At 40.2% G+C, this 288,358-nt stretch overlaps 1 protein-coding gene across 1 annotated transcript; it reads right to left on the bottom strand.

The window, feature by feature from the left end:
• Positions 1-122,682: 122,682 nt before the first annotated feature.
• MYRFL (myelin regulatory factor like) lies at positions 122,683-258,842 on the bottom strand. Its single transcript, XM_049884964.1, has 24 exons — positions 258,733-258,842; positions 238,896-238,963; positions 238,530-238,794; positions 237,519-237,610; positions 230,444-230,594; positions 224,603-224,798; positions 198,655-198,731; positions 196,992-197,102; positions 194,949-195,039; positions 187,183-187,383; positions 176,750-176,858; positions 175,662-175,771; positions 149,143-149,306; positions 148,281-148,344; positions 142,877-142,962; positions 140,040-140,114; positions 139,904-139,956; positions 139,600-139,782; positions 131,038-131,100; positions 130,245-130,332; positions 126,653-126,727; positions 123,859-123,979; positions 123,060-123,134; positions 122,683-122,931 (listed from the first exon to the last, which is right to left on the bottom strand). The coding sequence occupies exons 1-24, from the start codon at positions 258,840-258,842 to the stop codon at positions 122,845-122,847; spliced, it is 2,715 nt and encodes a 904-aa protein (XP_049740921.1). The 3' UTR covers positions 122,683-122,844.
• Between the last annotated feature and the right edge of the window lie 29,516 nt (positions 258,843-288,358).

The raw sequence follows: 288,358 nt of genomic DNA, 5'->3' as shown, positions 1-288,358 counted from the left end.
AATTGTGAGAATATTAATTTCTGTACTTTAAAGTCACCCACTTGTGGTATTTCTGTTACATCAGCATGCCTGTCAGTTTGTCGTACTGTGGGGGGCTTGCGTGTTGCTGTGATGCTGGAACCTATGCCACCGGTATTCAGATACCAGCAGGGTCACCCGTGGAGGACACGTTTCAGCTGAGCTTCCAGACTAGGAAGAAGGACCCGGCAGTCTATTTCTGAAAAGCATTAGCCAGTGAAAACCTTATGAATAGCAGCGGAACATTGTCTGATACAGTGCTGGAAGATGAGCCCCCCAGGTTGGAAGGCACTCAAAAGATGACTGGGGAAGAGCTGCCTCCTCAATGTAGAGTCGACCTTAACAACGTGCATAGAGTAAAGCTTTCGGGACCTTCATTTGCTGATGTGGCATGACTCAAAATGAGAAGAAACGGCTGCAAACATCCATTAATAATCAGAATGTGGAATGTACAAAGTATGAATCTAGAAAAACTGGAAATCATCAAGAATGAAATGGAATGCATAAACATCGATATCCTAGGCATTAGTGAGCTACAATGGACTGGTATCGGCCATTTTGAATTGGACAATCATATAGTCTTCTATGCTGGGAATGACAACTTGAAGAGGAATGGTATTGCCTTCGTTGTCAAAAAGAACATTTCAAGATCTATCCTGAAGTACAACGCTGTCAGTGATAGGATAATATCCACACGCCTACAAGGAAGACCAGTTAATACGACTATTATTCAAATTTACGCAGCAACCACTAGGGCCAAAGATGAAGAAATAGAAGATTTTTATCAGCTGCTGCAGTCTGAAATTGATCAAACATGCAATCAAGATGCATTGATAATTACTGGCGATTGGAACGCGAAAGTTGGAAACAAAGAAGAAGGATCAGCAGTTGGAAAATGTGGCCTTGGTCATAGAAACAATGCCAGAGATCAAATGATAGAATTTTGGAAGACCAACGACTTCTTCATCGCAAATACCTTCTTTCACCAACATAAACGGCGGCTATACACATGGACCTTGCCAGATGGAGCACGCAGAAATCAAATTGACTACATCTGTAGAGACAATGGAAAAGCTCAATATCATCAGTCAGAACAAGGCCAGGGGCCGACTGTGGAACAGACTATCGATTGCTTATATGCAAGTTCAAGCTGAAACTGAAGAAAATCAGAGCAAGTCCATGAGAGCCAAAATATGACCTTTAGTATATCCCACCTGAATTTAGAGACTATCTCAGGAATAGATTTGACGCATTGAACACTAGTGATCTAAGACCAGACGTCATGGAATGACATCAAGAACATCATACATTAAGAAAGCAAGAGGTCATTGAAAAGACAGGAAACAAAGAAAAAACCAAGATGGATGTCAGAGAAGATTTTGAAACTTGCTCTCGAACTTCGAGCAGCGAAAGCAAAAGCAAGAATTGATGAAGGAAAAGAACTAAACAGAAGATTCCGAAGGGCGTCTCGAGAAGACAAAGTAAAGTATTATAATGACATGTGCAAAGAGCTGGAGATGGAAAACCAAAAGGGAGGAAAACGCTCAGCATTTCTCAAGCTGAAAGAACTGAAGAAAAATTTCAAGCCTCGAGTTGCAATAGTGAAGGAATCCATGGGGAAAATATTAAACGACGCAGGAAGCATCAAAAGAAGATGGAAGGAATATGCAGAGTCATTATACCAGAAAGAATTAGTTGATGTTCCACCATTTCAAGAGGTGGCATATGATCAGGAACCGATGGTACTGAAGGAAGAAGTCCAAGCTGCTCTGAAGGCATTGGCAAAAAACAAGGCTCCAGGACTTGATGGAATATCGGTTGAGATGTTTCGACAAACAGATGCAGCGCCTGGAGGTGCTCACTCGTCTATGCCAAGAAATATGGAAGACAGCTTCCTGGCCAACTGACTGGAAGAGAGCCATATTTATGCCTATTTCCAAGAAAGGTGATCCAAATGAATGTGGAAATTATAGAACAATATCATTAATATCACACACAAGCAAAATTTTGCTGAAGATCATTCAAAAATGGCTGCAGCAGTGTACCCACAGGGAACTGCCAGAAATTCAGGCCGGTTTCAGAAGAGGACGTGGAACCAGCGATATCATTGCTGATGACAGATGGATCCTGGCTGAAAGCAGAGAATACCAGAAGGATGTTTACTTGTGTTTTATTGACTCTGCAAAGGCATTTGACTATGTGTTTCATAACAAATTATGGATAACATTGCGAAGAATGGGAATGCCAGAACACTTAATTGTGCTCATAAGGAACCTGTACATAGATCAAGAGGTGGTTGTTTGGTCAGAACCAGGGGATACTGATTGGTTTAAAGTCAGGAAAGGTGTGCGTCAGGGTTCTATTCTTTCACCATACCTATTCAGTCTGTATGCTGAGCAAGTAATCCGAGAAGCCGGATTATATGAAGATGAACGGGGCATCAGGATTGGAGGAAGACTCATTAACAACCTGCGTTATGCAGATGGCACAACCTTGCTTGCTGAAAGTCAAGAGGACGTGAAGCACTTACTAATGAAGATCAAAGACCACAGCTTTCAGTATGGATTGCACCTCAACATAAAGAAAACAAAAGTCCTCACAACTGGACCAACGAGCAACATCATGATAAACAGAGAAAAGATTGAAGTTGTCAAGGATTTCGTTTTACTTGGATCCACAGTCAACATCCATGGAAGCAGCAGTGAAGAAATCAAAAGATGCATTGCATTGGGTAAATCTGCTGCAAAGGACCTCTTTGAAGTGTTGAAGAACAAAGATGTCACCTTGAAGACTAAGGTGCGCCTGACCCGAGCCATGGTATTTTCAATCGCATCATATGCATGTGAAAGCAGGACAATGAATAAGGAAGACCGAAAAAGAATTGATGCCTTTGAATTGTGCTGTTGGCGAAGAATACTGAATATACCACGGACTGCCAAAAGAACGAACAAATCTATCTGAGGAGAAGTACAACCAGAATGCTCCTTAGAAGCAAGGATGGCGAGAGTGCATCTTACATCCTTTGGACATGTTGTCGGGAGGGATCAGTCCCCGGAGAAGGACATAATGCTTGGCAGAGTACAGGGTCAGCAGAAAAGAGGAAGATCCTCAGCGAGGTGGATTGACACAGTGGCTGCAGCAATGAGCTCAAGCATAACAACGATTGTAAGGATGGCTCAGGACCAGGCAGTGTTTCGTTCTGTTGTGCATAGAGTCGCTATGAGTCGGAACCGACTCGATGGCACCTAACAACAACAACAACAGCACTAGATAATTAAGACAATATTATAATGCACGTTGTTGTTGTTCCTAGGTGATGTCAAGGTGATTCCGACTCATAGTGGCCCTGTGTGCAACAGAACAAAACACTGCCTGGTCCTGTGCCATCCTCACAATCATTGCTATGTTTGAGTCCATTGTCGGAGCCACTGTGTCAATGCATCTCGTTGAGAGTCTTTCTCTTTTTTGCTGACCCTCTACCTTACCAAGCATGATGTCCTTCTCCAGGGATGGGTTCCTTCTGATAATATGTCCAAAATACGTGAAATGAAGTCTTGCCATCCTTGCTTCCAAGGAGCAGTCTGGCTGTACTTTTTCCAAGACAGACTGGTTCATATAAATAAATATACCATGCATTTATGTGTATATATTATATATATTGTGATAGAGGATTATTTAAATAAAATGACGGGCTTTTTAAGGAATTCAAGAACAATTTTGATTCTGCTTGGTTTTTACTTTTTCACTGACTTTGAAACCAAATGTCCACATCATTTGGACAACTACCATACATCGTTCCCAACAGAAACTGAAAATAGTGAAACTTATACTTGCCAGTATGTTCTTATAACCTTGTTGAGTGGGTCCTGCCAGAGCTAGCAGTGACCTTTTTCATTAATAACACAAGGAACATCTGAAACAGTCCCTACCATGATAAATTCCCATAGGATTCAGTTTAATGAAGACATTCACCTCAATGCACTTGTATAATAGTAACATATTTCTAAAATTATAGTTTAGTCCCTGCCACTAGACTACTATTTATCCAAATGGGACTCAGGTCTACCAGCCTTTCTATATATTATGTTTGTTAAGACAGTTTATGACCCCATTACCTTTTCAGTTTAACCAACTTTCTTCTATAATAAGTATATACATAGTCCCAGCCCTTGAAGATACATTACTTGACCAGATCATAAAACTGAAAAACATCACCATGTTTTTTCTCATACTTAAGAGTCTTTTCATTCATGCATTTTATTAATTCTTTCATTTATTCAACAGATATTGTGTGAATGTTAATTATGTGCCAAGCACTATGCTAGATACTAAACCCAGTTCCTGTCAAGTCAGTTCCGACTCACAGGAAATAAAAAAGGTCATTACAGGAAATATTGACATAGAAACTAATTGCAGTAATTTAGTTTAATATAGGCTGTGCAGGTTATTTTAGGCACTCAGAGTAGGGAGCAATTTTTTTTTTTTTTGGACAGCAGAACCTGAAAATGTTTTCCAAAGGAGGAAAATTGCTGTATTCTCTTGAGCTTATCAATCTCATAATTAATTTTTTATACCAATTAGATTTTGACAAAATGGCAACTAACTATATGAATGGATATAATAGTGAAGATTTGTGTAAGAATCTAATTTCGTTAAAGTTATTTAAACATCATGATAAATGTTATGAATAGAAGGAGTTATTAAAACAGAGTTTAACAGGACTGAGACTGTATATTATATTCCATGCAGTATGGGTATTTGGTCCCCGTAAATGTGACTTGAAAAAGAATACAGAGAACAGTAGAAATTGCTTATTTTTGGTGATTACATAAAAAAAAAACTTGCTCTAGAAACAATTTCTTCCCAAACTCTAAGTCTAATCTATATATTCAACTAACAGAATTAGTTTGTGAGTAATTCTGTTTGAAAATGGTGGTCAGATTGTTAATTAATTAATTAGTTCACATAACATTTGTTAAACACTTACTATACACTATGTACAAAGAATGCATTTGACCCATGCAGTGATAGTAAAATAAAATTTCCACAAAGATGAGGCTGGTAACATAAATGGATGAATTTGGCTGTGCGTAATCAATAAAAAAAAAAAAATTTTTTTTTTTTTTTAGAGAGTGGTAAAGCCTACGGCAAAATGCAGAGTGCATACTTTATTCAAATAAATTAATTAAACTTACAAAATGGGCAGGTAGAACACATTTGTTAAGTAAAGCCAGCCCTCCAGTTAGTTTCAAACTCTTAGATTCAGGGGATACAAATATTGATATGATACCATCTCTATTCATTGAGTTCCCAGACCAGTAGAGGAACAGACCTGTAAATAACTATACTGCTATAAGATTGTACACTGGTAAAATGTAGCTTAGCAGCACTGGGGAACATATTTCACCATATAGTCAAGATAAGGAAAAATCCGAAAACACGTATTACACAATCGTCACTCAAGAATTCTACTTGTTATGTAAATCATCTGTATTATTCAATAATATTTATCAAGCATAATCTGTGTTAAGTATTGTGTTGAGTTCTGGGCATTCTACACTAAACATGACAGGCAGGAGCCCTGCCATCATGGAGTTTATATTCTGATGAGGGAGACAGACAAAGACAAGTACATAGAAACATAAAAAACGATTAAAAATGGTGTAATGCACTGTGCAGGAAACATAGAGAATAACTTTTGATATGGTGGTCAGGAAAGACCTCTTTGAAGACATATCAACTAAACTTCAGAACAAGAAAGGGCCAGTAAAGCAAGAATGTTGCAAGAAGTGAGAACAGCACACGGAAATGCCCTAAACCAGAAATCAGCTTATCTAAATGAGGAACTGGGAAAGGTAAGAGTGAGTGAGAGGGAAGAGGCCTAAACTGAAACTGGAGAATTAGATAAGGGCTAGATCATGAAATTCTGTGTAAGCCACATTAAGGAATAGGAATTATATTCTGTGTGCCATTGAAGAATTTTAGGCACCATCTGGCATTATTTGATTTACCTTCAAGTAGATTACCCTTGTTGCTTCGTGGAGGTTATTTTGGATTAGGCAAAGGTTGGAGAATGGTGAGACCATTTCCAAAGCAACTGCAGAATAGAGGTAAGAGAAGATGACTACTTAAATTACTTAAAAGGTGGTACTGGAAATAGGCAGAAGTGGACAGATTGAGATATATTTAGCAGTTAGAAATCATAGGACTTACTAATACGTTGTTCAATATGGCAGAAGAGGAAAAAGAAGTTAGAAGTTAGGATGACATCGAGTTTTCTGGCTTAAACAAGTGGGTTGGTGGTGGTGTCTTTTACTGAGAAGCAATAGGTAAAAATAGATTGATGTTGGGGGTGGGAAGCAGAATTGCAATTTGGATATGTCATTTGAGACATCCAAGTAGGGGTACAGAAAAGGCAGTTTCAATATACAAATCTATGTCTCTGAAGAGAGGCCTGGGCTCAAAATATAACTCTGGGACCTGTCAAAGTGTGGGGATGGTAATTAAAGCTGAGGGAAAAATGAGATTACCTACAGAGGGTGTATAAAGGTTAGGTAGGAAAGGAGGGGCCAACAAAGGCAGCTGAGAAGAAGTTGCCTTGAGTTAGGAGAAAAGCCAGAAAAATGAAATGTCATAAAGGTCAAGAAAATAGTGTTTCAAGGAAAAAGTGGTTAACTGTGCTCAAATGTTGTTGTTGTTGTTAGGTGCCATCGAGTCGGTTCCGACTCATAGCAACTCTATGCACAACAGAACGAAACACTGCCTGGTCCTGAGCCATCCTTACAATCATTGTTATGCTTGAGCTCATTGCTGCAGCCACTGTGTCAATACACCTCGCTGAGGATCTTCCTCTTTTCTGCTGACCCTGTACTCTGCCAAGCATTATGTCCTTCTCCGGGGACTGATCCCTCCCGACAACATGTCCAAAGGATGTAAGATGCACTCTCGCCATCCTTGCTTCTAAGGAGCATTCTGGTTGTACTTCTCCTCAGACAGATTTGTTCGTTCTTTTGGCAGTCCGTGGTATATTCAGTATTCTTCGCCAACAGCACAATTCAAAGGCGTCAATTCTTTTTCGGTCTTCCTTATTCATTGTCCTGCTTTCACATGCATATGATGCGATTGAAAATACCATGGCTCGGGTCAGGCGCACCTTAGTCTTCAAGGTGACATCTTTGTTCTTCAACACTTCAAAGAGGTCCTTTGCAGCAGATTTACCCAATGCAATGCATCTTTTGATTTCTTCACTGCTGCTTCCATGGATGTTGACTGTGGATCCAAGTAAAACGAAATCCTTGACAACTTCAATCTTTTCTCTGTTTATCATGATGTTGCTCGTTGGTCCAGTTGTGAGGACTTTTGTTTTCTTTATGTTGAGGTGCAATCCATACTGAAAGCTGTGGTCTTTGATCTTCATTAGTAAGTGCTTCACGTCCTCTTGACTTTCAGCAAGCAAGGTTGTGCCATCTGCATAACGCAGGTTGTTAATGAGTCTTCCTCCAATCCTGATGCCCCGTTCATCTTCATATAATCCGGCTTCTCGGATTACTTGCTCAGCATACAGATTGAATAGGTATGGTGAAAGAATAGAACCCTGACGCACACCTTTCCTGACTTTAAACCAATCAGTATCCCCTGGTTCCGACCAAACAACCACCTCTTGATCTATGTACAGGTTCCTTATGAGCACAATTAAGTGTTCTGGCATTCCCATTCTTCGCAATGTTATCCATAATTTGTTATGAAACACATAGTCAAATGCCTTTGCAGAGTCAATAAAACACAGGTAAACATCCTTCTGGTATTCTCTGCTTTCAGCCAGGATCCATCTGACATCAGCAATGATATCCATGGTTCCACATCCTCTTCTGAAACCAGCCTGAATTTCTGGCAGTTCCCTGTGGGTACACTGCTGCAGCCATTTTTGAATGATCTTCAGCAAAATTTTGCTTGTGTGTGATATTAATGATATTGTTCTATAATTTCCACATTCGTTTGGATCACCTTTCTTGGAAATAGGCATAAATATGGCTCTCTTCCAGTCAGTTGGCCAGGAAGCTGTCTTCCATATTTCTTGGCATAGACGAGTGAGCACCTCCAGGCGCTGCATCTGTTTGTGGAAACATCTCAACCGATATTCCATCAAGACCTGGAGCCTTGTTTTTTGCCAATGCCTTCAGAGCAGCTTGGACTTCTTCCTTCAGTACCATCGGTTCCTGATCATATGCCACCTCTTGAAATGGTGGAACATCAACTAATTCTTTCTGGTATAATGACTCTGCATATTCCTTCCATCTTCTTTTGATGCTTCCTGCGTCGTTTAATATTTTCCCCATGGATTCCTTCACTATTGCAACTCGAGGCTTGAAATTTTTCTTCAGTTCTTTCAGCTTGAGAAATGCTGAGCGTTTTCCTCCCTTTTGGTTTTCCATCTCCAGCTCTTTGCACATGTCATTATAATACTTTACTTTGTCTTCTCGAGACGCCCTTTGAAATCTTCTGTTTAGTTCTTTTCCTTCATCAATTCTTGCTTTTGCTTTCGCTGCTTGAAGTTCGAGAGCAAGTTTCAGAATCTTCCTTGACATCCATCTTGGTTTTTTCTTTGTTTCCTGTCTTTTCAATGACCTCTTGCTTTCTTAATGTATGATGTTCTTGATGTCATTCCATGACGTCTGGTCTTAGGTCACTAGTGTTCAATGCGTCAAATCTATTCTTGAGATAGTCTCTAAATTCAGGTGGGATATACTAAAGGTCATATTTTGGCTCTCATGGACTTGCTCTGATTTTCTTCAGTTTCAGCTTGAACTTGCATATAAGCAATCGATAGTCTGTTCCACAGTCGGCCCCTGGCCTTGTTCTGACTGATGATATTGAGCTTTTCCATTGTCTCTACAGATGTAGTCAATTTGATTTCTGCGTGCTCCATCTGGCAAGGTCCATGTGTATAGCCGCCGTTTATGTTGGTGAAAGAAGGTATTTGCGATGAAGAAGTCGTTGGTCTTCCAAAATTCTATCATTTGATCTCTGGCATTGTTTCTATGACCAAGGCCACATTTTCCAACTGCTGATCCTTCTTCTTTGTTTCCAACTTTCGCGTTCCAATCGCCAGTAATTATCAATGCATCTTGATTGCATGTTTGATCAATTTCAGACTGCAGCAGCTGATAAAAATCTTCTATTTCTTCATCTTTGGCCCTAGTGGTTGCTGCGTAAATTTGAATAATAGTCGTATTAACTGGTCTTCCTTGTAGGCGTGTGGATATTATCCTATCACTGACAGCGTTGTACTTCAGGATAGATCTTGAAATGTTCTTTTTGACAACGAAGGCAATACCATTCCTCTTCAAGTTGTCATTCCCAGCATAGAAGACTATATGATTGTCCAATTCAAAATGGCCGATACCAGTCCATTGTAGCTCACTAATGCCTAGGATATCGATGTTTATGCATTCCATTTCATTCTTGATGATTTCCAATTTTTCTAGATTCATACTTTGTACAGTCCACATTCTGATTATTAATGGATGTTTGCAGCCATTTCTTCTCATTTTGAGTCATGCCACATCAGCAAATGAAGGTCCCAAAAGCTTTACTCTATGCACATTGTTAAGGTCGACTCTACTTTGAGGAGGCAGCTCTTCCCCAGTCATCTTCTGAGTGCCTTCCAACCTGGGGGGCTCATCTTCCAGCACTGTATCAGACAATGTTCCGCTGCTATTCATAAGGTTTTCACTGGCTAATGCTTTTCAGAAATAGACTGCCGGGTCCTTCTTCCTAGTCTGGAAGCTCAGCTGAAACGTGTCCTCCACGGGTGACCCTGCTGGTATCTGAGTACCAGTGGCATAGGTTCCAGCATCACAGCAACACGCAAGCCCCCACAATACGGCAAAGTGCCCAAATACTGTTGAGTAATTCATACAAAGCCCGGTTATATGTAATGATTACGAATGGTATTTAAATGCCATGTTTGGAAGAGTTTTCATTTTCCAAGGAGGTGTTCTCTTTGGAATCAAATAAAGACTTACTGAAAATCGATCAATATATGTTTTTTGTCCATAAATTATATTAGACAGCATGTTTTAGTTCATGGTCAATAAAACACAGGTAAACATCTTTCGGGTATTTTTTGCTTTCAGCCATAATCCATCGATGTCAGCAGTGATATCCCTCATTTCATATTCTCTTCTGAAACAAGCTTGAATTTCTGGCAGTTCTTCAGCAAAATTTTACTTGTGTGTGATATTGATGATATTGTTCAATAATTTCCACATTCTGTTGGATCACCTTTCCTTCGAGTGAGCACAAATATGAATCTTTTCCAGTTGGCTGGCCAGGTTGCTGTCATCCAGTCTTCTTGGCATAGACAAGTGAATGCTTCTAACGCTGCATTTGTTTGCTGAAACTTCTCAGTTAGTATTCAGTCAATTCCTGGAGCCTCATTTTTCAGCAGTGCCTTCAGTGCAGCTTGGAATTCTTCCTTCAGTTCCATTCATTCTTGATCATATGCACGTCCTGAAATGGTTGAACATCAACCAATTCTTTTTGGTACAGTGATTCTGTGTATTCCTTCAATCTTCTTTGGAAGCTTCCCATGTCATTCATTATTTTGCCCATAGAATCCTTTGATATTGCTACTCGAGGCTTAAATTTTTTCTTTAGTTTTTTCAGCTGGAGAAATGCTGAGTGTGTTCTTCCTTTTTGGTTTTCTAACTCCAGATCTTTGCATTTGTCATTATAATACCGTACTTCATCTTCTGGAGCCATCCTTTGAAATCTTCAGTTCCTTCACATCACCTTTTCTTCCTTTCACTTTAGCTACTGTATGTTCAAGAGCAAGTTTCAGAGTATCCCGTGACACCCATTTTGGTCTTTTCTTTCTTTCCTCTATTTTTAATGACCTTTTGTTTGCTTCATATATGATGTCCTTGATGTCATTCCACAACCTATCTGGTCTTTGGTTATTAGCATTCAATGTGTCAAATCTATTCTTGAGATGGTCTCTAAATTCAGATGGGATATACTTAAGGTTGTACTTTGGTTCTTGTGGACTTCTTTTAATTTTCTTCAGCTTCAACTTGAACTTGCATATTAGCAATCGATGGCTTGTTCTGCAGTCATCCCCTGGCATAATTCTGACTGATGATAATGAGCTTCTCCATCATCTCTTTCCACAGATGTAGTAGATTTTATTCCTGTGTATTGCATCTGGTGAGGTACAGGCATATAATCACTGTTTATTTTGTTGGAAAAACATATTTCCAATGAATAGTTTGTGGATCTTGAAAAATTCTATCATACAATTTCCCACATTGTTTCTATCATCAAGGCCATATTTTCCAACTACAGATCCTTCTTCATTTCTAACTTTTGTATTTCAATCACCAGTAATTATCAATGCATCTCAATTGCATGTTTGATCAATTTTAGACTGCAGAGGTTGGTAAAAATCGTCAATTTCTTCATCTTTGGCATTAGTGGTTGGTGCATAAATTTGAATAATAGTCATATTTACTGGTCTTCCTTGTAGACGTATGGACATTATCCTATCACTGACAACATGGTACTTCAGGATACTTGAAATGTTCTTTTTGACAATGAATGCAATGCCATTCCTCTTCAATTCATCATTCCCAGCATAGTAGACTGTATAATTGATTCAAAGGGGACAATACTAGTCCACTTCAGCTCACTAATGCCTAGGATATTGATCTTTAAGCATTCCGTTTCATAAAGATGCACTTAGCTAAATGCTTTTACTCCTAAGAAAACATTCATTTACATTGTGATTCTTCTGTATCAAATACTGTCTTAGATATTTCCCAAAGCACTTAATAAAATCTAATTAATAAAAAGGTTTTTTTTTTCTCAAATGAAAGTTCAACTGGAATTAAGTCAATTAAATTTATGATTTTTAAAATACAATATACATTCTTTTATAAAATACATCAAACAATTATCAATAGAATGGAAAATAGAAGTTTGTTTTTTTCACACAAGTCTCACTTGTTCGTGGCAACCATTCTTAGCAGTTCCTTGTGCATCTTTACAAAAATTTTTAGTGTAAATTATAATCAGAAGGATAAACTTTTTATTTAAGTTTATGGCATTATACCATACAATCTTATATATTTTTTTCCACTTAAAACTATAATGTATCTTGGACATCTTCCTATACTGTTACATACAGACCTATCTCAGTTCTTCTCAACAGCTGCGTGGGCATACCAGAATTTATTTGTTCAGTCTCCTATTGACCAAGACTTGAAGAGGTCAGATACTTTTTTCCCATGACTCCTAGCAGATAGACTATAACATATGAACCCAGCTAGTAAACTGGACACTCTAGTAATAAGGTCTGATTACTTTTATTGACAGTATTTGTTGAAAAAAAAAAACATCTTTTCTCCATTATCACATATTAAAGTGATGTACGTATTTGGAATTAGCACAGATCCTGTATTTTGTTACACTCTCTGCCTATATTTTCTTGCAATAATACCATAAGACTAGTTCCCTGCAGTTCTTTTTCAGAATTTTCCTGATTAGTCTTCCATATTTATTTTTTCCAGATGAACTTTAGAATCATTTGTCAAGTTTAAAAACAAAACACATACATGCAATTAATGGCTGCCAAAATTTTGATTAAAAATCCATTGCTATCGGGTCAATTCTGACTTGTAGTGACCCTATAGGACAGAGTAGAATTGTCCCATAGGGTTTCCAAGGAGCAACTGGTAGATTTGAACTACCAGCATTTTGGTTAGCAACCTGAGGTCTTAACCACTGTGGATCTGAAAGGAGAAATAAACAAACCCAAAATTATAGTTGGAGATGTTTGCATGAGTATTCTTTAATATTTTATTTTGATTTCCCTCTAGTCTTTCTGAGTGCGTCTCTTTATATATAAAAAATTTTTTTTTTTTTTGCTGCTGTAGGTATTGCATTATACTTATGTAACTTATCACAGCCTCTAGTGTCAACATTTTACTAGTTTGAGTAAAGTGCAGAAATCTTACCTCCATTTAGGTCTCTTTACCCTTCTTCCCCCTTATAGTATAACTATCTTAAGTATTTCCTCTTCATATATTGAAAGACACATCAGGAAATGTTTTTAAAATTTTGCTTCAACAATCTAACATAATTTACAACACTTAGAGAAGGATAGGCTATTATATCCTACGAATATATGATATTATATTTACTCTTTCCATTGTTGTTTCTTCATTCTTGATTTTCCAAGCTTCTTTTATCATTTCCTTTATGTTTGAAGAACTTTTAAAGCTATTCTTTTAGATCTATTGACAAGAAAATCTCTTAGTTTTTCTTCATCTGAGAATGTCTTTCTTGAGTTCCCCTTCATTCCTGAAGTATGTTTTCCTTGACATAAGATTCTGGGTTGACAGTTCTTTTCTTTCAGCACCTGAAAAGTGTTGTGTTCCTTCCTACTGACCTCCATGGTTTCTGATGAAAAATCCACTGTCATTCAAATCATTATTCCTCTACATTTAATGTTTCATTTCTCTTTAGGTACTGAAGTCTTATTATTATGTCTTGGCATAGACTGCTTTAGGTTTATCCCCCTCCCAGTCCCTCCTTTCCCACAGCACCACCAACCTTCCTCCTCTACAGCTTCTGAGCTGCCTTCCAAAGGGCATGTGTGTGCCACATTCCATTTGGCAACAGCTGTTACCAATCAACTTATTCAAAATACTTCTCCTGGAAGAGTGATATAGAGGCGTCTAAATTTTAAACAGAATTTCTGCTTTTGAGTATTGTAAAGTTATTCAACTGGCAAAACAAGCAGTAAAATCAAAGTTCAGTAAGTTTCTCATCTATACCTAAGTCTTAGGATTCAAAGGAGAAGTACCAGTGGGGCTGCTGAAAAGGGATGAGTGGGAAAAGAGTTAGAACCCCAGAGGATTTATGGAGTGAGGGCTTCAAATGAGGACACCAAAGGCCCCCTGAAAGATATTACACCTCAGAAAGATTTAGGGAAGTATTAAAAACTTAGGTAAATAAAGTTATTCTAGTTAATGACTGAGGATACAGCTGGACAAGGTGGGATGTGAAAATGGCCTGGGGCAGCCCTTAGTGGAAGGGAAAAATAATAAAATATTTGTAAAACTTGCAAGAAGAAGAACTTGTAAAAATTAAGTAGTAAGTGTAGTGAACAAACATATGGCCATTCTCTCTGCTTTCCTACTTTTTAAGTGGAAAGTAATATTAGCCAAAGTATGTGCTGGGATTCTAAGAGTGTCTATATATAAAAATATAAATTAGGAGGCTGGGCCAAAATGACAGAGTAGTCAGACACTTCCTATGGTCTCTCTTACAACAAAGACCAGAAAAACAAGTGAATTGATGATATATGAAGATCCAGGAGCCCTGAACATCAAAGACAAAGTTGAGGAGTCAGACTGAGCAGCAGCGGGAGGGAGAGACAGTTCAGAAGCAGTGAGAATTTGCCAGACCTGACCTGGCAGACAGCCTGTAGGCTGAATTGGCTGGCGCAAGTGGGCTGAGGCAAGCAGTAGCACTTGGGATGCATTTTCTACATTGGGAAAAAAACTGAGCAGTAGAGAGTCTGCTCAAGCCTCTGAAAACAGGGAGAAGCAGTGCTGAATCAGTGAAAGTTAAGTACAAGCATCTAACCTACTGCACGGATCAGAAAAAAACCTTCCCCTCTCTGGAAATTATCCCTCTTCCATTTACCTGCCCCCTCCCCACTCTGCTCCAGGTCCCAGTCTGGCTTCAGCAAGTGCTGTGCCCGTGGGGTGGAAGTTGGACCCATCACGTGCTCCGAGCTATTCTTCTGGCTTTGGAGAGGGAACAAATGAACAAACATGAAAAAATAATCTGCCAGCTCCCCTAAGCCAGGAACTCAGGGCAGGCATACCCCCTTTGCCTAGGCACAGGACTTCAAATGCCTTTCACCTCTGCCTAGACCTGTGTGGGCCCATTTCAACAGTGTAGGCCCTTGTTAGCATAGTACAACAGGGTATATAACTGAAGCCTATTTTCAACTGCAACAACTAAGAGGAGTGGCAGATTCGTGACATTTGATACCATCCTGCCCATTAAGCAGGGTCCTCACCTACCCACATCAGGGGCCTGAGGACTGGTGGCCCCACCCACTCCACCTAGCCACCTGTGACAGGGGCCCAAGAATAAATGATGCCTCCCAGTTCTTACAGCCAACAGTATTGGATGCCCATAGTCCAGCTGCAAAACCCACTCACCTACATGCTGTAGGGAACAGGGACACACCTTCTACCCAGGCACTCAGAGGCAGCTGTTAGGCCCCTGCTTTGTTCAGCATATGACCCCCTACTGCAGCCAGATACCTGTGCCTACTCCAATTACCCCTGCCCATCTAGGGCTGTAGGTGAAAGCCTGCACCACATACTCGGTGACCAAAGACGTGGACACCTAAACTGAATCCATACAAGAAAAGTAAACAGACTCCTAGGCTCACATACCTAGTAACAGCTCTAACTACCTGGTCACAGGACATGAGAGCTTCAAAGATGCCAATAATCAAACAACCTCACATGACGGCCTATTTGAGTATATCAAAACAATACAAAACAAGAAGCTAGAACACAGTAAGCAAACATAAAATAAATAAATAAATAGCTTATTGGTGGCTCAGAGACAACAGTCAATATCAAATCACATAAAGAGACAAACCTTCAGCAAGCAACCAAAACAAAGAACCAAGAAACCTCCCAGAGAAAATAACTTCTTAGAATTACTGGAGGTAAAATTCAAAAGATTAATATATAGAGCTCTTTTTTTTTAAGAGATCAGGAAGGAGATCAAGCCAAGGAACACACAGACAAAGCAACAGAGGAACTTAATAAGGTTATACAGGAGCATAATAAATTTAACAGGCTGCAAGAATTCATAGAGAGACAGCAAACAGAAATCAAAAAGATTAACAATAAAATTTCAGAATTAGACAACTCAATAGAAAGTCATAGGAGCAGAATTGAGGAAATGGAAGTTAGAATTAGTGAGACTGAAGATAAAGCACTTGACACCAACTTATTTGAGGAAAAATCAGATAAAAAGAATTTAAAAAAAATGAAGAAACACTAAGAATTATGTGAGACTCTATCAAGAGGAATAACCTATGAGTGATTAGAGTACCAGAACAGGGTGGGATAATGGAAAATACAGAGAGAATTGTTGAACATTTGTTGGCAGAAAACTTCCCTGGTATTGTGAAAGATGAGAAGATATCTATTCAAGAAGCTCATCGAACCCCACACAAGGTAGATCCCAAAAGAAAGTCACCAAGACATATTATAATCAAACTTCCCAAAACCAAAGATAAAGAGAGAATTTTAAGAGCAGATAGAAATAAACAAAAAGTCATCCTCAAAAGAGGGTCAATAAGACTAAGCTCTGACTACTCAGCAGAAACCATGCAGGCAAGAAGGCATGGGATGACATATATAAAGCCTTGAAAGAAAAAAATTAACACCCAAGAATTATATATCCAGCAAAACTATTTCTCAAATATGATGGCGAAATTAGGGCATTTCCAGAAAAAAAAAACAGAAGTTTAGGAAATTTGTAAAAACCAGACCAAAATTACAAAAAATACCAAAGGGAGTCCTCCTGTTAGAAAATAAATAACATCAGGCAGCAACCCAAGACTAGAACAGAAGACAGAACAACCAGATATCAACCCAGATAGGGGAGTCAAAAAAATAAATCAAAGCTAAAACACTGAAAATAGGAAACAGAGACATCAATGTGTAAAAGATGACAACATTAAAACAAAAAAGAGGGACTAAAAAGTGTAGTCATAGATCTTTCATATGGAGAGGAAGTCAAAGCAATATCAAGAAATAAAAGATTGGTTTAAACTTAGAAATATAGGGGTAAATATTAAGGTAACCACAAAGGAAACTAACAAACCCACACAACAAAATAAAAAAGAAAAACAAAGACTCAGCAAATACAAAATCAACAACAATGAAAAAAATGAAAAGTAAATACATATGGAAAAATGACTCAGCACAGAAAATTAAGTGGAACAAAGAAACTGTCAACAACACACACGCAAAAATGCATCAGAATGACAGCACTAAACTCATAAAAACTCATACCTATCCATAATTACGCTGAATGTAAATAGACTAAATGCACCAATAAAAAGACAGAGAGTGGCAGAATGTATTAAAAAAACACTATCCATCTGTATGCTGTCTACAAGAGACACCTTAGACTCAAAGACACAAACAAACTAAAACTCAAAGGATGGAAAAAATATATCAAGGAAACAAGAATCAAAAAGAGCAGGAGCAGCAATATTAATCTCTGACTAAATAGACTTTAACAATCCATGACAAAGGATAAGAAAGAACAGTATATAATGATTAAAGGGTCAATACACCAGGAGGACATAACCATAATAAATACGTACACACCCAACCACAGGGCTCCAAAATACATAAACTCTAACAGCACTGAAAAGAGAGACAGCTCCACAGTAATAGTAGGGGACTTTAACACACCATTCTCAGTGAAGGACAGCACATTAAGAAAGAAGCTCAATAAAGACACGGAAGACCTAAATGCCACAATCAACCAACTTGATGTCATAGACATATATAGAATACTCCACTCAACAGCAGCCAAGTATACTTCCTTTTCCAACGCACATGGAACATTCTCCAGAATAGACCACGTATTATGCCACAAAGCAAGCCTTACCAGAATTCAAAACATCAAAATATTATAAAGCATCTTTTCTGACCATAAAGCCATAAAAGTAGAAATCAATAACAGAAAAAGCAAGAAAAAACAAATCGAATACATAGAAACTGAACAACACCTTGCTTAAAAACTACTGGGTTATAGAAGAAATCAAGGACAAAATAAAGAAATTCAAAGAATCAAATTAGAATGAAAACACATCTTGATGTAACCTTTGGGACACAGCAAAAGCAGTGCTCAGAGGTCAACTTATACAAATAAATGCACACATCCAAAAAGAAGAAAGGTCCAAAATCAAAACATTAACCCTACAACTCGAACAAATAGAGAGCAGCAAAAGAAGCCCTCTGACAACAGAAGAAAGCAAATAATAAAAAATTAGAGCAGAAATAAATGAAATAGAGAATAGAAAAACAATTGAAAGAGTTAACAAGACCAAAAGCTGGTTCTTTGAAAAACTCAACAAAATTGATAAGCCATTGGCCAAACTGACAAAAGAAAAACAGGAGAGGAGGTAAATAACCGAAATAAGAAATGAGATGGGCAATGCCACAACAGAACCAACTGACATTAAAGGAGTCGTAACAGAATACTGTGAAAATTGTACCCCAACAAATTTGAAAACCTGGAGAAAATGGACAAATTTCTAGAAACACACTACCTAACTAAACTAACATAAACAGAGGTAGAACGACTAAACAAACCTATAACAAAAGCAGAGATTGAAAAGGTAGTTTAAAAAAAATCCCAACAACAACAACAAAAAAGCCCTGACCCTGACAGCTTCACTGGAGAATTGTACCAAACTTTGAGAGAAGAATTAATACCAGTACTACTAAAGGTATTTCAGAGCACGAAAAAGGATGGCGTACTCCCAAACTCATTCTATGAAGCCAGTATAACCCTGATACCAAAACCAAGTAAAGACACCACAAAAAAAGAAAATTACAGACCAATATCCCTTATGAACATAGATGCAAAAATCCCCAACAAAATTCTAGCCAATAGAATTCAACATATAAAAAAAATAATTTATCATGACCAAGTGGGATTCACACCAGGTATGCAAGGATGGTTCAACATTAGAAAAACAATCAGTGTAATCCATTGCATAAATACAACAAAAGGCAAGAACCACATGATCTTATCAATTGATGCAGAAAAGGCATTTGACAAAGTGAAACATTCGTTCATGATAAAAATTCTCAACAAAATTTGAATAGAAGAGAAATTCCTCAACATAAGAAAGGGCATTTATACAAAGCCAACAGCCAACATCATTCTAAATGGAGAGAGTCTGAAATCATTCCCCTTGGGAACGGGAACCAGACAAGGATGCCCTTTATCACCACTCTTATTCAACATTGTGCTGGAGATCCTAGCCAGGGCAATTAGGCAAGAAAAAGAAACAAAGGGAATCCATATTGGTAAGGAGAAGTAAAAGTATCTCTATTTGCAGTGATATGATCTTATACACAGAAAACCCCAAAGAATCCACAAGAAAACTGCTGGAACTAATAGAAGATTTCAACAAAGTATCAGAATAGAAGATAAACAGACAAAAATCAGCTGGATTCCTCTACACCAACACAGAGAACTTCAAGGAGGAAGTCACCAAATCAATACCATTTACAGTAGCCCCCAAGAAGATAAAATACTTAGGAATAAATCTAACCAGAGACGTAAAAGACACATACAAAGAAAACTACAACATGCTACTGCAAGAAAGCAAAAGAGACCTAAATAAGTGGGAAAACATACCTTGCTCATGGATAGGAAGACTCAACATTGTGAAAATGTCAATTCTACCCAGAGCAATCTACAAATACAATGCAATCCCTATCTAAATTGCAATGATATTTTTTAATGGGATGAAGAAACATCACCAACTTCATATGGAAAGGGAAGAGGCCCTGGATAAGTAAAGCGTTACTGAAGATGAAGAATAAAGTGGGAGGCCTCCCACTACCTGATTTTAGAACCTATTATACTGCCAGGGTAGTCAAAACAGGCTGGTACTGGTACATCAACAGATACATAGATAAACCAATGGAACAGAATTGAGAATCCAGATGTAAATTCACCTACCTGTGAGCTGTGGATATTTAACAAAGGCCCAAAGTCCGTTAATTGGGGAAAAGACAATCTGTTTAGCAAATGGTGCTAGCATAAGGGGATATCCATCTGCAAAAAAAAACATGTAACAAGATGCATACCTCACATCAGGCACAAAAACTAACTCCAAATGGATCAAAGACCTAAGTAAAAAATCTAAAACAATAAAGATCATGGAAGAAAAATAGGGAGACTCTAAACGCCCTAATATATGGCATATACAGAATACATAACATAACAACGCACAAATGCCAGAAGAGAAACTGGATAACTGGGAGCTCCTAAAAATCAAACACTCATGCTCATCAAAATACTTCACCAAAAGAGTAAAAAGACAACCTACAGACTGGGAAAAATATTTTGGCTACGACATATCCTGTCACGGTCTAATCTACAGTCTAAATCTAAAATCTACAAAATACTGTAAAACTTCAACAACAAAAAGACAAATAATACAATTTTAAAAATGGGGAAAGGATATGAACAGGCACTTCACCACAGAAGACATTCAGGCAGCTAACAAATACATGAGGGAATGCTCATGATGATCATTAGAGAAACACAAATCAGAACTGCAATAAGATACCATTTCACCACAACAAGGCTAGCATTAATCCAAAAAATACAAAATAATGAATGTTGGAGAGGTTGTAGAGAGACTGGAACACTTAGACACTGCTGATGGGAGTGTAAAATGGTATAACAACTTTGGAAATCGATTTGGTGCTTCCTTAAAAAGCTAGAAATGGAAATACCATAAGATCCAGCAATCTTCTCCTTGGAATATATCCTAGAGAAATAAGAGCCATCACACGAATAGATATATGCACACCCATGTTCATTGCAACACAACTGGACTAAACCAAAAACTAAGAAATTTCCTGAACACAACCAAACACTTCCAGGGACAGAGTGGCAGGGACAGCAATTTGGGAACCATGGTTTCAGGAGACATCTAGGTCAATTGGCATAACAAAGTTTATTAAGAAAATGTTCTGCATCCCACATTGGTAAATGGCATCTGGGGTCTTAACAGCTGGTGAGCAGCCATCTAAGGTGCATCAGTTGGTGCCAACCCACCTGGAGCAAAGGAGAATGAAGAACACCAAAGACACAAGGAAAATACTAGCCCAAGAGACAAAAGGGCCACATGAACCAGAGAATCCATCAACCTGAGACCAGAAGAACTAGACGGTACCTGGCTACCACCAATGAATGCCCTGACAGGGAACACAACAGAGAGTCTCTTACAGAGCAGGAGAAAAGTCGGAGATAGAACCCAAATTCATATAAAAAGACCAGAATTAATGGTCTGACTGAGAATAAAGGAACCCCAGCATACATGACCCCCGGACTTTCTGTTAACCCAGAACTTAAACCATTCCCAAAGCCAACTCTTCAGACAGAGATTAGACTGGACTATAAAACATAATACTCATGAAGAGTGTGCTTCTTAGTTCAAGTAGATACATGAGACTAAATGGGCAGCTCCTGTCAAGAGGCAAGATGAGAAGGCAGAAAGGGATAGTAGCTGGTTGAATGGACACAGGAAACCAGGAGTGAAAAGGGGGAGTGTGCTATAACATTATGGGGATTGCAACTAGGGTCACATAACAATATGTGTATAAATTTTTGTATGAGAAACTAACTTGAGCTGTAAACTTTCACTTAAAGTACAATAAAAATTTATAAATATATATATTAAAAAATGCTACTACAGGATTTCAAAAAGTGCAGGGTATTGTAATTGTTTACATTTACCAAATTAATGCTTTTCATGCCAAAAAAGGATAAATGTAATTGTCCTTTTCATGAGAAAATTTTATATTTTATTTGAAAAAAAAAATATTCGTGGTATAGTTCTTTCAATTTAAGGTGTGTGTCATGGATTGAATTGTGTTCCCCAAAATGTGTGTCACCTTGGTTAAGCCATGATTCCCAGGATCTGTGTGGTTGTCCTCCGTTTTATTATTAATGTAATTTTCTATGTGTTGTGAATCCTAATCTCTGCCTATGGTTAATGAGGCAAGCTTATATTATGTTAAAGAAGGTTAGGGTGGGATGTAACACACTTACTCAGGTCATTATCCCTGATCCAATGTAAAGGGAGTTTCTCTGGGGTGTGGCCTACATCACCTTTTGTCTTATAAGAGATAAAAGGAAAGGTAAGCAAGCAGAGAGGGGGTGGGAGGGGGGACCTCATACCACCAAGAAAGCAGCACCGGAAGCAGAGCCTGTCCTTTGGACGTGGGGTTCCTGCACAGAGAAGCTGCTAGGCCAGGGAAAGACTGATTGCAAGGACCTTCCTCCAGAGCTGACAGGAGAGAAAGCCTTCCCCTAGAGTTGACACCCTGAATTTGGACTTCTAGCCTGCTAGACTGCGAAAGAATAAATTTGTTTGTTAAAAGCATCCATTTGTGGTATTTCTGTTACAGCAGTACTAGATGACTGAGACAGTGTATGATGAGTATTCCATTCTCTCAAAGCTGACAGTGTAGCCTTCAGATTCAGTGTATACCCTTAGTAGGAAATGGAGGCTCTTTTTGATCCTTGGGCCAAGGAGGAACTCCTCCCTTCCAATTAGCTTCAGATAATGTGTGAGCAAGGTGAGCCTGCTCCTCACTGTTATTCCTGCAGGAACTTGTTCTAACTGTGCTTCCCTCATTAGGCAGTTCAATTGCCTGTGGGTGGCCTAGTACAAACAGGAGTAAATAAAACACCTGTATGGGGCTTGGTCTACCACCTCAAACCAGTTTTCAGGCTGGCTATGTGACAAGTGATTGGAAGGTAGTAAGAATAGAAAAAAAGGAAAATATTTTTCTGCCAGCAGGAAATGAGGGCCTATGTATCTAACAAGATGAGAGAATGAGGCTTCTGATCCATAGACTGATGGGCTGGCTCTGCAGGGCCTCAGAGATGGGTATCTTATTGTGCGTGTGCCATGTGTCTATAAGCTGCACTGTACTGTCCATGTGTCTCTGCCTTATTGTGTCTTCAGCTTTTTGTCTTTACCTTTTCATGGGTAATGGGATGTACGTTCATCCACCTGTATTTTCCACCTCTCAGGTTTCTTAGGTAGTTGCTTTCCCACTGATAGTATGTGTTGTCAGCAGGTGGGGACCTATATAACTGTTGGAAATGGAAGAAACAGGATTGTGCCACAAATTACTGTTTTTACGATATGAGGTGTTGCATCCTGGATGTGTGATTGTGCAAAATTTTTGTTTCGTTTGGCTTTTGAACAGCAAGGGAAGCCTTGTAAGTATATTTCTGGGCTCCTTTGCGTTATTTGGAAGTTGCATTTCTTAGGATGATTCCATGTTCATGTGAATACACCCATCAAGGAATTTAGAAGGCAGTGCAGAGTGTGTGTAGAGAACTTCTGAGAGAATTCACACCCAGCTGATGATAATAGCAGCAGCCTCTGGTGAGGGCAGTGGGGCTGGGGTGTGAGGCAGGGGAGATACATGCGGACTTGTGCCTTTTACTCTATATACTTTTGCTTGAATTTTTACAAGGAGAATGCTTTTACATATTGCTTATGTACTCAATCCAGTAAAACAAAACAAACAGAAAAAAGAAAATGAGTGGGCCAGAGTGTAACAAATAGAGAACAGGAGTGTCCAGTTCATTACCAGCTTGATTCTGTTCTACTAATGTTGCAGGCACCATCTATGTGCCCAGCACTGTGCTAAAGACTGTGTAGACAAAGATGAAGAAGGAAAAGCCACTACCCTTAGAAACTTCACCAGACAGGCAGATGGGAAACAGTATAATGACGTAAGTGAAAGGGTAGCAACCCAAAGCAGTATTATGGGATGCTTTGGGAAGGGACCTCTTAACCCACCCCAGGGAGATTTCTTTGAAGAGGTAACACAACTCTCCAAGTCTTGAATAAGAAAAATAAAGGCAAGAAGGGATTTAGAGTATGCATGAGATATCCACGAAGTATACCCTGGGTAAGTGGGATTATAAATCCCCTGTGGCTCACCCTTAAAAAAGCTGTTTTTACCCACCACAAACTTAACATCCTGCCTGGGGGGTTGGTCAAATATGGACAAGACTGCATCAGAGGGAACTGTCAAAAACTGGAGACACAATCAAAGCATTCAGTCTGAGCCTAAAGAGCTACGAGGCAGCACAGGCAGGTCCCAATGGCCAACTTGGAGACAGCTGCCTCCATCACTGGAAGTAATGCAGGAAGCAAGAGGCTTGCTTGGGGCAGCTCTGTCATTTACCACCCGCAGCAGCCTTTCCAGGCAGTACTTGGGCATTCACTAAGAGAGTTTACTATGTTATAAATTATTGAGGCTGAAAAGAACACAGAATCACATTGCCTAAATTCTGATGAATGAACCAGCTAATGCTTGTCTTCTCTGTCTTGTGCCCTAAACCTGTGGCCCTGTCCCACCTTCCTTGTTATTGTTTGTTGTTGTTCATTGCTGTCAAGTGGGCCCCAACTCATGGTGACCCCATGTGCAACAGAATGAAATGTTGCCTGGTCCTATACCATCTTTACAATCGTTGGGTTACTCGAATCCGTTGTTGCAATCACTGTGTGTTTTGAGTGCCTTCCAACCAAGGGGGCTGAGCTCATCTTCCAGCACTACATTGTTGTTGTATGCTGTGGAGTCGATTCCAGCTCATAGTGGCCCTGTGTGACAGTCAGACTGCTCCATAGGGTTTCCTAGCCTGTGATCTTTACAGGGGTGTATCATCAGGTCTTTTCTCCCAGGGAGCTGCTGGCAAGTTCAAATCACCAACTTTTCAGTTAGCAGGCAAGCATTTAACCATTGCATGACCAGGGTTCCTTCTACCACCATACTGGACCATATTCTGTCATGATCCATAGAGTTTTCACCGGCTAATTTTCAGAAGTAGATCTCCAGGCTTTTCTTCCTAGTCTGTCTCAGTCTGGAAGCTCCAGTGAAACCTGTCCACCATGGGTGACCCTACTGATACTTGAAATACTGGTGGTGTGGATTTCAGCATCACAGCAACTACAAACCACCACAGTATGACAAACTGACGGGCGGTGGTGTTATTATCTACCTTACTCCTTTCACTCACAAGTTCCCACTTGATGTCTTCTTCACACTACTTTCCAGTGGTCAGCACCTCTCAAAGCCTGCCCCTAAACTGTACTTTCCAGCTTCTGTTTCAATAACAGACATTCCTTTGACTCAGAAACCAATCTCTGGCACTATAAGTTTTGACTTGTCTCAGCATAGCTGAGTCTTGGGGCCAGTCTGATAAACTCAGCCTACTGATATGATGGTAGAGGATGGTGGCTTGATGAGTTACTCTCTCCAGGTAACAGATTAATATTTTAACCAAGTCTCCTGGGCAAGCAGCCTCTTATCCCAAAGAGAATCATTAGGCTGAGTGAAATTTAATCACAGTTTGGCCCTCCCCAGCAATCCTGGTCAGAATTAATCCCCTTGGCTGTATACTTGCTGCATAAAGGTATCCCCTTGCCCAGTCCAGTTAGGCGCCTGCACCTGTCTCCACTCTAGTTTGTAAGCTCCTGAGGGCAACACTCAGCATGGAGCCTGCAGCGGTGGAGCTCAGTGAAAGTCTGCTTGAACTCTTCATCCAACAAATATTTATGGAGCTCTAACTGTGATCTCACAATGGCCTCTGGTCCCAAGAAATCAGTCACTGTGTGAAAAACCTCCTGCTTCCTGCTTTGGAAGGATTTACAACCAAAGGAAGAGAAAAGATGGTGCAGACATAAATTATATTTGAATAGAAAGATTTTTTTCTCTTAGTTTTCTATTTTATCATGAAACATTTTGAACAGTACAGATTATGATATAACAAATATCTCTACTCACACCACTAAAAAAAACTAGATTCAGTAAATGTTAAAAATTTTGGAATATTTACTTCATTGCTTTTTTTTTTTTTTTTTTTTGGAAATAGACTACAGATAAGCCTTTTAAACATCTCTGAATTCTATTCTCTTGCCTCTCTCCACAGAGATTACCACTTTTCTAAAGTTCTTGTGTCTCTTCTTTATATTTTATTCACTTGCTCCGTTTGTGTAAGCCATACATAGTATATAGGGTTGCTATGAGTCAGAATCAACTCAATGGCAATGGGTTTGGTTTGGTTTTTTGGTATTGGTGATGTGTCTTCAGAATTTACATCAACGCATTCATACTGTGGGTATTTTTTTGCCAAAAACTTTTTAGTCAATACCATGTTTTGAGATGTATCCATGTGGATACACAAAAATCTGGTTCAATTATTTTAACAGCTTTATGGTATTTATTTGTTAGATAAATCTCAGTTTATCCATTCATTCATTGATAAACATTTGGCTTGATTCTGATTTCTGCTATCTTCTAGAAGTGAAATTACTAGGTCTTAGGGTATAGATATCTTCAATGAAAATAATTGGCAAATGATAATTTTCTTACAAACAGCTTTCTGATTTTTATAATTATTTATAAACAGATATTAGCAATATTATTTAAAGATTCTACTAAGGCATAATGCATCATTAATGATAACTTAATTTGCATCACATGTTCAAGTACTACATCATAATATTTCCCAATTGCTTTCATTCCTTTCAAATGACAGGGTCCCCTTATTTAGACAGCCTCTCTAGAGATCAACCCCTTCACCAGATCTTTTGTGTGTCAACTTGAAATTATGTATTGTGAAGAGTGCCTGGGATCTATGTAGTGAGATACACCAGCGATACCCGGGCAGGAATTATCTGGTGTGTCTGGTTATGACTAGTCCCCCCTGTGAAGAAGCTACATTAGACAAGGTGTGTCTATGAATTAATGTTTCTTATTTTTCCAAATTTTAGAAATTATACCTCCCAAAGCACTCTTGGGGTAGAGGTTACACCACTACTCCAAAATGACACCATTGCTCAAAAAAATTCTTTATAATTACTCAATTTTTACAATGTTAGTCTAATTGATATTTGCACTAAAAACAATTAAACACTTTTCAGAAGTCAGGTATTGTTTTAGGATTTTTAAATTCACTAAGTCCCTCAATCTTTACAATAAAAGCAAAAACCAAACCCACAGCTGTCAAGTCAATTCCAACTCATAGCAATGCTATAGGACAGAGTAGAACTGCCCCATAGGGTTTCAAAGGCTATAAGGTCCTGGTGGTTTTGAACCTCCCACTTTTTGGTTAGCAGCCAGTTGCTTTAACCACTGTTTTGTTTTGTTTTTTTACAGATGAGGACAAGGATGCTGGGAGGAGTTAAGTTATCTGCCCAAGACCACACAGCCAGGAAATTGCAGAGGCAGGATTTCAAACCAATTCTTGTCAGGCTCCATAGCCCAGAGTGCTACTCTAAGAGAGAAGACACATTTTCACCAAGAAATGATAATTCGAGCCTAATCCAGAAAAAACAAACCCAAATTGAGGGACATCCTTCAAAATAACTGAATATACTCTTCAAAAATATCAGTGTCCTGAGACAAAAGCTAAGGAAGTGCTCCAGATTAAGGGAGACTAAAGAGACATGACAATGAAATGCAATGTATCATCCTGAATTGGGGGAAAGAGTGCTATAAAAGTGTTACTGGAACAATTAGAAAAATTAAGCATAAAATACATTTCAGATGATAGTATTAAATCAACATTAAATTTCCTGAATTTAATTATGATCATGATTAGGAAGGAAAATATACTTGGTCTTAGGAGAAACATGCTGAAGTATTTAGGGGCAAGGTATCATGGTATCAGTAACTTACTCTCAATTGGCTATAAAAAAAAAAGTGTGTGTGCGTGTATGTGTGTATACATATATATACACATATATACATATACATATATATACACACACACATACCCGGCCTTGGGAATAGGCAAGTACTTTTTAAGAATAACACAAAAGAATAAATAATAATAATAAATACATTAATAAATTTACTTAAATTTGTATCAGAAATACTGTAAGCAAAATAAAACGTAAATGAGAATTGGGAAATATATTTGCAATATAAAACATATACTTGTCATTATTGTTGTCATAAATCTATAAAGTTGTTTTGAGCATCTTTGAATGTTAAAAGATAAGGACAGGATATTCATAAAAGAATAAATACAAATGATCCACATATACATGAAATAATTGGTATTATTAATATTCAAAGACATGCAAAATAACACTGGAAAAATTGAAGATTTTTTAAGTGATAACAGTGTTGGCAGCAGTGAAAAAAGTCAGATTCTCTTATAAATTATTAATATGAGTTCAAATTGGTATGAAGACAATTTTAACAATACGTAGCAAAGTCATAAATATGTTTATATCATTTGATCCAGGAATCCAACTTCTAGGTATTTGAGGAAATAATCAGAGATGAGTATAAGAAAATTCATAATGGTGTTATTTTAAAACAATTAGGTCCTAATGCTTGCTGTTAACATAAAAAAGATTAAACTATGATTTATAAATATAAAATAATATAAATAATTAACTATGTCCTCAAAATTATATAAAAATGTGGGGAAATGACATATACACTTAAAGAAGAAAAAGCAAGATTACAAGAAACATTATAATGCCATTTTGTAAAAAGAAAACAGTTATATAGACAATCAAAAACTCACACCAAAACCTTTACCATCGAGTCGATTCTGACTCATGGTAACATTATAAGACAAAGTAATACTGCCCCATAGTATTTCCAAGGAGTAGCTGGTGGATTTGAACTGCCAACATTTTGGTTAGCAGTTGAGCTCTTAACCATGTTCCACCAGGGCTCCATATAGGCAATAAACCAAAAAAAAAAAGACTAGAGGAATTCTATTTCAAGCCAAACTAAGTTGAGCCAAGCCAAAGCAAACCAAACAAGCAAACAAACAAAGCATAGCATACTTGTAGTATAGCTTTTGAATATCAAAGATAAAGAGAAAATCCTAGTCTTCCAGAAAAAAGAAACCTACCAAGTAATCAGTATTGGATTGACAAGACTTATTTTCCTCCCTTCAAACGCAGAGGGATGAGTTAATCATACTCCTCACCCTATGGCAGTACCATCTTAGACCCGGGCAAGTAGGACCTCTGTTTTTCAGGGAACCCCTGCTTTGGAACACCTTTCTTAAAATTTTCTAGATTCCCTCACTGGGGCTGGTACTATCTGGAGTCACCTGTTGCTCCCTTTGGGACACTCTCCAACCTACCACATGGTGTTGACCAGATGTCCCAAAAGTTCATGCCTTTAAGGTTGTTTTCAGGCTTCAAAGGAGTCCTTAGGTGGTGCAAATGGTTAACAGAGCTTGACTGGCAGTTCAGGTCCACTCATAGGTGCCTTGGAAGTAAACCCTGAAGATCTGCTTTTAAAAAATCAGCCATTGGAAACTCTACAGAGTACATTTTTACTCTGACACATATGGGGTTGCCATGAATCAGAATCCACTTGATAGTAAGTGGTACTGATCAGGCCTGCCCCAGGTTCCAGAAAGGGGATCATGTGAAATTTGGCCACCACAATAGTACTGTCGTGGTGATTTAGGATGACTCAAATTGTTGTGGAGGTGGAGTCCTACAAAAAAATATATGCCTAGGGTCCTGTATACCATATATAGCATGCTATCATCTCTGGGACAAGACCCAGTTCTTATTTATTTCCTTTAATGTTCGTTCCGCATTCACTTTCTACTTCAACCTATAGGTAACAACTCTAATGAGTTTCATATATATCCTTTCATTTGTATATAGCTTTGTAAATTATATAATGTTTTGAAAAGGTGTTTGAATTTTAAATTTATACAGCGAAACCTATGAAAGCCAGAACTCTATAGGACTGCCTTCTTGTTCCAGGTTTTGCAAGTTGTCCACCTTTGACAGGGTACAGTCTTACCACTTTTCCATGGCTCATTTTAATGGAAAATATTTGAGTTTTCCTTCTCTGACAGGTTTCCGCCTTACACAGATTCTAGTTTTTTGCAGGTTTTACTGTATAAGTGGTATTGTACATGTGTGTGTATGTATAAAACTTTCCACGTTTTAGCAGAAAGATAGGAGCTTCCCTTTGTAGCAAATGAGCAGAAAATAAGCTTTCAAGAATGCCTACACATCCAGACATTGGGAAAATTTTAAAACATTTAAAATTAACTCTGCAGTATTTAAAATCTAGGTGTTGTATTTTGAAAAATCTGAAGAGCATCTTTTTCCCTCTAAAATTTTTTTCTGCTTCTGTATCTTTTCTTTTCCCCTGGCCTCTCTCTACTCATTTTCCTCCCACAGCACCTCAAGTGTTGCTCACTTAGGCTGTGAAATGGCTGCTGTCTCTCCCCCTGGACTGGAAATTCTTCTCTGGGGCCCAGCACAGAGCCAAGGTCAAAATCCAAACCAAAACCAAACCTGTTGCCATCAAGTCAATTCCGACTCATAGCAACCCTATAAGACAGAGTAGAACTGCCCCATAGAGTTTCCAAGGAGCAGCTGGTAGATTCAAACTTTCAACCTCTTGGTTAGCAGATGTAGCTTTTAACTACTATGCTGCTGGAAAACCGAATTCTCCCTGGCTCTTTCTGTGTCAGTTTTCTCCCTATTTTCTTTAACACTCTGCTCCCTGTAAATTGTCTAGAATATCGTCTCTCCAACCTCAGAGGACGAGTATAAGCGGACCACCACCAATATATAAATATATATAATGTATTTTAATTGCATTTCGTATTGCTGTTGTTAGTCTTCAAGTTGATTCTAACTCATGGCAACCCCATGTATGCAGAGTAGAAATTCCTCATAAATTTTCAAGGCTGTGAACTTTTGGAAACAGATCACCAAGACTGTCTTCTGAGGGGCATCTGGGTGGGTTTGAACCACCCGTCTTTCTGCTAGTAGTTGAGTGCTTGATCATTTGTGCTACCCGGGGACTCCATATTTCATATTATGTATATTGTATCCTATATTGTGTGTTGTTGTTTGGTGCCATCAAGTCATTTCCAACTCACAGCAACCTTATGTACAACAGAATGAAACATCGCCCAGTCCTGTGCCATCCTCACAATCATTGCTAAACTTGAGCCCATTGTTGCAGCCACCATGTCAACCCATCTTACTGAGGGTCTTTCCATTTTCACTGACCATTTGCTTTACCAAGCATGATGTCCTTCTCCCGGGACTGATCCCTCCTGAAAACATGTCCAAAGTACATGAGATGAAGTCTTCCATCCTTGCTTCCAAGGAGCACCCTGGCTACACTGCTTCCAAGGCAGACCTGTTAGTTCTTCTGACAGTTCATGGTATATTCAATATTCTTCACCAACACCATAATTCAAAGGCATCAATTTTTCTTTGGTCTTCGTTATTCATTTTCCAGTTTTCACATGCATATGAGGCAATTGAAAACACCATGGCATGTGTCAGACGCACCTTAGTCCTTAAAGTGACATCTTTGCTCTTTAACACTTTAAACAGGTCTTCGGGTGAAGATTGGTCCAACGCAATGTGCACTTTGATTTCTTGACTGCTGCTTCTATGGGCATTGATTGTGAATCCAAGTAAAATGAAATCCTGGACAACTTGCATATTGGTCCAGTTGTGAGTATCTTTGTTTTCTTTACATTGAAGTGCAATCCATACTGAAGGCTATAGTTAACCTACATAATTAAGTGCTTCAAGTCCTCCTCACCTTCAGCAAGCAAGGTTGTGTCATCTACATATCACAGGTTGTTAATGAGTCTTCCTACAATTCTGATGCTGTGTTCTTCTTCATAAAGCAAATATGATTATTTGCTCAGCATACTGATTTAATAAGTATGGTGAAAGGATACAACCCTGACCCACACCTCTCCTGACTTTAAACCATGCTGTATCCTCTTGTTCTGTTCACAACTGCTTCTTGGCTCCTCATGAACACAATTATATATTCTGAATCCCCATTCTTCACAATGGTGTCCATAATTTGTTACATTTCACAGAGTTGAATGCCTTTGTATAGCCAATAAAACACAGGGAAACATCTTTCTGGTATTCTCTGCTTTTAGCCAAGATTTATCTGACATCAGCAATGATATCCCTGCTACCACATCCTCTTCTGAATCCAGCTTGAATTTCTGGCAGTTCCTTGTTGATGTACTGCTGCAACTGCTTTTGAATGATCTTCAGCAAAATTTTACTTATGTGTGATATTAATGATATTGTTTGATAATTTCTGCATTCTGTTGGATCACCTTTCTTTGGAATGGGCAAAAATATGGATGTCTTCCAGTCAGTTGGCCAGGTAGCTGTCTGCCAGATTTCTTGGCATAGACAAGTGAGCACTTCCAGCCCTGCATTTGTTTGTTGAAACATCTCAGTTGGTATTCTGTCAACTCCTGGAAACTTGTTTTTTGCCAGTGCCTTGGGTGCAGCTTGGACTTTTTCCTTCAGTACTACTGGTTCTTGATCATATTCTACCTCCTGAAATGGTTGAACGTCACCCACTTCTTTTTGGTACACTGACTGTGTATTCTTTCTACCTTCTTTTGATGCTTCCTGTGCCATTTAATATTTTCCCTGTAGAATCCTTCAGTATTGTAACTTGAGGCTTGAATTTTTTTCTGCAGTTCTTTTTGCTTGAGAAATGCCGAGCATGTTCTTTCCTTTGGTTTTCTAACTTCAGGTCTTTGCACACTTTGTTATAATACTTAACTTTGCCTTCTGGAGCTGCCCTTTGAAATCGTCTGTTCAGCTCTTTTACTTCATCATTTCTTTCTTTTGCTTTAGCTACTCTATGTTCAAGAGCAAGTTTCAGAGTCTCTTCTGACATCCATTTTGGCCTTTTCTTTCTTTCCCACCTTTTTAACAACCTCTTGCTTTCTACACGTATGATGTCCTTAATGTCATTCCACAACTGGTCTTCAGTATTAGCGTCTAGTGCATTAAATCTGTTCTTTAGATGGTCTGTAAATTCTGGTGGTATTTGCTCAAGGTTGTACTGTGGCTCTCGTGGACTTTTTCTAATTTTCTTCAGTTTCAACTTGAACTTGCATATGAGCAATTGATGGTCCATTCTGCAGTCAGCCCCTGGCCTTCTTCTGACTGATGATACTGAGTTTTCTATCATCTCTTTCCATAGATGTAGTCAATTTTATTGCTGTGCATTCCGTCTGGTGGGATTCATGTGTATAGTCACCATTTATGTTGTTGAAAAAAGTATTTGCAATGAAGAAGTGGTCAGTCTTGTAAAATTCTATCATACAATCTCTTGTGTCATTTCTAGCACCAAGGCAATATTTTCCAACTGCTGTTCCTTCTTCTTTGTTTCCAACTTTGACATTCCAATACCCAGTAATTATCAGTACACCCTGATTGTATATTTAATCAATTCAGACTGCACAAAAAGCTGGTAAAAATCTTCAGTTTCTTCATCTTTGGCGTTAGTGGTCGGTGCATAAATTTAAATCAAAAGTTGTATTAGCTGGTCTTCCTTGTAGGCATGTGGATATCATCCTATCGCTGACATCATTGTACTTCAGGATAGATCTTGAAATGTTCTTTTTGACAATGAGTGCAGCGGCATTGCTCTTCAATTTGTCATACCCAGCATAGTAGACCATATGATTGTCTGATTCAAAATGGCCAATACCAGCCCATTTTAGCTCACTAATGCCTAGGATAGCTATGCTTATGTGTTCCATTTCATGTTTGACAATTTCCAGTTTTCCTAGATTCATACTTCATACCTTCCACATTCCTATTATTAATGGATGTTTGCAGCTATGTCTTCTCATTTTGAGTCATGCTGCATCAGTAAATGATGGTCCAGAAAGCTTTACTCCATCTAAGTCATTAAGTCAACTCTACTTTGAGGAGGCAGCTCTTCCGCAGTTGTACCATAAGTGCCTTCCAACCTGAGGAGCTTATCTTCTGGCATAATATCAGGCAATGTTCTACTGCTATTCATAAGGTTTTCACTGTCTAATTTTTTCAGAAGTAGACCATCAGGTACTTCTTCCTAGTCTGTATTAGTCTGGAAGCTCTGCTGAAACCTGTCCTCCATGAGTGACCCTACTGGTATTTGAAACACCCGTGGTATAACTTCCAGCATCACAACAACACACAAGCCACCACAGTATGACAAACTGACAGATGGGTGGGGTGTGTGTGTGTGTAGTATATCAAAATGTTACCAGTGATTATTTTTATGTGGTGGGATTATATATCAGGATGGGAGTCCTCCTTTTAGTTCAAGATCAACTTCTCTACTCATATATTTGATCCACTTCCCTCCTAGATGTTAAGTCAATAATTGACCTCTCTGGTCAGCAGTTTGAATCCATCGTGTGCTCCTTAGAAACCCTATTGGGCAGTTCTACTCTGTCCTATAGGGTCGCTATATGAGTTGAAATCCACTCTGTGGTAATGGAGTTTGATCTTCTAGATATACATCCCCCCTTTGCTTTCTCTTTCTTCTCAACTTGTAAACATGACCAAATCCCTTCCAATTTAACTACCCCCACCCTCCATCTCCCACCACTTCTTCCGTTTGTCCTGCTTTTTATATCACTTTTTTCTTAATGCAAATGTATAAAGCAATAGGGTTCGTTATAGAAAATATGGAAAATATGTCAAAAAGCAGAGAAGAAATTAACATCTAGGACAGAACTGAATCAAGTTTATGAGTAGAAAAGTTAGCTTTGAACTACAGAAAGAAATCCTTATCCTCATATATAGTCCCACCATATAGAATGGTCACTGTTAACATTTTGATATAATACACACACAATATAGAATACAACATATATAAAATGAAATAAAATGTATTACATATATTTATATATTGCATTTATTTTAAAAGTAATTCATGCTTCTTATAAAAATTAAAATAGTATCCACAAGTATGAATTGCAATATAAAAATCTCTCTCTGGCTTATTCCAATTCCACCTTTTAAATATAAACACTATTAAAAGATTCTTGTATAAAAAATCTCTCTCTGGCTTATTCCAATTCCACCTTTTAAATATAAACACTATTAAAAGATTCTTGTATAGTCGTCTAGATATTTTTAAAATTACTGTTAGAATTATATGTTCTGAAGTTTGTTTTTTTTAGTTTAATGGTAACTAGTGGAGATCTTTCCAAGTTGGCACCTATAGTATCTGTCCATTCTCTTAAACAGTTGAAGAATGGGAGTTCCAGAACACTTAATTGTGCTTATTTGGGAAACCCTGGTGGCGTAGTGGTTAAGTGCTACGGCTGCTAACTAAAGGGTCAGCAGTTCGAATCCACCAGGTGCTCATTGGAAACTCTATGGGGCAGTTCTACTCTGTCCTATAGGGTTGCTATGAGTTGGAATTGACTCGGTGGCACTGGGTTTGGTTTTTTTGGTTATATGGAATTGAGCTCGTTAATTGTGCTCATGCTTTACCTGGATCAAGGCTGTCATATAACAGAACAAGAGGATACTGCTTGCTTTTAAAGTTGGAAAAATGATGCAGCGGGGTTGTGTACCCTTTTACTTTACTTATTCAACCTGTATGCTCAACAAAATAACCCAAGAAGCTAGACTATATGATGAAGAACAGGGCATCAGGATTGGAGGAAGGCTCATTAACAACCTATGATTTACAGATGACACGATCTTTCTTCCTGAAAATAAAGACAACTTGAAGTACTTATTGATGAAGATCAAAAACTATAACCTTTGGTATGGATTACACCTAAATATGAAGAAAACAAAAGTCTTTACAACTGGATTGATAAACATCATGATAAATGGAGAAAAAATTGAAGTTGTCAGTGATTTCTTTCTACTTACATCAACAGTTAACATCCATGGAAGCTAAAGTCAGAAAATCAAATGACATATTGCATAAGGCAAATATGCTGCAGAAGACCTCTTTAAAGTTTTTAAAAGCAAAGATGTCACTTTGATGACTAAAGTACACCTGATGCAAGCCATGTTCTTTTCAATTGCCTCATATGTATGCAAAAGCTGAAAAGTAAAAAAAGAAGACAGAAGAATTGATACATTTGAACTGTGGTGTTGGTAAAGAATATTGAATATACTAGGGGCTTCCAGAAGAAAGAACAAATCAGTCTTAGAAGAAATACAATCAAAATCCTTCTTAAAACCAAGAATGGCAAGATTTTGGCCTGCTTACTTTGGACAAGTCATCAGGAAAGACCAATCACTAGAAAAAGACATCACATTTGGTGGAGTCACCAAAAATGAGGGGAATCCTAAATAAGATGGATTGACACTATTGATGGATTGAGCCACAGAATGAACTTAAGCATACTACTGATCATGAAGATGACACTTTACCAGGCAGTGTTTCATTCTGTTATACATGAGATTGCTGTGAGTTGTAGCCAACTTGATGGCCCCTTGGTATTCTATTTAATGAGTGCAACATAATTTATCAGTTGCATATTGATATATCTCAGTGATGTCTAGTTGTCCCCCCCCCGACATAGAATGTACAGTTAGGCTTTATGTTCATCTCAACTGAAAACATCTTTTTTATTTTAATAGGTGACCTTATCGCATTTATAATTATTGTAATAAAACATTCGCTCTTATTTTGTCATTTTATATTTTCTGAATCTATTGTTTCCTTTGTTTTTCTACAGTCTTTTTTATTTTCTAATTTCTGGTAATAAGACTTTATGTTAACCTTTATAACTAACAATTTATATAAAGATATATTTCTTTAGTTACCAACTTTAGAGAAAAAATCTATTGACAGTATCAATTCCCCATTGTAAAATATGGTGAAATTAGTTGCTTAAACCTCCTTGTGCTCCAATCACCTGCTCCTTCCTTCAGATTTTTCTTGTTTACATAATTACTGTTACATTTTCAAGGATTATAACAGTCACATTATGTTCTGTAAAAATAATTCTAGCAATTGTCTAAGAGGCTCTCTCCAAAAGCTCAGATCTGGTTAGAGTTCCCTCCTTGGTCACCCCGTAGCACTTCTTGAGCATTTACTTATAACATTTGATTATCTTGTTATGGTCTGTCTCCTCTATAAAATGTATGTGCCTCAAGAAAAGATAACAGAAACAAAACTCAAATCAGTTGCCATTGAGTCAATTCAGACTCATGACAATCCCAGGTGTGTCGGAGTAGAACTGTGTTCCACAGGGTTTTCAAGCCTGTGACCTTTTGGAAGCAGATGCCAGGCTTGACTTCCAAGGTGCCTCTGGGTAGGTTTGAATTACCAACCTTTTGCATGCTCAACTGTTAGCACCACCCAGACTCCCAGGGAGAGAGAATGAGAACTTATTTCCCTTTGACCTCTCGTGTCTAGCCCAATGCCTGGCATATAAGACGAGCTCCATAAATATTTAATGAATTAATCTAAATTTCTAAAAAACAAAAAAGCATGTCCATGTGTGCTTATGTGTGTATCTGTGCCTATGTCTAAAAGTCAGGGTCTGAAACCTCCAGTGGTCATCTGATTACCTCTTTATTTTAGATAGAATTCTAATAATCTAGCCTGTTTTCTTGCCTGCAGTAAGAACAGAAAATGAGAACAAACAAGGAGTGAATGTGTTGCTAGAAAAGAACATTCCTAGCAGTGATAAATGAAAGCCTAGCAGAGATGAATGAAGTAAATTAGAAAAGGCATAAGGGTCTGGAGATGTTTACTATAATTGACTTCTATAAGGACAACATTGATTCACCAAAAGGATGATTAAATGGTACTCCATATACTCCGGGTAAGAAGGCAGAGAAATATGTAATGTTTTTAGACATTAAAAGAAAAATGTTGTGGAACATATAAGTGGGAACATTTAGATTTTGTTTTATGGACATGTCATCATGTCCAAAGTTTAGTAGATGAAAACCTGCTATATGTGCTTTTTATTAATTCTTTTTAGTGAACACTCATATGGTCTCTGCTTTTAATTTTAAAGCAGATCCATTAGAGCATTTTGTATTTCTCTCTTCTTAAAAAATCCCACCCAAAAAAGCAAATTACTTTTGTGGCCTTCGACCGAGTTTTGTCAGAAATAAAACATGACTTTCCTCAGGCACCTTTACAACCTCCCTGAGAAGTGAAAAGAGGCAGGCAATCTCCCTCCTTCTCCAAACACTACCCCCTCTCCCCTTGTAAACACTGCAGGCTGAGGTAGGTCAAAAATCAGGGCTTTCTATCCCTCAATCCTCTTCCCACAATGCTTACTTACTCCTTGCCTCCTGACCTCCTGAGGGGTGACATTCTGGGTACAAGCAGCCTTTGTTAGAATCCACATTCACAGGAAATAAACACCCAGGAGTCACTGGGGTAACAGACACAGAAGCACCAACACATGGGCGCAGAGCAGTTAATCAAAACAGCCTCACAGAGGAGCCCAGTGGAAGCCTCTAACTGGATTTCCAGGGCAGCACTGTGAAGTCCTAAGGCATCACTTTCTCAGATCTTAGAAACAGCTGTTCTGGCAACCTAGTTCCTAATTCCTTTGGCCAGAGTCCTCACACAGAGCTCTTTGCTTCTGGCCTCCAAGTTTTCCAGCCATTCAAAGATCAAGCTGTGCTGTTCTCTAGCCACACCCAGGCCAGCCACCCTGGCTTTCTTCTTCACTGCCTCAGCTCAGCCCTCAAAGCCCCACTAGGGAAGATGGGGGGCTGATGAGCTCGTTGGGTCCCACCTAGTTTGTCAGTGCTTGGCCTTACTTTGAGGAATTCAACTTCATTCTTCTTAGCAAATGTACCCTTCCTCCTTTGCCAGAGCCCTGTGCACTGACACTGAGGGAGCTGCTGGACCTGTGATCAGGCTTTTAGAGCACATGGAGTCAATGAAGGCCGTAATGGGAACAGTGAACAGTGGGAGAAGCCCCAAATTCTAAGCAGCCTTTTAAGATTAGAAACACAGTAGGGGCCTGTTCATTTTCTTATTTGGATGCTCTTGAGAACTAAGAACTGTGGAACTGTACCCTTATATCCTAATCCTTGTCCTCCAATAAATGTTTTTTAAAAATAAACAACTGAACCTAATTAAGCATATCACCAGTCTCTATACAGCTTCAGAGGCTTAGGGCATTTAATATACTTTTTCATAGTTGTTAACTAGTTGCAACTGAATGGCTATAAATGTTCAGAGATTGGAAGAGATCTTTTGAAAATATGTTCTCCACATGCCCAGCATCTGTTTAATTAGGAAAGAGCTCATGGAAAGGGCAGAATGGCAAAAACAAGATATGAGGAGGGGGGACAAATGGGAAGAAATGGGATATGATGTTTGCTGCCACTAAAATTTGAATTGGCTGAGGCAGGACCAAGAAGGCAGAGTAGTCAGATGTTTCCAATGATCCCTCTTAAAGTAAAGACCCAAAAAAACAAGTGAAATGCTTATATACATGACAAGCTGAGAGCCCTGAATATCAAAGGCAAAGTTAGAAAACAGACTGAGTGGCAGGGGGAAGGAGAGATGATTCAGAATTGGTGAGAATTTGCTGAACCTGACTTGGCAGGAACCCTCAGGCATGATCCCCTGGAGCAACCGTGGCGGGGCTGGTGGTAGCATTCCTGAAGTGGTTTCCTCAGGGAGAGACAGCGAGCCACACAGCCTACTCACACCTCTGGAACCAGAGAAGGATGGCACTGTCAGCAAAAGCTAAGTACTTCCATTTCTTTTACCGTGCCCTCACCCCCCAAGCCAGCTTCAGTGGCTGTCAATTTCCCTGGGCCTGAGACAGATTCTGCTGCATGTCCTGAGCCATTCTCCCAGCCTTAGAGAAGAAATAAATTAACAACTGGGGGACAAGATAATCTGCCAGCTCCACTAAGCTGGGGAACTCAGGACAGAAGCGGCTCCTATCCATGCACAAACAGTCTGCAGACTTTGAGTACCTTTCACCCCTGCATGGACCTGTGTAGGCCCATTTTAGGGGAATAAACCCTTGTTGGCAGACTGCAACAGTTTCAGCTGTGCCATGGAGAGGTGGGTTTTTGATGTTTAACACCGCTTTGCCTATTAAACATGGTCCTCACCTACCCACATCAGGGGCCTAAGATTGGTGGCTACACCCACATCACCTAGCAACCCAAAACATGGGTACAAGGATAAGTGGTACCTCCTAGTCCTTACACCTAAAAGCAATGGGTGCCCATGGTCCGGCTGCAGAGCTCACCTACCTGTGCACACTAGGAAACAGGGATGCACTTTCTTCACAGACACTGGGGTGATGGTTGTCAGCCCTCTGCCTTGTTCAGAGCATGACCCCCTGCTGCAACCAGATACCTATACCTACACCAAATACCCCTGCACCTCTAAGACTGTAGGACAGAGCCTGTACCACACACTTGATGACCAGCTACCTGGACACCTGAGCTGAATCTATACAAGAAAAGTGAAAGGACTCCTGGGCTCGTATACCTGGTAACAGCTCTAGACATCTGGTGAGAGGATGTTAGAGCTTCAAAGACAAAAATAATCAAGCTACCTCACTCAAGCAGCCTATTTGGACATATCAAAACAAAACAAAACAGGATGCTAGGATATAGTCAACAAACAAAATGAATTAATACAATAACTTCTAGATGGTTTGGAGACAACAGTCAGTATCAAATCACATAAAGAAGTAGACCATGATCACTTCAACAAGCTCTCAAAACAAAGAATCCAAGGAATCTTCCAGATGAAGGTGTATTCCTGGAATTACCAGATGTAGAATACAAAAGATTAATATACAGAACTCTTCAAGACATAAGGAATGACATCAGGCAAAACGCACAACAAGCCAAGGAACACACAGATAAAGCAGTTGAGGAAATTAAGAAGGTTATTCAAGAACATAATGAAAAATTTAATAGGCTGCAAGAATCCATAGACAACAATCAGAAATTCAGAAGATTAACAATAAAATTATAGAATTAGACAACACAATACAAAGTCAGAGGCGTAGAATTAAGGAAACGGAAGGCAGAATTAATGAGACTGAAGACAAAACACTTAGCACAAATATATTTGAAGAAAAATCAAATAAAAGAATTTAAAAAATGAAAAACCATAAGAAACATGTGGGACTCTATCAAAAGAAATAGCCTACGAGTGACTGGAGTACCAAAACAGGGAGGGATAACAGAAAATACACAGAGAACTGTTGAAGATTGGTTGGCAGAAAACTTCCCTGATATTATGAAAGAAGAGAAAATATCTATCCAAGATGCTCATCGAACTCCACATAAGGTAGATCTCAGAAAGTCACCAAGACATAATCAAGTTTTCCAAAACCAAAGATAAAGAGAATTTTAAAAGTGGCCAGGGATAAATGACAAGTCACCTATAAAGGAAAGTCAATAAGAATAAGCTCAGAATACTCAGTAAAGACCATGCAAGCAAGAAGGCAATGGTATGACTTATATAAAGCATTGAGGGAACAAAATTGCCAGCCAAGAATCATATATCCAGCAAAACTGTCTCTCAAGTATGAAGGTGAAATTAGGACATTTCCATATAAAGAGAAGTTTAGGGAATTTGCAAAAACCAAACCAAAAGCACAAGAAATACTAAAGGGAGTTCTCTGGTTAGAAAATCAATAATATCAGATATCAACCCAAGATTAGAACACTGGACAGAGCAATCAGATGTCAACCCAGGCAGGGAAAACACAAAAATAAATCAAGATATAAAAACACTCAAAATAGGGAAACAGTGATGTCATTATGTAAACAATGACAACATTAAAACAATAAAGATGGACAAAAAATATAGTCTTAGATCTTTCATATGGAGAAGTCAAGACAATATAAAGAAATAAAAGTTAGGTATAAACTTAGAAAAATAGGGGTAAATATTGAAGTAACCGCAAAGGAGACTAACAATGCGACTCATCAAAAGAAAATAAAAGAAGAAAATAAAGACTCGGAAAAAACAAAATCAATGACAATGAATAACAGGAAAAAACAGTATATAAAGATAAGCTACTCAGCACAAAAAATTAAGTGGGAAAAAGAAACTGTCAAAAACTCACAAAAAGAGACATCAAAATGGCAGCACTAAACTCACACCTATCTATAATTATGCTGAATCTAAATGGACTAAATGCACCCATAAAGAGACAGAGAGTGGCAGAAAGGATAAAAAAACATGATCTGTCTATATGCTGCCTACAAGAGACACACCTTAGACTTAAAAACACAAACAAACTAAAACTCAAAGGACAGAAAAAATATACCAAGCAAACAACAATCAAAAAACAGGAATGGCAATATTAATTTCTGACAAAATATACTTTAAAGTTAAATCTACCACAAAGGATAAGGAAGGACCCTGTATAATGATTAAAAGGACAATATACCAGGAGGATATAACCATATTAAATATTTATGCACCCAATGACGGGGCTGCAAGATACATAAAACAAACTCTAACAGCATTGAAAAGTGAGACAGACAGCTCCACAATAATAGTAGGAGACTTCAACCCACCACTTTTGGTGAAGGACAGAACATCCAGAAAGAAGTTCAATAAAGACACAGAAGATCTAAATGCCACAATCAACCAACTGGACCTCACAGACATATATAGAACACTCCAGCCAACAGCAGTCAAGTATTCTTTCTTTTCCAGTGCACATGGAACATTCTTTAGAATAGACCAAATATTAGGTCATAAAGCAAGCCTTAAGAGAATCCAATTTTCAGACTGCAGCAGCTGTTAAAAATCTTCTATTTCTTCATCTTTGGCCCTAGTGGTTGGTGGGTAAATTTGAATAATAGTCGTATTAACTGGTCTTCCTTGTAGGCATATGGATATTATCCTATCACTGACAGCGTTGTACTTCAGGATAGATCTTGAAATGTTCTTTTTGATGATGAATGCGACATTTTTATCAGCTGCTGCAGTCTGAAATAGATCAAACATGCAATCAAGATGCATTGATAATTACTGGCAATTGGAATGCGAAAGTTGGAAACAAAGAGGAAGGATCAGTAGTTGGGAAATATGGCCTTGGTGACAGAAACAATGCCGGAGATTAAATGATAGAATTTTGCAAGACCAACGACTTCTTCATTGCAAATACCTTCTTTCACCAACTTAAACAGTGACTATACACACGGACCTCGCCAGATAGAACACACAGAAATCAAACTGACTACATCTGTGGAAAGAGACGATGGAAAAGCTCAATATCATCAGCCAGAACAAGGCCAGGGGCCAACTGTGGAACAGACTATCAATTGCTCATATGCAAGTTCAAGCTGAAACTGAAGAAAATCAGAGCAAGACCACAAGAGCCAAAATATGAATTTGAGTATATCCCGCCTGAATTTAGAGACCATGTGAAGAATAGATTTGACGCATTGAACACTAGTGACCGAAGACGAGACGTTGTGGAATGACATCAAGGACATCATACATTAAGAGAGCAAGAGATCAATGAAAAGACAGGAAAGAAAGAAAAGACCAAGATGGATGTCAGAGGAGACTCTGAAACTTGCTCTCGAACTTTGAGCAGCTAAAGCAAAAGGAAGAATTGTTGAAGTAAAAGAACTGAACAGAAGATTCCAAAGGGCGTCTCGAGAAGATAAAGTAAAGTATTATAATGACATGTGCAAAGAGCTGGAGATGGAAAACCAAAAGGGAATAACGCTCTCAGCATTTCTCAAGCTGAAAGAACTGAAGAAAAAATTCAAGCCTCGAGTTGCAATAGTGAAGGATTCCATGGGGAAAATATTAAACGACGCAGGAAGCATCAAAAGAAGATGGAAGGAATATACAGAGTCATTATGCCAAAAAGAATTAGTCGATATTCAACCATTTCAAGAGGTGGCATATGATCAAGAACCGATGGTACTGAAGGAAGAAGTCCAAGCTGCTCTGAAGGCATTGGAGAAAAACAAGGCTCCAGGAATTGATGGAATATCAATTAAGATGTTTCAACAAACAGCTCTGGAGGTGCTCACTTGTCTATGCCAAGAAATATGGGAGACAGCTTCCTGGCCAACTGACTGGAAGAGATCCATATTTATGCCTATTCCCAAGAAAGGTGATCCAACTGAATGTGGAAATTATAGAACAACAACATTAATATCCCACACAAGCAAAATTTTGCTGAAGATCATTCAAAAATGGCTGCAGCAGTATATCAACATGGAACTGCCAGAAATTCAGGCTGGTTTCAGAAGAGGACGTGGAACCAGGGATATCATTGCTGATGTCAGATGGATCCTGGCTGAAAGCAGAGAATACCAGAAGGATGTTTACCTCTGTTTTATTGACTAAGGCATTCAACTGTGTGGATCATAACAAATTATGGATAACATTGCAAAGAATGGGAATGCCAGAACACTTAATTGTGCTCATGGGGAACCTTTACATAGATCAAGAGTCAGTTGTTCGGATAGAACAAGGGGATACTGATTGGTTTAAAGTCAGGAAAGGTGTGCATCAATCTTTCACCATACCTATTCAATCTGTATGCTGAACAAATAATACAAGAAGCTGGACTATATGAAGAACGGGGCATCAAGATTGGAGGAAGACTCATTAACAACCTGCGTTATGCAGATGACACAACCTTGCTTGCTGAAAGTGAAGAGGACTTGGAGCACTTAATAATGAAGATCAAAGACCACGGGCTTCAGTATGGACTGCACCTCAACATAAAGAAAACAAAAATCCTCGCAACTGGACCAATGAGCAACATCATGATGAACGGAGAAGAGACTGAAGTTGTAAAGGATTTCATTTTACTTGGATCCACAATCAACACCCATGGAAGCAGCAGTCAAGAAATCAAAAGACGCATTGCATTGGGCAAATCTGCTGCAAAGGACCTCTTCAAAGTGTTGAAGAGCAAAGATGTCACCCTGAAGACTAAGGCGTGCCTGACCCAAGCTATGGCATTTTCAATCGCATCATATGCATGTGAAAGCTGGACCATGAATAAGGAAGATCGAAGAAGAGCTGAGGCCTTTGAATTGTGGTGTTGGTGGAGAATATTGAATATACCGTGGACTGCCAAAAGAATAAACAAATCTGTCTTGGAAGAAGTGCAGCCAGAATGCTCCTTAGAGGCAAGGATGGCGAGACTGCATCTTATGTACTTTGGACATGTTGTCAGGAGGGATCAGTCCCTGGAGAAGGACATCATGCTTGGTAGAGTACAGGGTCAGCGGAAAAGAGGAACACCCTCAACGAGGTGGATTGACACAGTGGCTGCAAAAATGAGCTCAAGTACAACAACGACTGTAAGGATTGCTCAGGACAGGGCAGTGTTTCGTTCTGCTCTGCATAGGGTCACTGAGTTGGAACTGACTCGACGGCACCTAACAACAACAAGAGAATCCAAAACATGGAAATTTTACAAAACATCTTCTCTGACCATAAGGCCATAAAAGTAAAAATCAATAACAGAAAAAGTGGGGTAAAGAAATCAAACACTTGGAAACTTAACAATACCTTGCTCAAAAAAGGCTGGGTTATAGAAAACGTTAAGGATGGAATAAAGAAATGCATAGAATTCAATGAGAATGAAAACCCTTCCTATCAGAACCTTTGGGACACAGTGAAAACAGTGCTCAGTGGTCAATTTATATTAATAAATACACACATACAAAAAGAAGCAAGGGCCAAAACCAAAGAATTATCCCTAAAAGTTGAACAAATAGAAATAGAACAACAAAAGAAAACCTCAAGCACCAGAAGAAAGCAAATAATACAAATTGGAGGAGAATTAACTGAAATAGGGAACAGAAAAACAATTGAAAAAGTTAACAAGACCAAAAGCTGGTTATTTGACAAAATTTACAAAAGTGATAAACCACTGGCCAAACTGACAAAAGAAAAGCAGGAGAGGAATCAAATAATCTGAATAAGGAATCAGATGGGCAATGTCACAACAGACCCAAATGAAATTAAAAGAATCATATCAGATTACTATGAAAAATTGTACTCTAACAAATTTGAAAACCTAGAAGATATGGTCAAATTTCTAGTAACACACTACACACCTAAACTAACACAATCAGAGGTAGAAGAACTAAAAAGAAAAAAACAAACAAACGAAGAGATCAAAAAGTTAATTTAGAAACTCCCAATAAAAAAAAACCCTGGTCCAGACGGATTCACAACAGAGTTGTACCAAACATTCAGGGAAGAGTTAACACCACCACTACTAAAAGTATTTCAGAGTGCTGAAAAGGATGGCATACTCCAAACTCATTCTATGAAGCCAGCATATCCCTGATACCAAAACCAGGTAAAGAAAGACACCACAAAAAAAGAAAATTAGAGACCTATATCCCTCATGAACTTATCCTTCATGAACTTAGATGCAAAAATCCTCAACAGAATTCTAGCCAATAGAATTAAACAATACATCAAAAAAATAATTCATCATGACCAAGTGGGATTCATACCAGGTATGCAGGGAAGCTTCAACATTAGAAAAACAATCTATGTAATCTATCATGTAAATAAAACAAAAGAGAAGAACCACATGATTTTATCAACTGATGCAGAAAAGGCATTTTTGACAAAGTCCAACACCCATTCATTATAAAATCTCTCAGCAGAGTAGGAATAGAAGGAAGATTCCTCAAAATAATAAAGGGCATTTATACAAAGCCAACAGCCAACATCATCCTAAATGGAGAGAGTCTGAGAGCATTCAGAATGGGAACCAGACAAGGATGCCCTTTATCACCGCTCTTATTCAACATTGTGCTGGAGGTGCTAGCCAGAGAAATTAGGCTAGATAAAGAAATAAAGGACTGGTAAGGAAGAAATAAAAATATCTCTATTTGCAGATGATATGATCTTATACACAGAAAACCCTCAAGAATCCTCAAGAAAACTACTGAAACTAAGAGTTCAGCAAAGAATCAGGATACAAGATAAATATATAAAAATCAGTTGGATTCCTCTACACCAACAAAGAAAACATCAAAGAGGAAATCACCAAATCAATACTATTTACAGTAGCCCCCAAGAAGATAAAATATTTAGGAATAAATCTAACCAGGGACATAAAAGACCTATACAAAGAAAATTACAAGACACTACTGCAAGAAACCAAAAGAGACCTACGTAAGTGGGAAAACATACTTTGCTCATGAATAGGAAGACTCAATATTGTTAAAATGTCTATTCTACCAAAAGCAATCTATAGATACAATGCAATTCCAATCCAAATTCCAATGACATTTTTTAATAAGATGGAGAAACAAATCACCAACTTCATATGGAAGAGAAAGAGGCCCCTGGTAAGTAAAGCATTACTGAAAAAGAAAAACAAAGTGGAGAGGCCTCACATTAACTGATTTTAGAACATATAATACCACCACAGTAGTCAAAACATCCTGGTACTGGTACTAAAACAGATACAAAGATCAATGGAACAGAATTGAGAACCCAGACATAAATCTATCCACATATGAGCAGCTGATATTTGACAAAGGCCCAAGGTCAGTTAAGTGGGGGAAAAGATAGTCTATTTAACAAATGGTGCTGGCATAACTGGATATCCATCTGCAAAAAAATGAAACAAGACCCATACCTCATGCCATACACAAAAACGAACTCAAAATGGATCAAAGACCTAAATATAAAATCTAAAAGAATAAAGATCATGGAAGAAAAAATAGGGACAACCCTAATAGCCTTCATACATGGTATAAACAGTCTACAAAACATTACTAACAATGCACAAATACCAGAAGAGAAACTAGATAACTGGGAGCTCCTAAAAATCAAACACCTATGCTCATCCGAAAACTTCGCCAAAAGAGTAAAAAGATTAGCTACAGACAGGGAAAAAGTTTTTAGCTATGACATTTCCAATCAGTGCCTGATCTCTAAATTCTACATGGTACTGCAAAAACTCAACTACAAAAAGACAACCCAATGAAAAAATGGGCAAAGGATATGAACAGGCACTTCACTAAAGACATTGAGGTAGTTAACAGATACATGAGGAGATGCTCAAGATCATTAGTCATTAGTCATTAGAGAAATGCAAATCAAAACTACAATGAGATACCATCTCACTCCGACAAAAAAAAAAAAAATTTTTTTTCACTCCAACAAGGCTAGCATTAATCCAAAAAACACAAAATATTAATGTTGGAGAGATTGTGGAGAGACTGGAACACTTAGACACTGCTGGTGGGCATGTAAAATGGTACAACCACTTTGGAAATTGATTTGGCACTTCCTTAGAAAGCTAGAAATAGAACTACCATATGATCCATCAATCCCAGTCCTTCAAATATATCCTAGAGAAATAAGAGCCTTTACACGAACAGATATATGTACACCCATGTTCATTGCAGCACTGTTTACAATAGCAAAAAGATGGAAGCAACCAATGTGCTCATCAACGGATGAATTGATAAATAAATACGGTATATTCACACAGTGGAATGCTACGCATCGATAAAGAACAATGATGAATTCGTGAAACATTTCATAGCATGGAGGAATCTGGAAGGCATTATGCTGAATGAAATTAGTAATTTGCAAAAGGACAAATATTGTATGAGACCACTATTATAAGAACTCAAGAAATAGCTTAAACGAAGAAAATATACTTTGATGGTTATGAGAGTGGAGAGGAAGGGGGGGAGGGGCTATTTGCTGATTATATAGTAGACAAGAACTATTTTAGGTGAAGAGAAAGACAGCACGCAATACAGAAGAGCTCAGCACAACTGGACTAAACCAAAAGCAAAGAAGTTTCATGCATAAACGAAACGCATTGAAGGCCAGTGTAGCAGGTGCAGGGGTTTAGGGACCATGGTTTCAGGGGACATCTAGGTCAATTGGCATAATGAAATCTATTGAGAAAACATCCTGCATCCCATTTTGGTAAGTGGCGTCCAGGGTCTTAAACACTAGCAAGCGGCCATCTAAGATGCATCAATGGGTCTCAACCCACCTGGACCAAAGGAGAATGTAGAACTCTAAAGACACAAGGTAATTATGAACCCAAGAGACAGAAAGGGCCACATAAATCAAAGACTACATCATCCTGAGACCAGAAGAACTAGATCGTACCCGGTTATAACCAATAACTGCCCTGACAGAAGACACACAGAGAATCCCTGATGGAGCAGGGAAGCAGTGGGATGCAGACCTCAAATTCTCATAAAAAGACCAGACTTAATGATCTGACTGAGACTAAAGGAATCCTGGAAGTCATGGTCCCCAGACCTTCTGTTAGCCAAAGACTAGAACCATTCCCAAAGCCAACTCTTCAGACAGGGATTGGACTGGACTATAACATAGAAAATGATACTGGTGAAGAGTGAACTTCTTAGATCAAGTAGACACTTTAAACTATGTGGGCAGCTCCTGTCTGGAGAAGAGGTGAGAAGGCAGAGGGTGTCAGAAGCTGGCTGAATGGACATGGGAATACAGGGTGGAGAGGAGGAGTGTGCTGTCTTATCAGGGGGGGAGCAACTAGGAGGACATAGCAAGGTGAATATCAATTTTGTATGAGAGAGTGACTTGATTTGTAAACTTTCACTTAAAAAAAAAAGCACAATAAAAATTTTTAAAAATTAAAAAAAATTTTTTGAATTGGCCAAGAAAGCCCCATCCCTAGTAATTTCTTACCTGCTGTTATGGATTGAATTGTGTCCCTCCAAAAGTTATGTGGGAGTCCTAACCTTTACACCTGCGAGTGTGATCTTGTTTAGAAATAAGGTCTTTGAAAGTGTTATCAGTTAGATTAACATGAGGTCATACTGGTGTAGGGTGGGTCTTAATCCTATGACTGGTGTCTTTACAAAAGAAGAATAGATTCACAGAGAGAAGCAGACAGAGTTAGGATGGTCATGTGACAATGAAGGCAGATGTAGCCACAAGTCAAGGAATGCCAAGGATTGCCAGAAGCCACCAGAAGCTAGAAAGAAGCATGGAAAATTATCTCTTTTAAAGCCCTCAGAAGGAATTGACATGGCGATTTCCTGATTTCAACCTCTAGCAAACAGAACTGTGAGACAATAAAGCTCTGTTCTTATAAACCACCCTGCTTGTGGTTATTTGTTATGGCAGCCCTAGGAAACCAATGATATAGTTCCTTCCTGTCCAATGCTGTCACGTGGAGCCTTCTTCAAAACACAGTCACTGGGCAGGCATGGTGTCAGGCAGGCCATCCTTGTCACCACCTGGAGAATGCTTCTCTACAATAGAAGTGAATGAAGATAAGTGGATAAAAACCAAAGTGAGAGACTGGCATGGGAGAGGGCCTCCTGATAATCTCGTTGAAGGTCCTGAACCTAGTCATGGCTACTATTTCTACTCTTAGATTTCCCATTTAGTCAACCCAGTTGGGTTAAAGCTCAGTTGAGTTGATTTTCTGTCACATACAACCAGAAAGAACAAAAGAACTTGGTTGCTTTTTGACTTTATGTATTTCTTAGCATTTATGTGAGCAGATCCACAGAAAGAAAAGCTCATAAATCAAAAAGGCTGGGGAACAGTAATTTAGAGTGTAGAGAAACAGAATAAAAGGGTTGTGGGAGAGGGGGCCATTGTTTCCATAATATAATTTGTGTTATAAATAATGATACCAAATTATATTTACTGCAATCAGGACACTCTTCTGAGTGCTTTTATGTATTAATATACTTAACCCTCACAAAAATTCTAAAAGGGAGTTACTATTACTATTACCCCTATTTTGCAGATGAAGAAAACCAAGGCATAGAGAGGATAAGTAACTTGCCTAATGCTACACAACTAGTGAGCTACACAACTAGGAAATCTGGTTCCACAGCCTTAACCACTACACACATGACACTCTTTAAAAAGAAAAGGTATTGCTTGGAAGGACAGTTATGAATATTGTGCTTCCTTCAATCTATTGCTTTAGTCTCTCAGTGTCTTATTCCATTGGAAGAAGTAGCCACCCAAGAAAATAAAAGGTCATTAGGCAAAATCTCCCCCACGTATGTCTGTCAGTTTGTCATACCGTGGGAGCTTACGCGTTGCTGTGATGCTGGAAACTATGCCACCAGTATTCAGATACCAGCAGGGTTACCCATGGAGGACAGGTTTCAGCTGAGCTTCCAGACTAAGACAGACTAGGAAGAAGGATCCGGCAGTCTACTTCTGAAAAGAATTAGCCAATGAAAACTTTATTTCTGATATAGTGCCAGAAGATGAGCCCCCAGGTTGGAAGGCACTCAAAAGACAACTGGGGAAGAGCTGCCTCCTCAAAGTAGAGTAGCTCTTAATGACATGGGTGGAGTCAAGCTTTTGGGACCTTCATTAGCTGATGTGGCATGACTCAAAATGAGAAGAAACAGCTGCAAACATCCATTAATAATCATAACCTGTAATGTACAAAGTATGAATCTAGGAAAATTGGAAATCTTGAAAAATGAAATGGAACGCATAAACATCGATATCCTAGGCATTAGTGAGCTGAAATGGACTGGTATTGCCCATTTTGAATTGGAGAATCATATGGTCTACTATGCTGGGAATGACAACTTGAAGAGGAATGGCATTGCATTCATCATCAAAAAGAATATTCCAAGATCTATCCTGAAGTGCAATGCTGTCAGTGATAGGATAATATCCATATGCCTACAAAGAAGACCAGTTAATACAACTATTATTCAAATTTACACACCAACCACTAAAGCCACAGATGAAGAAATAGAAGATTTTTATCAGCTGCTGCAGTCTGAAATTGATCAAACATGCAATCAGGATGCTTTGATAATTACAGGAGATTGGAATGCAAAAGTTGGAAACAAAGAAAAAGGATCAGTAGTTGGAAAATATGGCTTTGGTGATAGAAACAATGCAGGAGATCGTATGATAGGATCTTGCAAGGCCAGTGACTTCTTCATTACAAATACCTTCATTCACCAACATAAATGGCGACTATACACATGGACCTCATCAGATGGAATACACAGGGATCAAATCAACTACATCTGTGGAAAGGGACAATGGAAAAGCTCAACATCATCAGTCAGAACAAGGCCAGGGACTGACTGTGGAACAGACCATCAGTTGCTCATATGCAAGTTCAAGTTGAAGCTGAAGAAAATTAGAACAAGCCCATGAAAACCAAAGTATGACCTTGAGTATATCCCACCTGAATTTAGAGACTATCTCAAGAATAGATTTGATGCACTGAACACTAATACCGAAGACCAGACAAGTTGTGGAGGGACATCACACATGAAGAAAGCAAGAAGCCATTAAAAAGACAGGAAAGAAAGGAAAGAGCAAAATGGATGTCAGAGGAGACTCTGAAACCTGCTCTTGCATGTTGAGGAGCTAGAGCAAAAGGAAGAAATAATGAAGTAAAAGAACTGAACAGAAGATTTCAAAAAGGACCTCTCGAGAAGACAAAGTAAAGTATTATAATGTCATGTGCAAAGAGCTGGAGATGGAAAACCAAAAGGGAAGCACGCTCAGCGTTTCTCAAGCTGAAAGAACTGAAGAAAAAACTCAAGCCTCGAGTTGCAGTAGTAAAGAATTCTATAGGGAAAATATTAAACAACGCAGGAAGCATCAAAAGAAGATGGAAGGAATGCACAGAGTCACTATACCAAAAAGAATTGGTCAACGTTCAACCATTTCAAGATGTAGCATATGATCAGGATCCAATGGTACTAAAGAAAGAAGTCCAAGCTGCACTGAGGGCACTGGAGGAAAACAAGGCTCAAGGAATTGACAGAATATTAATTGAGATGTTTCTACAAATGGATGTAGCAATAGAAGTGCTCACTCGTCTATGCCAAGAAATTTGGAAGACAGCTACCTGGCCAACCAACTGGAACAGATCCATATTTATGCGTATTACCAAGAAAGGTGATCCAACTGAATTGGGAAATTATAGAACAAAATCATTAATATCACATGCAAATAGAATTTTGCTGATGATCATTCAAAAGCAGCTGTAGCAGTATATCGACAGGGACCTGCTAGAAATTCAGGCTGGTTTCAGAAGAAGACGTGGAACCAGGGATATCGTTGCTGATGTCAGATTGATCCTGACTGAAAGCAGAGAATACCAGAAGGATGTTTACTTGTGTTTTATTGACTATGCAAAGGCATTCGACTATGTGGATCATAACAAATTATGGATAACACTGTGAAGAATGGGAATTCTAGAACACTTAATTGTGCTCATAAAGAACCTGTACATAGATCAAGAGGCAGCTGTTCAGACAGAACGAGGGGATACTGTGTAGTTTAAAGTCAGGAAAAGTGTGAGTCAGGGTTGTATCTTTCACCATACCTGTTCAATCTATATGCTGAGCAAATAATCCGAGAAGCTGGACTATACAAAGAAGAACGGGGATTAGGATTGGAGGAAGACTCATTAACAATCTGCATTATGCAGATGACACAACCTTCCTTGCTGAAAGTGAAGTGATCTTAAAGCACTTACTGATGAAGATCAAAGACCACAGTCTTCAGTATGGATTACACCTCAACATAAAGAAAATAAAAATCCTCACAACTGGACCAATAAGCAAAATCATGATAAATGGAGAAAAGATGGAAGTTGTCAAGGATTTCGTTTTACTTGGATCCACAGTCAACACCCATGGAAGCAGCAGTCAAGAAATCAAAAGATGCATTGAATTGGACAAATCTGCTGTAAAAGACCTCAAAATGTTGAAAAGCAAAGATGTCACCTTGAAGACTAAGGTACGCCTGACCCAAGCCATGGTATTTTCAATTGTATCATATACATGTGAAAGCTGGACAAAGAATGAGGAAGACAGAAGAAGAACTTATGCCTTTGAATTGTGGCGTTGTCGAAGAGTATTGAATATACCATGGACTGTCAAAAGAATGGACAAGTCTGTCTTGGAAGAAGTGCTACCAGAATGCTCCTTATAAGCAAGGATGGCAAGACTACATCTTGCATACTTTGGACTTGTTGTCAGGAGGGATCAGTCCCTGGAGAAGGACATCGTGCTTGGTAAAGTACAGGGTCAATGAAAAAGAGGAAGACCCTCAAAGAGATGGATTGACACAGTGGCTGCACCAATAGGCTGAAGTATAACAATCATTGTGGGCATGGCGCAGGACCTGGCAGTATTTCGTTCTGTTGTACATAGGGTCATTATGAGTCGGAACCAACTCGACAGCACCTAACGACATCAACAACAGGCAAAATTTGCTAATTAGATTTATTTGTCTGTGTTTTAAGAGAGAAAACTATAAACTGTTTCATTCATTCATGTAAAAATGTTAAGAATAAAGTTTGCAAAACTTGTCAAAAAAGAAAACACAAACAGAATCTACCCTTGGGTCTACATTTTGGCCACTTAATATGGAAAGAAATACGAGGGGAAAAAAGAAGGTAATATGAGAGCAGAAAGAGACCAAAACAGATGAAAAGATATAAAGAGACTGAGACAGCCAGGCAGACATTAAATAAATGAAAAAGAGAAGAATACATACTTTCAGAGTATGTGCTCTGACAAAAAGGTAAATTAAGAGGGCAGAGGAGAAGGCCACAGAAAAACAAAACACATAATCACAGAAACAGGTGGAGCTACACTGTCAGCTCCATCACCACATCAGCTCCAAGCACCACGTCTGTTTGCTTACTGCTGTTTTCACCAGAGCCAAGCACCGTGCCTGACATAGGGTAGATACCCAAGAAGTAGCTGTTGGCTGAATAAATCAAAAAGGAACATATAGAGGGCAACAAAGACGAAAGAAGCCTGGAGTCGTTACAGAATCGAGTAGACTTGATTCAGCCCCGGGCTTTGTATTTTCGGATTCATGTGATCTTGGGTAAGCTACTTATTATTAATTTTGCTATTTTTATGTCTCAGTTTCTTCAAATATAAAAATGAGGATATATTCTAGATATCCAAACCACCTTTCCATACTCCGCTTTTGGATGCTGAGGCTGTAACACTGATGATCACATTTCAGTTTTGCCAGCTGGCTCCCTAGCCAGGCCAATAGCAGGCCCTGGATAGAAATTGGAAGCCTGCAGAAGGAAAATGGGGCTTGTTCCTCTCTGTCTGCTTCCTGTTCTAAGATTCGTTATTCCTGCAAAGCTTCTCCACTCTGATAGCAGACATTCTTTTCTATAGGAGCCACTCAATCCAGTGTACAGGTTTTCCAGCATCTGCAGAACCAGCTTTATGGTGTCCCCCCTCAGAGACACCAGCACCAGCAGAGCAGGCTGAGACCCCTGCACTAGCAGAGATCTGAGGGGTTAAATGGCCCCTAAATTTTCATAATTCCAATCTTCTTCCTTTGTTCCCCCAGCCCTAGAGGTAGTAGCTGCTTCCTACAGTTGCTGCCTCCTTGGTACTTTGTAGTCCTCTTTTTACCCTTTTAGTTACCTACTTAAGGAGCCCAGGTGGCAAAATGGTTAAGCACTCAGCTGCTAACCAAAAGGTTGGTGGTTTGAACCTGCCCAGCCACTCCTCAGTAGAAAGACCTGGCGATGTGCTCCTGTAAAGATTACAGTCTAGGAAATCCCATGAAGCATCTACTCTTTCACATCGGAAGGTTATTAAGTCCAAATAGACTCATAGCACCTAACAACAGCAACAACAGTTACCTACTTATCAACTTTATACCTAGTTAATGATTCATTATATTCTCTTTCCTCCGTTTAAATAACTAGTATGGTTTCTGTCTCCTGATTGAAATAGGATAGTGACATCTACTTCACAGGATTGTGAGGATAATTGTGTAAAGTGCTTAGACTATTGCCTGGCTGTAGTCAGAGCTCAGTAAATGTTACCTTTATAATACAGCGAACCCTCTGAGAGCCGGAACTCCACAGTACTGCCTTGTTTTTTGAGTCTCGCGAGTTTTCCACCTTTGACAGGGTGAGTCTTACAACTTTTCTATTGTTCTCTATTATGAATCCTACCTTGTTTTAGTTTTGAGGTTTCCTTCTCCGACAGGCTTCCACCGTACACAGGTTCCAGCTTTCCCAAGTTTTACTGTTTATAAGGAGCCCTGGAGCCTTGGTGGTGCAGTGGTTAAGAGCTGGGCTGCTAACCAAAAGGTCAATAATTCATACCTGGCAGCTCTGTGGGGAAAAGACCTGGTGATCTACTCCTGTAAAGATTACAGCCTATAAAACCCTATGGGGCAGGTTTACTCTATTATATGGGGTCACTGTGTGTCAAAGCTGACTCAATGACACCCAACAACAACAGCAACAACATGTGATATACAGAGACACAACAAAACATTTAAACAGTAATACTGGAGATAATACAGACAGGCTTTTAGGGAGCATGACTTTACGCCATCTGGAGATTTTGGAAGATGTGCTCTGCCTTTATAGCTGTCAGCCTAGGTAAGGTATCCAAGTCAGGTAGCATGTCACTGAATCTAAGACACCACTGATTGTCACACACACCATTCATTTTGTGTATCACTAAGAAATTAAAAAATCACTAGCAATTAAACTATGGCACATTATAGATTGTAAGGCTTATCCTGATATCAGATATATTAAAATGTGGGAGAAAATGTGTCTTAGAATTGAAATACAGTACTTACATTGAGCCACAGTGAATTTAAGGTAACCCTTGGATGGACAGATGTTGTTAACTGCTATCAAGTTGTCCCTGACTCATAGAGACCCCGTGCAAAGGAATGAAGGAAACACAGCACCATCTCATGATCAGCTGGGGACCCTGTTGTGATCCATAGGGTTTTCATTGGCTGACTTTTGGAAGCAGATTGCCAGGCCTTTCTTCCTAATCTGTCCTACTCTGGATGTTCCACTGAAAGAAGTTCAGCATCATAGCAACATGCAAGCCCTCACTAACAGATGGGTGGTGGTTGCACATGAGGCCCATTGGCAGGAATGTGCACAGGTCTCCCTCATGGAAAGCCAGAATTCTACCACTGAACCACCACCACCCAGGATGGGTATATAGGCATTCTTATCCCTTGCTCTACAGTGACAAAGGTAAAAATACACTCTCAGAGGCACGTACACATTATGAAAGGTAAAGAAGGAAAGTATTTCCTGACCCCGTATGAAATCGGCTTATTCTAGGGTTACTGAGGAAACGAACAACTGAAAAATTGGCCCGAACCACATACATCTTTCATTTGGTTTAGTCTGCCTGTCTTAACCAACTGCTTACCTCCCTCACCCACAATGGCTTCCAGTTTTCTGAGCAGAATAACCTAACATGGAAACCACAGACAAATCAGAAGTTTGCTTTCCTTTCAAGCTGAGAAGGGATGGGAGCCTAGAGTGGGAAGTTTCCTTGCCTGTTAGCATGACTAGTGGTCTGAACTAAAATTATAGTGGGTTCAGCACACTCTGTGGGTTTTTATGCATCATGCTTATGCTTCAATCCAATTATGTTTTTGGTGTATGGTTACAATCAGAAAAACAAGGAATGTAAAAATAACACCTTATAAGTCAATGTGTTTCCTATCTAAACTAAGCTCTTGCTATGGCCCTGAACAACCCTGATCACCTTGGAAAAATAGTCTGGAATCAACTCCACGTCATACAAATTCAAGACTGCCTGGCTCTGTATCAAGCCATGGACCTCAAAAAAATGTTGGAGTTGATGGGACAGAGGGAAGGAGGGGAGAGAAATGAATGTGAGACTGATTGGCAGTTGATTTGGAGAAGAAAGAAGACTAAATGAAAAATCTTCAGAAGTTTTTCGGTGTCCAGGGTAGACTTTCTTTTTCTTTTACATTCTGGTCAGATAGAAAGAACTGCAGTCCTTCTCTTTCCTCACCTCCTTCTTCTGGTCTGACCTGAAGGTAGAAAACAGTAGCCAGGCCTCTTCTAAAGCTCTGTACACTCTGCCGATGACACTTTAACAGCCCATGGTACATTTCTCTATCTTAACTTTCAAGCTATTCCCTGAGATATATAAAGAGAAAAAGTCAGCTTCAACTTGTAAGAATGTTGAAAAGGGGGAAGGTGTGGGCTGCATAACCAGGCAGGAAAGGGACTTTGTGGAATACTGTGGAAATGCTTGCTTCATGGAGACAAGAGTCTGTCTCAGAAATGCTAAACAAATTGCTGGAAAGAACACAGGGAGGAGGCCTCAGCCTCTTCTGAACAGCATGAAGAGGGAGTTAGATTAATCGGGTGCTGTAAGACAAGTCCTGTTTAATGCACACTTACTATGTGACTAGCATTGTGCTAAGCAGTGGCGATGCAAAGATGAATAAAAGACAGTTTTAGCCCCCAGGAGCTCACAGTCTAATCAATGTGCAAACCAATACTTCCTGGAAGTAAAACCAGAGTTGAAAGGTCAGAGCTCAAAGGAGGCACAGAAGAAGGAGGGAATTAAGAGGCTAACACCCCGGGGCCTTTGCACTTGCTGTTTCCCCTGGCTGCAAGATACCCTCCTAGCTCACTCCATCAGCCATGCCTAGATAAGGCCAACATCAGGGGGATAAGGGAAGGATGGGTGAATCTGTAGGGTCTGTGGCATCCTGAGGCCCTCCAACTAAATACTAAATGACTCAGATCTCTTACCATATCACTCACCAACTTCTTCACTCCAGCACTTTCTCTCCCTACACGTGTCAGCTCTCCTCTGTGTTAAATCTCTCATGTGATCAGTAGTTCTGAATACCATGGATTCTGAGGTCAGTCTCTTGTAGAAACACAAGTCAGGCCCCTTCTATGGCAACTCAATAGTCAATCCCAGTCTCCCAGCTCAGTACAGACATGGCCGCAGGGAGTACAGCAGTGGTGAAGCTCTCAGTGGAGGTCAAGAGCAATGGTGTGCTGGAGCTGCCTTGGGTGGTTCACAAGAACCAGTAGTTACAAGTCTCAAGAATTTTGAGAGGCAGGTGGTGTCATGCTGGCAGCTTGAAATTGGCCACGTGGGCGTAGTCAAATGACAGAAACAAGCAAATACCATGAAAACTGTGACAGTGGGAACTCAACAGGACTGCCTTTTTTATTTTTTATTGTACTTTTAGATGAAGGTTTACAGAACAAACCAACTTCTTATTAAACAGTTACTACACTTATTTTTTTTTTTTACACATATTGTTTTGTGACATCAGTTAACAACCCCACGACATGTTAGCACTCCCCCTCTCTACCTTGGGTTCCCTATTACCAGCTTTCCTGTCCCCTCCTGCCTTCCAGTTCCTATCCCTGAGGACTGCCTTGTTTTTCTGAGTCTTACAAGTTTTCCACCTTTAACAAGGTGCACGCAGTCTTACCACTTTCCTATCACTCCTTTTAGTAGAAAATATTTGCGTTTTCCTTCTATGACAGGTTTTCCCCTTACACAATTTCCAGCTTTCGCAGGCTTTACTGTGCAACAGATCAAGGTTTTGTTCCCTCCCAGAGGGCTGGTTGTTAGCATTTACCAGCACACCAATGTCAAAGATGGTCCTTTTGGGTTGCAGGGAACAGCTTTGACCAAACTGTTCCTTCCACAAAAACAAGACGAAGCATGAGGAAGTGACCAGAGAGCAGCACTCTCGCTGATCCTCAGAGTGGAGCAACGGTAACAGTCCCTTCATGCTCCAAGCTCAACACCTTCTGAAAGCTGGGCCGGCAAACTATTTCTCTAACAAGCCAGGTGATAAATATTTTCAGCTTTGCAGGCCATGCGCTCTCTGTTGCATCTACTCAACTTTATCTTTTTACGGCAAAAGTGACCGTAAATAATACATAAACACTGGGCGTGGCTATGTTCCAATAACATTTTATTTATGGGCACTGGAATTTGAATTTCATATAATTTTCACGTGTCACAAAACAGTATTCTCCTTTTGATTTACTTTCAGCCATTTATAAATGGCGCATGGTTACACAAAAATAGGCAGTGGGTTGGATTTGGCACACGGGCTGTAGTTTGCCAAACGTTGCCTTCAAGTATGATATGTTGAGTAGTGTCAAAGAAAGGAAATATCATTTTTATGTCTCAATTAATTAGTGTAGCACTCACCAAGTGCTACACTAAGCTTTATATGCATTAGTTCATCTAATTCTTATTAAAACCCTATTGTAAATACCATTATAGAGGCTTAGAGAAGAAAAATAACATGGCCAAGGTTGCCCAGTTTATAAATGACAGAACTATCTGGGGCTTGGACTTATTTTTGCCTGATTTAAAAGTTTGTGCTCATAACCTAGAGGTCATTGCAGGCGTTGCAGTTGCAGAATTCTTGACTTACATGCAGGAAACCCAGAGTTCATTTCCCAGCCAATGAATCCATACACAGCCACCACCTGTCTGTCAGTGGAGGTTTACATGGGTTGCTATGATGCTGAACAAGTTTCAGTGGAGCTTCCAGACTAAGGCAGACTAGGAAGATAGGCTGGCACAGGACTGGGCAGCATTTTGTCGTGTGGTAGATAGGGTTGCCGTGAGTCAGATGCCAACTCAATGGCAGCTGACAACAACTCTTAGTCTATGCCACCCCAGGCTGAAAGCCTGGGTCTTTTTTGCAGGGAATAATCTGTAGCATTTGCCATCAATTTGTATGTTTATCCTGCCTCTGCCACCCTCTTTTTCCCTACTTTGTCTGCAGGATGAGGCAGCGACAAATATCATGACTCCCTGGCCTTAAATGTTACCCAGCAAACTTGTCCCAGAAGAACAATAAGATGGACAAAGTCACATTTGCAACTTTGTCTTTTTTTTTTTTTTTTAAGAACTCCATATAATATGGAAGTAGGTTTAGCAGCACTTACAATTTATTTCCAAAGATCATGCTAAAAAGAGGCACCAGGCTCACCTGAGAATGGATATAGAGTCTCTGGGCTAGACTTTGCCTTTGACTGACACAAAGGATGCTACCCTTTTCCAGCTAACACATGGCTTCTTTATACCTGGAGCTGGCAAGGCAAAGCTAGATCTGCCTCTCAACATTTTTTTATAAGGGACAGAAAACTAATTCTTGGGAGGACAAGTGATTTCTGGCAGGAAAAAAATATATATATATTTGGAAGATAAGTGTGTGTGTGTGCATGTATATATGTTTTAGAAAAGTAGTACCCAGAATATTCAGAAATGTAAAAAAAACATAAATTATAAGGTTTCATTATTCCTAGGAGAGATGAAATGTTATAATGGCTATGATTCTCTTAAAAGTACTTTAGTAAAAAAATAAAAACCCAATGAACCAAATACGAAATGTTAATATTGTTTGATCTAAGTGAGATATTTCATTAATAACAACAAAAAATTTAATGCCTAAAACAAAGAGGATGGTTGACAAAACTTGTTGTTATTGTTAATCATAATCAAGGCAATTCCAACTAATGGCAAAGACGTATGTGCAGAGTGGAACTGCTCTGCAGGGTTTGCAAGGCTATGACCTTTGGGAAGCAGACTGCCAAGCCTGTCTTCTTAGGCACCTCTGGGTGGGTTAAAGATAGGTGTTTTTTTAAAGAGGAACACAAATTATTTTGTCTAGCTTGAGTTCTAAGATAAATCAAAGGGATGGTAACCCAGGTGCGACTGGTTTGTGTCCTGACGATTATCTCCCAGGTTAGGTCGGCCCTGGCCACAAATAACCCTTCACTTGACCGTTAGCTTTACTCTGCTTTGAAATAAGCTGCATCTATCCTTGCCAGTTAAACTCAGAAATCTAGGCACATATCCAAAGGAAATTTTAATTCAACCTTGAAGACAAGGATATACTCTCACTGGCTTATGGAGAAAGCTGATTGATCATGTGAAGTGAGAAGCCAACTCTTGAAATACTGAAGTTCCGTGCCTGCTTAATAATGACCTCTTGGTCAAGTTACTGATAGAATCCAGTCTGCAAGAGAGGCACCAGATATCAGAATGGGAATGATCAAGAAAACTGATGGTATTCAGTGCTCACGAGGGCTTGGAGGTCCAGCACACGCACACACTCTTGGCGAAGGTGCAAATTGGTGCAACCTTCCTATAGGACAATTCGGCAATATGTCAAATGTGGCCTTTTTTAAAAGTCCTTAACTTAGAAGTCCCACCCTTGGAACCTGACCTAAGGAAGTAGTTGGATAAATGTGTCAAGATGAACAAACTAGATGCTAATTACTGTAGAGTTGACAGTATCGATACTTTTGAAATAATCTAAATATTTATCAATAGGAATTCAGTTAAATAATTATGGCATAGGTATACAATGAAAACCATGAAGACATTAACTGGATGACATAGAGCTACACTTACAGACATGGAAAGATAGACGGATATATCTTGCTAAGTAGGAGTAAGTACACATCCTCTGATTCTATTTGTGAATGTGGGTATGTGTTTGCATAAAAAAGAAATTTGAGGTGCACAGGTTTAACAGAAATTATTTCTGGGTAGTGTCTACTTTAATCTTTGTATTTCCCTGAACTTTCTCAATTTTCGGGAATAAGCAGGTATTATTTTCTTAATTAGAAAATAATTTTTTAAACGAACAAAAAGTCTCCAAGAATTGGCTGTCTGGTTGTTCTGTCCCTTTAGTTTTGACCCTCCAGTTAATTCTGACACTGCATCTTTATGACACTTACGAGATTCCTTCTTTTCAGAGGTTGAGATATTCAGGCCATTTTCATTTTATTGAGGTTCTTGACATTTTTTTCTTTTTAAAAGAAACATCTAAAGAGGGTTATAAAATTTGCAGTCTATAGTCTGTTATAACTGTTCGACTTTTAAAAAAATCAATGCTTTTTTCATCAAAAAGACATTCTATATAACTCTATATAACTAACAGTGTTCATGGAGAAAATTTTATTTGCACTGTACTGCAGACCGTGTGGTCCTGTAATGGGGCACAAGTTTAAAGTGGCCTGATGACATTCTTCCCTTTTGCCTGCGTCAGAGTATCTCTGGGCCTGGATATATACTCATTTAGTGATCATATCAGAAGTCAAAATATTAGAAATCAAAATCTGATTTTGGGAATGTGTGTCATATGGCCCTCCTGGTCATGCTTGTCACAAGCTCTGCCTGTGTTCCTTGCTGGAATGTTTCAGTAAAATGCCATACTCCATTCCATCCAGCCCCCACAATTCTCTCGTTCCATCATCAGCTCAAGCCCCTTCAAGACTTGCTCAGACTATACTTCAGTTGCCGTCAAGTCAATTCCAACTCATAATGACCTCGTTTGTTACAGCTCCTAAAATGTATTCTGGGTGCTCCTCACAGCATGGCAACCCAATGGCTTTTACACTGGAAAGCCTGGGCTCTATCAATCCCATGCAAGAAGAATGGCAACCTATTGCAATACAGTAAGGGTCCAACTTCACAGCATTGGTGTTGTGGTTTCTGGGAGACAACTAGTTGCCTGAAGAGCCAAAGTTCTGGAATGAGTGACTCAAGAACTGGAGCAAGACTACAGTGTCAATGATGCAGAACTGCACTGTTGGGAACGTACCAAGGAAAATCAGACACCTGCTTGTGTTCAGGAAACTCCTGACATAGCCAAAGACCACAGCTGTACTAAAGTGGCATCAAGCTCCAAATTAAAGTGGGAGTCATGTCAACATTTCTACGTGACTAGGTGACCAGGCCTGCCCCAGATGCCACATTTGAATTATTGAGCAGGCTAGGCTTCAGCATTCACAGCAAGGCAGGGACAGATCATCCACAGTGATTTCCTGGAGCAGAACTAGCTGAGCCAACTGTGATGATGCTCCTTGTTTTGCCAAATGCCCCTGTAAGCCAGACAGGAGCAGACGCTGGAAGCTCAGAGTCTTCAAGCAGCTGCCATGGGGAAAACTGAATGAGGGTGACCATCTCAGAGGAAAAAACAGATTTAGAACACTCCAAAGCACCTCTACAAGCCATGTGACCCAAAGGTGGCATCAGGGAATGACCACAGACAATTCTGGCAAGCATTGTCACAAACAGGGCAGATTCTCCAGAAAACATTTTTGTTTGCTTTTTTGAACCTTCTGTTTGTTCAGTGTCATCATTGGTTCATGCAAGGCCCCTCATTTTACTTATAAATTAATTCATTATATAAATTAATTTGTATTGATCCCATCACCACTCCTACTCTCCTTTTGCCACAAGCAATCATTTTAAAGGGTTCACTGTGGATCTTTCTATTTCCACATATTTTTGCAAAACACGTAATGTTTGGAATACATAGATTTTTAACTTATACAAATAGTTACATTAAACATCTCCTTCCATTTTCCATTTTCTCTACTAAGCACTAGTGTGCCTATATGCTGCTAGGTTCCATATTGCTATATCTACATCTAATACACTATTCCTCATTGCTGTATAATATCCAATGGTCTGCCTCTATATTTGAACCACTGACTTTTCAGTTAGCAATGGAGCACTTTAACTATTGCACTACCAGGGCTCCTCAGTGATGGAGAGACACTCACAAATAATATTGCAGTTAACACTCTTGTATGTATCTTCTTGTGGACCTGTGTGAGAAGATTCCTGGAATCTAGGCCCAGGAGGTATATTGTTGGAGCATTGGATGTATCGTATACTAAATTTGACTAAATTCTGCAAGATTCGCTTTCCAGAATGGCTGCACTAATCCATACTCCCATTAGCACTGTGTAAAGATTCTTGTCTTCATATCCCTTGGGCAGGGGTAATTTACAAGTGGTAGGTCACAATATGGAGCTTCCTATTTTAGACTATGGACCTTTTGTGTCTTGCTCCTAGGCTGGAAGCCTGAGCTCACAGCACCTCAGGAACTCCTAGGAGGTGGTACTGAGGACACCTGTTTCTAGAACTTTCCAGAAAAAGATAAATTAATGTAAGCCACTGCCAGTCAGTCATTCAACAAATACTTATTGAGTGTCTACTAAGTGCAATGCTCTGTATTAATGGAGAAACACCCATGTGGTCTATGCCTTCTTCATATTTAGAAATTAGTGGGAAAGAATGACATTAATTCAAATTGTTACAAATAATAAATAATCAAGCATGCAACATTATGAGGGAGAACTTCAGGATGCTATGGGGAATCTTACCTCAACTTGAATGGAACAGGGACACAGAGTTTTGTCTGCTTGTTCAATGCTGTACTCCAGCTTCTAGAAGAATGCCTGACACATATTGGCTCTCTTTAAATATTTGCTGAATGGATGACTAAAATAATAGAAATGTAGGGTTCAGGGAAAGGATTCCAGAGAATGTGATTTTTGACCTGAGCCCTGGAGGATGAGTAAGAACTAGCCAGAGCAGTGTTGTAGTGGTGGTGGTTGTACCCAGAGGTCTCCCAGGTAAGGAGTTGGGTATGGGTGTACAATGTCAGCATCAGCTAAACTCATCTGTGGAAATATGCTTACATGCAATCTCTAGTACATGAGCTCTAGGTTGTTGCCCCTGTTCTTAACAAAGATATAGGGGCCAAGTTCAGATCTATGAAACACAGTCGTAGATAATAAGAAACCCAGAGCCACAGAACAGAAGACAATATTGCTATAGAGTGAAATTGTAAAGTTTTTTGTAACATAGTGAAAAGAGAGCAAGTTTGGAGTCAGAAAGACCCAGATTTGAACCCTCCTGCTGTATCTGTAAGCAGCTAAGCAAACATATGCAACTTACCTAACCTCACAGTGCTTTAGTTTCCACATGAATAAAAAATACAGAAGATAATAACAGCTTTATAGGGTTTTGAGAAAATTAAGTAAGATATATGTATGAGAAATTATATAATAACAACATACAATGCACTATAAGGCATAGTGCAAGAAGATGAGCCCTTCAGGTTGGAAGGCACTCAAAATACAACTGGGAAAGAGCTGCCTCCTTAAAGTAGAGTCAACCTTAATGACATGGATGGAGTAACGCTTTCAGGGTCTTCATTTGCTGATGTGCCACAACTCAAAATGAAAAGAAAAAGCTACAAACATCATTAATAATTGGAATGTGGAATGTAAGAAGTATGGATCAAGAAAAATTAGAGGTTGTAAAAAATGAAATGGAATGCTTGAAGATCGACATCCTTGGCATTAGTGAGCTGAAATGAATTAAATCATATTGTCTACTATGCCAGGAATGACAAATTAAAGAGGAACTGCATTGTATTCATTGTCAAAAAGAATATTTCAAGATCTATCCTGAAATACAATGCTGTCCCTGATAGGATAACATCCATACACCTACAAGAAAGACCAGTTAAAACACAACTATTATTCAAATATATGCACCAACCACTAATGCCAAAAAATGAAGAAATTGAGTATTCTTACTAACTTTTACATCTGAAATTGATCAAACATGCAATCAAGATACATTAATAATTAGTGGTGATAGGAATTAAAAAGCTAGAAACAAAGAAAAAGGATCAGTAGTTGGAAAATATGGCCTTGAAGACAGAAACAACACAGGAAGTCATATGATAGAATTTTGCAAGACCAACAACTTATTAATTGCAAATACTTTTTTCCAACAACATAAACTGCAACTATACATGTGAATCTTGCCAGGTGGAATACACAAGAATAAAATTAACTACATCTGTGGAAAGAGACATTGGAGAAGCTCAATATCATCCATCAGAACAAGGCCAGGGGCTGACTGCAAAACATCAATTGCTCATATACAAGTTCATCTTGAAGCTGAAGAAAATTAAAACAAGTTCACAAGAGCTAAAGTATGACCTTGAGTATATCCCACCTGAATTTAGAGACCATATCAAAAATAAATTTAACACAATGAACACTAATGACCAAAGACCAGATGAGTTGTGGGATGACATCAGTGACATCATACATGAAGCAAAAGGTCATTAAAAATAGAGGAAAGAAAAGAACAAGATGGATGTCACAGGAGACTCTGAAACTTGCTCTAGAACGTAGAGTAGCTAAAGCAAACAGAAGAAATGATGAAGTAAAAGAACTGGACAGAAGATTTCAAAAGTCTGCTTGAGAAGACAAAACAAAGTATTATAATGACACGTGCAAAGACCTGGAGTTAGAAAACCAAAAGGGAAGAACATACTTAGAATTTCTCATACTGAAAGGACTGAAGAAAAAATTCAAGCCTGGAGTTACAATATTGATGGATTCTATGGGGAAAAAATTGAACAACATAGGAAGCACCAAAAGAAGATTGAAAAAATAGAGTCACTGTACCAAACAGAGTTGGTCAACTTTCAATCATTTCAGTAGGTAGCATGTGATCAAGAACCGATGGTACTGAAGGAAGAATTTCAAGTTGCTACTGAATACATGGGCAGAAAAACAAGGCTCCAGGAATTGACGGAATACCAATTGAGATGTATCAACACACAGATGCAACACTCATCTATGCCAAGAAATTTGGAAGACAGCTACCTGATCAACGGGCTAGAAGAGGTCCATATCCATGCCTATTCCAAAGAAACTGATCCACTGAAATGGAGAAATTATCGAACAATATTATTAATATAACATGCAAGTTAAATCACTCTGAAGGAAATTCAAAAACGGTTTCAGCAGTACGTCGACAGGGAACTGCCAGAAATTCAACCCAAATTCAAGAAGATGTGGAAGGAGAGATCATTGCTGATGTCAGATGGATCTTAGCTGAAAGCAAGGAATACCAGAAAGATGTTCACCTGTGTTTTATTGACTATTCTAAGGTATTCGGCTCTGTGGTTCATAATAAATTGTGAAGAATGGGAATTCCAAAACACTTAATTATGCTTATGAGCAATCTGTACATAGAGCAAGAGGCAGTTGTTCAAACAGAACAAGGAGATACTGCGTGGTTTACAGTCAGGAAAGGTATGTGCCAGGGTTGTATCCTGTCACCAAATTTATTTAATCTGTATGCTGAGTAAATCTGAGAAGCTGGACTATATGAAGAAGGCAGCATCAAGATTGGTGGAAGACTCATTAACAACCTGCATTATGCAGATGACACAACCTTGCTTGCTGAAAGTGAAGAGGACTTTAAGTACTTACTGATGATCAAAGACTATAGCCTTCAATATAGAGTACACCTCAACATAAAGAAAGAAAAATCCTCACAACTGGACAAATAAGCAACATCATGATAAACTGAGAAAATACTGACATTGTCGAGGATTTCCTTTTACTAGATTCACAATTATCACCCTTGAAAGCAGCAGTCAAGAAATCTCATTTTTATTGCATTGGGCAAATCTGCTTCAAAAGACCTCTTTCAAGTGTTAAAAACCAAAGATATCACATCCTGAGGACTAAGGTACTCCTGACCCAAGCCGTGGTATTTTTGGTCACCTCATATGCATGCAATAGCTGGACAATGAATAAGGAAGACTGAAGAAGAATTGATGCACTTGAATTTTGGTGCTGGTGAATAGTATTGAAAAAAAAATTTTTTTTTTTTTTTTAACATACTGTGAATTGCCAGGGGAATGGACAAGTCGTCTTGGAAGAAGTACAGATAGAATGCTTCTAGAATCAAGCATGGCAAGACTTCATCTCACATACTTTGGGCATATTATCAGGAGGGACCAGTCCTTAGAGAAGGACATTATGTTTGGTAAAGTAGAGGGTCAGTGAAAAAGAGGAAGACCCTCAGGGAGATGGATTGATACAGTGGCTACAACAATGGGCTCAAACATAGCAAAAATTGTTAGGATGACACAAGACTAGTGCTTAAAAAGCATTAGCTGTTACCGCATTTGCTGTTAGGTGCTGTCAAGTCGGTTCTGACTCATGGCTATGAGTCAGAATCGACTTGAAGGCAACAGAAGGAAACACTGCCTGGGCCTGCGCTAACCTAACAATTGTTATGCTTGAACCCATTGTTGCAGCCACTGTGTCAATCCGTCTCAATGAGTGTCTTCCTCTTTTTTCACTGACACTCTATTTTACCAAGCATGATGTCCTTCTCCAGGGACTGATCCCTCCTGCTAACATGTCCAAAGTATGTAAGATGAAGTCTCGCCATACTCACTTCTAATGAGCATTCTGGCTGTACTTCTTCCTAGACAGATTTGTTCGTTTTTCTGGCAGTCCATGGTATATTCAATATTCCTCACCAACACCATAATTCAAAGGCATCAATTCTTTTTTGGCCTTCCTTATTCATTGTCCAGCTTTCCCATGCATGTAAGGCAATTGAAAACACCATGGCTTGGGTCAGGTACACCTTCAAGGTGACATCTTTGCTTTTCAACACTTTAATGAGGTCTTTTGCAGCAGATTTGCCCAACGCAATGCATCTTTTGATTTCTTGATTTCTGCTTCCACAGGCATTGATTGTGGATCCAAGTAAAATGAAACCCTTGACTACTTCAGTCTTTTCTCCGTTTTTCATGATGTTGCCAGTTGTGAGGATCTTTGTTTTCTTTATGTTGATGTGTAATCCATACTGAAGGCTGTAGTCTTTGATCTTCATCAATAAGTGCCTAAAGTCCTCTTCATTTTCAGGAAGCAAGGTTGTGTCGTTTGCATATCACAGGTTGTTAATGAGCCTTCCTCTAATCCTGATGTCGAGTTTTTCTTTGTATAGTACAGCTTTTCGGATTATTTGCCTAGCATACAGATTGAATAAGTTTGGTGAAGGATACAACCCTGATCCACACATTTCCTGACTTTAAACCACGCAGTATCCTCTTGTTCTGTTTGAATGACTACGTCTTGATCCATGTACAGGTTCCTCATGAGCACAATTAAGTGTCCTGGAATTCCCATCCTTCGCAATGCTATCCATAATTTGTTATGATCCACACAGTTGAATGCCTTTGCGTAGTCAATAAAACACAAGTAAACATCTTTCTGGTATTCTCTGCCTTCAGCGAAGATTCATCTGACATCAGCAACTATATCCCTTGTTCCAGGTCCTCTTCTGAATTCGGTTTGAATTTCTGGCAGTTCCCTGTCAATGTACTGCCACAACCACTTCTGAATGATCTTTAGAAAGATTGTACTTGTGTGTGATATTAATGATATTGTTCGATAATTTCCACAGTCTGTTGGTTCACCTTTCTTTGGAATGGTACAAATATGGATCTCTTCCAGTCAGTTGTCCAGGTAGCTGTCTTCCAAATTTCTTAGCCCTTCAAATGCTACATCCATTTGTTATCACATAGTTATCGCCATTTTACAGATGAGGAAACTGGTGCTTAGATTTAATAGCTTGCCCAAATTTACACAGCTAGCATGTGGCAGAATCAGGATCAAACACAAGCTTGGCCTTTGCACTCTATGTCGAGGTGGTACCTGGTACTCAGCAGGCCTCAAAATACATGTGAGCCTCTCTCCCCCCACTTATCTCTTCCCAGCCACCTCTCATCCTCCCACTTCCCTCCTGTGAGGAGTGGTTAGCAATGAGGATCTCCACAAAGACCTTCAAGTGTGGACAGGTCTGTTAGTCATAGCACAGGGCGTTTACGTGTTCCCATGTGCCCCTGCATGAACATGCGCACCCACGTACACAGGCAAGCGTGTGCACATACACACACACACACACACAAACAGAACTTATAGTAATTTCCTTCAAATAAGGAAGGCAGGTTATAATTACTGCAACTGGTCCTAAACAGGCACAGCAGAATGTGTCCAGCTCACTGCTGAATGCTTTGAACCTTTATGACAAATGGTGGTGGATTTTATTAACCTTGTTTAAAACTGGAGGTCATTTAAAAGAAGAAACACTGAGTCACTTCCTCACCTTCCCTTGAAGAAATGGGAAAATTCCATCACAGTGCCTGACAACGACTACCTATGTAATTTCTAAGGGAATCCACAATTGCACAGACTCTAGTTTATTGAATTCTGGGTAGTCACTGGAATTTTATTTTAAACGAAATAAACCCAGGACATGAAGAAGCTCAAGCATTCTGAACAGAGGATAAATCATTCGAAACAGACATATGGGAGCCTGAAACATTCCTTTTTCCTATGTGTGTGTAATTTATTTTCCAAGGACAATTTCACCCAGATGAAATAATCTGTTTCCTGAGAGAGCCCAGGGATTCTCTTGGGGTTTCTTGAGGATCTGGTTAAAGGTACTGTGATTAAGTAATTCAGTGCAGATGAAGAACCAGAGTTTTCTCTCCACTTTTCCCAAACTCCTTTCCCTTCATCTTCTTCTCCTCCAGCAATTTGAGTTTTTAACTTGTTATCTCCTTGTTGCACATAGATGTTCAGGGCGTATACTAACAAGAGGTGGAAAGGATTTATTTCACAAGATATTTTAAGTACCTTGGGCTTTCAGCCAGGTACAGAAAGAACTTCTGACAGTACACAAATGTGCAGACCCAGGGAAGAAAAAGAATTCCTTGGTCAGTGTGGAGTTGTTCCTAACTAGATTTATGGAGATTTTACCTGCCAGTCAACTTTTCTGTACACGACTGCCCTCAGTTAAGGGCTCTGTGTTGGACTCTCTAACAAAGACTGATGTGAGGGAGGAATTGCTGAGATCACTCATACACACACACACACACAGAAAAGAAGATGGAGAAAAAAATGGAGACGATTTAGCTTGAGTGACAAACAAAAAATCAAACCCGTTGCTGTTGAGCCAATTCTGACTCATAGCAACTCTATAGGACAGGGCAGAACTGCCCCATACGGTTTCCAAGGAGTGGATGGTGGATTCAAACCGCCGACCTTTTGGTTAGCAGTTGTAGCTCTTAACCAGTTCATGTTAATTAGACAGTAGGCTGGACTTGCCACCACCACCTGTCAATTTGTCACAGTGTGTGGTGGCTTGTGTGTTTCTATGATGCTGGAAGCTATGCCACCCGTATTTCAAATACCAGCAGCGTCACCAATAGTGGACAGGTTTTAGTGGAGCTTCCAGATTAAGAAAGACTAAGAAGAAAGGCCTGGTGACCTACTTTCAAAAATCAGCCAATGAAAATTTTATGGGTCACAAGAGAACATTGTTTGATCTAATCGCAGCAGGCAGGACTTGAGGAAATGCCATGATGAATTATGGAAATAAATCTAAAATAAAATAAACACAAAGAAAATACAGAATCTCTTTCTCTGGGTAGGTATAAAAACTAAGCAGTTTGTGTTTTATCATGACTAAAGGTATATTTTCAACTGGGAATGATTAGAATAATTTGTAAAGCAAGTCCTTTCCATCTCTGGTTAGTACCCTCCCCATTCTCCTGAATTAGAATTTTACATATAATGAAAGGTGTGTTTGACTCTGTATGTGTGTGTGTGTATGTGTGTGTGTGTGTGTGTTTGGGAGAAGAGTACATTGATAAATGTGTTCTATGTGTCATATTGATTTTCTGGTAATTCAACACTAATTTCTGGCAAAGCATTTTGGGAAATTCCAGACTTATAAATGCCCTTCTGGAAGGTCACAGTCAAAATATATAGAAATCCAACTGTATTTTAAATAATTCCTAGATTTATTTTCAAGTCAAGATACAGAGCTCCTCCATTGCATTTTCTCATCTTCGAGCAAGTACCTTTCGTTAAATTTCTAATCTTTTAAGAATTTGACCTAATCCTCAAAATACTCGGAAAGAAAATGTGAGAAGTGTTACCACTACCATCCTACAGAGATTAAGTGGAATACACTTAACACACTAGCAGTGAAAGTCAACGTAAATGCAGTTTCATGACTTATAGTTTAGTGAGAAGACTTTAACCATGATCACTCTCTTGCCTCTAGAAATTAGAAAAAAGAAAGCTATTCTATTAGATTCTGTTTTCAAGAATTTTTAGTCAATTTAGTGAAGGAAAAAAAAAGACAATCCAATTGAATTGACGTTAAATAAGTAAAAATAACCTTAATTTAAGTCAGTTAGTTGGCATTGAGATAAGGAAAGTGATTCCTCCACCTGAAGAGCCTTTCTTTCCCCCAGCTCGATTTCTCCAATTCTGTGCCTTTTATTTCTGTTCTTTTAGATTAAAGTTAACGGATATTAATAATGACAATGCTACTACTAAAAATAATATTCATGAACAAATTCATTAAATATGTTTCTACCTAGGCTCATTGTCTATGGAAATGTGTATATTATCATTCCCATTTTACAAATGAGAAAATAGGCTTGTTGTTGTTGTTATGTGCCACCAAATTGGCTCTGACTCATAGTGACCCATGCACAACAGAATGAAACATTGCCCAGTCTGGCACCATCCTCACAATTGTTGCTGTGTTTGAGCCTACTGTTGCAGCTACTGTGTCAATCCATCTTATTAAAGATCTTCCTCTTTTTTGTTGACTGTCTACTTTACCAAGTGTCTTAGTCATCCAGCGCTGCAATAACAGAAATATCACAAGTGGATCGCTTTAACAAAGAAATATTTATTCTCTCACAATCTAAGAGGTTAGAAGTCCAAATTTAGGGGGCCAGTTCCAGGGAAAGGCTTTCTCCCTCTGTTGGCTCTGAGGGAAAATCCTTGTCATCAATCTTCCCCAGTTGAGGAGTTTCTCAGTGCAGGGACCTCGGGTCCAAAGGATGTGCTATTCTCCTGGCTCTTATCTCTTGGTGGTGTAAGGTTCCCCTGTTTCTCTATTCACTTCTCTCTTTTGTATCTCAAAGGAGAATGATTTAAGACAAAACCTAATCTTGTAAATTGACTACTGCCTCATTAACGTAACTACTGTTAATCCCACTTCATTAGCATCATAGAGGTAGGGTTTATGACACATAGGAAAATCACCCCAGATGACAAAATGGTGGACAATCACATGATACTGTGAATCATGGCCTAGCCAAATTGATACACACATTTTTTGAGGGACACAATTCAATCCATGACACCAAGGATGTCCTTCTCCAGGGACTGGTCCCTCCTGATAACATGTCCAAAGTTCATAAGATGAAGTCTCTCCATCCTCACCCTAAGGAGCATTCTGGTTGTACTTTTTCCAAGACAGATTTGTTCATTCTTCTGGCAGTGCATGGTATATTCAATACCCTTCACCAAAACCATAATTCAAAGGCATCAGTTCTTCAGTCTTCCTTATTCATTGTCCAGCTTTTGCATGTATACGAGGTGATTGAAAATACCATGGCTTGGGTGAGGCACACCTTAGTCCTCAAAGTGACATCTTTGCTTTTTAACACTTAAAGAGGTCTTTTACAGCAGATTTGCCCAATGTAATATATTGTTTGACTTCTTGACTGCTGCTTCCATGGCTTAGAGAGTGTTAAGTAAATTGCCTAACTCCATGATACTAATAAAAGTGGAAGAGCAAGGTCCAAATGTAGGATGGAGTAAAGTTCAAATTTTGATGGTAGACCAAAAGCTGACCATTTGCTAACCTTTCCCTAGTAATTGTGCTGTCTATTGAGGTCTGACCCCTCCCATGTCTTTCTTCAGAGGTGCCTCTGGGCAGACTTGAACCTCAACGTTTGGTTAGCAGCTAACCATATTAACCATTTGCACCACCCAGGGACTTCATTTCACTGACATATAAGGGATAAGAGAGCTGATAGAGGCTTATGGGAGAGGTTTTTAGGGTCAGACTCAAAAGTGACCTACATCATTTCCACCCACATTCTCTTGGCCCAAACTCAGTCACATGGTCCAACCTAACTGTAGAGGAAGCTGCTGGCTGTCATGTACTTTACCTTCTAGTAAAGTCTTTTCTGGTATTGAGATAGTCATTGAATTTAAATATAGGGGATTGTTGGCTAATGGTTGGCTTTTGAGTTTACCACACATATTTGAATCTTGCTTTGCAACTTTTACTAGCTATGTGACCTTGGACAATTTACATAACCTTTTCTTAGCCTACGTCCATCTAGCTGTGTGCCTAAACATAAAAAGAAACAGGGTTTGGTGCTGCACAGGTCTTGTCTTATGTGATGTTTTCCTTTATATATATAATGGCTGTCACCTAGGAAGTTGTTATGGATTGAACTGTGTCCCCCAAAATATCTGTCAACTTGGTCAGGACATGATTCCCAGTATCATGTGACTGTCCACCATTTTGTCATCTGATATGATTTTCCTGTGTGTTGTAAATTCTGGCTGTATGATGTTAATGCAGTGGTAGGATTAGTGGCAGTTATGTTAATGAGACAGGGCTCAACCTACAGAATTAGGTTGTATCTTAAATCAGTCTCTTCTAAGATATAAAAGAGAGAAGCAAATGGAGAAACAGAAGGACCTCATACCACCAAGAAATAAGGGCCGGGAGAATAGCACATCCTTTGGACCTGGAGTCCCTGTGCTGAGAAGCTCCTTGACTGGGGAAGATTTATGACAAGGACCTCCTCTCAGAGCCAATAGAGGCTCTTTCCCTGGAGCTGGCACCCTTAATTCGAACTTCTAGCCTCCTAGACTGTGAGAGAGTAAATATCTCTTTGTTAAAGCCATCCACTTGTGGTATTTCTGTCACAGCAGCACTAGATAACTAAGAAAGAAGTATTCAATGAATATTTGCTGAATGAATAATATAAATGAGGTGAGTTCATTAGCATGGGGTGGATTCCTGTAACAAGCGGAAAGTTCTAAAGTGGGGCCAAGATGGCAGAGTAGTCAGATGCTTCCGGCGAACCCTCTTACAACAAAGACCCCAAAAAACAAGTGAAATGATTATATTTATGACAAGCTAGAAGCCCTGAACATCAAAACCAGCAGTTGGAGGGACAGATGGTTTAGAAGTGGAGAAGAGTTGCTGGAACCTGAATTGCTGGGATCCCTCAGGCACCATTCCCTGGAGCAGCTGCAGCGGGCTGCTGGTAGCATTTGGCTGCAGTTTCCTCAGGGAGAAACAGCCAGCCCCAGAGCCTGCTCACACCTCTGGAACCAGAGAAGAACAGTGCTCTTGGCAAAAGCTAAGTACTTGCGTATATTTTACCATGCCCCCAGCCCCAAATCCCACTTCAGTGGCTGTCGATTTCCCTGGGCCTCAGATAGGTCCTGTTGTGGATTCTGAGCCATTCTCCCAGCCTTTGAGAAATAATAAATACACAATTGGGGAAAAGATAATCTGCCAGCTACTAAACCTGGGGAACTCAGGACAGAACCAGCTTCTGTCCAGGCATAAACTGTCCATGGACTTTGAATATCTTTTCCCCCTGCATGGACCTGTGTGGGCCTATTTCAGGAGAATAGGCCCTTCTTGGCAGACTGCAACTGTTTCAGTTGTGCCATGAAGAGGTGGGTGTTTGATGTTTGACACTGCTTTGCCTATTAAACAAAGTCCTCACCTACCCACATCGGGGGCCTAGGGACTGGTGGCTCCACTCAGGTCACCCAGCCACCTGCAACAGGGGTCCAAGAATAACTGGTACTTCCCAGTCCTTACAACCAAAAGCATTGGGTGCCCATGGTCTGTCTGCAGAACCTACCCACCTGTGTGCTCTAGGAAACAGGGAGGTACTTTCCTCACAGACAACTGAGGGATGGTTGTCAGCCCCATGCCTTGTTCAGAGCATGACACCCTGCTGCAACCAGATAACGATACCTACACCAATCACTCCTGCCCCTCTAAGACTGTAAGACAGAGCCTGTACCACACACCTGATGACCAACTACCTGGACATCTAAGCTGAATCCATACAAGAAAAGTGAATGTACTTCTAGGCTCATATACCTGGTAACACCTCTAGCCATCTGGTGACAGGACATTAGAGCTTCAAACGTGGAAATAATCAAGCTAGCTCACTCAAGCAAGCAATTTGGGTATATCAAAACAAAACAAGGCAAGAAGCTAGGATATAGGAAGCAAACATAAAATAAACTAATACAATAACTTATAGATGGCACGGAGACAACAGTCAATATCAAATCACATAAAGAAGCTGACCATGATTGCTTCAACCAGCTCTCAAAACAAAGAATCAGGTGATCTTCTGGATGAAAGTGCCTTCCTGGAATTACTGGATGCAGAATACAAAAGATTAATATACAGAACTCTTCAAGACTTTGGGAAGGAGATCAGGCAATATGCAGAACAAGCCAAGGAACACACAGGTAAAGCAGTTGAAGAAATTAAAAAGGTTATTCAAGAACATAATGAAAAATTTAATAAGCTTCAAGAATCCATAGAAAGACAGCAATCAGAAATTCGGAAGATTAACAATAAAATTACAGAATTAGAAAATTCAACAGAAAGTCAGAGGAGCAGAATTGAGCAAGTGGAAGGCAGAATTGGTGAGACTGAAGATAAAGCACTTCACACTGATATATTTGAACAAAAATCAGATAGAAGAATTTAAAAAACTGAAGAAACCCTAAGAATCATGTGGAACTCTATGAAGAGAAATAACCTATGAGTGACTGGAGTACCAAAACAGGGAGGGATAACAGAAAATACAGACAGAGTTGTCAAAGATTTGTTGGCAGAAAACTTCCCTGATATCATGAAAGATGAGAAGATATCTATCCAAGATGCTCATCAAATTCCACATAAGGTAGATCTCAAAAGAAAGTAACCAAGACATATTATAATCAAACTTGACAAAACCAAAGATAGAGAATTTTAAGAGCAGCTAGGGATAAATGAAAAGTCACCTAAAAAGGAGAGTCAATAAGAAAAGCTTGGATTACTCAGCAGAAACCATACACGCAAGAGGGCAGTGGGATGACTTATATAAAGCACTGAAGGAAAAAAACTGCCAGCCAAGAATCATATATCCAGCAAAACTGTCTCTCAAATATGAAGGCGATATTAGGACATTTCCAGACAAACAGAAGTTTAGGGAATTTGTAAAAAGCAAACCAAAACTACAAGAAATACTAAAGGGAGTTTTCTGGTTAGAAAATCACCAATATCAGATATCATCCCAAGACTAGAACACTGGACAGAGGAATCAGATGTCAACTAACCTAGGGAAATCATAAAAATAAATCAAGATAAAACAAAGCTCAAAACAGAGAAACAACAATGTTATGATATAAAACAAGACAACATTAAAACAAGAATGAGGGACTAAGAAATGTAGTCATAGATCTTTCATATGGAGAGGAAGAGAAGGTGATACAAAGAAATAAAAGCTCGGTTTAAACTTAGAAAAATAGGTAGTAAATATTAAGGTAGCCACAAAGGAGACTAACAATCCTACTCATCAAAATAAAACACAAGAAAAAAATAGAGACTCAGCAGAAATAGAACCAACAACAATGAATTAGAGGAAAAGACAATATATAAAATACTCAGAACAAAAAATTAAGTGGGAAAAAGAAATGTCAACAACATACAAAAAAGACGTCAAAATGATGCACTAAATTCATACCTATCCATAATTATGCTGAATATAAATGGACTAAATGCACCAATAAAGAGACAGAGAGCGGCAGAATGGATAAAAAAATATGATCCATCTATATGCTGCTTACAAGAAGACGCACCTTAGACTTAGAGACACAAACTAAAACTCAAAGGACAGAAAAAAATATATCAAGCAAACAACAAAAAAGAGCAGGAGTGGCAATATTAATTTCTGAAAAAATAGACTTTAAAGTTAAATCCACCACAAAGGATAAGGAAGGACATGATATAATGATTAAATGGACAATATACCAGGAGGATATAACCATATTAAATATTTATGCACCCAATGACGGGGCTGCAAACAAACTCTAACACCATTGAAAAGTGAGAAAGACAGCTCCACAATTATAGTAGGAGACTTCAACACACCACTTTCAGTGAAGGACAAAACATCCAGAAAGAAGCTCAATAAAGACACAGAAGATCTAAATGCCACAATCAACTAATTTGACCTCATAGACATATACGGAACACTCCACCCAACAGCAGCCAAGCATACTTTCTTTTCCAGTGCACATGGAACATTCTCCAGAATAGACCACATATTAGGTCATAAAGCAAGCCCTAGCAGAATCCAAAACATTGACATATTACAAAGCATCTTCTCTGACCACAAGGCCATAGTAGTAAAAATCAATAACAGAAAAAGCAGGGAAAAGAAATCAAACACTTGGAAACTGAACAATACCCTGCTCAAAAATGACCAGGTTATAGAAGACATCAAGGATGGAAAAAAGAAATTCATAGAATCCAATGAGAACGAAAACACTTCCTATCAGAACCTTTGGGACACAGCTGAAGCAGTGCTCAGAGGTCACTTTATATCAATAAACGCACACATACAAAAAGAAGAAAGGGCCAAAATCAAAAAATTATCCGTACAACTTGAACAAATAAAAAGATAGCAACAAAATAAACCCTCAGGCACCAGAAGAAAAACATAATAAAAATTAGAGCAGAATTAAATGATAGAGAACAGGAAAACAATTGAAAGAGTTAACAAGACCAAAAGCTAGTTCTTTGAAGAAATTAACAAAGCTGATAAACCATTGGCCAAACTGATGAATGAAAAACAGGAGAGGAAGCAAATAACCCAAATAAGAAATGAAATGGGCTATATTACGACAGACACAACTAAAATTAAAAGGATCATATCAGATTACTACGAAAAATTGTACTCTAACAAATTTGACACCCTAGAAGAAATGGATGAATTTTTAGAAACACACTACCTACCTAAAATAACACAATCAGAGGTAGAACAACTAAGTAAACGTATAACAAAATAAGAGATGGAAAAGGTAATCAAAAAACTCCCAACAAACAAAAGCCCCGGCTCAGACAGCTTCACTGCAGAGTACTACCAAGCTTTCAGAGAAGAGTTCACACCACTACTACTAAAGGTATTTCAGAGCATAGAAAAGGATGGAATACTCCCAAACTCATTCTATGAAGCCAGCATATCCCTGATACCAAAACCAGGAAAAGCCTCCACAAAAAAGAAAATTACAGACCTATATTCCTCATGAACTTAGATGTAAAAATCCTCAACAGAATTCCAGCCAATAGAATTCAACAACGTATCAAAAAAATAATTCACCATGACCAAGTGGGATTCATACCAGGTATGCAGGGATGCTTCAACATTAGAAAAACAATCAGTGTAATCCATTATATAAATAAAACAAAAGACAAGAACCACATAATCTTATCAATTGATGCAGAAAAGGCATTTGACAAAGCTCAACATCCACTCATGATAAAAACTCTCAGCAAAACAGGAACAGAAGGAAAATTCCTCAGCATAATAAAGGGTATTTATACAAAGCCAACAGCCAACATCACCCTAAATGGAGAGAGTCTGAAAGCATTCCCCTTGAGATCAGAAACCAGACAAGGATGCCCTTTATCACCACTCTTATTCTACATTGTGCTGGAGATCCTAGCCAGAGCAATTAAGCTAGCTAAAGAAACAAAGGGCACCCAGCTTGGCAAGGAAGAAGTAAAAGTATCTCTGTTTTCAGATGACATGATCTTATACACAGAAAACCCTCAAGAATCCTCAAGAAAACTACTGAAACTAATAGAGGAGTTCAGCACGGTATCAGGATACAAGACAAATATACAAAAATCAGCTGGATTCCTCTACACCAACAAAAAGAACATCAAAGAGGAAATCACCAAATCAATACCATTTACAGTAGCCCCCAAGAAGATACTTAGGAATAAATCTTACCAGATACATAAAAGACCTACACAAAGAAAACTAAGATACTACTGCAAGAAACCAAAAGAGACCTACATAAGTGGAAAAACATACCTTGCTCATGGATAGGAAGACTTAACATTTAAGAAATGTCTATTCTACCAAAAGCAATCTATAGATACGATGCAATTCTGATCCAATTTCCAATGACATTCTTTAATGAGATGGAGAAACAAATCACCAATTTCACACGGAAGAGAAAGAGGCCCCAGATAAGTAAAGCATTACTGAAAAAGAAGAACAAAGTGGGAGGCCTCACTCTACCTGACTCTAGAACATATTATACTGTCACAGTAGTCAAAACAGCCTGGTACTTGTACAAAAACAGATACACAGACCAATGGAACAGAATTGAGAATCAAGACGTAAATCCATCCACATATGAGCAGCTGAAACTTGACAAAGGCCCAAAATCAGTTAAATGGGGAAAAGATAATCTGTTGAACAAATACTGCTGTCATAACTGGGTATCCATCTACAAAAAAGACAAAACCAGACCCATATATCACACCATGCGCAAAAACTAACTCAAAATGGATCAAAGACCTAAATATTAACTCTAAAATGATAAAGATAATGGAAGAAAAAATACGGACAATGCTAGGAGCCCTAATACATGGCATAAACAGTATACAAAACATTACTAACAATGCAGAAGAGAAACTAGGTAACTGGAAAAAAACAGGTAACTGGAAGCTCCTAAAAATCAAATACCTCTGCTCACCAAGAGAGTAAAAATATTACCTACAGACTGAGAAAAAGTTTTTAGCTGTGACATTTCTGATCAGCGCCTGATCTCTAAAATCTACAGGATACTGCAAAAACTCAACTACGAAAAGACAACCCAATTAAAGAATGGGCAAAGGATCTGAACAGGCACTTTCCTGAAGGAGACATTCAGGTAACTAACAGATACATGAGGAAATGCTTACCATCATTAGCCATTGTTGTTGCTGTTGTTGTCAGGTGCCGTCTAGTCTGTTCCAACTCATAGTAACCCTATGCACAACAGAAAGAAAAGCTGCCCAGCTCTGAGCCATCCTTACAATCATTGTTATGCTTGAGCTCATTGTTGCAGCCACTGTGTCAATCCACCTCAATGATGAGGGTCTTCCTCTTTTCCGCTGACCCAGTACTCTGCCAAGCATGATGTCCTTCTCCAGGGACTGATCTCTCCTGACAACATGTCCAAAGCGTGTAAGATGCAGTCTCACCGTCCTTGCTTCTAAGGAGCATTCTGGTTGTACTTCTTCCAAGACAGATCTGTTCATTCTTTTGGCGGTCCATCGTATATTCAATACTCTTCGCCAACACCACAATTCAAAGGCGTCAACTCTTCTTCGGTCTTCCTTATTCATTGTCCTGCTTTCACATGCATATGATACAATTGAAAATACCATGGCTTGGGTCAGGTGCACCTTAGTCTTCAAGGTGACATCTTTGCTCTTCAAAACTTCAAAGAGGTCCTTTGCAGCAGATTTACCCAATGCAATGCGTCTTTTGATTTCTTGACTGCTGCTTCCATGGCTGTTGACTGTGGATCCAAGTAAAATGAAATACCGGTGGCATAGCTTCCAGAATCACAGCAACATGCAAGCTCCCACAGTATGATGAACTGACAGACATGTGGGGGCATTAGACATTAGAGAAATGCAAATAGAAACTACGGTGAGATTCCGTCTCACTCCAACAAGGCTGGCATTAATCCAAAATCACAAAATAATAAATGTTGGGGAGGTTGTGGAGAGACTGGAACACTTATATGCTGCTGGTGGGAATGAAAAATGGTACAACGACTTTGGAAATTGTTTTGGCACTTCCTAAAAAAGCTAGAAATATAATTACCCTATGATCCAGCAATCCCACTCCTTGGAATATATCCTAGAGAAATAAGAGCCTTTACATGAACAGATACATGCACACCCATGTTCATTGCAGCATTGTTTACAATAGCAAAAAGACAGAAGCAACTAAGGTGCCCATCAATAGATGAATGGACAAATAAATTATGGTATATTCACACAATGGAATACTACGCATCGATAAAGAACAGTGATGAATCTGTGAAACATTTCACAACATGGAGGAATCTGGAAGGAATTATGCTGAGTGAAATTAGTTGCAAAAGGACAAATGTTGTATGAGATCACTATTATAAGAACTCAAAAAAGAGTTTAAGAGAGAAGAAAATATTCTTTGATGGTTACAAAAGTGAGGAAGGAGGAGAGAGGGGTTTTCACTAATTTGATAGTAAAAAAACTAAGAACTATTTTAGGTGAAGGGAAAGACAACACACAATACAGGAGAGGTCAGCACAACTGGACTAAACCAAAAGCAAAGATGTTTCCTGAATAAGCTGAATGCTTCGTAGGCCAGCGTAGCAGGGGCGGGGATTTGGGGACCATGGTTTAAGGGGACACCTAGGTCAATTGGAATAATAAAATCTATTAAGAAAACATCCTGATCCCACTTTGGAGAGTGGCGTCTGGGGTCTTAAACGGTAGAGGAAGCGGCCATCTGAAATACATCAATTGGTCTCAACCCACCTGGCACAAAGGAGAATGCAGAACACCAAAGACACAAGGGAATTATGAGCCCAAGAGACAGAAAGGGTCACATAAATCAGAGTACATCAGCCTGAGACGAGAAGAACTAGATGGTGCCTGGCTACAACCGATGACTGCCCTGACCGAGAACCCCTGAGGGAGCAGGAGAGCAGTGGGATGCAGACCTCAAATTCTCGTAAAAAGACCAGACTTAATGGTCTGACCGAGACTAGAAGGACCCCGGAGGTCATGGTCCCCAGACCTTCTATTAGCCCAAGACAGGAACCATTCCCAAAGCCAACTCTTCAAGTAGAGATTGGACTGGACTATGGGATAGAAAATGATACTGGTGAAGAGTAGCTTCTTGGATCAAGTAGACACATGAGACTACATGGACAGCTCCTGTCTGGAGAAGAGATGAGAGAACAGAGGGGGTCAGAAGCTGGCTGAATGGACTTGAAAACAGAGTGGAGGGAAGGAGTGCGCTGTCTTTTTAGGGGGAGAGCAACTAGCACTATATAGCAAGGTGTAAACAAGTTTTTGTATGAAAGACTGACTTGGTTTGTAAACTTCCACTTAAAGCACAATCAAAAAAAAAAAAAGAGGAAAGTTCTGATCTGAGTAGATTTGAAATGAGAGGAGGAGCATTGTGTGGAGAAAATAAGAAGGCAAGGAGTTGACTGGAATTGCTGATTGGCGTTTGTCCTTTCATCTAGTGACTAAGTGCATAATATGTGTACCATGTTGCTCTTCTTTTCTCCATTTCCTTGTAGTGAATTGCTTCCTTCCCTATTAGATTCCTTTCTGCTTATACTTGTCCTTTTCTCCAATGTGTCAAAGGCTTTCCAGATTCTGATTCTGCTGTTTCTATGGTGTCATCAACTGCCTTAAAAACACTTCCATCCTGCAAGTCATTAGTGGCTCAGTAGAGCATAATGAACTTCGGCTTGGCTTTAGGACAAAACAAATGCCACACAGACATACACTTCAATGACAGAGCTTGTATAAAATAAGCAGTCCCCTAAATGGGGAGACTGCAAATGCAGTTCTTACTATTATAGTAGCAGATATTCACCTCCATCCACAAACTCGAGTGTGCCAGAATTATTTCTTTCACATTTCCTCATTTCCTTTAAATCAACTTCATTATTTCTCTATGCTCCCATCCCACCTGGCTGGTGGAAAGTTTCTTTGAATCATTATTGGAACCTGTTTCTCATCTGTTGTAGAGAAAAACTTGAACACTGTTTCATGTTAAAACAGAGAAGTTTATTAAAGGTTTAAAACAATTGCAATTGGGGAACTATATAGCCCATTGAAAATGGAGCCAGATAGTCCTGGGGCAGTTTCGTTACATAAGTATTCTTATGGGGTAAAAAGAGGAATCAAACCATAGGGAGGGCAATTACAGGAAAATCAGTGAACATTGTAACAATCACACTCTGGTTACTGATTATTAATAGTATAGTTAGTGACGACAGCTAGTTTCACAGGATGCTTAGATCATGGTCACAAGACACACGTATTTTCTTTGTCTATCTTGCAGAAATATCTTGTTGGCAACAGCACCCAGACAGCACTCTTCCTGCGTACATGTGTTTTGAGGGGTGCAGATGGTCACTTGATTAAGACCCCTCAGGTCATATGGTTTCACATCCTGGTTTTGACCACCGAGGAAAAACAAGTTTTTTCTTCAAAAAACATAGCTGTTAGTCTATAAATCCAGATTAAAACTCAATAGCATGGTCAGCATATTATGTCTCTGTCTCACTGACTGCAATAAAAGTTTTCTTTTCCTGAGACACATCCCAGGATGGGACCAGAAACCAGCAGAATTCATGGGACCCAGAATCAGGAGAAGGGCCTCTCATATCTAGTTTGTCCCAATTTCCCCTGAATTTCTTGTTGCCCAAATCAAACTACAAAGGCTCTTGGCTTCCCTGTCTTTCCTGTGGTAAAGACATCTTTATCTGCACTAAGTGCCTCAGTGGCCCAGTCTCCCATGCTATCTGAGATCTTGCCTGCTTGGAGGTGTTCAGGAAGCTCAGGTTGGGAGTTGCTGATGGTAAAGAATACAATCAATGACCACTAGTATGGCTTGGTGCCACTACTTTGGTTCACGCTAAGGCATCAGCAGTTTTACCCAAATTGATACACACCAGTACAAGTGTCCACATAGTGCCTGTCTACTGGCCGACCTCAGCTTAATTAACCTTGCTGAAGGATACTGTCATGGATTGAATTATGTCCCTCCAAAAATGAATATATCAATTTGGCTGGGCTATGATTCCCAGTATCGTGTGGTTGTCCCCATTTTGTGATTGTAATTTTATGTTAAAGAGGATTGGGGTAGGACTGTATCATTCTTACTAAAGTCGCATCCCTGATCCAATGTAAATGGAGTTTCCCTAGGGTGTGGCCTACACCACCTTTTATCTTACAAGAGATAAAAGGCAAAGGAAGCAAGCAGAGATTTGGGGACCTCATACCACCAAGAAAGCAGTGCCAGGCGCAGAGTGCGTCCTTAGGACACAGGGTACCTGCATGGAGAAGCTCGTAGTCTTGGGGGAGATTGATGAGAAGTCCAACAGAGAGAGAAAGCCTTCCCCTGGAGCTGACACCCTGAATTTGGACTTTTAGTCACTTTACTGTGAGGAAATAAATTTCTCTTTGTTAAAGCCATCCACTTGTGGTATTTCTGTTATAGCAACACTAGATGACTAAGGCAGATACTTTAGGAAGAAAAATCCCATAGCACCTTAGAATCTAAATTCATATCCCAGTGAGAAGGAGTGTGCGTATAAAAAAAAAAAAATCAGTTGCCATCGAGTTGATTCCAACTCACAGCAACCCATGTGTGTCAGAGTAGAAGTGAGCTCCATAGGGTTTTCAATAGCTGACTTTTTTTAGAAGTAGATCGCCAGGCTGTTCTAAGGAAACTCTGGATGGATTTGAACTTTCAACCTTTCAGTTACCCACCAAGTGCACCACTCAAGGACTCCGAGTATAAATTAGATGGTGTTAAAGCACAGCGTAATGCTGATTAAGATGAGGTAAGCTTAGGCCCAATGGACAGCAATAAGCCTAAAAAACCTTTAACCCAATGCACAAACATGGATTCTTCCAGTCAACATTCCTACTTCCTTTTCCATTCTATTTCATGCATCTGTAATAAGAATTATAGTCCATTTTTAGCTATGTTACGTGAGTCCCTGGATGGTACAAACACTTAGGGGCTAGGCTGCTAATCAAAATTTGGCAGTTCAAACGCACCTAGAGGCAGCTCAGAATAAGACCTGGTGATCTACTTCCGTAAGGTGGAAGCCATGAAAACACTATGGAGCACGGAATTGACTTGATAGAAACTGGTTTTGGTTTGGTAGTTCTATTACATTATTGTTATCTAACCATAGTTGTAAGCTCTAAACATGAAAGTAGCAAGAACAGACTTCAGAAATTTAAACCTTACTTAACCTATAATATAAATGTGGGCATTTCTTAAAGAATTAAATTCGGGCTTCTCAAGGATGTTGGATTTCACATCTTTACAGAATATTGTGTAAAAGCCTTTCACTAAGAAATTAGATTTTACATCCTGGATCATTTGATGTGATGGTTAATTTTATGTGTCAACTTGGCTAGGCAATGGTGCCCAGTTGTTTGGTCAAACTCTAGTCTAGATGTTAGTATGAAGGTATTTTGTTAATGTGATTAACATCCACAGTCAGGTGATTCTAATTAAGGAGATTACCCTTGATAATGGGGGTAGGGCTAATTCAATCAGTTGAAGGCTGGAAGAACAAAAACTGAGTTTTCCAAGAGAAAAAGTATTCTGCTTCAAGACTGTAACATAGATATCCTGCTGGAATTTCCAGCCTACCTGGCCTATGAATTTTGGACTTGCCAGCTCCCACAATCATGTGAGCCAATTCATTAAAATAAATAAATGAATCTCTCTTTCTCTTTTTCACTCTCTCTCTCATAATAGTAACAGTAACAATAATACCTTGTGAATGTAGCAAAGCAACTATACACCAGCTGGTTTGATAATCAGCACAGCCCAGTGTGATACAGAGCAGATCATTAATCTCATTGTACAGAAGAGAACATGGAGAAGTTATACAATCTGCCCATATTAGGTGACAGAAGTGGGACCATAACCCAAGCCATTGTCCAAGATCCTTTAATCTTTTCTGTTCTCTGTTTATATGTATCTCGACTCTAATAAATTTATTGTTTTTATTTTCCCATTAGCTCAAGCACAACATCTTAGATGAACATCTGGATTTAATATTATTCCCATAAACTCATAACAGTCCACCCATTTGAAAGAATGGTTTTTGTCAGCAGTTAAACCGTTGGGCTTCCTCTTGGGAGAGAAAAGGCAAAATGGTACAGATTTGGTATAGGATTTTTTTTTTTTTTTAGTATTAAGGAATAGGGGTTACTTTGCATTGTTCTGCAGAATGAATTATTTGAACTCAAGCTCGATCACTGGAGCAAACTTCATCTGCCTTCAAGCACCAGCCATTTACAGAATCCAGAAGAAAGGAGGAATCAGCTGCTGAGGTTGATTATGTCAAAACCCTGATCAAGCATCAACAGAATGGAGGCAGCTCATGAAGCCCAGGAATCCAACATATTTGCAGAGCCAGATAAATATCTGGACTCCTGGTATGTGTCTTAGGCTGGGTTCTCTAGAGAAGCAAAATCAGTGAAGCATATAGAGAGAGAGAGAGAGAGAAATTTACATCAAGGAAATTGTTCATGCAGTTGTAGAGGTTGGAAAGTCCGAAGTCCGTAAGTCAGGTGTCAGGTATCAGGTTGAAGGCTTCTCCTGACTCACATAGCTTGCAGGGGCTGATGAACTGAAGATCAGCGGGTAAGGTGCTGGCTCAAGTCCCAAGAACTAGAGTTCAGATGATGATGTGCTAAATACAGGATCCAGAAAGTTCAGGGATCCAGGGCAGAGCAAAAGCCAATGAACTTTGCCAGAAAGTCCATGTATGTTGGATGCTGGCCATACCCCCAAGGAAACTCTCTTTCAACTGATTGGCTGCTCATAGCAGGTCTCATCATGGAGAAGATTACATTATATCAGATCTTATCATGGAGGTGATTACATCATTACATACCTGCCAAACCACTGAGAATCATGGCCCAGCCAAGTTGACCCACAACTTTAACCATCACAGTATGGGAGGGAGGCCAAGAGAATATCAGTCCTACATAGAGGGGGAAGGCAGATGGTCAATGTATGAATTCAAAGGTAGGTCTAAAAACAGGCCCAGTTCACAGGGGAATGGGACAACGGAATACAAAGATAGGCAGCACCCCAGGGAAATGGTTCAAGCCAAGCTCTGTTCTGAGTTGCTTATAACCTATTATGGGAGCTGTGACACAGCTTGTGAGTGTTGTAGCCAGGTCATGCTCCACAGCCCCCAGGTACTTAAGGGCCCAAGGTATAATAAATAAGGGCCATATTAAAAAAAATTAAAACTGTTGCCATCCAATCAGTTCTGACTCATGGGAATCCCACTTGTATCAGAGTAGAACCATGCTCCACAGAGTTTTCAGTGGCTGATTTTTCAAAAGTAGATCATCAGACATTTTTTCTGAAGAGCCTCTGGGTGGACTGGAACTCCCAACATTTCAGATGGCAGCCAAGCCTGTTAACTGTTTTACCATCCAGGGACTTCAAAGGGACTCCATATGAGAAGTGCCAATTGAATGTTGCATGGGAGGAGAGGGAGGCAGGTGGGTAGACACCATTCCTTCTGGAAGAATAAAGAAAGCTTCAGGGAATAAGAAAGGCTTCAGAGAGAGGTGTATATGAACCGGGCTTTAGAGACTGGGTGATGTTTTGATAGATGAAAAATGAATGAGTGATAGCAAACCCTACCCAAAATGGTTTAGGCTTATATGTCAAAAAAATCTAGGGTTGGTCTGGTTTTCAACTCAGCTTGATCAGGGCTTTCCAAACAGCATCATCAGAATCTGGTTTCTCACTTTCCTTCTTAGCCCTGCTTTCAGCCATGTTGACTTCACCCTGGTAATAAGATGGTTGCAGCAGTCTACTGGCCAAGCAGTTTGTCTTCAGGACTACCTTCTTAACTACCCACTTCTTCCAGTGTAAAGGAGGTTAGACTCCTAAGATGAGGAGTTTTTTCTGTGGAAATAATAAAGCAATTGACTGTATGAATCTGTACCCTAATATTAAAATTCTGTATTCAGTAATCTGAATTCACCTTCATACTTGCCCCGGTTGCTGTCCAGTCATTCTCTGACTCATGGGGACTCCATGTGTTTCAGAGTAAAACTGTGCTGCATAGGGTTTTCCATGGCTGATGTTTTCAGAAGTAGATGGCCTTTCTTCTGAGCTGTTAACCATCTGTATCACCCAGAGACTCCATACTGGCCCAGTCTCAAGCTATTATAGGTATACGGGTAGGTGGGGACTGAACTCTTTTGACCAGGCATTAATCTACAAGTAGATACATTAACTCATAAGTGATTCCAGAAACCGATTCTCCAAGAGGAAACACACTTAGAGCCGTTCAAAGGAAACCAAAGGAAATGTCAGTGAACTCTGTAGGTGGTTCATTAGCGAGGCAAACCAAGTAACCTAGATTTTTGATAATCGTGCAGGCAAAACAATAGAGCTAATGGTTTGAGAGTTTAGATTTGATGAGTTAAAAAACCTGTGCAGAGGAGGATTCAGTAACTAGTTTCTACTTGCTCATTTTCCGCGCTCTGCATACCTAATAATGCCAGATTAGTCAACCCCAAGGTTTTTTAATGACCCTAATTGTTCCTCTCCAATCGTGTAAGAGTTTTTGTCTCATCTGCAGAGAGAAGCATCAAGCTACCAAAATGTATTCATTCCACAAACACAGGGTCACTTAAATGCAAAAGGACTCTGCTAAGTGCTGAAAACACAGTCGCTGACCTCTGGTGGGATAAACCAAGGAGGAATGAACGACTAGTCAAAATAGAACTACAATTAAGAGTAACTGGAGGGGTTTAATTCAGAATTTCAGAACAGGTCTCCCTTCTTACTATAATAAGAGGCTGTAATCTGGGGCTGTATGACAAATTCCTTTAAATAATAACCAAACTGAATGCATGGCCCGACTCCTGAACAAACCAGTTTTCCCTTTAATCTGACAATTAGAACTGAAATTTGTGTGTAATCTTGACTATTTTAGGATCTTTGCCACAATAGTGTCAGGATCTCTGCCCTTGTTGTATTCATCCTTGGAAAGTAACAGGGAGGGTAAGGGTTCAGAGTGCTGGTTCTGGGCTCAGGAGACCTCGATTTTATTCCTGGTTCCACCACTTGTCAGCTGTGTAAATGTGGCAAGTGTCTTATCTCTAAGCCTCAGTTTACCTGAATATAAAAAAGAAGATTACAATAGTACCTAATTCATAGTATATTGTGTGAAGATTATTAAATAATACCACATATTCAAAAAGTTTACCTTATACCCTAGCATGGTGCATGCTCAATAAATGTTGGTGATTGGTGATTAGAAATATAAAACACTGGAAGTTACAAATACTATCTTGGATTCATTTCTGTCTGGCGCTACTTTTCCTAAAGGTGATAGGAAATCTAAGTTGTCTTCAGCAGCCAAAGAGGAACTTAATTATTTTTATCATAATATTTTTCACGAGTAGTATTTATTAGGAGCTTTAGGGTTTTTTTTGTTTTGTTTTTTTTTAGGGTATGCCAAGCCTCTGATGTGAGTCCTGGGACTGCATTCTTATAAAAGAGCTTAGACTCCTGAGTTCTACCATCATTATTTTACAGATGAGGAAACCAAAACTCGGAGATGTGAAATGCCTATATGATTAACCATTATGTTACACTACCTTCCTGGTGATGAAGCTTAAGACTAGAAAACCAAATCAAATCAAACCATTGCTATCAAGTCGATTTTGACTCACAGCAGCCCTATAGGACAGAGTGGAACTGCCCCATAGGGCTTCCAAGGCTGTAAACCTTTATAGAATCAGGCTGCCACATCTTTCTTCTGCAGAGCGGCTGGTGGTGTTCAAACCACCGACCTTTGGTTAGTTGCTGAGTGCTTTAACCACTGTGCCACCACAGCTCCTTGAAGACTAGAGTAGAAGAAAATATAGAGGAGGAGAAGGGAGAGAATCCATAGAAATAATCTTCTGTTGAATAATGCCTTGTGTTTCCAAACCAGACCAGTTGGTCTCAGCTAATTCCAACTTACAGCAACCCAGATGTGCAGAGTGGAACTGCACTCCATAGGGTTTGCGTGGCTGTGACCTTTTGGAAGTAGATCACAGGCTTTTCCCCTGGGAAGACTCTGGGTGTGTTCAAACTGACAACTTTTCAGTTAGTAGCCCAGCATTTAACCATTTATGCCACTCAGGGACTCCTGTCTTGTGTTTAGCAGGTACTTAAATATTTGCTGAATGAATGACTGACAGGAAACGAAACTGAATGAACATCTAAGGAGTTCGGTCTTTCTCCTGTCCACAGCTCTTTAGCCATTTCAGTATTATCAGGTCGAGGCCAACCAGAACATTTACAGATTAACATTTGCAAATGTTAATCCCTCCCCTCCCCCCACCCCCCACCCCCTCCCCCCTCCCCATTTAACTTTAAGGCATCTTCTATCAGGTAATCACAAGAAATTGCTGTGTGTTACATTCTGTTTTACATTTTCCTCTTCCCCCTCCCCATGTGTAATCTAGATGATAGACCAGCTGGCTGAGTAGATGAAAATCCTTTTCTGCTCTACTTTTAACGTAGCTCTGTGTCTTTATTTTAGTTAGCAGGGCTGAATGGCGTGTGCACACAGTGAAATCTCTCGGAACAAAATGCAATAGCTTTTGCAATCACTCTGCCCCAAAGCACATTTATAAGCAAGCAGGTTCCACTTTGTTCCTTTCAAATTCTCATTTCCATCAGCCAAGCATAGAGCTCTGAGAGATTAGATTATTTTTAAACTATTTAAATGTCATTTGCTGACACTATATGGTTATTTCCCAGGACCAAATAGTTCAGGTTCATTCAGATTAAGGGCTTCCATTAGCAGTGAAGTAAAGTCTACTCTGTCCTTGACCCTGTGATTAAGACAGTTGAGGCCATGACCCTGGAGTACATTTCTGCGTGGGTTGGAATTCAGTCTGATTGCCTGAGGAACCTCTATAAATGTTAACAGAGAGCCCCAAAGTTGCTTTCAGCTCTCTAGAGAGCGATTTCATATAAGATATGGCTTTGCTTATAACCCACAGGTTTGAGTCACCTCCCCCCTTAAACTACAACTTGGATAACTAAATTCTGTTAGGAACTATTACTGTTTTAGAGAGCTGAGATAGAGAGAACATACCAAGAAGCAATATGGTCACTCCTACATGTCCTAGGATGGGGACATTTGTGGTTCAGTGGTATTCTCATGTTCCATGCAGGAAACCCAGGTTCAATTCCTAGCCAATGTACCTCACACACAGCCATGACCTGTCTGTCAGTGGAAGGCTGCATGTTGCTATGATGCCACATAGGTTTCAGTGCAGCTTCCAGACTAAGACTAGGAAGTAAGGCCTGGTGGACTACTTCTGAAAAGAGCCAATGAAAACCCTATGAATCATAATAGTCCAACAACAACAACAAACGTCCTCAGAGTGAGGAAAGGGTGATTAGGCTGGGAGTACCACCCTTACAACTGGGTAACTAGGGCCTTTATCTTGGACTCCACTCTGGCTTCCTCTGGCCAACGCTTCTCTACAGATTAAGGAGTCCATAAAGCCAAGGAGATGCCTCCACCTGAGGTCAACCCCTCACTTTCAGACCATGTTCCCCAAGTGGCCTGGAGTGAGCACCAGGCCTTGCTTGGGTCTTGCTTTAGGTATTTAGTACTGCTATAGCAGAAATACCACAAGTAGATGACTTTAACAAAGAGAAATTTATTCTTTCACAGTCTAGGAGGCTAGAATTCTAAATTCAGGGTGCCAGCTACAGGGGAAGGCTTTCTCTCTCTGTTGGCTCTGGGCGAAACCCCTTGTCATCAATCTTCCCTTGGTCTAGATGCTTCTCAGTGCAGGAACCCTGGGTCCAAAGGACTCACTATTCTTGGTGGTATGAGGTCCCCGTCTCTCTCTGTTCACTTCTCTTTTTTATATTTTATATTTTCAAAGAGATTGACTGAAGACATAACCTAATCTTATAGACTGAGTCCTGTCTCATTAATATAACTGCCCCCAATCCTACCTCACAGAATCCTCACCATAGAAGTTAGGATTTATAAGACATAGGAAAATCACATCAGATGACAAAATGATGGACAATCACATAATACTGAGAATCATGGCCAAGCCAAGTTGACAGACACTTTGAGGGGACACAATCCAATTATAACAGGTCACTTACTTGGATCTGTCCTCCACAGCATAGCTGTGACACTATGAACACCCTTAGACCTAAGAGTTGTCCAAGCGGTAGCTGTTGAACATGCTGGGCTGGGACAAACCCTGGATGTGGCAGCTGGGGTGTCCTCATGTATGTACACAAGGCCTCTGACATGAAGGTTAGAGTCCGTGGTGGGAAGACAATGGGGGTAGGACAAAGGTCTGAGCCCTCCATTTGAACTTTTGACCTGGACTCTGCAAATGGCAGACAAGACCTGAAGAGTGGAGGGGGAGTAAGTTAATTGGATCACCTCAGATTCTCTGGTTAATTAATTTGATTTTGTTAGTATATTATAGCATGATAGCTCTCTGGTAGTCAGGCTTGTGCCAACCCAGCTCTTAAGCACGTGATGCACAGAGACTAGGGTATTTGCAATGAGAACCAAACCTGTCAAGCTGACTGGGACGTTCATGTCAGTTGATTAAATACTTGCTCCCTATAGGAAACTATGGGAAGTCAAATTATAATCAGAAGTTTTCTTGGCCAAATTATCATCAGTGCAAGGGTAGTTAAGAGCAAGGTCCATGCATCAGGTCAATATCCTGGGATATATACCTGTTATGTGAACCCAGTGCTTACAATGCAAGCTTACCAGAGAGTCTTCTCCCAAGAACAATACCAATCATTCACTGGCAATTTTTGCTTTTTAGATCCCGTGTAGACTAACCCTCCTTTTTTTAATGGATCACAAATTCTACCTTCAAGCATATTAATTTCATGGATCGGTCAAAATAATTCTTTTCTTTTTAGACAAGATTTGAATGCACATCTAGGCTTTGTTTTTCCTGCTTGGTATTCGTGTCTTTTAAGGTAGAAGTTTCAGAAAGAAAATAGCAGTTTCTACTGTATTGGACTAAATACCAGCAATAAGCCTGGGAGAAAGACTAAGAGTCTCCCTTGGCCATGAGAAGACTGACAACTGTATAAATCTTTTCGAAGTTATTCCCATCCCTATCAGAAGCATGGCGCAGCGAAACTGAAAGAGGGAAACTTTCAGTTTTTATTAAAGTGACTTACTAGCTCTTTTCTTTTCTTGCACTTGACTGATGATTTGGAGTAACTTGCATGGCTATTGCCAATGTTTTGCCATAACCATGGTTTGAAAGCAAAAGTGAGCAGAGATGGTCTTCAAGCTTCCCATTCTCTCTTGCCTCCCAATGCCTTCACCCATTAGTACCTTTTCTATTTCTTTAACCATAAAGAAACAGAAGAAGAGCCATTCTAGAGTGATCTCACCCTTATAGGAATAAAAATAAAGTCTGGAAAAAGCATATACCATGTGATATCTCTTCATTCATCGCCATCTCAAAGTTTAAAATGTGTTCGGATGTGTGCGCCAAAGATCTAAAGGCTTTGGCTGCTAACCAAAAGGTCAGCAGTTTGAATCCACAAGCTGCTCCTTGGAAACCCTGTGGGGCAATTCTACCCTGTCCTATGGTGTTGCTATGAATTGGAATCAACTCGACAGCAACAGAAATAGGTAAATAGAATTAGAGAGGGTTAAGTGAAAATCCAGAGAAGACTTACGTGTGCTTGTGTGTGTGGGTGCTCACACACATTTTGATTCCCTTTGTGCTTGGTACTTCTGGGATCTGTGATAGAGGCTGGAGTGTAACTACAGGCAGATGCTTGACTTTTCTCAACCAGTGACAAAGAAGAGGTGGACACAGCCCAAAGGGGCCTGGGGGGTAAATATGACATGGGCCAGTAAAGATTTGTGAGTTGAACAGCATGTTTCTGAATTAAGTCAATTTTAAAATTATCTATTAGGCTACACAAATATACACAGCATATTTATGAAGAGAAAATAAAGTCCCACTAGTGATTCTAAAGCTATCCCCTGGACTCGGTGTCCACATCTGCACTTTGGTAAGATTTTATAGCATGTGCCGTCTGAAGACCTCAGAGCACTCTTTCTAGGCAAGTCCATTTATATATGTCATTCCCTCTTCTTGTCATCTCTAAACCCTATTTCTGAATCATATGCTATGGTGGGGCTTTGCATTTTGTTGCCCATTGAGGTTGGACAGAAGCCAGAGGGAATCAATCTAGATGAACGTGCTGCCAAAAGAGACGCTTGTGATAGAGATACCTGTCAACCACAAAAAACCACAAGGCCAGGCAAATTCTGGTCATCAGCCTAACGAAATAAGGGGAGAGAGTATCCAATGAAAACCGTCCCAAGAGCTATGAGAAACAGCCCAGACCAACAAAAACAACAATAAACCCAGGAAATATAACCATACTTCTAGGCTAAGCAACGAATGATATTTGCATAGTCAGAGTAATGAAAACAGAGCATGGACTGTTACAAATCTTGATATAAATATATTGGAAAGTGGGGTAGGAGGTAGGAGAGCTTAATCTTTTTCTACTTTAAGGTTTAAAACTGATGAGTGATAGCAGCATATGACTCAGAAATATGGACCCAAATACAAGCATAAAGAACTAAAAGACTGAAAAATAACTACATCTGGAGAGTGGAATGAGTATGGATGACAGAATTGTGGCTTCTTTCATAAGCTTCTGAAGCTATATACAGGTATTACTCTGAAAAAAAAAAAAACTTTCTTTTTTTAATTGAACTTTGTCCAAGTCCACAAATCAATGCATTGGAAAGTCAGTTTCTGTAACTTCTCATTCACCCTGTAAAGGTAGAGGATCTCAGTATCTCCCAGCCCGCAATTTGAAGTCCTTCATTTGCTGCAATTCAGAAATGCTGTAACTGGGGCAGTGAATTCCCCTGGGCTAGGGCAAGAGTGAAGGCCTATTTTCAATACTTCTGGATTTTCTCCACACACAGGCTTCATACACAGGAGATATCACAGTACCGTGGAATGAAGAATTTGTGTGATAACATTGAAATAATTGGCAATGAGATAAACATTTGTAGTACAAGCCTTCATTTTTAAGGGAACGTATCCCTAAATTACCACCTATGACCATAAATTTGTGTTCTAAATGAAGATGAAATGTTAAGCAATTCTTGGTTAGTAAAGATGGGGAATAGCCCCTTGGGGGTTTATACAATTCCTCTCTTGCATTCTTTTGCACTTCTTTGTCGTTTATTTGCACATACCTGGCTTCACAGAAGCAATAAAAGATTTTTATTTCTGTGCTTAGTCACACACCAGATGCCTTACCTGAAACTTGAAGACTGAGAGGCTGCTCTAGACAAAAGTAAGCTCTGAGCCAGAGAGCTCTCTGAAGACAAAGGTTTTTAAAAGCCAGTTGAAATAGAGACTTGCATAATGTGGCAGGAGGGTCAGCTGCAAACCATTCCGTACACCTACAGCCCAGGGTAACCAAATTCTTTAGCCTCCTGGGGGAGAGAAATGCCAACGGCACTTAATTCAGCCAGGTGAACTATGCTAATTCTAAAACGAACAGTGTCTGGGCAGGGCAGGGAAATTTCACCTGGGAGAACAATACCAAGCACTGTGGCTTTAAGAGCACATTTTGTTGAAATAGCGAATGTTTTGTTATATATATTTTTGCTACAATTTTTTAAAAAAAAGCTCTCCTGACCTGCATGCCCAGGCACTTAACCAGTTCTGCAGCCCCTGTGGCTCAGCTCAAGGCTCCTTGTCTTTCATTCCACACTCCCAGGCTCCACCATAACAAGAAAGCAAATTCGGAAAGAAGATAGAATACTGCGGCCAGCGCCATCAATGGAGCCAAATGCAGTGCTAGTCATGGAACTGTTTGAAATATCAAAGAACTGTTATAGACCAGGAGTTCCTGGGTGGTGCAAACGGTTAAGTGTTTGGCTACTAACCGAAATGTTGACGTTTCCAGTCCTCCCAGAGGTATCGCAGAAGAAAGGCCTGGCAATCTACCTCCAAAAAAAAGAAAGAAAGAAAACCCTAAGGAGCACAGTTCTACTCTGACACATACAGGGTCACCATCATTCAGGGTTAACTCATTGGGAACTGGGTTATTACAGACCAAGAGTGGTAGTGAGTATGGTGGACATATACTCACACTCGTCATAATTGGATAGAAATCAGTGGGTCTGCATTGTTGTCTGCTCCATTACTTTCCATCTTATAAAATTAGTCTAGCCACCAACTAGTGTCTGCTACATAGCAAAAGCTCCATTGGTGGTGGTATTGGTTGCCCTCGAGTCAATTCCAACTCATAGAGACTACCTGTGTGCAGAGTACAGCTGCTCCATAGGGCTTTCAAGGATGTAAACTTTCAGAAGCAGATCACCAGGCCTGTTTTCGGAGGTGTCTCTAGGTGGGTTTAAACCACCAACTTTTTAGTTGGTAATAGAGTGCTTAACTGTTTGTGCTACCCAGCTGCCTGAAAGCTCCATAGTTGTTAATGAATGTTGAAACACTTAAGCTTTTGGGCCTCTGTGGCTCGATGTTAAAAATAAGGAAGTTGGGCTATATGAGACTAGCTAATATTTATTGAGCATTTGCAGTATGCCGGGCACTGTTCTGAATAATGAAATCTCTTAGTTGTCAAGGAAACCCTGGTGGTATAGTGGTTAAGTGCTACCACTGCTAACCAAGAAGTCAGCAGTTCGAACCCGCCAGGCGCTCCTTGGAAACTCTATGGGGTAGTTCTACTTGGTCTTATAGGGTTGCTATGAGTCTGAATTGACTTGATGGCAGTGGGTTTTTAGTTGTCACAAAAATCTTATGATCTCCTTTTAACATAGAAGGAAGTCAAGGCACAGAGGGACTGAGCAACTTGCCCGAAGTCACACATTTGGTAAGAGGCAGAACCAGGATTCAAAACCCCACTACACTTCCTTTAACTTCTAGCTTATACTATCATTATTATTAATCTCATTTTGTTCACTATTATTATCAATGGGAAGACATTTAATCTTTTATTCCAATTCTCTCTATATTTCCTGTATTATTTTTCATAGATTGATCCTCTATGTATTCATCAGTACTGGAACCTTCAAACATCACTGAAAAGCCTGCATTTGTAATTCAAATACGTGGAAGCAGAAATTTTATACTTACCTATGGATAGTATGAAAAGGAATTGTTGTTGTTAGGTGCTGTAAAGTTGATTTTTCCCTCATAGAGACAGACCTTGCATGACAGAGTAAAAATGCCCCATAGTGTTTCCTAGACTGTAATCTTTACAAAAGCAGATCACCAGGTCTTTCTTCCACAGAGCAGCTGGGTGGGTTCGAACCGCCAACCTTTACGCTAGCAGCCAAGCACTTAACTGTTATACCACCAAAAAAGTAAAACAAAACAAAACCTATTGCCATTGATTCTGACTCATAGCAACCCTATAAGACAGAGTAGAACTGCCCCATAGGGTTTCCAAGGAGCAGCTGGTAGATTCGAGCTGCCAACCTTTTGGTTAGCAGCTGAGCTCTTAACCACTACGCCACCAGGGCTCCATAAAAAGGAGAAGGAAAGCAAAACTGTTGGAGGACAGAATCAGAATCCAAAGCATGCTAACAAGCAAGATAAAGGGACAGATCTAACAAGGGACAAGAAATAGGAATAAACATAGCAGTGTGCTAATGAACTAGCTCTCTGAAAACAAAAGCCCTGACTTGTAACTCTTCCCTGAGTGACACCATGGGCCAAGAGCTGATGTATGCAGAGGAGACAGCAATAGTGTGGTGGGGGGGAATACAGGACGTGGATTCAGATGGCTGAGAAATCTTACTGGCTGTACAACCCATAGGCAAGTATATTTATTTGCTGAACCTGTCTCCTCTTCTGTAAAATGGGGATGTGTCAAGTATCTCACAGGCTTGTTGTGAGGACTGAATGGGATTAAATAGGAAAGGATTTGGCAAACTCTGAAGTCTTGCTACTTAAAATAGGTCCACAGACCAGCAGCATAAGCATAACCTAGGAGTGCGTCAACCAAAAAATGAACAATGAATCCCATTGTCTTCAAGTCAGTTTTGACTCATAATGACCCTATAGGACAGAGTAGAACTGTCCCTTAGAATTTCCAAGGCTGTGATCTTTACAGAAGCAGACTGCCGCACCTTTCTCCCACAGAGCAGCTGGTAGGTTCCAACTGCCGACATTTTGGTTAGCAGCCGAGCACTTAACCACTGAGCCACCAGGAGTGTGTTAAATTAGGAAGGCCAAATTCTCAGGTCCCACCCCAGATCTGCTGAATCAGAATCTGCATTTCAGCAAGATGCCCAGGTGAGTTGGATGCACATTAAAGTTTGAGAGGCAAATGCAGCCTGTTGTGAACTGGAGCTCTGTTTGCCTTTGATATACCACCCATAGGTGCCTATGTAATACAACATGGCCAAATTTAAAGGACTGGGGCCTTTTGAGAGGTTCCCCTACCCCCGGTTCCCTGTGGCCTGATGAGTTCCCCAGGTGTGGGACTGAGCAGGTTATTCCTAGAGAATAGTTCCCTTTGCTCAGGAAAGAATCACTTGAGAGAGTCATTGCCTTATAAAATCCTCTGCCATTTTTGAAATAGGAGAACCAATAAAATGCAAACCTAAGTTTATAAAACTGTCTCAGCCCTGGGAAAGATTGTTAAATTTGAGACTGAACATAAGTAGAAGTGAGAGTGGAGGTGAAGTACATTTTAATCTTTCCTGCTCAGAGGCCCTGAGAGTAACAGCTAAAGGATGCAACGCAGAGTGGGATGGCTTCTTGTCATAAATCTTTTACTAGCTCCTCGTTATGTAGGAAAGGAGCCCTGTTGGCACAGTGGTAAAGTCACCAACTGCTAACTGAGAGGCTGGCAATTCAAAACCCCTAGCAGCTCCACAGGAGAAAGATGTAGCAGTGTGCTTCCATAGAGATTTACAGCCTTGGAAACCCTATGGAGTCCCTATGAGTCAGAATCAACTGGACGGCAGTGGTGAGTGGGTTATGTACGAAGGAGTCCCTGAGTGGAGCAAACAATTAAGCACTCAACTGCTAAAGGGAAAGTTGATGGTTTGAACCCACCCAGGGGTGTCTGCTTTCCAAAAGGTCACAGCCTTGAAAACTCTATGGCGCGCAGTTCTACTCTAAAACACATGGGGTCTCGATGAGTCAGAACTGATTCTACACATCTGGTTTAGTTTTTTGTTGGTTATGTATGAGAGACACATAGTAGATGCTTCACAAATACCTGTTAAACTAGATTGAGCCGTTCTGTTTCCTAACTGTTAAAAGGTCTTTAATGCAATTGTGAACCTCCTAGGACACCAAAAAAAAAAAAAAAAAAAAACCAAACCTGCTGTTGTCTAGTTGATTCTGACTCATTGCAACCTTATAGGACAGAGTAGAACTGTCGCATAAGGTTTCAATGCTGTAATCTTTATGGAAGTAGATTGCCACATCTTTCTCCCATGGAGCAGCTGGTGGGCTGCTTAACCACTGTGCCACCAAGGCTCCTGTTAGGAGGACATCAGGTGTTGAAATTTTGAATTTAATTAAGGGTTCCTTGACTTTTGGCTGGGTATCTCCATTTAGTGTGTGTGGACAAACATATACACACGCACACACACACAAGAGCCATTGTTCCTTCTTTTCACCATGGTTATCATTTTCTCCATCTTCCATTCCCTGCTCAAAAATTAACCATGTGAACACACATATTAATAACCTGGCAAAGTGCCATAGTGGAAATGGAATAATTCCATTTGCAAATCACTATTTACAAAAAAAAAAAAAAAAACTTTTATTTCAAAACTGTTTTAAGTGGATGTTCTACATTTGGTTTCTTTAAGAAACATTCTGTTCCAGAAAATCTATGACTCAGACATGAATGAAAAACTAAAACATTAATGAAGCATTACTGCACAGACTTAAATAATTGTTCATTGCTCTGAAACTTAAAGGGTCAGAGATCTGTACTGTGCAGAAGTGGACTGGGGAGAGAAAATTTCCCAACTGGAAAACATCTCCATTGGAGAATATCCCAGTTGGATTACATGTACTTTTTAAGTTTTTTGTTTGCTAGTTCGTTTCTTTCTTTTTGTACTTGCCACAAGAGAAAAAGAAAGCAAGCATATTGGAAGGGACAGTGCACCTTCTTCTTGAGAAGTTAGCTGCTGAGAACCAACTATCTAGGTTTAAGGCATAGAGAGTTTGTTTGGACCTTAGTCACCGAGATCTTCCCAAGTCCAGAAGCACATGAGCTGAAGTAGAGCACTTCTAAAAAAGCTCAATATTAGTTGGCTTTACTCTACCTCAGAGCTGTTGTCATTGGTAGGTGCTGTTGAGTCAATTTCAACTTATAGCAACACCATATGACAGAGTAGATCTGCCCCATAGGATTTCCAAGGCTGCTATCTTCACAGAAGCAGATCACCAGGTCTTTCTCCCTCAGAGCTGCTAGGTGAATTCAAACCACCAGCCCTTCGGTTAGCAGTCAAGCTCTTAATCTTTACGCCACCAGGACTCCTTTCTCCACAGGTAGGATTATGTAAAGCAGTACTTGACCCCAAAAAAACCCAAACCCACTGCTGCCGAGTTGATTCCGACTCATAGCAACCCTATAGGACAGGGTAGAACTGTCCCATAGAGTTTCCAAGGAGCAGCTGGTGGATTTGAACTGCCGAGCCTTTGGTTAGCAGCTGTAGCACTTAATCACTACGCACCAGGGTTTCCAGAAGTACTTGAAAGCAGTAGAAAGTCTGTCAGAAAGTGCCCATATGCTTACATGTATTTATTTGCATTTTATTCTAAAATCTCTATTCACTTAGTATTCAAGAGTGCCTGGGCATGGGGGGAAAACCTGGGGTCTTTTTAGATGAGAGATCAAGGGGCTCATCCTAGAGGAAGCAAATAGGGGCCCACAAGTCTGATTCTAGGACAAAAAGCAGCATCCTGAAAGGGAAGTGTTTATAATTTAGTAATTTCCAGCTTTCAGATCATTCCCTGATCCAAGCAATGTGAATTCAACCAAGGCTGAATCTTCAGGAGGGCACCTAAATAAATAAATAAATAAATCGCTGTCTCCATGGAGGACAAGGCACTGGTATCATTAGTTCCAGCAGCTCTGGAGGCAGTGGTGGCAGAGTCTTCAAAACAGGTTTTGCCAGAAGCTGCCTAAGCACGCAGTCTGATGGGCAGTGACTACAGCAGCTATTTGTGGCATCTGTGGTAGGTATTGGGCAACCCACTAAGTTTGGCAATAGTAGTGACAGTAGATGACTCCTCAAGGAGACACAAAAAAGAAAAAGAGAAAAAAGGCAACAATCACATCATAACTAAGGAGGGGTGCACTAATGAGATTTCCTTCAGGGACCCTAGAGCTATTTAAGGTAGAATTTGAGAGGGGCGGGATTGGGGGTGGGTGAGTCCTGAACAGCAGGTTATATTAGAGACAAAGAAAGACCACCTACCCCGAGTCTGGTGGGACATGGAAAACAAAAGATAGAGTAGAAAAATCTAGTTTGTGGAAGCGTGAGGTATAAATCTGAAATCCATCTATCTGTACTTACAGAAGGCTCAGGCATGGGACCATAACAAGGCATCACCATTCTGTTATACATAAGGTCACTATGAGTCAGACCTGACTCACAGCACCCAACAACAACAACCATTCAGCTGGCAGCAATTATTACTCAAACCCATCAATTAATCAAACTCACAGCCCCTTTAAAACCCAAAAACCAAACCCATTGTCATCAAGTTGATTCCTACTCATTAGTGAGTGTATAGAACATAGTAGAATGGCCCCATAGGTTTCCAAGACTGTAATCTTTACAGAAGCAGACTTCCATATCTTTCTCCCCAGGAGGGACTGGTGAGTTCGAACCATCAACCTTGCGGTTAGCAGCCAAGCACTTAACGGCTACACCACCAGAGCTCCTTTACGGTCATCTTAGCTATTGCCAAAACCTCTGCAGCTGCTGATGAGCCACATATGTGCACCACACGCAGCATCTATCATTCTCCAGCTATGTTTTCCTTGAACTTTTCTTAAGAGAATTCTCAAACTCTTGCTCACATTTTCACTAATGGATAGCAGTGCATTGTCCAAGACTCATAGTGTTTAGATTTTTTTTCCTTGACTTTCTCTTTCTGAATCACCACTAATGTTGTTGTCTTTAAAAACAATGAAGTGTTATTAAAGAAATCCTTGAAAATTAAGACAAGATACAGTTGTGGTGCTCACGCAAGTGAGACCATATCATTCCACAGCAGACAGAAGGGTACTGAAGAAACAATTTGAGATCTGAAGTAAAAGGTCTCGGGTTTAAGATCCCATATTTGTCGCCCATTAGTCACACAGCCTCAGACAATCCATTTAACATAAATTTTTATGTAAAATAAGGATATTAATAATTTCTTCCTCTCAGAAATGTGAGGAGGAATGATATAGTGTTGTATGTACCGCAGATGCTCATAATTTCCTTCCTTACCATAATCCTTGTAAGAGAATCTGCCCAACCCAGCCTGAAAGGGTAGCCGTACATACCACACAAGCTTTTTACCAGGTCACAGCTGACAAAATCCCAGGTGGATATCTGGGCCAGGCTGGACCAATCAGATTCTCTCTCATGAGAATTTGGAAGTTGAGTGAGTCATTTAACTCTGGAGAACCAAGTTGGAAGTTGATGGAAACTTGAGGGCTAAGGCTGTAATTTTGGGGGTAGCAATGACGGGTGCAAGCAAATGGGTGAGCAGAGAAGCTGATCTGCAGGAAGAAGAATGAAGCAGCCTTACAGAGAGAAGGAGGCAAGATGCTGTGTGATCCCCCAATGAGAAAGGTGAGATGGTGTGAGGAGCCTCTGATGACTTTCCAGTTCCCATGAAGCTCAGCACGTGTCCTACTTTGGCGTGTAATTCTTCTGCATTCTTCTATGATAAACCCACTTGTTCCTTAGCTACTCGAGTAAGTTTTTGTTCCTTGTAACAAGAAAGACAGACACGGCTACAACAATGGGTTCAAACACAGCAACAATTGTGAGGATGATGCAGGACTGGGCAGTGTTTTATTCTGTTGTACATAGGGTCACTTTGAATCAGAAGAGGCTCAATGGCACTTAACAACAAGAAAACCATGAGTCCCAAGAATGGGATGCAATTGAAATCAGGGTTTCCATTCTGCTATGGGTCAGTGCTGTGAGTTTTCTTGAAATCTCTGCCAATCAAAATAAAATGAATAGAGGTTACATATTCAAGGCCCCTACCTTTTCTTCCTTAAAACTCATCAATATGTAGACCCCTTGGGAGTTTTTTTTGCGGGGGGAGTTAGATTTCTCATATTGTGCACCAGGCCTTCGCTCGTGAGGTCCCAGGTGGGTGAGTTACGGAAAAGATCCCTGCCATTCCACCTTACCCCTCCAAAAAAGAAGCAACCTGAAACAATGCTTGAGATATAAATGGGGGTGGGGGGGCAGGAGGAAAAAGTAGGGCAGAAAGCGTACATGGTAGGGTGCTGGAATAGTGCAAGAATAAAATCTCTTAGATTTCATTGTGCAGATAAAATTCTATAATTTGGACTAAAACATCCTAGACTAAAACTGACTCTGGGAGAGAGACTTTCACAAAAACTGTACAGGAAGTCCTACACTGCCTTACTTCCCACTCTCTTCTCACCAATTGCAGTCACATGCCAACCATTTGCTATAATTAATTATTCCAGTCCATGTCTTGGACGCTGAATCAACTTTTCCAGGACCTTCTACCCCATCCTGTTTTTCACGTCTATTGCCACTGTTAATCTAGTTTACTCTTACAGTGCTCATAACCTAGAGAAGGTGGCCTCCTGAGATATTAATTTATTCACATATCCATAGCCAGCATTTATTAAAGGACTTGGGGTTTTATGGATGCTCAAAAAAAAAAGACAGACAGACAGAAAGAGACCAGATGAAAAGAGAAGGGAAGAAAAGGAAGGAGAGAAGGAAGGGAGAGAGGGAAGGAGGAAGGGAGGAAGGAAAAAAAGAAAGGAGGGAGAGATGGGGGAAGGAAGGAAAGAAAGAATGGAAAGAGGGAGGGAGGGAGGGAAGAAAGGAAGATTTTAAGATTGTAAACTGGAAAGCACCATGCAAATATGAACTGAGTTTTGTCTTTGATTTTCACCTAGGACTTAGCATCTTTCAAGTAAAAAATGAATCCAGACTTTGATAAGGAGAAGCTTTATTTAGAAAGAAAAGGGGGAAAGAAACTGTTGTAATAGTGGGGGAGGGGGACTAGTACAACACGGAGAACACTCTGACCATAAGATCTGCAAGTATCTCAAAGAGTTAGGGAAAAGGTATTTTCTCCTAACAAGGCTAGAAAAAAACAGGTGTGGGAAGTGGGATGAGCAGGTCTGGGATGAGGGATGAACAGATGATATCATTGGGTTGTAAATCAGAGTGTTATGACTCTGAGGGCAGCCTCTTCTCCAGGAGGGGCCATTAAACAGGGGTAGTATGTTGGTTCAGGTTGAGGGTGGGCCAAAGTTCAAGGATTTGGGGGAAGCACTTTGTTTCTGATTGATCAAAGAGGACAAGCAATTCAATTACTATTCATGAGGCCAAAAATGGGAACTGAGAGGGTCTGTGCCTGGCCTTATCATAAGTAAACAAGGGAGCATCTGTGAGTTTTATCTAAGCCATATGGCAAGGGCGGTTATTTGCAGAAAGCCATTCTTCTGAACACAAATGGTGGGGAGATTTCTTTAACCGTCACTATTTTCCACTATCAAAGAGTTCAAGTAAAATTCAACATTAACACATCCACTAGGGAAGAGGAACGAGTAAACAGCCCGGTCTTCCAGGCAAGAGCAGTTCCATGTGCCACCTTTAAAACCCCGAATATGACCAACACCTTCATAAATGAGGTATTAAGATCTGGAGTCAGTCAGCTGGGCATACTGTGTAGAAAATTTTCAACTGTTCTTGATAAGGGCTGGCATTTGTCAGCATTCTTTTGGTTTTGTGGCAGAATCCAAATTCAATCTAGCTAAAGAAAAACAGAAATTTATTAGCCCCTGCCAAGTCCATGGGGATATACCTGGCTAAGAATTCTGTATTCTCTTACCTCAGCTCCACTTTTCTTTGTGTTGGCTTCATTCTCAGGCAGGCATTCTATCATGATGGTCCCCAGCAGCTTCAGGCTTAATCCTACCAGTTTAATAACTCCCAGAGAGATTACGGGCAGTCCTCAGATTACGAACAAGTTCTGTTCCTAAATTTGTTTTTAAGTCAAATTTGCATGTAAATTAGAACAGTTAGGTACAGTTCATATCTAACATCAGTTAATCAAATGTTTATCTTATTGTTGTGAGGTGCCATTGGGTCAGTTCGGACTCATAGCCACCCTATATACAACAGAAGGAAACATTGCTTGGTCCTGTGCCATCTTCACAATCGTCATTATATTTGAGCCCATTGTTGCAGCCACTGTTTCAATCCATCTCGTTGAGGGTCTCCCTCTTTTTTAATGACCCTCTACCAAGCATAATGTCCTTCTCCAGGGACTGGTCCCTCCTGACAACATGTCCAAAGTATGTGAGATGAAGTCTCGCCATCCTTGCTTCTAAGGAGCTTTCTGGCTGTACTTCTTCCAAGACAGGTTTTTCTTAGTATATAGTATATAGTGTATCTTTCTATGTGTAACAAACATTAAAGAAACACTTCCAGATACACTAAAACATCTTTAACATAATAATACAGTAATAATAATAATAATGTTTTGATGCATGTTGAAAAGTAGCACCTGTTTGTTTTTATGAACCATTGTAAGTACCTTCTCCACAGTTGAAGAGATACCTACAAGGCAAACATTACCCAAAGTACGCAGAAGATTCTGTTCTGTAAAATCTTTGAGACCAGTTAGATACTTGATTGTAGGCTCTGAAGGAAAACATCTAGGTTGTAGGACGGTGCTGCATTTCTGCTGGGTTTCAAACACTCAGCAGAGGGAGGGGGGGTTGGAGGCAGAGGTAGGATGGTGCTAGGCCAGACAGGTCATTCCCCCATCACCTCCTCACCAGACCTGTCAAAAACATACACCAGGTAGGAGGCCCCTGCTTAGGGGTGTAAGGGAGAAAGTACCGCACAGGATGTGCTAAGAAGGAGCAGGAGCTCAAGGGCGGGGAAGAGGATGCTTAGGGAAACCAAAGTCCAAAGTTCTCCACTGACTACAGGAAACCGTATAGACCATACAGAGGTCAGGAATCTAAGACTACTTCCACCCTACCCCGTTCCAGCCACCAAAACTGCTGTAATACTGAAATTCCACACATGTAAGACAGGGAAAACAGAAGCCCAGAGAGGTACCGCGATGGCCCCAGGCTGCACAGCATGGAGGGTCCAGCGGGATGGGGCGGGGCGGAGCTGGGTAAGGGGGCACCCTGAGGCCTGGACTTGTGCCCAGCACGGCACACTGACTGGTTGTGCTCAGAGAACAAGTAGAGTGTGGTACCGGCATCCCAGCCACCACCTGCCATATGCAGGCCTGCCATTGTGGAGAGCAACAGAGGTGTTTGGGGCACAAGAATGGTAGGACTAGCGGTTTCCAGTCTCTGAGGGAGGCTCTCCGCTAGCTGCTGCGGACTGCGGCTGGGTGTGTATATACCTTGTCGTAGGGGCCTTCTGCCAGTAGCCACCCAAGGACCCGCTGCAGCACCTGTGCATGGGAGAAGTGCAGGCCTCAGTGTGGGAGCCCAGGGGCCAAGCACCAGTCAGTTTTATCCTAATAGGCTTAATGGGAATTGGTTCATACCTAAGGGTTGTAGGTTAAGTCAGAAGTTGGTAACCTGGAGGCTGCCTGTACATCTTTGCCTATAGTTCCAGTCACACTCCCAAGGATGGTTCTGATTGGCCTGACTCAGGATGTGCTAAGCTAATCTGAAAGCAGAGAATACCACAAAGATATTTTCCTGTGTTTTGCTGACCATGCAAAGGTATTGGACTCCGTGGATCATAACAAATTTTAGATTACCTTTCGAAGATTGGGAATTCCAGAACACTTAATTGTGCTCATGCTGAACCTGTACATAGACCAAGAGGCAATCGTTCAAACAGAACAAGCAGATACTGCATGGTTTAAAGTCAGGAAAGGTGTGCATCAGGGTTGTATCCTTTCACTATACCTACTCAATCTGTACGCTGAACAAAGAATCTGAGAAGCTGGACTATATGAAGAAGAATGGGGCATCAGGTTTGGAGGAAAACTCATTAACAGCCTGAGATATGCAGATGATACAACCTTGCTTGCTGAAAATGAAGAGGACTTAAAGTACTTACTGATGAAGATCAAAGACTATAGCCTTCAATATGGAATACACTTCAACATAAAACAAAAATCCTCACAACTGGACCAATAAGCAAAATCATGATAAACAGAGAAAAGTTTGAAGTTGTCAAAGATTTCATGTTACTTGGATCCACAGTTAACGCCCAAGGAAGCAGCAGTGAAGAAATCAAATGATGTATTGCATTTGGCAAATCTGTTGCAAAAGAACCTCTTTAAAGTGTTAAAAGGCAAAGATGTCACTTTGAGGACTAAGGTGCACCTGACCCAGGCCGTGATATTTTCAACTGCCTCACATGCATGCAAAAGCTAAATAATGAATAAGGAAAACCGAAGAATTGATGCCTTTAAATTACAGTGTTGGAGAAGAACACTGAATATACCACAGACTGCCAAACCCAAACCAAACAAGCCTATAGGACAGAGTACAACTGCCCCATAGGATTTCTTTCCCAGGAGCGGTTGGTGAATTTGAACTGCCAACTTTTTGTTTAACAGCCAAGCTCTTAGCCACTGCACCACCAGGGCTCAATAGACTGCCAGAAGAACAAGCAAATCTGTGTGCCCCTTGGAAGCAACAATGGCAAGACTTTGTCTCACATATGTTATCAGGAGGGAACAGTCCCTGGAAAGGACATCATGTTTAGTAAGGTAGAGTGAAAAAGAGGAAGACCTTCAATGAGATAGACTGACACAGTGGATACAACAATGGGTCCAAACAAAGCCACAATTGTGGGGATGGCGCATGACCAGGCAGTGTTTCGTTCTGTTGTACATAGGGTCGCTATGAGTCCGAACTGACTTGACCACACCTAACAACAACAACAACAAGCCAATCACTGTTGCTAGGGGAATGCAATATTCTCATCGGCCGGGCATAGGTCTTGTGTTCTCTGGAGCGAAAAAGTGCTATCAAGCCTCATCTGATTCAAAAATGTTGAGAATGGGACAGAATAGATTTCCAAAGGAAAATTGGGTGCTGTAACCAGAAGGGGAAAGGCGTGCTGACAGGACTTCCTCAAGGGATATTCCCAGCCCTTCCTGCTATGAGCATCTGTGACTTAAAAAATGACAAGCAAACTTTCTTTAGAAAGGAAAACTTTATTCTGAAAAGGGAAAAGTAACCAAAAGACTTGTGGGCATATACTGCATACAGCTGGCCATCGCTCCCTGCACAAATATTTATCCAGCCCCTACCATGGAGAGGCAGTGGTACCTGTAGATGAATCAGTCACTGTCCTGAGGCTCGGCTTCCCCACCCACACCCTCATTGCCAGTTCATTGAGTCATCCCAGCCCAACCCAGTGTGTTTCATTTTTCTCACAGTTTCCTTGACTCTACTGGAACAGATGGCCTGCTCTTTAAGCTGAGGAAAAGAATGGGTGTTTCAGAAACAGGAGTGCCTTGCTGTAAGCAATGCCAGGAGAAGAAGAGTTGGCTAAGGCAGGTGGGGTAGTAATTATTCACTTTCAGTTCCTGGTGCACTTAAAATCAGATTCCTTTTTTTTTTTTTATTGTGCTTTAAGTGAAAGTTTACAAATAAGTCAGTCTCTCATACAAAAATTTATATACACCTTGCTATATACTCCTAATTGTTCTCCCCCTAATGAGACAGCACACTTCTTCCCTTCACTCTATTTTCGTGTCCCTTCAGCCAGCTTCTAACTCCCTCTGCTCTCTCATCTCTCCTCCAGACAGGAGATGCCAACATAGTCCCATGTGTCTACTTGATACAAAAAGCTCATTCTCCACAAGTATCATTTTCTATTCCATAGTCCAGTTCAATCCCTGTTTGAAGAGTTGGCTTTGGGAATGGTTTCTATCTTGGGCTAACAGAAGGTCTGGGGACCATGACCTCCAGGGTCCTTCTAGTCTCGGTCAGACCATTAAGTCCGGTCTTTTTATGAGAATTTGGGGTCTGCATCCCACTGCTCTCCTGCTCCCTCAGGGGTTCCCTGTCAGGGCAGTCATCGGTCGTAGCCAGGCACCATCTAGTTCTTCTGGTCTCAGTCTGATGTAGACTCTGGTTTATGTGGCCCTTTCTGTCTCTTGGGCTCATAATTACCTTGTGTCTTTAGTGTTCTTCATTCTCCTTTGCTCCAGATGGGTTGAGACCCATTGATGCATCTTAGATGGCTGCTTGCTAGTGTTTAAGACCCCAGAAGCCGCTCTCCAAAGTGGGATGCAGAATGTTTTCTTAATAGATTTTTTTATGCCAATTGACTTAGATGTCCCCTGAAACCACGATCCCCAAACCCCACCCCCACCCCCTGCTATGCTGGCCTTCGAAGCATTCAGTTTATTCAGGAAACTTCTTTGCCTTTGGTTTGGTCCAGTTGTGCTGACCTCTCCTGTATTGTGTGTTGTCTTTCCCTTCACCTAAAATATTCTTATCTACTAAAAATCAGACTCTTTTTTACCAAAAAAAACAAGAGATCTATATGTAACTTCTACCTTTTTACATTTTTCTGTTTAAAGAACAAAAACAAAATGCCCCTACCAGCCTTTGAGACCAAGATAGTTCAGATGTTTCCTCCTCTTGAAGCCTTCCCCTTCCCTCCCTTCCATCCTTTTTCTCATTTACCTGCAAGGCAGAATTAATCATCTCCTTTAGAGCCCTGGTTGCACCGTGGTTAAGAGCTTGGCTGCTAACCAAAAGATCGGCACTTCAAATCCACCAGGTGCTCCTTGGAAACCCAATGGGGCAGTTCTACTCTGTTCTATAGGATTGCTATGAGTCGGAATCGACTCAAGGCAATGAGTGTGGTTCCTGCGCTCTCAGAGCACAATGTCAATGCCACAGTTACAGAGCTTTTCATATTGTGTAATGGCTGTGTGATTATGTTTAGCTCACTAGGGTACGGATACCTCAAAAAAGATCAGGAATGACGTCATGCTTCGCGCATACCCTACCACTCTATACAGAGTCTGGCACATAGTTCTCAGCAAATGTTTGTTAAGTGAGTGAGTCTGTATCAATCTTTACAGAGCTCAGGTTTTGGATATAAGAGAGATCATCTATATGCAGTGTTTTCTTAGAGGAAGAGGAGCCCTCCCTGAAGTAACTAAGGGCCTTTTTATTTCTAAACATAATTTTGGATAGCTTCTCTTCTATAGGCAATTCTGGATACAGCTCCTGAAAGCCAAGAATGTTCACATTGGAAGGAAATCTTTTCAGTAATTATGTAGAATGGTGGGACTGAGATCTGACAACTCACTTTAGGGGAAATACCACAGCAGACTAACTATAGTAATAATGAATTCAATGTTTGGATAGCATATGAAACACTCATTAAATATATTACAGTTAATCTGCAGTTAATTTAGATACACATGCAGTTGTGCTGTACCAAATTCCATGTATCAGTATAAATGTAAACAATGAATAATGAGCTGTAGCTGACTATCAGGGCTCTGGAATCATCTAACAAAAAAGAGGCTATCTGATTTTCTACTTTCTACTGGAAGTCATATAAAGGTGTTTAAATGTGCTTGGAGGAGAGAATAATAATATTCTAATATATTGGTGATTCGGTGGTAGTATTCTCACCCTCCATGCAGAAGACCTGGGTTCAGTTCCCAGCCATTGCACCTCATGTGCACCCACCACCCATCTGGGAAGCTTGCGTATTGCTATGATGCTGAACAGGTTTCAGCAGAGCTCACAGACTAAGACCGACTAAGAAGAAAGGCCTAGCAATCTACTTCCAAAAATCAGACAATGAAAACCTTATGGATTGCAACAGTCCACTCCACAACCAATCATGGAAACAGCCCAGGACTGGGAAGCATTTAGTTCCATTGTGCCTGGGGTCACTATGAATCAGGAGCTGATTTGAAGGCAGCTAATGACAGCATTATTCCAAATAGCGGCAGTAAAACAAACAAACAAATCATAAATGAATCATCATCATCGGAGCCCTGGAAGTACAGTGGGTAAAGCACGGGCTGCTAACCCAAAGGTCTGCTGTTTAACCCACCACGGCTCTTCAATCTGCTTCCACAAAGATTTACAGCCTTGGAAACCCTATGGGGCAGCTCTACTAGGTCCTATCAGGTCACTAGGAGTTGGAATCAACTCAGTGATAGCGGTTTTGCTTTTGGTTTGGTATCATCATCATCATGGTAAAAGGGTGAGAGGAATTCAAATCTGTTTTAATACGCCACCTTAACATAAACCGGCAAAAAGGAGGGAAATGTTTCTATTTACTCACTTTTCACTTAATAAATGTTAATTGAGCATCTATTATGTGCTAGGCAATGTGTTTTCAAGCTAAGGAGGATGATGATGGAATGTAAGTAAATTACCCTAAGCATAATGGACCGAAAAAAAAAAAAAAAAAAAACCCACTGCCGTCAAGTCAATTCTGACTCATAGCGACCCTATAGGACAGAGTAGAACTGCCCCATAGAGTTTCCAAGGAGCGCCTGGTGGATTCGAACTGCCGACCCTTTGGTGAGCAGCTATAGCTCTTAACCACTATGCCACCAGGGTTTCCTAGTGGACTGAAGCTCATTAAAATAAGTGAGAATTTCCAATGTCTTACTTACTCATTCAAAATAATGTCTTCCCAGGGACCACATTTCATGCTTCTTTTATTCATACAGCACCTTCCACTTTAGAAAGAGATCCTACGTAAATGTCTCATTTGGTGTCACAATAACCCTGGGTGTAGGACAACTATTGTGAATTCAATTTTGCATGAAAGTGAAACCCAGAGAGGCTCAGTGAATGATCCAAGACAACACTGGTACAAGTGATTGAGACAGGACTAGGCCAAAGTCTCCAGGCTCTGAGTCTAGTTCTCTTCCCAGTCGTTATGTATTTAAACAGTAGGTCAGGCGGTACAGCTAAAATGGCTTGAGAACTCTCCTCTGGCAAAGACAGGTTGTCAAGAGTCTTTGTAAAATATGATCTCGTTTTATATCCGTGTGAGGCCATAAAGAAATTGAAGAATTGGTACTGTGATCTTCGACACCCATCCCTTCCCTCCAATTATATGTCTCAAGACTTGGCAAGACTTCCCATTCACAGAAACCAGCCAAGAAAAGATGGAGTTGTATGCTGGGCACTGTTGGTAAATGACAGGCCTCCACTGCTGTGCTTCTACAAGCTTTAAACAACCACTCACCAAATATGCACTAGATTCAAAATCCTTGGATGCTTCTTGAGAGCTCAGCTGGCTCTTTAGAATCAGACACAAAAATCAATGACACATGCCCTTGAAGAAATGAAAGCCAAAACACTTTTAGCTTTGCCAAGTGAAGATTTTACTGAAGTGTTCCTCAGAGTGAGGTTGATATTCAGCATTCTTAAGTGAGCCGCTAAGATCATGAGCAGTATAAATAGATACAGCTTAGTGGCTGGTGACAGGAGATCCCACCCATGTCTGTCCTTCTGCCCTTCCCCCAGCCCGTTTCATAACTAAATGGCCTCTAATAAACCCTATCAGCTTACAGGGCCTGAAGAAATATCACTTACCAGAGTCAGTAGTGTGTTAGTGCCTTTTTGGTGGTCAATATCTGAGTTGGTGGGTCTCTGGCAAATTCCAAAGAGTCATGAAGAAAAGAAAACATTCCCAAAGGGAAATAAGTAAACCAGGTGATCAAGTTAATTCCGACTCACGGCGACCCCGTGTGTGTGTAAAGTGATGTAGTATAGAGAAAAGGAACGAAATTTAGCACGAGAAAACCTGGCTCACATTTTGTCCTTACTTTAGCCTCTGTGCCTCAGTTTTCTTATCTGTATAATGGGGAAACACGAATAATTTTCCTTACTCCCAGCATCACAGTGTGTTGTGATAATCAAATGAGAGGAAGTCTATGAGAGTGCTTTGTAAACTACCCACAGAATTGCTTTTTGCTTTTCTTTTAAAGATCTTTGCAATTTCATGACTCAAATAATGTGTGGTTGGGAATCTGCCATTAATGTTGAAATTCAAAAATTGCGTATGAAAAATAAAAATAGATGAATTTTGGGTTTAAAAAATGCTGAAGGGTTGAAACCATGAATGCAATTGTTTAATTGAATTTTTATAATTCAGATGTTTCAAAACCTCTCCTGAATGCCTATTGGGAACTCATGAAAAAGTGCTGTAATTCTATATATTTACCTTACATGATTATTTTATAACACTCTATACTATTTGGGAGATAATTAAATTGATATAAGTAACCTGAAGTTAAAGAAAAAACCATTGCCATCAAGTTGATTCCAACTCATGGCAACCCCACAGAACAGAATAGAACTGCCCCCATGGGGTTTCTAAGGAGTGGCTGGTGGGTTCCAACTGCTGACCTTTTGATTAGCAGCCAAGTTCTTAACCACTGTGCCACCAGTGTTCCAAAGTTAAAACTGGTACCTATTTTTCAGGCTGGAACTTATCTTGAAATCATAAAATGGCACCTGGTGGCAGTATGTGATATTTCAGCCCAGCTTTTTTTTTTTTTTTTTTGCAGTTTCTAATTTGTTTTAAAATAGACTGTTTCCTAGAGCAGTCACAGGTTTACAGAAAAACTGTGCAGAAAGTAGGGAGTTCCCGTATACTACCCCTCCCCACTGCACACTGTTCCTCCTACTATTAATATCTCACATTCCTATGGCACATTTGTTACAACCGATGAACCAATACTGATACATTATTATTAACTAAAGTTCATAGTTTATATTAGGTTTCACTCTTTGTGTTGTACAGTCCTATAGGTTTTGACAAATGCATAATGTCATGTGTCTACCACTACAGTATCATACAGGATAGTTTCACTGCCCTTAAAATGCTCGGCACTCTACTCATTCACCCGCCCCCGCCTTTCCCCTCCTCAGCTCCCGGAAACCACTGATCTTTTTACTCTTTCTATAGTTTGACATTTTCCAGACTTTCATATAGTTGGAATCACACAGTATATATATTTTTCACACTGGCTTCTTTCACTTTGCAATATGCATTTGTATTTCCTCCACCTCTTTTCATAGCTTGATAGGGCATGTCTTTGGATCATTGAATAACACTCCATTGTATGGCTCTACCAGTTTTTTCTAATCCATTCACTATTGAAGGACAGCTTGATAGTTTCCAATTTGGGGCAAACCAAAACCAAACCAAACCCATTGCCGTCGAGTTGATACCAACGCATAGTGACCCTATAGGTGAGAGTAGAAATGCCCCATAGAGTTTCCAAGGAGGGCCTGGTGGATTTGGACTGCCCACCTTTTGGTTAGCAGCTATAGCACTTAATCACTTCGCCACCAGGGTTTCCGAATTTGGGGCAGTTGTGAATAAACTTGCTATAAGCACACATGCGCATATATGTGTAAACATACTTTAACTTTCTAAGAAATTACCCCACGCGTCTGTCAGTTTGCTGTACTGTGGGGGCTTGCGTGTTGCTGTGATGTTGGAAGCTATGCCTCCGGTATTCAAACACCAGCAGAGTCACCCATGGAGGACAGGTTTCAGCTGAGCTTCCAGACTAAGACAGACTAGGAAGAAGGACCCGGCAGTCTACTCCTGAAAACAATTAGCCTGTGAAAACCTTATGAATAGCAGCAGAACATTGTCTGATATAGTGCTGGAAGATGAGCCCCCCGGGTTGGAAGACACTCAAAAGATGACTGGGGAAGAGCTGCCTCCTCAAGGTAGAGTCAACCTTAATGACGTGGATGGACTCAAGCTTTTGGAACCTTCGTTTGCTGATGTGGCACGACTCAAAATGAGAAGAAACAGTTGCAATCATACATTAATAATCGGAACGTGGGACATATGAAGTGTGAGTCTAGGAAAATTAGAAATCGTCAAAAATGAAATGGAATGCATAAAGATCCATATCCTAGGCATTAGTGAGCTGAAATGGGCTGGTATTGGCCATTTTGAATCAGACAATCGTATGGTCTGCTATGCCGGGATTGACAACTTGAAGAGGAATGGCATTGCATTCATCACCGAAAAGAACATTTCAAGATCTATCCTGAAGTACAATGCTGTCAGTAATATGTTAATATCCATACACCTACAAGGAAGACCAGTTAACACAACTATTATTCAAATTTACGTGCCAACCACTAATGTCAATGTTGAAGAACTTGAAGATATTTACCAACTTCTGAAGTCTGAAATTGATCAAACATGCAATCAGGATGCACTGATAATTACTGCTGATTGGAATCCAAGGCTTGGAAACAAAGAAGAAGGATCGGTAGTTGGAATATATGGCCTTGGTGATAGAAATGATGATGGAGATCAAATAAGAGAATTCTGCAAGACCAACAACTTCTTCATTGCAAATACCTTTTTTCACCAACATAAACAGCGACTAGATGGAATACACAGGAATCAAATTGACTACATCTGTGGAAAGAGACGATGGAAACGCTCAATATCATCAGTCAGAACAAGGCTAGAGGCTGACTGCAGATCAGACCATCAACTACTCACATGCAAGTTCCAGTTGAAACTGAAAAAAACCTACGAGAGCCAAAGTACAACCTTGAGTATATCCCACCTGAATTTAGAGACCATCCCAAGAATAGATATGACACATTGTACACTAATGACCGAAGATCAGACAAGTTGTAAAATGACATCAAGGATATCATACATGAAGAAAGCAAGAGGCCATTAAAAGGACAGATAAGAAAGACCAAAATGGATGTCAGAAGAGACTCTGAAACTTGATCTTAAATGTCGAGTAGCTAAAGCAAATGGCAGAAATGATGAAGTAAAAGAACTGAACAGAAGATTTCAAAGGGCAGCTTGAGAAGACAAAGTAAAGTATTATAATGACATGTGCAAAGACCTGGAGTTAGAAAACCAAAAGAGAAAAACATGCTCAGCATTTCTCAAGCTGAAAGAACTGAAGAAAAAGTCAAGCCTCGAATTGCAATACTGAAGGATTCTACAGGGAAAATATTAAACGACACAGGAAGCATCAAAAGAAGTTGGAAGGAATACACAGAGTCATTATACCAAAAAAGAATTGGTTGACATTCAGCCATTGCAGGAAGTAACATGTGATGGGGAACTGATAGTACTGAAGGAAGAAGTCCAAGCTGCACCGAAGGCATTGATGAAAAACAAGGCTCTGGGAATTGACGGATACCAATTGAGATGTTTCAACAAACGGATGCAGCACTGAAGTGGTCGCTCATCTATGCAAAGAAATTTGGAAGACAGCTACCTGGACAACTGACTGGAAGAGATTCATATTTATGCCTATTCCCAGGAAAGTGATACATATGCAAGCAAAATTTTCCTGAAGATCATTCAAAAGCAGCTGCAGCAGTATATCAACAGGGAAGTGCCAGAAATTTAAGCCCGTTTCAGAAGAGGACTTCAAACCAGAGATATCATTGCTGATGTCAGATGACTCTTGGCTAAAAGCAGAGAATACCAGAAGGATGTTTACCTGTGTTTTATTGGCTATGCTAAGGCATTCGACTGTGTGGATCATAACAAATTATGGATAACATTTTGGAGAATGGGAATTCCAGAACACTTAATTGTGCTCATGAGGAATCTGTACATGGATCAAGAGGCAGTCGTTCAAACAGAACAAGCAGATACTGCATGGTTTAAAGTCAGAGAAGGTGTGCATCAGGGTTGTATTCTTTCACCACACCTATTCAATCTGTATGCTCAGCAGATAATCCGAGAAGCTGGACTATATGAAGAATGGGGCATCAGGATTGGAAGAAGACTCATTAACAATGCATTATGCAGATGACACAATCTTGCTTGCTGAAAGTGAAGAGGACTTGAAGCACTTACTGATGAAGATCAAAGACCACAGCCTTCAGTATGGATTACACCTCAGCATAAAGATAAAAATCCTCACAACTGGACCAATGAGCAACATCATGATAAACAGAGAAAAGTTTGCTGTTGTCAAGGATTTCATTTTACTTGGATCCACAATCAACGGCCATGGAAGCAGCAGTCAAGAAATCAAAAGACACATTGCATTGGGCAAATCTCCTGCAAGAGATCTCTTTAAAATGTTAAAAAGCATAGATGTCGCCTTGAGAACTAAGGTGTGCCTGACCCAAACCATGGTGTTTTCAATCTCCTCATATGCATGTGAAAGCTGGACAATGAATAAGGGAGACCAAAGAAGAAATGACACCTTTGAATTGTGGTGTTTGCAAAGAATTGTGAATATACCGTGGATTGCCAAAAGACGGAACAAATCTGTCTTGGAAGAAGTACAGACAGTATGCTCCTTGGCAGCCAGGATGGCGAGACTGCTTCTCGCATACTTTGGACATGTTATCGGGAGGCATCAGTCCCTGGAGAAGGACACCATGCTTGGAAAAGTAGAGGGTCAGTGAAAAAGAAGAAGACCCTCAACAAGATGAATTAACGTGGTGGCTGCAACAATGGGCTCAAACACAGCAACTATTGTGAGGATGGCACAGGACGGGGCACTGTTTCATTCTGTTGTGCATGGGGTCTCTATGAGACAGAACCACCTCCACGGCACCTAATGACATCAACAACCAGGCTGTCTTCTAAATTGGCTGTTCCATTCTGCATTCCTACCAGCAATGAATGAAGGTTCCTGTTGTTTCACATCTTTGGCAGCATTTGGTGTTGTCAGTGTTTTGGATTTTAGCCATTCTAACAGGCATATAGTGGTATCTTGTTGTTTTAATTTGCAATTCCTTAATAGCATATAATGTTGAGCATGTTTTCATATGCTTATTTGCCATCTGTATATCTTCTCTGGTGAGGTGTCTGTTTAGATCTTTTGCCCATTTTGTAATTGGGTTGTTTGTTTTCTTATGGTTGAGTCAGGCATTTTTTTTCATACTTTTTAAAAAATAAACTTTTTATTTTAGAATAGTTTCAGATTTACAGAAAAATTGCAAAAATAGTATAGAGAATTCTCATAAACCCCACATCCAGTCTTCCCTATTAGTAACATCTTACATTAAAAGCTCAGCTGCTAACTAAAAGGTCGGCAGTTCAAATCCATCAGGCACTCCTTGGAAACCCTATGAGGCAGTTCTACTCTTTCCTATAGGGTCACTATGAGTCAGAATCGAATTGATAGCAATAGGTTTGGTTTTTGGTTTGGTACATCCATTAGTATGGTATATTTGTCACAATTACCATTAACCATTAACTAACCATTAACTAAGCCACACTAATGAATGTACCAAACCAAAAACCAAACCTGCTGCTGTTGAGTCAATTCGGACTCATAGTGACCCTATAGGATGGAGTAGAACTGCCCCATGGTTTCCAAGGTTGCAGTCCTTATGGAAGCAGACTGCCACAACTTTCTCCCTCAGAACATCTGGTGGATCTGAACTGCCAACTGGTTAGCAGCCCAGCACTTAACTACTGCACTACTAGGGCTCCTTACCATTAACTAAAGTCCATGTTTTTTTCAGTTTTCTTTACTTTTTACCTAATGTCCTTTTTCCTTTCCAGGATACCACACTACATTTGCTCATCATGTCTCTTTAATCTGCTCTCAGCTGTAATAGTTTCTCATATTTTCCTTGTTTTTGATAACCTTGACAGTTTTGAGGAGTACTGATTAAGCATTTTGTAGTATGTCCCTAAATTGGTATCTGTCTGATATTTTTCTCATGGCTAGATAGGCTATGAGATTTTGGGAGAAAGACCTTGAGTTTGGGGATATTCCAGAAAGGCAGATAATCAATTCTCCAACATAAGGGTAAGTGTTTTGTCCTGAAGCAATGTGGTCCATAGTAGAGGGCGTGTCTCACAAGTAGGAAAATGCCGCAAACACAAAAAAATATTCCAGGAAAATCTGTTCTCCCAATAGGCTTAAATAATCTCAGCATGCCAAACATAGGTTGCCACAGGTCTGTTCACTCACTATCTTAAATCATTTCTCTCCGGAGGTCTTCAACACAATCTCTTGGAGAAGGTTTTCTGTGAGAAAAAGTCTTCTAGTTTTAGGGGTTTTTTTTTTTTTTTAATGGATTTAATGGAAAAACAGTACTCATTTTACAGAAATCCCTTTCTAGGCAAAATCACTGAATTGCATTTGGCATCTGAACCCCCCATATAATCCTGAACCTAAGCACATGAATAAGAAGACCATGGGATTTATGTACTGAAAAGACCCCTTATAAATCTGCTGCTAACAAACATTCCTTTACCAGTAGAAGAAGAGTCGAATTAATGGATTCTCTCTCACACACCAAAAACCTGGGATTCCATTAAACGTCCAAGTGGTAACTACAATATCTAGCCTCAGGTCATGTTAGGACAGGCTGGCACTACAACTCAGGAAAACCACATTTGAATTTGAATCTAAGAAAATGAAAAAAAAAAAGGAAAACCAAACCCATTGCTGTCGAGTTGATTTTGACTCAGAGTGATGAAGGAATCCTGAAATACTCCACCTTAGAATTAACCACCTCGTTTCATTTTCTACAAAGGCTACACTGTCAGTAAAAGGGAAAACAATCTTCCAAATATAGAAAAAGTATAAACAGTATGTAATACACATGCATATGGGCTATTAGAACTTTGGCTTTTACAGTTGGCCAAAATGCCTCAATGTGAGTGTTTAGTTACACAATCTCCTTTATAATCCCATTACAATCTTTGCAATAATTCTGCTCTGTGCTGGTTTAACAATAAACCCAGAACCAAACCCAGTGCCATCGAGTCGATTCCGACTCATAGTGACCCTATAGGACAGAGTAGAACTGCCGCATAGTTTCCAAGGAGCACCTGGAGGGTTCGAACTGCCGACCCTTGGGTTAGCAGCCGTAGCACTTAACCACTACACCACCAGGGCTTCCTTAACAACAATTAAAAAAAAAAAAAAAAGCGCACATGTTTATTTAGAGCCTATCATGTGCTTGGGAAACCCTGGTGGTTAAGTGCTAGCCAAAGGGTTGGCAGTTCGAATCCGCCAGGTGCTCCTTGGAAACTCTACAGGGCAGTTCTACTCTGTCCTATAGGGTCGCTATGACTCGGAATCGACTCGACGGCACTGGGTTTGGTTTGGTTTTGGTATCACGTGCTTTACATATTTTATCTCATTTAACTCTGTCTGTTATATATACTCACTGCCCTCTTGTATAAGTGAGGAAATTTCAACTTAGAGAAGTTAGGTAACCTGCCTAAGGATACACAGATAAAATCAGGATTGTAACTCAAGGCTAGGACTGTCTAGACTGTCTAGCTGTAGAGTCTCAGCTCCTAAACACCAGGTTGTTTTGTTGTTCTGAGTTGCTGTTGAGTCAGTTCCAACTGCTGGCAACCCCATGTGTGCAGAGTAGAATTGCTCCATAGGGTTTTCAAGGCTGTGACCTTTTGGAAGCAGATTGCCAGGTCTAGTTTCTGAGGTGCCTCTGGGTGGGTTCAAATCACCAACCTTTGAACTAGTAGCGGAGTGCTTAACCATTTACTTCACCCAGAGATTTAACTACCTTGTGTTAATAAGTTTATTTCAAAATGCCTTCCATGACAGCAAGGATCATGACTTTACTTTTCTTAGTAGTTGGGGTCTCCCAATTAATTTCCATCCACCTGGCATATGTTTAATAAAATCTGAAAATAAGGAAGAGGTGGGTGTATTATTACTGCTAATTACTGCTGCCGAGGTAAAAAAATTCAATTTTCCCATCCTAATTGACTCACAGACCAACAGTAAGATAAGAGACAGCCAGATACCCAGCCAGCCTGTTACCTGCAACTAGAGTTAGAGTCGCGTGGCTCTCCAGGTGGAGGATTTCTGGCCATTCTGAGTTGGGAACGGTATACAAATCCACTCATAACCCAGGTAAAAGTATCTGAAGCTAATTCAGCAGTAAAGAATCGAGATGGGTCTTAATGCCCCATTAGAGGATCCCTCATATGTAGAAGGGGAAAAAACTCAAAAGCTAAAACAACTGGAAGGTCAAATGCAACTATTTAGGCTGGCTGAGCTACCTAAAAACCATGTCACCAGTTAGTACTTCCATCTTCATAAAAGGGCCTGTTCCACCGGTACAGAAAGTTTACTATCCATCAGGCATCACAAAGCAGTTGCAACTATTTCTTTTAAATCCATTTTACCAGCAAGCTACATTCTGCATTCTAGTATATGTGTGTATGTAATACAAATACACACACGCACACACAAACACACAGCAATAGTCTGCCTAAATGAGAAGTCAGCATCAGATACCACCTGCTCCTTCCCCCCAAACACACACTGTATCAAACATTCTCAACTAAGCCCACGCTTAGTGGGTCCAAGTTGACCCAGCTAAAATGGGTCTCTTTACTTTTCTCAAAAGCTTTGAAATACATCAAGCAAAATAAAGTTGGAGCTGTCTATTTTGACCTCACACTTTCCTCAATACCAGAATCCATATTTTCAAATCCAAGAGAGCTGTTTTCTTCAGGAAATATCTTCTTTATAGTCATGGAAAAATCAAACACCACATTATCTCAAGTTCCAGCAAACACTTTATTCTCCTCATTAATGTCTCAAAACTGTTAGAAGCCAAAGCCTGAAAAAGTCCTTCAGCAATAAATGTGAATGTTTTACAAAAAGAAGAAAGAGACTTCAAGAGGATGTAAGTTTCTGTTAAATGTATTTGGAACGTTTTTCTTTGGTAGAGTTTCCAACCAAACTTGAATAAATTAGGTACAGCGTCGATAGAAGTAAAAGATGTAATCTGTAAAGAATACCCCAGCAAAATAAGGATCCGTTGAACAGTCAGCTAAATCCTGTCAGAACAGAAGAAAAGAGAAAGATTAATGTAGGCATTAACTGTAGTTAAAGTGTTATATATATAGTGGTCCATTTGTTTCTCACTGAAAAGAAAATGAAAAAAAAAGAAGGAAAGAAAGCTTACCGGTGCAGCTACACGAAAATGGTATGCGCTGTCAGAGAAAGGAGCTACAGGGAGGCTCCAAATGTGTTGATATCCCTAAATAATGATGAAAAAAAGGTCCATTTCATAACCACATATTATACTCAACTGGAAAGGATATAGGCTGAGAAAGCATTTCCTTGACTATAGGAAGGTATCTGGAATAACAGTGTTTGATAAGTGTGGTTATAACAGTCTGCAGCATCTTAAGGACACAAGAAAGATGCTGATCAAAACTCTGGGACCAAAGTCAGCCAGCAAGGGAAAACACTAGCATTTGGCTGAAGGTCAGCTTATTGTACTATGGTGGCTTGAGAGTTGCTATGTTGCTAAAAGCTACACCACCAATATTTCAAATCCCATTAGGGTCATCCACGGTGGTCAGGTTTCAGCAGAGCTTCTAAATTAAGGCAGATTGGGAAGAAAGACCTGGTCATCTACCTTCAAAAATTAGCCAATGAAAACCTTATGGATCACAATAGAATACTGTTTCTTATAGCGCTGGAGACAAGCCCCCTAGGTTGGAAGGCACTCAAAATACACAGTGGCTGCAACAATGGACTCAAGCATACCAACAGCCATGAAGATGGTGCAGGATGAGGCAACATTTTGTTCTGTTATACATGGGGTCACTAGGAATCAGAGTGAACTAAATGGCAACTAATAACAACAGCATCCCTCTCTTAGAGGTAAGCATAAAGTTTACCGTAACGCTAGACACATTTCCATGTAGAATAGGGGCACAAAGAGCCAAGAAACCAGAAAACCGTGGAAACATTACCTGTGTCATCTCCTGGGAGATTTCTCTGTAATTTTGGATCCCACTGGCTTCCCTTTTACTACGGAAACATATATTTCCAAGGGTGAATCTGCACTGGAAGACTATCAATGGCTCTGTTGTGCTTCAAGAGACAAAGGAAACAGGGCAAATGGAAAAGCAGTTACCAGCTCCTACTTTGTTACACCTCACTAAGAAGAGGAACTAAGGGGACCATGACTTGAAAATCCATTCAAACTTCATGGTAGGCATTTTATTACATACACTGACACCAATATGATGGCTCATGTCTCATTATTACAGAATGAAACCCCATTTCAGATGACTACTGAGATAGCACCTGCCAGTTTCTAAAACCAACCCTCATGTCTTAAATCATCTCAGCATCAGAACTTCTCATTGCCATACATTTTTGAAAATAGTTTTTGGATATAAGATTCTACCAACTCCTGGTCTGGAGTGATACTGTTTGAAACAGCAAGGCAAACAAACCCAGGTAGGGATTTGAGGGTGAGCTCTATTAGAGATCACTAGCCTGCAAAGATATCACAGAGTGGAAGGCCTATGAGAAAGGATGTTTCCCCTTCTCTGGAAGCCAGCCCATTAATTATCACCAAGAGGACGAGATCTATTTGTCTTTAAGGACAATCGTGTACACAACTCAAAATCTCAGTTGAGTATATATGTTATTTTGAAATCATCCATATTAAAAAAATGGCTCTTAAACTAAAAGGCTTAATTCAGTAGTTCAAGATGGCCTTCTGCCACTTCAGGGAAATACCATTTAAGCTTATTTCCCTCCCTCGAAGCTAACAGCAAATGATGAAATGCATTCAATGTTATTGAAGGACTGCTGGTGACTAGTACATTTAGCCTGCAAGAATAGTACATTTAGCTTTTGCTGTTCCTTGAAATACAGCAGGTTTTGAGTCATGAAATATTAGCTACTCAGAACAAACCTTTCCAGGGTAAGCAGTTGGGTCGAATGTCATTAGCTCCTCATGGACATAAAGTTGACAAGAGGAGTGTGAAGTCTGAGTGAAACAGAGGAAGAGACAGAGAGTGGGAAAAAATGATGCAGGACGAATAACAAAATTGGAGAAGCAGAAGGAGAATGAGCAGGGCTGAGGGAAAGAGGAAGAAAAGGAAGGGAAGAAAAAAAGAAATGGGAAGGGGAAGAAAAGGAGAGACTAAAATCAAGAGACACAAAATAAATACTATAGGCACACAACAACAATCTTCCTGGTGAGAGGCTTACAGCATAATTTTTAAATTAGGTGTATTGAAAGTCTTAAAGTATCATAATTATTTAAAATATCTGATGAGAATAAATTAAAATTAGAGCTTTGCGATTTGGGTGCAAAGGTAGTCCTAATAATATCTACCATTTATCAAGTGTTTACTGTTATGGATTGAATGGTGTCCCCTAAAAGTGTGTGTCAACTTGGCTAGGCAGTGGTTCCCGGTATTGTGTGATTGTCCACCGTTTTGTCACCTGATGTGATTTTCCTGTGTGTTGTAAATCCTATCTCTCTGATGCTGATGAGGTGGGGTTAGCAGCAGTTATGTTAATAAGGCTGGACTCAATCCACAAAATTAGATAGTGTCTTAAGCCAATCTCTTTTGAGATATAAAAAAAAGAAGCACAGAGATACATGGTGACCTCATACCACCAAGAAACAAGAGCTAGGAGAACAGTGCGTCCTCTGGACCCGGGGTCCCTGCACTGAGAAGCTCCTCAAACAGGGAAGCCTGAATGACAAAGACCTCCCCTCAGAACCGAAAGAAGGAGAAACTTCCCCCAGATCTGACACCCTAAATATCCACTTTTAGCCTCCTAAACTGTGAGAGAATAAATTTATGTTTGTTAAAGCCATCCACTTGTGGTATTTCTGTTACAGAAGTACTAGATGACTAAGACACCTACCATGTGCCAGGAATGGGCAAAATCGTCCTATACCTCATCTCATTTGGGAGGCAGGAGAGTGATGGTTAAAAGGATGGGCTGAGTTTTAAGCCCAACTCCATCACTTACTAGTTGTGAGATTCGGGACAAGTTTTTTGACCTCTCTAAACCCAAGTGTTCTCATCTGAAAAAATATACATTAGTGGGGAGGAGGAGGGAAAAACCAATCTCAGGGGGTTGTTTTAAGGATTATATGACCCAGTACACAGTATTAAAGTGTAGTATCTGGCATATGGTCTGTGCTAAACAAATGATAGCCATTAATTTCACTACTATTAACAATACTTATTATAGCAGCTCCGTATTTTATGGTATAATGTTATACTCATTTTATGGATAAGGAAAAGTAGCTCAGACAGAATAAGTGGCTACTCCAAAAGATCACATAATTAATAAGTGACAGAGACAGAATGTGAATTCTGGTCTGACCAATTTCAAATTCTGGCTCCTTTTATTTCCCCCTGGGAGAAAATGTGCTGTCTAGGTTAGCACTGTGGCCCAATTTCACCAAAATATGCAGTCTTCCGTCTAGGGACCAAGCTGTTATCCTTGCTCCTACCCCAGCTCAAAGGGAGACAATCAGGGAAGTCTGCAACTCATGAGCATCAGACTCAAGGTCATCCCCTTCTCAGGCCTGAGTATACAGCCCAGAGCCTTCCCACTGCACTGAAGCGTGCCTGGAAGACAGCCCGCCTCTCAACTCAACCATCATCAGTTAACACGCACTGAGCGCTTTCTACTTCCTAACTTACTGATCAATTGTAGAGAAAATTCAGACTTACTCTTCAACAAATGATAAAAGCTGATTTTTTTTTACAGCTATGCACTTACTTGATTTCCAGAGAGAATTTGACATTAGTGGGTGTGTGCTTATTAACAGGAATATTGTAATTGTAATTTCCAGACCTAATTATGAAAAAATAAATAAAATTACAAATCAAAATATGTAGGAAAGGCTTCAAAGGGCTTTTTGCCATTCATTATATATAATGTCAGCTGTTAAATATTATATGAGAAATAATAGAGAACATCAAATTTAACACGGTATACCCATTTAAAAATAAATAAATAAATAACAACAACCCATTGCCATCAAGTCCATTCCAACTCATAGCAGCCCTATAGGACAGAGTAGAACTGCCCCATAGGATTTCCAAGGAGTGACTGGTGGATTTGAACTGCCGACCTTTTGGTTGGCAGCCGAACTCTTAACCACTGTGCCCCTAGGGCTCCTAACATGGTATAGTTTTATGTTTTTCAAAGACATACCTGCCAAATTTTACAAAGTGATCTCTTTCAGTTCTTAATATAAACAGTGCCACAAAGATCTATATTTTTTTAGGACACACAGACCAAATGATGGAAAATCAAATCTCAGGCCAAACATACAAAGCTAAACACGTAGGAAATAAAACTTCAGTTCCCCTTAAGGAGATACAGATTTCAGAAGACAAACGAGACAAAAGTCTCAAGCTAACAATCCCCCTGGAAAGGAGGATTGAAAACAATAAATACCAGCTTTTCTACCATAAATCATTCTCTTTAAAGCAGTATTAGCAGGAAATATCATGCACTTTCAAAATCGAATCAACTAAAATTGTTATAGTCCTAATGACTGTTTAGTTATGAAAAAATTACAAGACAGAAGTGATTATGCACAGATTTCCCCCCTTTTAAGAGAGATACTTGGGAAAAAAAAGAAAGAGTTCTTTTGATTCTTATTGCGAGGGAAACTCCAGCAAAAAGGCATATTGTATCTAATACAAGTTCTCCTTAGGATCTGGCCATCCTTCTGAATTACATGGAAAAAACAACTTAAAACTAGATAAATGGGGAAAGAGGGCCAGTCATTTTAGATTCTCTTTAATGTTAAAAATGTAAAAACAAGCTGTTAAAAATGGGAAAGCAAAAGTAAATAGAAAGATCTGCACTAGGGTCAGGAGAGATTTGTTCACCTGGGGGAAAGCTTAGATGAATGGAATGCATTTCCTACCTCCCAATACCTATACCTGTGTTGGAATCGACTCGACAGCAACGGGTTTGATTTTTGGTAATACCTACACACTTTGCAGCAACCCAACTCAGTAAATAGTATCCCCATCTTACGGATAGTGTCCCCTTCTACGTGGGGAGAATAAGCATCTTGCTGAAGTCCTGGGATTTGAACCTGAATCATCTGACTGTACTTTATTATGTCACTCTACCACAGTAATTAATGGTCTGTCTCAGCCACTTACTAGGTGGATGACTTCAGGCAAACTTTCTCAAGCTCACTGAATCTCAGGTTTCTTAACTACAAAATAGGGGCAAATAATACCAATCTTGCAAGGGTTTTATGAGAATTCAACGACTTTATAAAGGTAGAGATCACAAACTAATCATATACCAAAAACCAAAAAAAAATCCCTGTCGAGTCGATTCCAACGCATAGTGACCCTACAGAACAGAGTAGAACTGCCTCACATGGTTTCCAAGGAGTGGCTAATGGATTTGAACTGCCAACCTTTTGGTTAGCAGCTATAACTTGCTGTAGCTCTTAACCATTGCACCGCCAGTGCTCCATATAGCATCATACAGGTTATTTTATAACCCAGGACCATCAACTCGAAGCCTAAAAATAGTTATATCAAGTTGAAAAGGAAATAATCTGATAACCCAGAGGATTTGTGATACCAGTTCTAAAGACGGTGCTTAGCATCTTGCTTCTAACCTAGCCCAAACCTAAACCCATTGCCATCGAGTCGATTCTGACTCATAGCAACCCTACAGAACAGAGGAAAACTGCCCCATACGGTTTCCAAGGCGCGCCTGATAGATTCAAACTGCCGACCTTTTGGTTAGCAGCCATAGTTCTTAACCACTATACCACCAGGGTTTCCTTAAACCTAGCAGGCACTCCAAAAATAGTTATTTGATTAAAAAACCTCCCCATTCTTAATGCCTACAATTTTCACACTATGCTGGCTGAAGCTACTTGCGCTCCCTGCTTCGAGATGCATCGTTACCTCAGTGCAGGGGATACAACATACAATGGAGATGGTTGTTGCTTATAAGTTTTACAGTACCCAGATTTTTCCCTCCTAACTGAAAATCTAAGAAAAGCTATATTTTTTCAACAACTAAAATAATGATATCCCTTGTTACTAAATTATATAAATGTCAGCTCACTTATAACCTAGAGTCATTGGTAACAATGTCTTTCCTGTCTGTAAAATTACCTATCAGCTCTGTGCCTATGGTGCGTGCCCTCAGAGAGGCAGCCACACAGCTGCTCCCCAGGCCTTTTGCTTTGGACTTATCTATAAAAAATTTTTTTTCTTTATAAACCATGAGACTGAAATCATTGGAGCTGTGGTTTATTGACATTTACTAAAACAAATCATCTTATGATTCCCTCTTCCATAATCATAAGCACACATTGATTTCACCAGAAGCATCATCGTTCCGGTTTCAAAAACCCAGAGCCCTACAACAGATACTAGTGATGGTTGCACAACATGACTGATGTAATTGGTGTCACTGAATCGTACATCCAAAAAATGTTGAACTGGCAAACATTGTGTTATACACACACATACACACACTGTATATTTATGCAAATAACGTACACTGTCTGCATTTGTCTGCTGGCTGTGCCCTCCCCCTGCGAGGCACCCTTGCAAGTGCTGCCATACCAATTCTTTTCCACATGTTGCTATAAAAAAGTTAACAGAGCATGCTTATGAAAATACCTCGCAAGGAGGAAGGCACAGCTAGCAAACAAATGCAGAAGGCGTGTTATTTGCATAAAAAACATATATGTATATGTGTATGTATGTGTAAACATCCACTCAAGCAACATCTGACTGCATATATGTCCGTGGTCCCATAAGGTTATAATAAAAGCAAAGAAAAAAAAACAAACCTGTTCGCATCGAGTTGATTCTGATTCATACATAACAACCCTATAAGACAGAGTAGAACTGCCCCAATAGGGTTTCCAAAGATTAGCTGGTAGATTCAAACTACTGAACTTTTGGTTAGCAGCCATAGCTCTTAACCACTACGCCACCAGAGCCCCAGCATTATAATAGAGTTTAGAAATCCTGATCATAGTAATAATACAGTAATAATAATAATGTTTTGATGCACGTAGCAAAGTAGCACCCATTTGTTATTACCATTGTATGTACCTTGAATTTTTAATATAACAGGCTTTACAGGGGTTGGTTCTTAACTACAGGTTATACTTAAATCAGATGCTTGTAACCCAAGGACTGCCTTATATAATATGGTGTTCACACAATGCCCAAATCACATAATGTAATATTTCACAGAACGTATCACGGATGTTAAGTGACACATGACTGTATTAAAGTAATTAAATCCCAGAGACCTGGATAAATTCTAGAAAGAACAGGAGCAGAATGGGAGGCTTACCCACCCGCACTGGAGGCTTCTACTACAATACCGATGATCTATCCTTTGCTGGATTTCCATAATCTGAATAGAACTGATGGTTGTATCAATCCCTGAATTGAGAAGAAAAAGAGAAAAGGAAGTAAACTCTTCGGGGCTGGGGGTGGGGGGGGGGGTGGGAGGGAGTTGTGCTTCATCACAGTTATCAAACTGTAGAATGAGAAATAAGAGTTTCCTAGATAAATGGATTCCATTTTGCATTCAAACTGGAAAAAGGAGGAGGAGAAGAGGAGAAGCCTTTTTTGTTACAGAAAGTTTTAAGAAAACTAATAAAAATTCAGGTCCCAATAAACAACCACATAATATCCAAAAGAATTGCTGGACCATGAAAGTTCAACTAAATCGAACTTTAATGAAAATGGAGGATGTAGTGTGAAATCTAATCTAGACACAGAAAGCTTTTAAAAATCAGAAAACAAACTAAAAAAAACAGAACAGAAGATGAGGACAGGGGACTCAAAATAAATGATGACAAACCATGGAGATCAACTACAACTTGTCTGATAGCGAGTGGCGATTTCCAATGCCTCATTGTTAGTTTGGCTGGCATCAATTACAAAGCTTAAATTCATTGGTGTGCGTAAGTGTGTGCATGTGTATCTGTGTGCATGTGAGCACGTGTGTGTGTGTATGAATGTGTGTGTGCACAGAGCCTTTGTCCCTGTTTCTCACTCCAGTAATGCTTTTATACTTCATTATTACTCTACCTGGCCTCACACACTAGGCCCAAGTATACAGTCACTTCGACATAAACTTACGGTCACTTCCCCAGTCAGGGCTGGTCTGTGCATTTCTTGCCAGGGATGTTTTCCTTCTATCTTCTGAGGAGGAAAAAGTTTGTCAGTCTTTAAAGCTTATTCAGGATGAGAAGAACCCAATGTGGTACCCTAGTTTGTCACTCTGAGCTAATCATTTCCCCACCCTTTCTCTCTCCCATCTTTTGACTCATTCAATCCCTGCCCCTCATTACAGAAAAAAAAAAAAAAAAACCTGTTGCAATCGAGTCAATTCTGACTCATGATTCCGACTCATAGTGGCCCTTAAAGGACAGAGCAGAACTGCCCACACGGTTTCCAAGGAGGAGCATCTGGTGGATTCAAACTGCTGACTTTTCGGTTAGCAGCTGAACTCTTAACTACTGCACCTTCAGGGCTCCAAAAGCCATCCAAAATCATACCGCCGAGGCTAACAGCTTCCTCCCTTCTGACACTATAGCATTTATTATGGAAATGAACTATGAGGTGATCAACCAGTGATACACTTGTCACTATTCAAAGTGCATATTATCTGTGTAATTACTTCACCTTTCATGTATTTTGCCCTTTCTTGACAACTCCAGAGTAGGAACCCTCAATTAACCTTCTTTGAATCCTCTGTAGCTCCTGGCATAGTGTCTTACTCATATTACGGAAACCGTTTTACTTTGACTAATGATGGTTTTCTTATCTAGTTTGTGAATGAGAAGTATCGTTAACCCAAACTATTTGGAAAGAAATTCTCCCATCAAGTCTACGTGGGTTCTTTTCTAGGCACCTTAGTGTTACTATCTTAACATTATACATAGTAATGGAAAAAAAATGGAAATAAGGCATCAGAGAATCCGTGATGGGGGACTCTCTAACTCCTGAGGCAGCCCATTCTGCAGCTGGGCAGCTCTGAATACCAGGTTTTCCTTTTATTGAGCCAGCATTCACCTTCTTGTTGATCCCATTTTGATCCAGTTCTACCTCTTGAGTGAGTACAACAGGCCCCAAAGGCAACCTCTCTGCCCAACCCAAACCTTACTCATATAAAGCTGCTGAGGGGCAAAGAGATACTTACTAACCACATTTCTTTTCCGAAGTGAAAACAAAAGTCATTTAAAATATAGCATTTAGAAAGCAAGAAGGAGAAAGAAACAATAACATGCATGCCTGGGATCTGATTTCTGAACTATTCCTGGAGATCCAAGGGACAGGCAAGGAGACAGAACTGTCTATTTTAATAATTCCTTTAGAATTGAGTCCAAGTCCCACCAAGTACTGCTTAGTGTCAAGTGTATATTGGTCCCTGTTAGTTTCCCAACCCTGCCTACTTCCATTGTATCCCTGCAGTTTGATGAACCCTGTTAAAATAGAGAATTTGGTTCAAGAATAGCAGAGAAAGTGGGTAAAAACTAAGAAAAATAAGAGCAAGACTATCTCTGTGGTAAAATAATGAAATAACATTTTCCACACAAACAAAGCTGGGGGTCTCTGAAGATTGGCAAAACTTATAAACTGAGTCTGAGTGCCTTCCTAATTGTTTAACAACCCGAATATGAAATGTTGGAGAAAACTCTATGGGGCCTACGCATTCTTTCACTGAAGGATAATAATGATAATTACAACTACTACTCATTGATCACCTACTATTTATTAAACACTATTCTGAGGAGCCATGGTGGTGCAGTGGTTAAAGCACACACCTGCTAACCAAAAGGTTGGCAGTTTGAACCCACCAGATATTTTGCAGGAGAAAGACCTAGCTATCTGCTCCAGTAAAGATACAGCCTCGGAAACCCTATGGGACTGTGGACTCAATGGGAGCAGGTTTGGTTCTGTTTATTCTGAGTGCCTTACACCAGTCCTAGGAGGGAGGTCATCCTTACTTTAAAAACAAACAAACAAAAAAAACAAACCCATTGCTATCAAGTCAATTTCCAACTTATAGCGACCTCTAGGACAGAGTAGAACTGCCCCTTAGGGTTTCCAAGGAGTAGCTGGTGGACTTGAACCACTGACCTTTTGGTTAGCAACTTTAGCTGTTAAGCACTATGGCTGCCTAAGAAACTGAGGGGTAATTCTGTGAGTAAGGAATAGAAGAAGAATTCCAATCCAAACAATCTGATTCCAGGGTCCACACTTTCGCTTTCCTGGAAATGTATGAAATGTGATTCATGCAGGAAAAAAAGTGAGCTCAAAGTCTAAGGTGAGTCCCATCCACAACCAGCAGAATAAAGGAATTCAATCACTGGGGTGGGGCCAGAGCAGGCTGGTGGGGAAGGAAGATGGGGGAGTGGCTGTGCCCCTTATAATTCCACAGAGGCTTTTTAAAGTAGTTCTGAAAAATGTAACCATTCAAATGAGTGTTGTCAAAGCTATATAAATATATATATATATTCTTTTAAGTGGATAGTGACAGCAATCATTCAGTGAGTTCCTAAACAAACCTAACAAAAGAATTAAAAAATTTTTGCCATCTTTTTCTTTTTTTGCAGATTTAGATCTAGGTTCAAGTTTCTGTCTTAAATTTCAGTATGGAAAGCAAAAGCAGCAGTGCACATTACTTGGGGACGATCACTCTTAGTACCTCTGTCCTAGTTAGTGCTTTTCACAGTCAGGTGGCAGGGCTTGTTTACTTGACTGCTCACCTGGCTGTGAGCTCCTTGACTAAGGCGTCTTGTTCACTGTTGTATTCCCAGGTAACGCAGTACCAGGCTCACTGCAGGTGTTCAGTAAATATTTATGGAAGAGAAGCAGGGAAAGAGGAAGGAAGGGAAGAAGGAAGGTCAATCACATAACCTCTAGTAAAATGCTTCCTCTTATGTATGTGCTCAGGGTGAAAACTCCCAGTGTGTGCAGAAGGGAAGCTGGGCTCCTTCAACTTATTAGCAAATAGGAGGGAGTGGTATAGAATTTGAAGGCAGACAAGTTTCCTTAGCATCCTGCTTAATGTGATGCTTTCTGTTCAGGAGAGTGGGATCTTGACATATGAGGATTTTCTAGAAAATTGAGTATTTCTTTCCCTCAACAGTAAATATATGCGCTGCCTAAAAGGCTCCCAGATTTCTTGGATTCCAGCAATTCTAATAATTTTCAAGCTCCATGTCTCCTGCTATTAGTTTTGCTTATGATAGCTCCCACACAAGACTGTAAATTTACAGGGCAAAGGAGATACTTAAAAAAAAACCAGTGCCGTCAATGTCAATTCCGACTCCTAGCAACCCTATAAGACAGAGTAGAACTGCCCCATAGGGTTTCCATGGAGCAGCTGGTGGACTCAAACTGCCAACCTTTTGGTTAGCAGCCTAGCTCTTAACCACTGCGCCACCAGGGCTCCACAAAGATGTTAAGAGAAGGGAAACCAGAACCTCTCTATCCTGTCTAGTTTCTTCCCCCACCTTTTGCTCTACTTTCCCTGTGAACTTGCAGGAAAGGGGCTCATTTTAAATTCTGGCTATAGAAGTACAGATTTGTCTCATTTTCACAGGACCATGTTTTCAGGTTCCTGGAGACACAGACCATAGACTAGGGTCGGTATGGGTCGGAATTGACTTGACAGCAGCGTTTTTTGTTGTTTTTTTTTTTTTTTTTTTGAGACACGGAACCTTATAAATAGAGCTGAGTATCTGATGCAATAAAGTATTTTTTTAACGGTAATAAAATGGTGAGTTTGAGGATGTAAAATTAATCTTGAAGATTAGAATTATGAAAATGGCTTTTCAAAATCAGGTTTTGAGAACTAACAATTTTTAAATCTCCTATAAAATGCCCCCAATTTGTCACTGCTCTGGAGCAAGCCCATTTAATTCTGAAAGGCTGATTATTGGAAAACCATAAATTCTCTTGTGGTCATACAAGGGTAGCTCTCATTTTACAAATGCCTCTCAGCAATATTCACTACAAAGTTAATAACGCATTCCCAGTGGGTTTCATTGTAAAGTTGGGGGTATATTTCACAACTGGGGGGGAGGAGACTGTAAAAACTAAATTAGAAGATTCTGATGAGGAGAGCTCCGCAAAAATATCCAACCAAAACATATATTGTCATGGTAAAAGGTACATATCGCACTACTTGTAAAACTGTGTTGATGGCTAGGTTCCAATACAGGGTCTTGGCTAACTTTCTCTTCCCCTGATTAAACCAGACTAATGCCAAGAAGACGTCATTGAGTCCCACTAATCAGTGGCTGAGTCATTTAACATAGGGGACATTTTCTTTTGGCCATTTTGTTCTCCTGAGAGTTCTGGTTTTCAAAGTAAAATGAGCGTGAATTCCTGATGCCCTTTTGTTTTGTGACATATTTTTTTAAATCTTCACCAACTCACAATCTGAAGAATTCCATAGATTTTTGTCCTCCCACAGGTTCTTTACTTTTTAATACCTAAGTCTGCTGTGTACTTAAATCTTTATTGGTTCTATGGATTAAAATCTAATCCATCTCATTCAGTCAGTTGTTTAGAGTAAAATCTCAATATTCCATAATGCACTTTCTACTTTGTGATTAGTCTTACCCAAACTTTTTATTAAGTGTGGGGGAAAAAATAACCTTTCTGAAAGATACTTTACACAGATTTACAAGATCAACTTAGGCCCAAAAGAGAATAAGGACTTCTGCTCAGCATGTAATAAAAATTTAAAAAATACTTATTTTACCTGTAGTGTTACTCCTCGGGGAGAAGACATATAAACATGTTTGGGGCTTGATAAGCTATATTACTCTGTATCACACTGAGAGCTTTCCTAAGTTTTTTGTTTTTAATCCTTGAATTTCCTTTTTTATATTTATTCCTTATTTTTAAATTGGTCTATAATGACTCAGAAACATCGGGCTAAAATAGTTGCCTGGGTTTCCTGTCTTTTGGATTTAGGAACCCTGGTGTTATACATCATCATGAGTCAGAATCGACTCGACACCAGTGGGTCGGTTGGTGTTATACAGTGCCCTGGACAGAGGGGAAGGGTGGATCAGCAGAATAAAAGTGCCTACCCTCAGACTCCCCCAGAAATACCCCACACTGAGTTGGAATAGACTTGACGGCACTGGTCTGGGTTTTTAGGGACCTCTCAATGGCTGGGAGCAGACCTGGGGGATGAAGGAGCTGTCATGGAGTGGAGAATTTCTGCATCTTCTAGAATTGATCCCTGGTACATGAACACCCCATGCTCAAATAAGTGAAGGCAGGATGGTAGAAGGAACCCAGATCCAACTTTGCTACTAACTCACTGCAGGAACCTAAACAAGGGCCTGGCCCCCATTTTATCGGATGTACAATGTTAGTATAAATAAGAGGTTCTCCTGACTTTGGAACCTTGGGTGACTGCATAAAGGAGTCTGTAGTATTCTCTCTGGACTTGAAAAGCAACATCCCTGTCATGGATTTGTACTATTTTTCAAATGTTGCTGTTAATAAAAATAATTTACTTAAAACCTTAGTGGAATATATAGTTACATTCTCCCTTTATGTGTTTTCTATTAAATAATTGTAAAAGTGTGTTAATAATGGATTCTCAGGGTCAAGAAGTTGGGGTGCTACTGGTCTAGCAGCTCTCTGACATTTTATGACTTTAAATCCCCAATAATTTTCAGGCTTACTGAAGGTAAAAGTGAATAGAACATTTAAGTCCATTCCATTTTTTTCCACTTGAAAGAGGGACAAGGGAACTACTTTCTCAGTGTACAAGGGAGCCTGGTAAAGCAGAAGCTAAATTTCATTTTTAGCCAGAGAAGCTACTAGTTCTGTCTAGGTAGACATACTAGGCACCCTGGAGCAGATCTGCTTTCTTCAGGAGTCACTTCAGTACCTCTCATAGAAGCATAAGATCCACAGTCACTCATGTTCCAGAGAAGAGAGTCACAGACCTTAACATGATTTTTGATGAGGGTTGCCTTTCCCAATATTCCCTTGATGTGAAGAGCTGCTGGCACAGCAGTACATTTGCTCAAGGGTCAAGAAACCTCTTGAAGGGGAACCAGATTGGACCATGACCCCTTTCTATTCAGGATCCAACGTCATCAGCACATCTGTTTCAGGTGTGATGGTCTTTTCCAAGGGCTGGTTTCAGGAAAGGACTCCAAGTGTCCCTAAGTTGGACTCCCAAGGCAAGAAAAGGATTTATCAGCCTCCAGGTTCCATGGGCTTTTGCAAGGGATGAAGGCTTTGGGGGAAGTTTTGTGATACTACAAGATTTTTTCAGATTAAATAATATTAAGAGCATGATGTCAAACAAATTCTTCAAACTGAACCTATATTCTCACCCTATAGTGAGTCATCTGTTCCCAACTTCAATCTAGAACTGCCTTCATGAGAAAAAGAGTACAAACATTGTTTCTTCCAGGTGTGGGGAAAAACTTCTCTGTGCTTCAGCTTTCTCATTGGAAAAAATGGGGGTAAGAATAGTGCCTATCTTATGGCTTGTGAGGGTTAGATGACTTATTCACATAAACTACTTATGACAGCGCCTCACATATAGTAATACCCCATTACATGAAGATAATGATGTGATGATAATAGTACTGATGACTTATAAAAGGTATTTATTGAAGACTGGAATATGGAATAATATGAAAAGGAAATAGAAATTACGTATCAGCCCCAAAAAACTTTTACTACTGACCATATTCTCTGTGTCAGTCATTAGGGCTGCTTACAAATATTCTGGTTCATTTTCTTACACCACATGTTAAGAGTCCACTTCTCCACTTATTTTAAAATTATACAGACCAGTGTGGCTTGCTTTGGCCAATAAAGCATGAGCAGAAATGACATGTATTATACACACAGGCAGAAGCTTTAAGAGCCAGTGTATCATTTGCCTCATTTGTTTACCACTGCTAGAGATTGTGGAAATATGTATTGAGATGGAGCCTCCATCAGTTGAATCCCGAATGACACGATGAGCAGAAGCCCTGTTTTGATCCATCTTTGATATACAGAGTGCGGGAGAAGTAAATTTTTACCACGTTAAGCCACTGTGGTTTGAGGGTTATTATCGTTACTACACCATTCTAACAGACAAGCTACATTGTCATGACTAGGTGCCATCGAATCAGTTCCGACTCACAATGACCCTATGTACAGCAGAATGAAACACTGCCCAGTCCTGTGCCATCCTCACAGTTATTGTTACGCTTGAGCGCGTTGTTGTAGCTGCTTTGTCAAACCATATTGTCAAGGATCTTCCTCTTTTTTGCTAATGCTCTACCAAGCATGATGTCCTTCTCCAGGGACTGGTTCCTCCTGAGAACATTTCCAAAGTACGAGAGATGAAGTCTCACCATCCTTGCTTCTCAGGAGCACTCTGGCTGTACTTCTTTCAAGACAGATTTATTTGTTCTTCTGGCAGTCCATGGTATGTTCAATATTCTTCACCCACACCATAATTCAAAGGCATCAATTCTTCTTCAGTCTTCATTGTCCCGTTTTTGCACGCATATGATGTGATTGAAAACACCACGGCTTGGGCCAGGCGCACCTTAGTGTTCAAGGTGACATCTTGCTTTTTAACACTTTAGAGGTCTTTTGCAGCAGATTTGCCTAATGCAATGTGTTGCTATTTCTTGACTGTTATTTCCATGGGTGTTGACTGTGGATCCAAGTAAAATGAAATCCTTGACAACTTCAATCTTTTCTCTATTTATCATGCTGTTGCTTATTGGTCCAGTTGTGAGGATTTTTGTTCTCTTTATGTTGAGGTGTCATCCATACTGAAGGCTGTGATCTGATCTTCATCAGTAAGTGCTTTAAGATCACTTCACTTTCAGCAAGCAAGGCTATGTCACCTGCATATTACAGGTCGTTAATTAGTCTTCCTTCAATCCCGTTGCCATACCAACATGCATTTATTGTTATTATTAGTATCACTATCATTATTATTTTAGACACTCATTAATATGTATGTAAGGGGCTTTCTGAAAACAATAATGAATTAGTATATAATTGAATATATTGTATTTGATCTTATACAGATAATTAAAGTTTTAGGCCTTGATCAAGTTTCTGTAATTAATTTTCTACCAAAAAAATTCTGTTACTTACAAAAAAAAAATCTCTGTGTGGTGTGTGTGTGTGTGTGTGTGTGTGTGTGTGTGTCCCTAGGAGGAAGAGGAAGATATTCTGAAAATGAAATGCCAACCCAGTGTTTTTCACTAACTTAAAGCTTACCTTGAGCTCCTCAAAGTTTCCGAAGTTGCTTACATCTCACCCTGATTAGTTGGGGCAGAGAGCCCAGATAGCACATCGTTTTTTAAGTTCTAAGCAAGCCAAAATATCTACCCACATGCACATAATTATTGTACTTGTACCAGTATTACTGTCTTTGTTGGCAACAGACAAATGAGACCCTTTTACTTGGTGAAAATTATAAGGATTTGAATCAACCGAAATTCATCACTGGACAGGGAACTCAATATTATAGATGATTACCAGTTGGTGTCTTTGTGTTCTTAAAGATTTTGTCACCCTAAATAGGAAAGCAGAACCATTATCTGGAATCATTAACAGACTATCCAGTAAACATGGACGTGGAAAAAAACTCAAGTTCAGATCCCTAGCTGATTTTCTTTGAACATCCTTTACCTGCCCATGGCCTCTGACGGAGTTCCTTCTCCTGCTCAGATTGTCTTTGCACAGGACTTGAAAAGGCTCTTCTGATTCCCCAGATGGGGCAGCAGTAAGTCTTCTGACATGGCAGGACCTCACAGAAAGTTATTTCCGGTACTTGGAGGTAGGGCTGTGTGGTTGCCAGGGACGTATTAAGTGCTGCAAGGCATTGGGCAGAGGGGAGGGAAGCAACAAGGTTAACCAGAAAGGCTGGTTTCTTCTGTTGACAATTCACATGAAACCAGGCTGAATTTGAGGGTGAGGAATGTGAAGGCCTTACCTGAGGGGGAGGCCGCGGGTGACAGAGCTGGCTCCTGAGAGCTTGTGATATTGCTGAAGGAAGAGAACAAGTGATTAATGAAGGAGGCCTTTTAAGCATCCTTCTCCCCAATGGAAAACAAGACCTGAACTCTCACCTTGGAAGGAGATTTGGGGCACATTGATCTTGATCTTTCAAGCTAAGTATGTAAAGGGAGACTATTGTCAAGGCACTGTTTAAAAAAAAAAAAAAAAGGCATTATGTGGCAGATTTGACTCCAGACATATCTCACACATAGGATGTGCTCTAACAGGCCACACGGATGGGAGAGAAGGGGGTGGGGAAATCATGGCTAATAGAAGAACCACGGAAACCAGCACAGTTATGCCTTCTGCCCTGGTGAGAGAAAGCCTTGAGCTTCCTGGAGCTCAGAGGCTCCTGGAGTACTCCAAGCTGATGGATTTTTCCACAGAGCAGCCCCCTGGCCCTGGCAAGTGTCTGTCACTAGTGGAAGATTACAAGGGGAAGCATGTGGATAGCTGGAGGCAGCCCTCTGCTCCTTGCAGGAAAAAGTCAGGGCAAAGTTCACATCCCACTGATGGAGGTCATCTGCACCGTCACATTCTGAGATGAAAGGATTAGTCAGCTGCTGATGCCAAACCCTTCGGCCACTTCTCTGACATCTTCCTGCTGCCTGTCCTTTCAGAGCACAATGCAACAAATTGGGCAGCGGAAGGAAAAGACATGCATAAAGGATCCTGTTCCACACTACGTGACTTCAAAAGAACAAGTGTATCTCCCCTCCTCCCCACTCAATTATCAAAACATGTATATCCAAAAGGAAGCTCTCCTTAAAGGTGCTGAGCTTTAGGAAGCTATTCCCAACAATGCTCACTAGTCTAAGCAGTTAGCATTCTCCTCGTTTGGGGGTGCCTCTCACAAGAAAGTCTGTCTGATGACTTTACAGTCACACTTTGTGCTGGACTTGAAACAGCGTTCATTACCTAACTTGATTTCTTGCCAGCTTGACTTCGCACCTTGTTCCACGTGATTTCATTGTCTATCAAAGGTGATGGATTTACCACTATTTCACACCTAGGCAGGGAACTCAATACTATAGATGGCTGCCAGTTTGTACATTTGTATTTGTGTTTTTAAAGATTTTGCCACCCCAAATAGGAGAGCAGAACCATTATCTGGAATCATTAAGTATACACAAAGAAATGTGTTGCATGTTTGAATTCCATTCATAAAGAAAGGATTGCCAAAGTGCTCTCAGCAATAACTTGTTACTGCCCAGCAGGCACAACCCCATCTAGGAAAAGTGGTGCTGAGCCCCAAAGATGTTGTCAGACAGAATTTGTAGTGTTGCCCTAGCAACTACTTGCTGTGGTTCAATCTCCCTTACGTTGTTCTCCAGGTCCTTCCACTCTCTACCTTACCATCATAAGTAATACTTAACTACTACTCCTCATTTGTCTCTGTTATCTGCCTTAATACATAGCCCAGGGACTTGCCAGGGCCATAGAATGAAATAGATATCTGCTGTCTTCATTGAGGGAAAATTCTCTGGTTTTGGAGGGTAGTGCAGCACCAGGCAGTGTTTCGTTCTCTTGTACATAGGGTCGCTATGAGTCAGAAGTGACTCGATGGCACCTAACAACAATGAAGGATACACCACAGGCCAGAAACAAGATAATAAGCCTAATACGTCCATGTATGGCATTGGACAGTCAACAATTTTAGGATTCATAAGATCTGATAAGCCCATTCAAAAGCAGCATCTTTACCTCAGAATTGGCCTTTCCCATTGGATTTTCCTGGACTCGGCATCTCTAGACAACACTAAGTATGCCTGCCAAAGGTAGGTGCTTGCACTCTCCTGAGTTGGGAACTCCATCAGGGAAAGACAAGTGCACTTAGAGTGAGAAAAGTATCAAGGCTTCTGTGAGAATTCTGTGTAGTGGTGTGATACTTGGGTGAGTGTCCCACAGTGGGCAGTAGCAAGTCAAAAATGGAAATGCTAAAGAAAGACAAGAGTACAGAGAGACCGCCACTGTCTCCTATAGCTGGGAAGCTGCTTTAGATCAAGGAACCAGAAGCACCTTCGGAAAGTAGCTTGCTTTGTCTTTGAGAATGATTGTCTCCCCTGAGACAGGGCCCAGAAGCCAGTCTTTCTCACACCAACAAAGCAGTTTTTGAGGGATAAGTACATTTCTCACCATGTGAATGGTTAGATTACAAACAAGAAAGGAGTATTCAAATGTCTGGAGAGCACAGGCAAGAGCAGGAGGCCCAAAGCGGCACAGGTTGACCAGGACTCAAAGGCAGAGGGGGCATCACTGCAACAGCTGAAGCCTAAAGACCAGAGGCCAGAGAAAGATTCCTGCAACCTAGAAAGAGATTACTCCCACCACCCAGGGGAGGAAGGATGGCTGGACAAAAGTCACCTAATACTTCCACAGCAAACACTGTACTTGCTTAACTACTTAGTAAATTTGACTTCAGTTTTATCTTACTGTACATTTTAGGATAATGTCATAATACCTTTGGTGTAAGATCTTCACTGAAGAATCCAAAAAGAATTCTAATAAATAGGGTAGAGGGAATTGCCTACTTACTCCATTCCCACAAGAAGACAGAAAGGAGACCAAAGAATTTGAGAAAGTCATTTGCAAGACTGAGAAAGACATACACACACAAGTGAAATATACAGTGAACTGCTAAGAAGATATCAGTTGACTGAAGAAAATTCTCCATGTTTAAGAAAGCCTCCTTCATTCCATATTTAAGTGCAGAAAGTCTGTGTTTTTTCCTTCAAACTGAGTTCAAAAAGGGCTCTCTCATCTCTAAGCTAAATAGGTCAGTCCCTGGTTTAAAGGGCTTCTTCTCTTCAAAGTAAATAAAAGGTCAGGCCCCAGTTCATACGTGAGAAAAGCAAAGATAGGAAGAAAAAAGAAACTTGACATAGCATAATATTGAAGTTTTTCTTACCAAAATGCCATCACAGCAATTAGAGCTATAACCAAGGTCTGGAAAACCCAGTTAGGACACGACTGTTTTTTTCCTGAAAAATAAACCTACAAAAATGTTCAGTAATGAGCAGTGATAAATCAGAAACACTAACAGAAAGAAAGAAGCCCGAAGAATTGCAGTGACCTTTCCTGCTCCCTTGGGATGGTGGGCGTGCTCTCCTCAAAGGACATTTCCCTCCTCCTCTCTGCTTCTCTGAAGATGACTTTTTTTCAAAGCCTACCTCAAGTCACTCCTTTTCCTTGATACTCCTGGCTATAATAGTCTCTCTTTTCTTCAAAATCCTGCAGGACAAATTGTCTATGCCACTTATTTGGCATTTGTTCTTGCAGTCTATGAGCTTATCACCCTACCAGCCCTAACAATGTCAGAACCCAAGTGTTCATCTTTTTTAAAAGGATTCTTTTGAAAATCAAAAGGTCCTCAAGACATGAAGGAATAAATTCCAGTGGAAGAATTTCAGGCTTTCTGATGAAGTGTGGGAAAGGTATTTGTGGCATGAAATCCTACTAAGCACTTGTTAAATCATATACATCAACATCCAATTCTACCACCCATTTATAAGGACAGTTCTGGGCCTATGTCTTATTTATTGTTGTATCCAGTCAATAAATATTTATTGACCACTACTATTTTTTTTTATTTACAACATTATAGGGGATATAAAAATAAGTAAATTACAGTCTCTAGCAAGTGCATGTGGCAAACCCTTAAGACTGATACAAACTGGTATAGAAACTTATACATGGGGTATGGGACAAGAGCTACATGATAGATCGGTGGGGAACCGGTAGGGAATCCAGCTGAAGAGATGGGCAGAGGTTTCCTGACCACTTGAATAAGGGGACACATGAAAGCAGCTCACATGTTTCACACACAGTGGGTGCTTGTTAACTACGTGGTTCCCTTGTAATGTATTAGGGAGTATTATGTTTGCTTCCTCTTAGGGGTACAGGGTAGAGCTATGCTTTTGGTCAGAAGGGTCTTGGAGGAGGATGGTACTTAAGAAATAGCTTTAAACTGATCTTTGGTTGAATTTCTTGGGCTGGATATCTGACTAAAGAAACAGTTCTTCAATGAAATATTGCGGGGAAAATTAACCACACCCTTTTAAGCAAGTACACAGAACCTTAGGGCTATTGTAATGGAGTCCTCCAGAAGTGCAGCTGGAAGCCACTCAATACCACGAAGTGAACCGTTTATACCATCCCTACAACTCACTGGAACTGTTCTGTAGAAGTCCTAAAAGTGGCTTCACAGAAAAGGAACTCAATAAAATTTGTTGAATTGTTTGGAATTCAATAATATAGTCACAGGAGAAGCACTTCTCCCTCCAACTTATCCCCCACAGCTGCCAGATTATTTTAAATCTCCACACTTTTGCTCAAAATCCTTCAACCTAGAATAGGGAAATGGTCTAACCAAGACCCAGAGTCAGACTTTGAGTTGAGCCCTGAACAAGTCACCTGAACATTAAACATTATTGATTCTAATTTTCATCATCAATAAAATAGGAATAATAAAATAATACCTGCCTACCTTTCACAGTTATTGGGTGTATCCAATTAACAGTTTAATGGTTCTCAAATTCAGGTATGCATGAAAATTACTATGTTGTAATTCTGTTATATAGAAAACCTAAATGCCCTGGGAAATTCTGATTCAATAGGTTTATTTGGGGTGGGGTGGGAGCTGGGAACCTGTAAGTGATAGGATACTGAAAAGTATTTATCAGTATACATTCCTTCCCCCTTCCTCTCCTTCTCCACATATTCAGTAAATTCTTACTTGAACTGTGAGGGCTTTTCTACCTCACTCCAACACCTACACATAGCAGATATCACTCACCTACCTCTTATAGGGTAGAGAGACGGAGGGAAAAAACAGGAATCCTATGGACTAGATGAGAGCTAGATCAGGAAACCTCAATGTTCCTTTACAACAAGCATCATCTGGGCCAGTGTTGGGAGCTGTGTGGAAGTCCAGGCAGGGCCAAGCCATTCTTCTTACCATCTGATAAGGTCACTAACTGCCCACAGCCTGCTCTCTTACTCAAAAGCTCTCCCCACCCAACCAACCTTGGAGGCTCCTAGGAACAGAGGACACCTGGGGGTTGGTCATGGTATGTAAGGGAAAGTCAACATTAAGGAAATAGGAAGCAAAACATTCCTATTACTTGTACTTTATCAAGCTCCCTGATTCTGATATACACCACACCACAGTACGAGAACCACCGAAATAGAGGGTTTGAAAATAATAGTAACTTATACAGCACTTGAGAAGCCCTGGTGGCACAGTGGTTAAGCGCTTGGCTGCTAACCAAAAGATTGGCAGTTTGAACCCACCAGCAGAAGGAAGATGTGGCAGTCTGATTCTGTAAATACTTATAGCCTTGGAGCCCTACAAGACAATTCTACTCTGTCCTATAGTGTTGCTATGAGTCAGAATGGACTCAATGGCGGGGGGTTGAGGTTTTGGTTTGGTATAATTGTGAGGATGGCGCAGGACGAAGCAGTGTTTCATTCTGTTGTACATAGGGTCTCTATGAGTCGGAACCAACTTGAAGGCACCTAACAACAACAACAACATGCAGCACTTACATACCATGCACTCTTCTGAGTGCTTCACATATACTAATGTATTTAATCCTCATAGTAATCCTCAACAACCCTATGAGGCAAGTACCGTTATCATCCCTACTTTAGAGATGGAGAAAATGAGGCACAGAGAGATTAAGTTCCTTACCCAAAATCACATACCTAATAAGTCACAGAGCCAGGATTTGAACCAAAACAATTTGCTCAGGAGTCAATGTTCTTAACTACAATGCTATGCTGCCCCCTTTTTCTGTCTGTAAAAAAAGGAAACACTATACAATATATATATTACTATGATTAATCAAAAAGTCTTCACGGCTTACCAAATAAACTCCATAGCTTGGTGGTCCAGGAGAATCTGGGCCTAACCTATATTCTCAGCCTATCTTCCGCTATCCGCCCCACTCATTTCCCACCCAATCCTTCAATGAAGCCCGGTGAGGCTTCCAAACCTGTGCTTATGTCATTCATCTGAAACCTCTCCCGAAGCTGCCATGACTGTCTAGCCAATGGCTCCCCTAATACTCCTGCAGCACTCTGAGCCTCAGCAGCTCTAATCACATCCAGCTTCATACAACAGTTGTTTCCTTCTGCTCTGCGCCGGCTACCTTTTAATTCCTTTGGAGAAGGTACTACATCTGACTCATCTTTATCTGCCTCCTACAGGTCCAGAACAGTCACTACAAGAGGTCTCTGGATTGAATGAGTGTTCTTTAATACCCACGTAAATCCCCAACTCTGTCCACACCCCAGTCTCCCACCCCATTCACCACATGCCCAAGACACTGAACCACTTAGTGTTTTTAATTTAATTTGTAAGTCTTCAGGAATATTTTCAGTCTACGCTCTCCATACATGCATTTATTTTACAGATATTTCCTGAGTACCTACTCTGTGCTAGTCCCTGGAAATGCAGAGTGAGGAAGGCCGACCCAGTATCTGCTCTAGTTAAGATGCTCAAGTACTGCAAAAGAGAATCTTTCGGCACAGCTACAGAGGTTGCAGGTGGCCTTACAGTACATATCAGGGCTGCCACTGACGCAGATACTATTCCCTCGATCCCACTGGGAACTCGTTAGTACAAAGGGCACCTTCACTACACAACATTTTTAGTCTTTCGTGTTTGTTGAGCACCCTATCTGCCAAGCACTGTGCTATCAGCAATCTTTGGAAGGTAAAAAAAAAAAAAAAAAAAATTGGCATGTAGTAGATAACATCAATATCTTCATTTTTCAGTGCAATTAAGTATCTTGTCCAAGTATACTTATGTTTATAGGTATACTGAGAAGCTTATCAGCAGCACTTTACTAGTTTTCAACACAGAAGAATTCTGAACTCTTTTTGAATCAAAGCCAACTGGGGTAGTGACCCAAACATCGGTCAGCCCTTAAAAAAAAAAAGCCCTTAACAGGGTATCAATTAAGATCATGATTGTCTTCACCTGGGAAGGGCCTCCTTGCTGGAACACTAGCGGGCCAGAGGGAGCGAGTGGCATATCACAGCTCAGGAGCCCTGGTGGTGCAGTGGTTAAAGCCCCAGCCAAAAGGTTGGTGATTTGAACCCACCAGCTGCTCTGCGAGAGAAAGATGTGGCACTCTGCTTCCCTTGGAAAACCTATGGGGCAGTTCTGCTCTGTCCTTCAGGGTCACTATGAGTTGGAGTTGACTCATTGGCAGTGCGTTATATACTGCAGCTAGCAAGAAAGTATTGCAGCTTCACCTCAATCCCTGTCTTCACTGACTGGCACTAACCTGCAATGGAGACGGGTCTCACTTTAAGTTAATAAATGATTAACCTTGACATTTGTGCTGCAAATGTTATCCTAATTGATAACTTGCCAACTCACAGCTATTTTTTAGTTACGTAGCAGTTATCGTACACTTTGGACATGTTATCAGAAGGGACTAGTCCCAGGAGAAGGACATCATGCTTGGTAAAGTAGCTGATCAGCAAAAAAGAGGAAGACCCTCAACAAAACGGATTGACACAGTGGCTGCAACAATAGGCTCAAGCATAACAATTGTGAGGATGGTGCAGGACCAGGGAGTGTTTCCTTCTGTTGTACATAGGGTCGCTAGGTGTGGGAACTGACTCGATGGCACCTAATGACAACAACAAAGTTATCTTTATTCATTAATAAAACTATCACATTTTAACCTTTGCAAGCAAGTGGATATCTCAATCTCCATATACGGTACTAAATATCAAAGGGAAAAAGGGATTTGAGGATTAGCTGAAGTCCCTCTGGGGTTTTCCGAAGCCAAAGACAAGGGATTCAGTAGAGTCAAGGCATGTACACAGACCTTGCAGCCCAGTGCCATAGGCATGAAGAGGCTGATGAGTTTCACCTGATGAGGACAATATAAACAAAAGCTGACGGAATAATATTTGTGAAATGGGTGTGTTCCATACTTATTTCAACCAACTCATAGAGACCCCATGGGTGTCAGAGTTGAGCTGTGCTCCATAGGGTTTTCAATGACCGATTGTTCAGAAGTAGATCACCAGGCATTTCTTCCTAGGTACTTCTGGGTGGGTTCAAACTTCCAACGTTTTGCAACACCAAGGGACTCCTAAAAACCTGCTAGTATCTGTTAAAGAGACTGTATTTAAACACCTGAAATGCACAGGATATAAACTAGGGAATCTACCAACAAATAAAGGGAAAAATTATTCTTGATCCATTTCTCTAAAGATTCGTGTGTGTGTGTGTGTGTGTGTGTGTATAGAAAATATCATGTGTACATTATAATTTCAAGTCCATTTACCTTGTTGGGTGTTTTTGGAACGGCCCTTCTTGGGGAAGATACACTAGCAGCTCTGCTAAATTTGCTTTTTAAAAAGAGAGAGAAAATTGATTACAATTCAAATGCCTCTTCAGGCTTTATAGGACAAAGGCCCAGGCTGTCACTAAGGCAGCAGTATGGCTTTCTTTTGCATTACAGTGGTGTCATTTAAAAAAGGAAAAATCAAGGTAATTGACAGTTCATTTCATGGAAAAGAATTCTAGTAAGCATAAAAGAACGCATTAAACATTACATTTATCTTTTTCTCAAAACTAAACCCCAGGAAATATGCATTTATCTCTTTAAGTAATAATTTAAAAAGAAAAAATGGTTTTTTTCCCTGACAACTAAACATGGTTTTCTAAATTTATAAATGGTCACCTCTCCTCGTTAAAGGAGAAGCCACCCTTTTGCTAAAATTTTAACAATTGCTATTAAGCAGATGTCTCATGTTTTACGTAGCTAAAAAAAAAAAAACGGAAACCCTGCTAGTGTAGTGGTTTTGTGCTACGGCTGCTAATCGAAGAGTCGGCAGTCAAATCCACCAGGCGCTCCTTGGAAACTCTCTGGGGCAGTTCTACTCTGTCCTATAGGGTCGCTATGAGTCGGAATCGACTCGACAGCACGAGGTTTGGTTTTTTTTTTTTTTTTTTGGTTAGTAAAAAAAAGGAAAATTATCACGTAAGACAGCTGTGTTCCAAAACATTCTAAAAAGGAGAATAAGAACTACATTATGAGAAAGTAACGGGTACCGCTTAATCAAAAAGATCATTTACGTTAATCTAGCTCTGAAAACATCCCACTCTGTCCTTTTCCCAAATCTTTATGGCAATCCTGAATATACCTGATTGAGCTTGCTTCACTGACCGAGGACTTCAAACTACTGAGCCGCTTTAGCCTGGCCAGCTTCCTGTTCCATATTTCTAACTCTTCTATTCTTTCTTCAAGGTTGTTGGTTAGTTTGCAGAGCTGCTTCACTGCACCTACATTTTCCATAAAGATCTGGTCCTAAAAGGGAAAATAATACAGACTGTAGAAATTTGTAGAAATTTACAATTTGAGACCGCCAGGGAACTGTCCATAGCCCATTCAAATCGGTTGGAACACACCATTAAAAATGCTTATATACACACACACACCCTCAAGTTCATTCAGGATAAATCTGGGGAGCTTTGAAACTTAAAGTGGGCTTGCTGAACTGCTGGCTGTGTTGTAAAACTGCTTATGTTCAATTTGCAATAAAATGAAAATATGTCCTTGTAACCCAAGGCAGAGAATGGAGTTGAAGGGCATTGTCAAGCTTGGAATCTGAAGATTGATTTTCAATGGCCATTATGCATAAAAAGAAAGTCAGAACAGACTTCTGAATGTTGATTTGTGTGTTCATCCCTAAATCCCCACATGACTCCAGCTCTCCCTGGTAAAATGCATATCAGACTGCTCAGGTGAAGGAGAGAGGAATGAAGACCTGGGCTTTTCTCTGGGCTCTGACACCTGCTAGATGTGAGACCCCAAGTAAAACATAACAACCTCTTTGGGCTTCCATTTCTTCATCTATAAATGAGAGGATAATTCCTGAGGAGCTTGTTTTTGCTTTAACATCCCACGTGCTATTGTGGACAATTTATATTTTAGCCTAATTTCCAAACAAGATACAAAAAATAAAACAACACTTAATATGCCCATGTTAGGAAGAGCAAGAAAGGCGGGGCCAACCAAAGCCAGAAAGATCTTGCCGCCCTCTCCCCACCTACACATTTACTGATAATATGAACATGTGCATCTATCCCCCAGCCTTAAAAGAAACCCCAAAAAGCTTTCATCAGCTCCCACCCCAAGCCCCCATGACCTCTCCTCCATTTCCCCCTCTCTGCTTATAAGCTCTTCAAAATCCCTGGCACTCTCTGGGCCTCATGTTGTCGTTGTCCGATGCCATCAAGTCAATTTTCGATTCGTAGCAACCTGATGTGACATAGTAGAATTGCCCCAAAGGATTTTCTAGCCTGTAGTCTTCAGGGGACCAGATCGTCAGTTCTTTCTCCCCCAGAGCCACTGGATGGGTTTGAACTGCCAACCTTTTGGTTAGCAGCCAAGTACTTAACAGTTGGGCCACCAGAGCTTTTTCTGGGCCTCGTACTGGTCCAGGGAGAGCTGAAGGCCAAAAGAGAAACACTGTCTGTTTTGTGATTGGGGGTCAAATTCAGGACTGTGTGTCTTGCGATTCTCATCAAGCAAACCAAAGCTTTAATGGTTTCAAACATCGTAAAATCACTCAGAAAGGACCCGAAAGATGAAAATTGTGGATTTAAGGCTGAATTTATGTAATTTAAAGACAGATGTATCTCGTGAAACATTGGAAGACTTATTTAAAGTCTTAGAACAGCCACACAGACCTAATGACGCCCCCTGAGCATGCCGCACTCTCCTATGTCTGAGTCTTTATTCACATAGTTACCACTTATAAAAATGCCTTTCATCAAAGCCAATTCAAACCCCGTTTTACCTAGGAAGACTTCTCAGAGGCCGCTGTTGTGGTAAGTGCCTGTCTTCCTGCTTAGACTGTGAATTTGAAGAGGGCAGTGATTATGTTGATTTATCTGTGTATCTTACCAACAATAGTACATTGCTTTGCCCCTAGTAAACGCTTAAAAAGAACGTACTAACTGAATCAAAAGGTGTTATGAGTTAGCAGTTTAAGAAAGCAGAAAGCTTTTGTACAGTAAGGAGTTTTACTTTACCCAAAGAATTTGGTCTTTGTGCCGGGTTCATGGGAGATGCACTCTAAAACCTTGAATTTCCCCAGTGATTGAAGTGTCTTTGATGAAGCCTCCAGATCACACCTGAAGGTTTATGTTAATGAGGTTGAGGCTGGCCAGGCCAGAAAGACCCACTGCATGATATCAGCCAACCTCAGGGGGGAGGGATGATTCAATCAATCATACCTACAAAATGAAGCCCCAATAAAGGCTCTGGACACAGAAGTTCCATGGGCTTCCTGACTGGTGATACACATCAGTGCACATGGGAGGTAACACGTCCCTTTTTGAGACATGGGAGCCCCATATCCAGAGCCCTCCTAGACCTCACATTATACATCTCTTCATTTGCATCCTTTATGGTATAATAAAAATGCAACAGTAAGTGCAGTGCTTTCCACGTGTTCTGTGAGCTGTTCTATCGAATTATCAAACCCAAAGGAATAACAGAAGCCAGCAGGTCAGAAGTGAGGTGTCCCCGGGGAACCCCAAGCTTGTTGCTGGCAACCTGAGGGAGCAGTGGAAAAACCCCAAATTTGTGGCCAGCAGGTCAGAAGTGAGGATATCATGGGGTCTTGCAATCTTGTGCTAGAATCTGAGTTCTTCCACAGACTTGGCGGTCTGAAGGGCTGTGTCTCTTAACTTGTGAGGTTTGACCTGGGTTTGGGTGGTTAGGGTCAGAGGAAGAAGTGCTGAATGTGCAGGTGGTGTCAGAACAGAAGTGGAACAGAGGGGAACAGAACTGATAGTGAATTGAATTGATGCCCATAGCTTTCGTTTGAGAAAGCCAAGTGACTAAAAGCTTGATCTCTGAGGTCTACGCTTACTATACAGAAACTTATAGTAAGGAAAAGGGGGGGGGGGGCAGGGAACACTGTATTGGCTTCTCAAAAGTCAGCAGAAAACTCTAGATTTTTCCTGAAGTCTTGTCAGATATCCTTCAAAAATCTACCCAGAGAATGCAAACTGATAAAACCCTATGGAGTGGAATTTGGCAACATCTAGCAAAATTACATATATTTTTATCTTTGACTTGCCAGAACCCCTGGTGAAAATAAACACAATAATAACAAAAACAATACCCAGGCATATCCATAAACTACTCATTGAAGCACTACTTGTAACTGTAAAAGATTGAAATCAATCCAAATGTCCATCAACAGATTGTATGTTCACCTAGTGGCATACTAAACCCACTGCCATTGAGTCAATTCCAACTCGTAGTGACTCTATAGGACATTGTAGAACTGCCCTGTAGAGTTTTTAAGGAGCACCTGGCGGATTCGAACTGCTGACCTCTTGATTAACAGCCGTAGCACTTGACCACTATGCCACCAGGGTTTCCAGTGGCATACTGTGCAGCTGTAAATAGGAATGAGGAAGTCTAAGGTAAAGCATAAATAGAAAAAGCAGGTACAGAAAACTGTTTACAGTATGCTATCTTTTACCCAAGAAACACGGAGAATTCAAAAATATACACACTATTTTCTTATATTGGAAAAAAAAAAGGATAAACCGGAAACTAATTTTAAATGATTACACATAATAGGAAGGAACAAGGTGAGCAAAAGAGATAGAAGCTAGGCTACCTGAATGTACTTTGTTTTATAGTTTTGCCTCTGGAATAATGTAAATATTTTAAATAATGATTTAAAAAAAAAAAAAACTAAACCAAAATTAAAAAAAAATACCTAAAGATAAAAAGGAAATTTAAACAAGTGAACCTAATTGGTTATTGAGTTTCTGGTTTAACCTTGCAGACAGGATTTATTTTAAATGACTTTAAAAATTCAAAACACAGTAATTTAACTGCCCATCCCTAGGGGGATATAGCATAAAGACCAAAATAAACAAATGAACAAACCAACCAAAAAACCTGCAAAGAAATTAAACTTTTCAATAATACTGTTAGCGATAATACATAATTATGTTCAACAGTGTTATGAACCAAGAACTTCAGCATTTAAGAAAAGTAGTATAAAGCAAAAAAAATTAAGTAAAGCTTAAGTTTGAATTAGAAATATTAATATGAATTATTGATGTACTTTATTCTTTTTTTTTTAATTTTGCTAGCTATGTCTAGCAAAATTCAAAAAGAAAAAAATAAGCTATGTCCACTAAAAAAGACTGGAAAAAAATCCCAACCTACTATCAATGAGTAGCCCTCATTGTATTCTTTAAATATCATTCCACATTGAAAGGAACCAGGAATCCTGGGAGACCTAGTAATTCCAGGTTTGGGCAAGATTGTATGAGATAAACCTGGAATATCTTAGAATACCAGAAAACAAGAAAGCTCTCAAAGACTAATTTCATTGTGTCAAAATGACTCTGGAGCTAACTGAAGAAGGTCCCATTGGCCCAAGCAAGGTAGGACAATTTGAACACCAAAGGCTAATCACTGTAATATACCAAATAAGCAGTCCTTTTCTTTTAGAAAAAAATATTGAAGTATCTATGATGAGATGATATAATTTTGAAGTTTGTTTCAAAATTATCCAGTTGGTTGGGAGGAAAATGAGGGGGAGATGTGTAAGACTGGCATGTACTGATAAATGTGGAATCTGAGTGAGGCATACACACGGTTTCACAATACTACTCTAATTTTATAGATGTTTGAAATTTTTCATTAAAAATGTTAAAAAATAAATAAAGTAAACCACAAACCAAAACAAAAACATCTCCCTTCAGAAGTCCTTCTAAACTGTATAATTCTGGTACAAGTTTTCCTTTAACAACTAGATTCACTTTAATAAAAAATAAGGCAGAAATCAGGAAGGTAAGAACAACATTCTATGATTTTAAGTCAGTAAATGTTACATGATTATTTACAGTGTTTATACTTTAAGGAGCCTTCTGCTATAATTACAATTGTACTATTAATTGTGGATTAAATGGCTGGTTGATGTCCATGCAACAATCCAAACCAGAGTCCCTCCCCTGCCTGCCTTTCCCACAGGGAATATACCAACCAGTGCTGTCAGCTCTCCATCCTAAATCTCCTGAATCTACCCACTTCTCTCCGTCCTCATTGCTACTACCACAACCAATACTCTTCTTTTTCTTGGTAACTGGCTTTTTCTTGGTAATTGGCTTGATACATTAATTTACAATTTAGCCCAAACCAAAGCAAACCACAGAGAATGATGATAAATTCCCCCTCTAAACCACAATAAGTTCTTTCTTTGATGTGTTCCCAAAAGGACTTTTAATGCTGCCTCATGAAATGCGAGCAATAACCTCAATTGTCCAGTTATGTCAATAATGATAAAGAGCCAACTCTAATTCCTCCAACTCAATTTTGCTGGACCATACATCTTCCAGTAGATCCAATAGGCAAGAAGATGAATTTTCCTATTTAAGAGGAAATAAAAGTGAAGAGGGAATTTACTGTCTTCCTGATTATAATTATGGCCCTAACTTTATGGATCCAGTAGAAAATTACCAAAAAATAAATTTCCAGGACATGTTATAAAGATTGACTCTTACTAAAATACTTACAGTTCTCACTGCTGTTCTCCAGCATCACTGTGAAATCAATAAAAATATGTTCAAAAATGTAGTCTAGAACTTTCTGAAAATGTCCTTTTCTGTACAGGTGATAACCAAGAATATACATTATAGTCACCTGAGGAATTTAAGTACACATGCCCTGGCCCCATGTAGAGAATAGGATTTATAAGGGCTGAGAAGGGCATAAGGCCAGGTCATTTTGAAGCTTCCCCATCTAACGTCCACCCTTGATTAAAAACTATTTTGTAATTGAACTTAATTTAAATACTAAATTCTGTCCAGCTATTAACAGCTTTAAATGGGGCTCACTCCCTCTGCTGAAGTGTAGCTTCACAAATTGTGTTTAAACTAGCTTGTCACTAAAAATTGCTGATAAGACTGTGGGGGAACTTTGGTGAGTGGCATCTGGGATCTTAAAAGCTTGCAAGTGGCCATCTAAGATGCATCAATTGGTCGCAATCCACCTGGAGCGAAGGAGCAAAGGAGAATGAAGAACACCAAAGACACAAGGTAAATATTAGCCCAAGAGACAGAAAGGGCCACATAAACCAGGTACTCCATCATCCAGAAAAACTAGATGGTGCCCCACTACCACCAATGACCACCCTGACAGGGAAAAAAACAGAGTCCCTGACGGAGTAGGAGAAAAGTGGGGTGCAGAACTCAAGTTCACATAAAAAGACCAGACTTAACATTCTGACTGAGACTAGAGGAATCCCAGGAGGCGTGAACCCCAAACTCTCTGTTAACTCAGAACTAAAATCATTCCCGAAGACAACCCTTCAGGCAAAGATTAGACTGGACACATAAAATGGTACTCATGAAGAGTATGCTTCTTATTTCAAGTAGATACATGAGACTAAACGGGCAGCTCCTGTCTGGAGACGGGATGAGAAGGCAGAAAAGGATAGGAGCTGGTTGAATGGACTTGAGAAACCCAAGTAGGAGTGTGCTTTCACATTACAGGGATTGCAACAGGGTCACATAACAATATCTATATAAATTTTTGCATGAGAAACTAACTTGAGCTGTAAACTTTCACCTGAAGCACAATAAAAAGACTGTGGGAGGGAAAATGACAACTACTTCAAATCACCCAAGAAACTTTATCCCCTATTTAAAAGACTTGTTATGGAGTGAGGATACACACAGACAGCATAAGCATGTTTTCCGAATAGACCCTCAGAATAATTTGACAAGTATGTATGCACATGAAAAGAACAGGGAGGATTTATGAAATCAGAGCCATTATTTTAGCTTAGAATAGGTCCCTTACTTAAGCCTCCTCTTTCATTATAGCCCCTTTCACACTCTAATCTCTAACCATAATGAACCATTGGTTTACTGAACATATCAACATGCTTTCTCTGGTCTGTCTGGAACTAGTTGCACCTGAACTACCTATTCTCCCCTTTACACTCACCTTCCTTACATTTAGTATCATACTTGCTTATATTATAAACACCTTGACACCAAAGACAGCATCCACGTCTTGCCCACAGTTTGCTCTCCAGTGGAGAACAGTAACTTAGTACATGTTGATGAATGAATGAATGGTCTTACAGTGGTGGTTCATGCCATGAGTTATTCAAAGGTTACAGTATGGTTCAAACCCATCCAGTAGCTCTGTGGGAGAAAAGACCTGGTGATCTGCTCCTGTAAAAATTACAGCCTAGGAAGCCCTATGGGACAATTCTACTCTGTCATATAAAGTGGCTCTGAGTTGGAATCAGCTCAATTTCACACAACAATAAATATTACTCTCTAATGAAATGAAGAGAGTGGCCTCCATTTTATTTTCCCATCTGAGCTTTCTGTCAGAGAGCCCAAAGAACTAAGATCTAAGTTCCCTTTCTACATTAGGAAATGCTCCTGGAAATGCAAGTAAACTAAACAAAGAAACACCAGTGCTTATCACCTTCAGCAGGCTGGTGGTTCTTTTTAATATAATCCTGAAAGGAACGATAAAGGCACATGTGGGTAATCACATCATTTGGGATCATAAATCATCAGTTTTATTATTTCGTGCTCGCCAGGAATCAATTAGCTTCTCACCATTCCGATATAGGGAGAAGGTGAAAGGCTCTTTACATTTAGTCATTTCCTGAAGAAGTTAAAAAAAAAAAAAAAAAAGCTTGCGGAGTACAAACCAACAGTGGCAGACTCCTTATCATGCCTCTCAGATACGCGAGGGCACAATACCCCAGAAGGACTGTTATGGTGTAAGAAGACTTTTGGGGAAATTGAACTGACAGATGGAGTGATGGTGATGCTCCGTGAGCTGTGCTGGCTGCTTGATGGGCAATGCCCACCTGACAGGGTCAATGGCAAGGGGCTATGGCAGTGGTTCTCTACCAGGGCTATTTTGTCCCTCAGGGGACATTCGGCAGTGTCTGGAGACATTTTTGGTTGACACAATTATTGGAGATGCTACTGACATCTAGTGTGTAGAAGTCAGGGAGGTTGCTAAACATCCTACAAAGCATAGGACAATCCCCACAACAAAAAAATTAGTCATATGGTCTCAGAGAACATCTAGCTCAATTGGCATAACACAGTTTATAAAGAAAATGTTCTACATTCTACTTTGGTGAGTGGTGTCTGGAGTCTTAAAGGCTTGTGAGAGACCATCTAAGATACTCCACTGGTCTCACCACATCTGGAGCAAGGGAGAATGAGGAAAACCAAAGATACATGGGAAAGATTAGTCCAAAGGACTAATGGACCACAAGTATCACAGCTTCCACCAGGCTGACTCCAACACAACTAGATGGTGACTGGCTACCACCACTGACTGTTCTGACGGGAATCACAGCAGAAGGTCCTGGACAGACCTGGAGAAAAATGTAGAACAAAATTCTAAATCACACACAAAAAAAAAAACCAGACTTACTGGTCTGACAGAGACTGGAGAAATCCCAAGACTATGGCTCCCAGATGCTCTTATAGCTCAGTAACGAAGTCACTCCTGAGGTTCAACCTTTAGCCAAAGGTTAGACAGGCCCATAAAATAAAAGGAGACTAAATGGGCACACCGGCCCAGGGGCAAGGACTAGAAGGCAGGGAGGGGACAGGAAAGCTGGTAATAGGGAACCCAACGTTGAGAAGGGGAGAGTGTTGACATGTCATGGGGTTGACAAATAATGTCACAAAATAATATATGTATTGTTTAATGAGAAACTAGTTTGCTCTATAAACCTTCATCCAAAGAACAATTTTAAAAAAAGAGAAAAAATATATATTATCTGGTCCAAAATGCCAACAGTGCTGAGGTTGAGAAACCCTGGGCTATGGGAAGAAAGAATAAAACTAAAGGAGTGGTACTATGTGACAGCATAAAGGAGGCCGATATATGTTAAATCACTGATCTCATAAATATTAATTCCAGCACAAGGGTTGGACCAGCAGTGGAGACAGAAAGGCAACGAAATTTATTCTCTGTCTTAATGGATTTATGGTCACAAGCTGGAAGCCCATAGGCAAAATTCACCAGCTGACTTTTCTGAAGTAGTTGCCAGTATTTAAAAATTAGGAGATTTCACACAAAATTCAGGATTTCTACCCCCTCTTGAAAAACAAAAATCTGACCACACTGGGTGTCTGTTACTGCACCATTCCTGCCTCGCAACAACCCCTGCAGAGCTGGGCTAGCTGGTGGCTGCCCACTTCAGGACATGCGCTCTTCAAGCCTCCACAGTCCTCAGTTCTCTGGTTATCTGGCACCAAGCTCAAGTGACTCATTTGAGGTAGCTCACTAGGCCTCAAAGATACATTGGTTTGGAACCCTTGATCTAGCTAGTTAGTGTGGGGTCATGTAGCAGATGATCCTAACTTGAGGTTTGTGAATAGATGGCACAGTTTATGAACCAACCTCCTGAGATGCACAATTATATCTGGATGTGCTAATGTGCATTTTTCCAAGGAGGAAGTTCATAGTTTTCATCAAATTCTCAAAAGAAAGAATGAAAAGAAGGAATGGAGACATTTTTGGTTGACAATTTTGGGAGGGAAGAAGAGAGGGAGAAAAGAATCTAGTGATTCAAAACAGGTTAAGAACAACTGGTTTGTAACAAGCAAGGAACCAAGCACTCCAATTAGATTTTATACGGATTATAGAAAATTAATTTTTATAACAAAAATAGATTTTTCTACACAGAATTTGTATCGTTAGATATATTGGAAACTGTTAAAATTTTCTCAACCACGTAATTAGATCAAGATTTTTGGCAAATAGCCTCAAATGAGAATCCAACTCAGTTGTTACACCATTTGTAATGCCACATGGAGTGTGTGAATTTAATGTCTTAGTTGTAGGACTGGAAAATTAGTCTGACTCTTTGGTTTAATGTCTTACTAGGTAGCTGAGGTCATTCAGCATTATTTAAAATGATAATCATGTGCTGACAATGGACGCCTTAATATGTACACTGAAAATTGCCATGTTTCTAAACCATAGATTTTTATATAGGTTTTTGGCAACCAGATGAGTAATTCCAGCCAGATAAGCATATGAAAACCCCTGACTGATGTTATGTACAATCTGTTAAATTGTTCATATGGTAAAACTTAGAACTGTTGATTGCCTGTCCAACAGCCAGTCACCTCTTCTTCCCTGATGACTGAAGCTCCTATTCAAATTAAATATCCCTGTGCTTCATGGGTTCCTCCCCATTTCTAGGGAGGGAGTTAATTACCTGCGATATGCAGATGACACAACCTTGCTTGCTGGAAGTGAAGAGGATTTGAAGCACTCACTGATGAAGATCAAAGACTACATGTACGACACAACAGGCCACTGCCCAGTCCTGCATCATTCCAATAATTGGTTGCAGATTAGATTTGTGATCCATAGGGCTTTCACTGGCTGATTTTTAGAAGTAGATCGCCAGGCCTTTCTTCTGGCTGTCTTAGTCTGTAAGCTCTGCTGAAATTGTTCAGCATCATAGCAACACCCAAGACTCCACTGACAGGTGAGTGGTGGCTACACATTAGGTATATTTGCCAAGAATCAAACCTGGGTCTCCACATGGAAAATAAGAACTCTAGCACCGCCCTACTTAACAGATTAAGTTTCTTAAAACAATGTGGAGACATCCATTCCAGCATGTTTCATGTAATTGAAATCACTTAAGCACGTGTCCATAGAAAGTATTTTCAAGCAATGGCAGAGGGAGACTAGTTGCCATCAAGTCAGGGGGTTGTAAACCTAAGCTCCATGAGATATATGCTTCAAGAGAGCTTGTAAACCTAGGGAAGAAGCCATCATTAAGAGCTGAGAACTGGACATTATCACCTGGTCAGAAAACTTAGACTTCTTGGACATGGGAGCCTAGTATTTAAGAAAATAGGCTTTGGAGTTAGACAGTGTTGAGTTTCAGCTCTGTCATTATCACAAGGCCATTTTAGTCAAATTAGTTAACCTCTCTAATCCGATTTCCTCATCCCATATTATCTAGGGAATGAAATAGTTCTGATTTTCAAAGAACTGATATAATGAATAAACAAGCTACAGCCCTTTTGGTCAAGATATCATATATGGTTCAAAAAATCTTCATGGCTTCTCTATCTACTTGCACATCTTCCCCAGATAGCTTACCACAGTGGCAGGTGTGGTGGTTCTTGGTGGAAAAGCTCTTTTGTAGAATTCTAGCTTTTTTCTTAAGGTCTGTATACACTGCTAAGACTTTCTTTTAAATTGGCCTTACAAGGTAATGCAAGGGACTCCACCAAATGTCATCATTGGCTCTATGCACCCTTTTTGTCAATATTGTCATATACTGGAAAAGTATTTATTAAGTAACTTATATCAGGAACTATGTTAAATGCTAGAAGTACAATAATAAGCAAGGCAGACAGAATCTTTCCCCCCACAGAGCTTACAGATATAATCATTGGACAAATAATATCTTAATTACAGTTGTGATAAGTCAGTGGAGATGAGGAAGAATGTTGAAGTACATGGAACACATTTCAAAAGATAGAGGTGGGAGGTTGGAAAAAACAGGAAAAATATACATGTGACCTGCCAGTTGGGAAGATGATAGTTTCACAAAGGGATTAAGCATTCCCTTGGCCATGATGGGAAAAACTGAGATGCTTCCAAGACTGGAAGAAGCATCATCAGTAGCCAGCACACTGGTTTCTGCCACAGTTTAGATCCTTTCTGTGTTGGGAGGGAATATGCACAGGGAAGAGATGAAAGCTCATTCAGTATCCCTGCATCCCCCAAGGAACACTCAGGCTCTGGGGGGCAGAGTTTGCAAGCTCCTCAGTCCCTTACAGGTATGACAATAAATAAGGCTGTGACATAAGGGAGCAGCTAGGCAGTAGAGTTGATTCCTCTTCTCTTTGGGAACCAAAGCCTGTCCTCTGTCTTACAACACTAAGTAAGAGTAGGTAATCTTTTTTTTTTTGTACTTTAGATGAAGGTTTACAGAACTAGTTTCTCATTAAACAGTTAGTATACATATTGTTTTATGACATTGGTTAACAACTCCACAACATGTCAACACTCTCCCTTCTCAACCTTGGGCTCCCTATTACCACCTTTCCTCTTCCCTCCTGCCTTCTAGTCCTTGCCCCTGGGCTGGTGTGCCCCTTTAGTCTTGTTTTGTTTTATGGGCCTGTCTAATCTTTGGATGAAGGGTGAGCCTCAGGAGTGACTTCCTTACTAAGCTGAAAGGGTGTCCGGGGGCCATACTCCCAGGGTTTCTCTAGTCTCTGTCAGGCCAGCAAGTCTGCTCTTTCTTTTTGAGTTAGAATTTTGTTCTACATTTTTCTCCAGCTCTGTCTGGGACCTCGTATTGTGATCCCTGTCAGGGCACTCAGTGGTGGTAGCCAGGCACCATCCAGTTGTACTGGGCTCACTGTGGTGGAGGCCATGGTAAATGTGGTCCATTAGTCCTTTGGATTAATCTTTCCCTTGTATCTTTAGTTTTCTTCATTCTTCCTTGCTCCCAAAGGGATGAGATGAGTGGAGTATCTCAGATGGCTGCTCACAGGCTTTTAAGACCCCAAATGCTACTCACCGAAGTAGAATGTAGAACATTTTCTTTATAAACTGTTCTGCCAGTTGAACTACATATTCCCCAAGACCATGGTCCCCACAGCCCTCAGCCCAGTAATTCAGTCCCTCAGGAAGTTTGGATGTGTCTATGGAGCTTCCATGACCTCAGCTTGGATAAGTTGTGCTGGCTTCCCCAGTATTGTGTACTGTCTTACCCCTCACCAAAGTTACCACTTATCTATTGCCTATTTAGTGCTTTTCAATCCCCACCGCTCCCCTCCCTCGTAAGCATAAAATATTGCTTCTTTTTGTGTATAAAACTTTTCAGGAGTTTTTACAGTAATGGTCTCATACCAGGAGTTTTTACAGTAATGGTCTCATACAATATTTGTCCTTTTGTGATTGACTTATTTCACTCAGCATAATGTCCTCCAGATTTATCCATGTTATGAGACACTTCACAGATTCATTGTTGTTCTTCATCGTTGCATAATATTCCATGGTGCGTATGTACCACAGTTTGATGATCCATTCGTCTGTTGATGGGCATCTAAGTTGTTTCCATCTTTTCGCTATTGTGAACAGTGCTGCAATAAACATGGGTGTGCATATGTCTATTCATGTGACAACTCTTCTTCTCGTCTGCCTTTCCCATGAATTTCTTTTTTTTTCCTCATTCTTGTTTGCTTTTCAATTCAACTCTTGGATAGCTCTGAATATTAGAGATTTGAATTCCCTGTAAAGTAGTTCTAGTGTCTTTTTTTCTACTGGGAAGTCATCTGGTGTTTTATTTTGGATGCCTACTGGAACCATCTTTTCTTTTTTTTATGTTTTGGTATTGTCTGCTGTCTTCAGGACATTCAGTAGTTACTTTCTTTGTTTATTGATTGTAGACCTGTTTGTCCCATCCTCCTTTTTTTTCTTTTTAATTTGGTTATGTCTGAGCAGGCAGACTGTGCATTCTTTGTTGTTTATTTGTCATGACACTTTTCACCTCCTTGGCCAATGGGCAGGGCCGGCCACTCAGCTATGGTGCAGCAGGGCAGGTCCAGCTGAAGGGGAGGGTCTGGAATGGGTTGTTTTTGGCACATACTAGGGCCAATAGCGTGGGCCAGGAATCAGTACTGGACAGGTTCCAGTAGGCAGTGCCTGTGCTGCTCGAAGATGTGATGTTCAGTGCACAGTGCAGGTAGGCAGGAAGGAGGGAGGAGTTTGTGATGTGTGGAGCTAATATGGGTATAAGAAAGAGGAGGTAGAGGAGAGAGAAACAGCGGCCAAAAGCAAACAAACAAACAAAAAGAGTGCTAAGGAAGTTTGCCATTGGAGTGGAGAGATGAGAATCCGAGAAACGGAGAAAAACAAAAAGAAAGAAAAAGGAAAATGAAAAAAATAGATAAAAATTTGGAAGAAAAAAAGATGGAAAACTAAAGCCTCCTGTGCCCCCTCCCCCAACCACCACCACCCCAGTGCAGCTGCAAAAACTGGGGAAGCGTCTCCCTGGCAATATAGCCAGGTATTCAGGAGATAGGAAAAGGAGGTAAGTATAGAGAGATGAGAACTGAGAAATGAAGAAAGACAGAAGGAAAAAAGAGTAAAAGAAAGAAAGAAAAAGAAATATCCCCCAGGAATCCCAACTACACGGCTGCGCAGATTGGGGGAGTGGCTCCTAATCCGTACAATGCAGCCCAGCTAGAAGGGGCTCCCAAGCCACAAAAAGAAAAAGAAAACAAACAAAGTAAAACAGAACAAAGCAAAGGAAAACAAAGCAAAAAAAAAAAAAAAAAAAAGCCTCAGGGGGATGCTGCAGGCCGGGGGAGTGGCTCCCAGTTGAGCAGCACTTCAGAGCCTTTCAAGAGGAAGCAAAGATGGCACAGGGAGCAAGGTGTTCAAGGGAAAGGAGGGGGAGGTGGCGAGGGGCACAGAACCAAAAGAAATGGAAAAAAACAACAACAGCAACAGAAAAATGGCACTCAGGTAACCGGTCAGGGTGGGTGCAGTGAATCCAAGCAGCCTCGGGTCAAAACAGTTGCCTCCGGGCCGAGTCTGCAGCCAGTGGGAAGCAGAGGAGGTGGCGGGGCGGGGGGGGGGGGGGGCGGGGAGGAGAAGGATGGGGGTTAGAAAGCATGTATCACTGGTTACCGGGTCCTCTGTCTCCTGCTGGGAACCTCGTGAAGCTGCTTCCCCATACTCCCTGTCCGCTGATCTCCGATGTGAGTGGGGCAAATCCAAGTGGCAGGGGCACTGCACTTCCCATCCCACCAAGCCACCGCTGCCAGCCAGGGAGCACGGAGGTAGAGCAGCAGAGAGAGGATGGGGATGGGAAAGGGTACACCTCTAGTTACTGGGTGCTCTGTCTCCTGCTGGTAGCTCTGTGAAGCTGCTTTCCCGTGCTCCCTTGTCTGCCAGTCTCCAATAGGAGCCCAAGATGCTGCGTTAGCCAATAGGGGACCTCCATGCTTATCTCTCCTCTGGCTCTGTTCTCTGTCAGTTTTTTATTCCATTCGGTGCTTAGCTGAGTTCTTTGTATCTTTATTTGACACTTCAGGATCCAGGACTGATGTTTGCCTCTGTTTTGCTTAGTTTCTTGGGTCTTTGCTGTGGAGGGAGGATGTGGTGCTTCTGTCTATGGTGCCATGTTGGCCAGAAGAGAGGAGTAACTAATCTTGATTGCAAAAAGGCCTTGAGAAGTTGAAATAGGCTCTCAACATGAAAATCTCTCCTGTGGCAAGTGTCACATCTGATTTTGCATGGACTGAAGTTTTATAATAAAATCATGGGAATAAAGTAGCTGTAATTGAGCATTGTAAAAATAATTGCCAAAGGGAGAAAAACTGTCTTTAGACAACAGGTGTGTCTGGCAATTGCTTGGGCTTTGGGCAGCTTTAGGTCTTTGTCCAAAAGTTTATTTTGTGGATAGCTTACCAGGCCCTGACATGGATTAAAAAAAAAAAAAAATCCTAAAATCAGAAAAGCAGGCTGCTGAGATAGTGTGAAAGCTCTGACTTAAAGCTGAATTTTCGACAGGTCTCTGGAGGAGACACGTCCCTCGCTTGCATATTTCTCTTGCAAAGAGGACAGCTGTTGGGCTCATTTCCCTGGATGTTGTGTTTTGACCTTCTGCCTTACATGGGAAGTGTATGAGGCTTCATAAGTCTGTTTAAAATTATGTGTCTTATTGTTGTTCTTTGTTTATTTGCCTTAGAATTCTTGTTTAATTTTTTCTTAAGTTCAGTTTTCTGTGGAAGAGCCTTGAGTCCTTTAACTGTGACAAGTTTCCAGTTGAATTATTACATGTCACAGTTTGCCGTAATTCTTTGATTTTTTTGTCTTTTCTTTGTGATCTATGAGCTTTGTTTAGAAAAATGACTATGACTTGTGACTCCCCAGGGCCAACCTGGAGGTTGGCACATGTAGATGCTCAATATTTAATCAATTAGTAGAATCAATAGCTCTTTATCAAGCACTTATGATGTGCCAGACACCTCCTACGTGCAGGGGTACAGCAATTACGTTAGACAGACAGGGTATCTGCCTTCATAGAGCATATATTCTAGTGGGGAGATTGAGCAATATCAAGTAATCTACAAACTAATAGTTTTAAGTTATAATTAGCTCTAGGAATAAAACAAACAAGGTATTAGATGGAAAATAATTGTCACTATTTTAAGTCATTGCTATCAATTTGGCATATTCATTTTAGTTTTGAGAGCACTGGGAAAGAATATAATAATAGAGTCAAGTGAAAATTTACATTATTATCCTGAAAAAGACAGGTAACCCCATGGAAAATTGGACCAACAATTCACAGAAGGGGAAATCCAAACAACTAGCATAAGAAAGAGATGTTCAGCTTCATTACTAATCAGAGAAAAGCAAATTAAAATAATAAGAAGCCACTTTATCCCATTTGGAATTACAAAAATTAGAAAGTCTGATAATGCCAGGTGTAGGTGAGGGTGTGAGGAAACAGTAAGCTACATGTACTGCTGCTATGAATTAGAACAGAACAGAAATCTGGTATTATTTCATAAAATTAAGTATGTGTATATCCTATACCCCACTCCTGAGATACATCCTGGAGACAATCTCCTATGGATTTATAAGAAGGCCTGTGTGAGAACGTTCACCACTGCATAGTTTGTGGTCCACAGAGTTGGAGGGGTCTGTCACTTGAGAAATGAATACTTAAAAATCAGAGTAATGCCAAGGAATTCTGTGCATCAGTTAGAAGCTGTGAGTGAGATGTGCATATAAACAGCATGGTTGCATGTTTAAAAGAGTGTAGAGTGAAAGAAAAAGTCAGAATATAAGCATCACATGATACAATTCATATATATTTAAAACATACAAAAGACCACACTAACAATATTCCGTAAAACCTGAACATCCAAGGATGTATATGAAATGCATACAGTAGCTGTCATTGCTGTGGGAGTTGAGTGGAAATGGGGATGGGGGCAAGTACAGTAAAGTTAACAAGCAGTAAAATGAGGAGTGTAAACATCAACTTCTAAGTTCCGATAATAAAAACAGAGGGAAAAATCTTCTGAAGAAAAAATGTGAGAGGGATGTGACATCATCAGAAACACCACTCTTGTATAAAGTGAATTTATTTACTCGTTAACACTTTAAGGAGCCCTGGTGGTACAGTGGTTAAGCACTCAGCTGCTAACAGAAAAGCTAGCAGCTAGAACCCATCAGCTGCTCCACAGGAGAAAGATGTGACAGTCTGCTTCCATAAAGATTACAGACTTGGAAACCCTGTGGGGCAGTTCTACTCTGGCCTATAGGGTCACTATGAGTTGGAATCAACTTGAAGGAAATGAGGAACCAGTTTAAATAGCTTGGAGGCACAGTGATAGACTCTCAGTAGCTCAGACAGAGCTCAGTGGTCCAGGGGAGCTTTGTGGATATCGATGCAAGGAAGGGTATACCTATGGGAAGCATGTGACTCTGACCTAGGAATCAGACTTCATAGATAAAGTTATGATTAATTGAAAAGGGACTGAATTATACTTAAAGACTTCTTTAAATATTACTCCGAAATATTATCTTTGAAAACTCTGGCATAAATTCAGTCTTTTTAACAAAGTTAATTTTGGTAAAAACCACCAAAACCAAACCTGCTGCTGTCAGGTCGATTCCAACTCATGATGATGCTATAGGACGGAGTTTCCGAGGAGCACCTGGCAGATTCGAACTGCCAACCCTTTGGTTAGCAGCCATAGCACTTAACCTCTACCCGACCAGGGTAAAGAAAGTGTGAAATTCCAGGTACTAAACCAGTGAGGGGTTGAATTCGTCAGTGATTAAGAGCTCGGCTGCTAACCAAAAGGTTAGCAGTTTGAATCTACCAGGCGCTCCTTGGAAATCCTATGGGGCAGTTCTACTCTGCCCTATAAAGGGTCGCTATAAGTAGGAATCGACTTAACAGCAACAGCTTGGTTTTGGTTTACACGAAATTCAAAGCATTAGCACTGCCTACTGGAAGAATATTTAAATTGCAAATTTAGCTGTACTGACTTCTTTTCCCAGCATTTTATTACTAAAAATTTCAAGCAAACAGTAAAGTTGGAAAAATTGTAGTGTAAATGTCCATATACCTGCTACTTAAATTCTACAGATAGTTTTTTGCTCTATTTCTTTTATCACTATCTACCCATCCATCCATCCATCCATCCCTCTCTTCATCCATCAATCCATCTTCTTTTAAATACATTAAAAAACACAAAGTAAATGAGGAATAACTTTTTTTAAAGAAGCTGTAACTACAAAAAAATAATTCACCAGATCTTCTAATATTTCAAGGGAGCCAGAAATCTAAAACTTGTGTGGAAGTCTCCTACTTTTTTAAATATGTCCAACCAATTGAAAAAATTTTAAAACGCTATGAGAAAAAAAAAAGTTGGCAGGCCAGATTTGGCCCCCAACTTCCAATGTGTTACCTGTCTCCATCACCTTTCTGTTAATAATTACTGCCTACATCCATGCCTACAGCTTCACCTCTACCCCAGCTTCTCTCTCAAGTTCCACATCTCCAGTTCCTCAAGTCACCTTCTGGACATTTTCATCTGAATGTTCAGCTGACATCTCACACTTAACACTGAACTCATCTCTTCCCCAGAAACCACTTCTCCTTCAGACTTCTCTACTTACGTTAATGGAATCACATCTCTTTCTTTCACTGAGATTCAAATGCTCGGGTATTAAAGTAAACATTCATTCTTTTGTTCAACAAATTCTTATTGGTTACCCACAATGTATCAGATATTGTACTAAGCATCACAGGATTGACAAGGCATGTTCTCTGACCCCAAGAAGCTCACAGTCTGTTGGCGGAGACAGCTAATAGAAAGATAATGACAACACAATGTCTTGTGATTCTAAAAGATTTATCACAATGTGATAAATCTTTTAGAAGATATGTAATCACAAGCAGTATGGAGACAGGATCAACCAAGGCATCACAGAATTCACTAATTCATTCAACCAATATTTACTGAATTCCTACAATACTCTAAGCCCTGGGGTTAAAGCCACACATAAAGTATTGGGGATATAGTTTTTAAAAATATAGATAAGGTTCCTGCTGTCACACAAGTTAACTGGGGAGATAGGCAGAGAACAAGAAGGCAAATAAACAAGACAATTTCAGTTAGGGACAAATACTCTCCAGTCTGCAGTTTGTTTATTGCAGAGAGACCCAGCAGAGGGAGCGGGTGGAGTCTGCATCAGCCAGGGGCTGGGGAGAGAACCTTTCTCTCATTAGTGTAAAGGCACTATACACCCTTGCAGTGATCCTGAATCTTACAAACAAAATAAACTGGAGTGATGTAAATACTGTTCTAGATAGGGTGGTCAGGGAAGACCTTGGCATGAGATCGAAAGGATGAGATCCTTTAGAGGGAGAGTTTTTAGGGCAGAATCACTCAGTTGGACAGCTCTGAGGCAGAAACAAACTCAAATGCTTGAGAAACAGAACAAAAGATTGGTGTGGCATGTAAAATGGTACAGCCATTGTGGAAAACAGTCTGGAAGCTCCTCCAAAAATTAAAATCAAACTATCATATGACCCAAGCAATTCCACTCCTAGGTGTATACCCTAAAAAACCAAAACTAAACCCGTCGATTCCAACTCTCTCCTTCTTCCGAACACAAACAGGCACATGCACACCTATGTTCTTTGCAACACTATTCACAACAGTGAACGCTGGTGGAAACAACCCAAAGGCCCATCAATGGAAGAATGGATAAACAAATATGGTACAAACATTCAATGGAATACTACTCAGCCATAAAGAGAAATGAAGTCCTGATGCATGCTTCAGCATGGATGGACTTCAAAGATATGCTGAGTGAAATAAGTCAATCACAAAAGGACAAATACTGTATGATCTCCCTTATATGAGAAGACAAGAATAAGTAAATACATAGAGACAAAAAAAAAAAAAAGCTGGTGTGATAGTGGTTAACAAACAAGAGGTGCCTTGTGTCATGGTAATGAGAGCAAAGGAAAACCCTGGAGACGGAGGTTAAGCAGCTCGTGGAAATGCGCTTTTGTTGTTATTGGCATTTCTTCTGAAAGGATACACAGGAGCTTTCAGTGGTGAGAGGTAACAAAGGTTTCCAAGTTAAGGACACAGCATGTGCAAATACATAGTATTCTGAAAGGTCCCAGCTTACTCCGGAAATGGGAGATCACTGTTCAGTCTAACTACACTGTAGGCATTTTGGGATTGGGGGGTGGCGGTGGGAGGGGTGTGAGTGTTACAAAGTGTGTTAGAAGGAGAATATTTGATCCAGATTGTGGAGAGTTTTAACAGTCTGTAGCCAATGAAATGTCAAAAGTAGAAAGGGGAATAATGTAATCAGAGATTTGCTTTGTTTGGTTTTGGTTATGGCTTTAAAGAAGATAATTCTAATGGTGGCTAGCAGGCCCGTTAGGAGATTGTTATAATAATCTGGAAGAAAATTGGAAAAGATAAAGAAAATTAAAAAGGGTGCCAATATACAAGAGATATTGCCAAAATAAGAAAAACATGACTTGGTGCCTAATTGGATGTGGTAAATGAGAGAAAGGGAGGCTTGAGAGGCCACCTTTGACACCTTCCCTCCTCCTTTCCCTCCCTCACTCATAACAGTCCCCTGTGTTTTCCTTCCCTTGCCTCTCAAGTCTCTCCCCTTCCTTTTCATCCTGTGAACCCTTGCCTAGCCTCCAGATGGTCTCTCTCCTTCTTCCGAACTGATGTAGTACTTTATTTATATCTCCCATAGAACTTCTTACATGGAAACTTACCTTTATCACTTGTATACCTGTCTTATCAACCCTCTTAGATTGTAAGCAACTTGAAGACAGGAGCCAAGTATTACTTATCTTTGGATGATTGAAATAGACATTCTTGGCACATTATGATGAAGGACAGATAGAATAAATTGATAGAAAGTAGCCACATGCTAAATTGTAGCAGGGTGGTTTACCGCATGCTTTTATAAGGGAGGGAGGGAAGGAGGAAGGAAGGAAGGAAGACAAGCTTGGCCAATTTCCAGTTATTCAGAGGATAAACTTCATCTATATATGGCTCAATTGTGAGTTCATTTAAGGTAGTTCGTACATTTTTTAGGTACATGCAGTGAAATGAGTTTCTTTTATATATGGTCTTTTTGACCCTGGGTTTATAATTCTGCTAAAAATGATTGGCTTGGCTACAGTCTTGCAAGGGATTGGTTAGTCTACTATGCAAATAGGGTGTGTAAAACCACCCAATAAGATTAAGTGACCTTGCAGGAATTGGTTGATTATTATGCAAATTGAGTTATTTGCAGTCTACCAGGGGATTGGTCAGTTTGTGGTCTGACTAGGAGAGGTATGCCTTGAAATTGAATATAAGGGCCAATAGGGGTTGAGGGGGGACCTCACTACCATCAAGAAGAGTCTGGAGCAGAGCACATCATTTGGACCCAGAATCACTGTACTGAGAACCTCCTAGATACAGGAGAGAGAGCTATAACACTGAAGACAGCACCAGATGGCAAGAAACGGGGGCATCCACAGCAGAGCCCAGTGGCAGAGAAATGGCCACAGCAGTACAATTGGTAAGAACCAGGAGACCTGCGTGAGGCACCTGCAGTGGGCTTGCTGACCCACAGAGAGAGCTGAGCACCTTCAGGAAGGAGGCTTTCTGGCAGAGTGGGGCACCTCTGGGTACTTGCCGGAGGAGCTAAAGAGCTGTAACCCTTTCCCGAGCATGGTAGAGGCCCAGAGAAGACCCTATCAGCTGGCACAGCCAAGAGAAGGACCACCTGCCTGCAGACATGTCCGAGAGAAAGGCCTGCCTGCAGACGCAGCCAAGAAGCAGCTGAGAGCTGTCTTGGTTGGAAGTCCTGATTGAGGAACTGTATCCTGCCTCTTGAGTTGTATCCTGTTATTTCCAAGTTGATCCTATTCCTGAGTTGTTGCCTGTTATTTCCCTAATAAACCACATAATCGTGAGTATGGTCCGTGAGTTCTGTGTGGCCATTATAACAAACTATCGAACCCAGCAGAGAAGTAGAGAGTGCTGTGGGGGGCAGGGGGGCAGCTAGTGTCAGAAATGGTGAAAAAGTTGGAGAGGGGAGGTATATCTGACATCCACCTCATAGGAATGAGCTTTGTGCTCATCTTGATTTTCATCCCTCCTTTTGAATGTAGACAGGCCATGACGCTAGTAGATTCTAGTACATTTTTCTTATGCCAAGAACACCTAATAATAATGCTCAAAAAATATAACTATTTGCTCCCAAATAATCACAGAAACAAAGATGTAAAATAAAGAGATGAATAAGCCAAAAGGCCTAATTCAGGATTAGGCTACAGGGTCCACCCCCTGTGGCCCCGGCCTCCGAGCATCAGCCCTGAGCTCTCTAACTCTGCCTCCCATCCTGGAGCATTCTTCACTGAGGCACATGGAAGCCATGAGGAATTTATAAGAAGTGCAAGTTATCCCAAATAAGAGAAGTTTATCTTGCAATGTCATTTCTCCTGTTAAGAGCAGAAAGAAAAGCTGTTTTTACCCACTTTGAGGGACATCACTAATCTCAAACTTGGTTGATTGCATGAACAGCCTATAAAGGCCTAGCCATTCCTTTTTATATTTTGGAATAGTTTCAAAGTATATGTGGAAATAATATAGCAATCATGGAGAGCAACATTTCAACATTTTCATACATGTTTCTAGCTTGCATTGTAGCCTTAAGAAAAAAATTCTTTATTAAAAAGGGATAAATGGATAGCAGAGAAATGGAGTAAAGAGTGGAGAGATTGTGTCCTACTCTGACCTCCACCAGCCTATGATGCCTGAACTATGCTCTTGTTGTTATTAAACTGATTTGATTTTCAGTCTGCCCAACTGAAGTGAAAGCTCTAAGATATCCTTTGAAATTCAGGGTTACCTCCTTAAGTGACAGAATACAAAATTCAGGCAATTCCAGCAGAAATGGCCTGAAGCTAATTACCATATTTGTGATGGTGACAAAATGGAATCAACCTAATCTGTGCACTGGTGGACTGTCACTGTGACATGTCCAAAATACAGAAAATCCAAGGAAGCATGAGCCCAGTCACAGCCCTCAAATGTTCACGGGAAAAGAGAAAAAGGTCAAAGGAAAAAAATATGTCTTTAACTTAATTAATATAATTTAACCTTACTTCACTTAAACTTAAATAACTTACTCTGCTATAATGCACCATGATTCAAGTGTTAAGTGTTACGGATAAGAAGCAATGTTGCCTAACGAGATGATCAGGAGACTCAGGTTTGATCTGGGCTTCGGTGTCCTCAACTGTGAAAGAAGAAGGTTGGGCTAGATGTCCTTTAAGTTCTCTTTCAGCTTAAAAATTATATTACTTTATTTTCCAAAGTCACTGTTTTCATAGAATCCCAAAGTAAGAAGTCCTCACCTAGGAATTTCTGTAAGTATGGTGTTATAATGCTGTTTCGCATTCTCATTTCTTAGAAGTAACCAAGGCAATTATCTCAGGAGTCACATGCAGTCCTGGAAGGTCAGGTTGATCTTCATTTTGAGAAGAGACAAGGCCCTTCTATGAGTTAGAGTCTTATTATTTAGAAATAAACTGTCATTTGAGATGATCTAGTTACTCACCTCCTTTGATAGGTGAAACAAATGAAGCCTAGAGAAATTAGGTAATCTGACCAAATTACCCAGCTCACTAATCTCTTGCTTGGTTGGCTGATGCTCTTCCTGAAATTTCATGCTGCTTTCTGGACTATGCAGTATATTTCAGATAAGAGCTAGAAATACTTTCAAGTAGTACTTAAGGAAAGTGGAATAAAAGACATGAAAGTGTTTTGAGCTTAAAGGCAGTTTCTGCTGAAGTGAATGAGAAGTCTCTTACAACAAAGACATGAGAAAGGAAGACTGAAACCCATCCTAGCAGAGCCTAGGAAGTCCTAGCAAATTTCCTCAAAGCACAACATCCCTAAACATAGTCATCAAAACCACCACACTGCCCAGGAGGGTAGGTGGGAGGCAAGAAAGCAAGAGGCTCCATATATATTTTGTTTGTTTTACAACTAGCAAAGAGCTCGGGATAACAGCAACCACCTTCCCTGTGTTCTTAATAAGAATTAAGAAGATTCCCAGTGGAGTACATATAATTTAGAAGAGGTATTTTTTATAGCATAGCCCACAATGTGGAGGTTTAAACCAACAACTGAAATCTATCCTCAGAAAGAAGCCAAAGAAGAAAACTGGCCTTCTCCTATGTCATCAGATTGGGGAGATGGTCACCTGCTTTTGCTGTTACCCATTCTGTAAATGAGTGTGGCCTTGGTGACGCCTCCGTAGATTGTATCACTGCAAGGTCCTGTTACTAAGAGAATGGCAACTTTTCCGTTCTGGACTACTATCAGTTTTACTTATTTGTATACTGAATGCTGCCTTGGCATGGTTTTTTCCTCAGGTGATACATGAACCTGGCTGGCTAGAATAGGAATTCCACCCCCTACTTTCCCAGAACTCTAGGCTTGCCTTCCTAGAAATAAGCTTGAGCTAGGAGAAAAGGGTAAGGCCTTGGAAGTATGGTCACTAATAATCCCAACAGTCCTCATTCAACTCAACTGCGGAATAGAAAGATACTGGGGGGTGGACCAGTTGCTGTTGAATCAATTCTACCTCATGGTGACCCCATGTGTATGTATCACAGTAGAATTATGCCCTATAGGGTTTTCAATGGCTGATTTTTCAGAAGTAGATCACCAAGAATTTCTTCCAAGGCACCTCTGAGTGGTCTAGAACTGCCAATCTTTTGGTTAGCAGTTGAGCACATTAACTGTTAACACCACCCAAGGACTCCACTGGGGGGGTAAACCAAAACCAAACCCATTGCTGTTGAGTCAATTTCAACTCATAGCAACACTGGGGGGTAGGGAGGACTAACTATTATGCTAAACAGTGACACTTACAAGATCTTGGGCAGATGTTACCTACACAGCAAACACAGAAATCTTCTCCCTGAGTGTTCTAGAGGAGGGTCACAGCCAGAATGATGTACCTGGTACCAGATAGGTGATTCCAAGAGCCTCCATCTTTGCAGTCTGGTGAGTCTGGTGGTTATGAATATGCTCCTTTCTCTCTCAACCCAGAAAACTTACGAAAATACAAATGAGTGAGAGTGACTTTATTACATGAATAACTCTGACTATGCCCTATTTTATTTTTAAGTAAGTTATTGGAAAACTTCAGTACTTTATTATTAAAAAATAAATGTCTCATGATATACCTCTCAAGTGAAGCGACAGCTTAGGTCTAGGAAAGAAACTAAAGAACTTCTTCTAATAAAGATGCGTTCCTGAAGATCAAAAGGAAATGAGCCAACTTCAGCTTTTCCAGCACAGGGCTGAGCTGGCCATCCAGACTCTGTTATCTAAGTATCTGTTGCCCATGGTTTTGGAGTTAGAAGACTATGGAGAGGCCCAGAATGAAAATGCACCCTCTGCCTTGTTTCTTCAAGTGTGGCTTGCTGACCAGCAGGACTGGCAATATTGGCCTCACCTGGAAGCTGGTTAGAAATGCAGACTCTTGGGTCTCCCCATAGTCTCCCCAAATCAGAATCTGCATTTTAACAAAATCCTCGGGGACTTGTGTGCACTTTACGGTTTGAGACGCACTACCTCGCAAACTGACAAATTATAGTCTCCACTCAAACATCTCTCCCCACTTATCACAAAATACTTACGTCTGTTTGTCTCTCCTCCCTGCATCAAATATGATAATGGGACGTAAGGCAATCCAGCTGCAGGGGGAATTGGCAAATATCGCAAACGATGCAGTATTTCACGTAATTGGTGGAAATGCCATCGGAGAGCTACTCAAGTCACACACAGAGCGTCAGCAATCGAGGAACTGGCAGAGTTAGACCCCTGGCAGCGTTAGACCCATTAATGTTAACGTTAACGAGCGAAGGGAATGATGACATTACTTCAAAGGAGAAGGATTTGAATATCAAAGAATTAAAAAAAGGCCCTTGGGAAAAATGATGAGGCCCATGAACATCTTTGAAAAAAAATGACCCACTTGATAATAGCGCTGTGAAAGTGAAATGTACAATTTTGTCAAAAGACTACACTCAAAAAAATCAACACTTCATTTAATCCTTAATTATTCTAAGAAGTAGCACATTTTTAAAATTAACACTTACATCACATTACCAAAGATAAAATAAATTTTCATAAGTTTTAATTCATTAGTTCCATTGTTAAAGATAAACGTAGAATCCAAACTTTTTGTCACTATTTATCAGGAACATTCGGTCCCTGTTTTAAGGGCATTTATCTTAAGTGGGCTTTCCCAGAGCCGGTTGTCCTCCAGCAATGAGAACTCACTGACCTCTAATTTTTATTTTTGCATATTCCTTTTTCTTATTCCTTTATGGGGCTTCTTTTTATGACCAATGTGAGATAACTGATTCCAACTTACTCCACAACTCCGTGAAGAATTCTTTTTAATGTCCCATTTCTCAGTCAGATGTTCCAGCCCAAGGGTTATCCATGAGGCTATAGCTAAAGCAGCAGATATTTATTCAGTAATTACCTTATCCACCATGAGGAAGTTCTCCAACTTCTCTCCGTTTTCGCAGGTGACATCACCAACCTCTCTCACAGCTCTGGGCAGGATCTTTTGTACCTCCTGGGCAATCATTCCTACATACAAAACACTCCAACAGGTTTAATCAGGAAAAGGTCTTTCCAAAGAAAATTCTCTAAGGCCTACATCAGAATAGAATACAGACAGCCACTCAGGATATCTTTGGAAATAGATGCTTACCCTTCTAAGCTTTTCCTTTGATCTACAATGCATTTAAGGTAAAGGAGAAATTTTCAGCCAAGAACGAATATAGAATTAAAATAAAGGTGTCTTTTTCTCCACTTTTCTTTTAGGCTCTGAGCCAAGGGGCGAGTAAATACGTTAAAATCTCTGCACACAGGTCCCCGGGTGGCACAAAAGGTGAACTGCTGGACTACTAGGTGAAAGGCTGGCAGATCAAACCCACCCAGAGGCATCTCAGGAGGCCTGGCGGTCTGCTCCTGAAAGGTCATAGCCTTGAAAACTATGTGAAACAGTTCTACTCTGCACACATGGGGTAGTCAAGAGTCGGAACCCACTCGGAGGCAACTGACAACAACAACACAGAAGTAAGGGTGGGACATAGCTCGGGCTCCTTTCTTTTTCTGTAGGCGATTTGTGCCCCAGCATGTTCCTTCTTTCCCGAAATCCCTGGATTGCAGCATAAACACCATTTTGCTCACCCCTTCTCTGACCTAGAGCCATCTACCCTTCCACTTTCTCCGTGCCAGGAGCAACGCTACTCTTCAAACAGTTGTAGCTTCCATCTGCCCATGCACACTCCGTCCAAGAGAAAGAGGGCTCCAGTGAAAAAAAGTATATATTCAAAATACTCCAGAAGTACTTTGGGGTGAGGGAGTAGAGGTGGAGGAATTAAGGAAAGATGACACAGGAATTCCTTAACCATTCCTTTTCCAGTGATCATGGATTTCACAAAGGACAAGATAGACCACCAGGTGTTGTCAAATGCCATAGCACACAGCTTCAAAATAAAGGAGAAATTAAAATTTCAATAGTTGACAATACAAAATCAAGAGGGAAATTAGTCTGTGTACCTGTTTGATGGACAGTGTTTATTCCCATGGCAGATGCAAATTCAGGTTTGTAGTCGTATTCAACAATCCTCATTTGGGCGATTCTTTTCAGCTGTTCATTTGTGTCAACCTAATTTAATTAAAGAAGAGCAGATTTCATAGGCTTAGATATTTGCTAATCAAATCAATGCCCAGAGTGACCTAGAGGAATTAGGAATGTTGACAGTTGGACCATCCTTCTCTCTTGTTCGCACTGTTTTAAAAGAAATGTATTTTTTTCTCCTGAAAGGAGCCTCAGTTTCAAGGTCCACTAACTAACAAACTGAGCCAGAGTCTTTGTGTCCAAATGACAGGACAAAAGCTCCATTACTTGCTACTCTTGCCTCACTTCTCTCCTCTGAGAAAGGAAGTTGCTCACTCTGGAAAGAAACAATTGTTGTTCAAGATTGCAAGATATCATTTCCAAATGAACACACCAGTTCACAGGCAAAACTTAACTTTGCAAATTGAAAACGCAATGCTTCCTTCAGATAACGGTCTTTGGGTTATGGATATATACCATTAAATTGCTTTTGTACATTTTGCTGGGGAAACTTTGTTTAAGATGACAGATTGCAAGCTAGGATTAGTCAGCTGCTGGTTCTTCAGAACTCAGACCTCCTCCTCTTACAAAATCTCCCTCCCAGAGACCACACCAGTCAGTGATGGCGTCCTCTTCTGAGCTTACTGCTCTTAATGGGCTGTTAAAGGCATTCCCAACTGTCACTGTAGATTCCTCAAAAACACTTCACTGGGTCACAGCAAAATGATTAAAATAAACGCAATCCATTGAATTTTTCTTAAAATGAAATCTATTTTATTCAAGGATTCTCCTTTGAGTTTGAGGATTTTAAAAATTATTTTTATGAGATGATGGTAAAAGCAGAAGATCAATTTTTTTTTTTTAATGACCACATTTGACAAGGAAAAAGTTGGCAGCCCTATGTTGGTCCCAATTTTTCTTTTGGAACATAACTGGATTATAGAACCAGTGGTCTCTTGGCAATTAAAAATATACTGCCTGGGCATTCATCCATATGTTAGAGCAACCAAAACTACTTTTTCTTTTTAAACCCTGTCTTGGCCCATAACTCCTCCCTTAACCCACCCTGTGTGAGATGAGGGTGAAGCTCCTCCACTGTTATTAAGGACTTTCAATCTTCCCTAGTTTGGCTGGTTGTGAAAAATTGTGGCTTGGCACTTAACTGGCCAAATAGAATAGTTTTACTTCACATAATTTTGAGCTTAATGCAGTCAAAGGTTATCAAAAGCTTGGTTTAATTCAGTCATTCACTGTTTTATTCAGTTAACATTTACCAATTACCTTCAATATTCCATGCACTACACTAAGTGTTGGGGATACAAAAATGATTGCCCTTTAAAAGTTTATGGGCTGTTTTGACTTCATGTACTTGGATGGGAGAAACTCTATTTTGTATATTCATTCAAAGAATGTGTTAGTAGTGTTTCCATCTTAGTTACATGTGATGTACTGTGTAAGCCTGGACAACTTTAAATTCATGTGTTTGCACTGGAGAATCTGTGTAGGGTTTTCTTAGGCAAAGAATATATTACGAACATTCGCATTCTTGTTACACATGTACTTTGACTCGACGGCAGCGGGCTTGGTTTTTTTGGTTTTTCCTCAAAGCAGCATGTCTTGACCTCCAAGAATAAGAAGGGTCCCTCCTGTTTATGTGCTCATAGCACCTGCTTTTTACTGTCATAGCATTAATCACAATTATAACCAGACACCTACTTGTGTCACCTTTATCATCTTCCCCATAACCAATATCTAACACAGTTCCTAGCATGTAGTAGGTGCTCAACTAATGTTTCTTAAATAAAGTAATAACTTTAAAATAGGAAGCAGTAGGGAAAGATGTGGGGTAGGGTGGCAGGTGTGAAGGTTGGGACATGTCTGTCAATTTGTCGTACTGTGGAGGCTTGCATGTTCCTGCGATGCTGAAAGCTATGCCACCGGTATTCAAACACCAGCAGGGTCACCCATGGCAGACAGGTTTCAGCTGAGCTTACAGACTAACACAGACTAGGAAGAAGGACCCAGCAGTCTCCTTCTCAAAAGATTTAGCCAGCGAAAACCTTATGAATAGCAGCAGAACATTGTTTGATATAGTGCTGGAAGATAAGCTCCTTGGGTTGGAAGGCACTCAAAATGCGACTGTGGAAGACCTCCCTCCTCAAAGTAGAGTTGACCTTAATGACATGGATGGAGTCAAGCTTTTGGAACCTTCATTTGCTGATGTGGCATGACTCAAAATGAGAAGAAACAGCTGCAAGCATCCATTAATAATCAGAACCTGGAATGTACAAAGTATAAATCTACGAAAATTGGAAGTCATCAAAAATGAAATGGAATGCATACACATTGATATCCCAGGCATTGGTGAGCTGAAGTAGACTGGTCCTGGCCATTGTGAATCAGATAATCATATGGGCTACTATACCAGGAACAACAACTTGAAGAGGAATGGTGTTACATTCATCCTCAAAAAGAATATTTCAAGATCTATCCTGAAGTACAATGCTGTCAGCGAAGTACAAGGAAGACCAGTTAATACAACTTCTATTCAAATTTATACACCAACCACTAAGGGTAAAAGCTTATTATCACCAGTCAGAACAAGGCCAGGGGCCAGCTACGGAACTGACCATCAATTGCTCCTATGCAAGTTCAAGACAAAACTGAAGAAAATTAGAACAAGTCCATGAGAGCCAAAGTATGGCCTTGAGTATATCCCACCTGAATTCAGAGACCATCTCAAGAATAGATTTAATGCATTGAACACTAATGACTGAAGACCAGACCAGTTGTGGAACAGCATCGAGGGTATCATACGTGAAGAAACCAAGAGGTCATTAAAAAGACGGGAAAGAAAGAAAAGACCAAAATGGATGTCAGAAGAGACTCTGAAACTTGCTCTTGAACATCAAGTAGCTAAAACAAAAGGAAGAAACGATGAAGTAAAAGAGTTCAACAGAAGATTTTAAAGGGGGCCTTGAGAAGACAAAGAATTATAATGACATGTGCAAAGACCTGGAGAGGGAAAATCAAAAGGGAAGAGTGTGCTCTGCATTTCCCAAACTGAAAGAACTGAAGAAAAAATTCAAGCCTTGAGTTGCAACACTGAAGGATTCTACCGGGAAAATATTAAACGATGTAGGAAGCATCAAAAGAAGATGGAAAGAATACACAGAGTCCCTATAGCAAAAAGAATCGGTCCATGTTCAACCATTTCAGGAGGTACCATATAAGCAGGAACCAATTATGCTGAAGAGAGAAGTCCAAGGTGCACTGAAGGCAGTGTCGAAAAACAAGGCTCCAGGAATTGACTGAATACCAACTAAGATGTGTCAACAATGGATGCAGTGCTGGAAGTACTCACTTGTCTATGCCAAGAAATTGGGAAGACAGCTACCACCTGTCCAACTGACTGGAGGAGATCCATATTTATGCCTATTCCCAAGAAAGGTGATCACCAAATGCAAAAATTATCAAACAGTATCATTATTACTACACACAAGTAAAATTTTGCTGAAGATCATTCACATGCAACTGCAGCAGTATATCAACAGGGAATGGCCAGAAATTCAAGCCAGATTCAGAAGAGGAGTCAGAACCAGGGATATCATTGCTGATGTCAGATGGATCCTGGCTGAAAGCAGAGAATACCAGAAAGATGTTTACCTGCATTTCATTGACTATGCAAAGGTATTCAAATGTGTGGATTATACCAAATTATGAATAACATTGCCAAGAATGGGAATTTCACAACAATTAATTCTGCTCGTGAGACTTATAGATCAAGAAGCAGTCATTCAAACAGAACAAGGGGATACTGCATGGTTTAAAGTCAGAAAAGGTGTGCATCAGTGTTGTATCCTTTCACCATACCTATTCATACCTGAGAAGCTGGACTATATAAAGGAGAATGGGGCATCAGGTTTGGAGGAAGACTCATTAACAACCTGCGTTATGCAGATGACACAACCTTGCTTGCTGAAAGTGAAGAGGACTTGAAGCACTTACTGATGAAGATCAAAGACCACAGCTTTCACATGGATTACACTTCAACATAAAGAAAACAAAAATCCTCACAACTAGGCCAATAAGCAACATCATGATAAACAAAGAAAAGATTGATGTTGTCAAGGATTTCAATTAACTTGGATCCACAATTAACACCCATGGAAACAGCAGTCAAGAAATCAAAAGACACATTGCATTAGGCAAATCTGCCACAAAGACCTCCTTAAAGTCTTGAAAAGCAAGGATGTCACCTTGAAGACTAAGGTGTGCCTGACCCAAGCCATGGTGTTTTCAGTCGCCTCCTATGCATGTGAAAGCTAGATGATGAATAAGGAAGACTGAAGAAGAATTGATGGCCTTGAATTGTGGTGTTGGAGAAGAATATTGAATACACCATGGACTGCCAAAAGAACAAGCAAATCTGACTTGGAAGAAGTACAACCAGAATGTTCCTTAGAAGAAAGAATGGCAAGACTACGTCTCATACTTCGGACATGTTGTCAGGAAGGATCAGTCCTTGGAGAAGGACATCATGCTTGGTAAAGTAGAGGGTCAGTGAAAAAGAGCAAGGCCCTCAGTGAGATGGATTGACACCGTGGCCGCAACAGTGGGCTTATGCGTAGCAATGATTGTGAGGATGGCACAGGAACAGGCAGTGTTTCATTCTGTTGCACATAGGGTCACTATGAGTCAGAAATCAACTGGATGGCCACTAACAACAACAATAACAAGGCAAGGAAATTAGGAAGAGAGAACAGCATGAGTCAATTTCCAAGGCAGCAAGTCACCAGAATGACGTCTGCACAAAAAAAGCAGTTTGGCATTGCTAAACTATAAAGGTTAAGGCTACAGCAAGGAGGGCCTTGTAGGCCAGGCTATGAAGGATCATTTGCAATTCCCTATTGCCCTGTGCACATATCTATCATTGTGAACTCCTTCATTCATTTGACAAATATTTAATGAGCAGCTGCTATGTGCCAGACACTATCCCAGGTACTGGAGATTCAATGAGTGAATGAAATAAGATTCTTTATTTGGAGCTAAAGTTTAATAAAAGTTTCATCCACAAGGGTGAGGCCATAGCTTGGTCATCTTGGGGCCTGCATAGTGCCTGGAAAAGTGTCTGACATGTTTGCCACTCAAAATCTTTGATGAAGGAATGAAAGAGTGAAGGTAGTGGAATGGCAGGACAATCCTGAGACTAATTAAAGAAGGGGTCAACCAGGAGCCAGCCTGGATCATCCTTGCACTACCCAGAACACATCCAGTTACTCAATTCCTGGACCCTGGTAGTCTTGTACTCACTTCTTATTATCCCCTTTGTCCCTGCTCAGCCTGCTTAATCCCCCATCAGAGACCAAAGTGGAAGCAGTGTTGGTTTCTTTACTGTGGATGGAACACAGAAGAGAGGCCCTCACTTGGGCCATCCAGGTTGCAGAGAGGGAAAATGGTCCCTGGTGTCTAAGTTGAATCCTCGAATGCATTTTACCAAAGACATATTATTGCTAGACATAGCAATTAGGTTGTATAGTGCTATTACTATTGTACTTCAGGCAGATTTTTGGTTAAAGAAGCTTTTTGAGGGTTGGCTTGGGGACCTAAACACCTTATATGCTCTCTGATTTCTAATGCCGGCATGTAGACTTCCAAGGCTAAAAATAAACTGCCTGTATTTCACATTTCTTATGCGTACACTGGACCCCTAGTGCCACAGTAGTGAAGAGTTCAGATGCTAACCAGAAGGTTGGTAGTTCGAATCTACCAGATGCTCCTTGGAAACACTATGGACAGTTCTATTCTGTCCTATAAGGTAGCTAGACTTTGGAATTGACTCGACGGCAACGGGTTTAGTCTTGATTTGATTTGATGTGTATATTTGACCTAAAGAAAACCCTTCAGGCAAGGAATGTGCCTTCTTTGTATCCACCTCTGGGAATCATACACAGGCCAGCACTTAACACTACAGAGTGCCTAGCTCATCAGTGTGAGTTGAGTAAGAAGCTAGAAACTGAATCCAAGTTTCTGATTTGATCTTGCCCATAGCAGTTTTGGAAGGTGTGGACCATGGATGCAAATGACCATCACAGTCATGCTGCCTCATGCCCAAGGTTTCTATATCATTAACTCAAGAACTGCGCCACAGAGGAGGTGTGCCAGCCTGTGGGACTCCAGTTGACTCAGGGAGCAAGATCTCCCAGATCTGTCCTTGGTCATGGCTCACAGCCCAGCCTTTCAGTCTTGCGTCAGGAGCAGATTGAGTGACACCTGCTTGCTCAGAACTGACTGAGGAACTTCTGCATTTGGCTCATGGCCCTTCGAGAAAACTTTGTATGTTTGGCCTTCTTGAGCTCTTCACATGTCTACTTTCGTCTTTAGCACACCGCTGATGAGGTTGGGAGAAAAACAGAATAATCTTCGAGCATTTCATCTTAACTGATCTCTCCTCTGGCTTTTATTTTTAAGTTGCTTACTGTTTTCTTTTCAGCCTTCACCACAGAATTTGACTGGTACATTCAACTCTCAACTTCCTCTTTCTTTTTTTTTTTTTGTATTGACATCAATGTTCTTCACATCACTTTGGTTTTCAGCATATAATTTTCATCTTAATTTTTCTCAGTTTCCATTGTAAGAGCTGCTTTACTTCTCCAGTCTGTATTTGCTTCAGTAAACATGATGCCACTGTCTGGGTAAGTTAAACTGCTTCTCACTTAGGCCAACCTCGTTTTGCCAGTTCTTTAGTTTCATAGGTTTCAATCATATGTTTCTTACCTCCTCTGTTTCTTGAATATGTGTCCAGATGAGCAGCAGGAATCTCCTCCATCAGGGCTCTCTATGCAGACTGCTCAATTGCTTAATTTCCACAAAATTACCTATGTTGCCTTGAATGAGGAGACGGTCCTAACCCTAATGCTAACCCTAACCCTAGTCAGAGCAAGGCTGTAGCCCATATTCATTTTCCCTAATTACAGTGTTTGGGGCAATATGCTTGGCCACTACATTTTGTACCAGTTCATCCATAACCAGTCAGCTGTGGTTACCATGCATCCTGAAAGAATGATAAATTGCCTCCTGTCCTATGCATGCAATCAACTCTACACAGGGGCAGCTTCCCAGAGCATTTGGAATAATGGTTCTCTTTTTAAAAGTTGAAAAAAAGTCAGGGAGAGGTGAAGATGAAGTTCACGTGTCTGCCAGTACCATCATTATCATTACCATCATCTGGCTTGTCTCTAGTAAATGGAGAATGGGGCAGACAAGATTTCTAGGGAGATATATTTCATAAATATGGATATATCTATTAGGAATATATTAATATGAAATAACCATAAATGAATTTAAAATCATTTATATTTTGTACAAGTTAATAATATCTATTTGCTTAGCATTGTGCAGTAAAAAAAAAAAAAAAAAGCTTCACGTATACGAGTTGATCTTACCCACAGCAGTTCTGGGAAGTGTTGACTGTGAATGCAAATGACCTTCACAGTCATGCTGCCTCATGCTCCAGATTTCTGAATCATTAACTCAAGGACTGCCCTGTAGAGGAGGCATGCCAGTCTACGGGATCCCAGTTTGCTGGGGCAGCATAATCTCTTTTAAGAAAAAACCTTAACACAGACAAGGTGAATAGGAGCTTCTTCTGTTTACAGATGAGAACACAGAGGCACAGTGTCTCTGGGCCAAAGTTACTAGGTTACTGACTGCCAGTTGTTGTTGTTGGTTGCCATCAAGTCAATTACAACTCTCGGAGACCCCACATGTGCAGAACCGAACAGCTCCGTAGGTTTTTCAAAGCTTTGACCTGTCCGAAGTGGATCACCAGGGCTTTATTCTGAGGCATCTCTGAATGGATTCAAACTGCCAACCTTTCAGTTATTAGTCAAGCCCCACAGGGAACCTAGTGATTGCCAGAGTCAGGACTCAGACACTAGTCTCTTGATGCGTACTAAGACTCTCTTTATTCCATCATGCTGTTGTGAGCAGGGAGGGAATATAGAAACTTCAGATTTAGAGCCCGGACTGGGGTGACATTTCATTTATATAGAGATGGTGTCTTAGAAGAGATTTGAGAAGTTCCAGGGATTTTTTTTTACTTGGACCCATAATCATTGCTCATGGAAGCAGTAGTCAAGAAATCAAACCACGTATCTCGTTGGGCAAATCTGCTGCAAAAGATCTCTTTAAAGTGTTAAAAAGCAAAGATGTCACTTTGGGGACTAAGGTGAACCTGACCCAAGCCATGATATTTTCAATTGCCTCATATGCATGCAAAAGCTGGACAATGAATAAGGAAGACCAAAGAAGAACTGATGCCTTTGAATTATGGTGTGGGCAAAGAATACTGAATATACTATGAACTGCCAGAAGAAACTCTGGTGGCATAGTGGTTAAGTGCTATGGCTGCTAACCAAAAGGTGGGAAGTTCGAATCCACCAGGGGATCCTTGGAAACTTGACGGGACAGTTCTATTCTCTCCTATAGGGTTGCTATGGGTTCGGTTTGGTTTTTTTGGCCAGAAGAATGAAAAAGTCAGTCTTGGAAGAGGTACAGCCAGAATGCTCCTTAGAAGCAAGGATGACAAGACTTCATCTCATGTACTTTGGACATGTTATCAGGAGGGACCATTCCCTGGAGAAGGACATAGTGCTTGGTAAAGTAGAGGGTCAGCGAAAGAGAGGAACACCCTCAATGAGATGGATTGACACAGTGGCTACATGGCTGGGCTCAAGCATAGCAAAGGTTGTGAGGATGTCACAGGACCGAGCAGTGTTTTGTTCTGTTGTGCATGGAGTCACTACGAGAATTTGACAGCACCTAACAACAACAGGGAACCTTATTAAGAAAACATATTTTCTTCAAACCAAGGAGCAACATTTAAAGACGTTTGGTAAATGAAGTTCTGTAGAAAACCTCACGGTAGCAGGAGGGGTTGTGGAGGCTTTCTCTCAGTCATCATATTTCATTTACATTTAGAAAAAACTCGGTAGGGAGTTGTATAGCCAATTGCAAAGATAAGTTTGAGTTGGTGTGATCTGAAATGCAGACACTTTATCTGCCTCTAAAAGTCAAAGCCACAATATCTAGGGCTGTCACCTGGAAACGTGTGTGAGAACTTTCTAGCCCGAAAAGTTCCCATCCTACTAGTAGGTCACAGCTTCTAATATGAACTGGAGCTTCCCATCAGTATAAAAGTCTACAATTACAACCATTCTGTGGCATCCTCTCAGCAATGGAAGACATTCCTTGGCTGGTTTAGAAAAACCAGTGCAAATTTGCACTGAGAAAGAAATGCAGTCTGGATGAAGAGCCAATGATTAACAGATTAGTTGAAAAAAGAAAAAGGAAAGGAAGAGAAAAGAGGTTTTGAGAACACAATTCTGCTGCAACCTCAAAAATGCTTAAGGGAGGGAGAAGTAGTCTGAGTGAGAAGGTGGGGAGGTGGCAGAGCAGCCAATAGGAAACAGGATTAAATGGAGGAAGAGCTGTCACCAAGAGCGGCCTGGCTAAAGGATTGGAATCTTAATCCCTGTCCCTTAGGTCTACATAGCAGTTGTAACTTTCCAAAACTATCCACACTTATTACCTCAACTGGTTAGAAAAAAAAAAAAACTCAGCAGAGTTAGGCAGGCAGGCATTGTTTCATTTTATAGATGAAGACACTGAGTTTTGGTGAAGTTAAGCATTTTATCCAGGATCACAATGCAGGGACAGCCCAAAGTGGAGGAGCAGTCCCCTGATTCTTAGGCCAGGTCCCTTCCACCAGGGGACACTGCCTCTCCACAAAGGAAAAAGGTCTTGATCCAGGCACCTGCGTAATAGGATTGGCCCATTAAGAGCTGAGGAGGATATGAGTTCCTTGAACTGCTCATCAGAAAAAAGATGATGGATGGCGAAGAACATGCCCGGCAGGGCTGGTGCCAGGGACTCTGTGAGGAAGAGGCTGGAGAGGTCTAGAAGAAATATGAACAGGAACTTGTCTGAGACACTGCTCGAAAGAGGAACTGGGAGATTCCAATTCGGTAGATGGAAAGGAAAAGGCCAGCTCTGGCAGTTGACAAAGCATGGAAGGAAGGGCAATGGCCTGTGGAAAATAACTCTGAGACTTCCTGATTGAGGAGCCGATGATATACTGCCATTGCCCACGGCTCCTGTCAGGTAAATCCATTCTCTTGAGTAGGAATTACTTTACAGTTTCAGCAGAGATGCCTAACTGATTACACAGTCATAATTTTTAAACAGAGTGTCCATCTCACACCAACAGGTGACACATCAAGATGCCCTGTGCAGGTGTATTGGAGACCAGAGGTGCCAGCACAGCTGACTGAGGTGTCAGTGGAGGTGCCCCCTGCAGCCCCGTGCTCACCTCCTGGATATTCTGCTTCACCCGGCTGTCAGAGGGATGCATGATTGTCCCCATCACTTTCACATTGCCACAGACAACCAGGGCTTCATCTGGTGCCTCCGTGTTTATTCCTACTCGGCCATGACAGACAACAGATTCTGGAACTTGTCCCCGCTGCCATAATGCATCAATGTCATTTTCAAACTGCCCAGGGTTAGAGGCCTAGAAATATATAAATCAATATATTACAGTTAAAGTTACAGTAGTGGGAATGGATGATCACTTTATTCTGCATAGCAAGGGAAAGCAGAATGTTATCCAAGTCTTTCATATAAGAATCATACACTGGAATGTTCTGACATATGCGAACAGCTCTGTGGTCTCAGGAGAGCCGGGGAGGTTCCCTAACTACTCTGCCTCCCCACCAGCCGGAGCTCTGTATGCCATGGTTTGGAGCATGGAATCTCTATTGCATACATCTGGAATTGAGAATATGGTCAACCATTCTGGATGAATGATAAGGCAGAAGGTGAAAACTCAAAATGACTATCTTTTAAGGAATAATAATAACAACTTAAAACCAGAACATTACATCAGACTACATTGCAAGTCTATTAAAGCTCAGATAAATAAGAATACCTTGCATTTATCTAGCCCTTTTATAGTTTCAAAACACTTTCATATTTATGACTTGATAGTTATCAAGCAAATGACAATACAAATATATTTAATATACTTCAGCTATATCCCCTAAACACAGAAGGTGCTGAATAACAATAACAGCTACATTTGTTATGCATTAACCTCAATTCTTTGAGCTCCATACTATCTTGCTCATTTTATTGATACTGAGGCTCAGGAGGGATAAATAAATTGACTCCAAGGCTACAAATCTAGTAAGTGATGGCGCTGAAACTATACTTCCTCTGATTGTTAAATAATGATTGTAGCTGTGTTTGTGGTGTTGCTTAGAAGTAGCCATGGCCAAATGCCATCTTCAAAGAAAATCCAAGTAAAACCATTGGTCTAGACAAACTTCTGGAGACTTTACTCTTACTCAAAATTCCTTACTGAAGAATTCTCAGTTATACCCCTTTTCTTCCCCCCACCCCCTTCCTGACAGCAGGTGAATATATTTCTAAGTATCTTTAAGTTGGGATCTCTAAATCCCCCAGAATCCTCACAACGAAATTAATTTGTTTGGGAAATTATGACATATTCCTCTAAATGTGATTTTTGTGGGTTTGAGGCAGGTTGTCACGCATTGAGATGAACAGTAGGAACTCTAATTACCTAAAAAGTTAGCGCTAGGACAACGTCACTTTTTGCCTTTATGGTATATGGGAGCCCCGGTGGTGCAGTGGTTAAGAGCTCAGGCTGCTAACCAAAAAGTCGGCAGTTCGAATCTACCAGCTCCTTGGAAACCATATGGGGCATTTCTACTCTGTCCTATTGGGTCGCTATGAATCAGAATCGACTTGACGGCAGTGGGGTTTGGGTTATGGTATATGAGACACCGCACGCTCAGCACCTCTTCTGCATAAACATCTCTGAAAGAATGCTCGAGAAACCTACGACAATGGTTTCCTCAAGGATGGGAACATGGAGATGGAGAAACTGGATGGAAGATTCACCATTCACTACATACTATATCTTTTGGTATTGTTTCAGTGTTTTTACCACATGCATGTGCTACCAATTTAAGAAATAATTAAAAGAAACTACAAAGTGTAGCTCTTAGTTTGGGTTCATTTCAGAACTTTCAGATGTTTTCAACTTCCTATTTCGCTCCCACCTGTCTGCACCCTGAGCTGCTTGAAGACACAACCACTGACATTTGATAGACAAAAGCAGTGAGAGAATGTAAAGTAACAACTTTGAACATTATTTTATGTGAGTTCACCTGAATAAAGAGCTTTTCTGCAAAGTCCCTAAAGCCCCCCTGGGTGTAAATAGCAAATTGGCTTTGACTCAAATCCTTTTATAGCAAGCAATCAACTAAATCCAAAGGTACACCATATAAAACGTTGATATATTTTGCTCTGCTCTGAACATAATGAGCCACTTTGAGGAAACAAAACAGTACAGTGATGGATTTTTTTCCTTAATGAGCTTTGGGATAATTATTATCCTGTTGGTAACTTGTTGCAGGAACAGCAGACGTAAGTAGATTTGATTTTTTGGAATAATTACAACAATCTCACTTGGCTAATATCAGATAAAAACTCAATCCCTAGTCTTAAAAGCTAGCAAGTGGCCATCTAAGATACATCAATTGGTCTCAACCCACCTGGAGCAAAAGAGAAAGAAGAACACCAAGGACACAAGGTAATTACAAGCCCAAGAGACAGAAAGGGCCACACATACCAGAGACTACATCAGCCTGAAACCAGAAGGACTAGATGGTGCCTGGCTACAACAAATGACTGCCCTGACAGGGAACACACCAGAGAGCCCCTGAGGGAGCAGGAGAGCAGTCGGATGCAGACCCCAAATTCTCCTAAAAAGACCAGACTTAATGGTCTGACTGAGACTAGAAGGAACCCGGTGGTCATGGCCCCCAGACCTTCTGTTAGCCCAGTACAGGAACCATTCCCAAAGCCAACTCTTCAGACAGGGATTGGACTAGACAGTGGGTTGGAGAGGGATGCTGGTGAGGAATGAGCTTCTTGGATCAGATGGACACTTGAGACTATGTTGGCATCTCCTGCCTGGAGAGGAGATGAGAGGGTAGGGGGGTTAGAAGCTGGCCAAAAGGACACAAAAAGAGAGAGTAGAGGGAGGTAGTGGGCTGTCTCATTAGGGGGAGAGCAATTGGGAGTATGTAGTAAGGTGTATATAAGTTTTTGTGTGAGAGACTGGCTTGATTTGTAAACTTTCACTTAAAGCACAATAAAAATTAAAAAAAAAAAAACTGAATTCCTAAAATATATTCATATCATTTTGGAAAGGGCCACAGATCTACAATGTTCCAAGTACGTAACACAATGAAGGGATTCTCATCACTAAGAGGAAATGTTATTATAAGATCTGTGAACTTATTACCCTTCTCTGGAATCCATAATCTTAATTATGTCAAAGCAAAATGTAATATACTACTTTTGGAATTATTAAGTTGGTGGCACAAAGAGTTATGCGCCTAATTGCTAACCAAAAGGTTGTTAGTTTGAAATCACTCAACAGCATCTTGGGAGCCAGACCTGGTGATCTGCTTCCATAAAGATTACAGCCAAGAAAACCCTATGGGGCAGTCCTACTCTGTCACATGGGGCCACAATGAGTCAGAATCAACTTGATGGCACCTAACAACAACATTCACATGTAGCCCAATAGTGGCTGGTTATATCAAAACACAAAAGTGGATTACTTAAAATTTCTAAAATACTTTTATTATTTGTCTCATAGCCTCATATAGTTAGGGAAAACCTGAACATTCTAGTCTAAGTTATGACACAAACTGGCTGTGTGGCCTTGGGGCAGTCACTTAACCTTTCTGTACCAGTTTCCTCTTCTGAAGAATAAAGATAATAATGTCTTCTTTATCCATCTCACAAGGCTATTGAGGAAATTAATTGAAATCATGTGCACTTTGCGAAAACTTTTGAGAAGTCTCTTATACATGTAAGGAAGTAAAACAATATAATAGTCTCAAATGCAGCCTCAACACTCTGTTAGGTACAGCAACGTCTTTCAACCTATAATCATTTAGTCTGCTCTCCTCAGCAACACATCTGCTGTCTCTCTTTTCTTTACTATACATGGGACTGGGCTTCAAAGCTGCATAATTCTACAGCACTCCGTTCACAAAGGGGCCCTGGAGACACAAAGGTTAAGCGCTCAGTTGCTAGCCAGAAGGTTGGAGGGCCAGGAGAAAGACCTGGCGACCTGTTCCCTTAAAGATTACAGCCTAGAAAACCCCATGGGGCAGTTCTACTCTGTCAACATGCGGTTATGAGCTAAAATTGACTGTACCTAACAACAATTCACAAACAATACAATGCAAATGGTGCCCCCTGCAGGTGCTCGGAATAGGAAACAGCATTAGCAGTAATTTGGGGCTGACTCTGTTTAAGCTGGAATGTATTTGCTGTTGTTTGAACTTCTAAAGCAGCAGCTCAAGAGCACACAATAGGAGAGCTTGAGCTGAGGAAGACAGCTCACAGGAAATCAGTTTTTGCTCCTTTCTGAAAAAGCTTCAGAAAATGAGCCTAGAAATGCTCTCTGCCAATGCTACTTAATGTGTGGTCCTCAGACCAGCAGCAGTAGCATTACCTGTTAGCCTTTCAGAAATGCACATTCTCAGGCATTCCAGACTTACTGAATTTAAAAATATTGGGATGGGGCCTAGATATCTGTGCTTTAACAAGCTCTCCAGGGGATTCTGATTCACAGCAAAGTTTGAGAAGTACTTCTTTATGCCATACACTCCTGGTTAGTAGTTACCCCTTCCATGATTGACAGGAAGCTCTGGAGCACAGAGCGAAACAGACATTGCTCCACAAACTGACTCCACTGGGTAAATAAAACTGTCTGAACTTTAGGAGAGGTTTGTGTGTTGAGGGGGGAGAGGGAGTTTTGTGGTCAGAAATGAAAAGCACCCATGAAAAGGGAGATGGTACCTGGGACAGCTCTACGCTAACCCCCATCTCTTGCTATCCTTGCATATGCATGATCTCCGCTGTCTTTCCTCGCCCCCTGAGGGTCGGTTTCCCACCTCACGGCAGTGTGGTTTGCAGAACAGTAAAAGAGAAGTTCTTGGGGATGTGCCCATTTCTATTCTTCTGGAAAAGAAACTGGAATAATTTATTAGGTTCTAAAATGAGGAAACCCTAGCAGGTCTTTGAAAGGCAAACAAAAGTAGTCATCCCTCCTGCTTGTAACACAGCACTCCCAACCAGGTTTAATTATGTGTTTAAGAAGGAAAATGGAGCTAAAGTAAAGCCTAGTAATTAACAAGTGGATGCTGAAAGAACTCCACTGGGGATTGCTCCCAAAAACAAAGGCCTGGGGAATAAATCTGTTCTTTGGTCATAAACCTTAATTTCCATTAAATTGGTCGATTTACACTACAGGACCATAATATATTTCTAAAGCTGTTTTGATTGACAACTCAGATGAACAGTTACTTGGTCCTGCCCACCACTACCACTCTCTCTCCAAGGATAATTCAGACAAGTTTAGTCTCTGGAGCCCCTCCTGGAGGCCTGATACTGACCTAGGTCAAAACCTCATACAATCATCCTCACCAAATAGTAAAACGTTAATCTCTCTCTTTGGAGGAACAGATTCTTAGGCCACAAAATTAATCAAGATTTGCTAAATGCAGTTTGCAGTTCTCCATCTAATATGGTCAGGTCTTGTAACATTTTAAGTGCCAAATGTTCTTCCCATCCTACATTCTGGAGCTCTAACAGACCAGGACATGGTCAAAGAGGCCCTTTTACAGAAGGTGGACTAGTCTGCCCTCTGCCTAGCCCATGAAGCCGATAGCTGTGAGTGCCCTCTGGAATCTCAGGGGCGGGAGATGTGTTCTATACCTGTTCTTAAGGCTCACTGATTCAATAGTGCTGTTTCTTCAGTTCAGGTTTTCTTTTGGTTGGTTTAAACATCAAATGGTTAAATAGACTCAAAAGTTTGCATTCATTTTCACTTCTGTGTTTTGAGGTGAAAATGCAGTAGTATCAGCAAGATATTTCACGTTTGGGGGCCCAAGGGTTTGTGTTATTACCATTATTATCATTCTCACTGATATTAGGGCAAACTTTGTATTACTCAGCACACGTGTAGAACAGGACATTATCTCTAACCCAGAACTATGGCTAGGAAAAAGCTACCAAACCTGAAATATAATCTCTTTTTTAAATAAGAATTCAGTGAATAACACGACAACAAATCTATACTAAATATAATTTGTTTAGAATATATGTTTGGGAAATAGACATATTATATGAACATATTATATATGAACATATATAATATGTTCATATTCATGCCGAATATGAATTGCAGAATCCTTCAGCTCCTCTAAGTTATCATCATGAGCTAAATTATCAACATGCTCTGGGATTAAGAGATGCCAGCTAATAAAGAGTTCTGGTTAACAGAACGCAGGGGGTAGAGAGTTCCCTTTAGTATTGTTGTGTGACCACACAACAGCCGTTGCACGCCTGTTCAAGGGCGACCAGCAGAAAGTGGAGAGACCTTGCCACCAGGTAAATTATTCAGAGTATGCAGGCTACTAGCAAACTGTCTAATTCAAGTATGAGCTACTCAGCTCAGCGGAGCACTTTCATGATATCCAGTTTATGCTAATCCTAAAAAGAACAGCATTGTCTGTCTTTATTCCTTCCTATTTTTTTTTTTTTATTAGAATTCAGAAATCAACAAGCAGCCTGGGTTTCCAGGTTTTACTTTGAATCGAATCTGTTAGTGAAGCAAAGCAATACCAGATTGCATTAGGCGAGATGTCTAAGATGATCCTGAACCCTGCTAAGGGACGGACCGGGCAGCTTTGCAATTGGCTTATGACCAATGGGGAGAGCCCCACCTCCGCTTGCCCCAGAGGAACCTCATTTGCCACAGGTTATATCAAGGCTCCCAAAATACAGCTTGGGGCATGCATCCTCCCAGGCCTATAGCCCAATCCTCCCGAAACATCTGTACACATAAGTGTTTTACTTCATTTTCATCATTACTTCACCTCCATTAAAACTTTGAGATGCAGTTTAAGGATTTCCACTAATAGGTGGCTTATTATTTTTAAGAGACCGAAAGAACTACACAGAGGGCCCTTTGTTTCAGAATAGCTTGAGGCAAGCAAAGAAAGAGTCTACTTCCCAAACAGGCAGATTTTCTCCCCGGGGTCTAAGGTTAACAGCCACACACCTGGGCAGGCCCATAATCAACAATTTTCCCTGTTGGAGTTTACATGTTCTCTCTGTCTCATTTCAAAGACCATGACAACACAGCCCCTCCCAGGGCTGCTAGGCCATGTGGTTACCTGTTACCTCATGCCCCTGGCATTCTGGGCAGCTGCCAGCCTGGCCTCACACAGCTGCAGCTGCAGCTGCCAACAGCTTCATGTTTTTGTGGCTGCCAAGGCTCGTGTCCACAGCTGTGGCCAATCATTCATTCAGCTAAATACACTGAACCATGACTCTTTAATAGGCAATGGCCCAGGTGCCCTGGGGTCACCAATCACTTTTAGGCAGGGAAATGGCTTCCTGCCACCTTCCCCACCCTATGGGGTGCCCTGTAGGCTTTCAGGTCACGGAGAGCTGGGTTCGTAATCCAGGCTCCAGCATTATAAACTGCATGATCATGGATGAGTGAGTTAGCTTCTTGAGCCTCACTTCCTCTGGATGCAAAGAATAAAATGATGCTATATACCCGGTGCCTAGAACATAGTGTAGAAACCAGGGTTTCTCAACCTCAGCACTACCGACGTATTGGGTTGGGCAATTCTTTGTCATGGGGTCTGTCCTACATATTGTAGAGTATCTAGTGGCATCCCTGGCCTCTACTCACAACACACCAGCAGTAACCTCCCTCAGTTGTGACAATCAAAAGTGTCTTCAGATATTGCCAAAGGTCCACTGAGGGACAAAATCACCTTTGGTTGAGAACCACTGTGTAAAAACTAAAATAATGGGATCCACTATTACTATCATCATCTTCATCATCAATGAAGAAGAACTAGCATATTTCACACATGCCATTGAAAATATAAATTCCACCTAGGAGAGAAAGGCATGTAGGATCCAGAGAAATCACAGAACTAAACTTACCCGCACAATGATCCTTTCAGAGATGTGGGCAGACAACAAATAGAACTGGTCTTGATTAGCAGCATATAGTCCAACCACCAACATGAAGTATCTAATTCAGGAACAGCAGAACAATGCAAACATATCAGGGACCAGAAGCATAATTTGTACAATCAAAGACCACCCACCAGCTAATTAATACTGAATTTACCTAGAAAGATTTGTGAATGTAAAGGTTGCCTTTTCTTCTGCTCTAAGTTGCCCCTCTTTTAAAATGAGAGAGTAGTTGGTTCACTCGCTTATGTTCTGGGCCAGCCCTTTGCCTGGCTTGGGTTATTCGCAAATTGCTTTGCAGGCCCAAAAACAGCAGGAATGCAGACTTCACTGGGGAGACATTGCGGTGGGAACTTGGCTCTGCCCATCCATGCTGACTTGATGCAAGCCTCACCCTGCTGTGTTTCAGGGCCCTCAGCACAGCACTGCTCACACAACACACACACACACACACACACACACACACACAACAGGAAGCCACCTTACAGATGCCTTTTTCCAGAGCCCCCAAGCCACACGTCCTAGACTTAATGGAGGGCGGCCCAGCACTTTGCCCAACCACACAGGACCCTTGCTGCCACATCTGCTATGGACCCTGTACCCTGCACCTTCCACATCCTTGGTCATGTCTTTAGCCAAAGACCTGAACCTTCCCCTCCAATTGTTTCCTAGACAATCTCCATCACTATCATTCATCACCATGATTTCAATTTCTTCTTCCCATGTAACACCAATAAGAAGTTTAGGCCATCTTGTGAAAGTCAAAACAAAACCGATCCCTATCAGAGAAACTTTTGCTTTAACAACTACATGAAAAAGCTCCACCAACTTCCCCTATAACACCCTGTAGGTTCTCCAATCCCCAGAGAACAAGAGTTCTTCCATCTATCTAAAGTAAATCAATAATAGTGATATTTGTTACCATTATTATTATTATTGTCTACCATCTATTGTATTCCCAAACTATGTCACTCACGGACAGTTTACCTACATTACGTCATTTAGATCCTTAAAACAACCCTATTGAAGTAGGATATTGTTACTGTTTCCATTTTACAGAATAGAAAAGTGAGTCTCAGAGAGATTAAGTGACATGTCCAACTTCACCCAGCTAGTAATGGCAGAATCAAATATTCAAACTTAATTCTGCCCAACTCCAAAACCTATGTTCTAAACAAGTGTTTCTCAAACTTGTACCTGTATCAGAACCACTGGGGGGCATGTTAAAATATAAATGACTGGGCTGCACCCCTGAGTTTCCGATTCAGTATGTCTAGGATGAAGCCCGAAAATTTGCATTTCTGACAAGTTCCCAGGTGATGCCAACTCTTCTAGTTCTGAGACAATGCTTTGAGAACCACAGGTCTAAATATTAATGCAAATCTCTCTCTCTCTCTCTTTTTTTTTTTAATCAAAAATGTTATAGGAGAGCTCCAGGCCTCAGAGCATAATACTGGCAACCAGCACACAGATGTGTGAAATTCAGTCAATCCTCAACCCTCAGATGGCAATAAGACATAAACAAATGGTGACAGTGGAGAATCTTGGAGGGAATCACAGCAAGCAGATTTAGGACTGGGCAGGAGAGTGGGCACTGCAGGGAGTGAAGGTGGAAGAAGAAAAGTGTCCAACGGACAGCAAGTGAGATATGTCAAAAAGCTGACAGGAATTCCTGGGTGGTGCAGATGGTTAATGTCCTAGGCTGCTAACCAGAAGGCTGGAGGTTTGAATCCACCGAGAGGCACGTTAGAAGGAAGACATGGAAATCTACTCCTGAAAAACGAACCATTGAAAACTTTATGGAGCACAGTTCTACTCTGACACACACGAGGCGCCATAAGTCAGAATTGAATTGCCGACAAAAATGTTTTTTTTTCCATAAACTGACAGAGTCAGAGAAGAGAGGAAAGTGAGTCAGGGAGGCCAAGAAGATTAGAAGGGCGTCAGAAGGGCACTGCCCTCTCTATTAAACCTCCCGCCAACCTGGAGTAGGCACAGTGATGCCAGTACCTCTGATCGGGATTTGGTTTTCCCTTCTTTCTCATGTTATTTGCTGTGGTTTCACTGAAGTGTAATCTTCCCAGTGTAACTTTGGTTACCTGGTCAGCCTGTAGGTCAATTCTAAAACAAACGGCAGAAACACCAAGAGATTGTAAGAAAACACAGAGTCTTTGATCATATCTAACCTGTTCTTAGATTCTCAGGTATGTTCAATTCCCAGTTCTCATCACATTCCTGAGGACAGTTCATCTCAGTCACAGGTTACTAATAAACTATCCACAGCATGGTCAGGAATGGCTGCCAGGGAAGGCCACAGAATAACGCTCGAATGGTTAAGAAATGCTCATTCAGCAGAAGAGCGAGTCCAGACTTTCTGACTCGTAAGTGTCTTATGTTCCATATACCACAAATGGGCTCTTTCACCACCACAAGGGGGAGAAAAGATATAATTTATATATGTCTCTCTGCCACTGCTACCGCAGCATCATCTCCTGACTAAAGGAATTTCTCTAGGTTTGCTGTGAACTCCTTCACATCTTCACACATTTGCCTTCTCCTGGAGACCACACACAGCCTGCCAGATTGAGATGTCCCAGGCAAGTTTAGAGCTGTGTTTGCCGAAGTGGCTTTTGTTTGAATGTCAGAAGGAGCTACACTCTGGTCTGGGCAGGCGGTCGGATAATCATCTTCCCAGTCCAAATGGAATTGACTCAGGGTCAAAACAGTGAGATGTTCCAACTGCATTAGATGCCATCAAGTCAATTCTGACTCATGGCAACCCCATATATGACAGAGTAGAACTGTGCTCCATAGGGTTTTCAATGGATGATTTTTCAGAAGGTCTCCAGACCTTTTTTCCAAGGTGTCTATGGGTGGACCGGAATCTCCAACCTTTCAGTTAGCAGCCAAGTGAGTTAATCATTTATACCACCTCAATTGTACCCCTCATCACTTGCCAGATCAGTCAAAAAGGAAATCCTACTCCAGGTCATTCTATGGAGAGAATGCTAGCTTTGGACCTCCGTATTTCTTTGTATAGTCCAAGTCATGTATGTTTTCTACCTTGTAGGAAACTATCAATGTAGCTTTAAAAAAGAAAAAATGAATTGTAAGTATAGCATGTATTCAAAAAAAACTCAAACCAAACCTGTTGCTGTTGAGTCAATTCCAACTCACAGTGACTCTATAGGACAGAGTAGAACTGCCCCGAAGGGTTGCCAAGGAACAGATGGTGGATTTGAACTGCTGACCTTTTTGGTTAGCAGCTAAATGCTTAACCACTGCACCACCAGGGCCCCAGCATGGATCCAGAGCCTTAAAATTAATTCAATCAGCATTGTACTGATTTAAATGAAAAAATAAAAGAAAAATCTACCCATGGTCTATCTGGAGGAACTAAAGTTGTTAGCAAGGTTGTTAACAAGGTTGTTAGTAATAAATTATTATAAAAATAATAATGATAAAAATGGACCTTTTTATAAAGAATTTTTTGTAATTACTTCAATGCATTTTACCAATTCTAATTTTGTTGGTAAACACATCTTCATGATACTAACATATTCTTACTAATTTAGTTTCTAATGCAGGTTTGGTTTTAAATAAGCAAGATAAATTGGACAACAGGTCTTCTTCCTAAAACATTCACAAAGGCATTCAGAAAACAAATTCTTACTTAACAGGGTTGAAAATCTTTTTGCTTCTATCTGCTTGGGACTGTTCAACAGTAATTAGTTGATTGGTGGCTTCTACCTGTACAGAACAACAAAAAAGAAAAATTCATTAATAAATAATGTTCAAGAACTTAAAAAGTTTTCCAAGATACCGTGGTAGGCACTGGGTGGGAGAGGCAGGTCACTGAAAAAACATATAAGGCAATGTACCTGCCTTAAAACAGTGTGCCATTGCTGAGAAAAGAAATAAATAGCTGTAAAATTAAACAATGGAAACACAAGACAACAGAGTATTTCAGATAAGCAATGTGTACAGAGAGGGCTATGAAATGATCAAAACATCAGAAGCCAGACCAGATTCAAGATGGCAGCCTACTCAGATTCACTATGCCTTCCCTTGATAGCGAAGATCCAAGAAACAAAGTGAAACAAACACAGAGGACAACCCTGGAACTCTGAGCATCAAATGAAAGGATATAGATCAAACACTGACTGGCAAAAGAAACTGAATGATAGCAATGAACGGGGAGAGATACAGAGTAGAGGTACCCTGCCAGACAGCCCGGCACAGTGGAGCCATTTTGAGACAAAGCCAGAAGCAACCCAGGTAAGAGGAGTATAATAGGAAGACAACATAACAGAACTCCCAAACAGGAGAAAGGAGACACAGAAGCTGAGTCGACATACCCAGAGTGAAGCAAGGCAAGCAGAACATGAACTGAAGCTAAGTAGGGAAAGCACAGAAGGAGAATGAGAGTTTCAGGGTTCCTGGCATACACAGAGCAGGGAGGGAGCCAGGCCCAGAGACAGGGTGACTCTCCAGCAACAATACCTAACCGGTAGAGTGGGTGGTGAGAATGGAGCAATAGATGAACACCACCTTTTTTTCTTTTCTCTCCCCTCCTCCACAGCTACCACCCCACCCCTCCTCACTGGAGAGGGTACCTACATGAACCCTAGTTGCCCACCCCACCCCCACCTCAAAGAGCACCAGTGTGACCCTGGCTGCCTGCCCCCACACCACCCCGACCTACAAGAGCACCTGCGCAACCCCCAACCTACTACTCTTCCTCTCCTCTACTGCAAAGAGTACCTGTGTGACCCCCAGCTGCCTACCTTGCCCCTTCCCCACTGGAGGGAGCATCTGGGCTCCCCTCAGCCATCTGCCCAACCTCCTTTCCCACCAGAGAGAGCTCCTCATGACCCCCAGTCACTCACTTCACCCCTTTTCTGCTGGAGAGCACACCTGTGCAACCCCTGCTCTCCCATCCTGCCCCGCTCCCACCAGAAAGAGTGCCCACACTTCCCAACACCACCCATCCCACCCCTCCGCCACTGCAGAGAGTGCCTGCATGACCCCCAGTCACCTGCCCCCCCCATCAGGGAGAGCACCTGTGTGCCCTCAGCTGACTGCTCTGCTCCTGCCCAACAGAGGGGGCACCTCAGTGTACCCTGAATACCTGCCTATCTCCTTGCCCATCCCCCACCCCCCTGGAAAACAACTGTGAGCATTCATTCCCATACCACTGAATAGCACTTGCCCAGTGTGCCCTCAGCCATCTCACACATACAGTGAACAGAGACAAGAGCTCGCCCAGCCTGCTGTTGCCCCATCCAACTGGGGGCAGGAAGTAAACTTCCTGACATTTGCTGACATACATCCAGCTCACCTGCACTGATAAATCAAAACAAAACAAAATGAAAAAAAAAAATCAAATTAAAACACCTTAATGCCTCAGAGACAGCAGACAGTATCAAATCACATAAAGAAACAAGACAAGATGGCTCAGTCAAATGACCAAAATAAAGGTGCAGAAAACCTTTTGGAGGAAGAGATCAAAATGGAACTGCCTGATAAGGAATTCAAAAGGCTTATATATAAGGTCCTCAAGAGATCAAGGAAAGCATAGACAAAACCATAGATGAATTCAGGAAAACAATACAAGAACAAAAAGACAAATTAAATAGATAATTAGAAATCATACAAAAACAGCAACTAGAAATTCAGAAGATTAACAGTAAAATATCAGAAACATATAACTTTATGGGAGGACACGGAAGTAGAGTTGAAACAATGGATGATATAATTAGTGAAATAGAGAACAACAGAAAAAATAATGAAACGAAGAAGAAGAAAGTCTAAGACTTATATGGGACACTATGAAGAGGAATAAATTATGTGTGATGGGAATCCCAGAACAGGAAGAGACAAAATAAATGAATAAAAAGCATCAAATTTTTGAAAATTTGTTGGAAGAAAACTTCTCCAAAAATGATGAAAGATGAGAAGATTTCCACCCAAAATCTCAACAAACCCTATGCAGGATAGACCCCAAAAGAAAGTCATCCAGACATATCATAATCAGACTTTCCGAATACAAAGATAAAGAATTCTGACAGTAGCTCAGGAAAAAACGAAATATCTCCTACAAGGGACTCCAATAAGGCTAAGTTCTGATTTCTTGGCAGAGGCCATGCAAGTGAGAAGAGCATGGGATGACATACATAAAACCCTGAAAGTAAAGGACTGCCAACCAAGAATCATATACCCAGCAAAATATAATGACAAAATTAGGATATTCCCAGATAAACAGAAATTAATGGAATTTGTAAAAAACCTTACAATAAATATTAAAGGGAGTCCTTCAGATAGAAAACCAATGACAACAGACAACAACCTGAGAATGAGCCACACTATGGCATCACCAAGATGCCAAACCAGGTAGAGAAATCTCAAAAGTAAAATAAAACTACAGAACCAAAAACAGGGAAACAGAGATGTCAATCTGAAATCGAGACAACTTTAAAACAAAAAGGGTGAATGAATGGTGTAAATACAGAACTTCCATGTGGAGAAGAAGTCTAGGCAATATCTAAAAATAACAGACTGTTTTAAACATAGGATGATAAAAGTAAACTTCACAGTAATCACAAAGAAAATTAACAAACCTACCCACCAAAATAAAAAAGAATATTAAAAAGACTCAGTGTTTCAGTTATCTAGTGCTGCTATAACAGAAATACCACAAGTGAATGGCTTTAACAAAGAGAAGTTTATTCTCTCACAGTCCAGTTCGCTAGAAGTCCGAATTCAAGGCACCAGTTCCAGGGGAAAGCTTTCTCCCTCTGTGGGCTTTGGAGGAAAGTCCTTGTCATCAATCTTCACTGGTCTAGGAGCCTCTCTGCAAAGGAACCTCAGGTCCAAGGGATACACTCTACTCCCGGCGCTGTTTTCTTGGTGGTATGAGGTCCCCATGTCTCTCCATTCACTTCTGTCTTTTATATCTCAAAAGAGATTGGCTCAAGTTGTTGATTAATCTTGTAGATTGAGTCTACATAACTGCTGATAATTCCATCTCGTTGACATCATAGACACAGGATTTACAACACATAGGAAAATCACATCAGATGACAAAATGGTGGATAATCACACAATACTGGGAATCATTGTTGCTGTTGTTTGCTGCCGCCCAGTATGTTTGATTCATAGCAACCCTATGTACAACAGAATGAACCACTGCCAGGTCCCGCACCATCCTCACAATCATTGTTATGCTTGAGCTCATTGTTGCAGCCACTGTGTCAATCCATCATATTGAGGGTCTTCCTTTTTTTTCACTAACCCTCTACTTTACCAAGCATGATATCTTTCTCCAAGGACTGATCCCTTCTGATAACGTGTCCAAAGTATGTGAGACATAGTCTTGCCAGCCTTGCTTCAAAGGAGCATTTTGGTTGTACTTCTTCCAAGAAAGATGTGTTCATTCTTTTGGCAGTACATGATATATTTAATATTCTTCACCAACCCCTCAATTCAAAGGTGTCAATTCTTTGGTCTTCCTTTTCATAGCTCAGCTTTTGCATGCATATGAGGCAATTGAAAACACCATGGCTTGGGCCAGGCGCACCTTAGTCTTCAAGGTGACATTTTTGATTTTCAACACTTTCAAGAGGTCCTTTGTAGCAGATTTACCCAATGCAATGCATCTTTTGATTTCTTTACTGCTGCTTCCATTTGTGTTGATTGTGGATCCAAGTAAAATGAAACCCTTCACAATTTCAATCTTTTCTCTGTTTATCATGATGTTGCTTATTTGTCCAATTGTGAGGATTTTTGTTTTCTTTATGTTGAGGTGTAATCCATCCTGAAGGCTGTGGTCTTTGATCTTCATCAGTAAGTGCTTCAAGCCCTCTTCGCTTTCAGCAAGCAAGGGAGTATCATCTGCATAATGCAGTTTGTTTATGAGTCTTTCTCCAATCCTGATGCCCCATTCTTCTTCATATAATCCAGCTTCTCGAATTATTTGCTAAGCATACAGACTGAATAAGTTTGGTGAAAAGATACAACCCTGATGCACACCTTTCCTGACTTTAAACCACACAGTATCCCCTTGTTCTGTTCAAATGACTGCCTCTTGATCTATGCACAGGTTCCTCATGAACACAATTTAGTGTTCTGGAATTCCCATTCTTCGCAATGTTATCCACAATTTGGTATGATACACACAGTCAAATACCTTTGCATAGTCAATAAAACACAGATTAACATCTTTCTGGTATTCTCTGCTTTCAGCCAGGATCCAGCTGGCATCAGCAATGATATCCCTGATCACACCCTCTTCTGAATCCAGCTGGGAATCATGGCCTAGCCAAATTGATACAAATATCTTTGGGGGACATAATTCAATGCATGATACTCAATAAACACAAAATTGACAAAAACAAAGGAAATGAAAAGACAATGCATGAACAAAAAGAACTCAGCACAGAAAATTAAGTGGAACAAAGAAACTGTCAACACCACACACACAAAAAAAGCATAACAAAATGACAGCAGTAAATTTATGTCAACCAATAATCACACTGAATGTAAACAGGTTAAATATACCAGTCAACAGACAGATAATGGCAGAATAAATTAAAAAAAAACATGGCCTATCAATATGTTGCCTATATGAGACACACTTTAGACACAAAAACATAAAGACGTTAAAAATTAAAGGATGGAAAAAATACATCAAGCAAAGAGTAACAAAAAAAAAGAGGAATAACAATATTAATCGCTGATAAAATAGACTTTAAATCAAACTCCATCACAAGAAACAAGAAAGGGCATTATACGACGATTAAGGGATCAATCCACCAAGGGGCATAACCATAATAAATATCTATGCTCCCAATGACAGCTCTGAAATACATAAACTTCAACAGAAACAGAGAAATAGACAGTTCTACAATAATACTAGAAGAATTTAACGCATCACTTTTAATAACGGACAGAACAACTAGAAAGAAGCTCAACAAAGAGAGTGAAGGACTAAATAATACAGTCAATCAACTTGAATTCATAGACGTATACAAAGTATTCCACCCAGCAGCCCCACACTACACATTCTTCTCCAGCACACATGTATCATTTTCTAGAATAGAATATATTCTAGGCCACAAAGTAAAATTCAAAAAACTTGAAATGATACAAAGCTTCTTCTCAGATCACAATGCTATAAAGTCAGAAATCAGTAACAGGAATAACAAGATAAAAATCAAATACTTGGAAGCTGAACAACATCATGCTTAAAAGACACTAGGCAATAGAAGAAATTAAAAAAGAAATTTAGAAATTTCTAGATTCAAACGAGAATGAAAATACTACATACCAAAAGCTTTGGGACACTGCAAAAGCAGTGCTCAGAGGCCAATTTATAGCAATAATGTGCACATCAAAAAAGGAGGACCAAAATCAATACTTTAACCCTACAATTTGAACAAATAGAAAAAGAGCAGCAAAAAAGAAACCCATAACCACCAGAAGAAAGGAAATGATAAAGATTAGAGCAGGAATAAACATGGGTGTGTTTATATCAGTTCATGTAAAGGCTCTTGTTTCTCTAGGATATATTCCAAGGAGTGGGATTGCTGGGTCCTATGGTAGTTCTATCTCTAGTTTTTTAGGGAAGGGCCAAATTGATTTCCAAAGTGGTTGTACCATTTTACATTCCTACCAGCTGTATAGAAGTGTTCCAGTCTCTCCATAACCTCTCCAACATTTATTATTTTGTGTTTTTTGGATTAATGCTAGCTTTGTTGGGGTGAGATGGAATCTCATTGTACTTTTGATTTGCATTTCTCTAATGGCTTTTTTTTTTTTTTAATGGCTAATGATCGTGAGCATTTCCTCATGTATCTGTTAGCTAACTGAATGTCTTCTTTAGTGAAGTGCCTGTTCATATCTTTGTCCATTTTTTAATTGGGTTATTTGCCTTTTTGTAGTTGAGTTTTTGCAGTATATGTAGATTTTAGAGATCAGACGCTGATCGGACATGTCATAGCTAAAAACTTTTTCCCACTCTGTAGGTAATCTTTTTACTCTTTTGGTGAAGTCTTTGGATGAGCACAGATGTGTGATTTTTAGAAGCTCCCAGTCATCTAGTTTCTCTTTTGCATCATTAGTAATGTTTTGTATACTGTTTATGCCATGTATTAGGGCTCCTAGCATTGTACCTATTTTTTCTTCCATGATTTTTATCATTTTAGATTTCATATTTAGGCCTTTGATCCATTTTGAGTTAATTACTGTGCATGGTGTGAGGTATGGGTCCTGTTTCATTTTTTTGCAGATGGATATCCAGTTATGCCAGCACCATTTGTTAAAAAAAGACTGTCTTTTCCCCATTTTACTGACTTTGGGCCTTTGTCAAATATCAGCTGCTCATATGTGGATGGATTTATGTCTGGATTCTCAATTCTGTTCCATTGGTCTATGTATCTGTTTTTGTACCAGTACCAGGCTGTTTTGACTACTGTGGTGGTATAATAGGTTCTAAAATCAAGGGAGAGTGAGGCCTCCCACTTTGTTATTCTTTTTTATTAATGCTTTACTCATCCGGGCCTCTTTCCCTTCCATATGAAGTTGGTGATTTGTTTCTCCATCTCATTAAAAAATGTTGCAATTTGGATCAGAATTGCATTGTATCTATAGATTGCTTTTGGTAGAATACACATTTTTACAAGGGAGCAAGGTATGTTTTTCCACTTATGGAGGTCTCTTTTGGTTTCTTGCAGTAGTATCTTATAGTTTTCTTTGTATAGGTCTTTTACATCTCTGGTAAGATTTATTCCTAAGTACTTTATCTTCTTGGGGGCTACTGTAAATGGTATTGATTTGGTGATTTCCTCTTCGATGTTCTTTTTATTGGTGTAGAGGAATCCAAATGATTTTTGTATGTTTAGCCTATATCCTGATACTCTGCTGAACTCTTCTATTAGTTTCAGTAGTTTTCTTGAGGGTTTTCTGTGTATGAGATCATGTCATCTGCAAATAGAGATACTTTTACTTCTTCGTTACCAGTCTGGATGCCCTTTATTTCTTTATCTAGCCTAATTGCTCTGGCTAGGGGACCTCCAGCCTAATTTTGAATAAGAGTGGTGATAAAGGGCATCCTTGTCTAGTTCCCAATCTTAAGGGGAATGTTTTCAGGCTCTCTCCATTTAGGAGGATGTTGGCAGTTGGCTTTCTATAAATGCCTTTTATTACATTGAGGAATTTTCTTTCTATTCTTATTTTGCTGAGAGTTTTTATGAATGTGTGTTGAACTTTGTTAAATGCCTTTTCTGTATCAAGTTTTAAGATCATGTGGTTCTTGTCTTTTGTTTTATTTATATGATGGATTACATTAATTGTTTTTCTAATGTTGAACCATCCCTGCATACCTGGTATGAATCCCACTTGGTCATGGCGAGTTTTTTTTTTTTAAGCGTTATTGAATTCTATAGGCTAGAATTCTGTTGAGGATTTTTGCATCTAAGTTCATGAGGGATAGAGATCTGTAATTTTCTTTTTTTGTGGTGTCTTTACCTGCTTTTGGTATCAGGGATATGCTGGCTTCATAGAATGAGTTTGGGAGTATCCTGCCCTTTTCTATGCTCTAAAATACCTTTAGTAGTAGTGGCATTAACTCATCTCTGAAAGTTTCGTAGAACCCTGCACTGAAGCCATCTGGGACAGAGCTTTTTTTTGTTGGGAGTTTTTTTATTATCTTTTCAATTTCTTCTTTTGTTACGGGTTTATTTAGTTGTTCTACCTCTGTTTGTGTTAGTTTAGGTAGGTAGTGTGTTTGTAGAAATTCATCCATTTCTTCTAGGTTTTCAATTTGTTAGAGTACAATTTTTCCTAGTAATCTGATATGATTCTTTTCATTTCATTTGGGTCTCTTGTAATATCGTCCATCTCATTTCTTATTCGGATTATTTGCTTCCTCTTCTTTTTTTTTTTTTTGTCAATTTGTCCAGTGGTTTATCAATTTTGTTACTGTTTTCAAAGAACCAGCTTTTGGTCTTTTAATTCTTTCAATTGTTTTCCTGTTTTCTATTTCCCTTAATTCTGCTCTAATTTTTATTATTTGCTTTCTTCTGGTGCCTGAGGGTTTCTTTTGTTGCTCCTTTCTATTTGTTCAAGTTATAGGAATAATTCTTTGATTTTGGCCCTTTTTTCTTTTTGGAAATGTGCATTTATTGATATAAACTGACCTTGGAGCATTGCTTTATCTGTGTCCCAAAGGTTCTGATATGAAATGTTTTCATTCTCATTGGTTTCTATGAATTTCTTTATTCCATCCTTGATGTCTTCTACAACCCAGTCGTTTTTGAGCAGGGTATTGTTCAGTTTCCAAGTGTTTGATTTCTTTTTCCCTGCTTTTTCTGTTATTGATTTCTACTTTTATGGCCTATGGTCAGAGAAGATGCTTTGTAATATTTCAATGTTTTGGATTCTGCTAAGGCTTGCTTTATGCCCTAATATGTGGTCTATTCTGGAGAATGTTCCATGTGCACTAGAAACGAAAGTATAGTTGGTTGCTGTTGGGTGGAGTGTTCTGTATATGTCTGTGAGGTCAAGTTGGTTGATTGTGGCATTTAGATCTTCTGTGTCTTTATTGAGCTTCTTTCTGGATGTCCTGTCCTTCACTGAAAGTGGTGTGTTGAAGTCTCTTACTATTATTGTGGAGCTGTCTATCTCACTTTTCAATGCTGTTAGAGTTTGTTTTATACATCTTGCACCCCTGTCATTGGGTGCATAAACATTTAATATGGTTATATCCTCCCGGTATAGTGTCCCTTTAATCATTATATAGTGTCCTTCCTTATCCTTTGTGGTAGATTTAATGTTAAAGTCTTTTTTTGTCAGAAATTAGTATTGCCACTCTTGCTCTTTTTTGATTGTTGTTTGCTTGATATATTTTTTTCCATCCTTTAAGTTTTAGCTTTTTTTTCTCTAAGGTGTGTCTCCTGTAGGCAGCATATAGATAGATCATTTTTTTTTTTAATCCATTCTGCCACACTCTGTCTCTTTATTGGTGCATTTAGTCCATTTATATTCACTGTAATTACGGGTAGGTATGTTTAGTGCTGTCATTTTGATGTCTTTTTCTGTGTTGTTGACAGTTTCTTTTTCCCACTTAATTTTTTGTGCTGAATAGTTTATATATTGTCTTTTCCTCTAATTCATTGTTGTTGATTCTATTTCTGCTGAGTCTCTATTTTTTTCTTGTATTTTATTTTGATGAGTAGGATTGTTAGTCTCCTTTGTGGCTACCATAATATTTACTACCTATTTTTCTAAGTTTAAACCTAACTTTTATTTCTTTGTATCACCTTGTCTTCCTCTCCGTATGAAAGATCTATGACTACATTTCTTAGTCCCTCTTTCTTGTTTTAATGTTGTCTTCTTTTACATAATAACATCACTGTTCCCCTGTTTTGAGCATTTTTTTTAATCTTGATTTATTTCTGTGATTTCCCTATCTGGGTTGATATCTGATTGTTCTGTCCAGTGTTCTAGTCTTTGGTTGATATCTGATATTATTGATTTTCTAACCAAAGAACTGCCTATAGTATTTCTTGTTGTTTTGGTTTTTTACGAATTCCCTAAACTTTTATTTATCTGGAAATGTCCTAATTTCACCTTCATATTTGAAAGACAGTTTTGCTGGATATATGATTCTTGGCTGGCAATTTTTTTTCCTTCAATGCTTTACATAAGTCATCCCATTGCCTTCATGCCTGTATGGTTTCTGCTGAGTAGTCCGAACTTATTCTTATTGACTCTCCTTTGTAGGTGACTTTTCGTTTATCCCTAGCTGCTCTTAAAATTCTCTCTTTATCTTTGGTTTTAGGAAGTTTGATTATAAAATATCTTGGTGACTTTCTTTTAAGATCTACCTTATGTGGAGTTCGATAAGCATCTTGGATAGATATCTTCTCATCTTTCACAATATCAGGGAAGTTTTCTGCCAACAAATCTTCAACAATTCTCTCTGTATTTTCTGTTATCCTTCCCTGTTCTGGTACTCCAATCACTAGTAGGTTATTTCTCTTGATAGAGTCCCACATGATTCTTAGAATTTCTTCAGCTTTTTTAAATTCTTTTATCTGATTTTTCTTCAAATATATTGGTCCCAAGTGCTTTATGTTCCATCTCACCAATTTTGCCCTCCACTTGCTCATTTCTGCTGCTCTGACTTTCTAGGGAGTTGTATGATTCTGTAATTTTATTGTTAATCTTCTGAATTTCTGATTGCTGTCTCTCTATGGATTCTTGCAGCTTATTAAATTTTTCATCATGTTCTTGAATACCCTTTTTAATTTCTTTGACTGCTTTATCTGTGTGTTCCTTGGCTTGTTCTGAGTAATGCCTGATCTCCTTCCTGATCTCATTCCTCTTGGAGAGTTCTGTATATCAATCTTTTGTATTCTGCATCCAGTAATTCCAGGAAGGCACCTTCATCCAGAAGATTCCTTAAGTCTTTGTTTTGAGAGCTTGTTGAAGCAATCATGGTCTGCTTCTTTATGTGATCTGATATTGACTGTTGTCTCCAAGCCATCTGTAAGTTAGTGTATTAGTTTATTTTATGTTTGCTTACTTTATCCTAGCTTCTTGCTTTGTTTTGTTTTGATATGCCCAAATGGGTTGCTCGAGTGAGCTAGCTTGGTTATTTTCACCTTTGAAGCTCTGATGTCCTGTCGCCAGATGGCTATAGCTGTTATCAGGTATATCAGCCAGGAGTCCATTCACTTTTCTTGTATGGATTCTGCTCAGGAGTCCAGGTAGCTGGTCATCAAGTGTGTGCTACAGGTTCTGTCCTACAGTCTTAGAGTGGCAGAGGTGATTGGTGTAGGTACCAGTATCTCTTTGCTGCAGTGGGTCATGCTCTCAACAAGTCAGGGGCTGACGACCATCCCCCAAGTGTCTGTGAGGAAAGCACATCCCTCTTCCCTAGAGCACACAGGTGGGTGGGTTCTGCAGCTGGACCATGGGCACCCAATGCTTTTGGTTGCAAGGACTGGGAGGTACCAATTATCCTTGGACCACTGTTGTGGGTGGCTAGGTGACCTAGGTGGACCCACCAGTCCTTAGGTCCCTGATGTGGGTAGGTGAAGACCCCGCTTAATAGGCAAAGCTGTGCCAAACTTCAAACACCCACTTCTCCACCACACAGCTGAAATAGGCCCATACAGGTCCATGCAGGGGGGAAAGGTATTCAAAGTCCACAGACTATTTATGCCTGGACAGGGGCCACTTCTGTCCTGAGCTCCCCAGGTTAGTGGAGCTGATAAATTATCTTTTCCCCCAACTGTGAATTTATTTGTTCTCCAAGGTCAGGAGAATGCCTCAGAGCACTCAGCAGAGCCTATCTCAGGCCAGGGAAATCAACAGCCACTGAAACCAGCTTGGGGGTGGGGGGGGGCACAGTAAAATATAAGCAAGTACTTAGACTTTGCCAAGAGCACCATTCTTCTCTGGTTCTGGAGGTGTGAGTAGACTGTGCAGCTGGCTGTTTCTCCCTGAGGAAACTGCAGCCAAATGCTACTACCAGCCCGCCATAGTTGCTCCCAGGAATGGCTCCTGAGGGGTCCCATCGATTCAGGTCTGGCAGCTCCTCTCTGCTTCTGAACCATCTCTCCCTCCACCTGTCACTCAGTCTGTTTTCTAACTTTGTGTTGGATGTTCAGGCTCCTAGCTTGTCATAAAAAAAATCGTTTCACTTGTTTTTTTGGGTCTTTGTTGTAAAAGGATCACCGGAAGCATCTGGCTATTCCACCATCTTGGCCTCGCCTCTCCCCTGTCTTTTTAATGACCTCTTGCTTTCTTCATGTACGATGTTCTTGATGTTATTCCACAGTTTATCTGGTCTTCTTTCATTAGTGTTCAATGCATCAAATCTATTCTTGAGATGGTCTCTAAATTCAGGTGCGTTATACTCAAGGTTGTACTTCGGATCTCATGGGCTTGTTCTAATTTTCTTCAGTTTCAGCTTGAACTTGCATAAGAGTAATTGATGGTCTGATTCACAGTCTGCCCCTGGCCTTGTTCTGACTGATGATGTTGAGCTTCTGCATTGTCTCTTCCCACAGATGTAGTCGATTTGATTTCTGTGTATTGCATCTGCCAAGGTCCACACGTACAATCGCCATTTATGTTGGTGAAAAACTGTATTTGCAATGAAGAAGTCATTTGTCTTCAATCATGCAATCTCTGGCATCGTTTCTATCACCAAGGCCATATTTTCCAACCACCAATCCTTCTTCTCTGTTTTCAAGTTTCAAATTCCAATCACCAGTAAATATCAGTGCATCCTGATTGCATGTTCGGTCAATTTCAGGCTGCAGAAGTTGGTAAAAACCTTCAATTTCTTCATCTTTGGTCTCAGTGCCTGGTGCGTAAATTTGAGTAATAGTCGTATTAGCTGGTCCTCCTTGTAGGCTTTTGGATATTATCCTATCACTGACAGTGTTGTACTTCAGGATAGATCTTGAAATGTTCTTTTTGATGATGAATGCAAAGCCATTCCTCTTCAAGTTGTAGTTCCCAGCATAGTAGACCATATGATTGCCTGATTCAAAATGACTAACATCACTCCATTTCAGCTCACTAACAACTTGGATATAGATCTTTATGTGTTCAATTTCATTTTCAATGATTTCCAATTATCCTAGATTCATACTTTGTACATTGTAAGTTCCAAATATTAATGGATATTTGCAGTTGTTTCTTCTTATTTTCAGTCATGCCACATCAGCAAATGAAGGTCCCAAAAGCTTGACTCCACCCACATCATTAAGGTCAAATCTGCTTTGAGGAGGCAGCTCTTTTCCAGTCATATTTTGAGTGGCTACCAACCTGAGGGGCTCATCTTCTGGCACTATATCAGACAATGTTCTGCTACTATTCATAAGGTTTTCACAGGCTAATTCTATTCAGTAGACTGCCACAGTATGACAAACTGGCAGATGCATGGTGGAGGGACAACACTAGGGGCCATAATTTATGGCATAAATAGAATATCAAACATAACTAAAAATGTACAAACTCCAGAAGATAAGCTAGATAACTGGAACCTCCTAAAAATTATATTACTTATGCTCATCAAAAGCCTTTTCTAAGAGAGTAAAATGAGAACCTACAGACTGGGAAACAATCTTTGGCAATGACATATCTGATAAAGTTTTAATCTCAAAAATATATGAAAAATTTCAACATCTCAACAATAAAAAGACAAGCAAAACGATCACAAAATGGGCAAAGAACATGAACAGACACTTCACAAAAGAAGACATTCATTCAGTCGGCCAACAAATACACGAAAAGATGCTTGCAATCATTAGTCATTGGAGAGATGCAAATTAAAACCATGATGGGATACCATCTCACCCCTGCAAGAATGGCACTGATCAAAAATTCAGAAAACAATAAATGCTAGCAAGGTTGTGGGGAGATTGGCACTCTCATACACTGCTGGTGGAAATGCAAAATGGTATAATCACTATGGAAAATGATATGGCATTTCCTTAATAAGCTAGAAATGGAAATACAATATGATCCAGCAATCTCACTCCTAGACTATATCCTAGAGAAATGAGAGCCATGACACTAATAGACATACGCACACCCATGTTCATTTCAGCATTATTCACAATAGCAAAAAGATGGAAACAACCTAAGTGCCTATCAACAGATAAATGGATAAACAAATTATGGTACATACATACAGTGGAATACTATGCAACAATAAAGAATAATGAATCTGAAAAACATATCACAACATGGATGAATCTGGAGGGCATTATGCTGAGTAAAATAAGTCAATCACAAAAGGACAAATACTGTATGACACCACTATTATAACAACTTAAGAAAAGGTTTACACACAGAAACAATCTTTGATGATTATGAGGGAGGGGAGGGATGAGGACGGAAAATCAACTACTAAATAGTAGACAAATGTCAAATTTGGAAAAGGGGAAGACAAAATGCAATATAGAGGAAATCAGCACCACTTGACCAAGGTAAAGGAAGAGACTTGGAGGAACACACACACACACAAAAAGAGGCAACCACAGTAAATACTAAAGCATATACAACCCTACAAGAACAGTAAAAACAAATAACTTACAAGCAGATATGTAGGCAGATACGAATGCTGAATAGGGAAAGGAGGGCATATAGGAGCATACCCACATACATATATAGGTTAGGCTGTGGATATTTTTACATACATATTTATATTTACAGTATGTATATTCATATAAGTAGTACAGCACAAAGGTGGCACAGTCATAGAAGCACCTAGATGCATCCAAACACCTTGAGGGACTGAGTTACTGGGGCTGAAGGCTGGTGACCATGGTCTCAGGGGACATCTAGGTCAATTGGCATAACATATTTCATAAAGCAAATGCTCTACATCCTACTTTGATGAGTAGCGTCTGGTGTCTTAATAGCTTGCGAGTGGCCATCTAAGATACATCTATTGGTCCCATCCTGTCCAGAGTAAAGAAGAACGAGGAACACCAGAGATACAAGGAAAATATTAATCCAAAGGACTAATGGACCACATGAATCACAGCCTCCACCAGCCTGAGCCCAGAAGAACTAGATGGTACCTGGCTACCACCACTGACAGCTCTGACATGGGTCACAATAGAAGGTCCTGGACAGAACAGAAGAAAAATGTAGAACAAAATTCAAATTCACAAAAAAGACCACTTACTGGTCTGCAGAGACTGGAGGAACCCCTGAGACTATGGCCCCTGGACACCTTGCTAAACCAGAACTAAATCTACTCCCAAAGTTCACCTTTCAGCCAAAGATTTAAAAAAAAAAAAATTAGACAGGCCTATATAACAAACAGTAACACACATGAGGTGTGTGCTTCTTAGTTCAATCATGTATACGAGACCAAATGGACAACACCTGCTCAAAAGCTAAGACAAGAAGGCAGGAAAGGACAGGAAAACTAAACTAATGGAAACAGGTAACCTGGGGTGGAAAGGGGAAAAGTGCTGACACGTTCCGGGGATTGCAACCAATGTCATGAAACAATTTGTGTATAAACTTTTGAATGATAAATTAATTTGCTCTGTAAACTTTCACCTAAAGCACAATAAAATAAAATAAAAAACCATCCGGAACAAGGCAGCTCGAAGCATGCATGCATGCTTTCATTCATTCTATAAACACTTATGGAGTACCTACTATCCAGTCGGCACTGCTCAAGGCATTAAAGAAGTGAATGAAAATTTTAAAAATCTCTGCCCTTGTAGAACTTACATTCTAATAAAAAAAAATTTAAAGAAAACAATAAATAAATAGCCTCTAGGAAATCACATTTATTCAGTAATTGCTAAAATGTTTTCTTGTTATTCTTTAAATTGTAGCAAAGGCTTGATGAGACCAGCCCTCTGGGTGCTAACATTCTGACAATCTTTCTAGAAAGCAACTGGGCAATCTACATCAAGATCTTTAATAATGCTCAGTCACTCCTGAGGTTCACCTTTCAGCCAAAGATTAGACAGGCCCATAAAACAAAAAAAGACTAAATGGGCATACCAGCTCAGGGGCAAGGACGAGAAGGCAGGATGAGACAGGAAAGCTGGTAACAGGAAACCCAGGGTCGAAAAGGAGAGAGTGTTGATATGTCATGGGGTTAGCAACCAAAGTCACAAAACAATATCTGTATTAATCATTTAATGAGAAACTAATTTGCTCTGTAAACCTTCATCTAAAGTACAATTAGAAAAAGAAAAAAAAAAGATCTTTAGTAATGTTCATATTGTTGGTGTTCAAATTCTCCTTCCAGAATTTATCCTTATGCAAAGATGGGTATGCAAGGATCTTCTACTGCAGGATTATTAATTATAACAAAAAATTAGAAATAAATAAAATTTCCAATAAATCAGGAATTAATATGATACATTCATGTAATAGAAAACTATATTACCTTTGTGAATAATACTTTAATAGTCTTTAATAATATACTATAATGTTATTTTCATAATATAATATTACCAATTGACAATTAATAATAGAAAAAAAGCCAGGACAAATTAAGCTAAATGGTAGAGTCAGTAGGATTTCAAATAACAATACCAAATAAGAATTTTGTATCTTCTTCATATTTTTCAATTATGTTCCAAAATCTTCACAATGGACTCATATTACTTCCACAATCATAAAACATATTTTGTGTTGTTGTTGTTATGTTTGTTTTTATTTTTGTTTTGTTCAAGAACTCAGTTTGGAGCAAGAGTAGCTGATAAATCCAATAGCCAAACTCCATTTTAGGAGACTTAGTGCTTAACCCAGGTTAACCGTCTCAATAAAGTGCTTAACCCAGGTTAACCATCTCAATCAAGTGTGCAGGTAATAGGTGCTGTTCTCCCAAAGGAGCTGGATATAAGGCAGTCATTTAATAAATACCTGTTGACTGCTCAGAAGTCATACTACCTGTGTTCTAAACCCATTTACTATCGCGGATAAATTGTATAGTGTTACTGTCCACTAACGGGTATAGGACTTCTTTTTGGAGCGATGAAAAAATGTTTTAAATTAGATAGTGGTAATGGTTGCACACTTTATAAATATACTAAAAGCCACTGAATTGCACACTTTAAAATGCTGAATTTATGGTATATGAATTATATCTTTTTTTTGAATTATATCTCAATAAAAAATGCATAACAAAAAAAGAAAGAAAACACATCTACACACCCAAATGCGAATTTACATACAATTTCAATATGTTTATGTATTTGCAGTCAGTAGCATAGTACTCAGAAACCAAAATTTAAAGGCAAACATGGGATGGCAAGATAGAGTCAATGGAGGAACAGCCCTGGAATGGGTGCTGCTATCTAATGTTGGCTTTTATGTGTCATATGGCAAGAGAGAGATGAAAGCGACACTCCCCAGATCTTCCTCTCAGGCCTCAGTCAGCAATGGGAGCCAGGAAATGCAACAACACTTTGTCCATCTTTGTGCCAGTGCCTTTACCCAGCTCACCTACTGGTTGTTGAATGTCTGATACAGTGTGCAACACTTAATATGTGTTCAATACCCATTTGCTGAACGAATGGTGCATTTCTGCTCAACTCCAACAATAACATTCTCTTGGAAAGCATAAAAATGATGGCATGTTAAAGCTGAAACGGGACCTTAGAGATTATCTAGTTTTACACTTACATTTTACAGATAAGAAGACTAAGGCCAAGAGAATTTAAAGGATTTGCTCAGAATCACATTTCTGGTTAGTGCAGAACCACGTCTAGAAAGTGAAAAGCCTGCCAGCTATAAGGTAAAGAAATTATACTTTGCTGTCTCCTTCTCACCATTGCCACCTGAAAGCATGAGTCTGAAACAGAATTCATTTCTTTTTTAATAAGTTTTATTAAGCTTCAAGTGAACGTTTACAAATCCAATCAGTCTGTCACATATAAGTTTACATACATCTCACTCCCTACTCCCACTTGCTCTCCCCCTCTTGAGTCAACCCTTTCAGTCTCTCCTTTCTTGACAATTTTGCCGGCTTCCCTCTCTTTCTATCCTCCCATCCCCTCTCCAGACAAGAGTTGCCAACACAATCTCAAGTGTCCACCTAATATAATTAGGTCACTCTTCATCAGCGTCTCTCTCCCACCCGCTGACCAGTCCCTTTCATGTCTGATGAGTTGCCTTCGGGGATGGTTCCTGTCCTGTGCCAACAGAAGGTCTGGGGAGCATGGCCGCCGGGATTCCTCAAGTCTCAGTCAGACCATTAAGTTTGGTCTTTTTATGAGAATTTGGGGTCTGTATCCCACTGATCTCCTGCTCCCTCAGGGGTTCTCTGCTGTGCTCCCTGTCAGGGCAGTCATCGATTGTGGCCGGGCACCAACTAGTTCTTCTGGTCTCAGGATGATGTAGGTCTCTGGTTCATGTGGCCCTTTCTGTCTCTTGGGCTCTTAGTTGTCGTGTGGCCTTGGTGTTCTTCATTTTCCTTTGCTCCAGGTAGGTTGAGACCAATTGATGCATCTTAGATGGCCGCTTGTTAGCATTTAAGACCCCAGACGCCACATTTCAAAGTGGGATGCAGAATGATTTCATAATAGAATTATTGTGCCAATTGACTTAGAAGTCCCCGCAAACCATGTTCCCCAGACCCCCGCGCTTGCTCCGCTGACATTTGAAGCATTCATTTTATCCCGGAAACTTCTTTGCTTTTGGTCCAGTCCAATTGAGCTGACCTTCCATGTATTGAGTGTTGTCTTTCCCTTCACCTGAAGCAGTTCTTATCTACTGATTAATCAATAAAAAAAACCCTCTCCCACCCTCCCTCCCTCCCTCCCTCCCCCCCTCGTAACCACAAAAGTATGTGTTCTTCTCAGGTTTACTATTTCTCAAGATCTTATAATAGTGGTCTTATACAATATTTGTCCTTTTGCCTCTGATTCATTTCACTCAGCATAATGCCTTCCAGGTTCCTCCATGTTATAAAATGTTTCAGAGATTCGTCACTGTTCTTTATCGATGCGTAGTATTCCATTGTGTGAATATACCACAATTTATTTACCCATTCATCCGTTGATGGACACCTTGGTTGCTTCCAACTTTTTGCTATTGTAAACAGAGCTGCAATAAACATGGGTGTGCATATATCTGTTTGTATGAAGGCTCTTGTATCTCTAGGGTATATTTCCAGGAGTGGGATTTCTGGGTTGTATGGTAGTTCTATTTCTAACTGTTTAAGATAACGCCAGATAGATTTCCAAAGTGGTTGTACCATTTTACATTCCCACCAGCAGTGTATGAGAGTTCCAATCTCTCTGCAGCCTCTCCAACATTTATTATTTTGTGTTTTTTGGATTAATGCCAGCCTTGCTGGTGTGAGATGGAATCTCATCGTAGTTTTAATTTGCATTTCTCTAATGGCTAATGATCGAGAGCATTTTCTCATGTATCTGTTGGCTGCCTGAATATCTTCTTTAGTGAAATGTGTGTTCATATCCTTTGCCCACTTCTTGATTGGGTTGTTTGTCCTTTTGTGGTTGAGTTTTGACAGAATCATGTAGATTTCAGAGATCAGGCGCTGGTCGGAGATGTCATAGCTGAAAATTCTTTCCCAATCTGAAGGTGGTCTTTTTACTCTTTTGGTGAAGTCTTTAGATGAGCATAGGTGTTTGATTTTTAGGAGCTCCCAGTTGTCGGGTTTCTCTTCAACATTTTTGGTGATGTTTTGTATTCTGTTTATACCTTGTATTAGGGCTCCTAGGGTTGTCCCAATTTTTTCTTCCATGATCTTTATCATTTTAGTCTTTATGTTTAGGTCTTTGATCCACTTGGAGTTAGTTTTGTGCATGGTGTGAGGTATGAGTCGTGTTTCATTTTTTTGCAAATGGATATCCAGTTATGCCAGCACCATTTGTTAAAAAGGCTATCTTTTCCCCAATTAATTGACACTGGTCCTTTGTCAAATATCAGCTGCTCATACGTGGATGGATCTATGTCTGGGTTCTCAATTCTGTTCCATTGGTCTATGTGCCTGTTGTTGTACCAGTACCAGGCTGTTTTGACTACTGTGGCTGTATAATAGGTTCTGAAGTCAGGTAAAGTGAGGCCTCCCACTTTCTTCTTCTTTTTCAGTAATGCTTTGCTTATCCGGGGCTTCTTTCCCTTCCATATGAAATTGGTGATTTGTTTCTCTAGCCCCTTAAAATATGACATTGGAATTTGGATTGGAAGTGCGTTAAATGTATAGATGGCTTTTGGTAGAATAGACATTTTTACTATGTTAAGTCTTCCTATCCATGAGCAAGGTATGTTTTTCCACTGAAGTATGTCCTTTTGAATTTCTTGTAGTAGAGCTTTGTAGTTTTCTTTGTACAGGTTTTTTACATCCTTGGTAAGATTTATTCCTAAGTATCTTATCTTCTTGGGGGCTACTGTGAATGGTATTGATTTGGTTATTTCCTCTTCGGTGTTCTTTTTGTTGATGTAGAGGAATCCAAGTGATTTTTGTATGTTTATTTTATAACCTGAGACTCTGCCAAACTCTTCTATTAGTTTCAGTAGTTTTCTGGAGGATTCCTTAGGGTTTTCTGTGTATATAATCATGTCATCTGCAAATAGTGATAACTTTACTTCTTCCTTGCCAATCCAGATACCTTTTATTTCTTTGTCTAGCCTAATTGCCCTGGCTAGGACTTCTAGCACGATGTTGAATAAGAGTGGTGATAAAGGGCATCCTCGTCTGGTTCCCGTTCTCAAGGGAAATGCTTTCAGGTTCTCTCCATTTAGAGTGATATTGGCTGTTGGCTTTGCATAGGTGCCCTTTATTATGTTGAGGAATTTTCCTTCAATTCCTATTTTGGTAAGAGTTTTTATCATAAATGGGTGTTGGACTTTGTCGAATGCCTTTTCTGCATCAATTGATAAGATCATGTGGTTTTTGTCTCTTGTTTTATTTATGTGATGGATTACATTAATGGTTTTTCTGATATTAAACCAGCCTTGCATACCTGGTATAAATCCCACTTGATCAGGGTGAATTATTTTTTTGATGTCTTGTTGGATTCTATTGGCTAGAATTTTGTTGAGGATTTTTGCATCAATGTTTATGAGGGATATAGGTCTATAATTTTCTTTTTTTGTAATGTCTTTACCTGGTTTTGGTATCAGGGAGATGGTGGCTTCATAGAATGAGTTGGGTAGTATTCCGTCATTTTCTATGCTTTGGAATACCTTCAGAAGTAGTGGTGTTAACTCTTCTCTGAAAGTTTGGTAGAACTCTGCAGTGAAGCCATCCGGGCCAGGGCTTTTTTTTGTTGGGAGTTTTTTGATTACCGTTTCAATCTCTTTTTTTGTTATGGGTCTATTTAGTTGTTCTACTTCTGAATGTGTTAGTTTAGGTAGGTAGTGTTTTTCCAGGAATTCATCCATTTCTCGTAGGTTTTCAAATTTGTTAGAGTACAATTTTTCATAATAATCTGAAATGATTCTTTTAATTTCATTTGGTTCTGTTGTGATGTGGTCCTTCTCGTTTCTTATTCAGGTTATTTGTTTCCTTTCCTGTATTTCTTTAGTCAGTCTAGCCAATGGTTTATCAATTCTGTTAATTTTTTCAAAGAACCAGCTTTTGGCTTTGTTAATTCTTTCAATTGTTTTTCTGTTCTCTAATTCATTTAGTTCAGCTCTAATTTTTATTATTCGTTTTCTTCTGGTGCCTGATGGATTCTTTTGTTGCTCACTTTCTATTTGTTCAAGTTGTAGGGACAGTTCTCTGATTTTGGCTCTTTCTTCTTTTTATATGTGTGCATTTATCGATATAAATTGGCCTCTGAGCACTGCTTTTGCTGTGTCCCAGAGGTTTTGATAGGAAGTATTTTCATTCTCGTTGCTTTCTATGAATTTCCTTATTCACTCCTTGATGTCTTCTATAACCCAGTCTTTTTTCAGGAGGGTATTGTTCATTTTCCAAGTATTTGATTTCTTTTCCCTAGTTTTTCTGTTATTGATCTCTAGTTTTATTGCCTTGTGGTCTGAGAAGATGCTTTGTAATATTTCGATGTTTTGGACTCTGCAAAGGTTTGTTTTATGACCTAATATGTGGTCTATTCTAGAGAATGTTCCATGTGTACTAGAAAAAAAAGTATATTTTGCAGCAGTTGGGTGGAGAGTTCTGTATAAGTCAATGAGGTCAAGTTACTTGATTGTTGTAATTAGATCTTCTGTGTCTCTATTGAGCTTCTTACTGGATGTCCTGTCCTTCTCCGAAAGTGGTGTGTTGAAGTCTCCTACTATAATTGTGGAGGTATCTATCTCACTTTTCAATTCTGTTAAAATTTGATTTATGTATCTTGCAGCCCTGTCATTGGGTGCATAAATATTTAATATGGCTATGTCTTCCTGATCAATTGTCCCTTTTATCATTATATAGTGTGCTTCTTTATCCTTTGTGGTGGATTTAAGTCTAAAGTCTATTTTGTCAGAAATTAATATTGCTACTCCTCTTCTTTTTTGCTTATTGTTTGCTTGATATACTTTTTTCCATCCTTTGAGTTTTAGTTTGTTTGTGTCTCTAAGTCTAAGGTGTGTCTCTTGTAGGCAGCATATAGATGGATCGTGTTTCTTTATCCAGTCTGTGACTCTCTGTCTCTTTATTGGTGCATTTAGTCCATTTACATTCAGGGTAATTATAGATAAATAAGTTTTTAGTGCTGTCATTTTGAGGCCTTTTTATGTGTGTTGTTGACAATTTCATTTTTCCACTTACTTTTTTGTGCTGAGGCGTTTTTCTTAGTAAATTGTGAGATCCTCATTTTCATAGTGCTTGACTTTATGTTAGTTGAGTCGTTACGTTTTTCTTGGCTTTTATCTTGAGTTATAGAGTTGTTATACCTTTTTGTGGTTACCTTATTATTTACCCCTATTTTTCTAAGTAAAAACCTAACTTGTATTGTTCTATATCGCCTTGTATCCCTCTCCATATGGCAGTTCAATGCCTCCTGTATTTAGTCCCTCTTTTTGATTATTGTGATCTTTTACCTATTGACTTCCATGATTCCCTGTTATGTGTATTTTTTTTTTATTTAATCTTAATTTGTTTTTGTGATTTCCCTATTTGAGTTGATATCAGGACGTTCTGTTTTGTGACCTTGTGTTGTGCTGATATCTGATATTATTTGTTCTCTGACCAAACAATATCCTTTAGTATTTCTTGTAGCTTTGGTTTGGTTTTTGCAAATTCTCTAAACTTGTGTTTGTCTGTAAATATCTTAATTTCGCCTTCATATTTCAGAGATAGTTTTGCTGGATATATGATCCTTGGCTGGCAGTTTTTCTCCTTCAGTGTTCTGTATATGTCGTCCCATTCCCTTCTTGCCTGCATGGTTTCTGCTGAGTAGTCTGAACTTATTCTTATTGATTCTCCCTTGAAGGAAACCTTTCTTTTCTCCCTGGCTGCTTTTAAAATTTTCTCTTTATCTTTGGTTTTGGTGAGTTTGATGATAATATGTCTTGGTGTTTTTCTTTTTGGATCAATCTTAAATGGGGTTCGATGAGCATCTTGGATAGATATCCTTTCGTTTTTCATGATGTCAGGGAAGTTTTCTGTCAGGAGTTCTTCAACTATTTTCTCTGTGTTTTCTGTCTCCCCTCCCTGTTCTGGGACTCCAATCATCCGCAGGTTATCCTTCTTGATAGAGTCCCACATAATTCTTAGGGTTTCTTCATTTTTTTTAATTCTTTTATCTGATTTTTTTTCAGCTATGTTGGTGTTGATTCCCTGGTCCTCCAGATGTCCCAGTCTGCATTCTAATTGCTCGAGTCTGCTCCTCTGACTTCCTATTGCGTTGTCTAATTCTGTAATTTTACTGTTAATCTTTTGGATTTCTACATGCTGTCTCTCTATGGATTCTTGCAACTTATTAATTTTTCCACTATGTTCTTGAATAATCTTTTTGAGTTCTTCAACAGTTTTATCGGTGTGTTCCTTGGCTTTTTCTGCAGTTATCCTAATTTCATTTGTGATATCTTTAAGCATTCTGTAAATTAGTTTTTTATATTCTGTATCAGATAATTCCAGGATTGTATCTTCATTTGGGAAAGATTTTGATTCTTTTGTTTGGGGGGTTGGAGAAGCTGTCATGGTCTGCTTCTTTAAGTGGTTTGATATGGATTGTTGTCTCCGAGCCATCACTGGGAAACTAGTTTTTCCAGAAAATCCGCTAAAAACAAATGCAGTCAGACCCCTATCAGAGTTCTCCCTCTGGCTCAGGCTATTCAGATGTTAATGAAGCCACCTGGGGAGGGTGGGGGAGGGAACAGAGAGATAGGAGAGTAGCACCTCAGAATATAGCCAGAGTTGCTTGTCTTGCTTGGAATGACTATTTTATCTGAGATTCCCGCGGGCGCATCGCCTATGTGTGCTGGCTGTGTGGAGATTGCCCCCGGGGGGTCTGGCCCGCTGGAGTCACGGTCAGATCCTCCGCTTCCAGCCCCACGCCCAACGTCAAGGCTCCCCTACTGGGACGGTGCACTCTCGACTCCAAAATCAGTCGCTGCCTCCCGGGGACTTCTCGTCCCTCCAGCCGCGTGGCCGTGCCGCCCCCGCGAACCAGGTGGGCCCCCTCCCGGGGTTAGTTCAGATGGGTGGAGCAGCTCCCCGTGCTTGTGCAGTGACCGAGTGTCCCGGCTGGGACACTGTTCTCCCCGCTCCAATACCAGTCGCTGCCTCCCGGGGACTTCTCCTACCGGCTGCGTCCCACTCCGCCCGCGCGACCCGGCTGGGCCCCTTCCCGGGGTTAGTTCAGGGGGGTGGAGCAGCTCTCTGTGCTTGTGCCGTACCTGACTGGTACGCTGGCTCCAGGCTCTGGAAACAATCGCTGCTTCCCCGTATTAGTTTGTTCTCCGTCTCTAAATCTGTGTTTGTTGTTCAGGGTTCGTAGATTGTTATGTATGTGATCGATTCACTTGTTTTTCCGTGTCTTTGTTGTAAGAGGGATCCGAGGTAGCGTCTGCCTAGTCCGCCATCTTGGCTCCGCCCCAGCAGAATTCATTTTTATGAGGTGGTTGGAAATGAGTTAGAAATAGTTTCAGGAAGAGAGAATTTGTAATCACACTAATATTTACAGAGTTACCAAAACTCAGGAAAGTCTTGGCTACTAGTTCAACATCATTACCCGATATCTGAAAATCACTTGACCTCATCCTATGGAAAAATTTTCATTTGAATCTGGAAATATCCATTTTTATTTATAAAGTCACCCCACATTCAAGTAGCATCATCCAAGCACAGTAAACACTTAGACAGGAATGTACGTATATAGAAAAGTAATTGTTATTGCAAGGAAAAATATGGTATATTCAAAGATATTAAACTGTATTTTTTAGTAAGTCTCAAAGACCAAGCAATCCCTAGAAAAGGACATCATGTCTGGTAGAGTGTCAGCAAAAATGAGGGAAACCCTCAATGAGATAGGCAAACACAACAGACACAACAACGAGTTAAAACATATTAAAGATCGTGAAGATGATGCAGGACCAGGCAACGCTTAGTTATGTTATACCTAAGGTTACCATGAGTTGGAGTAGGCTTGACAACATCTAAAAACAATGTGGTGGATTAAAGATGGCTTCAAATTTCTTTGACCCTCCTCTCATGGAGAGGTGGGTTCTACATTCCCTTCTCTTGAATCTGGGTGGTTTCTGTGGCTGAAGTGATGCTGTGCCAGTTTCTGAGACCAGGCTTACGAAATTGGCAGCTTCCACATCCTTTGTTATGGAACACTTGTTCTTAGAACCATCCACCATGGTATGAGGAAGCACAAGCTATCCCACAGAGAGTTCCATATGGAAAGGAGCCAAGGTCCCCAGCTACAGCCCTGTTTGAGCTCCTCGCCAGTGGCCAGCACAAACTTGCTGGCATGTGAGTGAGCCGTACTGGAAGTGGATCCAGCCCTATTTGAGCTGCCCCAGCTGATGCCTCATGAACATAAATGAGCCTTCATGGGCCAATTCCTGACCAAATTGCAGATTTGTGAGCCAAATAAATGATTGCTATTGTTTTAAATCACTATGCAGTAACAGATAATTGGAACACTTCATAAATACTGGCTGAATGAAATTGAACTAAATAAAAGACTTACCTTAACTCCAAAAGCTTTCAAGTAAAACATTTCTATTGGCTTTACGCCCATTTCGGTTTTGACAAATTTTGGACTTCCCCAAATTTGGATATGGATAGATATTTGAAAGTGATTCTTCTTTTGGCAAACAAAAGCTTCATCTGCTGGTGAAAAATTAAATCCTTTGTCGCTGATAACTCGATAGCCTACATCAGGTCTATGAAAAGAGGAATAAAAAAAGCAGCTGTACAAATATTTTCTACACATTTTCTTTCATTAACCATATTAATTGTATAAACATTTCAAGAAAATGTATTGTAGAAAGTACCTTTTGCTATATTTAATCTACCAATTTCTTGAGCTTTTACTAAGGAAATGAAAATGGTATTTCAAAACACAGCTGGCTCTTGTTTTTTATCTTCTCACAGGGGAGAAGTGCAACTCTTGCCAAACAGAAGCATTGTTTTCTCAGACTGCCTTACCCCTTTGTGCTTTCTAGGCTTTTAATTTGATGTCATAATATAATAGCAAGATGTAGGCTAGAGTTTGGAAAGTCACTATATTACTAAAATTTGGGAAATATCTGGGATATAATTATTCTCATTCCTCCTTTAAAAAAGTTAACCTCTACATCTAATCAGTAACATCACATTCAACAATAATAATTATTAATAATGTTAATAATAACAATAATCACTCATATGAATGGATATTTAGGTGGGGTCTGAAAAAAGTAGTAGACTGGCTAGAATTACCAGGAATAGCTTTAAACCAGGTAAGATTAACTAGAGCCAGTCATACTACTTATTAAAAACTTTTTTTCACTAGAGTGTGATCACTTCTTTTTATTTTCCCAATCCGTTAGTGGAGCCCTGGTGGTGTAGTGGTTAAGAGTTCGGCCGCTAATCAAAAAGTTGGCAGTTCAAATCCACCAGCTGCTCCTTGAAAACCCTGTGGGAGAGTTCTACTCTGTCCTATAGGATCGCTATGAGTAGGAATCGACTGGAGGGCAATGGGTTTTGGTTCAATCCGTTAGTAACACTGAAAACCTACTACGGTGGTTGTTTCTGTAGAAAGGAATAAGATGGTGATGGGGTGGCTAACCAGACTTTTGCTTTACCTGTACTGTTGTATTATTTTCAATAACAACGTGTTGTGTATTACATGCTTAATACTATTAAAATGTTAACTAAAATATATTAAAGGCATAACAATAAGTAGAGAAGAGAATGCAAAAGTTGAAAATTTCTTTGGTATTTCCTATGCACGTTATAAGTATGGAAAGTAATTAATTCATTAAGGTTCCTATACATGGGTTCTTCCTTAGGAAAGAAGCTTCTTCCCAGATTTAACACAAACAGAATGGGGCAATACTCATTCTTGTGCTAAATCTCTACCACTGTGTGGTTCTTTGCATCCGGGAATCTCAATTTGGATGGCTGCCTTTAAGATGAACAATATAGAGTTGCTAAATTTTCCTCTAATTCAGAGACAGAAAACATTAATGGGTCTTCTGGGAAGAGTGTTCATATTCTTTGCAAGTTAAGCACGTTCCCAATGGATCAAGTTACTGGGCAATTGATTACCCTCAAGTAGATGATCAGTCAAAGGCTCCAAAATAATAGTGCCCCCAAGCAGAAATCATACTGCCCACCAGCAGAAATCATACTGCCCACCAGCAGAAATCATACTGCCCACCAGCAGAAAAAGGAAAACCCATTAACTGAAGGATTTGATAAAGACAACATATTTTATGCCATCTGGGAACTTTATATTGACTCAGGTTTCCAGAACTAAACTGCTAATTTGCTCATTTAAAGGCTAGATAGACTGAATTGTATAGATTTTAGTACAGAGGGTAATAAACACTGTCTTGGTTAAGAAAAAAAGTAAATATCTTTTTGTGATGTTGCAAGTTTCTCTGTCAAAAATGCTGAAGAAGCTAAGATTTACAACGCAGATATGAGCATTACCCTGAAATTTAAGGACAGCTGTAAGCAGAAATTTAATCAAACAACAAGCATTCTACTGTTGAAGATTATTCTGAACCATACACACCAATCTCTGGTTAAACAAATCTATTCCATTTATTGAAGAATGGCAAATCATCAAAAATGAAATGGAAGGCATAAACATTGATATCCTAGGCATTAGTGAGCTGAAATGGACTGGTATTGGCCATTTTGAATCGGACAATCATGTAGTCTACTATGCTGGGAATGACAACTCATAGAGGAATGGTGTTGCATGCATCGTTAAAAACAACGTTTCAAGATGTACCCTGAAGTACAACGCTGTCAGTGATAGGATAATATCCATACACCTACAAGGAAGACCAGTTAATACAAATATTATTCAAATTTACACACCGACCAGTAGGGCCAAAGATGAATAGAAGATTTTTACCAGCTGCTGCAGTCTGAAATTGATCGAACATGCAATCAAGATGCATTGATAATTACTGGTGATTGGAATGCGAAAGTTGGAAACAAAGAAGAAGGATCCGCAGTTGGAAAATATGGCCTTGGTGATAGAAACAATGCCGGAGATCGAATGATAGAATTTTGCAAGACCAACGATTTCTTCATTGCAAATACCTTCCTTCACCAACATAAACGGCAACTATACACATGGACCTCACCAGATGGAACACACAGAAATCAAATTGACTACATCTGTGGAAAGAGACAATGGAAAAGCTCAATATCATCAGTCAGAACAAGGCCAGGGGCCGACTGTGGAACAGACCATCAATTGCTCATAGGCAAGTTCAAGCTGAAACTGAAGAAAATCAGAGCAAGTCCACGAGAGACAAAATACGACCTTGAGTACATCCCACCTGTCCATATACTGCTGCAGCCGTTTTGAATGCTCTTCAGCAGAATTTTGCTTGCGTGTTATATTAATGATATTGTTCTATAATTTCCACATTCGGTTGGATCACCTTTCTTGGGAATAGGCATAAATATGGATCACTTCCAGTCAGTTGGCCAGGAAGCTGTCTTCCATATTTCTTGGCATAGATGAGTGAGCACCTCCAGTGCTGCATCTGTTTGTTGGAACATCTCAATTGATATTCCATCAATTCATGGAGCCTTGTTTTTCGCCAATGCCTTCAGAGCAGCTTGGACTTCTTCCTTCAGTACCATCGGTTCCTGATCATATGCCACCTCTTGAAATGGTTGAATATGGACTAATTCTTTTTGGTATGACTCTGTGTATTCCTTCCACCTTCTTTTGATGCTTCCTGCATCATTTAATATTTTCCCCATGGAATCCTTCACTATTGCCAACTAGAGGCTTGAAATTTTTCATCAGTTCTTTCACCTTGAGAAACGCCGAGCATGTTCTTTCCTTTTGGTTTTCCATCTCCAGCTCTTTGCACATGTCATCATAATACTTTACTTTGTCTTCTCGAGAGGCCGTTTAAAATATTCTGTTCAGTTCTTATACTTCATGAATTCTTCCTTTTGCTTTAGCTGTTCAATGCTCAAGAGCAAGTTTCAGAGTCTCCTCTGACATCCACCTTGGTCTTTTCTTTCTTTCCTGTCTTTTCAGTGACCTCTTGCTTTCTTCATGGATGATGTCCTTGATGTCATTCCACAACTTGTCTGGTCTTCGGTCACTAGTGCTCAATGCATCAAATCTGTTCTTCAGATGTCTCTAAATTCAGATGGGATATATTCAAGGTCATATTTTGTCTCTTGTGGACTTGCTCTGATTTTCTTCAGTTTCACCTTGAACTTGTCTATGAGCAAATGATGGTCTGTTCCACAGTCGGCCCCTGGCCTTGTTCTGACTGATGATACTGAGCTTTTCCATTGTCTCTTTCTACAGATGCAGTCAATTTGATTTCTGTGTGTTCCATCTGGCGAGGTCCATGTGTACAGTCGCTGTTTATGTTGGTGAAGGAAGGTATTTGCAATGAAGAAGTCGTTGGTCTTGCAAAATTCTATCATTCGATCTCCGGCATTGTTTCTATCACCAAGGCCATATTTTCCAAAAATGGCTGCAGCAGTATATCGACAGGGAACTGCCAGAAATTCAGGCTGGTTTCAGAAGAGGACACGGAACCAGGGATATCATTGCTGATGTCAGATGGATCCTGGCTGAAAGCAGAGAATACCAGAAGGATGTTTACCTGTGTTTTATTGACTATGCAAAGGCATTCGACTTTGTGGATCATAACAAACTATGGATAACACTGCGAAAAATGGGAATTCCAGAACACTTAATTGTGCTCGTGAGGAACCTTTACATAGATCAAGAGGCAGTTGTTTGGACAGAACAAGGGGATATTGATTGGCTTAAAGTCAGGAAAGGTGTGCATCAGAGTTGTATTCTTTCACCATTCCTATTTAATCTGTATGCTGAACAAATAATCCAAGAAGCTGGACTATATGAAGAAGAACGGGGCATCAGGATGGGAGGAAGACTCATTAACAACCTGTGCGTTATGCAGATGACACAACCTTGCTTGCTGAAAGTGAAGAGGACTTGAAGCACTTACTAATGGACATCAAAGACCACAGCCTTCAGTATGGATTACACCTCAACATAAAGAAAACAAATATCCTCACAACTGGACCAATGAACAACATCATGATAAACAGAGAAAAGATTGAAGTTGTCAAGGATTTCATTTGACTTGGATCCACAATCAACACCCATGGAAGCAGCAGTCAAGAAATCAAAAGACGCATTGCATTGGGCAAATCTGCTGCAAAGGACCTCTTCAAAGTGTTGAAGAGCAAAGATGACACCCTGAAGACTAAGGTGCTCCTGACCCAAGCCATGGTATTTTCAGTCACATCATATGCATGTGAAAGCTGAACAATGAATAAGGAAGACCGAAGAAGAATTGACGCCTTTGAATTGTGGTGTTAGCGAAGAATATTGAATATACCATGGACTGCCAAAAGAACGAACAAATCTGTCTTGGAAGAAGTGCAGCCAGAATGCTCCTTAGAAGCAAGGATGGTGAGACTGCATCTTACATACTTTGGACATGTTGTCAGGAGGGATCAGTCCTTGGAGAAGGACATCATGCTTGGCAGAGAACAGGGTCAGCGGAAAAGAGGAAGACCCTCAACGAGGTGGATTGACACAGTGGCTGCAACAATAAGCTTGAGCATAACAACGATTATAAGGATGGTGCAGGACCAGGCAGTGTTTCGTTCTGCTGTGCGTAGGGTCGCTATGAGTCAGAACCGGCTCGATGGCACCTAACAACAACAACAACAAAGATGAGCCCAAGAGACAGAAAGGGCCACATAAAGCAGCGACTCCATCAGCCTGAGACCGGAAAAACGAGATGGTGCCCAGCTACCACCCATCACTGCCCTGACAGGGAACACAACAGAGAATTCCTGATGGAGCAAGAAAACAGTGGGATGCAGATCTTGAATTCTCAAAAAAAAAAAAAAAAAAAAAAGACCAGCATTAATGGTCTGACTGAGACTGGAGGGACCCTGGATGTCATGGTCCCCAGACCCTTTGTTAATCCAAGATTGGAACCATTCCTGAAGCCAACTCTCCAGACAGGGATTGGACTGGACTATAAGATAGATAATGATACTGGTAAAGAGTGGGCTTCTTGGCTCAAGCAGACACGTAAGACTATGTGAGCAACTTCTGACTGGAGGCAAGATGAGAAGGAAGAGGGGGACAGGAGTTTGTTGAATGGACACGGGGAATACAGGGTGGAGAGGAGGAATGTGCTGTCTCATTAGGAGGAGAACAGATAAGAGTACACAGCAAGGTTTGTATAACTTTTTGTATGAGAGATCGACTTGATTTATAAAGTTTCACTTAAAGCATAATTAATTAATTAATTAATTAATTTTTTAAAAAGTCACTTACAATTTTTCATATTGGCTGTTTAATAAGCTGTGCCAGGAGACACTTTGGTACGGCTGCCACTTCAGAGCAGGAGAGCACTGGTCCATGAGCATTGCACTCTGCCCCTCACTTTCATGGTCTTGTACTTCGCTGCTGTAACTCCTACTTGTCACTGCAAAGAAATAGGTGGGTTAGAGGTCTCTGCCAGGCCAGTTTTCGTAGACTCACAGACAGATGCATGGAACTTATGAATAGGCCATGTATGAGGGAGAATGAGGCATAAATGAGGCAGAATGACCACGTGGAAAGTGTCACGTCTGGGGAGGCAGGAGGCATGCTGCTAGCCTGTTTCCCCAGCTGCCAAAAGATGATTGGGCTCAGTCATCCCTAAGGACCTCTGGTGGGTATTTGCTGGAAACTTTGTCCTCTATTGTCTATCTATCCTATATCCTGCATAGCTTCTTCTCACTTCTAGTCTGTATGGTTCCAGTGATGTCCACTGCCAGCTCCAGGACAGTAGGCAACCCAGCTTGATCAATCAAAGTACAGCATTCAGAACTTGCATCAAGGTTGGACACATGGCCTAATCAGTCTAAGTAGAGCGAACCTCAGGATTTCAGGGAATGCGGTTCAAGGATGCTCACTCTGTTCCATTGGATTTGAACCTGTGGGAAACATCCCCAAGAATTGCTGGCACCATATTGGGATCATGAGGGGAAAGCCTGTCTAGAAATTATGCCAGCATTGCAGAAGGCAGACTTAAGAATGGAGGGCACCCAGTTCCTGATGATGTGACTTGAGTTCTGAGATCCAGCCCTAAGATCTTGGGTTACAGAAGCCAATAAATACTGCCCCCTCCTTTTTCTCTCTTGTTTAAGGTAATCTGAGGTACTTGGTGTCTTGTTTTTGTTTAGTGAATTGCAACAAATACATACTAATTTTTTTCAGGCCTATTGCAGCCCCCCAATTCTCACCTAGCTTTTTGAACTTAGATGAGTTATTCACTTAGTGTCTTATTTCCCTCCTCTGCAAAACAGAAATTAAAATCACGTGTTCTGCTGTCTTACAACATTACACAAGCAGAGAGCATAAGGTAACAGAAATGAAAGCACGTTCAGAAGTTAAAACCAAGATAAAGTCACAGGGAAGATCTTGTTAGTAGCAACATCAACCATATGAAATTCCCACTTGTGTAGGTCAAAAATGGTCAAATAATGACAATTTCACATGAACAACCTAACCATTTTCGCATAGTCCTGGTAATAATTGTTTGTCTTGAGTATGCCTCCCAAATTGTATAATTCCAACTCAGATAATTTTTATGTAAAATGCTATTCCTACTTTTGCTGTTTCCCTTTTAGCTCCTTTATTACCACTCATGCCTGACATAAGACACGAAAATGAACTGGTGGAGGTTCAGACGATCAGGTGCAGGCTGTAATCAACAGTGCAGAAATATGACATTAGCTCCCGTGGAGTGTGCACTTAGCCCACATCTTAGAAAATTCAGGAGAAAATGGCTGGGCTTTCCTTGATTCATCCAACCTTTCCTTTCTTTTTCCTTCCACTGAGAACTTCCCAAAACAAGTAACAGAGCTGTTTGGGGTTTTCTTTTGATCCCTAATATCATGAAAAATGTATTTTTCTTAGAGCATCACTATTAAATAACATGCAAGCAAAATATCTTTTTTTTTTTTTTTTGTAGCATGACTTTTTGGAAAGATTTTTCAAAAATCTTGAAACATTTTCTTTCTCAGCTTAGAGTGCTGGAGGTGGGCAGTGTGAGGCACTTTTCTTGCCCTCACCCCTCCAAAGGAAAAAAAAAACCCTTTCCATGGTTTTCCTGCTGGCACCAAATTCAGAGAAAAATGGAAAGTAGTTCTTTCATCTTTCCTTTCTGTTTCCTATAATGGAGAGAGGGGAAATGAAGGGTCAAGAGTCTGGAGTTTCGAGTCAGACAGAGCTGGGTTTGAATCCAACTCTGTACTTAATGGCTGTACAGTCTCAGGAAAATGATACAAGCTTTCTGAGCTCCAGTTTCCCCATTTGCAAAATGAGAGTAACAAAACAATACCTTCCAGGATTGCTGAAAGGACTCAATGGGTAACGTGTGCAAAATGCGGAGCAGTGTCTGCCACCAGTTAATGGTTTAAACAATGATGCCTTTACTTGTTATTAATGTACTGTATTTGTTTCAACTCAGGTGACTCAGTTATTCCTAAGTTTTGGCAAATATTTCTGTTCTATGCCTCCATGGTAACTCTACCTGATTTGAAATAACTAACACTGTATGCCTGACTGAATACCAGCTAACTCAGGCCCTTTCCCACTCAAGCATGACAGCAAGGTCAATGTGCCAGGGAAGCCGCCAAAGGCTGACTCCACTGCTCCAGATGCTGATGGGGAGGGTCAGCATTGGGCAGGGGACATTGTCCTCAAGGACAATTGCATTTCCTGCCTTTTCCATACAGCAGCAAGAGTATAGGGGGGGGTCTACCCCAAAAAGAATGACATAGCTGGACTTCCCTGGGTACTGGTTATCGGGTTGTGAGACATGAGGGGACAAAATCTGGGACCACAAGCCCACACTGAATTCTAGGAACAAGCTTGAGCCCAATGCTGGAACTTAATATTATTATTGATAGTAATAATAATAATATCTACCACTATGGAGTGCTTTCTGTACCACAACTCCTTAAATCACCTACAAGGTAAGGATCCTTTTTTCAATTCTTTTTCTTTTTTAAGATGAAGTATAATATACATAAAGAAAAGTATATGAATACAACACAGTTTGACACTTTTTTATAAAAAAAGAATTCTGTGTAACTACCACTAGATCAAGAAATAGGTGGCCAAAGCAATGGCTTGTGCTCATCTACTAACCCAAAGATTGGTGGTTCAAATCCACCCAGATGTGATATGGAAGAAAGGCCTGGCAATCTGCCTTCATAAACATTACAGCCAAGAAAACCCTATGGAGCTCTTCTACTCTGTAACACAGGGGTTGCCATGAGTTGGAATCAACTTAATAACAATGGGTTTGGTTTTTGGTCTGAGGACCCCAGAAGGCACCCTCACCTTCACCCCCTTCCAATGACTGACTACTCCCTCTTGCCCAAGAATAACCACTATCCTGAAGTTTAACACCAGAGAGGAGTTTACAGAAATGAAATCATATGGTATGTTCTCTTATGTGCTGACATCTTTTGCCCAACATTAGGTTTATGAAAGTCATTATTATTGCAAATGACAGCATATTCATTTTTATTCCATTGCATGACTATACCACAATTTATCCTTCTGTTATTTTCATTTTTTAGTTATTATAAATCCTGCTGCTATGGACTTTCACGTGCATGGCTTTTGGTAGGCATATATAGATATGTTAGGTACGTTCCTGGGGGTAGAATCTCTGGGTCATGTTTTAGCAGATGCTGCCAAATAGACTCCTAAAGTATTATGAGTTAAAGATTCTTAATCTCATTTAACAAATGTGGAAACTGGGGTTCAAAGACCTGAAACAACCTGCCCAGTGTCACAGCTATCAAGTGGAAGAGATGGAATTCAAACCTTCCTTTTCCTTTCAGGTACTGAGGATTTCCTGAGAAGATCTAACAGCAGAGAAGCAGAAGTGCGAAAGCAGAAAGCTGCCCAAGCCCTAGCCTTTTGGAGAAAACTGAGAGCTAGTGTTTGACTACCTTTTAAAATAGTTTTTTCTTGTGCATTACTTTATAAAAAACCTTGGAGATGAGTAAAGTAGAAATTATGATTCCCACTTGAGAATCAAGAAAAGGAAGGCTTAGAAAGTCTCCAGTTACAGGCGAGATGAGACAGGCACTTTTTCTGACCCTGTGATGTGAATTTAGCCCCTTCATTTCTCACTGTGTGTCAAAAGGCCATGCCTATTGGGCTGGAAAATACTTTTCTAGTTGGAGTTCAGACCATGTGGGGCCAAAGCCAAAAATCAAGCCAGTTGCCATGGAGTCAATTCCAATTCATCACAACCCAATGTGTTGCAGCGTAGAACTGTGCTCTACCATAGGGTTTTCAAAGGTGTGACTTTTTGGAAGCAGATCACCAGGATTTTCTTCCGAGGCACTTCAGGGTAAGTTGAAACTGCTAAGCTTTTGTTAGTAGTTTAGTGCTTAACTGTATGCACCACCCAGGGACTCCATGTGGGTCTAGGAACCCTTTTGAATTTGGGGTTCAGAAAGGTGTGGCCAGGAACCACCCAGCAGGAGCCTACCCACCTGCTGCTTTCTATCTAAGCAAAATTCCACATCTGCCCACACCAACCTAGTAATCCTACATTGTGAGCCTAATGGGGATCTTGCAACCCTGAGCCAAAGCACGCTGCTTGGGAGAAAACCCCAAAACCAAACCCATTGCCATCGAGTCGATTCCGACTCATAGTGACCCTATAGGTCAAGGTAGAACTGCCCCATAGATTTTCCAAGGAGCACCTGGTGGATTTGAACTGCCAACCTTTTGGTTAGCAGCTGATCAATTTAGAATATTTTCTCCCATCAAAACCCAACAATCTTACTGTTGCCTACAAGACTGGCATGAGCTCCTCCTTCCTCCACCAATGTGCCATTTCCCCACAACCTTTGTGACAACCCCTGGCCTCTGTAACATCAAACGAGTTCTCCATTAGGAAAGCTTTTGCTGAAAATATAAGCTGTAATTAAAATGCAGTAACTGGAGTAACAAGTTTTTGCCTTTTTTTTTGACCCTGGGGGCCTGCTCATTTTCATTTTGGAACTATTGTCTCGAATAGGACTTAAACAAGGAAGGGATTTAGGATTTCCTATCTGATGGGACATTTTGGTTACTCTTCTACGGCTGATCTCTGGAGACTGTGAAAAATCAATGCCTCCTCAGGGAACAGGAAGAATAAAGCCAGCAAAGGATGGAGCTCTAGCTCTACAATGGCTGGGATGATCCGAACAGCCATCTGGCTTGGTGAGGACAGTCTTGGAGGGTCTGAGTGACTTGCCAGGTATACCCTCAGTGAGATGGTGCACCTGTAGGAGACTGAACAGATGGTTCTCTCGTCTGGCTAGGAATTTACCCAGCCTTTTGTAAATTTTTTTTTTTTTGTGTCTGCAAATCATAAAGAAGGTGCCAAGTGATTATAGAGATTCCTGAAGAAATTAGGGTAACCTGCATAGGACAGGGCATACAAAACCAGAAACCAAACCAATTGCTGTAGAGTCGATTCCAACTCATGGTGACCCTATAGGGCAGAGTAGAACTGCCCCATAGAGTTTCCAAGGAGTGCATGGCGGATTCGAACTGCCGACCTTTTTGGTTAGGAGCCATAACACTTAACCACTACACCACCAGGGTTTCCAGGAAAGGGCATGGAGAGCTGTATATTACTGCAAAAAAGGAAAGAAAAAAAAAAAAAAAGTTGCCATCAAGTTGATTCCAACTTATAGCAACTCTATAGGACAGAGTAGAATTGCCCCATACAAGGGTTTCCAAGGAGCGGCTGGTGGATTTGAACTGACAACCTTTTGATTAGCAGCCAAACACTTAACCACTGTGCCACCAGGGCCCCAGCTATATTACTGAAAAAGGGAGCTTTAATCAGCATTCTGTGTTTCTAGGGTAGAAAAAGAAAAGTCAGGCAACTGCTGGCCATGGTGGATCTATGTAGAGGAAAGGAGGTAGTAAGAGGCTTAGTAAAGGCTAGATGCCCAGTACAATTCTGACACAACATTCCTGGGGGGTGGCAATGTGTGAGATTTGGCTGAGGGGTGAAGTCATCCACTGAAGGATTACCCCAGCCCATGCTGGAGCTGAGGCCAGGCATCCCCCAAGGGGACCAGCAGGCTCTGTGAGGCCCAGAGGACCAGGTCTTATTATGTGGCTCTGAGGGGCAAAGGCCGCAACCGGCACTGGTTAGACTGCGTCTTTCCCCACTCAGCTGATAAAGCCACACTCCCCTCCTTTCGGGGCAGTGTAAACCTCAGCAGTTCATGGACTATAGTGTGGGGACTTGGGGGCAGGGGGCAGGCAAGAGGGATATCTTGGACTTCTTGCCAAGCTGACACGTGGGGGTAGAAGAAATGTGACTTGGTGTCCTGAATTTGAAGCACTGCACACTGCCTACATTTGAACACTTATAGTGGCTAATAGAATTAACCTGGGATGTAATCTTTTCCACCAGTGTCACAGCATTTACCCTAGAACCAATTCGTCCTCAACCTGATGAGGTCTGTAAGCTCAAAACATGATGTGCCACATGTTACATAAGACAAAGAGCAAAGACTCATCTGACCACTGAGGCATCAGATGATTCTCATGAAAGATTTCTAAAATAATTTTACAGGATTGAAAAGATCTCCTGGGAACATGCGGGGTTGAAATGAAGGCTAAGAAAGCACAGCTTTCCGCCCTCCTGCTCTACTAGCGACATCCTTTCAAGCCTTGCTTCTCGGAGTTCAAACTAGCAGCATCGGGAAGACCTGCAAGTTTGTTAAATGCAGGCTCTCAGACCCCACCTGAGACTTACAGAATCTGAATCAGCATTTTAACAAGATCTTCATGCTATTCGTGTGCATATTAAAGTTGAAAAGCATTTCACCAAACAAAACAACAGACACATCAGTAGGCTCTTAAGGGTGCTGTCCATCTTGCCTTGGGCCCAGGGATGGAGTACCCAATAAGCAAGTTTCACTGCGGTGAAAAGCCAGGTAAAATTGTGCACTACAGATTAGTAAGTAAGCACAATTAAGCCTGTGGGTACCTTGTTTACTGTAAACCGGTGCATACCATGCTTACTGGTTAGTCCACCCCTGCCTGGTACCCAGCTCCCTGAGACACTCCTGAAAGGACTGGCATTTCACCTCCCCCAGAGAAAGAGAACAACGCCTCTTTCTGAGAGCACTTGTACAACCCACCTAAGACTGTCCGTGAAATGTTATATCAGGGGGGAGGAAATAAACTTTCAGAACCCATCATGGCTTTTCTATAACAGAAAAAATAATTGTGTAGGGCTGCCCAAAGGCCAGTTTGAAATGCCTTGATTTAATGGCTAAGGCTGTGCAGCCATTGACTCGGTTCACGGCCCACACTTGCTTACTTGGTCTGGGGTGATGGGCCCACACTCGGCAGTCCCCGGAGTCTTCCAGCACCTGTGTGTGCTTCCTCTTCTTGGCTGGTGGCAAGGAGTCTCTAAAATCAAGAAGCCAAAGTGAATGTTAGGCTCTTTGCTCTCTGAGCTGCATACAATCAAATTTAATTTCCCAGGGCTCTCCTCTCTGCCTTCCTAAGCCTAATTCCAATTAATTAAAGTTCCTTGAACCTGATAGCCTGAAGTTTAGTTTTCCTCTGTCCAGCAGATCTGGGATTCATCTACTTGAAAAGTAAACTGACAACATTGTCAAAGGCAGAGGGCTCATCCAGACAGAGGAGATACAAAACTAAAATATCTGTATCCATTTTACACCTGAAAATTTTGTTCACGTGAAATTTTACCAAAATTTTTGAACCCTGGTGGCATAGTGGTTAAGTGCTATGGCGGCTAACCAAAAGGTCAGCAGTTTGAATCCACCAGGCACTCCTTGGAAACTCTATGAGGCAGTTCTGCTCTGTCCTGCAGGGTCCCTATGAATCAGAACCGACTCGATGGCAATGGGTTTTTTTGTTTTTTTACTCTTTTTGCCAACCTCTAGTTCTAGAATGAGGAATAGAAAGGAGGAAAGGAGACAAGGAAAGAAGAATTTTAATTAATGCTTAATTGACAGATTTTTTTCTGAGTGCTCATTCAAAAACTCCCCTGAGTAGACTAGCTAGCTAAGACTGTGCAAACAGTGCTTCCTCCATCACCCAGAATCTCTCTCCATATTTCTGACATTTTAAGTTTTCATTGAATGTGGACCTAATGGGTTTTAATTAATTTTTTTTTTTTTTAACGTCAAGAACATCAAGAACAAGAACATTGGGTTCTTGCCATATCTGATATGTGTCTTAACACTGCCATCTGCTGGAGAGTTCGCCGCTGTTCCTTCTTTCAACTATCACTGCCCAGGGGCTCTGGCTGCTCTGATGTTTTCTGCTATTGTCTTTCACATCTAAACAGCTTGCCCATTACCCAGGGTTGTGGCACAGAAGCTGCTGATGGTAAGAACAATTCATCCCCAGATGGGAGGACACGGATTGGTCCAGCAGAGTTGCAGGATGATTGATGCTTGGGTAGCAGTTGTGAAAGCCACTGTGGGTATGGTCAGAGTTGCTCATTTCAGATATGCTCTGTGGCGGTTGCGAAGGCACCATCCCAGGTGCAGCTGCAGCTGACGAGTGGAGAAAGGTAGCTGGAGTCCTCCCAGCTGTAGGCCTCAGAGTTCGGGAGCATGCACCTGGGGGAAGACACAAGTGAAAAGCGCCTCTCTTTCTCACCACTCAGAATCCAAGAAGAAGAATAATGGTGCAAGATGTGCTGAAGGTGGGTCTCACTCACCCTTGATCTGTGGAGGAGAGCATGGGTCTGATGCACAGTAGGGTGGGGTATCTGGTAGCTGGCGTTGCCTGAGGATCAGAGACATGCTTTAATCTAGTCCATCGTTATATTATTTTTCTCACAAACAGGAGGCAGTCCTCAGTGTACAGCACCAGCACCCACAGTGATGGTTATCAGGTGCTCCCAAGAAGCCAAAAGGCCCTCAGACCATGCCCAGTGTCATATTGTGGGAAAGTAAGTAGACTTTTTGTCACATAGACCAGCTGGGTTTGAATCCCAATACTTCCATTTCCTAGTTGCATATCCATGGCCAAGTATTTAACCTCTCCAGGCCTCAGTTTCCTCACCTATGAAATGGGAATAATTATTACACCTACTTTATAGCATTGTTGTGAGAACTAAACAAGATACTGTATGAAATGCCTAAACATAGTGAGTGCTCAATAAATTTTATTTAATATTATTATTGCTTTTTAACATTCTCAAAGCAGTTAGACCAGAGAGATGGTTGCACATGTCGTCTGGGCTAAGGCAATGTAAGATGCCACCACTAAGGTAGTGGTTTTCCCTCTGTGCTCTGGGAAATCTTGAAACTCTTAAAAGGAGCTTCAGGGATTTTACAAAAACTTTTTAAATACCTGGAGAAAATTCAAAGTTTTTATCTGTTTTCCACACTGAAGTGCCAAAGTGTGAAAACCACTGTTCTAAAAAAAAGACCTGCAAGTGCCTTATAGCTCAGAAAGTCTGGGATCCTATATCATACACAAGTACCACCACCCCTCACACGCTTGATTCTGTTGCTCGGAGAGTAAGCTCTCTTGTTTTTCCTGGACTAAGGTTCCAACCTAATACAATGAAGAGAAAAGTCTGTCTTTATCATTCACTAAAAATGTTATGTTTTCCCCTCGAATTGGTCCTTTTTAATTTATTCACTTCCTATTAATCAGGGAAAAAACAACATACATTTATCTCCCTCCAAAAACTCCATCCAAATAAAAGTAAAGAAACAAAGAAGCATAAACACAAAAGGACAAAGAGTACGTAAGAGGAGACCACAGCAAATCAAATTTCAATAACATTATGGCAGGTAGAAATAGGGTGGATGCTAACTGAATTAGCAGAACGGGAAAAAAAAAAAATGTAAGTGCCTGGAGATAGTGGAGGAGGCATAGGAGCCAACTAGAAGTAGTCCAATTTGAACAACAAAACTCTAGAAAAGCTCAAAACACTGGAGTCACCAGGTATTTCTGAATTCTGCAGTGAGGATTGGGCTAAAAACAAAAGGATTAGTAGAAAGTTTGATTAAGAAACAGTTAAAAAAAAAAAAAAAAAAAAAACCCTTGCCATGGAGTCAATTCCAACTCATAGTGACCCTATAGGACATAGTAGAACTGCCCCATAGAGTTTCCAAGAAGTGCCTGGTGGATTTGAACTGCCGACCTTTAGGTTAACAGCTGTAGCAATTAACCACTACACCACCAGGGTTCCCAAGAAACAGTTGGACCCTTAAGTACACTTTCTCACTCCACAGAGTCAGGCAGCTACCTCCGTTACCCAACAGAAGTTGAAAAGATATTCTCTCTGGGGAAACTGAACCAGAGAGACTGTGGATACATGGTTACCCATCACAGCTGAGGTCATGGATGAGCTGCTGGACTAAAAATGAAATGATTAATTAAAAGTCTAAATGCTGAACTGTGAGATACTTCCTCAAGTCTGCTTTGCATGTATCCACACAAATTCCCCACAGGTAAGAAACTGAAAGATTATTCCATAGAAAAATGGAATGTCCTCAAGGGGAAAAATTATATTTTGAAGTCACTCAAAGAAACAGGCAGTCCCTGTCTGATCACTCATCCTTTGAGATTAATGGTTCGCACACAGAACTTCTTAAATAGGAACAAAGGACCATACAGTTTCAGAAAGCCTTTAACATTAAAGACAGAACAACCAACCAGAGAAATAAACAATGCAAAAGAATCACAGAGAGCTCTTCCACTTCTGATCTGACTGGTAAACTCCTACTAAACCTGACCCTCCCACAGAAAAAAGTATAAACTCTGGAAAACAGAAAAAAAGACCAATGTTTAAAGCAAAAACTATAACATTATCTTTTGGGGTTTGTAATGCAGGAAGGTGTAATACAACAATTAGCATGAAGGACGGGGGTGGGGAGTAAATGCAATATACAGTTGCAGCTTTCTGTAATTTATGTAAAACCAAAAAACAAACCCATTGCCATCAAGTCAATTCTGACTCATAGAGACCCTATAGGACAGAGCAGAACTGCCCCATATGGTTTCCAAGGAGCAGCTGGTGGATTTGAACTGCCAGCCTTTGGGTTAGCAGCCGAATGCTTAACCACTTCACCACCAGGGCTCCATAATTTATGTAAAGTGGTACAATATTAACTCTAAGTACACTGAAAAATTAAATAATGCAAAGAAGTATAGCTAAAGTTAATAAATAAAATGGAATTGTAAAATCATTCAAAGAATACAAAAGAAACCAGGGAAGGAGTTACAGAGGAATAAGAAACAGAGGATACAAAAAGAAGACAAATAATAAAATTGTAAGACCTAAATACAACCATATCAATAACTACATTAAATGTTAATGGACTAAATACTCCAATTAAAAGCAGAGCTTGTCAGAATAGCTCTTTTAAAAGAAAGACTCAACTATAGAAAAAAAAGTAGACTTCAACATTGAAAGTTAAATGGCCTGGACAGAGCAGGAGAAAAATGTAGAACAAAAAAATCAAATTCAAAAAAAACCAGATTTACTGGTCTGACAGAGACTGGAGCAACCCCAGAGACTACAGCACTAAGATACCCTTCTGACCTGGCACTGAAGCCATACCCAGAGACCATCTTCCTACCAAACAATAGGCAAGCCTATAAAATAAACAACACCTTGATGGCAACGGCTTTTTTTTAATGGCAAGAGGAATGTGCGCCTTAAAACAATCAGCTACACGAGATCAAAAGGGCAATATTTGCACAAAAGCAAAGATGAGAAGGCAGGAAGTAGTAGAAAATCAGGATGAAAGTAAACCGGAAACCCAGGACAGAAATGGGGAGGGTGCTGACACATTGTGTGGAGTGCAACCAATGTCATGGAACACTTAATGTACAAACTATCGAATGAGAATCTAACTTGCTCTGTAAATTTTCCCCTAATGTACAAAAAAACAAATAAAAGAAAGTTAATGGGTGGAAAAACGTAACATGCAAATTATAAGCATAAGAAGGAAGTGGCTTTATGTACATCAGCTAAAATCGACCTCAAGATAGAGTATTACTACATATACAGATGGACATTGCATAATGATAAATGAATCATTTCATTAAGAAGGCATAAAAATCATTATTGTTTACCTAATAATGGCACTTCAAAATAAATGAAGGAGAAATTGACAGTACTAAAGGGAGAAATAGACAATTGCATAATCATAGTTGTGAATTTCAATACCCTTCTCACAGCAGTTGATAGAGCAAAATAGAACAAATTGATAGAACAAAAAAGTCAGTAAAGACAGATCATTTGAGGAAAGTCTAAGAACAAAAGGAGCTGTATTTTAATATCAAGAGAAATTTGCAGTTCTTTTCAGAGAATTTGAGGGAAGAATTCATGACTATCTTCAAAACTAAGCCAACCATTAAAAACAAGGCAATGATTAACTTCAAGAAAAACACTGTAATTTGGATTGTTTCTGAGCTGCTAAACTCCCTGATCACAATCACCATGACAGGAATCCCAGCAATGCATGTGAATTTGGTTCTGGCCTTCATGCCCTGCATTTGTCTGTTACACCAAGGGATTTCCATAAAGTGGACCTAGGGAGCAAAAAACACCCTGGCTCACTTTTTGAGTAGCCATCTCTGTCTCTACCTTCTGTAGGAAATAGCTGCAAAAATCAAGAGATTATTACTGTACCCGTTGCCCTCTAGTTGATTCCAACTCATAGCAACCCTATAGGACAGAGTAGAACTGCCCCATAGAGTTTCCAAGGAGCTCCTGGTGGATTTGAACTGTTGACCTCTTGGTTAGCAGCTGTAGCACTTAACCACTACACAACCAGGGTTTCCATAGCTACTGACAAAAAATAGAATAATCAAAAGCATGGCTACCAGTTGACGTAAATGCCTTCTACATCTTCCTTTCTGATACACAACTTGTTTCTGTCTTTTGGAGGGTGAATGAAGGAACACAGTTTCCTGGAGGTTGAATGCCATGCAATCCAAAAGACAGGGTACAAAACATACATTAGCCAGCAGTCAGCTGAGGTTCCAGGTACATCCATGATATCTGCATGCTGCCCTCAAAGCAGATAGTATCTTTCTCGGATTGCAACCAGTCTTAATCAAGTATTTACTGAGTGCCTTATGTGCTCCTATATGTAATAGACACTATGTTGGTGTTAGGTGCCATCGAGTCAGTTCCAACTCATAGCAACCCTATGTACAACAAAGAAACATTGCTCGGTCCTGTGCCATCCTCACAATCGTTGTCATGCTCGAGCCCATTGTTGTAGCCACTGTGTAAATCCGTCTTGTTGATGGTCTTCCTCTGTTTTGCTGACTCTCTACTTTACCAAGCATAATGTCCTTCTCCAGGGACTGATGCCTCCTGAAAACACGTCCAAAGTATGTGAGACATAGTCTTGCCATCTTCGCTTCTAAGGAGCGTTCCGGTTGTACTTCTTCCAAGATAGATTTGTTCATTCTTTTGCCAGTCCATGGAACATTCACTATTCTTCGCCAACAGCACAATTCAAGGCATCAATTCTTCTTCCATCTTCCTTATTCATTGTCCAGCCTTTGCATGCATATGAAGCGACTGGAAACACCATGGCTTGGGTAAAGTGCACTTTAGTCTTCAAGGTGACATCTTTGCTTTTCAACACTTTAAAGAGGTCTTTTGCAGCAAATTTGCCCAATGCAGTGCATCTTTTGATTTCTTGGCTGCTGCTTCCATGGGTGTTGGTTGTGGATCCAAGTAAAATGAAATCCTTGACAACATCAATCTTTTCTCCGTTTAGCATCATGTGGTTTATTGGTCCAATTGTAAGGATTTTTGTTTTCTTTATGTTGAGGTGTAATCCATACTGAAGGCTATGGTCTTTTATCTTCATCAGTAACTGCTTCAAGTCCTCTTCACTTTCAGCAAGCAAGGTTGTATCATCTGCATAACGCACAGATTGTTAATGAGTCTTCCTCCAATCCTGATATTCCGTTCTTATCATATAGTCCAACTTCTCAGATTATTTGCTTAGCATACAGATTGAACAGGTATGGTGAAAGGATACAACCCTGATGCACAACTTTCCTGACTTTAAACCACACAGTATCCCCTTGTTCTGTTCAAACAACTGCCTCTTGATCCATGTACAGGTTCCTCATGAGCACAATTAAGTGTTCTGGAATTCCCATTCTTCACAATGTTATCCATAATTTGTTACGATCCGCACAGTTGTATAGTCAATAAAACACAGGTAAGCATCTTCCTGGTATTCTCTGCTTTCAGCCAGGATCCATCTGATAACAGCAATGATGTCCCTGGTTCTACATCCTCTTCTGAATCCGGCTTGAATTCCTGGTAGTTCCCTGTCGATATACTGCTGCGAGTGGTTTTGAATGATTTTTAGCAAAATTTTACTTGCATGTGATATTAATGACATTGTTTGATAAGTTTCACATTTGGTGGGATCACCTTTCTTGGGAATAGGCATAAATATAGATCTCTTCCAGTCAATTGGCCAGGTAGCTGTCTTCCAAATTTCTTGGCATAGACAAGTGAGTATTTCCAGTGCTGCATCCATTTGTTGAAACATCTCAGTTGGTATTCCATCAGTTCCTGGAGCCTTGTTTTTCACCAATGCCTTCAGTGCGGCTTGGACTTCTTCCTTCAGTACCACTGGTTCCTGCTTACATGGTACCTCCTGACAGGGTTGAACATCAACCGATCCTTTTTGGTATAGTGAATCTGTGTATTCCTTCCATCTTCTTTTGATGCCTCCTGAATCCTTCAATATTGCAACTTGAGGCTTGAATTTTTTCTTCAGTCCTTTCAGCTTGAGAAATGCCAAGCAAGTTCTTCCCTTTTGGTTTTCCAGGTCTTTGCACATGTCATTTTAATACTTTACTTTGTCTTCTGGAGCTGCCCTTTGAAATCTTCTGTTCAGCTCTTTTACTTGATCATTTCTTCCTTTCGCTTTAGCTACTTGATGTTCAAAAGCAAGTTTCAGAGCTTCTTCTGACATCCATTTTGGTCTTTTCTTTCTTTCTTGCCTTTTTAATAACCTCTTGCCTTCTCCGTGTATGATGTCCTTGAAGTCATTCCACAACACATCTGGTCGTCGGTCATTAGTGTTTAGCGCATCAAATCTATGCTTGAGATGGTCCCTAAATTCAGGTGGGGTATACTCAAAGTCATACTTTGGCTCTTGTAGACTTGTTCTAATTTTCTTCACTTTCAGCTTGAACTTGTATATGAGCAATTGATGTCTGTTCCACACTCGGCCCCTGGCCTTGTTCTGATGGATAATATTGAACTTTTCCATTGTCCTTTCCCACAGGTGTAGTTGATTTGATTCCTGTGTATTCCATCTGGTGAGCTCTGTGTGTGTAGTCACTGTTTATTTTGGCGAAAAAAGGTATTTGCAATGAAGAAGTCATTGGTCTTATAAAATTCTATCACGTGATCTCCAACATTGGTTCTATCACCAAGGCCATATTTTCCAACTACTGATGCTTCTTTTTTTCCAACTTCTGCATTCCAATCACCAGTAATTATCAATGCATTCTGACTGCATGTTCGATGAATTTCAGATTGTAGAAGTTGGTAAAAATCTTCAATTTCTTCATCTTTGGCCTTAGTGGTTGATGCATAAATTTAAATAATAGTCATATTAACTGTTTTTCCTTGTAGGTGTATGGATATTATCCTATCACTGACAGTGTTGTACTTCATGATAGATCTTGAAATATTCTTTTTGACGATGAATGCAATGCCATTCCTCTTCAAGTTGTCATTCCCGGCATAGTAGACCACATAATTCTCTGATTCAAAATGGCCGATACCAGCCCATTTCAGCTCACCAGTGCCTAGGATATCAATGTTTATGAGTTCCATTTTATTTTTGATAACTTCCAGTTTTCTTAGATTAATACATTCCACATTCTGAGTATTAATGGATGTTTGCAGCCATTTCTTCTCATTTTGAGCCATGCCACATCAGTAAATGAAGGTCCCAAAAGCTTGACTCCATCCACGTCATTAAGGTTAACTCTACTTTGAGGAGGCAGCTCTTACCCTGTCATCTTTTGAGTGCCTTCCAACCTGAGGGGCTCATCTTCCAGCACTATACCAATGTTCCGCTGCTATTCATAACGTTTTCTTGGCTAAATCTTTTCAAAAGTAGACTGCCAGGTCCTTCTTCCTAGTCTTTCTTAATCTGGGAGCTCAGCTGAAACTTGTCCACCACAGGTGACCCTGTTGGTATTTGAATACTGGTGGCAAAGCTTCCAGCATCACAGCAACACACAAGCCCCCACAGTAGGACAAACTGACAGACACAAGCAAAGAAATATAGCTAAGGTCAATAGATAAAATGGGTGTGATCTTCACGTGACTGTCCAGCTGTGACTATTCACAGTTCAGCAGGCCAATTCGCAAATTTCTCCAGTGACTCCCCTGGGTGCCTTCACAGAATACCAACCTTCCCTTCTCTAAAGCTCTATTGTACCTTATAGTGAGTATTGCTCAGCACAATGCCTGGCACAGAGTTGGTGCTTAATCAATATGAATTACTGCTTTTTTACACTTCATATGGCCATGCATAGGCTGTATATATATGGTGTTATGGATGGAATTGTGTCCCCCCAAAATGTGTGTCAACTTGGCTACGCCATGATTCCCAGTATTGTGTGATTGTCCACCATTTTGTCATTTGATATGATTTTCCTATGTGTTGTAATTCCTACCTCTATGATGTTAATGAGGCAAGATTAGAGGCAGTTATGTTAATGAGGCAGGACTCAATCTATACGATTAGGTTGTGTCTTGAGTCAATCTCTTGAGATATAAAAGAGAGAAGCAAGCAGAGAGACAGGGGGACCTCATGCCACCAAGAATGAAGAACCAGAAGGGGACCATGTCCATTGGACCTGGGATCCCTGTGCTGAGAAGCTTCTCGACAAGTGGGAGATTTATGACAACGGCTTTCCCCCAGAGCTGAAAGACAGGCACAGCCTTCCCCTGGAGCTGGCGCCCTGAATTTGAACTTCTAGCTCCCTAGACTCTGAGAGAATAAATTCCTCTTTGTTAAAGCCATCCATTTGTGATATTTCTTTTATGGCAGCAGTAGATAACTAATGTTGTTGTTGTTAGGTGCCGTCAAGTCGGTTCCGACTCATAGTAACCCTATGCATAACAGAACAAAACACTGCCTGGTCCTGCACCATCCTTACAATCGTTGTTATGCTTGAGCTCATTGTTGCAGCCACTGTGTCAGTCCACCTCGTTGAGGGTCTTCCTCTTTTCAGCTGACCCTGTACTCTGCCAAGCATGATGTCCTTCTCAAGGGACTGATCCCTCCTGACAACATGTCCAAAGTATGTAAGATGCAGTCTCGCCATCCTTGTCTCTAAGGAACATTCTGGTCATACTTCTTCTAAGACAGATTTGTTCGTTATTTTGGCAGTCCGTGGTATATTCAATGTTTTTCACCAACACCACAATTCAAAGGCGTCAACTCTTCTTCGGTCTTCCTTATTCATTGTCCGGCTTTCGCATGCATATGATGTTACTGAAAATACTATGGCTTGGGTCAGGCGCACCTTCAGGGTGACATCTTTGCTCTTCAACACTTTGAAGAGGTCCTTTGCAGCAGATTTGCCCAATGCAATGTGTCTTTTGATTTCCTGACTGCTACTTCCATGGCTATTGATTGTGGATCCAAGTCAAATGAAATCCTTGACAACCTCAGTCTTTTCTCCATTTATCATGATGTTGCTCATTGGTCCAGTTGTGAGGAGTTTTGTTTTCTTTATGTTGAGGTGTAATCCATACTGAAGGCTGTGGTCTTTGATGTCCATTAGTAAGTGCTTCAAGTCCTCTTCACTTTCAGCAAGCAAGGTTGTGTCGTCTGCATAACGCAGGTTGTTAATGAGTCTTCCTCCAATGCTGATGCCCCATTCTTCTTCATATACTCCAGCTTCTTGGATTATTTGTTCAGCATACAGATTAAATAGGAATGGTGAAAGAATACAACCCTGATGCACACCTTTCCTGACTTTAAACCAATCAGTATCCCCTTGTTCTGTCAGAACAACTGCCTCTTGATCTATGTAAAGGTTCCTCGTGAGCACAATTAAGTGTTCTGGAATTCCGATTCTTCGCAGTGTTATCCATAGTTTGTTATGATCCACACAGTCGAATGCCTTTGCATAATCAATAAAACACAGGTAAACATCCTTCTGGTATTCTCTGCTTTTAGCCAGGATCCATCTGACGTCAGCAATGATATCCCTGGTTCTGTGTCCTCTTCTGAAACCGGCCTGAATTTCTGGCAGTTCTCTGCAGCCATTTTTGAATGATCTTCAGCAAAATTTTGCTTGCGTGTTATATTAATGATACTGTTCTATAATTTCCACATTCAGTTGGATCACCTTTCTTGGGAAGAGGCATAAATATGGATCTCTTCCAGTCAGTTGGCCAGGAAGCTGTCTTCCATATTTCTTGGCATAGACGAGTGAGCACCTCCAGTGCTGCATCTGTTTGTTGAAGCATCTCAATTGATATTCCATCAATTCATGGAGCCTTGTTTTTCGCCAATGCCTTCAGAGCAGCTTGGACTTCTTCCTTCAGTACCATCGGTTCCTGATCATATGCCACCTCTTGAAATGGTGGAACATCGACTAATTCTTCCTGGTATAATGACTCTGTGTATTCCTTCCATCTTCTTTTGATGCTTCCTGTGTCATTTAATATTTTCCACATGGAATCCTTCAGTATTGCAACTTGAGGCTTGAATTTTTTCTTCAGTTCTTTCAGCTTGAGAAACGCCAAGCATTTGTTTCTCAAGAAGACAAAGACATACAGTAAATACATAGGTAAATTCATTTATCAAGAGAGGGCTTTCCTAGCCACCCAATCTACAATAGAAGCCTTCCTCCACTCTTAACTTTCTACCCCTTTATCTTACTTTACTCATATTTTTCTTCATCTTACTGAATGCCTTTATTCTATACGCCGTTGTGTTTCTCCTCCCACTAGAGTGACGTGACAGCAGGGGAGTGCCACAGAGCGGCAGTACAAGTGGAGTACTAAGGATGACAGCATGAGAACAGTCTACCCCAGGAGCAGGCAATAAAGAAATGCATTATCTGTAGAGAATTTTAAAACAATAATTAAACCTACTAAAAGTCAGCCTGCTTTTTATTATCGCCATGCAGCACCAATTCTGAGAAAACACTTGGGTGCTCTGCCAAGGCAGACTACTACCACCCTGCCCCTGGTTGCCATTGGCAGGGGTTTCTCATCAGTTTTGTTCATTGTTGTACCCTATCACTCAATTATAAAAATGGCTGCTATTGAAGGTATTTTCTCCAATTCTTCATGGGCATGATTTATCCTCCTAGTTGGAGATTCACATTAAGACCGTGTCTCAATGCTGGTGTATGTAAGTGTGTGTGTTCTGTATAGTGTCCAAGTGATGTGCACACAGTACCCAAAAAAATTCAAATTCATTGCTGTCAAGCGATTCTGACTCATAGTGACCCTATAGGACAGAGGAGAACTATCCCATTTTTCGTTTAGCAACTGTAACTCTTAACCACTGCGCTACCAGGGCTCCAAGAACATGGTAGGCACTCAATAAATACTTGCTCAATCTTTGTTGAAGTACCTGCCACCAGGAAGCTGGGGTGGGAAAGGGCCTTGGCAGAAATGTCAGTGGATAAGTAGCCCAAGGAAACCACCTCATGACAGGTCAGAGAGAAACAAGCGAGCTGCCATCCCTCACCCTCAGCTCTATATTGGAAAACTGCAAGGCTCCTGACCCTTTTTCCTCCCCTCCTCTGCTGCTTTGGAAATAGATAACCTCTGTTGAAAATCTACTGTTGGCGAGGCACTGCTAATCCTTTGCACGTGTTGTCTCATCTAATCTCTTCAATCACCCTGTGAAAAGATACAATTATTGTCCCCATTCCACAGGCAATGAAACTGAGGCTTGATGAGGTGAAATAACTTACCCAAGGTTTTTCATTTGGCAACAGTCAAGCTGGAGTCAGAGTTTATGCGTTAAAGAGCAGGGTGTTTTAAGTACAGAGCATCCTAATCAACTCAATTATTACAGGTTATTTCATTTTACACTAATATCCTTAGAAGTCTGGGTTATGTTTTCATCCAGCATTCCTGTTTAGCCTTTGCTACTTAAGTTTGAACTCAGAGGTCAAACTGGTCAATGAACTCGAACAAGTTTTAACAAGCTCTTCAGACAGAACTACTTGTACTCCCTCACTCCCTTTTACAACATCACAGTAAAGAGTTTCTCGGCCCCACTCTACTGGCAGCAGACCTGAAACATGCTGCTGGTAATTACTCCTAACTCATTTTGCCACTGAACCCCATTAAGCCAAGTCCTAAGTACAACCCAGATACTCAAGCTCATCCATCAGAGTAAAATAAAATGAAACTTGGAGTTGGCTCTTCACAGACCTAAGTGTGTTTCTAAAGCCCCCTCCTGAGAAGCCACCCATTCAAACATCCTGACAGGTGACATCAGTGCCCTCAGCTAGTTCTCTCTTAGCCCATACCCAGGGCCTCAACACCACTCTAGAGCTCATTATGATAGGTACCCCCACTGAACACACTCAAACCAAACTGTATTAATTATTCCACTTGAGACTTAGGAGGTAGTAGGGAAGGAGACCTACCTTTGGTGTGGTCTAAAGCTGGGCTTCTAAAACTATAATATGCATAATAATCTGCTTCGGACCTTGTTGAAAATTGCAGATTCTGATTCAGCGGGTCTGGGGTGGGGCCTGAGAGGCTACATTTCTAGCTCCCAGGTGATGCTCATACTGATGTCCCTCAGCCCACACTTTGAGTAAAGGAAGGAAGCAGGTAAGCTTCGGGGCCTTTTTAAAGGAAATAAAGCGGGCCTTGAAGATTCACTCGTTTCTCTTCCAAAGTCTTTCGCTGTTCACACATACACACACACACAGAGACTTCTTATCCCTTTTTACCACAACATCCGAGAGTTTTATGCTGTCCCCAGATCTGTAGTATCCCTCCCTCCAAGCAGCATCCCATACCCTGGATGTTTCCTAGTATGGCCCATCACCACAGCTCACCTCACCTGTGTACCTAGTAGGTAACTGGCTACCAGCTGGGTAACCTACAAAATTAGAGGACTTCAGCCTGCCCCTCCTGGGCAGATAGCTGCCCTGGACTCTGCCACACAAGGAAATAAAGAATTAATGGCAACTTGCAGAAACTACATGCTGACAGGACTGGCCCCAGCTCAGCAAGCCATTAGATTCACAAGGCAAGATAAGAAAGTCCTGAGCTGCATATTTCAATACTCATACACAGGCACTTGTCTCCCAAAGGGATCCATGGCCAAATAAGTTTGAGAAACACTGCAGACTATTTTCCCTCCTCCTTCCTCCTGGTGGAGCCCTGGTGGCTCAGTGGTTAAGAGCTTGGCTAATCAAAAGGTCAGCAGTTTGAACTCAGAAACCCATGGGGCAGTTCTACTCTGTCTCATAGTGTGGCTATGAGTCGAATCGACTCAGCGGCAATAAGTTGGTGTACATTAGCACATCAAAGGCTCTGAGAAGTCCTACAGTAAAGAAGCTCATATAACTTTATTCAAGCCAGAGAGTAAAACATAAATATATATTTTCCCACTGCCATTGAGTTGATTCCGACTCATAGCGACCCTCTAGGACAGAGAACAACTGCCCCATAGAGTTTCCAAGGAGCACCTGGAAGATTCGAACTGCCGACCTCTTGGTTAGCAGTCATAGTACTTAACCACTACACCACCAGGGTTTCCATATATATATATATACACACACATACTAAACTACCCAGTCCCATCGAGTCGATTCCAACTTATAGCAACCCTATAGGACAGAGTAGAGCTGCCCCATAGAGCTTCCAAGGACCACCTGGTGGATTCGAACTGCTGACCTTTTGGTTAGCAGCCATAGCACTTAACCACTACGCCACCAGGATTTCCACATATATACATACAATCATGGAACTTTGTTTTTCCCCACTGTATCTCATGGGATAAGTTTTCCATAGAACATTTATGGAAATCTGTTTTACAGGACCACAAATTCCATTTTTTAAATATATTTGAGGTCTGACAATCTGCTAATGAAACTAGTTCTCAGCAATTTTGCAGCCTAGCAGTCTCTTAGATCACTTAGGTAGAGAGTTGTCATTAACATTTTTTGAAAGCACAATTTGTGGGCAATATACTAGAGGGGGGAGTCCCTGGGTGGTGCAAATGGTTGACACTTTTGGCCTCTACCTAAAAAGTTTGAAGTTCAAGTCCACCCAGAGACACCTCAAAAGAAAGACCTGGCAATCTACTTCTGAAAAATCAGCCACTGAAAACCCTATGACACACATGGGGTCACCATGAGTCAAATCAACTTGACAGGAACTGGTTATCAACAGAGGGGAAGTAACCCAGGTTTGAATCCCAACTCCACTACTTATCAGCTCTGTGACTGCAGGCAAGAAGCTCATACCCAGAGCTGCTGTGAGAAATGCCACTCATCTATATAAAGAATCTGGTATTTAGAAGTACTCAAAGCTTGGAGTATTTGAACAGGTTATACAGATATAATAATCATTGAACCAGCTCAACATCCTTGCGGTCATGGACTTGAATGTTTCTGCTTGTTCTTTCCCAGATCTTTATTACAGCCCAACTTAATTGCATGCACCTGAGCAGTTTTTATCAAGTAATGACAGGTTAAGCAGTTTTTATCAAGTAATGACAGGTTATCTGATCATAGGACTTGTCTTTAACGAACGTGAACTCTGATAATCTTTGTAAACTATATGACTTGGCTCCATTCTGAATCACACCTTTAGTAGAGGATTTTAGACACATTTAATATATTTTCCTGAAATTCACATTCCCCTAAAATATCAATTAATCTAAAAGTAATGTGTAGGAGAAAGAACATGTATTCTGCAGCCAAGTAGAGCTCATCCCAGCTACGCCATTCACTGATTTATGGAGAGTTGTTTCACCTCTCTGCCCCTCAGCCTCCTTATCTGTAAATTGTGGATAACATTGTGCCTATTTGGCACAGTTGTTAAGAGAATGAAGTGTGTAAAATCAAATATGTAAGTAAATATGTAAAAGTGCAAAGAACAAAGCCTAACACTTAGTAAGTGCTCAACAACATTAACTTCCATCTCTTCCTAATTTCTGCACACCTGCAAACCCCACCCACCCCATCCTTGAAGGTAGAGCATGAATTCTATTGGGCAAACGGGGCCTGAATTGCAATAGCAATGGGGAAGCCTTTTGGTGGAGATCTCTGGTTCTGTAGGAAGGACAAATATGATGGAGACTAAAATCAAATGACAGATTTCAGACCTCCCTGGTAAGGAGAGAGTCCAACATATGACACTTTTGTTCACATTTCAAAACAACTAAAGGTCTTCCTGCTAGCTATGAAAGTGCTCCAGATAATGAAACAGAATCCTGGTGGAATCAGCTGTGCCAAAGACACTTAAGGAAGAGAGACTAGACAATTTCTAGTTGTTTCCAGGCCAGAGATGTAAGGATACATTCATTGCCCACCATTCCACGTGAATTCATGCTAGCTGCTTGGGTAGAGTAAGGGGACTGTGATGGCAAGCACAGGAGCAACTGGTGTCTGAGTTTGGCCCATGAAATGCCTGGAGCAGCACAGTCAACTCAGAGTGTAGGCTCAGAATATCTGGCAACACGCTAGCTACTGTGTGTGTGTGCATGTGTGTTTAACTAGCTTGCAAAATTTTGAGCCTTTCCTCTTCCCACAGTGATTTGGTGAAGATGATTTGTTGGCAAAGAGAAGTGAAAGGCAGGGGCCAGAAATATCTGCAAACAGGTTTCCTCATTGCTATTAAGATCTACATCTGCTATTACTCTCTGCCTTTGAGGGAGAAAGGGTTGAGGGGGAATGTTTGCAGGTAGGCAGAATTGGGCTCAATAACACGGTGGAGATAACAAAGAAGAGTCACTGACCTTGAAGATAGATCAATAGAAATTATCCAATCTGAATAATGGAGAGAATAAAGACTGAAAGAAAAAATGAGCTGAGCCTCAGGAACCTGTGTACAATATCAAAAGGTCTAATATTTATATCATTGGCATCCCAGAAGGAGAAGAGAAAGACATTGGTGAAGAAAAATAAATGTAAGAAATAATGTCTGAAAACTTTTCAAATGCAGTAGAAAACATAAATTTACCAGTTCTAGAAGTTGAGCAAACCCCAAACAATGTAAACTCAAAGAAAACTATGCCCATGTCCAGACACATTATAATCAAACTGCCAAAAACCAAAGATAAAGGAAATACCTTGAAAGCAGCTGAAGAAAAATGACCTATTATATCATAAATTATATCATAGAGAACAACAATTCAAAAAGCTATTAATTTCTCATCAGAAACCATGGAGGTCAGAAGGCAGTGGATCGACATTTTTAAAGTACTGGGTAAAACCCAGCCAAACAACAACAACCTATTAACCCAGAATTCTATATCTAGCAAAAATACCCACGAAATCACAGCTTCTTCTATCCTGAGATCAGAAGAACAAGATGATGCCCAGCTACAACCCCAACCATTCTGACCAAGGACACAATAGAAGGTCCCAGATAAAACGGGAGAAAAATATAGAACAAAATTCCAATTTCTACAAAAGGCCAGACTTACTGGACCAATACAAACTAGTGAAGCCTCCAAAACTATCACCCTAAGATACCCTTTGAACCTGAAATTGAAGCTACTCTCAGAGGTCACATTTCAGCCTAATGATAGATTGGCTTATAAAATAAACAATAGCACCCATGAGTAATGTGTTCCCTTAAACAAACTATATAAGACCACACAGTCAACATTTACCCAAAACCAAAGATGAGAAGGCAAGGAGGGGCAGGGACATTAGATCAATGGAAACAGAACAAACAGAATGGAAATAATGAGAATGGCGGCACGTTGTGAAAACTGTAACCAATGTCACAGGACAATTTGTATAAAAATTGTTAAAGGGGAACCTAATTTGCTGCATAAACTTTCATCTAAAACAATAAAATATTTTTTTAAAAAGCAACAGATACATTAAAATGGAGTATTAAAAATATTCAACCAGTCTAAAATAAGGCAGGAAAGGGAGAAAGAAGCACTAAAAAACACGGGACAAAGGTTTTTTTTTTTTAAATAAGATGATAGCCCTAAAGCCAAGCATATCAATAATTAAACATAAATTGTCTAAACAGAGACAGAGAATGTTGGATTGATTAGATGATGTTGTTCTTATTGTTGTTAGGTGCCATCAAGTCAGTTCCAACTCATAGCGACCCTATGTACAATAGAACGAAACACTGCCTAGCCCTGTGCTATCCTCACAATCATTGTTATGCTTGAGCTCATTGTTGCAGCTACTGTGTCAATCCACCTCGTTGAGGGTCTTCCTCTTTTTTGCTGACCCTGTACTCTACCAAGCATAATGTCCTCCAGGGACTGATCCCTCCTGACAACATGATTTACAATAGTTCAAAGAAAAGAATGAAGTACTTTGGTATCTGTGATGGCTAAGGTTGTATGTCAAAACTTGGCTGGGCTATGATTCTCAGTGGTTAGGAAGTTATGATGTAGTTTGGCAGTTGTAAGATGTTGTGATCACCTCCATGATGGGATCTACTTTGAGCAGCCAATTAGTTGAAAGGGAGTTTCCTTGGGCATGTAGCCTGCATCAAATATAAGTAGACACTCTAGCAAGGCTCATGGACTTTTGTTTGTTCTGGATCCTGCAGCTGGCTCCTATTCGTCTGACCTCCAGTTCTTGGGATTTGAGATAGCAGCTTACCTGCAGTCTTGCCTGCTGATCTTGGGATTAGTCGATCTTCATAGCTTGTGAGCAAGAGCCCTGCTCTCTGACCTGCCGATCTTGGGTTCACCAGTGCCTGCGGCTATGTAAATCATAAGCACCTATAGTGACCCACAGACTTGGGATGTTCCAGCCTCTACAACTGCATGAACCATTTCCTTGATACAAATTTCTATATATATTTATACACTTTACTGGTTTTGCTTTTCTAGAGAACCCAGCCTAGGACAGTATCCTAAACCAAACCAAGCCCACTGCTGTGGAGTCGATTTCAACTCATAGTGACCCTGTAGGAGAGAGTAGGGCTGCCCTATAGGGCTTCCAAGCTGTAATCTTTACGGTAGCAAACTGCCATATCTTCCTCCTGTGGAGCCATCGGCAGGTCCAAACTTCAGATCTTTCAATTAGCAGCAGCGTGCTTAACCACTGCACCACCAGGGCTCCTTACTTTGGTATAAATCTAACAAAATATATGCAGAATCTATATGCTGGCAATTATAAAACACTGATGAAAGCAAGACTAAATAAACAGAGACATATGCCACGTTCAGGGACTGGCAGACTCAGTTTAGTTAAGATGTCGATTCTCAAATTGATCTCTACATTTCATACAATCCTAATAAAAGTCCCAGAAAGATTTTCTAGATGTTTACAAGCTTATTCTAAAATTTTTATGGACAGGCAAAGGAACTAGAACATCCAAAACAATTCTGACAAAGAAGAACAAATGTGGAGGACTCACACTATCCAATGTAAAGACTTGTGATAAAAGTAGAGTAATGAAGATAGTGTGGTATTGATGAAATGATAGGCACGTACGTCAATGGAACAGAAAAAAGATTCTAGAAATAGGACCACCCAAATATGATAATTGGTTATTAACAACAGTGCAAAGGAAATTCAATGGAGAAAGAATATTTGACAAATGATTCTGAAACAAATGGACCTCCATACACAAAGAATCTTGGCCTACATCTCACACCTTACTAAAAAATTAATTCAAAATGGATCATAGAGCTAAATGTAAAACTCTAAAAATTTTAGGGAAAAAAAGAGAAAATCTTTGGGAATTTGAATTAGGCAAATATTTCTCAGATATAACACCAAAAGCACACTTATTTAAGAAAAAAAAATGATAAACTGAACTTAATCAGAATTTTAAACTTTTGCTGTAAGAAAGACACTGGTTAAAAAAAAAATGAAAACACAAGCGACAGATTGGGAGAAAATATTCACAAATCATATATGCAGCAAAGTTCTTATATCCAGAATATTTCATGAATTCTCAAATTCCTAAAAATAAGAAAACAACACAATTTTTTTAAAATGGGCTAAAGATTTGAACACGCACTTCATCAAAGAAAACGTGTGAATGAAAAATAAGCACATGAAAAGACGCTCAACATTATTAGTTATTAGGAATATGCAAATTAAAATATATTGAGATACCACTACGAACCCATGAGAATGGCTATAATTAAAATTAAAAAAAAAAAACTTTAAACTTAAGACTATAAAGAACTAGAGATGAAGAGGGGCAACTGATGGCTCATCTATTACTGGTGGTAATGCAAAACCTCAGCAATTTCTGATAGAGTTAAACTTATAATGTAACCCAGCAATCCCTATCCTAAGTATTTATGCTAAGAAATGAAAACTCTCACGCACACAAAAACCTGTACATGAATATTTATAGAAACATTATTAATAATTGCCAAAAGCTGGAAATAAGCCAAAGTCCTTGAACAGGAGACTGGGTAAACAAACAGTTATATGCATTCAACAGAATGCTTCTTGGCCATAAAAAGGAATGAACTATTGATCAAAAATATTATGCTAAATGAAAAAAGCCAGACTCAAAATGTTACATACTCTATGGTTTCATTTATGTGACATTTGAGAAAGGCCAAAACTATAGGGATGGAGAACATCAGTGGTTACCAGGAGTTAGGGGTGGGAGGAGGATTTGCCCACCTGGGCAGCTTGATGGAATGTTTTCAGGTAAGGGAACTGTTCTGTATCCTAACCCTGGTGTTCATTACACAATTTTATGAATTTGTCAAAACTCACAGAACTATATAAAAAAAATTACTGTAAAAAATTAGAAAATAAATTTTAAAAAAGAAAGCTAGTGTCACTATATTAATATCAAATAATAAGAGCAGAAATTGATGAAACAGAAAACAAACAATTCAACCAAAAGCTGGCTCTTGAAAAGGGTAAAAAAACTGATAAACCTCTTGCCAAATTGATCAATAAAAAGAGAGAAGACACAAATTACCAGTATTGAGAATGACAAAAGAATCATCACTATAGATCCTACAGACATTAAAAGTATAATAAGGAAATATTATGAACAACTTTATGCCTTTGAATTCAATAACTTAGATGAAATGGAGAAATTCATTGAAAGACTGCCTAAGCTGATTACCAACAGATAACCTGAATAATCCCATATCTATTAAAGAAACTGATTCTGTGGTTTTCTTTAAGAAAAAAAAAAAAAAAGCCTTCCCACAAAGAAAATTCTAAGTCCAGTTAGCTTCACCGGTGAGATCTGCCAAATACTTATAGAAGAAAAAATATAAATTCTATCCAAGCTTTTCTGGAAAAGAGAAAAGGAGGGACACACTCAAACTCACTTAATTATTTCATAATCTTTAAAACATCAAATGGAAAACAGTGTTCTCATTACTTACAAGGCCCCCAAATCAAAGTCATGGCCCATTAACTCTTCCAGCAAGCTGGTATCCACAGCTGTGTTCCCCAATGCACCGTTGGCCCCCTGAGCTGCAAAAGCAAATTCCATTTTTAAAAATCTTTAAACACTCTGGAAAGATATTTTGAACTACTTTGCTAATAACATTTAAAATTTGGATAAAGTGACTTTCTAAAGCAAATAACCAAATTACCAAAACTGACTCAAAAATAAAGCCTAAAATGACCAGTAGACATGGAATAAATTGAGAAAGTTTTCACCCATGGCCATCACTCTACTCGTGCATAAAAGAACAAGGTCCAAATGGTACGATCTGTCATGCTTTTAAAACTTTAACAAAATGATAATTCCTCCACCATTTTCACAATTCTAGAGTACAGAGAAAGAAGAAAAGCCTCCAAATTGTTTTTATGAAGCCAGCATAAAACTGATACCAAAATATGACAGAGATGAAATGCATAAAGAAAACTACAGGCTAATATGATTTGTGAATATTATACCAAAATCCTGAATAAAATATTGTCAAACAGAATCAAGCATTAAGAGAAAAATTAATCATCAAGGAATGCGAAGATGATTTGATATTGGAATTCATATAGCAAAGGTAAAATAGTATTTGACCTTCTTGATTGAAGCCAAAAAAGCATTTAATATTCAACTTCTATTCTAAAGAATACATCCTTAAGATTATATATATTCACACCCATGCATACACATACATATATATTTGTTATATATGTGTGGTGATAGAAAACTCACATCAAATCACAGCCAAAATCGTGCTTAATGGTTAAAATAATTAGGACTATTTCCATTAAAGTTAGAAATAAGATAAGTATTCTCATTACCACCCCATTACACAATGCAATACTAAATGTTCTAGCATTCCACTTAATCAAGAAAACAAATACATGTCAGGCAAGTGGAAACAATGTTTTTATTTACATATGACATAAATTTTAAATTTATAAAACTGATGAATACCAACTGAAACTTATTATAAAAAATAGACAATTTCAATAAAGAGACCATCAGAGAAGCTATATACACTCAATAGATTTCTATACAAGTAATAGCTAGTTAGAAAAATTTAATGCAGGCAAGAGCCCATTTATAATAGAAATATAATTCCTAGGAATAAACTTAATAAAATAAAAAGGAAGAACTCTAAAATTCTATGATGCCACTAAAAGAAGCTTGAACGAATGAAGAGAATATTATGTTTGGAATAGGAGGAAGCAATAGTGTAACAATGTAAATACTCACTAAATTATTCTATTAATTTAATAATCAGCAATCAAAAGTTTCAAGTAGTTCTTTATAAGTAGCAAAATAATTCTAAGTTTATGTCAAAGAATAGTCTCCTAGTCCAGGGGAAGATTGATGAGAAGGACCTTCCTCCAAAGCCATCAGATAAAGGAAGCCTTCTCCTGGAGCTGATGCCCTAGGTTTAGACTTGTAGTCTACCGGACTGTGAGACAGTAAATTTCTCTCTGTTAAAGCCATCCCCTTGTGGTATTTCTGTTATAACAGCACTAGATAACCAGGGCACCCAATGACTCCTTCATTGTAGCTCCTGATCACCACTAGCTTCTAGCCAGTATCCTATATGTGGAAACTGATATCCAGGGGTTAAACTAAGGCCACAGTTTATTTGTGCTAAATACAGAGGGGAGCCAGTTTTGCTGAAGTCAATTGCTCTTGAAGCTACAATGGATAAACACATGCACTTAAACCCATCATTCAGAAGGCCTTGAAAGGCACTGTACAGTGAGGGTATTATCTACGGCAAATTCCAATCTCCATTCTGTGTGGCGAATTTTATTGGGTAAAAGAAAATGCTTTTCTAGAAGATTATAATAACCACAATACAGAATTCAAAACAACTGGTATTTTTTGTCTTTTGCCAACAGTGAGAAGCCAAAAGGTTATTCTTATTAAAACTGGAAATAGATGACAGATAATTTAATGAGGCCCTTACTGAATTTTGCTGCCCCCCCCCCCATACTATTTAAACAGAAAGTACTTCAGCTCTCTATCCCCACACCAATATCCCACATGTAATCCAGTGCCTTGTTTTCTTCCCATGTGGAGAGCAGGCTTAAGAGACACGTTGGGCCATGTCTGGACAAGTGTGGCTGTCATCATCAGTTCAGTCTATAATGAGGGGAGCAGGCCCAAGAGGTAAAAAGACATTGTGAGGAAGACAGTCATATCAGGACAACCAGAGATACTGACAGACTTTATCAGGAAGAAACCCACATAACGTCACCAGATTTTATCAGCATCAACCAGATGAGCTCAAAGAGCTCCAACGAGTACGAAAGAAGCAACAGAAGGAGACAACGGTGCTCGGAGCCTTCCGAGAGCCACTTGGTCATATGTTGAGAACTTAGGAAGCAGTGGGCAGCGGCAGCTCATCCCAGGCTTACTTCTAAGTTCAAGAGACGTTGTCCTCGGTCATACGTGAGAACTAGGAAGCAGTGGGCTGTGGCAGCTCGCCCGGGCTTACTCCTAGTTCATGAGATGTTGAATGGAATGGTCACGGAGCAGTGGGCAGCGGCAGCTCATCCCAGGCTTACTCGTAGACCTTCCTGCTACCAGGCTCACGAGCCCACAGGGAGCTACATGTGTTCCAGAGACTATCGCTAACCATGGAGACTGAAGATCATCATCAACCATCAAATGGCATCATTGAACTGCACCATCAAATTGCTGTCCTCACTTGCTGTAAGCTTGACCTGTCTCTTTCATTTCTCCCCGCTTTGGTGATCTGAGATCTCTGGCATCCAGGAGAGCCAAGGACCTGCTAATATGTGTTTGTGTTTAATGAATTGATGAAATTAATGTGAGACCTAAAGCAAACCATTTAATAAAGACATTGTGGAAAGACACAAATAGTATAGTCTATAAGACTCTTCCTCAGGACATTCCCAGGAACAAGGTAACAAGGTATTTTCAAGTTCAGACCACTGCACTCACTATATGAGAGCCATTTTATGTTTAGCTTTTGGTTTACTACCTCATCATCATTAAAAATTTTTTTTTTTTTTTTTAAATCTTGAGCATCTCCCAAATGAGAAAATTTTCTGGGTGCCAGAAACAGGTCAGAGCGGGAAATGGAATAGAAGGAAAGGGAAGAGAATTGAAGAAAAGGGAAGAGAAGGGAGGGAAAGAAAGGGAAGGGAAATAAAATGAAAAGAGAGATCACCAACTACATTCTGTGGCATGAATTAAGAGATAAATGGGTGGAACATATTCCAAGTACCTCCTGGATTCATAGGAAGAAAAGATTGCTAAAGTCAAGACGGTCACATCATAGTGGAGTCAAGTCTTGACCTAGGCTTTGATGAAAGGATAGGATGAAGAAGAGCAGAACAACACATATTCATTCTTTTGTTCATTCAACAAATGTTTATGAAGCACCTCCTCTGTGTCAAGCACTGTACAAGGTGCTGGGAATGTAATGGTGAAGAAAAAAGACACAATCCCCTCAGGGTGACAGTATTCTAACGGGGAATGTGGGGGTGGGGCAATTGTAACCTAAGGGGGGATATGGGGGGGAAGGAAAATGGCCGGGGGAGAGGATATACATAATTTATGATAAATAAATAAACAAGACATTTTCAGATAGTGATAAAATAAAACAGGGTGGTATGACAGGTTGTGGGGAGGGAAAACCTTTGATTTGGAGGCCTCTCTGGGGAAGGAGCCAGCTATGCAAAGAGAAAGGGCAGAGCGTGCCGGGCAGGGCGTGCCAGGCAGAGCGTGCCGGGCAGAGCGTGCCAGGCAGAGTGACTAGCAAGGGCAAGAGCCCTGGGGCTGAACTTAGAATATTTGAGAAACAAATCATTCCAGCATGGCTAGGAGCTGAGGTCAGAGCAATGAAAAGCCTTTGGAAAGTGAGGTGATGCTTTACATTTTTAAAAGATCACTGTGGTTAAGGAGCCTTGCTGACACAAATGGTTACGCACTCCATGGCTAACTGAAAGGTTGGCAATTCACTCACCCAGCCGCTTCGTGGGAGAAAGACCTGGCAATCTACTTCTGTAAAGACTACAGCCAAGAGAAGCCTATGGGACAGTTCTACTCTGTCACATCAGGTCACTGTGAGTCAAAATCTACTCAGTGGCACCTAACAACAACAACAACAATAAAGTGATAAAATAAATTAACAACAACAAAAAAGACCACTGGTTGCCTTGTGGGAAAGGATTACAAGGCGGCAAGAACACTATTGCAGTTGTCCAGGGACACTCGGGCAGTTTAGATTTCTTACTCTCAGCCAAGCAAAAGGATAAGCACTTGACCTGCATTATCTCATTTAATCTTCATAATAGCCCTGTGAAGTGGGCGTTAATATTACTTCAGTTTACAGATGAGGTAAATTGATAGTTAGGTTAAGTAGCTTGACCAGGGTCACACAGCTAGAGAGTGGCACATCAGGGATGTCCACCCAGGCTGACTCCAATTCTTGAGCATTCTCTCTCTTTTTTTTTATTGCTGTAAAAAAAGTACACACTATAACACTAAGCAAAAACCAAACCCATTGCCATCAAATAGATTCCGACTCATAGTGACTCTATAGGACAGAGTAGAACTGTCCCATAGAGTTTCCAAGGAGCACCTGGTGAATTCCAACTGCCAGCCTTTTGGTTAGCAGCCAGCTCTTAACCACTACACCACCAGGGTTTCCCACTATAACACAGCATTTGCCAATTCCAACATTTCTCTGGTGTACAAGTAAAAAAAAAAAAAAATGAACCTGTTGCCGTGGAGTTGATTTCGACTCATAACAACCCTATAGGACAGAGTGGAACTGCCCCATAGAGTTTCCAAGGAGCACCTGGTGGATTTGAACTGCCGACATTTTGGTTAGCAGCCACAGCACTTAACCATTATGCCACCAGAGTTTCTGGTGTACAATTTAGAGATATCAATTATATTAATCGTGTTGCTCAAGCACCACCCAATCGGAGCATTCTCTGCCAACTTCCAGACAAGGCCAGCCAACTGCACAGTGGGTGGACCTTCCTACTACCTCACTGGGCTTTGTCAAGCCGACTGCTGAGACAAGCAGATGGAGGGAGGGATCTGCTTAGTTTCCTGCTGACGCCCCTGCTGGTGTCCTGTCTGCTTTACACAATCTCCCCTTCCTGACCCAAATTCCCCAGGTAGAAACAGGAGGTGGCCTGCAGATTCTAAGGCCTGACTACCATGTGACTTGCTTTACACTGCCTGCCCTCCTCACCCCACCTTCAGGTACATATAGGAGGACCCACCGATGTGGCTTGTCCAGACACCGTGATGAACGAGGAAATGTGATCCTGCAGGAGCTGGCTTTCTCCAGGACTCCAGAATCACATGTGTGCTTTCCAAACCCAAAGGAAATTACTCAACAAGATAAATCCATAGTGTCAGGTAAAATTGTTTTCAGGGCATTTTACACACAAAGGGCAACTCTCAAATGGCTCTTAAAATAAATCTCATGCTTTTAAAAGTAATCACTTTGCTCTAAATGTCTTAAACACTTGTTTATTATACACAAGCCTGCAAAGAGAGCATCCTCTGGCAACCCATCCCCTGTCAGGGAGGCTCATTTTCAAACCTTAATCCCATACCTTTTCTCCACTTCTCTTTTGTGGCTGGAAGGGATGTATCAGTAGGCACTGGCTATGGGCCAGGCATCAAACCAAATGCTAGAGACACAAAGACAAAGGAGCCTCAGCAGGTAAGTGTCTGAGTTCTATAGTCAGGTTTGAGTTCAAATCCTGACTGAGATTCTTCCCAGCTGTGCAACCTTGGACAAATTACCTAGCCTCTCTCTCCCTCAGGTCCTTTATCTATAAAATGAGGCTAAGAAGAGCATCTACCTTATAGATTAAATAAGGATTAAATGAGATAATGTGAGGATTAAATGAAATAATGCATATAAAATGCTTAACATAATTCCCAGCTCAGTAAATGCTGCCCTTTGTCATTACCATCATTCTCATAGACCAGTGAGGAAGACTGACATAAAAACAGACCATAGCAATGCATTGGTGACAACAGAGATATGCACAGGGCATCATGGGACACCTAAATGACACAGCAGGAGCAAAGAGGTTCTGGGAAGAGCTTCCAGGAGGAGGAGTAGATAAGGCTGGAACTGTCAGAGGAGCAGATCCTGGGGCCTTGAACACTATGAGACTCTGACCTGGAGCAGTGGATGCAGGATCAAGGAAGTGGAAGAATATGTAGTGGTGTGCTGGAGCCAGTCTGTGCAGGCTTGTGAGAGTCAATTTCGCACATCTCTTCCCAGCTCCACATTTAGTAACAACACATTGGAGGCTTCAAATCAGCGATAGTGGAAGTATTTACACCATGGAAATTGACAAACACTACACAGCAGGGCTCCCCAACACAAGAGCTGGTTGATTACATTTACCAGCACACCACTGGATGTGAGCAGTATTAGGGAGAAGAATTCAGTGAACATTGTGAACAACTGAAAGGACTCTGGACAATTCCCCAGTCCCTGTCTTGGTGGCTGGGTGGATGTTTGTGCTGATGCCCTGAGACAGGAAATATTGAGAGAGCTGAGAGAAGTGCAAGGTAGGGAGCATGAGAGGAGTTCACCTGATCAAGATCATGTCAATTCTTTGTTTGCACTCTTAGAAATGAGCAACAGGACACTGCCCCCAAGGAAAACTCCACCTAATGACCTGGAATCCTGGAAATCTCCCCAGTCTTTCTCGCTCAGGTAGTCCTGTTACCCAGAAAGAATCTAATCAGTTCTTCTAAGCAGAGTCAACATGACTCACTATTAGAAATAGTGACAGAGTTAAAAGACTGTCTTTGGACTTTAACATAATATGAATCACATGAAATTTATGTGCCTGATACCCTCACAGATAAAATAAAATCAACCTTTATTCAACTTGAGTAAGTGAATAGCTCCAGCACATTTTGTAACAGGGTGGCAACACCCACGTGAGTTTTCTATAACTGCCACAGATGCAAAATTCCAGAACAGGTTGTTAAAATATGGCTCCCGAACTCTGAGAATGGGAGCAGGCATCAAGAAGCCTGCATGTGCCCACCAAGAACTACCCATGCAGAAGGACTTCCGTTTCCTTTCCTGATTGCTGCCTGTCACATCAGGAGACTATCAATGAAAATACGTGTCTTGATTTCAATGAGACACTTGACAAATTTCTAGTTCATTCATTCAACAAACAACAAATATTTAATGAGGTGTTGTACACTAAGCACTGGCTATTCTATACATACAGTGAGCAATGTACAGTCCCATCCTCCAGGTAGGGTAGGGGAACATAGATGAGTAAACAGGCAGTAATGATACAGTGTGAAAAGCAAGCCCATGGAGGCACATGGAAGTGGCTTCTAATCCAATTGGGTGGGGAAGAGGGGGCCAAGAATGGCTATATTTATAGCTAAGATGGAAAAAGATAGAGAATTACATTAGAATTAGGTGAACTTGTACTTGGAAGGACAACTGTACATCAAAATCCTAACGTGGAAGAAATTCTAAAATTCAGTATAAAATGGCTCTGTTCTTTCTCAGTAATGTTATTTGTGATTTGGATGAATATATTGTTGTTGTTGTTGTTAGGTGCCATCGAGTTGGGTCCAACAGAAAGAAACACTGCCCGGTCCTGCGCCATCCTCATGATCATTGTTATGCTTGAGCCCCTTGTTGCAGCCACTATGTCAACCCATCTCATTGAGAATCTTCCCCTTTTCGCTGACCAAGCATGATGTCCTTCTACAGGGACTTGTCCCTCCTGATAATGTCCAAAGTATGTGAGACAACGTCTTGCCATTCTCGATTCTAAGGAGCATTCTGGCTGTACTTCTTCCAAGATGGATTTGTTCATTCTTTTGACAGTTCATGGTATATTCAATATTCTTTGTCGACACCGTAATTCAAAAGCGGCAATTCTTCTTCGGCTTTCCTCCTTCATTGTCCAGCTGTCATGTGCATATGAAGCGATTGAAAAGAACATGGCTTGGGGCAGGCACACCTTACTCTTTAAAGCAACATCTTTGCTTTTTAACACTTTAAAGAGATCTTTTGCAGGGGATTTGCCCAGTGCAATGCATCTTTTGATTTCTTGACTGCTGCTTCCATGGGTGTTGATTGTGGATCCAAGTAAAATGAAATCCTTGACAGTTTCAATCTTTTCTCTGTTTATGATGATGTTGCTTATTGGTCCAGTTGTGAGGATTTTTGTTTTCTTTATGTTGAGGTGTAATCTATACTGAAGCCCATAGTCTTTGATCTTCATCAGAAAGTGCTTGGAGTCCTCTTCACTTTCAGCAAGCAAGGTTGTGTCATTCGCAAGATGGCAGGTTGTTAATGAGTCTTCCTCCAATCCTGATGCCCCATTCTTCTTCATATAGTCCAGCTTCTCTGGTTACTTGCTTAGCATACAGACTGAATAAGTATGGAGAAAGGATACAACTCTGATGCACACCTTTCCTGACTTTAAACCACGCAGTATCCTCTTGTGCTGTTCCAATGACTGCCTCTTGATCTATGTACAGGTTCCTCATGAGCCCAATGAAATGTTCTGGAATTCCCATTCTTTGCAATGTTATCCATAATTTGTTATGATCCACACAGTTGAATGCCTTGGCATAGTCAATAAAACACAGGTAAACATCTTTCTGGTATTCTCTGCTTTCAGCCAGGATCCATCTATTATCAGCAATGATATCCCTGGTTCCACATCCTCTTCTGAATCCAGCTTAAATTTCTGGCAGTTCCCTATTGACATATTGCTGCAGCTGCTTTTGAATGATCTTCAGAAAAATTCTACTTGCATGTGATATTAATGATATTGTTCAATAATTTCTGCATTCACTTGGATCACCTTTCTTTGGAATAGGCATAAATATGAATCTCTTCCAGTCAGTTGGCTAGGTAGCTGTTTTCCAAATTTCTTGTCATGGACAAGTGAGCACTTCCAGCACTGCATCCATTTGTTGAAACATCTCAATTGGTATTCTGTTAATTCCTGGAGCCTTTTCGCCAATGCTTTCAGTGCAGCTTGGACTTCTTCCTTCAGTGCCATTGGTTCTTGATCATATGCTACCTCCTGAAATGAATGAATGTCAACCAATTCTTTTTGGTACAGTAACTCTGTTTATTCCTTCTATCTTCTTTTTTTTTTTTTTTTTTTTTTTTTTTTTATAATAACTTTTATTAAGCTTCAAGTGAACGTTTACAAATCCAATCAGTCTGTCACATATAAGTTTACATACATCTCACTCCCTACTCCCACTTACTCTCCCCGTCTTGAGTCAGCCCTTTCAGTCTCTCCTTTCTTGACAATTTTGCCGGCTTCCCTCTCTCTCTATCCTCCCATCCCCCCTCCAGACAAGAGTTGCCAACACAATCTCAAGTGTACACCTGATATAATTAGCTCACTCTTCATCAGCGTCTCTCTCCCACCCGCTGACCAGTCCCTTTCATGTCTGATGAGTTGTCTTCAGGGATGGTTCCTGTCCTGTGTCAACAGAAGGTCTGGAGAGCATGACCGCCGGGATTCCTCCAGTCTCAGTCAGACCATTAAGTTTGGTCTTCTTATGAGAATTTGGGGTCTGCATCCCACTGCTCTCCTGCTCCCTCAGGGGTCCTCTGCTGAGCTCCCTGTCAGGGCAGTCATCGATTGTGGCCGGGCACCAACTAGTTCTTCTGGTCTCAGGATGATGTAGGTCTCTGGTTCATGTGGCCCTTTCTGTCTCTTGGGCTCTTAGTTGTCATGTGGGCTTGGTGTTCTTCATTTTCCTTTGCTCCAGGTGGGTTGAGACCAATTGCTGCATCTTAGATGGCTGCTTGTTAGCATTTAAGACCCCAGACGCCACATTTCAAAGTGGGATGCAGAATGATTTCATAATAGAATTATTTTGCCAATTGACTTAGAAGTCCCCGCAAACCATGTTCCCCAGACCCCCGCGCTTGCTCCGCTGAGCTTTGAAGCATTCATTTTATCCCGGAAACTTCTTTGCTTTTGGTCCAGTCCAATTGAGCTGACCTTCCATGTATTGAGTGTTGTCTTTCCCTTCACCTAAAGCAGTTCTTATCTACTGATTAATCAATAAAAAAACCCTCTCCCACCCTCCCTCCCTCCCCCCCTCGTAACCACAAAAGTATGTGTTCTTCTCAGGTTTACTATTTCTCAAGATCTTATAATAGTGGTCTTATACAGTATTTGTCCTTTTGCCTCTGACTCATTTCGCTCAGCATAATGCCTTCCAGGTTCCTCCATGTTATGAAATGTTTCAGAGATTCGTCACTGTTCTTTATCGATGCGTAGTATTCCATTGTGTGAATATACCACAATTTATTTACCCATTCATCCGTTGATGGACACCTTGGTTGCTTCCAACTTTTTGCTATTGTAAACAGAGCTGCAATAAACATGGGTGTGCATATATCTGTTTGTATGAAGGCTCTTGTATCTCTAGGGTATATTCCGAGGAGTGGGATTTCTGGGTTGTATGGTAGTTCTATTTCTAACTGTTTAAGATAACGCCAGATAGATTTCCAAAGTGGTTGTACCATTTTACATTCCCACCAGCAGTGTATGAGAGTTCCAATCTCTCCGCAGCCTCTCCAACATTTATTATTTTGTGTTTTTTGGATTAATGCCAGCCTTGCTGGTGTGAGATGGAATCTCATCGTAGTTTTAATTTGCATTTCTCTAATGGCTAATGATCGAGAGCATTTTCTCATGTATCTGTTGGCTGCCTGAATATCTTCTTTAGAGAAATGTGTGTTCATATCCTTTGCCCACTTCTTGATTGGGTTGTTTGTCTTTTTGTGGTTGAGTTTTGACAGAATCATGTAGATTTTAGAGATCAGGCGCTGGTCGGAGATGTCATAGCTGAAAATTCTTTCCCAATCTGTAGGTGGTCTTTTTACTCTTTTGGTGAAGTCTTTAGATGAGCATAGGTGTTTGATTTTTAGGAGCTCCCAGTTATCGGGTTTCTCTTCATCATTTTTGGTAATGTTTTGTATTCTGTTTATACCTTGTATTAGGGCTCCTAGGGTTGTCCCAATTTTTTCTTCCATGATCTTTATCGTTTTAGTCTTTATGTTTAGGTCTTTGATCCACTTGGAGTTAGTTTTTGTGCATGGTGTGAGGTATGGGTCCTGTTTCATTTTTTTGCAAATGGATATCCAGTTATGCCAGCACCATTTGTTAAAAAGGCTGTCTTTTCCCCAGTTAATTGACACTGGTCCTTTGTCAAATATCAGCTGCTCATACGTGGATGGATCTATGTCTGGGTTCTCAATTCTGTTCCATTGGTCTATGTGTCTGTTGTTGTACCAATACCAGGCTGTTTTGACTACTGTGGCTGTATAATAGGTTCTGAAGTCAGGTAAGGTGAGGCCTCCCACTTTCTTCTTCTTTTTCAGTAGTGCTTTGCTTATCCGGGGCTTTTTTCCCTTCCATATGAAATTGGTGATTTGTTTCTCTATCCCCTTAAAATATGACATTGGAATTTGGATCGGAAGTGCGTTAAATGTATAGATGGCTTTTGGTAGAATAGACATTTTTACTATGTTAAGTCTTCCTATCCATGAGCAAGGTATGTTTTTCCACTTAAGTATGTCCTTTTGAATTTCTTGTAGTAGAGCTTTGTAGTTTTCTTTGTATAGGTCTTTTACATCCTTGGTAAGATTTATTCCTAAGTATCTTATCTTCTTGGGGGCTACCGTGAATGGTATTGATTTGGTTATTTCCTCTTCGGTGTTCTTTTTGTTGATGTAGAGGAATCCAAGTGATTTTTGTATGTTTATTTTATAACCTGAGACTCTGCCAAACTCTTCTATTAGTTTCAGTAGTTTTCTGGAGGATTCCTTAGGGTTTTCTGTGTATATAATCATGTCATCTGCAAATAGTGATAACTTTACTTCTTCCTTGCCAATCCGGATACCTTTTATTTCTTTGTCTAGCCTGATTGCCCTGGCTAAGACTTCCAACACGATGTTGAATAAGAGCGGTGATAAAGGGCATCCTTGTCTGGTTCCCGTTCTCAAGGGAAATGCTTTCAGGTTCTCTCCATTTAGAGTGATATTGGCTGTTGGCTTTGCATAGATGCCCTTTATTATGTTGAGGAATTTTCCTTCAATTCCTATTTTGGTAAGAGTTTTTATCATAAATGGGTGTTGGACTTTGTCAAATGCCTTTTCTGCATCAATTGATAAGATCATGTGGTTTTTGTCTTTTGTTTTATTTATGTGATGGATTACATTAATGGTTTTTCTGATATTAAACCAGCCTTGCATACCTGGTATAAATCCCACTTGATCAGGGTGAATTATTTTTTTGATGTGTTGTTGGATTCTATTGGCTAGAATTTTGTTGAGGATTTTTGCATCAATGTTCATGAGGGATATAGGTCTATAATTTTCTTTTTTTGTAATGTCTTTACCTGGTTTTGGTATCAGGGAGATGGTGGCTTCATAGAATGAGTTCGGTAGTATTCCGTCATTTTCTATGCTTTGGAATACCTTTAGTAGTAGTGGTGTTAACTCTTCTCTGAAAATTTGGTAGAACTCTGCAGTGAAGCCGTCCGGGCCAGGACTTTTTTTTGTTGGGAGTTTTTTGATTACCGTTTCAATCTCTTTTTTTGTTATGGGTCTATTTAGTTGTTCTACTTCTGAATGTGTTAGTTTAGGTAGGTAGTGTTTTTCAAGGAATTCATCCATTTCTTCTAGGTTTTCAAATTTGTTAGAGTACAATTTTTCATAATAATCTGAAATGATTCTTTTAATTTCATTTGGTTCTGTTGTGATGTGGTCCTTCTCATTTCTTATTCGGGTTATTTGTTTCCTTTCCTGTATTTCTTTAGTCAGTCTAGCCAATGGTTTATCAATTTTGTTAATTTTTTCAAAGAACCAGCTTTTGGCTTTGTTAATTCTTTCAATTGTTTTTCTGTTCTCTAATTCATTTAGTTCAGCTCTAATTTTTATTATTTGTTTTCTTCTGGTGCCTGATGGATTCTTTTGTTGCTCACTTTCTATTTGTTCAAGTTGTAGGGACAGTTCTCTGATTTTGGCTCTTTCTTCTTTTTGTATGTGTGCATTTATTGATATAAATTGACCTCTGAGCACTGCTTTTGCTGTGTCCCAGAGGTTTTGATAGGAAGTATTTTCATTCTCGTTGCTGTCTATGAATTTCCTTATTCCCTCCTTGATGTCTTCTATAACCCAGTCTTTTTTCAGGAGGGTATTGTTCATTTTCCAAGTATTTGATTTCTTTTCCCTCGTTCTTCTGTTATTGATCTCTAGTTTTATTGCCTTGTGGTCTGAGAAGATGCTTTGTAATATTTCGATGTTTTGGACTCTGCAAAGGTTTGTTTTATGACCTAATATGTGGTCTATTCTAGAGAATGTTCCATGTGCGCTAGAAAAAAAAGTATATTTTGCAGCAGTTGGGTGGAGAGTTCTGTATAAGTCAATGAGGTCAAGTTGGTTGATTGTTGTAATTAGATCTTCCGTGTCTCTGTTGAGCTTCTTACTGGATGTCCTGTCCTTCTCCGAAAGGGGTGTGTTGAAGTCTCCTACTATAATTGTGGAGGTATCTATCTCGCTTTTCAGTTCTGTTAAAATTTGATTTATATATCTTGCAGCCCTGTCATTGGGTGCGTAAATATTTAATATGGTTATGTCTTCCTGATCAATTGTCCCTTTTATCATTATATAGTGTCCTTCTTTATCCTTTGTGGTGGATTTAAGTCTAAAGTCTATTTTGTCAGAAATTAATATGGCTACTCCTCTTCTTTTTTGCTTATTGTTTGCTTGATATACTTTTTTCCATCCTTTGAGTTTTAGTTTGTTTGTGTCTCTAAGTCTAAGGTGTGTCTCTTGTAGGCAGCATATAGATGGATCGTGTTTCTTTATCCAGTCTGTGACTCTCTGTCTCTTTATTGGTGCATTTAGTCCATTTACATTCAGGGTAATTATAGATAAATAAGTTTTTAGTGCTGTCATTTTGATGCCTTTTTATGTGTGTTGTTGACAATTTCATTTTTCCACATACTTTTTTGTGCTGAGGCGTTTTTCTTAGTAAATTGTGAGATCCTCACTTTCATAGTGTTTGACTTTATGTTAGTTGAGTCGTTACGTTTTTCTTGGTTTTTGTCTTGAGTTATAGAGTTGTTATACCTTTTTGTGGTTACCTCATTATATACCCCTATTTTTCTAAGTAAAAACCTAACTTGTATTGTTCTATATCGCCTTGTATCACTCTCCATATGGCAGTTCAATGCCTCCTGTATTTAGTCCCTCTTTTTGATTATTGTGATCTTTTACCTATTGACTTCCATGATTCCCTGTTATGTGTATTTTTTTTTAATTAATCTTAATTTGTTTGTTTTTGTGATTTCCCTATTTGAGTTGATATCAGGACGTTCTGTTTTGTGACCTTGTGTTGTGCTGATATCTGATATTATTTGTTCTCTGACCAAACAATATCCTTTAGTATTTCTTGTAGCTTTGGTTTGGTTTTTGCAAATTCTCTAAACTTGTGTTTGTCTGTAAATATCTTAATTTCGCCTTCATATTTCAGAGATAGTTTTGCTGGATATATGATCCTTGGCTGGCAGTTTTTCTCCTTCAGTGTTCTGTATATGTCATCCCATTCCCTTCTTGCCTGCATGGTTTCTGCTGAGTAGTCTGAACTTATTCTTATTGATTCTCCCTTGAAGGAAACCTTTCTTTTCTCCCTGGCTGCTTTTAAAATTTTCTGTTTATCTTTGGTTTTGGTGAGTTTGATGATAATATGTCTTGGTGTTTTTCTTTTTGGATCAATCTTAAATGGGGTTCGATGAGCATCTTGGATAGATATCCTTTCGTCTTTCATGATGTCAGGGAAGTTTTCTGTCAGAAGTTCTTCAACTATTTTCTCTGTGTTTTCTGTCCCTCCTCCCTGTTCTGGGACTCCAATCACCCGCAGGTTATCCTTCTTGATAGAGTCCCACATAATTCTTAGGGTTTCTTCATTTTTTTTAATTCTTTTATCTGATTTTTTTTCAGCTATGTTGGTGTTGATTCCCTGGTCCTCCAGATGTCCCAGTCTGCATTCTAATTGCTCGAGTCTGCTCCTCTGACTTCCTAGTGTGTTGTCTAATTCTGTTATTTTATTGTTAATCTTTTGGATTTCTACATGTTGTCTCTCTATGGATTCTTGCAACTTATTAATTTTTCCAGTATGTTCTTGAATAATCTTTTTGAGTTCTTCAACAGTTTTATCAGTGTGTTCCTTGGCTTTTTCTGCAGATATCCTAATTTCATTTGTGATATCATTAAGCATTCTGTAAATTAGTTTTTTATATTCTGTATCTGATAATTCCAAAATTGTATCTTCATTTGGGAAAGATTTTGATTCTTTTGTTTGGGGAGTTGGAGAAGCTGTCACGGTCTGCTTCTTTAAGTGGTTTGATATGGATTGTTGTCTCCGAGCCATCACTGGGAAACTAGTTTTTCCAGAAAATCCGCTAAAAAAAAACTGCAGTCAGATCCCTATCAGAGTTCTCCCTCTGGCTCAGGCTATTCAGATGTTAATGAAGCCGCCTGGGGAGGGTGGGGGAGGGAACAGAGAGATAGGAGAGTAGCACCTCAGAATATAGCCAGAGTTGCTTGTCTTGCTTGGAAAGACTATTATATCTGAGATTCCCGCGGGCGCGTCGCCTATGTGTGCTGTCTGTGTGGAGATTGCCCCCGGGGGGTCTGGCCCGCTGGAGTCACGGTCAGATCCTCCGCTTCCAGCCCCACGCCCAGCGTCAAGGCTCCCCTACTGGGACGGTGCACTCTCGACTCCAAAATCAGTCGCTGCCTCCCGGGGACTTCTCGTCCCTCCAGCCGCGTGGCCGTGCCGCCCCCGTGAACCAGGTGGGCCCCCTCCCGGGGTTAGTTCAGATGGGTGGAGTAGCTCCCCGTGCTTGTGCCGCGACCGAGTGTCCCGGCTGGGACGCTGTTCTCCCCGCTCCAATACCAGTCGCTGCCTCCCGGGGACTTCTCCTACCGGCTGCGTCCCACGCCGCCCGCGCGACCCGGATGGTCACCTTCCCGGGGTTAGTTCAGGGGGTGGAGCAACTCTCCGTGTTTATGGCGTACCTGCGTGCAGTCCAAATCCCTGTGGGACGGTTCCCCGGCTCGGGTGCTGCTCTTTCTGCTCCAAGATCAGTCACTGCCTCCCGGGGACTTCTCCTAACGGCTGCGTCCCACGCCGCCCGTGGAACCGGCTAGTCCCCCTCCTGGGGTTAGTTCAGGGGGGTGGAGCAGGTCTCTGTGCTTGTGCCGTACCTGACTGGTATGCTGGCTCCAGGCTCTGGAAACAATCGCTGCTTCCCCGTATTAGTTCGTTCTCCGTCTCTAAATCTGTGTTTGTTGTTCAGGGTTCGTAGATTGTTATGTATGTGATCGATTCACTTGTTTTTCCGTGTCTTTGTTGTAAGAGGGATCCGAGGTAGCGTCTGCCTAGTCCGCCATCTTGGCTCCGCCTCCCTCTATCTTCTTTTGATGCTTCCTTCAGAGTTCGGTATTTTGTCCATAGAATCCTTCAGTATCGCAACTTGAGGCTTGAATTTTTTCTTAAGTTCTTTCAGCTTGAGAAATGCCGAGCGTGTTCTTCCCTTTTGGTTTTCTAACTCCAGGTCTTTGCATGTGTCATTATAATACTTTACTTTGTCTTCTCAAGCTGCCCTTTGAAATCTTCTGTTCAGTTCTTTTATTTCATCATTTCTGCTGTTTGCTTTAGCTACTCGACATTCAAGATCAAGTTTCAGAGTCTCTTCTGGCATCCATTTTGGTCTTTACTTTCTTTCCTGTCTTTTTAATGACCTCTTGCTTTCTTCATGTATGATGTCCTTGATGTCATTCCATAGCTCCTCTGGTCTTTGGTCAGTAATGTTCAACACATCAAATCTATTCTTGAGATGGTCTCTAAATTCAGGTGGAATTTACTCAAGGTCATACTTTGACTCTTATGGACTTCTAATTTTCTTTAGCTTCAACTGGAACTCGCATATGAGTAACTGATGTCTGTTCCCCTGGCCTTGTTCTGATTGATGATATTGAGTTTTTCCATCCTCTCTTTCCACAGATGTAGTCTATTAGAGAAGGTAAACTGGTCAAGTATGCAGATGGCCTGATTGAGGCTGGGCAAGGTACAGCATAGTATGAAAGACTAACCATCTAATCTGACTGGCTTGATGGCAGAGTCTGACAAAATTAAATTTAGTAGGCTAAGCATACAGCTTTGCATTTACTTTTTTTATCATGTAAACACAAGATGAGAAGACTTGGCTTATGAGTGAATGGTGATAAAGACATAGATCTTTTAGTTGACTATATCATGATATAATAGTGGGCTATGATAATAAAGTCATTGAGTTCAGAACTAGGATGATGAGGTCCTTGTTTATATGTGCCCAGGTCAGATCTTGACATGGGCCGCACACCTTTAGAGACATGTTAGCAAATGGTAAGGTGTCTAGAGGAAATCCATCAGGATGCAAAAGAATTAAAAGCCATGCCATTTGAGAAGCAGCCAACACAGAATAATAATAATAACAATACTTGGTAACTTCACTGAGCACTTATTATGTATCACATACAGGGCTAAGAATTTTACATTTACCTTCTCATTTAATCCTCAAAACAATTAGATTATATCAAATAGGTACTATTAGTATCCCCATTTTCAGAAAACAGTCTTTGTGAACTTAAGTAACTTGCTCAAAGCCACGCAGTTGTTACTTCAGGGGGTTCAAATGTTTTCTACTACAATACATGTGTTTCTGAACAACCTTGCTCTTACAAAATAATAGAGAATAATTCACTCAAAATTAACAAAGACAATAACACTCCTGGGATGGTTAGTTTTTGTGTTGACTCAGCTGGGCTATAACGTTAATTTAGGTGTTCCTGTGAAGGTTATTTTGTAGATGTGGTTAACATCTATAATCAGTTGGCTTTAAGTAAAGAAAATTACCCTTGATTATATGACTAGACTCCATCCAATTACTGGAAGGCCTGGAGAAGGATTCTTGGAAAAGAAGAAACTTCTTCTGGTTTAGCTCAAGACTGGTTTAAATCAATTACAATCCATTTGAGGGGGCTGGGGTCAGAGCCTACTCTCTTTGGGCTCAAGGACTCTCCTCCTCTATTTGAACAGATACAGTTCACGGGAAAGAAGGTGGTGTACCAATGTTGAGCAGACAGCTAATGGTATCTTCCAGATATAGCTTTAAAAATGTTGTGAATCTAAGATTCTTCAGCATTAGCATTATCAAAATTCCATATAAATGTGTCCTGTGTTGCTTTCTCACAAACTCAAGTTCCACTCTGGGTAAATAATAAATGATGGTGGCATTTGCAAAGCTTCTCTGTGAATTACCTAAAAATAAGCATAGGCTTCAAAATAAGAGAGCGAAATGGTCAGTTCATTGCACTATGTAACCTCTATTTTGATAAGAGTATTACAAGGTCTTCAATAATAGATTCTACCACTCATCTGTTAGTTTGTTATACTGTGATGGCTGCCATGTTCCATTAATGCTGGAGGTTATGCCACTGGCATTTCAAATACCAGCAGAATCATCCATGATGAACAGTATTCGGTGGAGCTTCTAGACTAAAACAGACTATAAGGACGGGCTTGGTGATCTACTTCTGAAAATTAGCCAGTGAAAATCCTATACATTACAATAGAATATTTTCTGATACAGTGCTGGTAGATGAGCCTGTAGATTGAAAGGCACTCAAAATATACAGTGGCTGCAGCAATGGATTCGGCACGCCAACAATCACAAAGATGATGTAGGAATGGACAGTGTTTCATTCTGTTGCACGTGGGGTTGCCATGAGTTGGAGGCTATTCAAAAGCAACTAATAATAACAACAAATAGATTATCAAGCTCACACTTCTCCTTTCAAAACAATAATTTAAAATATAAATTAAGCAAGATCCTACGGCATCTCGGAGTTTGGGGATCCATTTTTCCAGGAGTTTTGGAACCTTATAGCTAAGCCTTCTCCCATCTCTACAATTTGAGGATTAAACTTTCCTACTTTGTGTATTTTCTCTTCAAAAGCACATACTAACGTTAATATTTACAGGAAAAAAGAAAAAACATGTCAGAAGATAAATAAAACACAAGCGACTGCATGTTAATCAATATTAACTTTGACCATAGGAGATAAATTTGAGAAACAGAAGCTGAGAAAATGTTTTAAAATGGTATAGGAACACACCAAGTAATCTCATCGATTTTCTGTCCAAGGTTTTGAAAAACTGTTATGCTTTTGGTTTATTAGAAAGTCTAATTTTGTGAAAGGCAAAGGAAAAAGGAAGAGAAAAAACAAAAGGAGGAGAAAGACCATCCCAAATAAAGGACAGCTAAAGAGGTCTACCCATCCACAGACTTTACATATGGGTTTGGCTCACCTGGAGTCTACAGTGTTGTATATTAACTCAGCACCCCGTGGACTGACCCTGCATGGCACAAACTCAGGAAAATGTGACAAGAAAGATGCCCAACCTGTGGACAGGAAGAGTGCTGGTCCTGCCTCCACAACATCCTGCCAAGCGAGGCACATATGGGGGGGAAGTGGCCAGCAGAGCACTGTCTGAGGGCTGTATTCAGCCAGTTGCAAGACAAAGACTCATGACCTCTTAGTTGTAAGAAATAAAGAAAGGAAATCCCGAAGCCTTGAAGTCCTGGAAAGGCTTGGAGTTATTTATTTATCGACTCAACAAGTATGTTTGAGTGGCGACTATGTGCCAGTTCCTAGGAACTGAGCTACAGGAATGAATGAGACATTGTTCTTTCCACCTGGTTATTCGTAGAAGACAGATACAGAAAAAGGCAGTTGATGCGGTTCTTTGAATGGAGAAGTACAAAGTACTGTGGAAATACACAGGGAGCCCCTGAGGGGATGGCATGAAAGCTGGGCCCTAAAAGGTGAACAGGTGAACAGATGAAGAGGGAAGGGAGTGTGTTCCAGAAGGAGGGAGCCTCATGTGACCTGAGGAAAGAAAATCAGGGTAGATTTGGAAATTGCAAGTCAGGTAGACCTGAGTTTAAATTCCATCTCTACTTAAATTTAAATTTCTACTTAAATTTCAACCTGTTTCCTCATCTGGAAACGGGAGATAGGTTTTAACACTTTTAAAGGTTGCTTGCAGATTAAAAGTGATATCATATATAACATATAGAATGCAAGTCAGGGGAGGAGGAGAATAAAATTTCAAGCAAGATACTCTAATCCGCTCCTGCATTGCTTCATATGCATGAATATAGAAATACCTATGCAAATAAAAATAGTTTTCCATACACGTGTTTATGAGTTTTTAAGGTATAAGTTGTATTGGAGTTCTTTATAAAAGAAATGAAACAGTAATATCTTCTTTAAATTCTATTTGGACTTCTAAACTTTTACTTACCGGTTATGCAAAAACAAAAACAACAGAAGTAATTAAAAGCTTTGAGACCTTTTAAAGAAGTAGAGAATTAGTTTTAGTTACGAGCCTAGAAGCCAGCTTCCCCAAACCCTGCCAATGCATGGCTGAATGACCAATTTGAGGTCAGTGGTTACAGAGGTCAGCAAATAATATTTTTCAGTTTGCATTTGACGCCACCCCAGACTTCCCCCAAGACAACTGACTGAAAAAAAAAAAAAAAAAAAAAACCTGGTACTTTTACAGAGGGAGAGTAACAGAACAGAGATGAAATGAAAAAGTTCTCTCCTTCAAATGAATCAACAGTCTCCCAACTTTAGAACTTCTTACAGATTTACTGTGTAATTAGTACAAAGTGCTTTAGACTATCCGAGAACAGAACAATAATGGCAATGTATTCCTTTCAGCTTTGATCTAATCTCCAAACAAGGAATGCCAACTAAACCTTGGAAATATGGGAAATATGGTATTAAGTTTCACTGTTCTGTCTTTTCTAAAAAATGTTGATTTCAAGACCAACATGGAAAAGTTGAACCTTTTGCAATGAAAGGAAATACTCAGTACTTTGTCCTTTGTTGCTTGGCAACTAAGGGCTATAAATGGATTTTATGATTATAAAGACTCTGGAATTAATGTGAACATGTAAAAGTTGTAATAACTCCCTGGGGAGAGGAGTCTTTCTTTGAAAAAGAAATTTATGAATATTTGTATGTAGTTGATACGCACTCTTGTTTCAAAATAAGTGAAACGAGCAATGTAGCTTCTTTCATGCTTATAAACATCACAATAAAAATCAATAGTAACTACAATTTATTATGACATTTCATCATTTAATTCTCACAGCCCTAAGAAGTAGGTGTTATTATCCCCATTTTACAGATGGAGAAAACAGAAATTTAAAATGTAAAATAGATAAGAAATGGAAGAACCTGGATTGGAACCCACATTTCCTGAATGAAGGCCTATGCCCTAGCCAGCACACCACAGAGATTCCTAGGAAGGAAGTATGTTTCTCAGCTCCTAGTGTTTGAAGACACTGATAGCTTCAACCCTATGGGAAAGACACTAATTCCAATTATCAAGTCATATGATGCTCTCCTTAGAATACATTATTACCTATTGCTAGGTAACATTTGTTTCTTATGTTGCTATACCAGGGTATCATATTAGAGTGCCATCTTATAAGACTTTTGTCCTGAGTCTGCTTACCAAATGGGATGAGATTGAGTCAGTATTTCCTCCTACACTTCTGAGCAAACTCAGCTGCCTAAATGCCCTTTAAAGATAGATCCTGGATATGTACCAAGAAGCACTACAGACCAGTGTTGGGGTTCTTATACCTTTGCATTCCCCTTAGTGGCCTTGCCTTTTCATTTTCTGTAGCTGCCTGCACTATGAACATAAGCCATTGCCTTTTACCACTAGCACCTCATTTTATGGTGCTGGACTTGGATGTTGCCAAAAAGTAACAGATGGCACTAAAGAACCAACTGCTCACACTCCAGAAGCATTTTATCTACAGAAAGGAATTACATGCAAACTGTAAAAAAAAAAAAAAATCACTTGTTATTTTAACAGGAACCATAAGTTCCACAACTGCCTCTACAGATGTTTCCTTGCAACCTATACTAGAAGACAGTGTGTATGGGAGGTAGGAACACAGGCATTTAGACAGCCTTCTGTTCAAATCCAAGCTCTGATACATACCCACTGTGTGGCCTTGGATGCAGTTCATAACCTCTCTGAATTTCTGTTTTGTCATTTGTAAAATGGTGGTAACATTATCTACCTCCTCACTTTGCTGTATGAAATAAGAATTAATATAGCTGAGAGTCAGTGCAATGTCTAACATAAAGCCAAGCATTCATTAAATGGTAGTGGTTTTCTTATTCATCATGGGCTGCTTCAGGGCTTTTTTATAAGACTAAACATTTTTATTTAGCTATAGAATACTACTAATAAAACTTTATTGTGCAATAACTATGTGTCAGGTACTGTACAAAGTAACTCACATACATTTAAGAAAAAAAAAAAAAAGTTGCCATCGAGTCAAATCCAACTCATAGTGACCCTATAGGACAGAGTAGAACTGCCCCATAGAGTTTCCAAGGGTACCTGGTAGATTAGAACTGCCAACCTTTTGGTTAGCAGCTATAGCACTTAACAAGTATGCCACCAGGGTTTCTCTTGTTTTACGTATATAAAAAAACCCAGTGCCATCTTATTTAATTCTTATTTCTCTCTTATTAAACCCCAAAAACCCATTGCCATCTAGTTGGTTCTGACTTACAGTGACCTATAGGACAGAGTAGAACTGCCCCATAGAGCTTCTGAGGAGCACCTGGTGGGCTCAAACTGCTGACCTTTTGGTTAGCAGCTGTAGCACTTAACCACTACGCCACCAGGGTTTCCCCTCTCCTATTATGTAGGTATTATCCCCGTTTTATAGATGGAGGAAAAGGTCCCTAAGTGCAAACACTTCGCACTTGACTATTAACCTAAAGGTTGTCTATTCGAACCCACCCAGTTGTGCCATAGAAAAAAGGCCTAGTGATTTGCTTCCATAAAGATTACAGCCAAGGAAACCCTATGGAGCAGTTCTACTCTATAACATATAGGTTTACTACCAGTTGGAATCAACTCGAAGGCAATGAGTTTGCTTGTTTGTTTGTTTTTCTTTTTATAGATAAGAAAGCAATCCCAAGAGGCCCATTCATTTGCCAAGGCGGCATCTTTAGTACTCAGTAGAAGTAAGATTTGAACACAGGGCAGTTTGACTCTAACCAGCCTGCCACCCATCACCACATATGCAGGCTGGAATCGGGAGGGTGCCATCTAACCCCAATTCCCAGAGCTGATGTGGGTGACCTGTTAAATGCAGCCTCAGATGAGGAAGATGCTATAATCAGACCATCCCCAATATGGTTCCCACAACCTCAGGTCCATTACATTGACTATATTTCCTGCTTCCCGGATCTCTACTTTGCTCAGGACTATGGCTTCTAACCCTCTGCTTGACTTCTAAACTCTTCTAGTAACTTCCAAGTATTGATCCTGATTCTCAGCTCATGACCCAGTTTCGGTTTCCACCTGAACCTCTGACCTGTGGACATTGGTTTCAGATTCTCTCCCTCCCCAGTTGGCATCTCTGCCGTGTTTTGCACTGAGCACCACACCACCTCCATTACCCGCCTAGCAATAAAGAGTTCCTTTTAAGGGGGGCTAAAATTACCAAGGAGCCCTGGTGGCAAAGCAGTTAAGCACTCGGCTATTAGTCAAAAGGTCAGCAGTTCGAATCCACCAGCCACTCCTTGGAAACCCTATGGTCCAGTTCTGCTCTATCCTATAGGCCACCATGAGTCGGAATCAACTCAATGGCAAGGGGTAAAGTTACCAAGATGGAGCCCTGGTAGTGCAGTGGTTAAAGCACTTGGCTGCTAACCATATGTTAGCAGTTCGAAACCACCATTGACTCTGCAGGAGAAAGATGTGGCAGTCTACTTCTGTAAAAGATTTACAGCCTTGGAAACCCTATGGGATAGTTCTGCTCTGTCCTATAGAGTCACTATGAGTCGAAATTGACTCAATGGCAGTAGGTTTGGTTTTGGTTTTTAAAGTTACCATGAAGGAGCCCTGGTGGCACAGTGATTAACCATTCAGCTGCAAACCAAAAGGTCAGTGGTTCAAACCCACTAGCTGCTCCATGGGAGAAAAGACCTAGATATCTTATCCTGTGAAGATTTATAATCTAAGAAATCCTACGGGGCAGTGCTACTCTGTCACACAGGGTCGCTATGAGTCAGAATTGACTTGACAGCACACGACAACGAGGTTCAATACCAGATGATCACTATTATGGGTAACATATCTGAGAGTAATCTACATGAAAACATTGATGAGAAACAATATTCTAACTCACAAAAAAAGACCAGACTTACTGACCTGACAGAGACTGGAGAAACCCTGAGAGCATGCCCGGCAGACAGCCTTTAAGCTCAGTAATGAAGTCACTCCTGAGGTTCACCTTTCAGCCAAAGATTAGACAGGCCCATAAAACAAAACAAAACTAAAGGAGCACATCAGCCCAGGATTAATGACTAGAAGGCAGGAAGGGACAGGAAAGCTGGTCATTGGTAACCCAAGGTCAAGAAGGGAGAATGTTGGCATGTTGGGTTGGTAACCAATGCCACAAAACAATACTTGTACTAATTGTTTAATGAGAAGCTAGTTTGTTCTGAAAACCTTCATCTAAAGTACAATAATAAAAAAGAAAAACGTTGATGAGGAGCTGTGACTTCCTCCCCAGAACTGATTCTCATATTAAAATATCTGTAAAAGAAGGAAGCACAAACTGGGATACTTGGTATAATGCAGTAAAGGCCTCTGTTTTTCCACGAGAAGTTTTGGTCAAGAATCTCATTCATTTAACACATATTTAACATGTGTGTTTTCAGTAAATACTACATACCAGACAGTAAGCATGCAAATATGAATAAGACAAAGTCCAGTCCTCACCTGGAGGCATTCGCTTTCTTCTGTGGGAGTCAGATTTTGCCAATTTTTATGTAAGTCGGCAAAAAATTTATGTAAACACATGAATTAAACTTTGATGGGAAGAGTGCTATTGCAATGTAGACAAGGTACTAAAGAAACATGGAGAACTTAGCTTCTAATTTTGCCCAGGGAACTTTGTTAGATGAAAAAGTTAAAAAAAAAAAAAAAAAACCACTCCAGGCAGAAGGCACAGTAAAAGATCCAGTGCTAAGAAAGGGCATGCTATATTCAAGAAACCATGAAAAGCTCAGTATACAGACAGTGATAACAACATTAATAGTAATAATAACAAATGCACAGTAATACAGTTACTATTCTAAACTCACGCATATTCAATCACTTAACCTTCCCAATAACCCTATTAGATAGGGACCAGTATTATCACGCTTGGTAAAGTGGTGAATCAGTGAAAAAGAGGAAGACCCTCAACAAGATGGATTGACACAGTGGCTACAACAATGGGCTCAAGCATAACAATTATGAGGATGGCGAAGGACCGGGCAGTGTTTCATTCTATTTTACATGGGGTCACCATGAGTCAGAACCAACTCGATGGCACCTAACAACAACAGTATTATCCCAATTTTATAGATACAGAACTGAGGCACAGGGAGGTTAAGTAATTTGCCCAAGATCACACAACTAGTAAGGGGTAGAATCAAGATTAGAACTCTGGCTCTGGAGCATATTCTTAACCACTATACCAAACTACCTCTCACAGATTTTGAGTATGGGGGAGTCCCCAGAGAGAAGGCTGTTACATTGGGATCATTACACTAAGGTCGAGTAATGGAGATTCAACAAAATTTTTAAGCAATGGCATTTGTATAAGCCACAGCAGGTGGTCAACACAGGAGAGAAGTCAGGAAGCTCTTGCAAAAGATAAGTGTCCAAACAAAAGGGAGATAGCAGCCAAGAGACATTTGAGGTTGAAGCAACAGAACATGGTAAACAATTAGCTATAGAGAGTGTAGGAGGAATCATCAACGGGACATCCCAGTATCTAGTTTGTGAGGTTTGTTGGAGAGTGAAGGGAATATAAGGGACAGTGAAGATTGGAATCATGGAAGGAAGGAAAATGAGTTCTATTTTGAATGAGAAAAGAACAACCAGGCACATACGAAAGCACAGTAAGCAGTCGTAAATATAGGTCTGAATGTTAGCAATATCGTTTAAGATATGCTGATCCGTGGGAATAAACGAGACCATTAGTGTAAGCGTCTGGTGCTCAAATAGGAGTTTCAGAAACGAGACTCCATGGCAGACAAAGAGGAGGGTCAATTACTAAAAGAGACCAAGAGGAAACAGAGAGGATGGAAGAGATCCAGAAGAGAAGATGCCACGGAAGGGAATAGGAGAGATTTTCCATGAGTAAACAGTGAGTGATGGTCATGAATCCCAGAGTGAACTCCAGGAGGACTAGGGCTGAATGCTCTTAATTATGGAATCTAGCAATTAGGAGCAATTTCTGAAGAGTAAGTAGGAGCAGAAGTCAAATGAAATTGGATTGAGAAGTGAATGGGAAGCGAGGAATGAAGAGAATGGGTATTTCACAGTTTGGTGATGGTAGGAAAAGAAGACAGACGGGTGTTTGGAAGGAGCAGTAGAGTTGAAGAAGAGATAATAAATCTCTCTGCTGACACACTGATACCTTAATTTTGTTATTACCCTCTCCCCACAGAGGGCCTATTACTTTCCCCTTTTCCCTCATATTAACGTTTTAGATCAGTTTTTAAGGTAGCCCAGAATGTAAATTATTCCCAGAATCTTTTTGAAAGCAGCATAGGCATAAGATGATCAATAAATAAACGTTGACCCATTGCCAAAGAGCTCTGCCTATCAAACTGGGCACCAGCTTGACCCCTAGAAGTATCTCTTCAAGTGCCTCTGGCACTGGGTTTTCAGCAACAGCCCCTGGGGGTAGGAGGAAGTCCAGCACTAAGGAAATAATCACCTTTTCCTGGTCAGGTCAACTACTCAGGGAGAAGTTAACCTAGTTTTCTACACCTACTAGTAAAACTGAGAGCAGGCTTTTAAGGATTCACCCCCTTTTTGAAGTATTGTTGATATAAGTGTTTACTGATACTGTCATTCACAACTTGGAATATAAACATGAAGCAGTAATTTTTTCATCACTGCTTTTAATCATATTGCAACTCTCCCTTTCCCACCCCATCTCTTCTGAGTAGAATTCAAAAGTTTCTACACTCTTTGTGGAAACTTGACCCAGACAAGAATCTCCTACCCAATTCAGAGAGCACCCTCCCCCATGGTTGGCTGATCCAGCTCCAGCTCCTCCGGGAGGGGGCCAGTGAGAATAGCCTGTGAATACAGCAGTGGTTCATAACTTCTCCCAGGTTATGGACCTCACTGAGAAACTGATGAAAGCTATGGAGACTTTCCTTATGTGTGTGTGCATACAAATATATATTTTCCACCCAGTTTTGGAGGATTTAATTTCTCCCTGAAGCTTATCCCAGGTTAAGGATCCTTGACTTACAGGTACATAAAAAACCCACTGCTGTCAAGTCGATTCTGACTCATTGCAATCCTATATGACAGAGTAGAACTGCCCCATAGAGTTTCCAAGGATACATATAGTAAATAGAAATTTATATCAGGTAACAGTGTTAGCGAGGGTCAGCAGATTGATTTTTTTTTTTTTAATTCTTAGCAGGTAATCATCACACTTGATAAAGCAGAGGGTCAGTGAAAAAGAAGAAGACCCTCGACAAGATGTATTGACACAGTGGCTGCAGCAATAGGCTTAAGGATAACAATGATTGTGAGGATGGCACGGGACTGGGCAGTGTTTTGTTCTGTTGTACATAGGGTTGCTATGAGTTGGAACTGACTCAACGGCACCTAACAACAACAAACAGATAATTTGGCAATAACTACCAAAACCTAAAATTTTTAAAAACACTATGAGCCAACAATTCTATTTCTTGAAGAATTTACCCAAAGAAATATTTAAGGAGGGGGGGTGGCACGGGGCGGGGAGTGTATTACAGTACCACTTATAACAAATAAAAATCTGGAAGGAGCTTAAATGTCTAATTACAGGAAATGGTTAAATCAAGAGGCATCTCAAATAGAGATTGTTAACCCAATCAAGAAGTGGGCAAAAGATATGAACACGCACTTCACTAAAGAAGATATTCAGGCAGCTAACAGATACATGAGAAAATGCTCTTGATCATTAGCCATTAGAGAAATGCAAATTAAAACTGCGATGAGATTCCATCTCACTCCAACAAGGCTAGCATTAATCCAAAAAACACAAAATAATAAATGTTGGAGAGGCTGCAGAGAGATTGGAACTCTTATACCCTGCTGGTGGGAATGTCAAATGGTACAACCACTTTGGAAATCTATCTGGCGTTACCTTAAACAGTTAGAAATAGAACTACCATACAATCCAAAAATCCCACTCCTCGGAATATACCCTAGAGAAATAAGAGCCTTCACACGAACAGATATATGCACACCCATGTTTATTGCAGCTCTGTTTACAATAGCAAAAAGCTGGAAGCAACCAAGGTGTCCATCAACAGATGAATGGTTAAATAAATTGTGGTATATTCACACAATGGAATACTACACATCGATAAAGAACAGTGACGAATCTGTGAAACATTTCATAACATGGAGGAACCTGGAAGGCATTATGCTGAGTGAAATTAGTCAGAGGCAAAAGGACAAATACTGTATAAGACCACTATTATAAGATCTTGAGAAATAGTATAAACTGAGAAGAACACATACTTTCGTGGTTATGGGGGAGGAGGGAGGGAGGGTGGGAGAGGGTTTTTTACTGATTAATTAGTAGATAAGAACTGCTTTAGGTGAAGGGAAGGACAATACTCAATACATGGAAGGTCAGCTCAACTGGACTGGACCAAAAGCAAAGAAGTTTCCGGGATAAACGGAATGCTTCAAAGGTCAGCAGAGCAAGGGTGGGGGTTTGGGGACCATGGTTTAAGGGGACTTCTAAGTCAATTGGCAAAATAATTCTATTGTGAAAACATTCTGCATCCCACTTTGAAATGTGGCGTCTGGGGTCTTAAATGCTAACAAGTGGCCATCTAAGATGCATCAATTGGTCTCAACCAACCTGGATCAAAGGAGAATGAAGAACACCAAGGTCACACGATAACTAAGAGCCACATGAACCAGAGATCTACATCATCCTGAGACCAGAAGAACTAGTTGGTGCCCGGCCACAACCGATGACTGCCCTGACAGGGAGCACAACAGAGAACCCATGAGGGGGCAGGAGATCAGTGGGATGCAGACCCCAAATTCTCACAAAAAGACCATACTTAATGGTCTAACTGAGATTAGAGGAATCCCGGCGGTCATGGTCCCCAAACCTTCTGTTGGCCCAGGACAGGAACCATTCCCGAAGACAACTCATCAGACATGAAAGGGACTGGACAGTGGGTGGGAGAGAGATGCTGATGAAGAGTGAGCTATTTATATCAGGTGGACACTTGAGACTGTGTTGACTGTCTGGAGGGGGGATGGGAGGATAGAGAGAGTTGGAAGCTGGCAAAATTGTCA

This window comes from Elephas maximus, chromosome 4 (assembly GCF_024166365.1).
Source record: "Elephas maximus indicus isolate mEleMax1 chromosome 4, mEleMax1 primary haplotype, whole genome shotgun sequence".
Classification (NCBI taxonomy): Eukaryota; Metazoa; Chordata; class Mammalia; order Proboscidea; family Elephantidae; genus Elephas; species Elephas maximus.
The sequence above is the reverse complement of the archived record's forward strand: the minus strand, read 5'-3'. Positions and strand labels throughout refer to the sequence as shown.

Excerpts from the sequence above, each read along its gene's own strand:
- MYRFL (XM_049884964.1), bottom strand. The coding sequence starts at position 258,842 with ATGGAATTTGCTTTTGCAGCTCAGGGGGCCAACGGTGCATTGGGGAAC. Across the intron at positions 230,595-237,518 it reads GGCCCATCACCCCAGACCAA|TGACAAGTAGGAGTTACAGC; the intron begins GTAAGCAAGTGT and ends ATTTCTTTGCAG. Across the intron at positions 123,135-123,858 it reads TCTCCCAGGAGATGACACAG|GGATATCAACACATTTGGAG; the intron begins GTAATGTTTCCA and ends ATCATTATTTAG.